Source organism: Zootoca vivipara, chromosome 6, assembly GCF_965207765.1.
Source record: "Zootoca vivipara chromosome 6, rZooViv2.hap1.1, whole genome shotgun sequence".
NCBI lineage: Eukaryota > Metazoa > Chordata > Lepidosauria > Squamata > Lacertidae > Zootoca > Zootoca vivipara.
Window position 1 is genome coordinate 84,443,969 of NC_142589.1, and position 227,007 is coordinate 84,670,975.

The 227,007-nt window shown below is 48.8% G+C and overlaps 9 protein-coding genes and 1 long non-coding RNA gene across 18 annotated transcripts; 4 read left to right on the forward strand and 6 right to left on the reverse strand.

The window, feature by feature from the left end:
- Positions 1 to 21,448: 21,448 nt before the first annotated feature.
- LOC148685505 (uncharacterized) lies at positions 21,449 to 24,633 on the reverse strand. The gene has a single exon (XM_088672881.1). It carries the CDS (start codon positions 23,850 to 23,852, stop codon positions 22,740 to 22,742), a length of 1,113 nt encoding a protein of 370 aa, XP_088529007.1. The 5' UTR covers positions 23,853 to 24,633; the 3' UTR covers positions 21,449 to 22,739.
- A 1,879-nt stretch (positions 24,634 to 26,512) lies between these two features.
- Positions 26,513 to 47,749, forward strand: LOC148685506 (uncharacterized). Its single transcript, XR_015950743.1, has 2 exons — positions 26,513 to 26,758; positions 47,147 to 47,749. It is a non-coding gene; the product is annotated as an uncharacterized LOC148685506 (long non-coding RNA).
- S1PR4 (sphingosine-1-phosphate receptor 4) lies at positions 27,838 to 34,623 on the reverse strand. 2 transcript variants are annotated; one of them, XM_035120849.3, is made up of 2 exons: positions 34,542 to 34,623; positions 27,838 to 29,738 (listed from the first exon to the last, which is right to left on the reverse strand). In XM_035120849.3, the coding sequence occupies exon 2, from the start codon at positions 29,346 to 29,348 to the stop codon at positions 28,107 to 28,109; it is 1,242 nt and encodes a 413-aa protein (XP_034976740.1). In that variant the 5' UTR covers positions 29,349 to 29,738; positions 34,542 to 34,623; the 3' UTR covers positions 27,838 to 28,106. The 2 variants fall into 2 exon arrangements, with proteins under 2 accessions (XP_034976740.1, XP_088529009.1); XM_088672883.1 differs by having other exon boundaries at positions 34,451 to 34,608.
- A 21,959-nt stretch (positions 47,750 to 69,708) lies between the features above and the next one.
- LOC118086115 (mast cell protease 4) lies at positions 69,709 to 79,475 on the forward strand. Its single transcript, XM_060275428.2, has 5 exons — positions 69,709 to 69,862; positions 71,144 to 71,291; positions 72,364 to 72,505; positions 75,530 to 75,784; positions 79,097 to 79,475. The coding sequence occupies exons 1-5, from the start codon at positions 69,796 to 69,798 to the stop codon at positions 79,232 to 79,234; spliced, it is 750 nt and encodes a 249-aa protein (XP_060131411.2). The 5' UTR covers positions 69,709 to 69,795; the 3' UTR covers positions 79,235 to 79,475.
- An 11,781-nt stretch (positions 79,476 to 91,256) lies between these two features.
- Positions 91,257 to 104,147, reverse strand: LOC118086368 (mast cell protease 1A). Of its 7 annotated transcripts, none has more exons than XM_088672888.1 (6): positions 103,663 to 104,147; positions 96,961 to 97,050; positions 95,759 to 95,912; positions 94,044 to 94,179; positions 93,146 to 93,397; positions 91,257 to 91,929 (listed from the first exon to the last, which is right to left on the reverse strand). In XM_088672888.1, the coding sequence occupies exons 3-6, from the start codon at positions 95,851 to 95,853 to the stop codon at positions 91,795 to 91,797; spliced, it is 618 nt and encodes a 205-aa protein (XP_088529014.1). In that variant the 5' UTR covers positions 95,854 to 95,912; positions 96,961 to 97,050; positions 103,663 to 104,147; the 3' UTR covers positions 91,257 to 91,794. The 7 variants fall into 7 exon arrangements, with proteins under 7 accessions (XP_088529014.1, XP_088529016.1, XP_088529012.1 ...); XM_088672890.1 differs by lacking the exon at positions 103,663 to 104,147 and adding an exon at positions 97,456 to 97,567; XM_088672886.1 differs by lacking the exon at positions 96,961 to 97,050 and having other exon boundaries at positions 103,663 to 104,095.
- On the forward strand, positions 104,133 to 133,941 carry UPF1 (UPF1 RNA helicase and ATPase). 2 transcript variants are annotated; one of them, XM_035117889.3, is made up of 24 exons: positions 104,133 to 104,673; positions 113,943 to 114,085; positions 114,969 to 115,058; positions 115,712 to 115,879; positions 116,050 to 116,230; positions 117,271 to 117,432; positions 118,803 to 118,887; positions 119,037 to 119,135; positions 119,656 to 119,764; positions 119,865 to 120,024; positions 120,134 to 120,252; positions 121,146 to 121,310; positions 121,856 to 121,970; positions 122,531 to 122,674; positions 123,237 to 123,450; positions 124,720 to 124,837; positions 125,744 to 125,900; positions 126,510 to 126,652; positions 127,951 to 128,125; positions 128,936 to 129,017; positions 129,273 to 129,434; positions 130,917 to 131,134; positions 131,499 to 131,618; positions 132,958 to 133,941. In XM_035117889.3, the coding sequence occupies exons 1-23, from the start codon at positions 104,407 to 104,409 to the stop codon at positions 131,613 to 131,615; spliced, it is 3,393 nt and encodes a 1,130-aa protein (XP_034973780.1). In that variant the 5' UTR covers positions 104,133 to 104,406; the 3' UTR covers positions 131,616 to 131,618; positions 132,958 to 133,941. The 2 variants fall into 2 exon arrangements, with proteins under 2 accessions (XP_034973780.1, XP_088529008.1); XM_088672882.1 differs by having other exon boundaries at positions 104,141 to 104,673; positions 119,653 to 119,764.
- A 7,171-nt stretch (positions 133,942 to 141,112) lies between these two features.
- On the reverse strand, positions 141,113 to 147,649 carry GDF1 (growth differentiation factor 1). The gene is made up of 2 exons (XM_035117887.3): positions 147,213 to 147,649; positions 141,113 to 142,006 (listed from the first exon to the last, which is right to left on the reverse strand). The coding sequence occupies exons 1-2, from the start codon at positions 147,499 to 147,501 to the stop codon at positions 141,213 to 141,215; spliced, it is 1,083 nt and encodes a 360-aa protein (XP_034973778.2). The 5' UTR covers positions 147,502 to 147,649; the 3' UTR covers positions 141,113 to 141,212.
- Positions 147,650 to 149,230: 1,581 nt separating this feature from the next.
- Positions 149,231 to 179,125, reverse strand: CERS1 (ceramide synthase 1). The gene is made up of 7 exons (XM_035118997.3): positions 178,777 to 179,125; positions 161,844 to 162,003; positions 158,201 to 158,381; positions 157,801 to 157,962; positions 157,336 to 157,483; positions 154,845 to 154,978; positions 149,231 to 153,513 (listed from the first exon to the last, which is right to left on the reverse strand). Exons 1-7 carry the CDS (start codon positions 178,999 to 179,001, stop codon positions 153,471 to 153,473), a joined length of 1,053 nt encoding a protein of 350 aa, XP_034974888.3. The 5' UTR covers positions 179,002 to 179,125; the 3' UTR covers positions 149,231 to 153,470.
- Positions 179,126 to 186,695: 7,570 nt separating this feature from the next.
- On the reverse strand, positions 186,696 to 198,630 carry COPE (coat protein complex I subunit epsilon). Its single transcript, XM_035118996.3, has 10 exons — positions 198,435 to 198,630; positions 197,111 to 197,173; positions 196,814 to 196,914; positions 194,789 to 194,941; positions 193,181 to 193,234; positions 191,624 to 191,705; positions 190,425 to 190,580; positions 189,335 to 189,403; positions 188,153 to 188,227; positions 186,696 to 186,977 (listed from the first exon to the last, which is right to left on the reverse strand). The coding sequence occupies exons 1-10, from the start codon at positions 198,540 to 198,542 to the stop codon at positions 186,930 to 186,932; spliced, it is 909 nt and encodes a 302-aa protein (XP_034974887.2). The 5' UTR covers positions 198,543 to 198,630; the 3' UTR covers positions 186,696 to 186,929.
- A 469-nt stretch (positions 198,631 to 199,099) lies between these two features.
- DDX49 (DEAD-box helicase 49) lies at positions 199,100 to 213,243 on the forward strand. The gene is made up of 13 exons (XM_035118995.3): positions 199,100 to 199,266; positions 199,585 to 199,708; positions 200,798 to 200,883; positions 201,490 to 201,611; positions 204,529 to 204,716; positions 205,308 to 205,448; positions 207,434 to 207,509; positions 207,954 to 208,030; positions 208,499 to 208,596; positions 208,764 to 208,838; positions 210,522 to 210,610; positions 211,314 to 211,385; positions 211,891 to 213,243. Exons 1-13 carry the CDS (start codon positions 199,152 to 199,154, stop codon positions 212,059 to 212,061), a joined length of 1,434 nt encoding a protein of 477 aa, XP_034974886.3. The 5' UTR covers positions 199,100 to 199,151; the 3' UTR covers positions 212,062 to 213,243.
- Positions 213,244 to 227,007: the final 13,764 nt, after the last annotated feature.

A 227,007-nucleotide genomic window follows, 5' to 3' on the forward strand; every position in this document is an offset into this window, starting at 1 on the left:
GAGAGCGAGAACCTTTGAGCTCCCTGGAGAAAAAGATGAGCTGCAAATGCGATAAATAAGCAATAATAAACCAAAGAGGTGAAGCCCCAAATTCTAGCTGGAGGAGGAGGAATGGATTCAAACTACAATAAAGAAGATTCCACCTAAACATTAGAAAGAACTTCCTGACAGTAAGAGCTGTTCGGCAGTGGAATTTGCTACCAAGGAGTGTGGTGGAGTCTCCTTCTTTGGAGGTCTTTAAGCAGAGGCTTGACAGGCATATGTCAAGAATGCTTTGATGGTGTTTCCTGCTTGGCAGGGGGTTGGACTGGATGGCCCTTGTGGTCTCTTCCAACTCTACGATTCTATTATTCTATAGGAGGAACGTGTTCAGTTGTATTGTATTTCTTACATTAAAATAATAGTATCAGCAAGAACACCAAATAGTAATAATAACAGTAATGATTGATTGAATAATTACTTACTGGCCCTTCACTAGCAGGTCCCAGGGCAGGTTGCGATGATTTAAAATTCAGAATTAAAAACAGTTAACACAGAAGTGTATCTGAAGAAGTGTGCATGCACACGAAAGCTCATACCCATGACAAACTTAGTTGGTCTCTAAGGTGCTATGAGGATTTTTTTTTATTTTTTGTTCGTCTACGTCAGACCAACACAGGTAGGTACCTGTAGTTAACACAGAGACCGCTCACAGGAATTGGGTGGGACCTGAAGAGACACAAACCTACTTCTACCCGTTGTGCCAGGTTTCTTGCAGAGAGCTAAACCCCATGTGATCAAATACTCTCCTGTTCTCCATGATATTGCTGATCAATCAATCAATCAATTGTATTGATTTTCAAGCCTTTTCCTCTCCAAGGAGCTCCAGGGAGGGGAGGGGGCATGGTTCGCCCCAATCCACCTCATTTATTCCCCACAATACCCTGCAAGGTAGGTGAAGGCTGAGAGGCAGTGAGCAGGGTTGCAAAAGCCATTTTTATTTATCTTAAGCCTTGGTGAGAGCAAAATGAAGATGGTCCTTCCCCTCCGATGTAAATCTGAAAAAAGACATGGCACAAAAGGAGGGCAGAGTAGGAAGGAGGAGAAAATAATCAAACTTGGGCAGCGGGTTTTTGACTCAGGGGGCAGACTTTGGTAATATGGTGCCCTGAGCGAGGACAAAATTTGGTGCCCCCACCCCTAAATATTTATTATTTTCACATTAATTCCTTTTGGCGCAGTCACTTTTCCTGACCAGGACCTAACTTTGAGTTGTTGTTTAGTCGTTTAGTCGTGTCCGACTCTTCGTGACCCCATGGACCAGAGCATGCCAGGCGCTCCTGTTTTCCACTGCCTCCCGCAGTTTGGTCAGACTCATGTTGGTGGCTTCGAGAACACTGTCCAACCATCCATTCTCTGTCATCCCCTTGTGCCCTCCATCTTTCCCAACATCAGGGTCTTTTCCAGGGAGTCTTCTCAAAGTATTGGAGCCTCAGCTTCAGGATCTGTCCTTCCAGTGAGCACTCAGGGCTGATTTCCTTCAGAATGGATAGGTTTGATCTTCTTGCAGTCCATGGGACTCTCAAGAGTCTCCTCCAGCACCAAAATTCAAAAGCATCAATTCTTTGGCGATCAATCTTCTTTATGGTCCAGCTCTCACTTCCATACATCACTACTGGGAAAACCATAGCTTTAACTATACGGACCTTTGTTGTACAAACTTTGAGTAGGTACCCATATAAATATAGGTGGTGGTGGTGTTATTTTGCAGCCCCTCAGCTCAGTGCCCCATACAGAAGAACCGCCCGCACCGCCCTAAATGCTGTGCTGCTTGACTCCCAAGTTCCCCACCCCTGCCAGCACTCTGAGCTAAGAACCGGCCCCTGAGTTTGCTTATTTCCTCCTCCCTCCTGCTCCGTTTTCCTTTAGCGCTGTGCCTTTCGGATTTAAGCCTGAGGACAGGGACGCAGCCAGTGCCCTGCATCCTTTCCCTTCCCTCATTATAGTAGTGGCCTTAGGGGTGGAGGGGTTGCCACAAAGATTTCCCCCCCTGCCCAATTCAGGAGGCAGGGAACTGGGGGCTGGAGAGTGAACACCACCTCTTCCTGCTGCTGCTGCTGCCACAAAGGAGGCACCTGGAAGAAGCCCCCTGGCCCCCCTTACACCTGCTCACCTCCCTCAGCCACCCCAAGGTGCCCCCTGTGACCTCCATCCGGTCACCTCGGGTCGGCTAATTGGAGCTGAGAAGGCACCTGCACCAGAGCCAGGCCACGGGGCTCTTTAGCCCAGCGCCCTGCCTGCGAGGCGGCAGAGGGCCCCAGCTGCCTGTTTTATTATTAATCCAACATGCTCCAGCACTTCTCTGGGCTGAATTATTGATAGGCTGGGGGGGCTCATCTGTCTGTAACAATTAGCCTTTTTCGGCTCACAAGTCTTGCAGGGGGGTCTCCTAGGGCTCTTTCCCCTCCCCTCGCATCCTTCGCAGACTCCTCTCCAATCACCTCCTACTTTCTCTGCTCTCTCGCTCTCTCTCCCTCATTCTGGTACCTAAAATTTCTTCTCGCCTTTGCAAATTTATTTATTTGATTTTCACCCAGCAATCGCATATGAAGCAGAGGGAATGATTATAATAAGCGGTGAAAATAGAGGTGAAAAACAATGGCGCCTCAATTTCTGATCCAAACAAACAAGCTAACCAACAAGCAACCCCAGAACACCATCTGGCCTTTTTAAAAGCCCTTTGCACGTGGGGCCAGATCTCTGTGTCACTTGCTTTTTAAAAAAATAGCAATTATGGTCAGATGTAGATTTACCATTCAAACCAATCACCGTGTTGCAATGAGGCCAAGCCCTGAGATTTATCTTATTTTTTTTACTGTGCATTTTCTTATTTTTAAATATCCTGCTTGATTGTTAAAAAACCTCTCAGTGGTTTACGGGGTGGGGATAGAAAATGCAAACAATACTACAACTGGTGATAAAAGACAAAGTCAAAAAGAGGTTGGGGGGGATGTAATTTTTTAAAAAGCAAAATATGAATGGTTTTCCGGGGGCCAAATGGGCAGGATCAGAAGCAAAAGGGGGCGGAAAAATGACTGTGTGGTTCCACTTCTGCACACACCCACAGCTCTGTCCTCCACCAAGGAGGCATTTCACCCAGGCAAAAATATTTGGGATGTGCTGCAAGACTAATGAGGGCTGCAGCCTGGAGAGAGTCCTGTGCTGCTGGTGAAAAGTGCCTCTGAGCATGTAAGAAGAGAAAAAAAAGAGGCTGAATGTCAGCAGCGGGACAGCAATAAATCACACGGAGTAAGTTAAGTTAACTCTTTGATAGCCATGTTCAAATATATAAAAGGATGTCATATAGAGGAGGGAGAAAGGTTGTTTTCTGCTGCTCCAGAGAAGCGGACACGGAGCAATGGATTCAAACTACAAGAAAGGAGATTCCACCTAAACATTAGGAAGAACTTCCTGACAGTAAGAGCTGTTCGGCAGTGGAATTTGCTACCGAGGAGTGTGGTGGAGTCTCCTTCTTTGGAGGTCTTTAAGCAGAGGCTTGACAGGCATATGTCAAGAATGCTTTGATGGTGTTTCCTGCTTGGCAGGGGGTTGGACTGGATGGCCCTTGTGGTCTCTTCCAACTCTATGATTCTATGATTCCAATCTGAGAAGGGGATGTGCATGTGAGGGCGCTTGGCTGTTTGTGGCATGAAGGAACTCTGCACTCCTGTTCAGAAGCACTGTTGCCTCTGACTATGTGAAAACCTCAGCAATCCCAAGTTGAATCCTTCATAACGCATTAGGGAGTTTAGTGCAAAGGACCCCTGGAATGGAAGCTGAGATTTCTCTGCCCCCTCCAACACTTCTTTCCTTGCTTTTCAAAAGAGGAAAAAGATGTGATGATGTGAGCAGACTGCGCTGGTGAGAGCCTGCTCTCAGCTTGCCAATTCCCATCATGGAGGGTTCTTCTCAGGCCTGTCTTAAAACTGCCACCTTCTTTGGTGGAGAAGATGGTGCCAGAGCCCAGCAGGAGGTGTGGGGAAGGAGGATGGGATGGCAGAGAGATTTGTTGGAGAGAGAGAGAAGAGCGAAAAGAATTAATCATGCAAAAACTGGCATCTGTTTGGGGCCTCTGTGGGATACTGTTAGGAAATGTCTCTGCAGGGTGCCTTTGAAAGCAATTCATTAACTGGGAAGCGAAAGTCCCCTTTTGCTCAGATTTCATTTTTTAAAGGGGGGGGGAGAGAGAGAAGGGACCCCTCCTCCACCACCCCAACTTTTCCATTCCGATCTGTTAGCGAATCAAAGGGATGGGGCTGTAATCATCTGATGTAGGAATAGCAATGAAGGATAAAGGGGTGGGGGTGGGAAGAGAGGGTGTTGGCATTGTCAGAAACACAAAACGCCATTCGAACCCTCCTGGGACTCAATCTGCTATTGAGCAGCTGGTCTAATCAAAATTGTCATGAAAGTGGCGTTTGAAGCTGATATATACGTTTCTTTCTGAAGGAAACGGCCCTTCAGAGTCTTTGAACACCGGATGGCTGGTAGGGTCTGGAAACAATTTTTTGCAACTGAGTGTGCGCTGCTTAATTTGTTCCAAACCTCATCAAGACTCTGAGAGGGGAACCCTTCACAAAATTCAGATGCGTTTGTGCAGATTTGTGGGGGGGGGGGGGCAAGATTCTCTGCAAAGGTACAGGAGGAGGAGACTGACCACCTTCTCTCGTGGCAACTGTGGGAAAGGCAAATTCCATACAATTAGGAAAGGAATGGGAAAATAAAGCTGTCAGTTCCATTCATGTTGTTATACAAATCTCCGGTGAGACTGCATTTGAAACGCTGCGTACAGTTCTGGTGGCCTCACCTCAAAAGGGATATTTTAGAGTTGGAAAAGGGCCAGAAAAGGGTGACCAGGAAGATCCGGGGGGGGGGGAGTGACTCCCTCAGGAGGAAAAGTCGCAACAGTTGGGACTTTATGGAAATGGTGCGAAAGAGGCAACATGATAGAAGTTTATAAAGCTACTAGCTGGCCCTGCCACGCGTTGCGGTGGCTCAGTTTGTTAAATGGAGCCTCAGAGTCCCACTTCAGACTCCCCTCACCTTCAGAGTCCCCCTGTTTTTCGTGTGCTATGTTTACATAGGCGCATCCCTATGTCTCCCCCCACCCATGACCGCATAGCTGCCAAGTCTCCCGTTTTCCCTGGGAAATCCCCATTTTCTCAGCTGTTCCTAGCTGGAAAAAACAGATTTTTTTTGCTTTTCCCCGGTTTATTCTGGCGCGGCGGCCATTTTGGAACTGGGCGGAGCATGCTCAGAAGCGACTTTTGATGCTGCTCTGCCCAGTTCCAAAATGGCTGCAGTGCGACTTCTGGCGTGGCGGCCATTTTGGAACTGGGCAAAGCAGCATCAAAAGTCACTTCTGAGCATGCTCCGCCCAGTTCCAAAATGGCGGCGGCGCTACTTCCGGTCTGCTATTTCCGGCCCGGTCCCTTATTTCTCTGACAGCAACTTGGCAGGTATGCCATGACCTATTCAGCCCCCCTATCCCCCACCCAGGTAGGCCCCTACCGCCACTCAGCCTAGTCTGGAAAGAGGCCTAGTCTGCAAAGCCGAGCCGAGATACTGTGCAGAGGGCAGGTTTCATCCCTGTATCTCCCCCCACCCTGTTCCGACCCATTACCTATCCCTGCCCCCTATTCCCCCCCCCAGACAAGGCCCTACCTCCACTCGGCCTAGTCTGGATAGCGGCCTAGTCTGTGAAGCCAAGCCTGTGGAGAGGGTAGGTTTCCTAGTACCGGTGTAGCTGTTGCTAGAGGGCGCTGTGTTGCAATATCTCCTGTGCTCCCAGCATGCACTTGCGGGTGATTTGTGAGTTCTGGAACAGGCCCGTCCTAGCCATAGAGGCTAGTGGCGCGGAGAACCACGGCGCCGGGTGCTAGAGGGCGCTGGAAGGGCACCAAGTGAGCGCAGGGTTCCGGCAATCTGGCCAGGACTGCGCTCCTTCTCCGAGGACTACGCGCTGCGCCTCCTTCTCGTTTCCCCAGCGCTGGGTTCCGCTCAGTCAAGCTTCGCCACCAGCATGCACACAGCGCCCAAGCAGCTCTTGCTGGTCCCGCAATGCGTGCGCTGGTGGCGAAGCTTGACTGAGTGGAACCCAGCGCTGGGGAAACGAGAAGGAGGCGCAGCACGGAGTCCTCGGAGGTGGCCTCCCGCTGCTGCCGCGGTCCGCTTGCCACTTGCCAGAGAGGCTCTGGAGGGGGGCGCTGGAGGGACCTTAGCGCCAGGGCGCTGGATGGGCTTAAGACGGCCCTGTTCTGGAACATGGGGTTTGGGTTTTTTTACCTGGTGTAGCTGACACATCTGTGTTTGAAAACGGTCTGGGGACACTCACCCAGTCACATTTGACTTTGTGTCCAAATTTCAACGTTATCAGTCAAGCGGTTTTGTAGAACATCGGAGACAAAGGAACATACCCAGTTTACCTAGCATGGGGAAAGTGAACAGAGAAAGGTGTTTCTTGGGTATTCAAGGACCTGAATGTTGGAAGGGTCAGGGCAGATAAAATAAAATCCTTCTTCACACAGTGCATAGTCAGACGATGACATTTCATAGAATCATAGAATCATAGAGTTGGAAGAGACCACAAGGGCTATCCAGTCCAACCCCCTGCCAAGCAGGAAACACCATCAAAGCATTCCTGACAGATGGCTGTCTAGCCTCCGCTTAAAGACCTCCAAAGAAGGAGACTCCACCTCACTCCTTGGCAGCAAATTCCACTGCCGAACAGCTCTTACTGTCAGGAAGTTCTTCCTAATGTTTAGGTGGAATCTTCTTTCTTGTAGCTTGAATCCATTGCTCCGTGTCCGCTTCTCTGGAGCAGCAGAAAACAATCTTTCTCCCTCCTCCATATGACATCCTTTCATATATTTGAACATGGCTATCATATCACCCCTTAACCTTCTCTTCTCCAGGCTAAACATACCCAGCTCCCTAAGCCATTCCTCATAAGGCATTGTTTCCAGGCCTTTGACCATTTTCGTTGCCCTCTTCTGGACACGTTCCAGCTTGTCAGTATCCTTCTTGAACTGTGGTGCCCAGAACTGGACACAGTACTCCAGGTGAGGTCTGACCAGAGCAGAATACAGTGGTACTATTACTTCCCTTGATCTAGATGCTATACCCCAATTGACGCAGCCCAGAATTGCATTGGCTTTTTAAGCTGCTGCATCACACTGTTGACTCATGTCAAGTTTGTGGTCTACCAAGACTCCTAGATCCTTTTCACATGTACTGCTCTCAAGCCAGGTGTCTCCCATCCTGTATTTGTGCCTTTCATTTTTTTTTTGCCCAAGTGTAGTACTTTACATTTCTCCCTGTTAAAATTCATCTTGTTTGCTTTGGCCCAGTTGTCTAAGGTCATTCTGAAGCGTGATCCTGTCCTCTGGGGTATTAGCCACCGCTCCCAATTTGGTGTCATCTGCAAACTTGCTCAGGATGCCCTCAAGCCCATCATCCAAGTCATTGATAAAGATGTTGACTAAGACTGGGCCCAAGACAGAACCCTGTGGCACCCCACTAGTCACTACTCTCCAGGATGAGGGGGAGCCATTGATGAGCACCCTTTGGGTTCAGTCAGCCGGCCAGTTACTGAGCTTCTCAGTCCTTTTCTGAGTTTGCCAACTTCACTTGGGCCAGCGCGGTGTGATCTCTGCAGCAAGACAGCACTGGGTCTCTCTCTCTCTCTGACAGCAGAGAGGGTAAGCTGATACTGTATATATACCAAGGCCCCTGAGATCCTCTCTCTGGAGTCATATTGCAGCCCAGATGTAACAAATGGCATTTATGAAAAGCCAGAAGACCCCCAGTGCAGGGAACAGAAGAGTCACCTGCGTCCCCTGTTTATCAGAGATAACAGCAAATCCCCTTGTCGTTTGTGTTTCAGTTTCTCTCCTTGTCTGTCTCCCCGCCTGGAAAGCTCCGCTCCTCTGACCTTGCAACCCTCCCCACAAAACCCTGAAGCTAGATGTCACGCAAGCTCATAATGAAGTTTCCCCATTAATTACCACCATTAAGCATCCAATTAGTGTTTTAGAACCACTGGCAGGCAGGAGAAATGGGGGGGGAGGGGGAGTTGGCACAGAAAAGGGGAAGGGGGGGGGGTTACCACCGGAAAAAAGCTTCTTTCATTCTTCAGCACAATGCACCAGCTTGTCTGTCATATCGCTCATCCCCCAAACTCAGCTGGTGAGTTTTCAGCACAAGGAATCAGAAACTGATTGACATACAAGGAGACTGAAGCAGGATCGCTGTGGATCTGCCTGTGGTTTGCTCGAGAACTTTCCTTCCCAGGCTCTCCCTTGGAGCAGGTGCAACAAATTAAAAGCAATGCACCCTGAGCATGTGCAGAGTGCCGCTTCTTGCACATTTGCCACTCGTGAATTGCCACAAGCCTCCGACTCGTCTGGGTTTAGGAGACCCTTTCAAAGGGTCCAAAGACACCTTCAAGAGAGTGAGCCTGAAGACAAACTTGGAATTGTTCAAATCTCAAACTGAATCCAACTTAATTCATGTTCCGTTATTTGGGCAACCCTGGGCGTAGTTCAGAAGAGCCCGGCTGCTGGATCAGGCCAGGGGCCCCTCTAGTCCAGCCTCCTGTTCTCACCATGGCCAACCTGATGCCCCCAGGGCCGTCTTAAGCGCCCCTGGCGCCATGGAGCGACGGATCCCTCCAGCGGCCCCCCCCCGTTTCCCAGCGCGGTGGGTGGGCGGGCGCAGCGCGGCTGCCACAGGCACTGCTGCGCGGCGGGCGGGCAGGCACAGCGCGGTTGCCGTGGGCGCAGCTGCGCGTCGAACCGGCAGACCGGCCGGCCAGCGGGCGGGCGCAGCTCGCAGGGCCCTCCTGGCGGGCTGGCGCCGTGGTGCCCTACGCCACTGGGGGTCTACCTAGAGCCGGCCCTGGATGCCCCAATGGGAAGCCCTAAATTAAAAGCAGGATCCGAGCACCAGAGCAACACTCTCCTCTGGGGACCTCAAGCAACTGGGATTCAGAAACCATTTCTGCCTCCAACCATGAAGACAATGCAGGGAAAGACAGTCAATGACTTGTTAGGCCCACAACTCTATCAGATTATGAGTCATGGGGGCGTGGAGACAGGGGCGTATGAACATAAAAGGGCTTTTTTTTAAAAAAGCTGCTATTTTGTTAATGTTAATATGACTTTTGCTGTAATTGTGATATTCAGCTTAGCTTTTGTTGTCGTTTTGTTAATAGTGATTTATAGATTGTGATAGCTTTATTGATGATTTGTTAATTATTTTATACGAGTTATGCCGCATTTCGTTGTTCTGGTATGTTTTATGATGCTCACTGTTATTTATTGTTTGTAAGACGCTTGAGGTTCCTCTGAATGAAAAGCAGCATAGAAATGGAATCGATCAATGTAGTCACAGAATCATAGAATTGGAAGGGTACCCAAGGGTCATCTAGTCCAACCCCCTGCAATGCAGGGATTTTTTGCTCGAACCCACAATCCTGAAGTTAAGAATCTCATGCTCTAACAACTGAGATACCCATCACCCCAGATGTCCCAGTGAGAAACCGACAAGCAGGTCCTAAAGAGCAACACTCTCCCCTCGCTGCCTCCAATTGTGGAGACAGAGCAGAGCCATGCTGGCTGGTAGCCATTGATAGCCTTCTCTGATTTTTTCTAATCTTTTAAAGCCATCGCTGCCTCTTGCAGGAGTGAGTTCCATGCTACGGAAGCTATGCACTGCTTGAAGAAGTCCTTACAAGATAAAGATGACTGAAGGAAACAGAGGAAAGAAGAATGGAAGTCAACTCTTAGGAGTAAAGAGAAAGAAGATTAAAAAAAAACAATGTGAGATGTAATGGAATGTATATATGATGGAAAACCAATAAAAATATATTTTAAAAAAGAGAGGAGTCCTTTCATTTTTCTGCCCTAAATCTTATTTTTGAAACAAAATTTTAAAAAAATTCCTTCCAGTAGCACCTTAGAGACCAACTAAGTTTGTCATTGGTACAGTATGAGCTTTCGTGTGCATGCACACTTCTTCAGAGACACTGAAACAGAAGTCCCTGGACCCTACCGTATGTATAGTCAGAGGGTGCGGAGGGGTATTACTCAGAAGGGTGATGGGAATGGGTGATTGGCGGATAGGAGTGGTAAACCTGTTAACGACTGCAATTGGTCTTGCAGGAAAAAGCAAGGGGTGAGATGGCTAAAGAAAGCTTTATCATGTATAATGAGATAAGAATCCAATGTCTTTATTCAGACCAGGTCTCTCCATGGTTTTAAGCTTGGTAATGAGTTGCAATTCGGCAACTTCTCTTTCCAGTCTGTTTCTGAATTTTTTCCTGTAACAGTCGTCAACAGGTTTACCACTCCTATCAGCCAATCACCCATTCCCACCACCCTTCTGAGTAATACCCCTCCCCACCCTCTGACTATACATAAGGGTCTGGCGGCTTCTGTTTCAGTGTATCTGAAGAAGTGTGCATGCACACGAAAGCTCATACCAGGGGCATACCCAGGATCAAAACTAGGGGGGGCAAGGGGCATGGCCAAGGCACGGGAGGGGAGGGGCCACAAAGTGGGAATGTGGATGGGGCTACGGAGCCCAGGTGAAACTGACTCCAGTCTCACCTAGGCACCGCGAAGCTTTTTGCAGTTGGAGGCGCCGGGGCTCCGCTGACAGCACGCAGCCAGGGCGCTTACTATGGCCAGGACCCCGGCCGAGCGCGCAGCCGTGGGCGAGAGCAGCGCTGCCGGCAGGGCTGGTGGGCAGAGGCGGAGCACAGCCCAGCGGAGCGCAAGTTCGGCATTCCCGCCCACCGCGCCGCACCCTCCAGCTTCCCGTCGTGCTCTCTGGGCGCGACGGGGAGCTGGAGGGAGGGCACGGTGTAGTGGGTGGGAACGGCAAACTCGCGCTCCGCCGGGCTGTCCTCCGCCTCTGCCTACCAGCCCCGCCGGCAGCACTGCTCTCGCCCACGGCTGCGCCGGCCCGGCTTCTAGGGGGGTACGCCCATGGCGCATACCAATGACAAACTTAGTTGGTCTCTAAGGTGCTACTGGAAGGATTTTTAATTTTTTTTGTTTCGACTACGTCAGACCAACACGGCTGCCTACCTGTAACTTATTTTTGAAGCAGTTCACTGAAAAACTGAACTGATTTGCTCCAAGCACTACACTCAGCCAACAGCTTTCTCTGCAGCTTAGATGCCGATCCTCTCCCCAGCCCCTCAACCAGTTCTGCAATCGATTCGAGAGGTTTGAAAAATGAACGCCAAATGGTCCACTAATCAAGATAAATGGAGCCTGAAGGCAGCTGCTGTCTCTTCTGGTTACACAGAAAAGCAAGAGCTCCCCTCTGGCTTGGCAGAAGGAGCCTTGGGTGACCTTGGCTTGAAATGTCCTTTGGCATTAAAAACCCTGCACCACAGGTTAATAGAAACAGATAGGCACTGCGGAAATGGCATCTAAAACCACAGAGACCCAGGTTTGTTTATTAATCATAGAATTGTAGGGGGACCCCCGGGGTCATCTAGTCCAAGCCCCTGCAATGCAGGAATCTCAACTAAAGCATCCCTGACAGACACCATCCAATCTCTGTGTAAAAAACCTCCAAGGAAGAAGATTCCGCCACCTCTTGTGGGAATCTGTTCCACAGTCTAACTAAGGCATCCCCAACCTGTGGCCCTCCAGATGTTTTGGCCTACAACTCCCATGATCCCTAGCTAACAGGACCAGTGGTCAGGGATGATGGGAATTGTAGTCCAAAACATCTGGAGGGCCAAAGTTCGGGGGTGCCTGGTCTAACAGCTCTCAGTGCCAGAAAGCTTTTCCTGATGTTTAGTCGGAATTTCCTTTAACCTGAAGCCATTGATTCGGGTCCTGCCCTCCGGAGCAGGAGAAAACAAGATCTCCTATCTCCTCCCAGCCTCCTCTTTTCCAGGCTAAACATCCCCAACTCCTTCAATCATTCCTCATAAGACTTGCTTTCCAGGCCCTTGACCATCTTGGTCACCTTGTTCCAGTTTGTCAATATCCATCTTAAGTTGTGGCACCCAGAACTGGTGTGGTCTGACCAAGGCAGAAGAGAGAAGTACTATTACAGCAGGAAACTATAATTCTGTGGATGCAGCCTAGAATAGCATTGGCTTGTTTGTTGCTGCATCGCACTGTTGACTGATGGTTTGCCCTTGGTATTTATATGACACCCAGGAACCACCAGGCTGACTTAGGAGGCATCAAAATCACCGTGAAAGCGATTTGAAAAAAAGTGCAGTTTGAAAGAGCTTTAAAAATTCAGTTTTTGCAAATTCTGACCCAATTGGCACCTCCCGGCCTGACATAGGATCTAGACAATTGGCGATCCTTGGCCCATCAGGTTCAGTGTTGTCGAAACTGACTGGCAACAGCTTTTCAGGATTTACAAACAGGATGTCAGGAATTGAACTGGGGACCTCCTGCATGCAAGGCAGATGTTCTGCTGTTGAGCTACAGTATTGCCCTTCCCACTCAACACAGCTGCCTGCAGTCCATCCCCTGACACCCTCCCAGGATCTCCCTATTTATTGTTGTTGTTGTTTAGTCGTTTAGTCGTGTCCGACTCTTCGTGACCCCATGGACCAGAGCACGCCAGGCACTCCTGTCTTCCACTGCCTCCCGCAGTTTGGTCAAACTCATGTTCGTAGCTTCGAGAACACTGTCCAACCATCTCGTCCTCTGTCGTCCCCTTCTCCTTGTGCCCTCCATCTTTCCCAATATCAGAGTCTTTTCCAGGGAGTCTTCTCTTCTCATGAGGTGGCCAAAGTATTGGAGCCTCAGCTTCACGATCTTTCCTTCCAGTGAGCACTCAGGGCTGATTTCCTTCAGAATGGATAGGTTTGATCTTCTTGCAGTCCATGGCACTCTCAAGAGTCTCCTCCAGCACCATAATTCAAAAGCATCAATTCTTCGGCGATCAGCCTTCTTGATGGTCCAGCTCTCACTTCCATCACTACTGGGAAAACCAAAGCTTTACTCACCCTCAATAAAAGGTTCTTTAATTCCTCCTCCCTTTCTGCCATCGAGGTTGTGTCATCTGCATATCTGAGGTTGTTGATATTTCTTCCGGCAATCTTAATTCCAGCTTGGGATTCATCTGGTCCAGCCTTTCGCATGATGAATTCTGCATATAAGTTAAATAAGCAGGGAGACAATATACAACCTTGTCGTACTCCTTTCCCAATTTTGTTCCATATCCATTTCTAACTGTAGCTTCTTGTCTCACATAGAGATTTCTCAGGAGACAGATGAGGTGATCAGGCACTCCCATTTCTTTAAGAACTTGCCATAGTTTGCTGTGGTCGACACAGTCAAAGGCTTTATTTATTATGTCATGCATTTATATCCCACCTTTCCCCCCAAGGAGTTCATGGCCCTCCAAGCTCCCAATTCACTCCCCACAACAACTCTGTGAGGTAGGTCAGGCTGAGAGCTGGTGACTGGTCCAAGGTCACCCAGTGAGCTTCAGGGCTGAGTGGGAATTTGAACCCAGTCTTTCCCAGGTCCTAGCCCAACACTCTAACTACTACACCACACTGCCTCCATGCCTCATCTGGGAATGGGACAGCCATGTTAGCCATGATGACGCCTCTGCCTCAGCTGACTATAATCAGCCTGTTGTCTTGAGCCCAGCCGTTGCCTTAGTCAGAAGAGCGTGAGATTCTTAATCTCAGAGTCGTGCGTTTGAGCCCATGTGGGGCAGACGATCCCTGCATTGCAGGGGGTTGGACTAGATGACCCTCTTGGTCCCTTCCAACTCTACAATTATGTAACTGTCTGCTGTGGTTTGTTTGGAAAGGTGGATTCGCTTGCTTTTCAAGACAGACCTGGGAAGCGGGCAGCTAGCTCTCCCTGCAAACGACAGGAGCGCCTGTTTTTGTGGCTGGGTGATTCTGAGCATGAGCGGAGTGCGACACCGCCCTGCCAGGATGCGCTCAGAAGGCTTCCTGCATTGGTAAGTTTAACGCGCGCCCCTGTGGCCAAACGAGGGCTTGCAAGTAAGCAAAGACTCAGACCGGCTGATTCCGTGCGTGCGAACATTTCCCTCGGAGTAAATACAGTGCATTGGATGGATCGCACCGCAATCCATAGCAAATTCGTTCGCCAAATGTGGAGCCTCACACAAGAGGGTGTATCAATTTAAGGCAATCCAACTAGGAAGCTGATTTATCCACCTGGCTGAATATTGTCTGCACAATACAGGTAATGTTTTAATGTGTAATTGATTATTTTATTTCATTTTTCTGTTGGAAGCCGCCCAGAGTGGCTGGGGAAATCCACCCAGATGGGCGGGGTATAAATAATAAATTATTATTATTATTATTATTATTATTATTATATGCAGAAATACCTTTAAACCATTAAAAAAAATAAAAACATTTAAAACCATGTGTGCCTCTTTCCACGAGGATGATCCCCAACAGCCAACCACAAGCTTGCAAACAGCAGCTATGGAGAAATTAGAGAAACGCTTTAGACTGAAGTAGACCCCGTGGGTGTGAACTACATGCGCAATGCAAAGGTATTTCAAAGTTTGCTTCGACGCCATGTGGACGACTGCACACAAGGCTTAACATCTATACATACACTTGTCTTGGAGGAGAACGCTTTTGGTTTGGTTATTGTTATTAAATTCTTCAATAAAGTCTGTGAAGAAAGAGGAGAGAGCTTGGAAGCAGCCATTGCTAACCCTGGTGGGGGTGTTCATTATGCAAAATCCAAAATCTGTGGATAATTGCTGCAATTATAGATGCCTCCTTGTGCTCATGTTTTGGAGAAAGCAATACTGTATCCTGTGACGGAACTTTTAAGGTTTGGGGACTTGTACTGTCGATGAGGCTCCCAGCCTGCTTTGGTGACAGGTTGTGATGGAGGAGAGGAGAGAGAGAGAAAGGACTGCTTTGAAAATTTATTAGGTAGGGCCTGGATCAGTTAAATTTCGTCTAATTGGTCTGGGTAGATGGACAGCAGACTCTGATTGGCTGGAGGTTCCAGTCGGTCAGCTGGCAGTGAAGTGTCAGGGAGAATAGTTTGGATTTCAGAATCGTAGAACTGTAAAGTTGGAAGGGATCCCCAAGGGTCATCTAGTCCAACCCCCTGCAATGCCTACCTGGGATGCCTCACTGAACTATGATAATGCCTTTTGCTGGCCTGTATGGCAAGGGTTGTGTAAGTGTTATGTGGTTGGAACGTAGCCAACCATAGGAGCTAACTTCTGGGGACCAAGATCCCTTTGCCCCCCCCCCCAAAAAATATTTGAGGGACCAGCCCCTCCCCAGTTGATTGGCATTGCCATTCAAGTGGTGTGCATATGCCACATCTTGTGATCAATTATGTGGGGCGGGGCTTACCTGGGTTGGCCCCATATTTTATTCAAATTGGCACCCCTGTAGCCAAACTTACTGCTTCTGGGTCTCACCAAGCAAGCACTCGCACCCCTCCTGGGGTTGTAATTGCTCCCTGGCTGAAAAAGATCCCCCGTTCCTTCCTTACAGGGAGCCTGTCTCCATTTTCTGACTCCTAAAGGAGAGCAGGGAGACGTGAATTTAGTTGAATGCCCCCCTTCCTCTTGCAACTCCCCACTCACATCTGCTCCAGATGTGAGGAACCCTAATGCCATGGACTGGCTGGGCAGAGAGGAGTGGTAGGAGGTGCCAGCCACCCGCCCGTCCCCGTCCCCAGGAAAACCCCAGAGGAAGGCTCAGAGCCAGAGGACTGGCGGTGGGACACCAAGGAGAGATCAGAGGGAGAAAATTGGGGGGAGGAACAACAGGGTTTAGTGAGCAGCAGGAGTCTGTGACAGGAAGCGGTTCAGACTCTGAGGCTGAGGCAGAGGAGGAAAGGGTCAAGAGGCTGTTGAGGAAGCAAGGGAGTCTCCCCTTCTTCGTGTGACAAGCTCATCCTCTGCCCTGGTCTCCAAGAATGTGCAGAATAATGAGGAAGGCAAAGCAGAGGCCAGAGGTGGGCAGGCGCAGTTTGAGACTGCTTGGGAAACATCGGGGAGAGGAGAAGCCTTACAGAGGGTGGAGGGCAAGGCAGGGACCTTCACTCCTGCCAATGGCTCCATGGGGCAGGAGTTGAATGCTGTTTCCTTGCATCTTTCCTGCTGACCTGTATCTGATTCCAGCCCTGACACTCCATTCAAAACAAAACAAAACATGGAATCCCTGTTGTTATGTATTAGTGTATATAGTTTTCCCTCAGGTCCTCAGGTCCTTGTCAGTTGTTTTAGGAGGGAATTTTAGGAGGGAACTTTAGGAGGGAACTTTGAATTATGTTTGATACATTGTTTGAGCCAGCCTCTATAAAAGCAGGCCGGCTCAGCAATGCAGTTCAGTTCTGTTCCAGCTTCCAAATAAAGAGCTGCTTTTGGAGAGATTCCTGTGTCGTCTGCTATGCTTACCCACTATTTAATACCTGTGACTGGTGCAGCAATAAAACTACTCACACATTTGCAAAGCTAAACAGGTCTGGTATGGTTTCACATTGGATGGGGACCGCATGTGCATTGCAGGGGACTAGACTGCAATGGGACAGTCTAGTGCAGGGGTCCCCAAACTACGGCCCCCGGGCCGGATGCGGCCCAATCGGCCTTCCAATCCGGCCCGCGACGACCCCCGCCGCCCGCTCTCACGGCGCGCGGCGCAGCGACGATCTAAAAAATTGGCAAAAAATCACCGAAAATCCTTTGTGCGCATGCGTATGGGCCTCTCCCGACCCGGAAGAGGTCATTTCTGGTGCACTTCCGGGTCGGGGGAGGCCCATACGCATGCGCACAAGCGTTTTTCGGCGATTTTTTCCCCGCCCGTGTGCATGTGCGCATGCACACGGGCGCGCACTCCCCCGCCCTCCGGCCTGCTGCGCGCACACTCCCCTGCCCTCCGGCCCGCCGCACGGTAAGTCTGGGGACCCCTGGTCTAGTGGGACTAGACTGACCCTCCGGGGTCCTTCCAAGTCTACAATTCTATGATTCTAAGTGGTGTGGGCAGCTGATGTGGGGACCTGTGGAAATCACCCCCTGTGGCGAATTTGAAACTGTTATGTTATGTTTTTGTTTCGCAACCGACCTATCGAAGGGTTAACCCAGACTCCTGGCTAACTGACAGCAACATTCCATGGGAGGCGTGGCCTGCATGGGGTTTAAATGGAAAGGGGAACCGTTATGTCAGTTGGCGGTTGGGGGTTTTTTGTGGGGGAGCTTGGGTGGTTGTGGAGAAGGTAGACTTAGAGTAGATGAAGTAGTGGATAGGTATTCTGTTATTTGATTACCAAGAACGTTACCTGTGAAATTAAGTTTGTACCAATGATACCAGAAAGCAACCATTAAGATTCAAGCCAATAAATATCCATCTTTAAAGTGTCATACCAGTAATCGTCTATTTCATTTTCCAGCTAAGGTATCCAGGAACCCAGTTGGTGGGGAACTCTTTTAAGCTGCCAAAACTGCCTTTTAGAGGAGAAAGGTTAGGTTGTGGCTGAGAGTGCACCAGGAAAAGGGGGGGGGGCTGAAGGAGGAGACAGGTTCTGGATGATAATAAAGTTACCTCAGGAAGGAGGCTAGAACTTTATAGTAAGGGAGTTTCTAGTGAAGTGAAACCCTTATGTGAGAACACATAGGAACAGTCTTACTTATAGCCCCGAGTCTCTATAGGTACCTGGCCACGTTTAGGCTGGAAGAGGACTCTCTTTTATTTTTATTTTTATTTTTATAATTATTTTTATTAAAGATTTTCTTAGATTACAAAGGTAGTGCAATGTCTCGGTTTTTTTTTTCATGCATCATTTTTACACATCAATTTTTAACTTGTTGAGACATTATGAGGAAGGGGGGAAAGGGGGGGAAAGAGGTAGGTGGGATGGGGAGTTGGGTGTGGTGGATTGCCGATGTTTCTGTTTTTCTTGATATGTGTAGGGGTTCGGCGTCAGCGTCGTTTGTGCAGGTTCTCTGTTGTTTGTTCGTGCTTCTTTGTTGGTGAGAGAGGTCAGGATGTGTCTTAGAATGTGGTTGTTTGTTTATGGTTGGCTGTGATGATCCTTAATTTCTTGCGTGAGTGGGGAGGGAGGGTGTTTTGATCAAGTTAGCCATATTGATTTGTATGCTGACGGTAAGTGTTTGTCATTGTCCTGTTGGGTTGTATAAGTGATGAAGGGGAACCATACTGGGGTGAAGGTGTCTTCTTCTGTTTGTCCCCGTGTCAGTTTCAGCTTACTGGTCAGTTTTTCTAGCAGGGCTGTTTCCCATACAACTTGGTACCATTGGTCCAAGCCCACTCCCGATAAGTCCCTCCAGTGCCTGGCTATGATGCTTCTGGTTGCTGACAACAGATGGATTATAAGTTCTTTATGATTTGCGTGAGCGTTGTTATCTTGAAAGATATTTAGTAAAACCAATTCTGGGGTAATTTCTAGCACTTGCTTAGTTATGTTACAAATTTCTTGCATGGATGTCTTCCAGAATGATTGAATTTTAGGGCACTCCCACCACATGTGGAGGTACGTGCCTGTGGAAGTGCATCCTCTCCAACATTTTGATGAGATTCCTGATCGTATTAGTGATAATTTTCGTGGAGTCAGGTACCATCTGTGAGTTAGTTTCAATGAGAGTTCTTTTCTTTTCATTGATATAGATTTGAAAGGGGGTTTCGACCACATTTTAGTCCATTGGGTAGGGTTGATTTCATATCCTATGTCATCCTCCCATTGTCGTTTTATCTTGTCCAGGGGATCTATGGGATTCTGAATCAGTATCTTGTAAATTGCAGATACCATCCCTTTTCCGTGTCCTTTTGGCAATTGGAGGAGGCTTTCGAAAGCTGTCAGGGGTCTAGTTGCTGCTGGTTTTACAGTTGGGTTGTTCAGAAAGGCATGTAGTTGATGTTGTGCTAACCAGGACATTGGGATGTCTTCTAGTTTGTCCTGTATTTCTTGTGGTGACAAAGGTTTGTTGTCTTTATAAAAGTCTATTAAGCGATGTAAACCTTTGGTTTGCCAGGTCTTCATCTGGAGGTTTTGTGCTGCATGATGGAACAAGGGATGGTAAGCCAGGGGAATTAATGGGGATGGGGATGGAGATAGTTTACTAGTTTCTGCTTTCCATGCTTTGAACATGGTTTGTGTGTATCTGTTGAGTGTTGTGGGAATCTTCCTTAATTTGTTTGGGAGAAATGGATATGCTGTGGTGCAGATATTTTCAATTGAGTCCCTCTCCAGATGTACCCATTGTTTTGTCTCGTCTTGTAGTATATATGGGATTATATGGCGTATTTGGTTGGCGTTGTAGTATGTTTCTATGTTGGGGATTCCCCATCCTCCTACTGAGGTGGGGAGGTGAAGGTATTTGGTGCCAATCCTTGGTTTTTTATGTGAGAAAATAAAAGAATGTAATTTTCCCTGCCATTTGCGAAGTTGGGTTGGGGGGATCCAGATTGGGAGGGTTTGGAATAAGTATGTCAGTTTTGGGAGGGTGACCATTTTGACGATGGCTATTCTGTCTGAAAGAGTGAAACTCATACTGTCCCATTTCTTTAGGTCTTTGTTTATTTGTCGCCACATGGGCTTGTAATTATGGAGGTATAATTTATTGAGGTTCTTGGTTATTTGTACCCCTAGATATCTGAATTTGGTATGACAAAGTTTTATTTTGGTGATATTAGTAAGTTCTTTTTGGATATGGGGAGGGGTGTTGAAGCACATGGCTTCTGATTTTCCAAAGTTTACCTGTAGGCCCGACACCATTGCAAATGTGTTGAGTTCTCTGATTAGGGAGGTTGCTGTATTTAATGGGTCTGATGTTGTGACCATCAGGTCATCTGCAAAGAGCCCTAATTTATAATTTTTGCCTTTTATTTCCACTCCCTTGATGTCTGTGGCTGCTCGGATTCGGATTGCTAGGGGCTCCAAAGCTAGGATGAATAGGAATGGAGACAGCGGGCATCCTTGTTTTGTGCCTCTTTGAATTGCTATGGTGTTTGAGTCCATATTATTAATTCTGCATTTTGCTGAGGCTTGGGAATATATTTGTTTGAGGATTTGTAGGAAGTTGGGGCCAAATTTCATGTTAGTTAGTACTGCTAATAAGTATTTCCACTCCAAGCAATCAAAAGCTTTGAGGATATCTAGGGACATAATTGTCAGTGGAAGTTTAGTTGCCTTACTGTGGTTGATTAAGTTTAGTAGTTTCCTGATGGGGTCTGTAATATTGCGACCAGGGACGAAGCCAGTCTGGTCTGGGACTATTAAATTGCCTAGAAAGATTTTTAAACGATTGGCCAATATTGATGTGAATATCTTGTAATCCTGATTTATTAATGAAATTGGGCGGTAAGATTCTACTTTGAGGTTGTCCTTTAATGGTTTTGGGATGGAGACTATTTTAGATTGATTCCATGTTTTGGGAATGAGCCCCCCTTTCATGATATCATTGAATAGGCGTATCATGTAGGGCATCAGGGGTTCTTTGAATTTTTTATAGAATTCTGCCGTGAAGCCGTCTGGGCCCGGGGCTTTATGTGGTTTCAAGTTTTTAAGGACCGTATCTATTTCCTCAGGGGTGATAGGGCTGTCCATAAATTCCTGTTCCTCGTTGGTTAAGGTGGGCATGGTCAGTTCTGCCAGGAATTTTCTAATTCCCTCCTCAGTTGGGTTGTGAGAAGTGTACAGATTGGAGTAGAATTCTGCAAATTCAGAGGTTATTTCTTTCGGGGAAAATGTCACGTTGCCGTCTTTTTTGGCGATGCAGTGTATTCTTGTTTTAAGTGCTTTTTTCCTGCATCTATTTGCTAATAGTCTGGAGTTTTTCCCTCCATACTCATAGAAGCGCTGTTTAGAATATAAAATATTGATCATTGTTTTGTTGATTTCTAAGGAGTCTAATTCTCTTCTCTTTTGTTCTAGAAGTTTAAGTAGTTTTTTGGAACCTGTTTGTTTGTAACGTGATGAGAGGGCAGTGATGTCTTGTTCTATTTTGTTAATTTTTGAAGAGGTTTGTTTTTTAAGGAGTGCTTTCTCTTTTATGCAAACTCCTCTGGTCACCGCTTTCATAGCGTCCCATAAGAGGGGGGTATTTATATTGTCTACATCATTCTCCTTAAAATAGTTTTGGAGAGTTTTTGTGATACTTGCTCTAATTTGGGTGTTTGTGGTTAGAATGGGACTGAAAGACCATGATGGAGTAGTTTGCGTTTCTTCACCTATTTTAACAGTGACTTCTACTGGGGCATGATCTGTGATTTTGATGCTGCCTATGTTTGTTGATTCTACCAAGGGGATCAGACCCTGTGTGAGCAGGATGCTGTCCAGTCTGGACGTTGTACCATGACGTCCGGACTGGAATGTGTGGGTGATGTCTCCCGGGTTGTGTTCGCCCCAAATGTCATAAAGACCCCTGTTTTTTAACATTTTTAGTAACTTGTAAGAAGCCTTAGTTGTTTGGGAGGGAGGGTTGAGGAGGGTTGCCTGTGAGTTTACAGGATGTGTGTTTTCCAGAGTTATGCCCTTAATATTTAAGTTAAGGTCGCCTCCTAGAATTGCTTCCCCCTCAGAGAAAGAAAGGAACTTGTTTAGTGTTTTTTGAAAGAATTCAAGTTGTCTCGAGTTAGGGCCATATAATGAGCCGATTGTCAGTTTAATTTTGCCATCTAGTATTCCTTTAATGAAAATGAATCTACCTTTTTTGTCCTTTAGGACTGTTGTGGCGTTGAAATTTAAGTCCCTACTAATTATTACAGCTACTCCGCGGGCCTTTCCTGAGCCTTGTGCTACCCATTGTTGACTAAAACGAGGGTCATTCAGGAGTTTGTTCCCTTTGGGTGGGTTGTGTATTTCTTGTAGGAAGGTGATGTGTGGTTTCATGGTATTTATGTATGAGGTGATACGTTTTCTCTTGATTGGGTTTCCCAGCCCCCTCACATTTAGTGTGATTGCTTTTAAGCTAGCCATCTTGTTTATTTATTCTGTAGGATGGTTCCTTGCCAACCCGTTTGGGTTGTCCTATGTCCCTCACTTCGTGTCGTGTATTGAACCATTGGAGTTGCGCTGACTTATGATGTGGCAGGTGGGGGTTCAATGGGATCAGAATTAGAATCGGGTTAAAGAGTGGGAGGTAAGTTATAGAGGGTTTCCTATATGTAGTTATATAGGTGTTCGTTTGGGGTATTTTGGACCTTTTGGCGATTAGCCGGTCGGTCCTTGGTCTCGGCTGATGTGAAGGGCTGTACTCAAGGACAGGCCTTCCCCTTTGTCGTTTGTGACAGGGGGTGATCAGCGAGACGGTGTAGAGTGGTTTTATAATGGTAGCGTCAGGTATAAGGTTCGTGAGCAATGTTGCCAATGTTAATAGCAACATCACTGATGTGTTAGAGTGTGTGTATGTGTTGGCGCGCTCTGGTGCCACCATGTTGTTGAATAGGTATCATGTTTTAGCCTGATAGTGAGTTGTGTTATGGATGTTGGGGGAGTTGTTTTTCTCTTGTTTGGTATGAAAGGGATACTGGAGATATAAGTTGTGGTTGATGGGGAATGTGATTGAGGTTATCTGGACTGGTGTTGGGGTGGGGTTGGGATGGGGGTAGGTTCTATGGAGGGGTGGTGTTGGGTGGGATATTGATGATGTTAGTTATGTTCAAGGCCTATGGGGAGGGGGGGGAGGGGAATCACCAGTCTTGCAGTTCGAGATGTTTTCCAGTTGCCTCATTCAGCTATGGTTGTTGTTGTAGTAGCAGTAGTAGTAGTAGGGTTGTTCTTCAGTGATGTTTTGGGTCGGTTGATCATGGTTTGGCGTCCTGTGGAGAATGTTCGGTAGAATGATTTTGTGCGCGATGGTAGATGATTGAATCGGCGAGTCTTGACGTATTGCTTCTGTTGTCTCTTTCCCCTCTTTACTTCCATCCATTCATGTACTGTTGTTCCATTTTCTTGATCTCGGCTGTCACTTGGTAAGTCTTTCTGTTGCTGGTTCGATGGAGGGTCGAGCCCAAGGTTCCTCAATAGTTGTTGGGTTTCCGTTTCGTTGGTAGCCATGTATTGCGTTGTATCGGTTGCCACGATGAGACGGAAGGGAAAGCCCCAACGGTACCGAATCCCTTTCTGCTGAAGAAGCTGAGTGTACGGACGTAGGCTTTTCCTCCGATTTAGGGTGTCCTGGGATAGATCTTGCAGGACCAATATGGAATTGTCTTTGTATCGGAGGTTGGTTGAGTTCCTGAGGCTGTTCCATATCTCCTCCTTTTTTCTGTAGCGTGAAAAGCACACTATGATGTCTCTTGGGTGGGCACCAGGTTTTGGCAGAGGTTTTAGAGCTCTGTGTGCCCTTTCCAGATCGGATACCTCGAGTGTCAGATTTGGGATTGTATCTTTCAACCAGCTCACAATTAGGTCTGCTGGGCTTTTCTCCTCAGCTTTTTCTGGGAAGTTGCGGAAGCGGATATTGCAGCGTCTGTTTCGGTCTTCGATGTCTGCTTGTTTAATTCTCAGTTCTTCGTTTTCTCTTTCCAGTTCGCACAATTTCTCATTCATGCGTGTGGTTTCATCCCGGTATTGCTCTATTGTTCTTTCTTGCAGTTGATTCTTCTTTTCTAGAGCTTCCACTCTGGAGGTAAGATTGCTGATTAGTAGCTGTATAGGGGTCGTTGCGTTTTCCACTGCAGCTTCCAATTTACTTGTCATCCTCTCTTCCATTTCTCTTAGGTGTTGTAATATTTCATCATTTTGAGGAGGTGTTGCGGTCTCAGTGTTTTTTGTCATCTTTTTAGTTGGTGACACCTTCATCTCCTTGACGTTTTTGGTTTGAGGTTTGTTTGGCATTCTCTTGGAGTGGGACGTGTTGCGATTAGAAGTTATGGCGATGATGATTTCTGGGTGTTGGATAATGGATTAATCAGGCGTTGTTGACTGGTGGCTTCTGCAGAGCGTTCAGTTTAGGCAATCATTTGTGTCATGCCTTGGCAATGTTATAAAGACTTCTCTGAGGTTGTCGTGTTCGCCTCAACAGTGCTGTCAAAGCGGTGGTCAGGTACTCAGAGAGGCGGGTAGACCAATGGACAGATAGACAAAAAACAAAAAACAAAAAACAGGTGAGAGCAGACAAACAAACAGGTGGGGAAAAGAAAGAAAAAAGAAGAAAAGGGAGGGGGGGTTCAATTCAGAGACGAGCAAAAGAGCACTCCAGCAAGCAAAGAAGGTATAAAACAAGAGTAGGGGTGGGGGGGGGGTGAGAAGTGAGGTAGGAGGGGGAGATAGGGAAGAGATGATTAAAGGGGAAATTGAGTGACTGGGAAGGGGTTTAAGGGGAAGGTTTATGTATTGGAATGAGGGGAATAAGATAAAGGTAAAATAGGGGTGTTTGTTGTAGAGGGAGGTGATAGATGGGAGGAAAGGTTTCCCTATTGGAGACAAGTTGATAAACAGACTAGATGGAGGGGTTCGATTTAAAAAGAAAAAAAGAAAAGAAAAGAAAAGAAAGGGGGGGGGGAGAAGGGACCGAAAAGGAAAGAGAGAGAAAGAACAGAAGACAAAGGTGGAGGTGGGAAGTAACAAGTGGAATGGAAGGTAAAAATAAGGAGAGGCTATGTAGGGAGGGTTAAGTGTCTGGGGAGGGTTTTAAGGAGTATTATGCAGTGAAGAAGAAGGAATAATATGAAGCTAAGGTAAAAAAGGTTAGGAAGGGTAGAACAACAGCTTTAAAAAGGTAAAAACGTAGTAAAAGGACTGGGAACTTGGGGGGGGAGAAGACGTTGGTATTGTCTTTGTTTTGTTATTTTTTAAAGGATTGAAGTGTATGCAAAGAGTGGGTGGAAGGTGGAGGGGGTAAATGGTAATAATACTAAGATATAGGTTAAAGAAAACAATTAAATAAATTATTATTAATAATAATAATATATTTTTTTTAAAAAAAGGGGGGAAGAGAAGGAAAAAATATATATTTCTATTTATTATTTTTATAGGGGAAAAATTTTTTATAAAAAGGGGAAAAAGGAGAAAAGAGAAGTATATATATAACTTATAAAAATATTTAAATATATATTACAAATAAAATCTAGGGAAAAAAAATATTTATTTATTTATCTTTTTTTTTAAAAAAAATTTTTTAAAAAAATAATTCAATCAAAAAATAAAATAAATTATTATTATTATATATATATATATTGTTAAAAAAAACAATACTATATATATATTATATATAGAGAGAGAGGAAAAAAATATATATTGAAAAATATAGGAAAATCGAGGCCTTTCCAATGGGCCTCCCTCTGGGCTCCTGGCACGCTAGACGGCGGGAAAGTGGGCTCAGGTCGGGCCTAGGCCTAGTTGCGTGTCACCTCGCGGCCTCAGTCCGTCCTACCTCTCCCGGGTATCGACTCTCTTTTATTTTTGAAAACCCACGAGTGCTAGAGGGTTTAAAGAAAGGCTAGAGGGGTAAGTGGGAGGTTTGATTTACCTCAGAAATCCCTGTTAGTGCTTTTAATAATTGAGAGGTCAAAGTTATAAGACGGAAAGTAAAGGACTTTCGTCGCACCCCCCATCCGCTCACAGAATCTCCCCCCCCCCCCGCGATTAATGGCGTTTCTTCAAAGGGAAGGATTCCTCCTTGCCTGCAGAAAAAGAAGCCTGGATCGGAGCCCTCTTTGGGTGTGCTGCTGGCATGTGTGTAAATGCTACACATGAGTAGGGACCATCATGCTAAGCTCCTGTGCTGCAATGCCTGTTGCCTTCCTTGAGTTGGAGAACAAAGCATTGCTTTGCACAGTGCAGGGTGTTCATGCCTCCATTGGATGTGAGCAGTATCTTTATCCAGTTCATGCAAGCATTCCCTCATTTATTTTTTGGGTGGTGGGGAAGTCCTTATCCTAAACAAAGCACCCCGTCAAACCTTAGAAAGCTGCCTTATAAAACAAACCTGGCCAGGGTGCTCTTCTGGCTTCCTCCTCTCCCAGGTTTCCGATGAGGGTCTTCCCCCAGCCCTAGCCTGAATAGCTCAGTCGGTTAGAGCCGGGTGCTGATAATGCCAAGGTCTGACGCCTGTATGGGGCAGCTGCCTATCCCTACATTGCAAGGGGTTGGACTAGATGATGCTCAGGGTCCCTTCCAACTCTACAATTCTAAGATCAGCTGCAGGTGTCAGGGGTTGAGCCTGAGGTCTTTTTATTGGAAAAGAGGAACTTTGCCACGGAGCTACAGCCCTTCTCCTAAAATGTAATGCTAATCGTAATTCAGAAGCCAAGAGATGGTTTAAGCTTCCAAGCATACAGACAAACCATGCTTTGAAGGCTGCTTTTGTCCCCCCTCGGTTCAGCACCCCTGTCCTTAGGGTACAGGGGCTTCTGCATGTACAGCATTGCTGACAACTATGGTTTGCCCATCCAGACTGTGGGATGGAACACTGGGGCAGACAAGTCACAACAGTTCCTAGAGTGTCCACTAAGAGGAACTCACCTGGAGGGACACCTGACTAAGTTCAGCTTCCTGATCCTCCAGACATGCAGATGAGATGGATTAGCTGGCAGACAAAAGCCCCTAGCCAGCAGCCATTCTCTCTCTTAGCCTTCCCTTCTTACTTGGGATCACATCTGCACAGAACCTACGTTTAGGATGGTTCTCCCTCTTGGCCTGCTACCAAGAGAGAGACCAGAGGACTCCAAATGAATACTTCTGTAACCTTTTCTAAGCAAGCCTGCCTTTCTGAGATTATGCTGTTAACTCAGGATGAACCTGTAAGTAAACTCTATCTTATTTTATGAACACTGTGTTGTGTATTTCTTTTGAGAGGGACAAAGGGGATTTGTCAGGAAGTATAACATTGTTGTAGAGGTTCTAACAAACCTGAACGCTCACGTTTTGCTGCGCACAAAAGGGGAATGTCACTCTGCTGATATTGGAAGCTTGATAACACAAGCTTGGATAGGATCTATCTAATAATATATCCTAATCCACATCCCTAACATTCCCACACAGACAAGCCTGGCAAACCCCAGTCCGCACCATCAGTGGCTAACAACCTCTGTTCAGAACCTCTGTATTCCAATGCAGCTCAACAGTGCCCCCTAGAGGGTCTTGGGTTTCTTGCCCCTGAAGTTTAACTTGGATAGAGAGCTATCTTCTGTGTTGTCTCTGAATACACGTCTGCTGGCTAAGCTTTTCTATAAAATGGCTCAAATGGTCTGAATTGTCAGGGAATCGGGGCTGAGAAATTCAGCTGGACAGTCCTCTCAAGAGGTTCATCCTGCCTGATGGCCGATTGCAATAATATTCAAGGGGGCCCTGTCAGTCCATCACACAAACCCCATCACATCATAAGGTTTGTATGCCACTAAGGTATACTCAGAGTAATGTAAAGGTAAAGGGACCCCTGACCATTAGGTCCAGTCGTGACCGACTCTGGGGTTGCGGCACTTATCTCGTGTTATTGGCCGAGGAAGCCGGCGTACAGCTTCCAGGTCATGTGGCCAGCATGACAAAGCCGCTTCTGGAGAACCAGAGCAGCACATGGAAACGCCGTTTACCTTCCCGCTTGGAGCGGTTCCTATTTATCTACTTGCATTTTGACGTGCTTTCGAACTGCTAGGTTGGCAGGAGCTGGGACCGAGCAATGGGAGCTCACCCCATCACAGGGATTCGAACTGCTGACCTTCTGATCAGCAAGCCCTAGGCTCAGTGGTTTAACCCACAGCGCCACCCTGTGTATACCAAGTCCTTAGCTTTCAATGGGTATGGTTAAAATGGAATTAACCCACCATTTCTCATTGACTGGCTGGTTGCAAAGAATAATTAGGAATTCACACATCAATCCAAAGGTATGCACCCTTTGTGGAAAAATCTGAATCAAATAGTTTTCTTCTTCAGACTCGCATATATGTAATTTAAAAAATATACATCAGTGAGACAAAATACACATCCAGGGAACACATTGCAGCAATAGGAATGGCGCTGTCATCTTTGAGATTTCTGGTCTTCCTCTGAACCTCCTGAAGACATGCACAACAGTTCTGAGGGTTCTCCTCCTCGTGTCTGGAAGAGTTGAGATTCTAGCCCAGAGTGTGGCGCTATAGGAGAGTCCCGATTCTAGTCCACGGTGTGGTGCAGCCCTGACGTGTCATTGGTCAGCACACTTGAATTGCTGGAGAGCGGTTCTCTGGTTCTCCTGCTGAAGGCTACTGGGCTACGGAAGCTGCCACGCACTTTCAAGGAGCCTGTGGAAGAGCTGGCGTGGATATCGCTGGCAACAAGGCAGTTTCGGGGGCCACGCACCCCAGCCTGGATGCAGCAGCAGCAGAGGAGCTCCACGACAGCCCTCCTCACCTCCTTGCTCCCCAAGGAGTAGATGATGGGATTGATGAGCGAGTTGGCCACAGCCAAGGTCAAGATCCAGCCAAAGACTTTATGGGGAGCCCAGGCTGTGCTCCCCCAAAAGGTATCTATCAGGAGGAGGATGAAGAGAGGGGTCCAGCAGATTAGGAAGGTGCAGAGGATCACCAATACCGTCTTCAGCAGCCGCAGAGACCTCTTCCGGCTGCACCGGGAAAAGGTCTGCTGGGCGCTTTTCCGGACCCAGCAGTAGATGGAGGCGTAGAGGCCCACGACGCCCACGAGGATGATGCTGAACATGATCACGGCGAAGAGGATGTAGTTCTTGTCGTAGAGGGGCAGGAGCGTGGAGCAACGGGAGACGTTGCAGATGCAATTCCAGCCCAGCAAGGGGAGGAGGCCAATGAGGATGGCCAGGCTCCAGCAGAAGGCGAGGAGAGCCCTCAGGCGGGCGGTCTTGCTGGACTCCTTCTCGGCGATGGGCTTCACCATGGCGCTGTAGCGCTCCACGGCCGTCACCAGCAGGCTGAAGGTGGAGGCCGCCAGGGCGACAAAGAGGACCCCCTCGCGGAGGAACCACATGGCGGGCGACAGCTGGAAGGTCCGGCTCCCCGACAAGCAGAGGTTGAGCAAGTAGGCCGTACCGGCTAAGAGGTCACTGAGGGTGATGCTGGCCAGGCAAGAGTAGACCCAGCGGCGGGCGCGCACTTTGCGGATGATGGCCACCAGCACCACCAGGTTCTCCAGGATGATGAGGCAGCTGGCAGCAACGATGATCATCTTTAGGACACTCATCTGGTCTTCCTGGGGACGGCGATTCTGCATCCTCCCTGTGAAGTTGTAATGGTACAGGATGATGTTGACATGGTTTGCGTCCGCCGTTGGGTAGCAGAGTTCTGGGCGGTGGGCCGAGGCAAGTCGGGGCTCTGGGACAGACGTGGGTTGGGCCGTCCAAGGGGAGGGCGAGGAGGTGGAGACGAAGCGCTCCATGTCAGTCATCTTCTAGATGGAGATGGGAGGACCTCAATTGCTGGGTGGATCAGTACGGAAACAAAACTGGGCCTATTCTTGGGAAGACTTGTTTGAGACAATCACAGGAGCACTCTCGGCCTTCGATGGAGGCAAAGCGATATCCACTGCTTAGGATCTCACAATAATGGACACAAGGTCAAAAGGTGAAACAGTCAAAAGTCTGTGCGTCTTCTTGAGCAGATGGTTGCCCAACAAGCTCTCAAATGTGAGAAGAACCAGCAGCTCTTTCGGCCTTTGCACCCGGTTGGGAAGCAAGCAGGGGTAACCTCACTATGGCTGCCGAAATTTCACCAGAGCCCCACCCGTGGTCCATGGCCGGTCCAGAGTGGTGTCCAGAGTTCCATCTTGGCCAAATTTCTGCAAAATTAAGAGAAGAAAAGAGAGTCAACGAGGAGAGGTTGTTGAACTGAGAAAGAGGTCACCTGAGGGCATGTTTCCTGTTTTTTAAAGGATGTGCTCCCTCTTTGTAGCAGTTCCTGGTACAGTATTGCCTTTTTTTAGGGGGCGTGTTCTGGTGGCATCATTTCAGAGCAGAGCACAACACGTTTTCTGTTCTTACTCGTCTGTCAATCAGTGCATGGTGCTGGATGAAGAGGAATAGGTTTTGAGGAAGTTCCTTTGCTGCTGCGGAAGGGGTGGGGGGAAGAAAGGATATTGCTTTGTTGAGAGGAATGCACACACATACCCCAAAAAAACCCACTGTGGAGAAACAACAATTGCTCACCTGACCTTTAGTTCCCCATGCATTTTTGACATTTTATTGGTTTACGGAGTCTATTAATCAAATAAGTCTCTAAGTGACTTACATAAGACGGTATACAGTATTCATTTTTTTACTTATTTCCTTGACGTAGGCTTACATGGGGTTTGTTGCTTTAAGTAGATCCATTCAGTATGGGGTGGCACTCAGCTAAGTCTTGCTCAGTGTATACCCATTGAAATGAATAGAACTAACGTGGTCATATTCATTAACGGGCAGACCTGTGGTGTGTAAGCGCTGCAGCATTTCTCTGCAGACGCCACTCGAGTTATTGTTCCTGCCTTATATTGTTCTCTTAGTGCTGAAGTTATTTGATAAATGCAGTTGCTTAAATGGTAAATTCAGACTTTTCTCAGCCTCCGCGGACATGGAGCAATGGATTCAAACTACAAGAAAGAAGATTCCACCTAAACATTAGGAAGAACTTCCTGACAGTAAGAGCTGTTTGGCAGTGGAATTTGCTACCAAGGAGTGTGGTGGAGTCTCCTTCTTTGGAGGTCTTTAAGCAGAGGCTTGACAGGCATATGTCAAGAATGCTTTGATGGTGTTTCCTGCTCGGCAGGGGGTTGGACTGGATGGCCCTTGTGGTCTCTTCCAACTCTATGATTCTATGATTCCTTGGCTGAAAGGCATTGGCTGAAAGGCAGCCTGGTCTAATTTTTTTTTATGTCCAAATTGTTTAATTAAAACAAAACCCCACCCATGGAAAGAAAGAGTGTGTTTGAGTGTGCATGAGAGACCAGACGCAAGCGGGACCTGAAAGCTTCCTGCGTCCTTAATCTGCCCTCACAAACACCCAGAACAGAGAACTTTGACGGCAGCACGTGCCTCTTTCTGCTCCCGGGTTAAGGTCACCACAAAGGAATGTCTAGGCACCATATTCTTCACAGTGAATATTATTATTCGTTTCATTTCTATACTGCTTTATATTTTAAATGAGAAAAAATCTCATTAAAACATCAAATAAAACAATCCAGAATAAAAACAAATTCAAGCTTCAAGGAAAATATTTCAGATCTTTCTTTAAGTGACATTTTGCTTCCCCCATATTTATTTGCCTACTGGTACAATTTATAGAGCTGCTCCAGAGCAGAAGGGCTCTAGGAAGACAGGCTGGTGTAGCAGTTAGAGCAGGCATCCCCAAACTGCGGCCCTCCAGATGTTTTGGCCTACAACTCCCATGATCCCTAGCTAACAGGACCAGTGGTCAGGGATGATGGGAATTGTAGTCCAAAACATCTGGAAGGCCGAAGTTTGGGGGTGCCTGGGTTAGGGGGTCAGACTAGGACCTGGGAGATCAGGGTTTGAATCCCCACTCTGTCGGTGACCTTGGGACTCAGCCACAGCATCCTAACCTCCCTCACAGGTTTGTTGTAGGTATTAACTGAGGAGAGGAGGGGACCATGTTCTCCTTGGAGTAAAATTGGGATATAAGCACAATAAATAAGCTCATCTGCTTACTTGCTTAAGACAGCTGGAGGGGCCAGCCAGGTGGAGACGTCAGTTGCCAGCCTGGTGTCCAGAGATCTCCATGTGGTCACAGTTGCCCTTACGCCAGTCGCAAAATGTGCCTGTTGCCCGGGGGATTTCTAACACTGACAGTGGGGGGAAGGTGGGGGATGTGATATAAATGGGGTGTGTGGAAAGGGGGCTGTCACCCCCTCTCCACAAACCAGCACCTTCCATCAAATGGTAGGGCCAGCACTAGTTGAGAGAGAGATCATTTGGGTTCCGCCACAAGACGCTCTATTGCACATCCCAGAATCCTTTGCAACATGATGAGGTTCTGTAACACAGAATGGGGAGCCTGCGACCACCTCCAGGTGTGGTCAGATGCAACAGACCTCGTCCCATTGCCTGCTGGGAGATGGAGTTCCACAAGCAGCTGGAGGGGGCCATGGGCTCAAAGCTTGCTGGGTGACCGTGGGCCAGTAGCACCCTTGGCCTCGCCTGCCCTGCCCCACAGGGCTGTTGTGAAGATAAAAGCAAAGGGAAAGGAATCACGGCACCCGCATGCTCCACCTGTATACGCCAGCCTAAGCTCCTTAGAGATATTTGCGGGGTTTTGTTTGTTAAAAAAAGAAGTCACGTCCTGTTTCTCAACATCTTGCATTGCAATGTCCTTTACGGTTTGCGTATTGCAACTTTTGCAAGTCTTCATTGAGACTCTAGGTGCCGGGAAGGGAAAAAAACACAACAGCAGAAACCCATGTGCGTCATCCCGGTTCTCGGATCATAGTGTTGAAATGAAGAAGAAAAGGCCTTAAACAAATTAACGGATCGTAGGTGGATGTGGAAAGCCTGGAAACCCAGCAGAGAGATGGAGAGAAGAGGGCAAGTGAAGGGGGAAATAATAGATCTGAACTTGGACCACAGAAGGTGCAGGCAAGGAACCCTGGGAGATAGGGAACGGCCTTGCAGCGGGTCAATCTGAACGATGCTTCTTCTCCTGGAGCAACGGCTCTCAAACTTCTTCAGGCCACCATGCTCCCATAAACTCACCCCCCAGCACCCACAACCCCACCCTATAAAAGAGCAGTCAACACAACCCATAATCTCATAGAATCGTAGAGTTGGAAGGGACCCCGAGGGTCATCTAGCCCAACCCCCTGCAATGCAGGAATATGCAGCGGTCCCTTACAAGGGATCAAACCAGCAATCAACCTTGCCTTTGCCCACACCATGCTCTAGCCAACTGAGATAACACAATGACATTTGGAACAGTTACAGTTCAGTGCACATTTATTCAAAACCCAATTAGAATTGCTCGGTTTCAGAAATTCAACAAAGTTGATTCAGAGACCAGCTTTTCAAAGTTGGATAGACATTTAATAAAACTTCCAGCCCTCCATGCTGCTCCCTGCCCCACCCCACCCCCCAGGACAGTACCACCCTCCTTGGGAACCTCTGCCCTAAAGTAAGACTCTAGTCCTCGTGATTCTCGAAAAAGGATGGTTTCAGACTGGAACCCAGGAAGCTGCCCTGTTCTGACAATAGAATCATAGAATCATAGAGTTGGAAGAGACCACAAGGGCCATCCAGTCCAACCCCCTGCCAAGCAGGAAACACCATCAAAGCATTCTTGACATATGCCTGTCAAGCCTCTGCTTAAAGACCTCCAAAGAAGGAGACTCCACCACACTCCTTGGTAGCAAATTCCACTGCCGAACAGCTCTTACTGTCAGGAAGTTCTTCCTAATGTTTAGGTGGAATCTTCTTTCTTGTAGCTTGAATCCACTGCTCCGTGTCAGCTTCTCTGGAGCAGCAGAAAACAACCTTTCTCCCTCCTCTATATGACATCCTTTTATATATTTGAACATGGCTATCATATCACCCCTTACCTTCTCTTCTCCAGGCTAAACATAACCCGCTCCCTAAGCCGTTCCTCATAAGGCATCGTTTCCAGGCCTTTGACCATTTTGGTTGCCCTCTTCTGGACACGCTCCAGCTTGTCAGTATCCTTCTTGAACTGTGGTGCCCAGAACTGGACACAGTACTCCAGGTGAGGTCTGACCAGAGCAGAATACAGTGGTACTATTACTTCCCTTGATTACTTCCCTTCACTCAGTATTGTCTACAGCGGCTGGCTGTGGCCCTCCAGAGTTTCAGGCAGGGGACATTCCCAGCCCTTCCTGGAGATGCACAGGATTGAACCTGGGACCTTCTGCATGCAAAGCAGCTGCTCTGCCACAGAGCTCAGTGCAAGAGCAGGTGCCCTGCATGCAGAAGGTCCAAGGGTCTCCCTTTATCAAAGAATCACTACAGAAGGATATTATCTGAGCCATTGTGAGGCAGCTTTCTGCATTTCCTATTTTAATAGGACCCTGAGGACTGGGATCCTTCTTTTTTCAGGGAAAGGAATCGTAGAGTTGGGAGGGACCCCAAGGATACCCTAGTCCAACATTCTGCAACACAGGAATATTTCACCCCGTGTGGGGCTCAAACCCACGTTCTACCTCCTGAGCTGTAGCCCTTGCATAAATCCCCACATCCCATCCCTGGCAACTCCAGGATCAAACAGCAAACAAACCTCCTCAACTAGAGGGGATCCTGGAGAGCCACTGCCAGTCCGAGTAAGCAATACTGGTCTAGATGCAGAATCTGTCCTGAAAGAAGGCATCCTCTGAAGTCACCAGGACTGCAGAAACACCATGCATTCAAAGCACGCACCCCTGGAAGAATGCTGGGAACTGCAGTTCGGTTCAGAGTGTTGGGAATCGTAACTCTGCGAAGGCGAGGCTACAGTTCTTGGTTGGGCGGAATGTGCTTTAAATGCATGGTGTGCGCAATTGAGAAAGCAGGAGCTTACCGGGCGTGTGGACAGGTGGATAACTATGAATGGAAAGATGGATAGGAGGAAAGTTAAGCAGCTGCCAGGCTCCCCTCTCTTCCAGGCTCACCTTCTCTGATGGATTTGGCCCCTAAGCGCTGGTAGTGGCTGCAGCACACTCTCCCGGCACAAGTGAGGTGACCAAATTGTTGCGGTTGCTTTTTGTATTTTTGCTGGGGGGAAACAACACACAGGCCCTAAAAAACACGGTGGCATATGCCCTACCCAGCAAAACAAGAGGAAGGGGATGTTGCTACACACCCAGAACTGAGAAACCACATTTTGGCTTCTGCAGGATGGACCCACCCTAGCGAGAAACAGGGCGGTGGTTGTTGGAACTGTCACAAAAACTTTCAGGTCTGATCGACCTCCCTTTGCTCAAGAACTTGTTGAGCGTGGAGACTGTTTATTCACAGGGATGGCTAAGCAATTACTCCTTTAAAAGCCCCAGAAGACTGGAGCCTTATAATAGCTGAGACTTACATAATTTAATGGAGGTTCCTTGGGGCAGGGAGCTGTCACCTCGTCTACTCTATGCTTCGGAAAGTTGCCTGTCTGTCTGTCTGTCTGTCCGCTCTTCATTTGGAGACCTCTTAAGATACCAAATTTTGCATGGTGGTTCCTGAGATCAAGGAGAGGCTTTTGTCTACTTTTTGAATGTACTTTCAAAACTGTACTGATTTGAACCAACGTTGTTCTAAATATCACTGATGTTTTTAGTTTAGCTAGGCAAACATTGTGCAATAATCACAGATGGTACAATAATCACAGATGACACCCCCCCCTCCCAAACTCACTGTCCCCAGGAGGTGATGTGGGTCCTTTTCCCCTCTTGAACAGTACATAGAGCTGAAGAAGAATGTTGAAAGAGTGCCGCTCCTTCCCATTTTGGCTGTGCGCAAAACCACACATCTAAAGCACATCTAAAGTGTGTACATTTCCCCCCAGCATCCTGGATGCTGTAGTTTTCCTTCCCCCTCCTCCTTGCAGGCCTACGATTCCCATCACAAGCTACAGCTTCCATGAGTCTTTGGAGGAAGTCATGTGCTTGAAATACATGATGGAAGCATGTGAACACCAGGAGACCCTTCTGGATCAGGCCAGTGGCCCCTCCAGCCCAGCATCCTGTTCTCACGGTGGCCAAACAGACGACCCCAATGGGAAGCCGGCAGGGAGGGTTCAAGCACAAGAGACCTCCCTGGTCCTGTGGCTGCCAGCAACTGGTTTCAGAAGCATTGCTGTTTCTGGCCATGGAGGGGCAGCATAGCGACTGTGGCTACTGGCCGTTAGTAGCCTTATCCCTTATGGCATGTTTGCAGCCTCTCTCCTTCAACTCTGATTTTCAAGGATTGGATTAATTCCACTGGACCAAATTTCTACCTGAACCCCCTTGGAAAATCTCTCACTTTCTTTGTGGATTTGTAGATTAGTGTGGTGTGTGTGTGTGCTCCAGGGGGGTGGGATGGGGGAAGAGAAGTGAGCAGAGGGGGTGGTACCCACGGCACTCGCTTGAAAATCCAAAAGTGTCCACAGTAAGCAAGATTCTAGCACTGCAAGAGCTTCAGGTTTCTATTTACACACACACACACACACACACACTGCCCAAGCAAGCAAGAGACATGGATAGAGATGAAGGGCACCCATCAGCCAGGCAAAAGCTCTTGAGAAAGGCCATTGATAGGTGTGATCTGCGGAGAGTCCTGAGGACAAGTTGAAGATTTCTGGAGAGCTGTATTTAGTCCTCAAGTGTCACGGACTGGTTGGATGCAGAGGAATGGGGGGAGGAACTAGCTGGGGAACTCCCCCCCCCCCAAGTCAAGAAGACTCAGAGCCTGGGACTGATGGTGGGACAATGATGAGTGATCAGAGGGAGAAGACTGAATCATAGAATCATAGAGTTGGAAGAGACCACAAGGGCCATCCAGTCCAACCCCCTGCCAAGCAGGAAACACCATGAAAGCATTCTTGACATACGCCTGTCAAGCCTCTGCTTAAAGACCTCCAAAGAAGGAGACTCCACCACACTCCTTGGCAGCAAATTCCACTGCCGAACAGCTCTTACTGTCAGGAAGTTCTTCCTAATGTTTAGGTGGAATCTTCTTTCTTGTAGCTTGAATCCATTGCTCCGTGTCTGCTTCTCTGGAGCAGCAGAAAACAACCTTTCACCCTCCTCTATATGACATCCTTTAACATATTTGAACATGGCTATCATATCACCCCTTAACCTTCTCTTCTCCAGGGGTTTGATTTAGATTGTATCTTACTGGCCCAGTGGTTTTTCCTACTTTCTTCAGTTTAAGCTGGAATTTTGCGATAAGAAGCTGATGGTCTGAGCCACAGTCAGCTTCAGGTCTTGTTTTTGCTGACTGTATAGAGCTTCTCCATCTTTGGCTGCAGAGAATATAATCAATCTGATTTCGATGCTGCCCATTTGGTGATATCCATGTGTAGAGTCGTCTCTTGTGTTGTTGGAAAAGAGTGTTTGTGATGACCAGCTTGTTCTCTTGACAGAACTCTACTAACCTTTGCCCTGCTTCGTTTTGAACTCCAAGGCCAAACCTGCCAGTTGTTCCTTTTATCTCTTGATTCCCTACTTTAGCATTCCAATCCCCTGTAATGAGAAGAACATTCTTCTTTGGTGTCATTTCTAGAAGGTGTTGTAAGTCTTCATAGAATTGGTCGATTTCAGTTTCTTCAGCACCGGTAGTTGGTGCATAAACTTGGATTACTCTGATGTTAAAAGGTCTGCCTTGGATTCGTATCGAGATCATTCTGTCATTTTTGAGATTGCTTCCTCCGCGATCTGCCGCCATTTCTCCACCTCTTGCGCGCTCATCCCGGCAGCTCCAAAGTAGCCCCAAAAAAGATTCGGAGGTAGCTGTCACAGTGGCCTGAGTGGGCTACTTCAGAGTAACGACTCCACACAGCTCTGCATTTTATCCTTTTATTGGTGCTGTGTATTTACAGTGCTAAAGGCAGTGCTCTTTACAGAAAATGGCACATCTTGTCAGTCTTCTTCAGTACCTCCGAATGGAGGTTGGCGCGTTTTCCTCCAGCATAAAAGCTTGGGGAGACCCAGCCTCTTCCCACGACGTTTCTTGCGCAATTCCGGAGTCGGTGGGATCGGCCTTCCCCCCTTGCTCCCCCCTTCCTGTCCCACCTTGGGCAGTGGCTCTGCTACCTTGCCTGAGCCTCGGACACCACTTCCTGCTTCTCCACTTGAGTCGGAACTCTCCCTGCTTTCCCCAGCGCTCGGGGATGGGCTGGAGCTCAAGATGGGAGGGACCTCCCGATATCCCTCACATCCACCCCCCTCCCAGGCCCTCCTCCTCCCCTCCCTAGGGGCCCCCGAAGGTGCCGGGGACGACTGAAAACCTTAAAAATCCGTGTCGTCGGAGCCTGTGGGTGTGAAAACCTCCCCCCAATCCAGCGAGTGTCCTCCTTCCCCCTGCGAAGACGGAAAGCCCAAAAAGTCTGTGGCGTCGGAGCTGGTGGGAGTAAAAATCTGCTGCCAGTCCTCCCCTGCCTCTGACGTGGTGGACCTCGGAGAAACCCACACCTCTTCCTCAGGATCCTCAAACTCCGCTTCCCACCTCCATGGAGAACTACTCTCTGTGACCTCTTCCTCCGGCCCCTCCCCCTCTCCATCCCTTTCCTTGTGCCAGGGCTTGGGTCTGTGGGGGAAGAGGGCGTGGAATTCTTCCACTAAGAATTCCTCCTGAATTTCCGTGGCTGGTACCCATTCATTCTGGGACGGCGGGGCATCCTCCCACGCCATGAGGTACTCCAGGCCCCCCACCCCTCTTCGTGAATCAAGGATGGCCGTGGCTTCATTGAGTTGCTCCCTGCCTCCCCTCTCCCCCCCTCCCTCGGGGGGCTGTTCGTTGCCTTGGAACCGGCTGCTTTCCCTGTACGGCGACAGCAGCGATCTATGAAATACTGGGTGCACCCTCATGTCTTCTGGCAGTTCCAGCCTGAAGGCTACCGGGTTGACCTGTTGCGTGACCGTGAAGGGGCCCAACCTTCTGGGCGCCAGCTTTTTGCACCGCCCTCTGGTGGGAAGGCCCTCAGAGGACAACCAAACCTTGTCCCCCACCCTGATGACCTCCCCCGGTCGCCTGTGGTGATCTGCCCCCTTCTTGTACGCTTCCTTGGCCCTCTCCAAGTGCTCTCTGAGTTGCTGGTGCACCGTCTCCAGTTCCTCCGCCCAATCCTCTGCCTGTGGGCCCTCCTCCTCCCTCTCCCTCTCTGGGAAAGATCTGAGGTTGCGCCCGTAGTTGGCCTTAAAGGGCAACACCCCTGTGGAGACGTGCACTGCATTGTTGTAGGCAAATTCTGCCAGTGGCAGGCGATCCACCCAATCCGTTTGCCTCTGGCTGACGTAGCATCTCAGGTACTGCTGCAAAATGGCGTTGACCCTCTCCGCCTGTCCATTGGTCTGCGGATGCCGGGCCGTCGACAAGCTGACCTCCACCTGCAGGAGGTTCATGAGCCGCCGCCAGAACCTGGAAACAAATTGGCGGCCTCAGTCCCAAATAACCCTTAAGGGTAATCCATGCAGTCTGAATACATGGTCAACGAACAGTTTGGCCGTCTCTTCTGCAGAGACCGCCCTGGCACACGGTATAAAGTGGCACATTTTGGACATGAGGTCCACCACCACCAACACTGCGGTCTTGCCCCTGGAAGAAGGCAGGTCTGTGATGAAGTCCATGGACACTACTTCCCACGGCCTGTGCGGTGTGGCTAATAGCTCCAGCAACCCTGCTGGTGCTGCTCTGACTACCTTTGCTCGCTGGCAGGTGTCACAGCCCCTTACATAGTCCCGAACATCCTCCCGCACCCCTGGCCACCAGAAGTGTCTCATGACTAAGTGTGTGGTCTTGTCCCTTCCAAAATGACCCGCCGTTGGGTTGTCGTGCATCTGCTTGAGGACCTTACCTCTGAGCTGGGTGGTGGGCAGGTACAGGGCTCCCCTGTAAAAAAGCAACCCCCTTCGTTCTGCAAAGTCTTTTGCTTGCTCCCTCCCCCCTCGCAGATCTCTGAAGATGCGGGAGGCAAACTCATCTGCTGCCGTCAGTGCTGTGAGTTCCGCCTCGCTCACCACCACCGCTCCGCAGGACCATGCCGACGGGGGAAACAAGTGTCGGGGTGCTGGTGGCAACTCCTCCTCCATGTACTCCGGTTTGCGGGAGAGGGCATCTGCCCTGACATTCTGCTCCCCCCGGTATGTAGTGGATGGAGAAGTTGAAGTGCGAGAAGAACTCTGCCCACCGTTTCTGCCGCTGGTTGAGCACCCTGGCTGTTCTCCAGAACTCCAGGTTCTTGTGGTCCGTGCACACCTGAATGGGGTGCTTGGCGCCCAACAGGAAGTGTCTCCAGTGTCGAAACGCAGAATGGATCGCCAAAAGTTCCTTATCAAACACCGTGTAGTTGCGCTCTGGCTGGGTCAACTTTCTGGAGAAAAAGGCACAGGGTCTCCACTCTCTGTTGGCATCCAGTTGCAGTAAGACCGCGCCCACCGCTCAGTCCGACGCGTCGGTCTCGACACGTAGGGGCGCGTGCTGTACCACGTGGAACAGGTTCTGGTCTGAGGCGAACACCCTCTTGAGGCCTTCGAACGCTGCTTGCGCCTCCGGTGTCCACCTGAACTTCTGCTTGCCCCTCAGGCAGTCAGTGATGGGAGCTGTAACGCGAGAGAAGTTCTTGATGAACTTCCTGTAGAAGTTGGCGAAGCCTAGTAAGCGTTGGGCATCTTTGCGCGTCCTGAGGCTGTGCCAGTCCAGGATGGCCTGCACCTTGTCCTTGTCCATCGCTAGCCCCTTGTCTGACAGCTTGTAGCCCAGGAAGTCCACCTCCTTGGTGTGAAACTTGCACTTCTCCAGCTTCACATACAGGTGGTGCTCTTTCAGGCGCTGCAACACCTCCCTGACATCCTTCACATGCTGCACTGGGTCATTGGAGTAAATAAGGATGTCATCTAAAAAGACCAAGCAGTTCTTGAAGAGGAGGGACCCCAGTACATGATGCATGAAGGCCTGGAAGCATGCTGAGCCCCCTTGCAAACCGAAGGGCATCACCAGATATTCAAAAGAGCCCAGCGGCGTGAACATTGTGGTCTTCCACTCATCGCCTTCCCTGATCCTGATCAAGTTGTACGCCCCCCTCAGGTCGACCTTGGTGAAGATCTTGCTCCTGCGTGCCGCTGTCAGCAGGTCGTCCACTCTGGGCATTGGGAAAGTCACCGGTTCCGTCATGCTGTTCAGCCTTCTGAAATCAACCACCAGGCGGCGCTGTTGCGTGTCTTTCTTGTCCACCCAGAAGACCGGGCTCCCCCCTGCTGCCTTGCTTTCTCTGATGAACCCCCTCTTGAGGTTCTTGTCGATGAAGGCCCGCAGATCCTCCAGTTCCTGGTCTGACATGGAGTACAGCTTGGCTGGGGGTAGCGTGGCCCCTGGCACCAGGTTGATCTGGCAGTCAAACGACCTGTGGGGGGGGGGTAGGTGGTCGGATTCCGCTTCGCTGAAGACCTCCTGTAGGTCCCAATATGGTTTGGGAATCGCCTCCCCCCCTTGATGTGCATGGTGGCCACCGTGGCTATCGGTGGCCCCTCCCCTGGTTGGCACTGCATGCAATGTTCCAGACAAAAGTCCGATCCAAACGTGATGCACCTCTGGTGCCAACTGATGGAGGGGTCATGGCGCGCCAGCCAGCTCATGCCCAAGACGATGGGGGGGTCTGAGATGGTGGTGACATTGAATGCCAGAGTCTCTGAGTGGCGTCCCACCGTCATTCTCATGGGGGGGGTCTGATGGGTGATGGCCCCTCCCAGCAACTCCCTGCCGTCAATGGTGGAGACGTGCAGGGGAAAGTCCAGCTGCAGAAGTTGGATCTGGTGCGCTTCTGCAAAGTTTCTGGAGAAAAAGTTCGCCGAGGCGCCCGAGTCGATTAAGGCTAAGACCGTCAGGGGATATCCATTAGGGAGCGTTAGCGTCACTTCTAGAACCAACCCTGCTCTGGGGGGGGTGGGCTGGCGCTGCTCCTCGCTGTGCGGGTGGGTGGGCTGGGGCTATTGTCTGCCGATTGCGCCTGGCTGCTGCCCCTTGTCTCCTGCAGCCAGGCTGTCTTGTTTCCCTGCTGTGGTGCTGAGTCAGTGGGGGAGGGCACAACCGTTCCCGCCTTCCCTTGCCATTCCCTGCGGTGGGGGCAGTTTCTGACGAGATGCTGAGGGGAGTTGCAGAGGAAGCAGTTCCCGCCCCTTCCCTTCTTGCGTCTTGGCGCCGCTGGGGTTTGAAAAGCCCGCGCGCGCTATCAATTTGCATGGGTTCCTGGTCTGCCCCGGCCCCAGGCGTGGCCTGGGATGGCTGTAGGGGGAGTGGCTTCTCCTGCGACCGTGGGAACCAAGGCCGTGTTGCGCGCGTTGTCTGCTTGTCGTTCCACCGAGATTCCTGCCTCAGCCCACCGCCAGAGCCGCTTTACTCAACTCATCCATATTATTGGGCTTCGGACCTCTCGAGAGCTCATCCTTCACATCAGGATGCAATCCCAAATAGAACGCAGCTTCCATCGGAGGCGAGTGAAGTTCCCACCCCAGCTTGTGCACCAGCATGGTGAATTTAGCCCAATATTCGCGAACTGTCATTTCCCCCTGGCGTAAATTATGAAGTTCCTCTTTGGTATGGTCCATATGACTGTCACTCGCATACATTACTTTTAAAGCTTCTAGAAATAATTTGACATTCTTCATGCAAGGGTTTTTTGCCGCGATTAACGGTCTGAGCCACTCCCTTGCTGCTCCGGTAAGATGCTCCACTATAAACGCTACTCTGTGTGCATCATCAGGGAATTCATCATTGTGCAGCTCAAGGGCGTATAATATCTCAGTCTCAAAGCCCTGGTATTCCCTTGGATCTCCGTTGAACTTGCTTACTAGGGTCCCCGCTCTCCTTCCCGGCAATACTTGGAGTTGCCCCCCCCCGCCGCCCTTGTTTTTCTCCGCATCCAACTTGTTTTGGAGCTCCACCGCTAGCGTTCTTAACTGCTGCTCTTTATCCTGTAGTGATCTCACCTGGTCAATGAGATTCTGCCTCTCCTCCTGGCTTTTCCGCGTTTCCTCTTTGGCCGCTTTTAATTCTCCCTGTGCCCGCACCGCCAGTTGCTGCAGCTCCTGCTGGGCTTCCTCCGCGATCTGCCGCCATTTCTCCGCCTCTTGCGCGCTCATCCCGGCAGCTCCAAAGTAGCCCCAAAAAAGATTCGGAGGTAGCTGTCACAGTGGCCTGAGTGGGCTACTTCAGAGTAACGACTCCACACAGCTCTGCATTTTATCCTTTTATTGGTGCTGTGTATTTACAGTGCTAAAGGCAGTGCTATTTACAGAAAATGGCACATCTTGTCAGTCTTCTTCAGTACCTCCGAATGGAGGTTGGCGCGTTTTCCTCCAGCATAAAAGCTTGGGGAGACCCAGCCTCTTCCCACGACGTTTCTTGCGCAATTCCGGAGTCGGTGGGATCGGCCTTCCCCCCTTGCTCCCCCCTTCCTGTCCCACCTTGGGCAGTGGCTCTGCTACCTTGCCTGAGCCTCGGACACCACTTCCTGCTTCTCCACTTGAGTCGGAACTCTCCCTGCTTTCCCCAGCGCTCGGGGATGGGCTGGAGCTCAAGATGGGAGGGACCTCCCGATATCCTCTGTCCCTCACACATCCCATTACAGCTTTTGCCACTCTTTTGTTGACTATGAGGGCCACTCCATTTCTTCTACGGGATTCTTGCCCACAGTAGTAGATATGATAGTCATCCGAACTGAATTCGTCCATTCCAATTCACTGATGCCCAGGATGTCAATATTTGTTCTTGCCATCTCATTTTTGACCACACCCAAATTACCTTCATCCATGGTTCTTACATTCCAGGTTCCTATTGGACTTTCCTTTCGCTTCCAGGCATATCCGCAACTGAGCGACCTTTCGGCTTTGGCCCAGCCGCTTCATCAGCTCTAAATCTACTTGTACTTGTCCTCCGCTCTTCCTCAGTAGCATGTTGGACGCCTTCCGACCTGAGGGGCTCATCTTCCAGCGTCATAACTTTTATATGCCTGTTGTCTTTGTCCATTGAGTTTTCTTGGCAGGGATACTGGAGTGGCTTGCCAGTTCCTTCTCCAGGTGGATCACGTTTCGTCAAAACTCTCCACTATGACCTGTCCATCTTGGGTGGCCCTGCATGGCATAGCTCATAGCTTCTCTGAGTTATTCAAGCCCCTTCGCCATGACAAGGCATTGATCCATGAAGGGATTTTATCCAATCTTATCCACCCACAACACAGGAGGTCAGTCTCCAGGTCTCACCGCAACACATGCCCTCTTTGAGGGAGGACACGATTTACCGTGCCAAGTCCACAGAGATTGTGTTTTTGCTAATAAATTGTTAACTCCAAGTTTGAACAGTGTGATTTGCTGCTAGCTGGCTTTTTGGCATGGAGGCTCCCTGGCTCCACTTCCCTATGTCCTCAGACAGCCCCTCCTCCCTCTAGGGGTGTGATGATGTCACAAAAGGCAGGTAAGGAAAGGGCCAGTTGGCTCCATTGCTACCCTTGTCAATCCTCCTGACTGACAGCTGAGATCAGTGGCTTCATCTCTCCCTCTCTTTCTGCTTTGGCTTGTTTTCGAATGCTGGCAAGTAGAGGTGTTGCTGGAGAGGTCTCTGGCTCAGCTCGGTGAGTGGCATTTCCAAACAGGACGAACAGAGAGGAGGAGCAATTCAGACCCTCTCCTCCAGCCACCTTCTCCCTCTCTTCCCGTCACTGGGCACCTGGATGAGGCCTTTGGGGGTGTTATCCTTCCACTGTCAGAGGCAGCAGGGCGACTGGGATCCCAAGTGGGGGCGGCTACTGTTCTGCTCAGGTCCTGCTTGTGTGGTTCCAATGGTGGCATCGAGTCGACCACTGTGAGAACAGGATGTTGGGCAGTTTGTTTTTAATATTGTGTTTTAATAGTTGCAACCCACACTGGGACCTTTGAGTGAAGGGTGGGGAATGCATTTTAATAGCAGGAGTAGAATCATAGAATTGTAAAGTTGGAAGGGAACTGGACGGTCATCTAGTCCAACCCCCCTGCAATGCAGGAATGCTGCACATTTTGGCAAAGCAATTTCCCCTAGCTCAGTGCATTTTTGCACGTTGTGTTCCGTATGAGATGCATCTGTAGGCAAACTTTACCCATATCCATGCATTTTTATTTTTTTTTAAAGACATTTTATTAAGTTTTCCAATTAAACACATTTAAGAAATAACAAAACAAAACAAACAACAACAAACACAAAAAAAATTTCTTTTAAGCATCTTCTCAATTATTACAATTCTCTTTGCTCTGCCGAGCTTTGACTTCCCTCCCTCCCCCCCAGTCGTTTTTTTTGTCCATTCCTGTCTTACAGTTTCTTCGTTCCTTCTATCTAAAGTCAATTCGTCGGATCTATTTCAATCCTGCGAGTGTCTTTAAACTTCTACAGTTCTTTTCCATATAGTCCACAAATTTACTCCAATCCTTTTGGAACCTTGACTCTCCCTGATTTCGGATCCTGCTAGTCAGTCTTGCTAATTCTGCATAGTCCATCATTTTTGTCTGCCACTCTTCAATCGTCGGTAGCTCCTGAGTTTTCCATTTTGGGGCTAATAAAGTTCTAGCCGCGGTTGTCGCACCATGCATTTTTGTTCACGTTACTTAGGATGAGAAAAAGACACCCAAGTTCAGAGGGGTGCAAATTTCAAAGGATAGCTTTATTTCATTCTTTCCGAAAGTGCAAATTAGGTCAGGTTAACCATTCAAGGCGAACCAAATCAGATTTCTCCCCCACCCCCAGTCCCTAGTGACTGATGCTAGAAGAAATCAATACTGCGTTTTGTGTGTGTGGCTCAGAACACGGACACTTCTCAGCCTTCCTTGTCCTTTTGCAGGATCCCCAAGGCGTCTCTCTCCCTGTGCTCTTGGGGTACTTGCAAAAGTCACATGCTTGGGCCAGGACACAGGTGCTACTGACGCAACAGACTAATGCTGTTATTCTACGAGGGGAAGGAGCAGAGGGGTGGTGGCCCATGATCTCTAGCAGATAAAGATGCTCCTTTCTCAGAAGATCTGCAATTGATGACGCAGCTACAGGGCAACAGCCTTAGATCTTTCTTCAAAAAAAGGAAGTCAACATGTGCCAGCAGCCAAACAGGTGTACATTGCAGATGTTGTGAGCCATATGTTTTACCAAGCATCAGTCTGGTTCACTGGGCTTCAGTTTTATTTAGAAGGAACCAAGGACAGGGACCATAGCTGCCAAGTACCCCGTTTTCCCCGGGAAACCCCAGTTTTTACTTACCTTTTCCCGGTGGTCCCCCGTATCACTTCGTCTCCTGTTTTTCTCCGTTATTTTCTCCTGCCAGCGGCCATTTTTTTCCTTTCCGATTTGCCCTTCTGTGGGCACCAAAAATGGCCGCCGGCGGCTTCAAAAGTCGCATCCACGCATGTCCGGAAGTGCATAGACGCAACTTCCGGTGTTGGCGGTGGCCATTTTTGGTGCCCATAGATGGGCGGAGCGACATCGGAAGTTGCGTCGACACACTTCCTGACATGTGTACAAGCGACTTTCGAAGCCGCCGCCGGCCATTTTTGGTGCCCATAGAGGGGCAAGGCGACACCGGAAGTTATGTCGACGCAACTTCCCGTGTCACACGGCTGCCGGTCCCGGATTCTGCAGTCCGGGATTTGGAAGGTAAGACGGGGAGCGTGGGGTGTGTGTGTGTGAGAAAGTGAATTCAATGTGCATTTGAAGGCCAATCTATTAAATTGGCACTTTCTGTAGCAACGCGGGAACCAAAAGACAGTCCTCTGAAATTCACACTCACCTGAAATTTGCAATGCAGGTCTCCAACCAAAACCATGTTTCCAAAAGTGCACCTATTATAATCAGGGAATTGTAGAGTTGGAAGGGACCTCCAAGGATCCTCTAGCCCACGAGTTACCATCCTTGCAGCCAAGTGGTTTGTATGGACTGGACACAGAGGAATGGTGGGAGGAACCAGCTGGGGAACCACTAAGGGAAGAGCCTGGAGATCCCTCCAGAGGAAAAAGGGGAACAGACTTGGAAGAGGTGTCAGAAGGGCTTGGTGAGCAAGGGGAGTCTGTGGACACTTCGGCCAGTGAAGAGGCATGGGTGTCTCCCCCTCCTGCTGTGACCAGCTCCCCTTCCCCCTTGTGTCCCAGAACCAGGAGAGGCATGGAAAGGGCAGGGGGGAGGTTGGCTGCAAGCAAGCCTAGACTCTGATTGCTTGCAGAAAGCCCTGGAGAGGAGGGGACTTAGATCGGCATAAGGAGGTGGGGACTCTCAGTCTTGGCAACTGGTTTTCTTGGAGTGAGACCACCAGGAATGAGCTGCTCTGTTCCTTCGGCCTGACATGGAACCAAGTGTGTGAAGATTGTGGTTTTGGCTAATCAAGAGTTAACTCAGACTTCAAACTGTGTGATTACTGGCCGGCATTTTCCTGTGACATAGTTTGACTTCACCCCCACAGACGCACTCCATTGTCTCTGGAGACCAACAGATGACGACTCAACCATGCCAGCTCCCCTTTCACAAATTGGGGGGGGGCTGTATCTCACTTCCTCCCGGGCGCCACATTCTCTGTCTTTTTCTTTTCCAGCATAGACATGTGACGTCTCCGCCGCCGCCCCACCTGCCTCGTCCATCGCCGCTCCAGTTCCTACGTCACATTTCGAGTTTTCTTCCCGTTTGAAGAAAGGCCTTTTGTCTGCTGGCAGCCTGTTTGAAGTGGATGGGAGTTATTCATGGACCGTGCAAACCCTCCACCATCCCAGGGAAGCCTTAAGCCAAATCTCTCCCAACCCCAGCCACCGGGGGTACATCCATCTTCTCAGTCATATCCCGCCCAGCAGCCGGGGCCATACCCGTCTGGTTATCCCACCTACCCGGGGTACGCACCGCCATACGGGTACCAGCCCTACCCTGGCCCTCCACCTTCGCGAGTAGTCTATTCACCTGGGCCTGGTCGCCCTGTGTACATCATAGAAGAGCGGAAGGAGCCCTCAGTCCTGGACACCTGCCTGAACGCTTGCTTGACCGCCCTTTGCTGCTGCTGTATTTGGAGACTCTTGAGATGCCCCCCAATACCATGAAGGGCCTCTCAGGACCTCGGCTGTGGATTCCCATGCCACCTCCTCTTTCTCCTCCTCCTCCTCCTCTACACCATTGAGCACCATAATAAAATATCTGATTTGCACAGCAATACAAGTCTGTGGTGGACCCAGGCGGCGCTGTGGGTTAAACCACAGAGTCTAGGGCTTGCCGATCAGAAGGTCGGCGGTTCGAATCCCCACGACGGGGTAAGCTCCCGTTGCTCAGTCCCAGCTCCTGCCCACCGAGCAGTTCAAAAGCACATAAAAGTGCAAGTAGATAAATAGGGACCGCTACAGCGGGAAGGTAAACGGCATTTCCATGTGCTCCTCTGGTTCGCCAGAAGCAGCTTTGTCATGCTGCCCACATGACCCGGAAACTGTCTGCGGACAAACGCCGGCTCCCTTGGCCTATAGAGCGAGATGAGCGCCGCAACCCCAGAGTCGGACACGACTGGACCTGATGGTCAGGGGCCCCTTTACCTTTACAAGTCTGTGGTAGACTTGGCCTTAAGAACTTAAGCAGAGGCCTGCTGGGTCAGGCCCATCGAACCCAGCGTCTTGTGGGGATGCCCCAAGGGGAAGCCCACAAGCCCACCCTGTGCGCAACAGCCGCCTCCCCTCCTGAGGTTTCCACATTCACCATCCTGTGGTCCATTAGGACATTCCTTATGGGCTCTTATATGCTGCTTCCATAATGGACCCTGGCCTGGAGGAGGCATATGCATGGCCATAGAATCTCAGAACCATAGAATTGAGGGGCTGGAAGGGACCCTGTGGGTCGTCTGATCTCAGCCCCAGCGATGCAGGGATATGCCGCTGTCCCATGTGGGGATCGAACCTGCAATCCTGGCGTCAGGGGCGTAGCCAGGATCAAAACTAGGGGGGGGCAAGCCATGGTCGTTCAGGGGCGGGGCCAAGGCACGGGAGGGGAGGGGCCACGAAGTGGGAATGTGGGCGGGGCTACAGGGCCAGTGGGCCCAATGACATTGTGGCGGCAGCGGCAGCGGCCACCTTGTGCTTCTGGGGCTGGCAGCGTTGGCAGCTACCCTGCTTGGCTGGAGAGGATGGGAGGGTCGGGCAGGCGAGAGGGGGTGGCAGCACGGGCGAGGGCGAGGCAAGGCATGGTCGCAGTCACGACAGCTCCGAGGCATTGCTGCATATCAGCATAATATTTCAACCATGTCGTGGGTTCAAGCCCCACCTTAGGAAAAAAATCCTGAATTGCAGGGGGTTGGACTAGATGACCCTTGTGGTCCCTTCCGACTACAATTCTATGATTCTATTGATATATTACCACAGCATATGCATCATTCTGCTTTCTTGAATTGTCCTACTCCTAGGCATAGCAGCCAACTCCTAGAGGCCTAGGTGCCTCTCCCCTCCTCCCCCCAATTACTGGTAAATACCGTATTTGAAAGAGTCACCCCCCCATGTTGATGGGCTTTCTACGTGGGGCTTATCTGCCCCCCCCCAGTATTTTATTAAGGATGGAAGAGGGAGGGAAGGAAGGAAGAAATAGATACAGGGATAACTCATATTTTTGGGTGCCTCTGGGTGACGCTGTGATGCTGGAACTCTGCAGCAAGAGGAGTCTTGTAAGCAGCTTTCTCTCTGCTTGATTTACAGCAGGCACGTCCAACAGGTAGATTGTGATCTACCAGTAGATCACTGGATGTCTGTGGTAGATCACTGGTAGGTCACTGGCACCCCTAAAAAAAGCTCACCCAAATTTTTCCTCCTCCCTAAAAAAAGTTGAACTATGACCTGAAGCCCTAAACAAAAATGGGCCTCCCTCCCTCCTAAAAGAAGCTCAACAAGTTTGACCTAAACCCCCAAAACAGGGCTTCCCTTCCTTAAAAAAACTCAACAGCTTTGACCTGAACCCCCCAAAAGGGGGTAGATCACTCCCAGTTTTTAACTCTGTGAGTAGATCAGAGTCTCTTGGGAGGTGGCCACCCCTGATTTACAGTATACAGATGCAGGAGGAGGGGCAGGCTGGAACACCTGTGCTTTTTATAAACATCACTGTGTCTGTCAAAGCTACAACCCCCCCTTTCTTATTCACTTCCTTTTAGCCTTGCAGAGCCACCTTAGTCAAATTGAATCCTCTGCACCCTCATTAAATCGTCAATAGAACTCTTAATGTGTTTCCTGAATGCTCATTAACAACTCCCACTCAAGAACAATAGGGTGAATTGGTCAGCTATCGAAACTTGCCTGGGGATATCTGCTCCATTGTCTTAACTGCTTAACTACTGGTAGCCACTTTGCTTTATTTATTTGATGTGTTTTTGTTACAGCTGTGTGTCCCCCCCCCCAGCAAGCGGAGACTTAGCTGCTCTTGCTAAAGCAAAGCCCTTTCCAGTTCAGTTTTTGGAGGGGAAAAGTGCTGGTTATGGTCTGTAAAATACAATAAATTTTTGCTTCTAGGGGGGGCAGCTGCCCCCTCCTGCCCCCCCTGCCTACGCCCATGCCTGGCGTTATCAGCACCATGTTTTAGCCAGCTGAGCTGTATGTTCCAAATGTTCCTCCTCCCATACTCCCTGTCAGGATTTTGTGCAGGAGCCGGGCCCTGGGACCAGCAGGGCTTTGCAGGACTGGGATCCTCTTCGGCTTGTTCTGGAGAGGCAGGGCGCGGCCGCATAGGTGAGGCCACTTGGTATTCGCTGCACCTGGTGGCAAGAGCCAGCAGGGGATATAAGGCCAGCATTTCCCCTCAGCTCTTTGCCACAGCAACGCACTCTCTGCCTCGCCATGTGCCTCCTTACCTTTTGATCGTGACTTTGTGCTTAGACCCTCGGACTGTGACTTTGTGCTTAGACCCTCGGACTGTGACTTTGTGCTTCGACCTTCGGACTGTGACTTCTTCCCTTGTGCTTCTTAACCCTTGGACCTCTGCTCTCCGGACGTTCGTGCCTACTATCTTGCCCCCGGTCCCGACACTCCTTGCTGGGACTTCACTCGTAAGCAGCCCGGACCGAGACACTCCCCCTGTACAGCTTCTGTTCTTTTTTCAAGAACTCAGAAAACATGGTTTGTTGTTATTTTTTTATCAGAGTGCAATGGCTGCACAATTTCTTCACGTGCAGATGACCTATGGCACAGCTGCTCTAACCGGTGAACCACCTGTGTAGATCGTGCTCCAGCCAGTTCCTTTCTTCGCTCTAAGAACCTGCTCTACCACTTTAAACACCCCCTTCCCAATAGTATTAAATTTATATTCTTTTCACACCCCATCACTGCCACACACACTCCCCAATTGCAGCTGCAAATGAATGTGCTCAAGTGTGCAAGTGTGATGTGCATGATCACGAGAGGGGGAGGCAGAATCTAACTCTTTCCACACAAAGCATTTGGGGCTGGAGGAAGGAGAAGTCTACCCTCTTGCCTAGAGGATCCCCTTTATACCCCAGGTGCCTGGAAAGAGGGTCGCTATCCCACTTCCAGCTTAAAGAAGAACAGAAGCAACGGCATCCCGACAAACCTTCCACACCTGGAAGCACCATTAGTTTTCAGCCTTCTCCGATACAGTTGTTCCAACAGATGTTATGGATGACAACAGCCACCAGCTCCAACCATGGCACTTGTGTTGGGGAAAGGTGATGGAAAGTCGAGGCTAGAACAGGCATCCCTAAACTTCAGCCCTCCAGATGTTTTGGACTACAATTCCCATCTTCCCCCGACCACTGGTCCTGTTAGCTAGGGATCATGGGAGTTGTAGGCCAAAACATCTGGAGGGCCGCAGTTTGGGGATGCCTGGGCTAGAACCTAAGATAAGTTAAAACAGGGAAGTTGACAACTGGGGAAAAAAGCTATTCCCGCTTTTCCACTGCAGTGACCTTCAACCATCCCCAATCCTGTCCAAAGGGCTAGGGGGCCCTTCCTAACCCCCCCGACATATGTTCAATTACATATGCTCCAACATTTCCCAGGAAGAAACCAAGACTCCCCTCTCCATCATCATCCCACTGCTGCCACTTGCCAACTCGCACACCTTGACAAACATCGCTTCGGCTATCGCCGCTTGCCTGCCTGAACCCCCTACCACCATCACCACCGCTGCCACTTGCTCTCCTGCAGCCTTACATGTGTGCATGCCTGTCACTGCGCACCAGTGGTGCCCTGCCGCACAGCCATGTGCCCCCAAGCGCACACAAGAAGGGCCATAGCGACATCCTTCCAGAAGCGGCCCTGTGCTTTGGGGGGCTGTGGCCCTCCTGGCGTGTGTGGCAGGAGGCAATGGCCAGTCAGCAAGGTGCAGAACCAAAACAGGAGGAGCTGCAATTAGGGCTTCAAAAACCCTAATTAAAATTGGCCCTGCCCACCAAATTGAATTTGGGAGAGATATCGGGGCGGGGTCCCTGGGAGCAGGGAGCAGGGCCACAGAGTGCAGCGGGCGGGGGGGAGGCTGTGCATAGCCCCAGCATATACTATCAGGGCTGGATTTCAGTTTGATGAGGTCCTCAGCTGCTGAAGGTAATGGGGCCCTTTATATGTCCAGCTGTCCTTTGTCAACAACAAATTCTCAGTGTTTTTGTGGTGAATATATGCTATACAGTCATACCTCGGTTTAAGTACGCTTCGGTTTGAGTACTTTCAGTTTAAGTACTCCGCGGACCTGTCTGGAACAGATTAATCCACTTTCCATTACTTTCAATGGGAAAGTTCGCTTCAGGTTAAGTATGCTTCAGGTTAAGGACGGACTTCCAGAACCAATTACACTCATACTTCGGGTTAAGTATGCTACAGGTTGAGTACTCCATAGACCCGTCTGGAACAGATTAATCCACTTTCCATTTCTTTCAAAGGGAAAGTTCACTTCAGGTTAAATACGCTTCAGTTTAAGTACTCTGTGGACCGTCTGGAACAGATTACTCCACTTTCCATTACTTTCAATGGGAAAGTTCGCTTCAGGTTAAGTACAGACTTCCGGAAACAATTGTGTACTTAAACCGAGGTACCACTGTATGGTAATCTATGGACCTAATAGGTATCTCAAGCCATTTGCACATGTTGCCCTGCAATCAGTCCATGCAGAATATAAAGGGTAAAGGTAAAGGGACCCCTGACCATTAGGTCCAGTCGTGACCGACTCTGGGGTTGCAGCACTCATCTCGCGTTATTGGCCGAGGGAGCCGGCGTACAGCTCCCAGGTCATGTGGCCAGCATGACCAAGCCACTTCTGGTGAACCAGAGCAGCGCACAGAAACACCGTTTACCTTCCCGCTGTAGCGGTTCCTATTTATCTACTTGCACTTTGACATGCTTTCAAACTGCTAGGTTGGCAGGAGCTGGGACCGAGCAACGGGAGCTCACCCCGTTTCGGGGATTTGAACCGCCGACCTTCTGATCGGCAAGCCCAAGAGGTTCAGTCGTTTGACCCACAGCGCCACCCCCGTCCCATGCAGAATGTAGGCACCCTATATATATAGAAAGTAGCAAACCAGTGATATTTAGTGAGCAGGCTAGCAAGCGGGGCCCATGACTTACACCAGAGGAGCCGACACAACACAAAACATGGTTGCTGTATGTAGGTTATATTTTATTTGTTTTTTATCTTATATTTTGGAAGTGTACACCCAGTTTTTTTCCTTTAAATATTTTGGGGGGGCCCAAGAGAGTGGAGCCCTAATCTAGAGCTTGTTTAGCTTGTACGTAAATCCGGCACTGTCTATGGCAAAGTGTAGCATAATGTTAGTGTCATACTATGACCTGGGAGACCAGGGTTCGAATCCCTTCTCAGCCATATAGCTCCCTGGGTGACATTGGGCCAGTCACTCCCTCTTAGGGTTGCTTTGAAGATAAACTGGGGAGGGAGAAACCATGTCCACCCCCTTGGGCTTCTTGACAAGGCATGTGATGAAAACAGAAACAAATATTAGCAAGAATGACATACAGAGGTGCATTGTATAAGGGGAAATCGCTTTGCAAAAATGAGTATTTTGAGGAATTTGCATGTAAATATATGTATGGTAGGAGAAAAGCGCAGGAGAATGCTGAAGAATGTTCATGAGCGGTTTTTGCTTTTGTATTTTGCATTAAAACAAAACTAGAAATGCAGAGAACCAAACTTGGAAGATTGGAGAAAATGAGAAACCGAGATGGACAGATTCCTAATTACTTGCTAAGAAGGAATCTCAGCTGAAGCATCCATGGCAGATGGCCATCCAACCTCTGCTTAGAAACCTCCAAGGAAGGAGAGTCCCAAGCTCCCGAGGGAGACTGTTCCACTTTTGAACCGCTCTTACTGTCAGAAAGTTCTTCCTGATGTTTAGTAGTAATCTCCTCTCTTGTAACTTGAAGCCATGGGTTCGAGTCCTACCCTCCAGAGCAGGAGAGAACAAGCTTGCTCCATCTTCCCTGTGACAGCCCTAGAGATATTTGAAGATGGCTCTCCTATCTCCTTTCAGTCTCCTCTAAAGAGATCGTTCTCCCATCCCTGTCAGGAAGTTCTTCCTAATGTTTAGGTGGAATCTTCTTTCTTGTAGCTTGAATCCATTGCTCCGTGTCCGCTTCTCTGCAGCAGCAGGAAACAACCTTTCTCTCTCCTCTATATGGCATCCTTTTATATATTTGAACATGGCTATCATATCACCCCTTAACCTTCTCTTCTCCAGGCTAAACATGCCCAGCTCCCAGTGCCTATTCTATGATTCTAAGATGGTTCTCCCATCCCTATCACTTGAACCAGTGCCTATCCGCAACCTTACAAGTTGTGACAATTTGCTACGCGGCAGGCAAAACCCAAATGGCACCAGCCAATCAGCCAAGTGGGGGAAATTCCTGCCGTGCCCCTGTCCCAACGACAGACAACACAAGACGGCATAGCAAGGTCAAGCGCAAAATGCCCTAAAAGTAGGGAGAGGTGGGAGGGTGTTCTGAATACACGAGCCAAAAGTGGAAGCTCTGGGTGACGTGCATGGGTATATATAGGTCCCTAGATACGTTTGGACTGTGCCCCATTGGCCAGATTGAACCCAACATTGAGGGACCTACCAATCGGGGGTTGTGGCTGACCAATCTTACCCACCCACAACACAGGAGGCCAGTCTCCAGGTCTCACCGCAACACATGCCCTCTTTGAGGGAGGACACGATTTACCGTGCCAAGTCCACGGAGATAGTGTTTTTGCTAATACATTGTTACCTCCAAGTTTGAACAGTGTGATTTTCTGCCGGCTGGCTTTTTGGCACGGAGGCTCCCTGGCTCCACTTCCCTATGTCCTCAGACAGCCCCTCCTCCCTCTAGGGGTGTGATGATGTCACAAAAGGCAGGTAAGGAAAGGGCCAGTTGGCTCCATCGCTACCCTTGTCAATCCTCCTGACTGACAGCTGAGATCAGTGGCTTCATCTCTCCCTCTCTTTCTGCCTTGGCTTGTTTTCGAATGCTGGCAAGTAGAGGTGTTGCTGGAGAGCTCTCTGGCTCAGCTTGGTGAGTGGCATTTCCAAACAGGACGAACGGAGGGGAGGAGCAATTCAGAACCTCTCCTCCAGTCACCTTCTCCCTCTCTTCCCGTCACTGGGCACCTGGATGAGGCCTTTGGGGGTGTTGTCCTTCCACTGTCAGAGGCAGCAGGGCGACTGGGATCCCAAGTGGGTACAGCTACTGTTCTGCTCAGGTCCTGCTTGTGTGGTTCCCAATGGTGGCATTGAGTCTACCACTGTGAGAACTGGATGTTGGGCAGTTATAAACTGTTTTTAATATTGTGTTTTAATAGTGACAACCACACTGGGACCTTTGAGTGAAGGGTGAGGAATGCATTTTAATAGCAGGAACAGAATCATAGAATTGTAGAGTTGGAAGGGAACTGGACGGTCATCTAGTCCAACCCCCCTGCAATGCAGGGATGCTGCACATTTTGGCAAAGCAATTTCCCCTAGCACAGTGCATTTTTGCACGTTGTGTTCAGTATGAAAATGCATCTGTAGGCACACTTTACCCTAATCCGTGCATTTTTGTTCACGTTACTTAGGTGGAGACACCAAAGTTCAGAGAGGTGCAAATTTCAAAAGAAAGCTTTGTTTCATTTTCCCCAAAAGTGCAAATGACCATATATTCCAGCGTATAAGACGACTGGGTGTATAAGACGACCCCCAAATTTTCCAGTTAAAATATAGAGTTTGGGTATATACTCGCCGTATAAGAAAGACAACCCAGCGTATAAGACGACCCCCGACTTTTGAGAAGATTTTCCTGGGTTAAAAAGTAGTGTTATATGCAGGAATATACAGTAGGTCAGGTTTACCATTCAAGGCAAACCAAATCAGATTTCTCCCCCACCCCACCCCCAGTCCCTAATGACTGATTCTAGAAAAAATCAATACTGCGTTTTGTGTGTGTGGTTCAGAACACAGACACTTCTCAGCCTTCCTTGTCCTTTTGCAGGATCCCAAGGCGTCTCTCTCCTTGTGCTCTTGGGGTACTTGCAAAAGTCACGTGCTTGGGCCAGGACACAGGTGCTACTGACGCAACAGACTAATGCTGTTATTCTACGAGGGGAAGGAGCAGAGGGGTGGTGGCCCATGATCTCTAGCAGATAAAGATGCTCCTTTCTCAGAAGATCTGCAATTGATGACGCAGGCTTTGTCCCACAGGCTGAGAGCTACAGGGCAACAGCCTTAGATCTTTCTTCAAAAAAAGGAAGTCAACATGTGCCAGCAGCCAAACAGGTGTACATTGCAGATGTTGTGAGCCATATGTTTTACCGAGCATCAGTCTGGTTCACTGGGCTTCAGTTTTATTTAGAAGGAACCAAGGACAGGGAGCGGGGGGGGGGGGTGAGAAATTGAATTCAATGTGCATTTGAAGGCCAATCTATTAAATTGGCACTTTCCGTAGCAATGCGGGAACCAAAACACAGTCCTCTGGAATTCACACTCACCTGAAATTTGCAATGCAGGTCTCCAACCAAAACCATGTTTGCAAAAGTGCACCTATTATAATCAGGGAATTGTAGAGTTGGGAGGGACCTCCAAGGATCCTCTAGCCCAGGCACCCCCAAACTTCGGCCCTCCAGGTGTTTTGGCCTACAACTCCCATGATCCCTAGCTAACAGGACCAGTGGTCAGGGATGATGGGGATTGTAGTCCAAAAGATCTGGAGGGCCGAAGTTTGGGGATGCCTGCTTTAGCCCAACGGCCTGCAGGCATCACAGCTTAAAAAAACCCTGAAAGGTGACCATCCAATGTCCTGTTAAAAAGCTCCACCAACTTTTTAGGGAGAGTCCACCACCTTCCAAAGGAACGTCTCTTACCGCCAGGAAGTTCTTCCTGATGTCAAGTCAGAATCCCAAGGGAGAAGGCAAAAGGGAGGAACAACTGCTCTCAATCCACTTTCCCCATGCCATGGATCATTTTATGAACTTCTACTTTACCATGTTACCTTGGTGCTGCTAATGCAGCAACAACAACACAGGAGGCAGCAGTTATGAGTTACCATCCTTGCAGCCAAGTGGTTTGTATGGACTGGACACAGAGGAATGGTGGGAGGAACCAGCTGGGGAACCACTAAGGGAAGAGCCTGGAGATCCCTCCAGAGGAAAAAGGGGGACAGACTTGGAAGAGGTGTCAGAAGGGCTTAGTGAGCAAGGGGTGTCTGTGGACACTTCGGCCAGTGAAGAGGCATGGGTGTCTCCCCTTCCTGCTGTGACCAGCTCCCCTCCCCCCCTTGTGTCCCAGAACCAGGAGAGGCATGGAAAGGGCAGGGGAGAGGTTGGCTGCAAGCAAGCCTAGACTCTGATTGCTTGCAGAAAGCCCTGGAGAGGAGGGGACTTAGATCGGCATAAGGAGGTGGGGACTCTCAGTCTTGGCAACTGGTTTTCTTGGAGTGAGACCACCAGGAATGAGCTGCTCTGTTCCTTAGGCCTGACATGGAACCAAGTGTGTGAAGATTGTGGTTTTGGCTAATCAAGAGTTAACTCAGACTTCAAACTGTGTGATTACTGTCCGGCATTTTCCTGTGACATAGTTTGACTTTCCCCCCAGAGACGCACTCTATTGTCTCCCGAGACATACAGATGACGACTCAACCATGCCAGCTCCCCTTTCACATATTGGGGGGGGGGCTGTATCTCACTTCCTCCCGGGCGCCACATTCTCTGTCTTTTTCTTTTCCAGCATTGACATGTGACGTCTCCGCCGCCGCCCCACCTGCCTCGTCCATCGCCGCTCCAGTTCCTACGTCACATTTCGAGATTTCTTCCCGTTTGAAGAAAGGCCTTTTGTCTGCTGGCAGCCTGTTTGAAGTGGATGGGAATTATTCATGGACCATGCAAACCCTCCGCCATACCAGGGAGGCCTTAATCCAAACGTCTCCCAACCCCAGCCACCAGGGGTACATCCATCTTCTCAGTCATATCCCGCCTACCAGCCGGGGCCATACCCGTCTGGTTATTCCGCCTACCCGGGGTACGCACCGCCATACGGGTACCAAGGCTACCAGCCCTACCCTGGCCCTCCGCCTCCGGGTCTATATGCACCTGGGCCTGGACGCCCTGTGTACATCATAGAAGAGCGGAAGGAGCCCTCAGCCCTGGCCATCTGCTTGAACGCTTGCTTGGCCACCCTTTGCTGCTGCTGTGTTTGGGACCTCTTGACCTTCCCCCAGGTACCATGAAGGGCCTCTTGGGACCTCGGCTGTGGATTCCCGTGCCTCCTCCTCTTCGTCGTCCTCCTCCTCCTCCTCTACAGCTTTGAGAACCATAATAAAATATCTGATTTGCACAGCAATACAAGTCTGTGGTAGACTTGGCCTTAAGAACTTAAGCAGAGGCCTGCTGGGTCAGGCCCATCGAACCCAGCGTCTTGTGGGGATGCCCCAAGGGGAAGCCCACAAGCCCACCCTGTGCGCAACAGCCGCCTCCCCTCCTGAGGTTTCCACATTCACCACCCTGTGGTCCATTAGGACATTCCTTATGGGCTCTTGTATGCTGCATCCATAATGGACACTGGCCTGGAGGAGGACCGTCATGTTTTGGGCACCCACCTTTTATGAGGCATATGCATGGCCATAGAATCTCAGAACCATAGAATTGAGGGGCTGGAAGGGACCCTGAGGGTCGTCTGATCTCAGCCCCAGTGATGCAGGGATATGACGCTGTCCCATGTGGGGATCGAACCTGCAATCCTGGCGTTATCAGCACCATGTTTTAGCCAGCTGAGCTGTATGTTCCAAATGTTCCTCCTCCCATACTCCCCATGTACAGCTTCTGTTCTTTTTTTCGAGAACTCAGAAAACATGGTTTGTTGTTATTTTCTTCACAAAGTTAAAATTTCTTCACATGCAGATGACCTATGGCACAGCTGCTCTAACCGGTTAACCACCTGTGTAGATTGTGCTCCTTTCTTCGCCCTAAGAACCTGCTCTACCACTTTAACCACCCCCTCCCAATGGTATTAAATTTATATTCTTTTCACACCCCATCACTGCCACACACACACCCCAATTGCAGCTGCAAATGAATGTGCTCAAGTGTGCAAGTGTGATGCGCATGATCACGAGAGGGGAAGGCAGAATTTAACTCTTTCCACACAAAGCATTTGGGGCTGGAGGAAGGAGAAGTCTACCCTCTTGCCCAGAGGATCCCCTTTATACCCCAGGTGCCTGGAAAGAGGGTCACTATCCCACTTCCAGCTTAAAGATTACTAATTACTTGCTACGATTTCGGTGCTTCTTGTGTTTATAGCTGTATGCTGTATTTTGAATGGGGGCTGCTTCTGGCACTTATTTTCAGAATGGCTATTTCCGTCCAAGGGAAGAGAAAGTTGTTTTTGCCAAGTCCTTGACAAGCAACAGCACCTGCTAGAATTTACACAGAAAGGAGAAGCTGCTGCCTCATGACTCATTAGGAAGCAGGTTTGTCAAGTGCATTGTTTACAGACGGTTGACCGGCTGGAGAATGTTAGCACTATTGGCATAGCCTTACATATAACTGAAATAACTTTTGTTGTTGTTTAGTCGTTAATCGTGTCCGACTCTTTGTGACCCCATGGACCAGAGCACACCAGGCACTCCTGTCTTCCACTGCCTCCCGCAGTTTGGTCAAACTCATGTTCGTAGCTTTGAGAGCACTCTCTACTCCGAGTATATTTCACCCACCTACCCCTGGTGGACTGTATTTAGTCTCTGATGTGTTCCATGCAACCTGAAATGTGGTGGAGATGCCAGGGTCTAGCAGCTGACGGTTTGCAGTCTGCTGCTGGTCCGCAGAGTACCAATTTGAGTGGCATGGGACAAGGTGACCCATGGAGTCCATTCCAACTATTCTATTCTTCTGGGGTTCAGTTCTGCCCACAACCTCCTGGCAGAACAGAGCATTTCAGGGGAGGGGAGGCTGTGGGGTGAGCAGCCAAATAGCCATGCAAATCTAGCCTGCGCTTGATCAGGGTCCTGAACAGGAGGGTGAAGAATTGGGAGCAAACCGACACATCTTGGAGGAGCGCTTGCTTGCAATTCTGACATTCTCTCAAAGTGAGCGAGCCTCAGGAATGAGAGTGTCACACCTCATCTTTCAAAGCTTGGCGGGCAGGGTGCAGAAACTGTTGGGACATCTTCACTACTTCCCTCCAGTCTCAAATGTCATGCCTGATTCCTGAACTGTGGCTCCTGAACTCTGTGTTTGCTGCCAAACGCGTACTGTTACTCGTGGGAATATATTTGTATTTAATTTTGCGTAAGAGCCTCTGGCCAAGGCAGAGGAGCTTGGGGCAGAAGAGCATCCAGAGAAGTGTGGATTTTGAAGGAGAGCTGTGTTTCGGTCCATGCATTGGTTGCAGGAAGCGTGGATTTGGTAGGTCTACCTTGAACTGCAAACTGAATTGCATTTCCCCCCTCTCTACTGGCTGGGGCTAGTGGAAACAGATAGCTTTGTAGTCAGAGACACCTGGAGGCTGTTCTACCTACAAAGAGGTGGGTCAGGAAAGAAATGAAGGCTGCTGTCGGGAACTGGCTGGACACAGACGAGTGGTGGGAACCCCCAGAGGAGGAAGGCTCGGAGCCAGGCAACTGGTGGTGGGACACCAAGGAGAGGTCAGAGGGAGTGGATTGGGAGAAGATGCTGGATGCTGAAGGGGCAACAGGGATTAGTGAGCAGGAGGAGTCTGTGACAGGGAGCAGTTCAGACTCTGAGGCTGAGGCAGAGGAGTGCGACAAGCAGGGCCGTCTTAAGCACCCCTGGCGCCGTGGTGCGCCGGATCCCTCCGGCGCCCTCCTGCCCCGTTTCCCAGCGTGGCGGGCGGGCGGGCGCCGCGCACAGCGTGGCTGCCACAGGCGCTGCTGCACGGCGGGTGGGCGGGCGGGCAGGCACAGCACGGTTGCCGTGGGCACAGCTGCGCGACGGACCGGCCGGCCAGCGGGCTGGCGCCGTGGTGCCCTGCGCCACCCAGCCTGCACGTAGGGCCGGCCCTGGCGACAAGCTCCCCTCTTCCCTGGTCTCCAAGAATGTGCAGAATAACGAGGAAGGCAAAACAGAGGCCTAACGGATTAGCCCCAGGATGGAAGATTTATTACACCCTGGATTAGAAAGAGTTAATCCACCTCCATCTTAACTGACAGCGCATCTTTAGGAGGCGGGACGGTGCCCGGTTTAAAAAGGAGGGAATAACCGTTTTGGCATTTGGAAGAGGGAGAGGGTGGTGATGAAGAGGGAAGAAGAAGAGTGTGGGGCCAGGATAGTGGTGGTTTAGGTTAGGCTTAGGATAACTTGAAGTTGAAGTCTGACAGAGTTAATGTATAACTGTAACTAAGCTTGTAAACTTATGCATCATTAAGAAAAGAAAAACCTATGTTCTCAAGTAAATAAAATTCATCTTCTTTTTGTGCCAAAGAGTATCGTCTTGGTTATTCCAGCAGCGTATTAAAACTTACAGAGGTGGAGACTCAGAACAGGGCAAAACTTACCTAAGGAAAAGGGGATAGTTTGTGTCCTACACATAGCTGCCAAGTTTTCCCTTTTCTCGCAAGGAAGCCTATTCAGCATAAGGGAAAATCCCTTAAAAAAAGGGATAACTTGGCAGCTATGGTCCTAGAGTCACACAGGAAGGGCAGTATGGTGAAAACCTAGAGTGCCACAAGTTTGCCAGGGTGATTTGGCAGACTGATACAGTGGGGATCTGAGTTGAGGGAGTCCCTGTTCTGTAGTCATCCAAATAGCCCTGAGTGTTTGTGAGATCAGGCCATGAAAGCTGGAATTAGACTCTCTTTACTGAGAAGCCCAGAATCGAGGGGTTTATTTTAAGGCGTAAGGAATTGAGTGGGGATTGCTTTACCCCTGTACCCTTTCGTCTCATAATCTGTTGGCAACGTCAGTGAGGGGGTTCGTCCCAGTGGGCAGGAGCAGGCACAGTTTGAGACTGCTTGGGAAACATCTGGGAGAGGCTGGAGGGCAGGGACCTTCACTCCTGGCAATGGCTCCATGGGCTTTTCGTGCTGACCTGCATCTGACTCCACCTGACCTGACAGCTTCTTCCAGACCCAGAAGATTTAGCAGGACACGACCGACACCATTCTTTTTTTAAACTCTGGGAGCTTTGGTGGCAAATGCTTTAAACGAAACAAAGAAAGAAACCATGGCCATCTCTGCGGCAGACTTGCGTCCCTGTTGCCTGTGCAGAGCACATCCTTTATTACAGTGCTTGGAAGCTGTGGAGGAGGAGGAGGAGGAGAGGAAGAAGAGGAGGAGGCTATGCAGCAATCCATGCCGGAGGTATTGAGAAGGTCTTGGGGTGCTCAGCCGTAGTTGCAGTCAGAGTCGTAAGTCACCATGTCTATAACGCAGCAGCAGCAAAAGATGGCAGCGCAAGCTTTCAGGCAGCAGGTGAAGCAGTCTTCACCCCTCTGTTGTGGGTACGCAGGCCCAGGTGGGTAGCCTCTGTAGCCATACGCATTGCACCTGGGGCAGGACGGACAAGATTTCAAATACGGTCCTGGTGGTGGGTAGCTGGGATACGGTGCTCGTGGGTTGTAGGGGACATTCGGAGGCTGGCAGTAGCATTGCGGAGGATGTCTGTGAGCCATAGGTAACTCCCAAAATACTACTCCTGGGCACAGGACCAGGTGAGCTCAAAGGTAGGGTAGAGGCTGGAGCAGGTGGTGGAAGAGGTCACATGACTGGGCTGAAAAAGTAGCAAATGGAAGAATGTGGTGACTGGGGCAACATACCCAAAGACCTGCGCCCCCACGGGGTTGGACTAGATGACCCTCATGGGTCTCTTCCAACTCTGCAGTTCTATGATTCCATGACACAGGTCAGCATGAGCAGCCTGGCAAAAAGGAAGCAACAGGCAGCGGCATGCAAATTTGCTTGGGTTCGGACAAAAGGAAGTCCTCCTTCGCTTGGCATGGGGTTAAGCTATGGAACTTGCTCCTGCAGGAGGCAAGAGGTGGCTTGGGTAGCTTTGAAAGAGAACTGGGCAAACTCATTGAAGGGAGGGCTACCGGCGGCTATTAGCCATCGTCCCTCGGCCTCCATAATTGGAGGCAGCAATGCTTCTGAGTGCCGGTTGCTGGAAACGGCTCGAGGGGAGAGTCCCTGCTGCCCCTTGGGTGCTGCTTGCAGGCCTCCTGTTTGGGTCATTTGGTGGGCCACGGTGAGAACAGGATGCTGGACTCAATGGGCCACTCGCCTGATACAGAAAGCTCCTCCCTGTTCGTTGGATTTGGAAACACCACTCACCCTGGGAAGTGTGAGAGCCATCCAGCAAATTCGTCACCCAGCAGAGAGAGAGAGAAATTGTGGCGCCCTCTTCCTCTCTCTCTCTCTCTCTCTCTCTCTCTCTCTCTCTCTCTCTCTCTCTCTCTCTCTCTCTCTCGGCTCCTCAGCTGTCAGTCAGGAGGATTGAGAAGGGTAGGGCTGGAGCCAATGGGCCCTTTCCTCACCTGCCTTTTTATGACATCATCACACCTCTAGGGGAGGGGGGCTGTCTAGAGACACAGGAGAGCAGTGGGGGAGAGCCAAGGGCCTCTGCCTCGCCCAGTGTGGCCCCCAACTGCTCTCTGCCTGGCCCCTGGGACCCACCTCAGAACGAATTCAACAAATGGAGATCGAGTGGCTGAAAAGGATGCTTTCAATTTAAACCCCTTTCAGCTGCCATGACCCACAACTTTGTCATTTATTCTCTTTTACCGGTAACTCAATCGTTTGAAGTACAAAGCTCTATCCAACTGCTTTAGGGACTCCAGTCTGGATTTGTGTCGGGTTTAACCCTTAGCCTTTACTTCTCCTGAGACAAGATGTCCCTCCCGGTAGGCAGTGAGTATGGGCTGTTCCTCTAGGTTTACTCCTGAAGCCCTTCCTACAAATGGCCCTCCATACGGCACTGGAGCAGCGCCACCGGCAAGCCGCGGAGCGAGGTTTTTTTACTGGGCGGCTTGGGAGGCGCCGTTGCCCTTGTTGTTGTTAAGTCGTTTAGTCGTGTCCGACTCTTTGTGACCCCATGAATAAGTTTTAGTTTCAGCTGAATTTGGGGGAACCACTTGTGTTGAGCTATTTCATTGCTTTATTATTATTATTTGCTCATTGCAAACCGCTGACAGCCTGTAAATGTTGATAATAAACCTAACAATTTATATTGCAACCGTATCTAAGCAAGGGCACGATGTTCCCTGTTATCTGAGGGGAAATGGCAGTTTTCTGACAGCCCCACCATGAGTCCATCAAGCTGATAAAGGGAACCTTTGGGCCTCCAAATGCTGTGAGATTCTTGCGGCCCGGCTAACGTGGCCAACGTTCAAGACTGACAGGAGTCAGAGTCAGAACCTATCTGGAGGGCTGCAGGTTTCCTGGGTGTGTCCCATTTTTCAACATGGAAGAATGAGAAGCCAAGGGAACAGAAATGGACAGATCCTTCCACCCCTTGCCAAAGCGCCATGGTGAAGCACAGTCACCAACTGGCAGGATGCCAACAAGCATGCAGCGGGGGAAGTGGGGCGAGAGTCTGACTCAGGAAAGGCGGGCAGTGGTTTGTGGGGAACTGTGGTTTGCCAGGAAGCAAGGCAGCAGAAGCTTCAAAGCTGGAGGGTGGAGCACAGGGTGGGTTGGAAGAAGAGGAGGAAGAAGTAGGTCAGGCGAGTGAAGGGCCAGGGGCTTCTCAACCCTCTCTTGCACCACTGTCTCCCAGAACCAGGACTGGGAGAGGAAGGGTGGTCAGCTGTGGCTGCAACTGCTCCTAGAGCGCAGACCCAGGAATAGGTGCCTAGATGCTAGGTTGGTGTGCACAGGTGCACAGAGCTCTAGAAGCAACTGCAAGCAGAAGGTCTCAGGTTCAACATCCAGTGGCATCTCCAGTTGGGACTGGGAAAGGTCCCCTGTCAGTCAGGGTCAGCAACACAAGGCTCGGTGGGCCAGTACTGTGACTCAGAACAAGGCTTCTTCCTAGGCTCCTATTTAAATCAACCCTTTTTGAGGAGCCTTGTTTTTTTAGGGAAGGGCCAGAGCTAAGGCAACTGTCTATATCCCTTTGGGGGAACGGCCCTGGCCCTGGCTCAGTGACTGAGCACTTGCAGTTTTGCATGCAGGAAGGTCTCGGGTTCAATGTCTGGCATCTACTTGCATGCAGGTCGGTCTTGCAAAATTTCCCTGTCAGTCAGCTGCTGTCAGTCAGTGTAAATAGGACTGAGCTCAAAGGACCAACAGGCTAAGGCAGTTTCTGATATTCCTAGGAGATGATGGGATGTTTGGGGAAGGGGACTCAGGCTACAAACTCATATATCCAGGAAGGATATATTGAATTCCATTGAATTACACATACAGTGGTACCTCAGGGTACAAACGCTTCAGGTTACAAACACTTTGGGTTACAAACTCCGCTAACCCAGAAGTAGTACCTTGGGTTGAGAACTTTACCTCAGGATATTGTGCGCTGGTGGCGCGGCGGCAGCCGGAGGCCCCATTAGCTAAAGTGGTCCCTCAGGTTAAGAACAGTTTCAGGTTAAGAACGGACCTCTGGAACGAATTAAGTTCGTAACCCGAGGTTTTGTTGTTTAGTCGTGTCCGACTCTTTGTGACCCCATGGACCATAGCACGCCAGGCACTCCTGTCTTCCACTGCCTCCCGCAGTTTGGTCAGACTCATGTTCGTAGCTTCGAGAACACTGTCCAACCATCTCGTCCTCTGTCGTCCCCTTCTCCTAGTGCCCTCAATCTTTCCCAACATCAGGATCTTTTCCAAGGATTCTTCTCTTCTCATGAGGTGGCCAAAGTATTGGAGCCTCAGCTTCACGATCTGTCCTTCCAGTGAGCACTCAGGGCTGATTTCCTGAAGAATGGATAGGTTTGATCTTCTTGCACTCCATGGGACTCTCCTCCAGCACCATAATTCAAAAGCATCAATTCTTCGGCGATCAGCCTTCTTTATGGTCCAGCTCTCACTTCCATACATCACGACTGGGAAAACCATAGCTTTAACTATACGGACCTTTGTCGGCAAGGTGATGTCTCTGCTTTTTAAGATGCTGTCTAGGTTTGTCATTGCTTTTTTCCCAAGAAGCAGGCGTCTTTTAATTTCGTGACTGCTGTCACCATCTGCAGTGATCATGGAACCCAAGAAAGTAAAATCTCTCACTGCCTCCATTTCTTCCCCTTCTATTTGCCAGGAGGTGATGGGACCAGTGGCCATGATCTTAGTTTTTTTGATGTTGAGCTTCAGACCATATTTTGCGCTCTCCTCTTTCACCCTCATTAAAAGGTTCTTTAATTCCTCCTCATTGTCTGCCATCAAGATTGTGTCATCTACATATCTGAGGTTGTTGATATTTCTCCCGGCAATCTTAATTCCGGCTTGATTCTGGTAACCCAAGGTACCACTGTATTAATGTTGGCAACTGTCTGTCAAAAGAAACAATGGAGTGTGCCTCTGGGGGTGAAGTCAAACTCCTCCCCTAACACCCCAATTCCATAGCACTAGATTTTACAACTTTGGCCTAAACTGCCTTTAATCAGATTTCAGCCCTTGTGCAACATGGATTTGTGAAGTCCACCAAATGAAGATGCACCACTGAATGCTAGGAAGGGATCTTCTGGATCCTGCAGTCTTCATTTGGCATTTGGAGAGAGCAGAAAGATATTCATTCCTGTTTCCATCATTCCAGGGCTGGAAGTGAGATTTCCCCTGTCATGATTTTAAACGGCTGATCTGACAAGGTCCCAAACAACTTGGAAATCCCAAGAACCTCAGGAGAGCCTTCTGGATCAGGCCAATGGACCACCTAGGGCAGCATCCAGCTGCCCCAAAGGGAAACCAGCAAGAGGAGTCAGCTTCCAACTGTTGAGGGAGAGCTTCTTCTTCTTCTTCTTCTTCTTCTTCTTCTTCTTCTTCTTCTTCTTCTTCTTCTTCTTCTTCTATCACTCGTATCCGAGTAAGATTGTCTTCCATAAACACAGTTTTAACAATGAGTCCGTAAGTGACTGTGGGGGCCAATTCTGGATCCACGCGTCCTTCCACAGTGGGGACATGGGTTTCCGGGCAGAAGTTGATCACGGTGTAGATTTGCCAAGTATGCCTTCCTCTTAGCACGTTTCTCCCTTTCGTCCTGAGTTCGAGTGTCTTCAAAGCCCATGACACGTTTGGTAAAGGCTGTTCTCCAACTGGAGCGCTCGCAGGCCAGTGTTTCCCAGTTGTCAGTGTTTATGCAGTCATACCTCGGTTTGCGACTGCAATCCGTTCCACAGAGCTAGTCGCTCCCCGAATCGGTAGATCCCTGGTGCACGCGCTCTGCACAGATTGCTTCTGCGCATACGAACGCCACGGAACCCGGATGTAAACACTTCTGGGTCCGCGGTGGTCGGAAACTGAAGCTGTCGCAAACGGAGGCGGTCGCAAACCGAGGTATGACTGTACTACATTTTTAAAGATTTGCCTTGGGACAGTCTTTGAACCTCTTTTGTTGACCACCAGCATTACGCTTTCCATTTTTAAGTTTGGAATAGAGTAGTTGCTTTGGAAGACGATCATCAGGCATCCACACAACATGACCAGTCCAGTGAGGTTGATGTTGAAGAATCATTGCTTCAACACTGGTGATCTTTGCTTCTTCCAGTACACTGATATTAGTTCGTCTGTCTTCCCAAGTGATGTGTCAGATTTTTCGGAGACATCGTTGATGGAATCTTTCGAGGAGTTGGAGATGGCGTTGATAAAAGTGGTCCATGTTTCACAAGCATATAGTAAGGTTGGTAGTACAATAGCTTTGTAAACAAGCATTTTGGTTTCCCTGCAAATGTCCCGGTCCTCAAACACTGCGCACTTCAATCGGGGGAAAGCCGCACTCGCAGAGCTCAGGAGATGCTGGATTTCGGCATCAACGTTGGCCCTTGTGGAAAGATAACTGCCCAGGTAGGAGAAGTGATTGACATTTTCCAACATTACACCATTGAGTTGGATTTGTGGCGCTGCAGAGGGGTTATTTTGTACTTGTTGGTGCAGCACTTTGGTTTGGGGGATGTTGAGCAATAGACCAAAGCTTTTCATAAGCTTCTGTGAATATATTTAGTATGGTTTGGAGGTCATCCTCTGAGCGTGCGCACACTACGTTGTCCTCAGCATACTGAAGCTCTATGACGGACGTTACGGTAACCTTACTCTTTGCTTTCAGCCGGTTCAGATTAAAGAGCTTTCCATCTGTTTGATATATGATTTCTACTCGGGTGTGGAGTTTCCCTTTGACAAAGTGTAGGATCATGGCAATGAAAAGAATGACTTGTTTTTGCGGAATCTGTGAGAGGAACTCACCTTGCCGTGGTGAGTGGGGAGGGAGAGCACAACCATGATGGCTAGAAGTCCTCAGTCGCATTCTCCTCCATGAATTCATCCAATCCTCTTTAAAGCCATCTAGGTGGGAGGGAGGGAGTTCCATAAACTACTTCCTTTATCGTGACAAGTAGCGGGAGTCCTGGGACCGGGCGAGCCAAGGGACCCTCTGTTAAATGGACTGGCTGGGTGAGACTGGCGCATGCCACTCTTGGTGCCCTTCATGTCCCAGGTGGCAGAGGGGGGGAGGGGGCAGGGCAGGGGGTTCAGCAATGTCAGGTTGGCTCCCAGCTGCCTCCCTTGAAAGAAGGAGGGAACTCCTGTGCAGCATGGGCAATTGCCGGAGGCTGGAGAAACTGTTGGAGGGTGTGCCTGGCAGGGAGGCAATCCTAGAAATGTAGAGTTGGAAGTGCCCCTAGTCCAGCCCCCTGCAATGCTGGAGTGGGAGGCACTTCTGGGAGTTTGCCTGATCCCTTACCACTAACCTGCTGAGACCTGAGGAGCATAGCTGCCAAGTCCTGGTTAGAAAAATATGGGATCAGCAGTGCCGGCACCGGAAGTCGCTTCTACGCATGTCCAGACATGCGTAGAAGCAACTTCTGGTGCCGGCGCTGCCCAATTTCCGGTGCCCAGACATGGGCAGAGCGGCACCGGAAGAAATCCAGGGGGGTTACGGGATATTTCACCATTCGGGATGACAGCGGGAAACTGCTTTAAAAACGGGGGTTTCCCGGGGGAAACCCGAGACTTGGCAGCCTATGCTGAGAAGTCTGCATTCGGGGCAGCCTTCCGAGGGCCACATCCCAGGGGTGGGCAGGGCCTGAGGCAAAAGTGGGCGGAGCAACAAATGCAAATTCTACTTTTGCTCAGTAGGGTAGTTCGTAGACCCACATGTCCAAAGTCCATGGGGGGAGGGGCAGCCTGTTTTATCCGGCCCCTGTGGCAGTTTATTTATTGGGGTCAAATCCTTTAAAAAGCTCACCAACTTTGGTCGGCCCTCACGCATGTTCACTTCATCAAATCTGGCCCTCTTTGAAAAAAGCTTGGGCACCCCTGGGACACTCACTCAGACACCCGCTTCATCCTCCACCCAAGCAAGCAAGGGCACATGTTTAGCCAAACCACTGACGGAGGGTGTTAGGCAAGGTCAGGGACATGTGGGTAGCCAGGGGATAGTCACAAGGGCCCCACAGCGACCCAACCTCAGCCCCACTCTATTATCTTGCTCAGAGCTTCCCTTCCAAGAAATAAGCCTCTTGTACCAATGATTGTCGGATTCAGATCGCAGATAAAGGAAGAGGAAGATTAGGTGATCGTGCAAAACCGTTTCCAACTGCCGGTAGCCAATCTATAAAACATGGTGTCCCATGTAGAGAGCCAGCCCGGTTCCCTTTTGTCAACTTCAGAGGCGGAGGGATGGAGCAGCCACGGAGAGTCTGCTTCTTCCTCTTTGCCCTTTTGTCTGCCCACTTGGACACTGGCGGTGAGTAGCGACTTCATCCAATCTGATGGCCTGAGCCGTTTGACCGTGGAACAGTCTCCCTCAGAAGGCAGTGGGCTCTCCTCCACGGGAGGTTTTTAAGCGGAGGTTGGGCGATGATCTGTCAGGGATGCCTCAGTAGAGATTCCTGGACTAGGGGACCCGGGGGGGTCACTTCCAACTCTAGGATTCTGTGATTCTATGATCATTGGGTTGCCCTATGAGGAAAGGTTGTTGCACTTTGGACGTTTCCGAGCACAATTCAAAGTGTTGGTGCTGACCTTTAAAGCCCCAAATGGCCTCGGTCCAGTATACCTGAAGGAGCGTCTCCACCTCCATCATTCTGCCCGGACACTGAGGTCCAGCACCGAGGGCCTTCTGGCGGTTCCCTCGTTGCGAGAAGCCAAGTTGCAGGGAACTAGGCAGAGGGCCTTCTCGGTGGTGGCGCCTGCCCTGTGGAACGCCCTCCCAACAGATGTCAAAAAGGAAAACAACTACCAGACTTTTAGAAGACATCTGAAGGCAGCCCTGTTCAGGGAGGCTTTTAATGTTTAATAGATTCTTGTGTTTTATTCTTCTGTTGGAAGCTGCCCAGAGTGGCTGGGGAGACCCGGCCAGATGGGCGGGGTATAAATAATAAATTATTATTATTATTATTATTATTATTATTATTATTATTATTAGTTTACAGAAAAGGCAAGTGCCTTGATGGAGATGTATAAAATGGCACATGGGAAGCAGAACGATGATGATGATGATGATGATGATGATGATGATGATGATGATGATGATGATTTATACCCCGCCCATCTGGCTGGGTTTCCCCAGCCACTCTGGGCGGCTTCCAACAGAAAAATATAATACAGTAATCTATTAAACATTAAAAGCCTCCCTAAACAGCGCTGCCTTCAGATGTCTTCTAAAAATCTGGTAGCTGATGGTAGAACGATGATAGAGAAAGGTCCCCGTCCCCCCTGGTGTCTCATAACTCTAGAGCTTGTGGACACCCAATAAAGGCAAATGCTGAGGGATTCAGGGCAGATAAAAGAACTTCTTCACTCAGCACATAGTTAAAACTGTGGAACTCCCTTCCACTGGAGATGGCGAGGGTCACCAACTGGCTAGGATTCTTAAAAGATATGCTGGATAGACAAGCCGACAATCCCACTTCTGCTGAGTGGGGCTTCAGACTCCCTTCTCCCCCCAAGTCCTACCTTGACGGTTCTGCTATTTACGCCATTTCATGGCGTGGTGGAACCGGCGACTCGGGTCTCCCTCTTCCAGGCAGCCTCCGCAGCAGGATCGTCGGGGGTGGTGAAGCCAAGCCACATACAAGGACGTACGCGGCAGCTCTGAAAGGAGACAGAGGTTTTCTTTGCGGGGGGTTCCTCGTGGCCCGTCAGTGGGTCCTGACTGCAGCCCACTGCAATGGGTGAGTCATGGTAACGCAGGGCGGGTTTGAATTTTTAGGCTTTCAACTTCCCCAAATGAGAGGTGCTAAAAAGTTGACTTTGGAATTGAAAAGGTTTTCAGACTGGGTAAGTATCAGTATTCTGGGATGCATCAATAGGAGTATAGCATCTAGATCTAGGGAAGTAATAGTACCACTGTATTCTGCTCTGGTCAGACCTCACCTGGAGTACTGTGTCCAGTTCTGGGCACCACAATTCAAGAAGGATACTGACAAGCTGGAAAATGTCCAGAGGAGGGCAACCAAAATGGTCAAAGGCCTGGAAACGATGCCTTATGAGGAACGGCTTAGGGAGCTGGGTATGTTTAGCCTGGAGAAGAGAAGGTTAAGGGGTGATATGATAGCCATGTTCAAATATATTAAAGGATGTCATATAGAGGAGGGAGAAAGGTTGTTTTCTGCTGCTCCAGAGAAGCAGACACGGAGCAATGGATTCAAACTACAAGAAAGAAGATTCCACCTAAACATTAGGAAGAACTTCCTGACAGTAAGAGCTGTTCAGCAGTGGAATTTGCTACCAAGGAGTGTGGTGGAGTCTCCTTCTTCGGAGGAATTTAAGCAGAGGCTTGACAGGCATATGTCAAGAATGCTTTGATGGTGTTTCCTGCTTGGCAGGGGGTTGGACTGGATAGCCCTTGTGGTCTCTTCCAACTCTATGATTCTATGATAAGTAGGATGTGTGTAAAATTGCATAGAAATAATTAAAAATGTACTGTATGTACTGTATATACAGTATATGAAAGAACATTGTAAACATTTGAAAACATTTGATTTAAAATATTTTGTAATGTTAATTTTTGATCCCGGTTTACAAATACTAAAGTTAATTTCTCTAAGCATAAAAAGAAGGTAAATAGGGTGATATAGAAATGCTAAGATGAGATAAGAATGCCACCCCACAGACCTGGTTGGACAATTTCACATAATTGTAGGTTAGCGGCATTGGAAGGGACCTCAGGGGTCATCTAGTCGAACCCCTGCTATGCAGGAATAATCGGCTGTGGCTTTCTGTTGATTCTCTTCTTGTTCAAAGAGATATCTCCGTCATTCTGGGTGCTCATGACCTGGAGGCCGTCGAAAACACCCAGCAGGTGTTTGGAGTCGAAAGTTACCATCAGCATCCGGGTTATACGTTGGTTGGTGGAACCCCTTTCAACGACATCCTTTTGTTAAAGGTATGGAGAAAGATTGTAAACTGGTGCTTTCGCTCAAAATGCATATGTCATTATTTATGGAACTGTCAAATTTCAGGTTGCGAATAGTGTTTTGTATCCACATACAGAAAAGTAAAATGACAAGTCAAGTCAAAACAACAACAACAACATATTATTTGTACCCCGCCCATCTGGCTGAGTCTCTCCAGCCACTCTGGGCGGCTCCCAATTGAATATTAAAACAATACAGCATTAAATATTTAAAAACTTCCCTAAACAGGGCTGCCTTCAGATGTCTTTTAAAAATAGGATAGCTGCTTATTTCCTTGACATCTGTTGGAAGGGCATTCCACAGGGCAGGTGCCACTACCGAGAAGGCCCTCTGTCTGGTTCCCTGTAACCTCACTTTTCGCAATGAGGGAACCGCCAGAAGGTCCTCGGTGCTGGATCTCAGTGTCCGGGCTGAACCATAGGTGCCAACTCCCAGATTGAAAAATCCAGGATCGGCACTGGAAGTCACGCTGCGGCCATTTTGGAACTGGGAAGAGCAGCACCGGAAGTCGCTTATACGCATGCTCTGCCCATTTCCAAAATGGCCACAGCGCCAGAAATTGCTTCTGCGCATGTCCAGAGACTCCAAACATGCGCAGAAGGAGCCTCCCTGGGCCGGTAAGAATCCGGGAGATTTACGGGGGTTTTTTAAAATCCGGGCTGCCAGTGGGAAACGGCTGGAAAAATGGGGGTTTCCCGGGGAACACGTGAGACTTGGCAGCTATGGGCTGAACGGTGGGAGTGGAGATGCTCCTTCAGGTATACAGGACCGAGGCCGTTTAGGGCTTTCAAGGTCAACACCAACACTTTGAATTGTGCTCGGAAACGTACTGGGAGCCAATGTAGATCTCTCAGGACTGGAGTTATGTGGTCCCAGCGGCCGCTCCCAGTCACCAGTCTAGCTGCCGCATTCTGGATTAATTGCAGTTTCTGGGTCACCTTCAAAGGTAGCCCCACGTAGAGCACATTGCAGTAATCCAGCTGGGAGATAACCAGAGCATGCACCACTCTGGTGAGACAGTCTGTGGGCAGGTAGGGTCTCAGCCTGCATACCAGATGGAGCTGGTAGACAGCTGCCCTGGACACAGAATTAATCTGCGCCTCCATGGACAGCTGTGAGTCCAAAATGACTACCACTCTGCGCACCTGGTCCTTCAGGGGCAAAGTTACCCCATTCAGGACCAGGGAGTCCCCCACACCTGCCCGCCTCCTGTCCCCCATGAACAGTACTTCTGTCTTGTCAGGATTCAACCTCAATCCGTTAGCCGCCATCCATCCTCCAACCGCCTCCAGACACTCACACAGTACCTTCACCATTTTCACTGGTTCGGATTTGAAAGAGAGGTAGAGCTGGGTGTCATCTGCATACTGATGAACACCCAGCCCAAACCCCCTGATGATATCTCTCCCAGCGGCTTCATATAGATATTAAAAAGCATGGGGGAGAGAACGGATCACTGAGGCACCCCAAAAGTGAGAGCCCAGGGGTCTGAACACTCATCCCCCACCACCACTTTCTGGACACGGCCCAGGAGGAAGGAGCGGAACCACTGTATGACAGTCCCCCCAGCAAAGCAAGAGTCATAGCTAAAGAGCCTCTGCTATCCAAACTATTTTTAACTCAGCCCCCGCCCCGTGAAGGAGAGTCCACCACTTTCCCAGGTTCCCTTGTTGAACACCTCTCACCCCCAGAAAGTGCCTCCTAATCTCCTTTCTTGTCATTTGACTCTATCGGTTCAGGTTCTGCCCTCTGGAGCAGCAGAAAACAAGCTGGCTCCGTTTTTCGTGTGACAGCCCTTCAGCTGTTTGAAGTTGGCTCTCATATCACCTCTCAGTCTTATTTTCTCCAGGCTAAACATACCCAACTCCCTCAACCATTCCTCATAAGGCTTGTTTTTGCACGATTATATGCATTTATATGCACACTTTACCCTGGTATATACATATTTCCACTCTACGTGCACATTACTTACTGTATATTCCTGTGTATAAGACTACTTTTTAACCCAGGAAAATCTTCTCCAAAGTCAGGGGTCGTCTTATACGCCGGGTCGTATTTCTTATACGGCAAGTATGTCCCAAACTCTATATTTTAACTGGAAAAGTTGGTGGTCGTCTTATACGCCCAGTCGTCTTATACTCTGGAATATACGGTAGCTGTGGAGAATTGCACTGCAAAACTCAGAGAAGTACGGATTTCAAAGGAAGGCCATGTTTCGATGAATGAGTTGGGTTGTACAGTGGTACCTTGGTTCTCAAACACCTTGGTTCTCAAACAACTTGGAACCCAATCACTGCGAACCCAGAAGTAAGTGTTCCGGTTTGCGAACTTTTTTCGGAAGCCGAACATGGAGTGTTAACGCTTCCGATTTGAGTGCCACGCTTCCATTTTGAGTGTTTCGCTGAGGTCTGTCTGTTTTTGCTCTTTATTTTGCGGTTGTTTCTGTGGCTCTTTTTGTTTTGTTTTTTGTGACTGTGTGGAACCCAGTTCAGCTACGGATGGATTGATTGATTGTGTGACTGCAGTACATTGTTGATTGCTTTCATTTTATGCACCAGTGGTCTCATTAGATAGTAAAATGCATGTTAAATTGCTGCTTTAGGGGTTGTTTTTAAAAGTCTGGAACAGATTAATCCATTTTGCATTACTTTCTATGGGAAAGCCTGCCTTGGTTTTGGAACGTTTCGTTTTGGTTTTGGAATGGACTTCCGGAACAGATTAAGTTTGAGAACCAAGGTATCCAACTTTAGACTTGGATTGGGCATATTAAAATTAAAAGGACATGACTTACTTAAATCTATCAATCTAGAATTTAGCTACACTACCCAGTATTTCCAAAAGCACAGATTAGATTAATGCACCGTTAAACGTTAAGTGAATAAAGTTTCTCCCCGACCCTGACCTATCAGTGGCCTGTCTGTGATGTCTCATGACTCTCTGGAAGCCCGCCGATTTCAGACCATCCTCTTCTTCTCCTCCTTCCTCCCCTAAAGCTCGACCGTGAAGCCAAGATCAACAAGTACGTCCAAGTCATCCCATTACCGGAAAACGAAAACGACCTCCTCAAAGACACAAAATGCTTTGTGGCTGGATGGGGCCGCATAGATGCGAGATACGAAGGCAGCCCCAAACTTTTTGAGACCAATGTCACCGCCCTTGGCCGCAGGAAGTGCCTCCAGTTCCTTCCGGAACTCACCGACGGGATGGTGTGTGCCGGCAGCCGTGCCAAGCTCTGTGACGTCAGCAATGTAAGCAGGGCGCCCGCATGTCCTTGTCAAAAACAAGGAGACAGCTTCGCAGAACAAAAGCCCATGCATTTTACAGAATTGCACGTGCTAATACATATGCAGAGATGCAATTTTTTGAAATATTTACTAAAAGTTATGAGGCTGCGTGGGGACCCAGGTGGCGCTGTGGGCTAAGCCACTGAGCCTAGGGCTTGCTGATCAGAAGGTCGGCGGTTCGAATCCCTGTGACGGGGTGAGCTCCCGTTGCTTGGTCCCAGCTCCTGCCAACCTAGCAGTTCGAAAGCACATCAAAATGCAAGTAGATAAATAGGAACCGCTACAGTGGGAAGGTAAACGGCGTTTCCATGTGCTGCTCTGGTTTGCCAGAAGCGGCTTTGTCATGCTGGCCACAGGACCTGGAAGTTATACGCCAGCTCCCTCGGCCAATAATGCGAGATGAGCGCGCAACCCCAGAGTCGGTCATGACTGGACCTAATGGTCAGGGGTCCCTTTACCTTTACCTATGAGGCTGCCAACATTTCTCTCTTTTTTAGGCCCATGGGCTCCTTTGGATCTTTGAGTGAGAGCTGTTGGTGCCCCCACCTTCGGTCCTTTCCGGTGGAATTAATCTGAGCCTTGCAAAGTCCATAGAGTTGAAAGAGGAAGTGGGGAAGGAGCCCCTCTTGCCCCCTTTCAGCTCTATATACTTTTCAAGGGAGGAAAAGACAGAGAACGCAGAGACTCCGGGAAGACCGCAAGAGCACTATTGCACCCATGGGTGCCACTTGGGCGATCCCTGTGGCAATTTAAACAATTGCCTGTTGTGGGCAAGGCAAAAGAGCAAGGATCAGTCCACATTAGTGGTTTTTCTGCTTCTTGCAATTCACACAAAAAATACCCCAACTCTAAAAAAAAATGTCTCCACTTTCCTTCCTTCTGTGATCTTTCAGAAGACTTTTACGCCAAAGTTTTAAAACGGATTGTGTTGTTCTTCCATGACAGATTACCAGTCACATGCACACAACTTCTCCCGCAGAATCCTGGGAAGTGTAGTTTGTGGAGGGGGCTGGAAATCATAGGTCTGAGAAGGGTACTCAGCAGGTCCCAGGATTCTTGGGAAGAAGCCTGTGCTTTAATCGTGCATTCACTGAGCTTTAAATGTGAGTGGTTTCAGTCTGGCAGAACCATATCTATCTTTCGATCTTTGTCGTGGTGCCTTTGCCAGGGCAGGAGCATGCCAGACCCTGATATTTCAGGGCCCAAAACCGAGACTCAGGGGCACCCCCTTCTTCTCTTGGAGAATCTATGCAATACTTTGCAGAGATGGAGGCTAATTGGGAGAGGGGGAGAGGGAATGCCCTCCCAAGAGTCTATGCCGGTGGTGGCCAAACTTGGCCCTCCAGCTGTTTTGGGACTACAATTCCCATCCTCCCTGACCACCGGTCCTGTTAGCTAGGGATGATGGGAGTTGTAGTCCAAAAACAGCTTGGGGGGGGCAAGTTTGGCCACCACTGGCCTATGCAATAATCTGCAGGTGCTTCTGCCAGGATGAAGCTTGCAAGCCATCTAACATCTATCTAGCTATATCTATCTATCATTTATCTAGCTATCTAAAAGGTAAAGGTAAAGGGGCCCCTGACCATCAGGTCCAGTCGTGTCCGACTCTGGGGTTGCGGCGCTCATCTCGCTCTATAGGCCGAGGGAGCCGGCGTTTGTCCGCAGACAGCTTCCGGGTCATGTGGCCAGCATGACAAAGCTGTTTCTGGTGAACCAGAGCAGCGCACAGAAACGCCGTTTACCTTCCCGCCGGAGCATTCCCTATTTATCTACTAGCACTTTGATGTGCTTTCGAACTGCTAGGTGGGCAGGAGCTGGGACCGAGCAACGCCGTTTACCTTCCCGCCGGAGCGTTCCCTATTTATCTACTTGCACTTTGATGTGCTTTCGAACTGCTAGGTGGGCAGGAGCTAGGACCGAGCAACGGGAGCTCACCCCGTTGCGGGGATTCGAACCGCCGACCTTTTGATCAGCAAGCCCTAGACTCTGTGGTTTAACCCACAGTGCCACCTGGGTCCCTATCTAGCTATCATCTATCAGTGCTCTTGTCCACCCAGATGTTCAAGGAGGCACACCTGGAGACTTCAGTTCAGACTGGGACCCAAGAGACCAGGACTCAAATCGCCACCTGCTGTCAGGGAGTGGGCAGAGGAGGAATGGTGGAGACCTCCTGCCCAGCTTAACCCTTCCAGGGTTTAGATTTACATCAGGGGTTTGAGGGAGGTCACAGCTCAGAGGCGGATGAGGGGGAAAGTTGGGAAATAATGGGAGAGGAGGAGGAGGAAGCACCAGGGGGGCGACAGCTGACGGACACCGTGTCTTTAGAAAGCATTCCAGACCCCCCCTCTCCCAGAACCCGGCAAGCCTTGAAAGTAGGAGAGCAAAGAGCTCAAAGACAGAGGGCCCTTAGCAGCACCCATAGGAGAGACGAATGAGGAAGTGGGAGAGATGGGGGAGTGGAGATTCACTCGGGAGACGGCCATTATCCCAGAGGCTGGGTTCTATAGCCCTCTCTGTAAATACTAGATAAAAAGCAGGTGGTAAGAAACCCTCACTAGTCTTTGTACTTTCCTGAGCAACCAGCCAGGAGTTGCTGGCAGCAGCCTGACACCTGCCCATGAAACTCACTGGATGACTTTGGGACAGTCACTCCAGCTCTCGGCCCGACCTACCTTGCAGGGTGGTTGTGAGGGGAGTGTTGTGTCAACTGCCTGGAACTCCTTGTAGGTAAGGCGGGATCTTACCTTCCAAGTCCCGGACTGCAGAATCCGGGACCGGCAGCCGTGTGACACCGGAAGTTACGTCGACGTAACTTCTGGTGTCGCTTTGCCCTTCTATGGGCACAAAAAATGGCCACCGCCGGCTTCGAAAGTCACTTGTACGCATGTCAGGAAGTGCATCGACGCAACTTCCGGTGTCGCTCCGCCCATCTATGGGCACCAAAAATGGCCACCGCCGACACCGGAAGTCGCGTCTATGCACTTCCGGACATGCGTAGATGCGACTTTTGAAGCCGCCGGCGGCCATTTTTTGTGCCCATAGAAGGGCAAATCGGAAAGAAAAAAATGGCCTCCGGCAGGAGAAAATAACGGAGGAAAACGGGAGACGAAGTGATACGGGGGACCACCGGGAAAAGGTAAGTAAAATCAGGGTTTTCCCAGAGAAAACGGGGTACTTGGCAGCTATGGGCGGGATAGAAATGCAATGGTGAATAATATTGCAAAAAAGTCAAGTTTCTCTCTCCCTCTCTCTCCAACTCCGCAATTCAATGCTCAGGGGGATTCCGGGAGTGCCCTGGTCTGCAATGGAGTTGCCCACGGAATCGTCTCCTATGGCTTCCAAATCCCGCCATCAGTTTACACGCGTGTCGCCGCCTACCTCCCATGGATCAAAGAGACAATGAAGGAAGAGTGAGGCCAGCGAGGAGAAAAGCAGCCAGCAGCTTCTTGTTCCCAGATGGATTCTTCCTGCCCCTGCTAGAGAGAGTCAGATACGATGAGAGACACACTTGGTCATTGTGAAGTCAGGTGCACAGGCAACTCCTCTTCCTGTGGATCGATCACGGCTTTCCCCAGAGAAACCTCTGCCTTCTTTTGTACCGCTAGTGCTTACTGTTGCTTTATTGTTTCCTGAAATAAACAAACTTCATTGCAAACTTCTGACGCCCTGCCTCCCCTTTGCTCGTCCCACTGACCCCGCATTCCCAAAACCTCTGACACCTCGCAGCACAATCCTAGGCATGTCTACTCGAGAGCAGGCATGGGTGAACCTGGCAATGTCAGTTTCGCATTTCTTCCTATTTCAAGTCAGTTCCCCGTATTTTGTGGGGTGGGGACAAATGTTTTCTTGTTTCCCTTTATTTACCCAAGAAACAACCATCAATATTCACAGAAGCATCAAATGTCGGGTTAAACCACAGAGGCTAGGGCTTGCCTATCAGAAGGTCGGTGGTTCGAATCCCCGCGACGGGGTGAGCTCCTAATAATTCTGAATTATTCCTAATTCCTAATAATTCCTAATTATTCTTTGCAACCAGCCAGTCAATGAGAAATGATGGGTTAATTCCATTTTAACTATACCCATTGGAATCAAAGGACTTGGTATACTTAGTATTCTTATACTTACTTATACTTTATTTAAATGGGTCTACTCTGAGTCTACTCCCAGGTCTACTCCGGGACACGGGTGGCGCTGTGGGTTAAACCACTGAGCCTAGGGCTTGCTGATCAGAAGGTCAGCAGTTCGAATCCCCGCGACGGGGAGAGCTCCCGTTGCTCGGTCCCAGCTCCTGCCAACCTAGCAGTTCGAAAGCACGGCAAAGTGCAAGTAGATAAATAGGTACCGCTACAGCGGGGAGGTAAATGGAGTCTCCATGTGCTGCTCTGATTCGCCAGAAGCGGCTTTGTCATGCTGGCCACATGACCTGGAAGCTGTAACGCCGGCTTCCTTGGCCAATAACGCGAGATGAGCACCACAACCCCAGAGTCGGTCACGGCTGGACCTGATGGTCAGGGGTCCCTTTACCTTTAAGTTGTTTTAGTTTTTTTTTTAAATTTTAAAATAAACTTTATTGGTTAAAAATAGGTTTATACAGATATATCTTCGATTTGCATTACGTAGATTTACAACAGAAAACAAAAATTACATAGAAATTGCAAAAAGAAAAAGATTACATAAATAATGCATAATCTAAGTTGTTTTAGTTTTAAAACAAGATATCACTCCGCAATTTTGCCTAATGTAATGGGTTTTGGTGCATTATTGCCACTGCTCATAGCTGCCAAGTTATCCCTTTTTTTAAGGGATTTTCCCTTATGCTGAATAGGCTTCCTCACGAGAAAAGGGAAAACTTGGCAGCTATGCCACTGCTTCAGGCATTCAGGTTTACAATTAACCCTAGCAGATGCTCTACCACTGAGATCTAGCCTTCTCTTAAAAATAAGGATTCCAGTCCTCATGGTTCTGGATGAAAGGGGCCTGATTTAAACACAAACCTATTTAGTAAGAGCTTATGTGAATGGGAGTAAATTGCATCAACGGTTCATAGGTCTTTGGATTAAGTAGTATCTTGTTAAATGAAATAAAAATGGGAAGCTAACATACATTCAACTCAACCAATCTAGTTCAGTATTGCCCACACTGACTGGCAGCAACTTTCTAGGATTTCAGCTACACCAGACCTGGAGATGCTGGGGATTAAATCCGGGACTTTCTGCACACAAAGCAAATTCTCCGCCATTCATACATGACCTTTTATGTGCCTCAGGTCACAAGCCTCAATGTAGTTACCTGGGAGCAAGGCCCACTGAAGTCAGCGGAACTTACTCCTGAATAGGGAGGAGGGAGACATTTGAGTCAGTTCTCATTTAAAGGTGAATTTACCAAAAGCATGTTTTTTTAAATAATATGTGAACCAAAACGCTGGGGTGTCAAGGACTGGCTGGAAGGCGAAGAGTGGCCGGAGGCTTCAACCAAGAAAGAAGGCTCAGACCCAGGGGGGGAGGGGGGGACACAGAAGACAGGCCAGAGGCATAGCTGCCAAGTTTTCCCTTTTCTCACGAGGAAGCCTATTCAGCAAGGGGAATTTCCCTTAAAAAAGGGATAACTTGGCAGCTATGGCCAGAGGGAGGGAGGGAGGGAGGGAGCTGGGAGCGAAAGAAACAGGAGTCTTGAGAGAACAAAAAGAGACAGAGGCACAGAGGCGTAGCAAGCCCAGGTGGTACCCGGTGCGATTTTCTTTTGTCACCCGCCCCCACGCGGCTCTAGCTCTGGCTCTGGTGAAAAGTGTAAAACATTAATTGCAAAAAAACAAACAAACCCTAGAGCTTACAGAACAAAACCGTCTTCAGATATGAAATCAGCATTGAAAGAACATATAAGAACAGTTGAAAATCTCATGCAACAGAAAATTTAAAAAACGTTCCCCAGTGGGGGGGGGGCACCGAGAGTCACCTCCCCTCCAGGGTAGCACCTGGGGGTGACCCGCCCCCATCGCCCCCCCTTGCTACGCCACTGCAGAGGCAGGGAGCTGGGTGCGAGGCTACACAGATCTTTGTTGTTGTTGTTTAGTCGTGTCCGCCTCTTCGTGACCCCATGGACCATAGCACGCCAGGCACTCCTGTCTTCCACTGCCTCCCGCAGTTTGGTCAAACTCATGTTCGTAGCTTCGAGAACACTGTCCAACCATCTCGTCCTCTGTCGTCCCCTACTCCTTGTGCCCTCCATCTTTCCCAACATCAGGGTCTTTCCAGGGAGTCTTCTCATGAGGTGGCCAAAGTATTGTAGCCTCAGCTTCACGATCTGTACAGATCTTTACATGTAGCTGAACAGAAAGCTAGACAAGCCCAAGGAGGGAGACCCTCCTCCCTGCCAGAGTTTGCATCTGCTTGGAAGACGTACAGAAGAGGAGGGCTAGGAGGAGGAAGAGGTGCCCAGAGCCAGTTTTGGCAGTGCCTTCAAGGAGGCAGCAAGTGATCTCTGCTGTATACTAATTTCCTGAATAAAACAGCTAACTTTACTTTGAGTCTCTGAGTCTCCCTTCTGACCTGTTGGTGAATCTGCTCCTCTGACAGCCCCCTGACATGGTAGAGGGTTGTGGTTTCAAGCCCCAAATCGGGCAAAAGATTCCTGCATTGCAGGGGGTTGGACTAGATGACCCTGGGGCCCCTTCCAACTCTAGAATTCTGTGATAAGGAGCAGGCTGTAAAGAACCACATCCAAAAACTTACACTTCCAGATTCTGTTCACCAATCAAAGGATCATAGCAATCTTAACAGTTGCAACTCAATACCATCATCCTGAACCAATCAAAACAATTTTGTTCTTCAGATCAGCCCTCATCATAATATCATGTGATGACATATAACCATTTTTGACAGCTTTCTTTATTAAGACTTTAACTAATTCTCCTATTCATGAAATGTCTCCTAATATCCTCTTTCATCTGTGCAAAATATTTGTAGGTTATTCACAGTTACCATGCCGAGCTGATTTCATGCATACTATAGCCTCCATAGATTCTAGCGGTTTATTCTTTTCGCCATTCTAGAACAAATAGCGTATTCGCCATGTACAGTACCTTTCTACACTGTAAAAGGCTCAAACGAAAACAGAACCGTCGAAATGATGCAGGTTTGTGAAATTTTTATTCTCTCCATCATCTTCTGTTACAAGGGGGGAAGAAAGATTAGCATTGGGATCAGGGCCGTCTCTAGGCCCAGGTCCGGTGGCGCGGGGCACTCGGGCGCCAGGCCACCAGGGGCGCCGCTGCGCTCACTGAGAGGCGTGGCGGAGGCCGCCCCAGGCGCACCGGATGCAGCCCCAGGCGCGCCTCTCAGCTGTTCAGCGTCTTCAGGCCGCTCTCCAGAGGCGCGCGGGCCTGGGGCCACCTCCGCCGCACGCAGAGGTGTTGCAACAGGGGGCGGGCAGTGCCCCCTGGCCTAGGCTGGGTGGCGCAGGGCGCTGGCCCTCCGCTCTGGGAAACGGGACGGGGGGCACCGGGGGGATCCGTCGCACCACGGCACCAGGTATGCTTAAGACGGCCCTGATTGGGATAGGCCTCCCTGGTGGACCTGCCGCCTGAGGCAGTTGCCTTCTCTTGCCTCATGGATGGGCCAGCACCGCTGAAACCAGTCATTGTATGTAAACCATCCTGGGATCAATACTTTGATGGAGCACACTACAATTACAGAAGGTTGCAACCCTGCTATTCCTGGGGAGGGGGGGAATGGTAGCATTTACTCATGTGTAGTGGTAATAATAATAATAATAATAATAATAATAATAATAATAATAATTTATTATTTGTACCCGGCCCATCTGGCTGGGTTTCCCCAGCCACTCTGGGCGGCTTCCAAGAAAGATTTAAAGGTCAGCACCAACACTTTGAATTGAGCTCGGAAATGTAATGGGAGCCAATGTAGATCTCTCAGGACCGGTGTTATGTGGTCTAGGAAGCCGCTCCCAGTCATATAATAATAATATTATAATAATTTATTATTTATACCCCGCCCATCTGGCCGGGTTCCCCCAGCCACTCTGGGCAGTCATCAGTCTAGCTGCTGCATTCTGGATTAGTTGTAGTTTCCAGGTCACCTTCAAAGGTAGCCCCATGTAGAGCGCATTGCAGTAGTCCAAGCGAGAGATAACTAGAACATGCAGCACTCTGGCGAGACGGTCCGCAGGCAGGGAAGGTCTCAGCCTGAGTACCAGATGGAGCTAATAAACAGCTGCCCTGAATACAGAATTAACCTGTGCCTCCATGGACAGCTGTGAGTCCAAAATTACTCCCAGGCTGTGCACCTGGTCCTTCAGGGGTACAGTTATCCCATTCAGGACCAGGGAGTCCTCCACACCTGACCGCCTCCTGTCCCCCACAAAGAGAGGTAGAGCTGGGTATCATCCATATACTGATGAACACCCAGCCCAAACCCCCTAAAGATCTCTCCCAGCGGCTGCATGTAGATGTTAAAAAGCATGGGGGAGAGGACAGAACCTTGAGGCACCCCACAAGTGAGAACCCAGGGGTCTGAACACTCATCCCCCACCACCACTTTCTGGACACGGCCCAGGAGGAAGGAGCAGAACCACTGTATGACAGTGCCCCCAGCTCCCAACCCCTCTAGGCGGTCCAGAATGTCCCCCAGATGTTATGGTCAATGGTGTCAAAAGCCGCTGAGAGATCCAGCAGAACTAGGAAACAGCTCTCACCTTTGTCCCTAGCCTGCCGGAGATCATCGACCAGTGCGACCAAGGCAGTTTCAGTCTTGTACAAGCCATTAGCAACCTGGGACCAGTTTACCTACGAGATCACCTTCCCCTTCATGCACCCACTGAACCGCTTTGATTGGCAGAATTTGCAAGAACTCGAACGTTTAGTGTGGCAGCACCTGCACTTTGGAACTCCCTGCCTCTTGAGATCAGGCAGGTCCATTCCATGTAGAAAACATTCCTGCTTAGATGAGCCTTCCCAAATGCTTAGAAAGTGGGAGCAACCTTAAATCTGTTTGACTATTTTAACCTCTGTATGTTTTAAAGTAGGGGTGTGAGTTTTCCTCGATTTAATGTTTTATCACTTGCTCTGAGGCAGTGCATAAATTTTGTGAAGTAAATGATGAGATAAAGGCAACTTCTTGTGTTCCTAGAACTTAGCTGGACTCAACGCTCACTGTTTTGAAACTTGGTTAGCTGCTTTGAACAGGCCTCCAGTTGGAGAAGGAGGCAGGAAAGAATAAATCAATGTGATAAAGAAACGAAAGTGTCTGCTTTGAGTAAGAGCGAATGGCGGTTTTCCAGGGTGGGGAGTCGTTAGGCATGGGCAAAACGGTCAGTTTCAATTTCTCTCACTTTTCTCATTCCCTGCTGTCTGCAATGCTAAGTTCAGTTCTCCACATTTCCACATCTGCTTCTGATTTTTTAAAACACATGGTCCTCATTTTAGTGCAACTTTCTCCTAAAACACACATTTTTGTATGACGTTTTGCCTGATGTACTCCTGCCCCCCCCCCGAGCAATTTCCTCATCTATAAGGTACTTTTGTATGTCAGTTTCATAAGTGCATGCATTTTATACCCTAGTACAGGTGAAACTCGGAAAATTAGAATATCGTCGAAAAGTGCATTTACTTCAGTAATGCAACTTATTATTATTATTATTTTATTTTAATTTTTACAAACGCTTTCTTTTGGAAATTCCACAGTAATAAAATAAATTATTACAATAATACAAAAGTAAACAAAAATAAACATCGCTATTACATTTCATTAATTACATTCCATTTATAATTGACCTGCCTAACGACAAATAATTAAATTACAACAAAGGCTTGACATATCTTGCTTTGCATGTCGTGCATCTATCTCATATATTGGTTTCACCATTTAAGTTGCATTACTGAAATAAATGCACTTTTCGATGATATTCTAATACCTGAGTTTCACCTGTATGTGCATTTGGGGACACATTGCATGGCTAGAGAACTGCATTGCAAAATCCCCTCTGGCTTTCCTCTCTTCCTCCTCTGTAACCATCCTAGAACTCAGCTGGGCAAAGGAAGATCCGCCTTTCTCTGCCTCTCTCGTGGGCTCTGGAGCCCCCTGCTGCTCTGCTCTCCAACTTCTCCAGCAGGCTCTTCTTAAAGTCGCATCAAGCCTAGATGTGCCACTGGCAAAACAACATCAAACCTAGCGTTAACGTGAAATACGTTCAACGAACACACAAAACACAACCGGCTGTGCATTCACATAAACGATGCTCTTCTGTATTTTTCACAGTATCAAATATTTCTCTTGCACATAATCAACGCATAAAGTTCAACAAAGTAAATGGAAGTCCCAATAGATCAGTTCATTCATAGAGTCCAAATATTTCTGTTCCTCATATGTCTTTGTATATTCATAAAATCCAAATGGGAACTTACTACAGTTCCACCAAACCTTGACAAGGATTTCTAGAATAATGCCTTGTTTCACCCTCCTGGGCTCAGGGGCGGAGGAAGCCGCTGCGGCACCAGGGGCGGCACGCAGGGGCATGCACCCAGGGGCGTGGCATTGTCGCACAGCACACATGTGTGACGTCACCATGCACACTGCGCAGCAGCAGCACCAGCAAACTGCTCCAGCGCCGCGTGGGGATGGCACTGGGACCTTCTGGTTGCGGCAGTAGCCGCGAGCACAGGACCTCGGCTCCATCCCTGCATGGGATTGGAGCGGTTTGCCAGCAGGGACGGCGCCAGGACTCGCCGGGACCCTGGAGGGGGGTTGCACTCGGCGGCGTCCCCCCCGCAACTCCCAAGCCGAGTGGCAGTCGCAAGCACAGAACTTCGGCACCATCCCTGCATGGCACTGGAGCAGCTTGCCACCAGCATGCGCACACAGTGTTTCCTCCCCCCCCCCTTGGCAGATACGCCAAAGCTTCCTGCTGGGCACACAGTGTTTCCTCCCCCCCCCCTGGCAGATACGCCAAAGCTTCCTGCTGGGCAGAGCCGTGGAGGCAGCTGGAGGCAGCTGGAAGAAGCAAACCAACCAGCCGCTGCCACAGCGAGACTGAGCAAGCTTTTTTAAGGCTTGGTAAGGCTTGGGAGTTGCGGGAGCCATGGGGCGTGCCTAGTGTCACCCCCCTCCAGAGTGGCACCTGGGGCGCCCCCTTACCTTCCAAGTCCCGGACTGCAGAATCCGGGACCGGCAGCCGTGTGACACCGGAAGTTGCGTCGACGTAACTTCCGGTGTCGCTCTGCCCATCTATGGGCACCAAAAATGGCCGGCGACGACGCCAGAAGTCTCGTCTATGCACTTCCGGACATGCATAGATGCGACTTTTGAAGCCAGCGGCAGCTTTGTGCCCATAGAAGGGCAAATCGGGGAAAAAAAAATGGCCGCTGGCAGGAGAAAATAACGGAGAAAAACGGGAGACGAAGTGATACGGGGGACCACCGGGAAAAGGTAAGTAAAATCGGGGTTTTCCCGAAGAAAACGGGGTACTTGGCAGCTATGGGCGCCCCGCCACCTACGCACCCCTTCCTACGCCACTGCCTGGGCTTCATCAGTTGTACATGTTCTAAATAGTATAAATGAATACAATATTGTATTTCAACATATTTTAACAAATAAGAATAATATAAACAATATACTGTAAACAATTGTACCATGGGTGTACATACCGTATGCAGTACAGTATATCAAGATAATGGAACTTATGACACAGTGGTTGCTGCAGTAAACAACAAGTGTTGCAATGTAAGGTTATATAGACAGGCGCAGTATTGATTTTAGTTAATCGGGTCCTCCCTAACAAGAGGCCACGTGTTGCGGTGTGACCTGGCAACCAAACCCTGTGTTGTGGGTGGGAACGTTTGGATAGCCACAACACCCTATTGGAGGTCCCTCAATCCTGGGTGCAATTGGGCCAGAGGGACGCCAGTCAAAGCGATCGAGGGACCTCTATTTAAGCCCATGCACATGTCCCTGAGCTTCCTCTTTTGGGCTTCGTGCATCGGAACACCCTCCCACCTCTCCCTATTTTTAGGGTTTGCGCTTGACCTTGCTATGCCGTCATGTGTCGCCTGTCATTGGGACAGGGGCATGGCAGGAATTTTCTCCACTTGGCTGATTGGCTGGTGCCATTTGGGTTTCGCCTGCCATGTAGCAAATCGTCACAACTTGTAAGGTTGCGGATAGGCTCTGGTTCTTGTGGATAGGGGTGGCAGGATGCCTAGCCATCCCTACGCGTTGGATACAACAACGGATGAGACACAACAAGGGATGAGACACAACAACGGGGGGGGGAGGAAAAAACACTTAGTCCAGGGGGGGACAGACACATCCTCCCCCTTTCCTGGGAAACAAGGCATAGCTGCCAAGTCTCCCGTTTTCCCCAGGAAATCCCCGTTTTTCCAGCTGTTCCTAGCTGAAAAAACAGATTTTTTTGTTTTTCCCCGGTTTATTCTGGTGCGGTGGCCATTTTGGAACTGGGCGGAGCATGCTCAGAAGCGACTTTTGATGCTGCTCTGCCCAGTTCCAAAATGGCTGCAGTGCGACTTCTGGCGCGGCGGCCATTTTGGAACTGGGCAAAGCAGCATCAAAAGTCACTTCTGAGCATGCTCCGCCCAGTTCCAAAATGGCAGCAGCACTACTTCCGGTCTGCTATTTCCGGCCCGGTCCCTTATTTCTCTGACAGCCACTTGGCAGGTATGAAACAAGGACCCTGAGTCAGGCACAGCAACGCGTGCCCGGGCCAGCGAGTGTGTATGTGTGTGTGTGTGTATGGCAACAGAGATATTTTCATGAGTTACTTGTCAAAATAGAGCAAGAAAGATGAGAACTTGCAGATAAATGTTTGCAAGTATCAAGTGCCCCAACCAGTACATTTCCACTGGTACAGCTGTCATTTTCTGAGTAGAAGTCAGCAAATCTGTCCTCTTTTTTGCTCTTCAAAATATGGCCACCCTCAGAGCTTAAGCTGCCAAGTATCCCGTTTTTCAAGGGAAACCCCCAGATTTTAATCCGTTTCCTGCTGTTCTCCTGAATGGAGAAAAATCCCAGAAATCCCCCGGATTTCCTACCTGCCAGGGAGCCTCCATTTTGGGCGCCGCTCTTCCCATGTGTGGGCACCAGAAATCAAGCAGAGCGGCGCCGGAAGTCGCTTCTACGCATGCCCAGCGGCCATCTTGGTGGTGGCTGCATGGCAGCGGCCATCACCAAGATAGCCACCACAATGCGGCCACCACCCACTTCCGGTGCCGCTCTGCCCGATTTCCGGCGCCCCACATGGTCAGAGCGACCCCGGAAGTTGCTTCTACGCAACTTCCGGTGCCGCGCCGCTGCTGATCCCGCATTTTTCAGCGGGAGACTTGGCAGGTATGCCTCAGAGTCACAGGCAGGGGAAACTCCAGAGCTGGAGCTGGAGCACAGGGTGGGTCAGAAGAAGAGGCAGGTCAGGCAAGTGAAGGGCCAGGGGCTTCCCCACCTTCTCCTGCATCACTGTCTCCCAGAACCAGGAACGGATTGAAGAAGGGAGATCAGAGACAGCTCTGGGCCATTTGCTTGCCCTTCGTCATCTGGAATTGGCATGGCCACCTATTGGTGGCTGTGTGAACTGCAACATGAAGACAGCCTTACATTATTTCAGATAGGATGGATTCTACACCAATTGATTGCAATTAAAAAATAAATCAAAACTCGCAAGAAAAATCAACTGAAATAATCAAAACAAGTATTTTAAAACATTCCAAAAAAATGAGGGGGGGACATGGATGATTGTGGGGAGACTTATGGGACTGAGATCTCCAGTATCCCTGCCAAGAAAACTCCATGGACAAAGACGACAGGCATGTAAAAGTTATGACGCTGGAAGATGAGCCCCTCAGGTCGGAAGGCGTCCAACATGCTACTGAGGAAGAGCAGAGGACAAGTGCAAGTAGATTCAGAGCTGATGAAGCGGCTGGGCCAAAGCCGAAAGGACGCTCAGTTGCGGATATGCCTGGAAGCGAAAGGAAAGTCCGATGCTGTAAAGAAAAATATTGCATAGGAACCTGGAATGTAAGACCCATTAACCTTGGCAAGCTGGATGTGGTGAAAAATGAGATGGCAAGAATAAATATTGACACCCTGGGCATCAGTGAACTAAAATGGATGGGAATGGGCGAATTCAGTTCGGGTGACCATCATATCTACTACTCTTCAGAGTCCCATGGACTGCAAGAAGATAAAACCTATCCATCCTCAAGGAAATCAGCTCACTGGAAGGCATGGGCGGAGCGGCACCGGGAGTCGCTTCTACGCATGTCCGGACATGCGTAGAAGCGACTTCTGGTGCCGCGCTACCCATGTCTGGGCACTGGAAATCGGGCGGCGCCAGCACACAAAATGGAGCCTCCTTGGCAGGTAGGAAATCCAGGGGATTTACGGGATTTTTTCCAATCCGGGCTGCCAGCGGGAAACGATTTAAAATATGGGGGTTTCCCGTGAAAAACAGAAGACTTGGCAGCTATGCTCCAAAAGTCTCTAGCCCAACCCGCTTCTCCCTGCAGGACCCATGAAGCAGGGCTTTGCCACTGTAGCATTGAGCCCATTCTCTGCTTACAAACCTCCATCAAAGGGCAGCCTGAGCATCGGGAATGGAAGGAATGAGATTGGCTTGGCCCAGAGGAATAGCAGAAATCAGCTCAGCAGAGGTGGTGGGTGTCTTTTAACTCACCTGGTTTGACCAGAGAGGAGGACAGGAGGAGGAGGACAGGAGGAGGAGGAGGAGGAGGAGGAGGAGGAGGAGGAGGAGGAGGAGGAGGAGGAGTCTGTTGGAATATTCACATATTGAAGTCCCTCTTGGCTGGGAAGGAGATGCCTGGTGTTTAAATGTCCAGCCCTTGGCTCCATAGCTTTTAATACCATCATCCAGTTGACTCCTCCTCCCCCAAGAAGCCCTAATGGACAGGCTTGTGATCTGATAGCAGGATGTCAGAAAGCTTAACTGGCCGGTCACATCATCATAGATCACCCACTAAAACGGCAATCTGATAGTGAGGTGATGGAAGTGGATTGATTGTGGCAGGACTCCAGCAGCCAAACTGTGAGAACAGCCCAAAATTTGATCTTCTATAAGGTCTATGGTGGAGATTATAGAACTGACCTCTCGCCCCCAGGTAGCCACAACAGCTGGGCTTGCAATCTGATAGTGAAATGTCAGAAAGCTTAACTGGCTGTCACACCATAGATCACTCGCTAGAACAGCAATCTGATAAGAGAGATGGCGAGTGATGGATGCTGATTGGACGAATATGCCAAACTGTGGGAAAGGCCAAGTATTTAGGCGGAGGGGGGAACTGCTTTCAACTTAGGGATGGGGCATTCTGTCCATTTCCATAACCCAAGAAATGGTCTTCAAGTTATGGTGCCTTCTTACAGTTCATACGTTCATTTCGGAGAGCCTAATAAAAGCACAAGACTGATGCTGAACCATTTGCTTTATTCTGCAATGCAAAAGGCTCAGAATGTGACAGGTCAAGGCATTCAATCCACTCTCCCCCCCCCCCCCCGGCCGTACCATTTCCAAATTCTGCTTCTCTCGTGTTCAGGGTACACATGCACTGAACAAACGCTCTCAGATTGAAACCACACGGGGCCATTGACTGGGATCTCAAATATTATAGGGCATTTATGCCCCTTTAAACAGCCATGCCCAGCAATAATTTGGAGAACTGTAGTTTGTTAAGGGGGCTGTGAGTTGTTAAGATATCCATATTTCACCCCATCAAACTACGCTTCCCAGAATTCCCTGGGGAGATGGCAAGTCACAAAAACGCAATTGTGAATTAAAGACCCTCTGGATCCGGTTGTTTCAATAGGTGCGGGAGGTGGGAGGGTTTGCGGCATCTGAGGGGCGGGGTGGGCAGGTGGAATTGCAGAACGAAAGCCATACAGGTTATATAGCAAGCAGAAGGTTTCTTAGTGAGCAAGGCCGCAGTCGCTGGCTGCTTCTTCTCTTCAGGATCCCATGGTTTTCTTGATCCAGGGAAGGAAGTGGCCGATGCGAGCGTAAACTCCAGGAGGGAAGTGGTTGCCGTAGGAGACGATTCCGTGCACCACGCCGTTGCACACCATGGGGCCTCCGGAATCGCCCTGCGGAGAGAAGAGTCCCCAGCATCTGTCAACAACTGCGACCTAGTGAGGTAGGAAGCTGCTTTATAATGAAACTCGGGTGAGAATCAGATCCTTGGCCCATCTAGCTCAGTACTGTCAACACTGATTGGCAGTGGCTCTCCCAGATTTCAGGAAGATCCAGGCTCCAATTGTCAACCATACAGGGCTTTTACTAGGCAGGCATCCCCAAACTTCGGCCCTCCAGATGTTTTGTACTACAATTCCCATCTTTCCCGACCACTGGTCCTGTTAGCTAGGGATCATGGGAGTTGTAGGCCAAAACATCTGGAGGGCCGCAGTTTGGGGATGCCTATACTAGGGCATTGCAAGTCCAGTGAGACACAGCCTCAGCCAGCAAGACGTTGAGGGGTGGCACCCCAAATATGAATACAAACAAAGGGGCCGTCATGTCCCCCTGTGACGGTGCTTCCTTTAATTCTGAGGCACGCCGCCTTTGATCTCTTTCCTCTCCTTCCTTTGTCCTCAGCAGCTAGAGCAGTAGCTCTTGCAGACATGCTATTTTGTCCTTCTCTCCTGGTTCTCTGGTTCTCTTGCAAACACAACCTTCACATTCCAAACCATCCGTTGCTCAGCCTCTCTCACACGCATTCCAACTTTAAATTTTATTACTTCTTTAATTTTTATGACACCAGGAAGTGGTGTGAGAAAAAGGGAAAGAGAGTTTTTAGTCCGTATATGTGAGAAAGTGTAGCAGGGAGAGAGAGGGAGAGAGAGAGAGAGAGAGAGAGAGAGAGGGAGAGAGAGAGAGGAGAGGAGAGGAGAGAGTTTTGCTTCACTAGTGCCCTCAGACATGGATTCGACAGCTTGTGGCTTGGCTCGCTTTCCTGAGCTGCCTCCCCCTCTCCGGGGGTTTGAGACACCCACACCCTTCACAAAGGGGCATAGATCAATGGCAGAGCATCTGCTATGCATTCAGGAGGCCCCAGGTTTGATCCTCTGAATTTCCAGGTGGGACGGGGAAATGCGCCACTCCGGAAACCTCAGAGCCCCCCCCCCCCGCAGCCTGTGTCGGCAACACAGAGTAGATGGGCCAATGCTATGAATCAGAAATCTCCCACCATTCCTGAGCAATGGCCACGCTGGCTGATGGAAGTTTGGGTCCAACAACATCTGGAGGGCCCCCCGATTTCTCCACTGCTGACCCCAGTCACCAGTCTTGTCTGCTGAACCTCACCTGGCTTGTATCCCGGAGCTGGTTGTAGCTGCCTGCGCAGATCATGCTGTCCTCCAGCTCTGGGTAGAACTTCATGCACTTCTTACGACTGTAGATGGTGACGTTGGTCTCAAAGAGCTTCTCCGTGTTCCGGTGGTCATCAATCCTGCCCCATCCTGCCAGGTTGCAGGGTGTCCCACCGGGGAGGTCGCTGCTAGATGTGGGCAGGGAAATAATCTGGACGTTTTTGTTCAGAGTGGCCTTGGCAACCAGCTGCAGGAAGATGAAGGAGAAGAGTCGAGCAACCTCCCTTGCAAAACGAAACCCGCCCCTATCCCTGTAGCTCAGCAGGTGCAGCACCTGCTATGCATGCAGAAGGTCCCAAGTTCAATCCCCAGCCTCTCCAGGTAGGCTATGGAGAGACCCCTCTATGAAACAGAAACTCTGAAGAGCTGCTGCCAGTCAGTGCCAACAACACTGATCTTGGTGGACAAGGGGCTCCTTCATTCTGGGAATCTTGAGGCCTGGGAACTTCCATTATTGCTTCAAAGCTTTTTACTGACAAATCAAGTGTTTCATTCTTTTTAGAGCAAGGGCCATAGCTCACAGGTCCCTCTTTCAAGGTGGGCATCTCCAGGTAGGACAGAGAATTTCCTCTGTCTGAAGTCCTGGCATTCCTCTGACAGTCAGTGTAGACAACACCAAGCTAGATGGACCAAAGGAATTGCTGGAGTTGGAGGGGATTTCCAAGGTCACTTTCCCCATGAGGCACAATAAGGCAGATGTGTCAGGCGGTAAGATTTGAGAACCAGATTTTATGATACTTTGGGCAGATAGGGATGGGCTCATTTATGTTCCTTCTTCCTCATGATCACTGCCTTCTGAGGTGCTGAGAAAGAGGGAGCTTAGAGCAACTCACCTTGAGCAGAAGGATATCATTTGAGATCGTTTCGTCATTATATTCCGGGTGTATGTGGTATGACTCAACACCAATCACCTGTTGAGTGTCCTCAATGGCGGAGCGATCATGCGCCCCCAAGACGACCGTCATGTCTCTGGAAACCAAGAGCATCAAAGAACCTGGAATTAATCCTTAGCTATTGTTCTTAGCCATAGTTAAAGCTATGGTTTTCCCAGTAGTGATGTATGGAAGTGAGAGCTGGACCATAAAGAATGCTGATCGCCGAAGAATTGATGCTTTTGAATTATGGTGCTGGAGGAGACTCTTGAGAGTCCCATGGACTGCAAGAAGATCAAACCTATCCATTCTGAAGGAAATCAGCCCTGAGTGCTCACTGGAAGGACAGATCCTGAAGCTGAGGCTCCAAGACTTTGGCCACCTCATGAGAAGAGAAGACTCCCTGGAAAAGATCCTGATGCTGGGAAAGATGGAGGGCACAAGGAGAAGGGGACGACAGAGGACGAGATGGCTGGACAGTGTTCTCGAAGCTACGAACATGAGTTTGACCAAACTGCGGGAGGCAGTGCAAGACAGGAGTGCCTGGCGTGCTATGGTCCATGGGGTCACGAAGAGTCAGACACGACTAAACAACAACAATTGTTCTCTCTTGAAGACAGGTGGGATCGAAGGGTGGGGAGTCAGCCAATTTTGATTTTCCTGTTTCTCATCTTTCCAATCTTAAATTCAGTTCTCCACATTTCCACATCAGTCTGCAGTATTTATGTTACTTTAGAAAAAAGCCCTTGTCAAAATTCACCAGCATTTTAAGGTGAATGTGTCCTAATATACACATTTTTATATGCAATTCTGTCTAAGGGACTCCTTTTTGGCAGGAGTCATTTTCCCCTAATATAATACGCTTATATAGGTTATTCTCGCTGGGATATGTATTTGTCTCACTAAGCCTTCCTCTACCTGTCCTTTGGATCTCCTGCCCACTGCATGTCAGAAAGGAGCCTTCTCTATTACCATTTCTGTCTAAAGATTTTACTGCCTCAAGATGTTCCTCCTGCATCAAGTCTCAGGGCAGTGATGGGCAACCTTTTGAGCTTGGTGTGTCAAAATTCGCCAAAAAACAGAGCATAACTCGGGTGGTGTGTCACTTCAAGAAAAAAACCCATAATTTCGCGATATTTATAGTTTAAATAAATATCGTATAGTTTATACAAAAATGTATAATTGTAATATATAACTGTATTTAATAAACCAAAAACTAATTATTTAACCAAACCAAACCAAAAACCCCTTATTTATCACAAAGTGTCCAGAGTTGTTGAGCTTTTTGGGGGGAGCTGCTGACCAAAGTTTTGGAGGTTTTTTTCGGGGGTGCAAAAGTTGCTTTGTTTTTTGGGGGGGGAAGAGAACAGAAATAAATGATGAATAATACCTTCGCTGGAACTAACACGCAGCACCGACATAGTCTGCCAAAGCGCCAAAAAATCCAGCACAGGACGGGTTTTAAAAAAAAACCAATCTCTGGCTACCAGTAACAACAACAAAAAAGGATCAGAGACAAGCTGTAGTTTGAGGAGCGGGAGAACAAATGGGGGGGGGGGGCAACAACAATGTGAATGGGCGTGTCATATGTTCGCCATCACTGCCTCAGGGGGAACAATTTGCAAATGGAATGAATGGCCACTGCTACACACCAGGGAGGGTTTTCAGATACTTACCCCATGGCCATGCAATGCGCGGCTGTCATTACCCACTGGGGTGCCACAAGGAACCCACCACACCCAAAGCCCCATTCAGATTTGAGTGTTGCCATGTAGGGTCGGGAATGAGGTACGGCTTCATGTCCTCCGACGATGCGACTCCGCAAGAGAGCTGCAAGAATCGTAAGAGGAGATCAGCGGCTTCCCACTGCCCCCTGATTAGCTTAAGGGTACCACCCATCTTTGCAAAGCAGGAAAAAAACGTCAGCACCCCAATCAGCTTTGCCAGGGTGGAAGTTAAGGAAGGGAAGGGAGCCAGAAGAATGGAAATGGGATGTCTGCAAATGCAGTTACAAAAGATACTGTTTACTTCAATCTCTGAGCAACAAGTGACTCCAAGGATCTCTTCGCTTAACCCAGGGTTGTTTCCTTGAAATGAACGTCAGCAGAACCAACCCATAAATCTTGCTTCCTCATTAGGGTTCCAGGGAAGCCCTAATTCTGGTAGAGCAGTGCAAACCTCTATCTCTCCAGCTTCCAGCATCAGCCAAAAATTAGTGCAATAACCAGCCTCATATAACAAACACGCTTAAGCCTAGGGAATGTATGAAGGGGTTGATACCCTAGAATAGGCATCCCCAAACTGCGGCCCTCCATATGTTTTGGCCTACAACTCCCATGATCCCTAGTTAACGGGACCAGTGGTCAGGGAAGATGGGAATTGTAGTCCAAAGCATCTGGAGGGCTGAAGTTTGGGGGTCCCTGCCCTAGAGTAAGCTGCCCTGTCAGGCTTAACTACGGGCACTTCCCCTCACCATGGGAGCAACCAAATATTCAAGCCTTTGTTCCCTCCCCAGTCTACCTGATGAACGTAGTGTGTGAAAAGGTTAAGCTGGTTGCTATCACAAGCCACTCTCAAGATCCAATACCAATAATTTAGGAATTTTTACCACTTTGGAACTAAACTAAGTTTTACTGTCTGTGCAGCCTTTCTGATGCATGGAAATGCACATGAACCTGGCCTTTGGGGAGTTAGTAAGTAAAACATTTTTAACTTACGGTACTACATGTGTGGTCTTTTTTATGCTAAGAAGGAGGTTTTGGAACTCATCAGGGCAAATTTTAAAGCTCTAACATCCTATATTTCCATGCTATACTTTGCTGTATATCTTGCAATTCTATATCTCTGGGGCTTTCTCATCTCACCAAAGAGTACTTGCCTCAAACATGGATCTTGGCATCCTGGAGTTCTCTTTTCTATACCCCTTCCGATAATGTGGCATCCAACCAGATGAGGGAAAAGGCCTACACTGGACATGTAAATCACAATGCTTAACTGGCCAGCCAAAGCCATGACTTTAACAAAGGAAACTGGTTTTGCCTCAAGTACACAGGATCATGAGTTTAGAAAGAATATGATTCAAACTTTACGCCCCCCCCCCACTCAAAAAATAAACCTATAACAATGTTAAACTCTGGAAAATGAAGAATTGTCAGATTTGGAAGGGGTCTCCAAGCTCCTATAGCCCAACCCGTTTCTCCCTGCAGGATCCATGAAGCAGGGCTTTGCCACTGTAACATTGAGCCCATTCTCTGCTTACAAACCTCCAGCAAAGGGCAGCCTGAGCATCGGGAATGGAAGGAATGAGATTGGCTTGGCCCAGAGGAATAGCAGAAATCAGCTCAGCAGAGGTGGTGGGTGTCTTTTAACTCACCTGGTTCGACCAGAGAGAAGGACAGGATGAGGAGGAGGAGGAGGGAAGGCTGTTGGAATCCCCACATCTTGAAGTCCCTCTTGGCAGGGAAGGAGATGTCTGGTGTTTAAGTGTCCAGTCCTTGGCCCCATAGCTTTTATTACCATCATCCAGTTGACTCCTCCTCCCCCAAGAAGCCCTAACGGCCAGGCTTGTGATCTGATAGCAGGATGTCAGAAAGCTTAACTGGCCGGTCACATCATCATAGATCACCCACTAAAACGGCAATCTGATAGTGAGATTATGGAAGATGATGGATTGATTGACTGTGGCAGGACCCCAACAGTTAAACTGTGAGATCAGCCCAAAATTTGATATTTTATAAGGTCTATATATAGTGAAGATTATAGAACAGGGGTAGGCAACCTAAGCGGCCCAAGGGGGCCGTTTAACCGGCCCACGAGCCGCCCACGAACCAAGCCGCCTGATCGGTGAGTCCCTGCACGCTGTGCTAAACCAGCGGGGACTTGATTCCGCGGCACCAGAAATCATGTCTGTGCAGACGCAGATGCCAGAAATCACGTCTGCCTGCGATCCGGCCCACAGAGGCTCCGCGGCAGTGAACCGACCCAGGCAAGGTAAACCTTGCAGACCCCTGTTGTAGAACTGACCTCTCGCCCCCAGGTAGCCACAACAGCTGGGCTTGCAATCTGATAGTGAGATGTCAGAAAGCTTAACTGGCTGTCACACCATAGATCACTCGCTAGAACAGCAATCTGATAGAGAGATGGCGAGTGATGGATGCTGATTGGACGAATATGCCAAACTGTGGGAAAGGCCAAGTATTTAGGGGGGGGGAACTGCTTTAAATTTAGGGATGGGGCATTCTGTCCATTTCCATAACCCAAGACATGGTCTTCAAGTTATGGTGCCTTCTTACAGTTCATACGTTCATTTCGGAGAGCCTAATAAAAGCACAAGACTGATGCTCAACCATTTGCTTTATTCTGCAATGCAAAAGGGTCAGAATGTGACAGGTCAAGGCACTCAATCCGCGCTCCCACCCCCTCCGCCGCCCTATTTCCAAATCCTGCTTCTCTCGTGTTCAGGATACACCTCTCGATCCAAGGACAAACTGAACAAACACTCTCAGATTGAAACCATACAGGGCCATTGACTGGGATCTCAAATATTATAGGCCAGGGGTCCCCAGACTTACCGAGCGGCGGGCCGGTGCCCGCCGCGCCGACCGCGCGGTGGGCCGGACGGCAGGGGAGTGCGCGCGCAGCGGGCCGGAGGGCGGGGGAGTGCGCGCCCGTGCGCATGCGCACACGCACACGGGCGGGAAAAAAAATCGCCGAAAATCGCTTGTGCGCATGCGTATGGGCCTCCCCCGACCCGGAAGTGCACCAGAAATGACCTCTTCCGGGTCGGGAGAGGCCCGTACGCATGCGCACAAAGGATTTTCGGCGATTTTTTGCCGATTTTTTAGATCGCCGCTGCGCCGTGCGCCGCGAGAGCGGGCGGCGGCAGCGGGCGGCGGGGGTCGTCGCGGGCCGGATTGGAAGGCCGATTGGGCCGCATCCGGCCCGGGGGCCGTAGTTTGGGGACCCCTGTTATAGGCCACTTATGCCCCTTTAAACAGCCATGCCCAGCAATAATTAATTTTGGAGAACTGTAGTTTGTTAAGGGGGCTGTGAGTTGTTAAGAGATCCATATTTCACCCCATAGAACTACCCTTCCCAGAATTCCCTGGGGAGATGCATTGGTGGTTAAGCTGTGAGAAGGCAAGTGGTTGCCGTAGGAGACGGTGCCGTGTGCCATTCCGCTGCACACCATGGGGCTTCCGGAGAATGGCACACCATGGGGCTTCCGGAATCCCCCTGCGGAGAGAAAAGCCCACAACATCCATCAACAACTGTGATCTAGTCAGATAAGTAGGATGTCAGAAAGCTTAACTGGCCAGTCACACCATAGGTCACACACTAAAACAGCAATCAGATAGAGAGATGGTGAGTTAGCCAAATTGTGAATCATCCCACGAGAAGATGCCTTAAACGTAGGTCTGCTGATTAAATGTTCTCGTTTTCCCACGCTTAAGCAGTTCCCCACATTTCCACAACAGTTTGCAAATTACTTTTTTTTTTTTAAAGATCCTTATGAAAAAATCTTCATCATTTTGAAACAAATTTCTTGCATTTTTATATGCTGTTTCTGCTAATATATAGGCAGCTAAGAGTAGTAGGGTTGGGGGTGTTTTTTTTTTTTAGATTTTGCAATAAAAAAGCTCAACAACTTTTGCGTCCGGATTTTCACTTTTTGAAATACAGCGGTACCTTGGTTTACAAACAATCTGGTTTGCATACATTTTGGATTACAAGCACGTCAAACCTGGAAGATTTGTGATGGATGTTGGATGTTACTAGTAGCCCACTCTGCAAGAAGTAATCAATGTGGTAGGGAGACATGACTGAACAGAGTCATAGTTGGGAGAGTCCACCCCCACCCCACCCCAACTGCCCTACAGCTGAGGGGGACTCCCTGCAGGCTCCGCGCTGCTCAAAAAAGCAACGCGGACCTGCAAGGCACTGGAACGGAACAGGACTCGGGCACTGGGATTCTGGCGCCCTGTCCCGTCCCTGCGGGGGGGCATATGCCCCCCCAGGAACCCAAGCGGCTAGCTACACCACTGTGACTGAGGTGCCTTGGATTATTCCTGGTGTGGAGAAAGTCTCCCTTTCTTATAACACAAGAGCGTGGGGCTATGCAGTGAAGCAGAAGGGCTCGGCCAAGTAAATTTTATTCAAAGTGCATTCATTTAATTCAATGGGCCCTATGTACATGATGCCCTTTAATTTCTTTGGATCAGCTTTGAATATGACTAGCATTAGATACAGCCCTGAATGCTGGAATCCAATTCAAGCAACAACAAAAATTGTGACTTTTAACACAACGCATACTTAACACTCTGGCTGGGCTGGGCTCCCCCAAGAGACAGTGATGACCGCAAACATAAATGGATTTTAAAGGTTAGATCAATTCATCGGGGGTAAAGCTATTCGTGGCTAGGTTCTGTCTTGTGATTCCCTGCTTGGTCTTCATAGAATTGTAGAGTTGGAAATTACCCTGAGGGTCATCTAGTCCAACCCCCAGCAATGCAGGAATCTCAACCCAAGTATGCTTAAAGACCTCCAAGAAGTGTCCACTACCACCTGAGGACTCGGTTCCACTCTCAACTGGCTCTTATCATCATTTATTTGTGTAGACTGTATTAAATTTTATCTAAGCAATACAATTTTTAAAAGAAAAAAGATTTTTATTCCTGATGCTTAGTCAGAATCTGCTTTCTGGTAACTTGAATCCATTGCTCTTGAACACCACCTTTACTACAAAATAAAAACCTTGTGCTGGAAATAATTATATGACCTTTCTCAGACAGCCCTGTACAGTATTGGGAAGTTTTTAATGTTTGATGTTTTGTTTTGTCCCTTTAGATTTTGTTGGAAACCGCCCAGGTGCCTGAACTTTTATTGGTGGAAGCCACAGGGGATTGCAAAGGGCACAAGAAGATACATAAAAGTCAGCTTTTAAGCATGCATAGTGGATGTGCATGTATTGAACTTCTGTTAGAACAGGCATGTCAAACATGCGGCCCTCCAGATGTTTTGGCCTACAACTCCCATGATCCCTAGCTAGCAGGACCAGTGGTTGGGGAAGATGGGAATTGTAGTCCAAAACATCTGGAGGACCGCATGTTTGACATGCCTGTGTTAGAAGGTGTTGTGATGTGCTCAGAGTCTCTGCAATTCAGCAGACAACAAATAATTTTGAAAGAGAGGGCCTGCTTCCCTAGCTGCACGCATTTGTGTTTTGAGCTGTTTCACAGCCTATCCGGGATCTTAAAGAGAGGGCGGGGCAGGAAGAAAGCGCTGAGTTGCTCCCTGAACAGATGGCCACCAGAGTCGAGGCTATAATAGAAAGGGCGGGAGGCAGGTGAACATGAATGGAGAACGCTTCCCCCCACCCCGGCCACGAGGGGCCACGATCCTGCAGGCTCCCGAGCAGCAAAGCCCAGCTGCCCTCCCCAAGTGGTGTGGGGCTGGCTGCAGGGCAGCGGGAGGGCGCAACAGCCGTGGGCCCTTTCGCCCTTCCCAATCTATCCTCCCCGCCTCCTGCAACCAGGCGCTGCTCCCCATCGCTCTCTTTGGAGCTCCCCCCAGATCGAGGCAGCAGAGGCTGCAGCCCCAAGCCTCATTAACCAGCTCCCTGTATCTAATACTGTACCACTGCTCTGGTAAAGAAGGCACAGCAGAGAACTGATTTCCTCAGACTTTTAAAGAAGAACAATCTGAGTGAGAGACTGCTAATGTCCTTCTATCATGGCTTGATAGAAAGCATTATTATGTATTGTATTTGTGCTTGGTTTTCCATTTGTACAGAAATGGAGAGGAAGATGCTCCAGAAGGTCATAACCACAGCCGGAATGATTATTGGTCAGCCCCTCCCATCTTTGGAAGTTCTATACAGCAGTGTTTCTCAACCTTTTTTGGGCCACGGCACACTTGTTCCGTCAAAAAAATCACGCGGCACACCACCATTAAAAGACGGGGCAAATCCTGGGGGTTGGGAATGGGTGGGGGACTGAGGAATAGGGAGGATGAGGTTGGTGTACTTGCTGAGAGAGCCCTCGAGCACCGCCTCCGTCGTCCTGCCTGCCGCCAGCCCCCCGCTCCCTTCTGGGCTGGCCGTGGCTGAGCTGGGGCTGCTGCTGCTGCCGCCACCACCGCCGCCTTCCTTCGGCCTCCCCGCTGGTGTAGCCGCCGCCGCTGCTCCTTGGCGGCCCGAGAGCCCTCCCCGGCTGGCGGAGGAGGACGGCGAGGAGCCAGCCGAGGTGGGGCGGCTGCTGCTGCGGCTGCCGCCGCTGGACGAGGCTGCTGCTGCTCCAGAGTCCCCGCCGCCCTGCGCCGCTGCCGGCGCTGCCTTCTCCATTGAACGCGCGGGGAGAGCGCGAGGAGGCGGCCTCGGCCATGAAGCGCTGCCTCACTCAGGGAGCGAGCGCGAGGAGATGACGAAGAAACACCCTTCGCACCCTCGCGCCCTCCAGACTGACCCGGCCGGCTTCCTTTCCGGCGGGTCAGCGCTGCCTATTGGCGGCCGCAAATCGCCCTTCTCGTTGCCTCACGTTGCGGCACAGCAGCCACCGTCTCGTAGTGTGCTGCGGAACAGTGGTTGAGAAACGCTGCTATACAGCTCCCGTTGCCCCAAAAAAGTAAAAAAATATTTTAAAGGATCCATCACATCCGGGATATAGTCTTTTTGTACTACTGCCTTCGGGCAAGAGATATAGAACAATTAAATCAAGAACAAATAGACTAACAAACAGTTCTACCCAAAAGCTGTAACCATCTTGAATACTGTAACCAAATAATTGCCCTGAAAAGTTGTGTAGGTTTGTGAGTGCGTGGCTGAAAATGCGTTTTGTTTTCTGTTTTTGTTTTTAAGGGGATAGCATCCAATTTCATTGTAATTACACAATGACAATAAATAAATCTAATCTAATAATAAAACATCGCTTTAATGTGGTGGTTTCTATGGCCTTAGTCATACATTTATCTGTCCACAGCCTAAAAAGATTTTTCTTGTAAAAAAAACCAACCTTCTTTTTTGGAACTTATCACTAACTTAAAACCATGGAGAGACCTGGTTTGAACAGAGACGTTGAATTCTTATCTCATTATACATGATAAAGCGATCTTCAGTCATCTCACCCCTTGCTTTTTAATGCAAGACCATTTGCAGTCGTTTACAGTCGTCAACAGCTACGGTATCAGTCAGTCAATCACCCATATCCCTCCCCACCCTTTCTCTACTTACAAGCGTCTGGTGACTTCTATTTCAGTGTATCTGAAGAAGTGTGCATGCACACGAAAGCTCATACCAAAATAAAAAACTTAGCTGGTCTTTGAGGTGCTGCTGGAAGGAATTTTTTAATTTTGTTTCTTCCCTTTTGGAACTTAGTCTTAGACCCTTAATGCAGGCTGTTAGCCAATCACATTCCAGGCATCGCCTTTTCCCCGCCCTCCTTCCTGCGACAAGGGGCGTGGCCTCCACCAGAGGTCTCATACCGGTGAAACTCAGGGTTTCCCCGTCTGCGTGAGGGCTCGTGCATGCGCACTGCTCACACACCACTTTTCTCTCAGACACGCGTGCCCGACCTGCGTAACGTACCTGCCAACGTAAAAGGGTCGTGCTCTGTCACGCTTTCGCGACGTTTAACATCATCAACCTCCGCGGCTTCGCCATCTTAAACGGTGTGGGGGGGCGTAGGTGGAGAGAAATGGGGAAGAGCGGGACTTGAACTGGCTCCGGACTTTCTGATTGGTTGCTAGGGAGCGTACTCGCTCTCCCTCTCCCCGTCCCCTCCGTTCTTTGCGCGCGTGCTCGCGTCACTCTTCCCCCGCTGCTCTATCCTGATTGGTCCGTCTGTTTCACAATTGAAATGAGGCGAAGTTTAAGGGACACCTTGCCCCGCCCAGTGTTTCTGATACCTAGCGCGAGATAGGATCCTAAACCGGTTGTGCTCGACGCGCATGCGCCCTCTTCTTCACGCGCGCCCGTCCCTGGAAACCTCCGCGCCTGCGCACCGAGGACTATTCTTCTCTTCCTACCTCCGCCCCTTCCGCCCCTTGCCGCCTCGCGCCACTTCGTTGCGTACGTTGGCCCGCCCGCTCATTGGCTGGCTCCCTCCGAGCGTCCGGTCGGCGGCGGCGGTTGAGGCCTAGGCATTCCGCGCAGGCGCAGGAGGCGGCTCGCGCTCGTTCAGTCGTTCGCTCGCTCGCTCGTTCTGAGGGGGTGAAGAGGCCTTTTCTTCTGCCACGCCGTTTGCAACCTCCGTGAGGGGAGGGGGAAGGGGAAGGAGCCGTCGCTGCTGCCGCCTCAGCCACCGCTTCAGCTGCCCCCGCCGCCGCCATCATGAGCGTGGAGGCGTATGGGCCCAGCTCCCAGACGCTGACTTTCCTGGACACCGAGGAGGCCGAGCTGCTGGGCGCCGACACGCAGGGCTCCGAGTTCGAGTTCACCGACTTCACGCTGCCCAGCCAGACCCAGACGCCGCCCGGAGGAGGAGGAGGAAGCGGCGGAGCCTCCGCGCAGGGCAACTCCGGAGGAGTCTCGGCAGGAGGAGGAGGAGCAGGCGGGCCGCCCTCCGTCGCCCTCTCGCCGGGACAGCTGGACGCCCAAGTGAGACCTGCCAGGTGGTGGCGTGGGAGGGGAGAGAAAGGAGCGGGTTGCGAGTACTTACTCGGAGTAGACCCATTGTTTTATTATGCCTTTTTATGTTGGAAGCCACACAGAGTGGCGGGGGTATAAATAATAGAATTATTCCATAATAGTAATAATAACAATAACAGTAATTGTTCGGAGCAATGGGCCTAAGTTAGTGATGCCCCCTTAGGCATGACACGCCTAACTAACAGGCGTGTCACTCCACGCCGATGTGTCGGGACCAATAAATCCTGCTAGGAGTAGGCCCGTAGAAAAGTAGCCCAAGTTAGTTGTGCCTGTTAACTTCCATAGGTTGTGTCCATTAGAGAGCAGGCCTGCACCTTATTTAGTTAGGTGCATTAATTTACTATAGGTTGTGCCCAAGGTGAGTTGGAAACGCTGTAGAATTTGAAGGGACCCCGATAGTCATCTAGTCCAGCCCATCTCCCCCCCCCCAATGCAGAAATCACAGCTAAAATATCCAGGACAGATGGCCATCCAACCTCCGCTTAACAACCTCTAAGGAAGAATATCAGCAGCTTGTGTCTAAGTCTTACTCAGAGCAGACCTGTTGAAAATTACTTGGCTAAGTGAGCCATGTCCATTATTGTCCATTTAAGTTTAACACAGAGTAAGCCCATTGAGAAGGATGGACCTAACATCAGCTGCATTAATTTGAGTGGGTTGTATTTAACATAAGCTAAGAGTAGGCCCATTGAAAACAGTGGGCTTACTTCTTGTCTTTTAATGTCTGTAGGTTGTGTCCAATTAAGTCTACACAGAGTAGGCCCACTGAAAATAATGCACTAAAGTTAGTCATGTCTATTAATTTCAGTGGGTTGGGTCCAAGTAAGTTCTGTTCAGAGTAGGTCTTCTCTGAGTAGAACTTTAGACAATTGAAGACACTGATAGCCTATTGATTTCAGTTGGTCTGTGCCAACCAAAGTATTTTTTAATACTTTGATATTTTATTTTTAAAGGGGATGGCTTGTATTCAACATTAGTCCTACTCAGAGGTAAACCCATTGAAGTTAATGGGCAAAACTAAAAGCTTAATACTGGATGCAACCATTATTTTCAATAGGTCTGCTCTGAGTAGGGCTAGGATGCAAGCCAATATTTTTAGCCACAAAGAGAGGAGGTGAAGGCAATAATAGGGGTACTGCATATTGTACAAGTGTCTGTCTGTGTATATTAGTTTGTAATTAAAAGCAGTGTTTTCTAGAGAGGAGGTGGAAAATATGTCATGGAACTATGAGTATCTGTCCCCAAGTATTAATGAGAATTACTGGGCAAGTTAAGAAATACTTGGGGAGCGGTTTGTCAATAATGTGCATGTACAACTTCTCCAAGTCAAGTTGCAGAGGAAAGTGAAGGAATACAAAGCAGCATGTGTGTCTAGTTTTAAAGACGGGGGGGGGGGAGGAGAAGAAATAATGTGGAAGAGAGCTTCATTTGGGTGTACGTAACCTTTCCTGATGAAAGCTGTCTTCTTAGGATTAATGAAAAGAAATATGGTATGTCTGTGTAATATTAATGCTCCTGAGAGAAGGACATGGTGGCTTTTCAGTGGAACTTGGTCACCACTAACTTGTAACTGAGTTGGTACCAGTGTCTGTAATTTTTTGTTAAAGAGCCTTACGGTGGGGGTTGAAGAAACATTTCCTGTGTTTGTGTGTAAATTAGGCATAAAATATTGGAAGAATGCAATAGTCTTGCAGATAAGTCCCCCAAATCACAAGTCCTCAAGCTGTTATTACCGTAGTTGCCTCTTATTATCTCTTAACTTCGAGCCATTTCGTCACTGACCCAACTTCGAGCCATTTCTTAAAGGCTTCCCTGTCTCATTATCTGAAGGCAACTCTTACTTGTCACAGGTGACTGAGTAAATGACTCTTTACAAAAGCAGAATATAGTTTTGTAGAATACTTTGTGATTAAGCAAGAAACTGTGTATGTGTGTATAGATGGGAAGGAGCGGAGAGGAATAAATACATGGCAAATACAACATAACCGCTCATAGTTAAAGCAACCTTTTAGAGATAAGGCAATATTAATACTGGGGGCAGGGCAGGCAGTAGTGTACAAGGTAGTTATAAAATGCATATGCGCACTTCCTGGATTAAGTCATTGCTCCTGCACTAAGGACATGGTTTCTTACCAAACTATGTAAGAGCTTTATTAATGTTCTGTGGATACAGCAACAAGGAGAATAGTAGCTGAACCTCTGAATTACTAGGTGTGGCGTGAACTGGGGGGCAAGGTGTACTCATGCCTAATGAACTCATCTTCCTCACGCAAGTGCCCAGCTGGCTAAGAGGAGATTCCCAGCCTACTCTCTGGATTTCCCCTGTCTGGCAGTGTTTGAGGGCTCTGCTTTCAAACCAGGCTTTCTTAGGGGTCCTTCCTTTGGAGGAGAGTTTAATTGCCTTGTGTGACAAGGTTGTTAAAGGCAAGTGAAGTTTCTCATTGTGAAGGGTAGAACTTCTGTCTGTACAAGTGTACGTTTTTGCAGGCCGCCTCTGATAACTTTGAATCTTTGATAAGAATCAAATTGTTGGCACACCTCACAGGTTACAAGGTAACCTTGGTGATTTTCCTTTCTATTCCTGTGCATTAATAGAGCTCGATAGATATATCACACGTGGCATTGTCACTTGGTTACCCCCCCTTTTTGACCATATAGATCCAGGAATAATTTCATGCACCACTTATCTTCCCCAATAAGTGGATCTTGGTCTGTTACTGCTCCTACAAGAAAGAATGTTTTGTAACAAAAAAAGAGAAAAGTGTTGTTAAAATGTAAGCCAAAAGCCCTGTCAACTAAATCCCCTAATAGTGCTCCCTTGAACCAAGTGTGTGTTTAAATCATATTAAGTGACCCGATCTCCATTTGGAACTTTATCCAGACACAAGTTTGAAACTGGTGTGTTCAATTTGTGGAAACACTCTTCCCAGAAGCAACAGCCATATAAGGCTGGGACTGATGTGAGCCTGGCTTTGCTGGTGGAGGCTGATGCAGGCATTGGTAGTCTAAAACATCTGGAGGGAGTGCCAGGTTGGTGACAGCTGGAATAAACTAGATGCAAGGGGTAAACACATGCATGCCCCTTCCTGAAAATCAAAGGCCTTGCTGGGCAGAAAGTACAAAAGCCCAGCCCACTTGTAGCACCAAGTTCAAGCCAGCTGCAGCTTTGAAATTGACAGCTTAGTGGCCTTTACTGCTGAAGCATTTCCACCCTTGTCATAGCATATGTAGCCTACTGTATAATTGGTTGGATAATGGAGAGGAGGCCCCACTGCCTTACCTGTCAGTAATCTGGACAATAACATTTCTCTTGAACTGTATTTGCTCTAGAGATCGTACACAGTAGCAAACTTTACATTGCATATTTTCTTTCTTATTGTTTGTTGTTGTTACCACCACAACCTGCATGTCAGAACCTTCTGAGAAATAGAGAGTGAAAGTGAAGCCCTCTTCTGGCTGTCCAGTTTCTAATCTAGTAAAAACTTTAAAAACCCCACAAGATTTACCAGTAAACACCTAAAAGTTTAAAGGATACCCTTTATAAAAAGTAGGTTTTGTCTAAAAACTGCATAGCAAACCCCCCACATATTAGACCTACTGTAACTGGAGATCAAATTGCAAACATGTGCTGGATTATGGAGAAAGCTAGAGAGTTCCAGAAAAACATCTACTTCTGCTTCATTGACTATGCAAAAGCCTTTGACTGTGTCGACCACAGCAAACTATGGCAAGTTCTTAAAGAAATGGGAGTGCCTGATCACCTCATCTGTCTCCTAAGAAATCTCTATGTGGGACAAGAAGCTACAGTTAGAACTGGATATGGAACAACACGGTAGTTAAAGCTATGGGTTTCCCAGTACAGTGGACGCTCAGGTTGTGAACGTGATCTGTGCGGAAGCCATGTTCGCAACCCGCGCCTGCGCACGTGCCGGTTGCGATTTGGCGCATACGCAAAGCACAATTTAGTGGTTGTGCACATGCGTGTGCGCCCAAACCCAGAAGTAACCCGTTCTGGTACTTCCGGGTTCGGCGCGGAGCGCAACCCGAAAAGACACAACCTGAAGCAGCTGTAACCCGAGATATGACCATAAAGAAGGCTGATCACCGAAGAATTGATGCTTTTGAATTATGGTGCTGGAGGAGACTTTTGAGAGTCCCATGGACTGCAAGAAGATCAAACCTATCCATTCTTAAGGAAATCAGCCCTGAGTGCTCACTGGAAGGACAGATCCTGAAGCTGAGACTCCAGTACTTTGGCCACCTCATGAGATGAGAAGACTCCCTGGAAAAGACCCTGATGTTGGGAAAGATTGAGGGCACAAGGAGAAGGGGACGACAGAGGACGAGATGGTTGGACAGTGTTCTCGAAGCTACCGGTACCAACATGAGTTTGACCAAACTGCAGGAGGCAGTGCAAGACAGGAGTGCCTGGCGTGCTCTAGTCCATGGGGTCACGAAGAGTCGGACACAACTAAACAACAACAAAACTGGTGATTCTGTATAGTAGGTAGTCTTCACTGTATGGAAAGAGAGATTGGGGCTGCAATCTTAACTATTCCTACTGTGATGTAAATCCTATTTAAGTGGGGTTAGGATTTGCAGCCCTAACATCTAATGAGGAGTGAGCTCTTGGTCTGTGGTTTTTGTACAGTATTTTGATTCCTGTTTTTGAAAAGCTTTGTCTGTATGGGTGTTTTTTGCAAACCAGGCACTACATAATAGTCAGATTATGTTTTAGTATTCTGGGCTATACCAAAAACAGCTGCTGCCTTTTCCAGGATCCAGGTGGACATTGCTGTCTCCATTGTAACTGTGCACAAGTCATTCTCCCTCCTTCTCTCTCTCTCTCTCTCTCTCTCTCTCTCACACACACACACACACCCCTTAGCTCAAAACTTTCCAAACTGTGTGTTGTGACACATTAGTGTGTCGGCTGCATTGGGTAGTGTCATACGAATGCACCCTGTGTTCCTCCCAGGGCTGGAAAGTAGTGTTAGAAACATGAAAGCTAGGAGGTAAATGGCACCTTAAACCTAGGTTATGGATGCAACAATAGAATGTCTAGGCGCACTTTTTTATAACCAGAATACAAAGCTGAAAATGAATGAACTACAGTGGTACCTCGGGTTACAAATGCTTCAGGTTACAAACGCTTCAGGTTACAAACTCTGCTAACCCAGAAATAGTACCTCAGGTTAATAACTTTGCTTCAGGATAAGAACAGAAATCGTGCTTTAGTGGCGCGGCGGCAGCAGTAGGCCCTATTAGCTAAGGTGGTGCTTCAGTTTAAGAACAGTTTCAGGTTAAGAACGGACCTCCGGAACAAATTAAGTTTTAACCAGAGGTACCACTGTACAGCCAAAATATTATGTTCCATTTTTCACATGGTCTAGTCCAGGCATCCCCAAACTTTGGCCCTCCAGATGTTTTGGACTACAATTCCCATCTTCCCCGACCACTGGTCCTGTTAGCCAAGGATCATGGGAGTTGTAGGCCAAAACATCTGGAGGGCCGCAGTTTGGGGATGCCTGGTCTAGTCCTTCCTCTGCCCACCCCCTATTATTCTTAAGAGGGTCCTCCAGTCTTCAGAGAGTAGCTGGAAGTAGGGAGGCAGAAAAGGGTCCTCCTTTCCTTCCACTCTGCAGTTTTAATCTGAAATCTTAGGCGCAGGGCTGCTGCTCTTTCAGCGAATCTTGCCTGCTTTCTTTTGGCTCCTCCAAGGAGCTTCAGTAGCCCAGAGCTCAGAAACTGTTCGCACTAATGAAATTCTCTGTCGCAAAATGCACCTAGAACAATGAGAGTTTCGAACACTGCTGGAAAGGGGTTGGTTTAACCTCCGATTTGCTAGTAAAACTGAATTATTGTGTCACAAAATGATGCATGTCTAAAAAGTGTGTCACCAACTTGAAAGGTTTGGAAAGCTCTGCCTTAGCTAATGAAACCCCATCCCCTTTCTCCAATACAGTGGTACCTCAACTTAAGAACGACTCGACAACCAATTTTTTTTACTTACGAGTGGGGCAAATGGCTGCACACTTACGAATTTCTCGACATCCGAACGGAAACTGCGGTGGTTTTAGATAGGGTTTTTTCAACTTACGAATTTTTAGATGGGGTTGCTTCGACTTATGAATTTTTCCGTTTCCAATGCATTCCTATGAGAAATTGCGTTTCCAATGGCGCTTTTCGGCTTACAAATTTTTCGACCTACGAAGGTGCCTTCGGAACGGATTAAATTCATAAGTCGAGGCACCACTGTACTTCTAAGGTGTGTTTTGTTTTTAAGAAAAGAAACAGGAGTATGTAGCTGAATATAATCTAATTATCTGTTTGGGAAGAGTTAAACATAGTGAACAATCACCCTGGGTTTTTTTTAATAGTTTGCAGATTCTATATATTGGTTCAAGGAGTTCTCAGTGGGAAGCCAAGGTAAAATAATCTTTTCAGACAGGTGGTTATGGTTTCTTATCTCTTCAGGTTGTATAGGGCTGCTGCTCTTTCAGCTAATCTTGTTGCCTGCCTTCTTTTGGCTCCTCCAAGGAGCCTCAGTAGTTTCCTTTCAGGTTTAAAAGCAGACAGCCGCTTTTCACACTTTAAAAAGAGGTGAGCAGAATCCAGCTCTGTAATTTGGAAGGAAATCTCCTTGGCATCTAACAGCTAGCAAGATGAAATTAATGTAATTAGCACTTTCTTTTTGCTCTGTGCCCTCCTTCATTTCACTGGTGTGCTGATGTCCTTTTTGCAAGACATTTGCCATGCTTGAGGGTATAAAATGTGTTTCGGTTTTGTGTTTTAGGAAGGATTTTTAAGAAGGATTTTTGTAGCTTTTAAACATAATCATGCTTGACCTGCCAAAGTGTTGAGGGTGGATATGGATAGCCCTGCACACTCTGGAACACTGGGTGTGGGGTGGTCTTGATCAAGTGTCCTCTTCCCAGGCCTGATTAGAGGCTCCAATCAGGTCAGGATGTTGCAGAGAGTTAAACTATAAAGTACTGTTAACACTCAGTCACAGAACTTCCTGTTAAAGACTGTAGTTAGGACCAGTGTCCTATACAAAGGCATGTTTCCATCTGCTTTTTGAGGGATTTACTTAGTGCATTAGGTTGATGAACTTGCAGAAATGGCTCCCCCCAACCCCCACATTGTAACCAGTGTTAGAAACTGAGATATATTAGCTGGGCACCCAATGGATCCTTAAACCAAAGTTAGTGTCACCAAAATGGAATGTCCAGTTGCAATTTTTGGGCAAGACATCCCTAAAATCTTATTTTTCAAATTATATACTGACTGATTGATTCTCAGTTAAACATTTAATAGTTCAGATGACAACCTTGAGCTAAGGTAAGAAATTTGAGAACTTAAAGAAGAAAAGTCACTTAATTCAGAGACAGTCCACATATATATTTTTTCTGAATGTTGACTGCTCCTGCTTAGGCTGCACAGAAAAAGGTTCCTGATTGTGCAGGTAAAATAGGACTGATAGAATTCTACAGGATGTGGTATTAGTATATGAAAACAAGTGCTAGAATCCAAGTAGAGGCATCCTTTACCTCAACGTGGCTGCCCACTGACTCCATATGCATTATGGAATACTCCTCCTTTCATGCTTTCTCACTGATTCCAGTACAATGATGACATTTCATTTTGCTGATTTATTACAGGCAGCCCTAAAAAGGACTCTCTTCACATATGTGCACACATTGCTAAAGAGTTGAAGAGGGTTTAGAAGAGCCGAGCCCCCTCCCCCCCGCCATTAGGAACAGCTGAAGTGCGCCATCTCTGTGCACAAGTCAAGACATGAAGCTGTGCACCATGGAGACACGAAAAAGGGCTCTTCCCAAGCTTCTCTTGCTGCTCATCTTGGCGGTGGGGGGGGGGCATATTAAGGGGCCCTTTGGCCTACCATGTAGAGAAGCATTGCTGGCTTAGCCCCCTTTAAAAAACAATGGCTTGCCAGGCAGGGGTAGGCTGAGCAGCTGTAAAAATTTGCTATGCTTGTTTTGTAGGTGAGAAAACTCCCCTTTTATTGCTTTCAGCAGTGGTTTTCAACCAGTGTGCTGTGCCACCCTGGGGTGCCCTGAATGATGGTCAGGGGTGCCGCAGGCAACACTGGCCGCTGTTCCTCTTTCTTTCTTTCTTTCTTTCTTTCTTTCTTTCTTTCTTTCTTTCTTTCTTTCTTTCTTTCCCTCTCTCTCTCTCATGCCCTCTATGCCTCCCAAAGGCTTGCACAGCTGTTTATTGCAGCAGCCCTGGGTCTAAGCTCCACAGGTAAATGGTGCCTCTGGGAGACATCTCTCTTTGGGGCAAGGGGGGCGGCTCAGAGACCAGGGGCAACAGCAGCAGCTGCCCGGATGGCTCCCAAGGAGAGGAGAGGAGGCTAAGAGGGGACACCCCGCAAGGGAGGGTGTCTGAAAAAGGGTGAGAGGCTGCCAGCTCTGCAGGCAAGGGGTGACATAACTGGGCTCCTGAACCCCACAGGAGTGCTACAGAAAGAATGTAGTTGGATAAGGGAACTGTGGACTCAAAAAAGGTGAAAACCTGGCTTACAGGACAAGTGCCCTCCCCTCTAAATTCTCCGTATCCTTATTGGTACTTTGGTGGCCTATGATGTTGAGCTGAACCTTGTGCTGAGGGTAGATAAGGAATGACAGGGGGAGGGCCCTTAGATGGCCTGTCACAGGACAGTTTGGCTTGGGAAAGTATTTCTGGCACTTGTGGCTTTCTCGAGGAATCCGTGTTTTGTGATGTGCAGCTCTTGAAGCGCAAGGCCGACAACTGACTGCATCGTGAGGAGTGGTTTGAAAGGGAATGGAGGTGGGGGGAGGGGGTCAATAACAAGAGCCAGAAGGAAATAAGATTCATGTGAAGGAGTGGAGAAACTAACTTTAAACTAAATCTTTCATAATAAACACTTTTTGGAAGTCTTTATAAAAGAATATTTTATAGAAACCTTGTGGCCCTTTTTGATCATGCATTACTGTGAGCAGCTTATTAAATTGCTTCATGGGCTAACAGCTGAATTGCAAGTCTGCCCTTCTTCATATAGCATTGGCCAGAATGGAGCAACTGGGTCTGCTGTTCCACCTGCAAGGCTGGTTATTTGTGAGTTTTAAACAAACTCGTGTCCAAGTGTCTTTCATGTCCACCTGACATTTGGCAGTTTCATCACTCCTAGCTCTTGCTTCTGTTAACATCTAGTCCATATTTTGCATTAGGTGAATGGGCCTGACGGCATCTTGCAAAATGGAGCAGTGGATGATAATGTGCCTAAGACCAGCCAGCTCCTTGCAGAACTCAATTTTGAGGAAGACGAGGAAGACACTTACTACACCAAGGACCTTCCAGTGCATGCTTGCAGGTAAGATTGTGTGTATGTGTGTGGACATAATCTAAAATTGAAAGCAGAGTCTAGGAGCCTCATGTGGGCAAATAATGGCTCCATTGGTCAGAGGAGATCCTCTCACTTGCCTTTTCCGCCTCTGTGTGGTAAATTTCATGTGAATTTACCGCACACATTGTACAAATAATCCCCTTGTGTCTATGCAGCAATATAAATTAGGAGTCCCGGGCATTCTATGATGTCTTTCAGATGACAAGGTGGTGATAGTGGCATTTCTGAAGACATGTCTAGCTAAACTGGTGTTTGTTTTTCATGCAAAACAGAGCACCCTCTTTAATTAGCCCAGTTATGCCCTATTTTCCTCTGTTCTTGGTATCTTTACCAGAGAGCACGAATGGGCACCTGTTGGCCTCTGCCACAGGTTTCTTGAACCCTATTCTCTTTCAATGCTGGTTTATTCAATACTCTGGCAATGTGCACTTCCTGTGATGAATTAGCAGCTTGCACTGCGGTGTCATAAAGCAGAACAGGGACTTTTATTGCATAACATCAACTCTCAACAGCATGGAGAGAAGTTCCATCTGAAGGCAGCCCTGTTTAGGGAAGTTTTTAAATTATGTTTTATCACTTTTTTGTTACTAATTCTCATTACCGTAATTCTGTTGTGAGCCACCCAGAGTGGCTGGAGAAACACAGCCAGATGGGCGAGGTATAAATAATTTATTATTATTATTATTATTATTTATTTATTTATTTATTTATTTATTTGAAACAAGGGTGCAACTCAACCAGCTTTGGGGTTTTTGGACTGGGTCAACTTGAACTAGAGAGAACCAAAGGGAAAGCACCCTGGCTTGCCATGCCTTTGAAGCAAAACTTAACAATGTGTTCTCTTCCTTAGCTACTGTGGCATCCATGACCCAGCTTGCGTTGTCTACTGCAACACCAGCAAGAAGTGGTTCTGCAACGGGCGTGGGAATACGTCTGGCAGGTGAGCAACGCAGCCACAGAAGTGGTGATGGCATGAAGCGTTGGGATTGTATCTAGCTACATTCTGCTCACTGTAGACCTGTTGAAATTAGTGGGCACAAGTTTGTCATGCCCATTGCTTTCTGGGTCTACTCTTGAGTGGGATAAACATTGGATACAAACCGTAGGCGGTTGCCTCACACCGTGAGCCAGATCACTGATTCATGTAGCCCAGTACTACATAAGGTGGCTGGGATTGCACATGAGATCTTTTCTCTCGCTGTGTGTGTATGTGTCTCATCCATGTACTGTTACTACGTCACCGTTCATTTCCTTGCTGCCTTTTATGCAGAAAAGCCATCAAGGCTGCTCACACAGGTTAATCCAGATAAAGAATTACAACAATATAATAAATACACTACTTAACAACTTTTTTTAAAAAAAAGGAACAGTATCGCCACATCATATTTAAAACTAAAAACTTGGAATTCAGACTGAAAAAACAGTGTGCCCCCCATGCCATACATACACATCAGGACTTCTGATAAGGTTTCCCAGGCATGAGGTGGCACAGAGTAGGTATAAAAGCTCTCCCTTGATAATCAGATGTATCCTTCCACGCTCCTGCTTGATTTGCCATTCAACCCAGCCTGCCTTTCTTCTCTGTCTTGCCAGCCATATTGTGAACCACCTTGTGAGAGCCAAATGTAAGGAAGTGACTCTGCACAAAGATGGCCCTCTGGGTGAGACGGTCCTGGAGTGCTACAACTGTGGCTGCCGCAACGTGTTCCTCCTGGGTTTCATCCCTGCTAAGGCAGACTCTGTGGTCGTCTTGCTGTGCAGGTGAGAGATTTCCTCTCTTTTTATTTTGGAAGAAAATTGCTGGTCGGTCTCGAGTCTTAATTGTCCATTGATTTTGAAAGCATTTTTTTAAAAAAATACTGTTGATTCTCTTTTTATCCCCTACGCGTGCCTATTTAATAAAACTCTTCTCCCCTATCTTGACTGTACAGGCAGCCTTGTGCCAGTCAGAGCAGCTTGAAGGACATCAACTGGGACAGTTCTCAGTGGCAGCCTCTGATTCAAGACCGCTGCTTCCTTTCCTGGCTGGTCAAAATCCCTTCCGAGCAGGAGCAGTTGAGGGCGCGTCAGATCACTGCCCAGCAAATCAACAAGCTGGAAGAGCTCTGGAAGGTGCGTGGAAGTATCTGCAGCAGAGAGCAGAGGGATGATTGAATCGAGAGAGCCCAGGAGGGGATAAGCAGATCTGTATCGGGGTGTGCTGTTGGGTGTGGAATTCAGCTTCCTAGCAACTCCAGGTTTCTTCATCATATTCTGAGGCCTTGGCCATATGGCTGGGAAGATGGACGAAGCCTTGGCTTTACAGCTTGAAGCTGAAATCTGTGATACTGGAGAGGAGGCTGAATAAGATGGAGAGTTGTGGGTTCAGTCTAGAACAATATTAGAAGTTATGCAAATTGAACACATCTGCATAACTGAGCATAGCTTGCAGTATTTGCCGTAGCACAGATCTTAAGATTGTTTGGGTGCAGACTTCTTAAAATGTTTTGGGCATGTTCATGCAGTTGCCAACAGAGAGAGCCTGTCTCTTCATGAAACACCTTCTTTTTGTTACAACAAGACACAATTGGTAGTCAAACTAGACAAACCTTGCAAATTCACCAAAGCCACCAGTCAGCCTACCCAGCGTAGCTATGTTTATAATAGAATCATAGAGTTGGAAGGGACCCTGAGGGTCATCTATGTATTCTGTAGTTGACCTTCTTTGTAATGTTTTATTTTGAAATCTTTTAAGATGATGTTTTAGTTTTCTGTTATGTTGCTTTGACTGCATACCCTATATTTGACTTTCTTCAGATTGTTTTATTTATGTTTTATTGATTTAATATGCTGTAAACCACTTTGAGATTTTTCTTAAAAATATAAATCAGTATAAAAATTAAATAAATAAAATGAATAATCTAGTCCAGTCCCCTGCAAGGCAGCAATATGCAGCTGTCCCCTATGGGGATTGAGCCTGCAACCTTGGCATTATCAGCACCCTGCTCTAACCAACTAAGCTATCCAGTTGCATCCTAGAACAGTTAGATTTGGAAATACAGTGCCTTCCATTAGTTTTCTGTCTTGATTTAGGAAGACTTGTTCTGAAACCAGCGGATGGGAGGGGTGTAGTAGGTCTGTTCTATTTAACCACCTTTTCTTTGTAACTGCAGGAGAACCCCTCTGCTACCCTCGAAGACTTGGAGAAGCCTGGCGTCGATGAAGAGCCACAGCACGTCCTCCTCCGATACGAGGATGCTTATCAGTACCAAAACATATTTGGGCCTCTGGTCAAACTCGAGGCCGACTACGACAAGAAGCTGAAGGAGTCCCAGGTAAGATTCAGGCCAAGGAGGATGCAGCCACTTTGTAATGGCGTGGCCCAGTGGGCACAACAGTTGCTTTGGTATTTCTTCAGAGGTTTTGCCACAGTTCTGTGAGACTTTGTGAGCTGTGTGCTTTGAAGAAGGTTTGAAATGGGACATTTTGATGCAGTCTTCCTCATAGTTTCTTCCCCTACCCTGGAGATTCACTTGACACACTTCTTCTCTTGGGTGAAAAACAAGAAGTGAGTGTAAGGATTGTTATGCTTAAGAAAAAATCTAAATATCTCTAGATGGCATTGAAGTCTAAGATAAGCAGCAAAAGGATCCATCTGTAGAGTGAAAATGTTGGTCTCTTACTGCCCATCTGCTGGCACAAAACCAGGATTTGCAGAGATTGGCACAGGCTATGACCCTATAACAGACTCTTAATTCAGTATCCAAACGTTTTGGGTTGCTTTGGGAACTTCATTGAACCCTGACTTCCTGTATTTTCCGGCGTACAAGACGACTGGGCATATAAGACGACCCCCAACTTTTCCAGTTAAAATATAGAGTTTGGGATATACTCACCGTATAAGAAATACGACCCAGCGTATAAGACGACCCCGACTTTTGAGAAGATTTTCCTGGGTTAAAAAGTAGTCATACGCAGGAATATACTGTATGTGCTATCCCTCATCAGTTTTGAATTGTGTTAGCAATAAAGCTGCTCCTGTTAGCCAGGAGACAAACATTCCCTGCTGGAAAGAAGCAGAGAGATGCCCTGTGCTCCTAGCAGCGAGAGTGTTTTTAACTTGCCATTACCCCATCCTCTCCTAGCAGCTCTGAGTGACTTAACACAAAGGGGGAAATAATCTCCCCTGTCATGGTGATGAAAGTGGTTTTGGGTGCTGCTGGGCATCCTCCCAGGAGCCCTCTTTCTCCAGCTTTGTATCCCTTTACTTTGCATCTTCAGCCTTAAGACAACAGGCCACTGTCACAGAGCGCTTTGGGGATTTGAGAGAGCCCAGATACCCAGTTAGATGTTGGTCCCCTGGGTATTAACTCTCACCACCCTGGATCATCTTGTGAATGAGGAGCAGGGTAAGGACTGGATCTGAAGAAGGCTCAGTTGCTTCTCCCAGGAACAGTTTTGCCAAATTGTAGAGTCATCAGCCCACCCTCTTTCCTTAATGGTAGCTCCTCTTAGGGATCCAGCAACTGCTAAATCAGCATTAACTTTGAAGTGTTGCCAGGGGTGGTTTAGCAGCCCTTCCTGTGATTGTTCAAGCCAGCTGTGCAGTGCTAGGGAGGGCAGGCAGGAAGCAGAGGGCCAGCTCTGCTCTTGAGTACCTTTTTGCCTGTGTTTGTAAAGTTAGAATATCTCTCTTTATGATTAGACACAGGACAACATCACTGTGAGATGGGATCTGGGCTTGAACAAGAAAAGGATCGCCTACTTCACCTTGCCAAAGACCGATTCAGGTAAGAACAGGAAATCAGTAAAGGCTAAGGAGCCAGGAAGTCTGGCTCAAGCATCAGTCAATTCGCAGACTCTGAACACCATCAACATTCACAAACAGGAATTGGTGCTTGCTTTGGAAATACTGAAAGCTTCTCACTCCTCTTTTCAGATATGCGCCTGATGCAGGGGGATGAGATCTGCCTAAGGTACAAAGGGGATTTGGCCCCGCTGTGGAAAGGAATCGGCCACGTGATTAAAGTTCCTGATAGTATCCTTTTAATTTCATGAGGCTCTAAGGAGGAGTCCCAACATCTCAATTGCACAGTTGAGATTATGTCAAGTGGAGCCCTCAGGACATGCTGAATGCCTGGCATTTGAAGCAGAATTGTGAGAGAGAATGGACAACTCTTCCTGTGCTCCCTTAGAACAACTGTGTTTATCTGATGGCACAAAAGAAGCAAAAGGTTTCAACTTATGGTTCGTGTAAACACACACACACACACACACACACACACACACACACTATCCATATCATACTTGTACCTCCCTTCTTCCTCTGAGGAGGAGGTCAGAGCCCCTTCACATGCCATTCCCAGGCTGATTCCACATCCAGGCAACTAGCAGGGATATCCAGCTTAGCTTGGGCAGTTGAAATGGTTCAGCTGACACCTGCTCTGTAGACTTGCAGCCCTAGAAAAGTCCCCAGAGGTGGTGGTGGGCAGAAGGTGGGACTCTAAAAAGGAGCTTGCAACTGTTCCGCGAAACTGCTACTTAACGAGGTTTTGAAGATTACGGTGACGAAATTGCGATCGAACTGAGGAGCAGTGTCGGCGCCCCCGTGGAAGTGACCCACAACTTCCAAGTGGATTTTGTGTGGAAGTCGACGTCCTTTGACAGGTGGGTGAAGGCAGCGTCTCTCTCTCTGTCTTGAGAAGCCTGTCGCATAAATGTCTGAGGGATGACCTGGTTTGTGCTTGTGCGTCCACCTCTTCTTCAGGATGCAGAGTGCCCTCAAGACTTTTGCTGTGGATGAAACCTCCGTCTCTGGCTACATCTATCACAAACTCCTGGGTCACGAGGTGGAGGATGTCATTATCAAATGTCAGCTGCCGAAGCGCTTCACAGCACAAGGACTCCCTGACCTCAACCATTCTCAGGTAACCTTATCCCGCCCAACTGCAAAGGCAGGAGTTGGGTCCGAGAGCTTCCAGTGTCAGTTTCGCAAACTGCTCACCCGTGTGGAATTAATTCAATCTTTTCCCCCAGGTGTATGCTGTGAAGACTGTCTTGCAGCGTCCCTTGAGTCTCATCCAGGGCCCTCCCGGGACAGGCAAGACTGTCACCTCGGCCACCATTGTGTACCATCTGGCTAGGCAAGGAAATGGGTAAGAGCCAGAGCAGAGATTGCGCTTGAATCTTCTTGGTCAAAAGTGTGCAGCACTTCAAGGGCTGTTAAGATAATTTTAGCACCCATCTGGAGGTTACAGCCTGGCATAGGTGAAACTCCCCATGCGATTGATTGAGTGATTGATTGATTGATTATCTATCTCACCTTTTTCTCCAAGGAGCTCAAGGTTCTCCCCTCATCTCATTTATTCCCCACAACAACCCTGTGAGGTAGGTTAGGCTGACAGTAAATGGCTCAGCATCACCCAGTGAGCTTCATAGCCAAGTGGGGATTCAAACCCTGATCTCCCAGATACTAGGCTGGCACTCCACCACACTGGCTCTCAGACTTTCAGTTTCTTCTCATGCACAAATTCCCCCTCTGACGACATTGACTGCATTTATGGGTGGTGTGGTGTAGTGGTTAAGAGCGGTAGACTCGTAATCTGGGAAGCCGGGTTCGCGTCTCCACTCCTCCACATGCAGCTGCTGGGTGACCTTGGGCTAGTCACACTTCTTTGAAGTCTCTCGGCCCCACTCACCTCACAGAGTGTTTGTTGTGGGGGAGGAGGGGAAAAGGAGATTGTTAGCCGCTTTGAGACTCCTTCGGGTAGTGATAAAGCGGGATATCAAATCCAAACTCTTCTTATGCCTCTGCTACCCTTAACCCAAGATAGCATTGGCCAGTGTTGGCAATCAACTTCAACCTCTGATTAGGTCTTATTGGAGTGCCTAATCCACCAGCGTCTTCTTAGCATGAAATCCATGGTTCCAGAGCTGACCCCAGTGTTGCCCTTAGCCCTCGGCTATGATGATAAAGAAGGAAGAACTCTTTGTAGGGGTTGGTTTTATTTGGCTTCATCTTTTGCTGTTTGTCTCATTTGTTTCCAAGGCCCGTGCTGGTTTGTGCCCCAAGCAACATAGCCGTGGACCAGCTGACGGAGAAGATCCACCAGACGGGGCTGAAGGTGGTGCGCCTGTGTGCAAAGAGTCGCGAGGCCATTGACTCCCCCGTCTCTTTCCTCGCCCTGCACAACCAGATCAGGAACATGGATAGGTAAAGCACTTCCTGAGGGGCGCCTCTAGGAGTGTCATGTTCTGGAACTTAATTCTCTGCCGCCCACCCCAGTGGGATTGCTGGCACCAGCTGGATGTTGACTTGCTATTCCTCCAGCTACCTCATCCCAGCCTTCCCTTGCAATGCTGTCACTATCCCTTGCTCATTGCCTCCCTGCATTCATCCCAAACTCAAAGCCTTCCTGCCTTTTCTGGAGAGTGCCAAGATGGGTGGTTTAAAAAATAAAATAATAAAATATCTCACAGCTTCACTTAATGGCACTGCCAATACTGCCACTATGCGGATTTATTTTTAAAAATATTTATTTTATGTCCGTTGATAGGCATTTTGGAAGTGCATTGTTACCAAATTCAGTAGCAGAGTATAATTATTATTATTATTAATATTATTTATACCCTCCCCATCTGGCTGGGTTTCCCCAGCCACTCAAAATAAAATAATCGATTAAACATTAAGGTCCTTAAGTAGGGATCTTGTAACCAGAACATTATATAGCATCCAAGAGATGTCTGTTTGATCCTCAGCATGCCTGAGCTCCAGAAGCTGCAGCAGCTGAAAGACGAGACTGGGGAACTGTCCTCTGCAGATGAGAAGCGCTACCGGGCCCTGAAGCGGACGGCGGAGCGGGAGTTGCTCATGGTAACATTTTCCTACCTCTTATACAGGGGCTGTTGCTTTCTGTTGGTCAGACCAGGTGTGCTACTTGTGTACTGTGATCTAGGAGGCTGACTTGTCTCCTTATTCATCATCGGTGATGTGACAGCAAAGGGATGACCCTACCTTAAACAATAATCCCAGAGGCTGCAACAGAAATTGCACACACACAAAACCCCTCACATAATCCTGAAGACTGGCTGTAGGCATGACGGGGGAAGGATCATAGCTAAGCTGTGCAGTAAGTCCAGCCTCAATTCTGGCTTCTCCAGGTACAGCTGTTTGAAACTGGAGAGCCACTTCCAGTCCTTATAAACAGTACTGAGCCAAATGGACAAGTGGTCTGGCCTGGTACAAGGCAGCTTCTTGTGTTCCTAATTAAAATCATCCTCTTTAAACAGAACCTTGAGAACTGGGTGTTTTATTTTTAAGGAAAGGGCCATAGCACTGTGCAGAGCAGTGGTCTTAATGTAGAGGTTGCTTCCTCTGTTTCTTTTGTGGATAGTTTTGTAGCTCCTCAATTTTTGCTGCTTCGTCCCTCTCAGAATGCAGACGTCATCTGCTGCACCTGCGTGGGAGCCGGGGACCCAAGGCTTGCGAAGATGCAGTTCCGCTCCATCTTGATTGACGAAAGCACCCAGGCCACGGAGCCAGAGTGCATGGTGCCAGTTGTCCTCGGGGCAAAGCAGGTAGGTTGGAACAGCTCAAAAGTGGAGCTGCCAAGTGGGGTGGAGGCAACTATCTCTTCCAGTGTTTGCCACCATCTTTATCAAGCAACTTGGGTCCGTGTGAGCTTTTAAAGCCCCCCTGCATTGTCTTAAATGCATACCTTCCAAGCCTTTACGAAGAGGACAAAGCATTCACAGCCCTTGAGGTCTTGTGTCTACTATGAATAGGAGCAGGAAATGCAAGCTCTGGAAGGGAAATCCCAAGAGTTCTGGAGGCTTGTAGAGCACAGAGGTGGAACTGCTGTGGAGGATTGCTGATGGAAAGACTTGGGTGACAAGGGGGGCAGTATTTCTACAGATAATTCTCTTACTTCAGCACCTTAATCACTTGACATCAGAAAGCTAGAAGCCTCCCTCAAGCAGACTCCGCAAAACTGCCCTTCCCTTTTGTAGGCCATCACCTTCAGTCTTCTAGGGACAGAGCAGGGGCTTGACCTGGCTAGGTGGGGGTGTATGTGTGGGTGGGTGTGCGCCTGCTCATGCGTGCAGCTCCTCCTGTTGACCTTGGGCTTCATTTTCCCAGCTGATCCTGGTGGGTGACCACTGCCAGCTTGGCCCTGTTGTGATGTGCAAGAAGGCGGCGAAAGCAGGCCTGTCCCAGTCCCTCTTTGAGCGGCTGGTGGTGCTGGGCATCAGGCCCATCCGCCTGCAGGTGCAGTACCGTATGCATCCGGCCCTGAGCGCTTTTCCATCCAACATCTTTTATGAGGGGTCGCTCCAAAATGGTGTCACTGCAGGTAAGAAGGGGGAGGGGGAGGGTGTGGGTGGTGGAGGGGGCTGGCAGGAGTGCCAGGCAGTGCCCTGTTCAGGACCTCTGAGTGGGCCTTGTAGTTTCAGATCAGTGGTGTACAGTCAGTGAAATAGGGGGAGTAGGCTAGTCTCCTAAATGTTCCCAGTAAACTAGAGCAGGGGTCGGCAAGGTTTACTTGCCTGGGTCAGTTCACTCCAGCGGAGATCCCTATGGACCGGATCACGCATGCGCCCGCGATTTCCGGCAGCTGCCCCCGCACAGATGTGATTTCTGGTGCCGTGAAAGCAAGTCCCTGTTTCGCACTGCACCAGTTAAGCGCAGCACTCGGGGACTCGCGAAGCGGGCACCTCAGTTCTAGGGTGGCTTGTGGGGCGGTTAAATGACCCCCATGGGTCACTTGTGGCCCATGGGCCTTAGGTTGCTGACCCCTGATCTAGAGTATTAAACCTGGCGCCTCTTTCCCAAAGCCCATGAAACCTCTGGCGGCTTTTGGAGGAAGGCACAATGCTATTGTCAGGGTCCAGGAGCCCTCCTGCCACCTTCCCAAAGCCCACCCAGCTTTGGGAAGGATGCAGGAGGGCTCCAGCATTCTGTCAGAAGCTTCTGTCCAGGTTAGGGCAGGATATGAGGTGTTAATGCACAGCAAAGTTGCCCCCTCCCCCACATCGCCCCAGCAGGCTGGCACCTTTGGCTCTAGCTGTTCCCCTACAGAAATTTCACTGAACACCACTGCTTCATATCAATCCTTGCCGTAGTCTTCGCATTGGAAGGTCTATGGATTTTGGTAGGTGGTTCTCGCTGCTGTTCCAGCCTGCTCTTCAGGATGGAAGGACTCCATTTTAAGGCTAGGATCTAGCCCTGTGCTTCCCAAAGCGGGCAGTACTGCCCTTCAGTGGTGGGATTACCAGGAGAGGCACTAAGGCAGGGGAGCACTGAAGATATAGATGACTATTGGACTTTGAAAAGCTAGTCTCACTGGTTCTAGTTCAGGTTTTTTTTGAATTAGTTAAAATAATTTTGAATCAATTTGCAATTAATTGTTGCTGTTTGGTATGTTACAGTGTTGCTGTCTGTCTTAGTGTGTTGTGCAAAGTGCTACAATGCTTTTTATAGGGTAGGGGGCATTGGGATGGGTTTATGGGACCAAGGGGGCAGTGGCCTAAACGGTTTGGGAACCACTGATATACCCAAAGGAAGGCCCAGGCCTCCACAAGAGATACATACACTAACAGGTAACTTCCCTGTCGCTCTGCAGCAGACCGTGTGAAGAAGGGATTTGACTTCCAGTGGCCCCAGCCAGACAAGCCCATGTTTTTCTATGTGACCCAAGGGCAAGAAGAGATTGCAAGTTCTGGGACTTCTTACCTGAACAGGTAAGTCATGTGGGAAGGAGGAGAAGGGGGTCCAGCCCAAGTTGCTTGGACAAACATCATGTCTCTCTCTCTTTCTTGACTATTCATTAATTTATACACCAGTTATATGCCAACACTCAATTATGTGTGGATTTTATAGCTTAATGTTTTAGAAGCCATATTAAGCTATAAAATCCATACACAATTGAAATACCCAATAACAGTTCCATCAAAGCGATTGAAGCATCCTTGATTAAAATAGCTCGATATAAATGAAGCCGGTTAGAAGACATGACTGTTAAAACAGTTCTAAAAAGATAGGCTCAGTAGTTCAAGGTCATCCAAGAGTGAAGGAGGTGAGGCTGGAGAAGTAATGGAGGCCAAGCATTTTAGTTCCGTGGGAAGCGGACAGGAAGGACATGGTCCAGCAGTGGCAGCTCTCAACCATATACAGTCCCCCCCCCCAAAAAAATTGTCAGATGGAGACTGTTCCAGGTAGCTTGATCTTTCTCTGGTGAGCTGAAGGTGGCCTGGAACTTCAAAGGGGAGCCAGTCAATTAGTTCCAATTTGTGCCTGAAGACTCTACTCAGTAGGATTGGAATAGAACGTTTGGGGGATTGTGGCTGATAACCTGCACGTGCCCAGGCCCATTATTCCAACCTAAATAATGCCAAGAAATGTGCCACATGTGGCTGCTGTTGTGTCCTTTCCTTTGTTTGTTGTCCTTTTCTTTTCCTCCCTTGCAACTTTTTTAAAAAACACAAACAAAAATACTCAAACAATATGCATCTTTGCAGCAGAGTGAATTAGGGCATTATACGTAAACTTATGGTGTTGAACAAGCTCTGAGGCATTCTGGTTACCTTGGAGACTGTTTCCTGGGCGCTGCTCAAGGGGAGGGACTGACTCCTCTCTCCCCCCTGCAGGACGGAGGCCGCCAATGTGGAGAAGATCACCACCAAGCTGCTGAAGGCTGGCGCGAAGCCAGATCAGATTGGCATCATCACCCCCTACGAGGGCCAGCGCTCCTACCTGGTGCAGTATATGCAGTTCAGCGGCTCTCTGCACACCAAACTCTACCAGGTACAGCTCTCCCTGTGTTGTCTCTGGGCTTCGTGCAACCTTCCCAAATCAGCGTTAAGCCCACCCCCTCTCCCTGCTCCCTGGTTCAGAGCAACCCAACTTGTATTTGCAAATGTTTCACTTGGAGGCAGGGTACTTAGAAACCTGACCCACCTATACCATTCAGCACATTACCAAACAGGATTTTCTGCAAATGTATAGCCTCACCTGCTGAAGTGAGTTATATGGAGAGTGGGCTGCTCCTTCTCATACTTGTGCTGGAGAGCTCTGTGTTCAGTGGTCCTTCTTCGCCGCCTCCAGTTTAAGAAAAGGAAAGGCAGCTGAATTAATCAAACTGTGTATCCAAGAAATTGCTAACTTGCATAACAGTAAATTTATGGACAACTAGGTATATTAGCCTCCCTCCCCAAATACGGAGTGGGAGCGAGGCAGGAGATTATCCCCAGGACTGGAAAGTAGTTTGAAATTGATTTTCAGGAGGTGGAAGCCCGTGGACGTCATATAACACTTCCTGGCTAACCATCACTCCCTCTGAAGGAAACTATAGAGATGTGAGTCATTTAGAACGTGCTTTAACAGATTCCTTTTCTCTCCCTGCCCCCTTTCCAGGAAGTGGAAATAGCCAGCGTTGACGCTTTCCAAGGGCGTGAGAAGGACTTCATTATCCTGTCCTGTGTTAGAGCCAACGAGCATCAAGGCATTGGCTTCCTGAATGACCCCAGGCGCCTCAATGTGGCTCTCACCAGAGCAAGGTACAGCAGAAGCCACTGAGTGTGAGCCAGCCATGTCTGCCCATTCCCAGAGAGCCCTTTGCTTCTATCTAGCTAAGGAAAGTATGCTTTTGTGCAGCAGGGGAGAAGAGCGCAGGTCACTTGCAACTTTTTTTTTACCCTTCTGTTTGGAGTCAGGGTGGGGAAGAGAATGGGCTTTTTGGAGTGTGTTTTCTCTGTGTTTGTCTTGGTACAAGCTACAAACAGCTGAGCTGATCATAAGGGGCTTGTGTAGGCGAGCCTTGTGTAGAAGTTCAGCAGTGTTGTGTTACAGCCTTTAAGTTTCCCAACCCAGTCAGTTGGATGGCATATAAATAATATAATTATTATTATAAACTGTGCTCTGCATGAATTGGATTCATGTCTCTCTTTGGCTGGCAAACTTTGAGAGCGCCTTTTGTAAGATCATGACAACAATAAACGCAGTTCTCCAGCTGAGAAAGCCTGAAATGGAGAATTTAAATTTTGTTGTTGTTGTTTAGTCATTTAGTCGTATCCGACTCTTCGTGACCCCATGGACCAGAGCACGCCAGGCACTCCTGTCTTCCACTGCCTCCCGCAGTTTAAATCTAGCAGATACAATAGAGCAGCATGTATTGCCTGAGGTCGCTTCCTAATCAGAAGTGTGTGAGATAAGCCCAGAAGAGCGGCACACTTCCCTAAAGCGGATGCCTGTTTTGCAAACTTCTTGGCACCAGGCTACAACATTTTTATTTATGCAGGCATTTTTTTAATTTGTTTATGTTGGGCTAGATGATCCTCAGGGTCCCTTCCAACTCTACAATTCTAGGATCTATAATCTGCTATATTTCACTCATGTATCGTATTGTGCTTCAGCATTCTGCCCATAATTTGGTACACCGCCCTGGAATCGGCTTTGATGAAGGGTAGTACTGAAATCTTTTTAGATTAAATATTAAATTTAAGTCATCCAATGAGAACCAGCCTCCAGGGGGCATGCAGGAAGGCCTGAGCCAAATAGGAGTCTTTTTGCTGGACACCAGGCTAGTCCGCCCTGGGAGAGAAGTATAACCATCGCCCAGGTGTCACAACTGAGAACACCCCTTTCTGCAGACATTGCCTGCCTGGAATCAAAAGGCAAAGGCCATGGAGATTGGCACCCAACAGAGAGTGGAGTACTTAGGCGGGTTCCTACGGCCGCAAGTGGTCCTTGGGGTGGCAGCAGGGTGCTTGGTAGGTTCTGAGTGCCAACAAGGTGGTGAACTACGCAGCACTGCTTTGGTGTGGACTTCATTCATTCATTCATTCATTCATTTAAGGTATGGCGTCATCATTGTTGGGAACCCGAAAGCGCTTTCCAAGCAGCCCCTCTGGAACCACTTGCTGAACTACTACAAGGAGCAGAAAGTGCTGGTTGAGGGGCCCCTGAACAACCTCCGTGAGAGCCTCATGCAGTTCAGCAAGCCTCGGAAGCTGGTCAATACCATCAACCCCGTAAGTGCCACTGGTGGGGCTGGAGACCCTACACCTGTGCCCTGCTTTAGAGATTAGGCTTCACTGCCCTTCTCCAGCATCCTAGAACTGCTGGGACTGTAAACTGCCCCTCCCATGTGAATAAACTTGTTCAGCTGCCTTACGCTCAGCGGTGCAACTTTGGGAGTACCATTTGCCCAGGTCTTTCAGACAGGGTCCCATTGCACAGGTGAATGGCAAAATAAGGGGAGAGGAAACAGCTTGAAATATCTCGCCCATAAGGGGTTCCCATTCCCAAGCATCCTGCCTTTTGGATCTGTAAACAACCTTGCAGTGGGGTGGTAGTAGTAGTAGTAATAATAATAATAATAATAATAATAATAATAATAATAATTAATAAATAAATAAATAATGATCCGGTTTATTATTATTATTATTAAAACAAGCCAAGATGAAACAGTGGAAAAGTGAATCCACAACACACAGCAGGCAAGGTTAAAAAACACAGATAGCTTCATGCAATCATTGAGGCATCTACCTTCAAAGACCCCAGAGGAGAACCTGATCTACCCTCTTTGAGAGGAAACTCTGCAGTTGTGGCACCACCACCAATAAGGACCTGTCCCTCTCCTGTTCCCACCAGGCATGCCTGTCTTGGTGGTAGAATGTGGAGCAGGGCCTAGGAAGACCTCTGTGATTGGCAGGCAGGGAAAAGCCATCCTCCTGCCAAAGGAGTCCGTTCCAGAAAGTTCTTCCTCATGTTGAGCCATCAGAAACAGTTTGTGTAAATGTATTTTAAAGTGGTCTTTAATTTCCGCCCCCCTTTCTTAGGGAGCCCGGTTCATGACAACTGCCATGTACGATGCCCGTGAAGCTATCATCCCTGGATCGGTGTATGATCGCAGCAGCCAAGGTGAGAGAACTTGGGCAGGGGGATCTCTCCTCAGTCCAAAAGAGAGGCATTTTTTGACTCCAGAGCTGTCCTGCAGCAGATTTTCCTTGTTCCACACAAGAACCAAAGTTAAAACTGATACCTCCATGGACCATGTATCTGTGGTGGGTTGAAAGGCCTGGTGAAGAGAGCCTTGTGCCTGCGACTTGGCTGTTCCCTGTTCTTGCTGTCTTGGGACATGTTCCCTCTGAGCTTTTCCTCCCCCCTTCCCCTCAGGCCGGCCCTCCAACATGTACTTCCAAACACACGACCAGATCGGGATGATCAGTGCTGGGCCCAGCCATGTCACCGCCATGAACATTCCCATCCCCTTCAACTTGGTGATGCCTCCCATGCCTCCACCTGGCTATTTTGGACAGGCCAATGGGCCTGCTGCCGGTAAGAGATTGTGCCGCACAGACAGGCGTTTCCATGGCTTGTATGACTTCTGAAATGCTAAGTGGCAAGGAACTGGGTGGGGAGGGATTTTGGGGTAAGGTTGCAGCTTCTTCCATCCTCCCAGCAGTGTGTTTGAAAAACTTCATCAGGCAGGTCTCTTGATAATAACAATAATTTTATTATTTGTACCCCTCCCATCTGGCTGAGTTGCCCCATCCGCTCTGGGCAGCTTCCAACATATATAAAAACATAATAAAACATTACACATTAAAAAACTTCCCTATACAGGGCTGCCTTCAGACATCTTCTAAAAGTCAGATAGTTATTTACAGTGCGGGGGGAAAGTATTTGATCCCCTGCTAAATTTGCCCGTTTACCCTCTGACAAAGAAATGACCAGTCCATAATTTTAATGGTAGGTTTGTTGTAGCTGTGAGAGACAGAATAACAACACAAAGAAACCCCAGAAACCCAGAAGACAAAAGTAAGAGACTGATGTGGTCATTTCTTTGTCAGAGGGCAAACGGGCAAATTTAGCAAGGGATAAAATTCTTTCCCCCCACACTGAATCTCCGTGACATCTGACGGGAGGGCATTCCACAGGACAGGCGCCACTACCGAGAAGGCCCTCTGCCTGATTCCCTGTAGCTTCACTTCTTACAGTGAGGGAACCACCAGAAGGCCCCCAGTGCTGGACCTCGGTGTCCAGATGCTCCTCCATGTACACACCAGTGGCAGAAGTGATCCATATTGTGAGCTGATGGAAGAGCATCCCCCCTCAGTTGAGTTTACATTTAGATTTATTGCTGCTGCTTGAGGACAGCCAGGAGAATAATTGCAGGCTTCTTTAGTCGTCGTCTTTCAGTGCTTACAAGGCCAGATACATTAGAGAGTTGAGGTACCCAGTTGTCTTGTCAACTGATTAGGTAGTGAAAGCTGAGTTTTTGGATTTTGCTGCCTCCTGCTGCAGAGGCAGAGCACTGCCATCATGGCTACTAGCTATCAATAGTCGTCTCCTCCTCCATGAATTATTCCAGCCCTCTTTTAAAGCCATCCCAGTTGGTGGCCATCACTAACTCCTGTGGGAGAGAGTTCCATAACTTAACTATGCACTCCATGGAGAAGTTCGTTCTTTTATCAGTCTTGCTTAAATATAGTGAATTAATCCCAGTCAATTAGCTGTGATTCCTTATCAGTAAATACATAGATTTTTACTTATTTTATTACTCATTCATTCAATTTATATGCCACCCTTTATCAGAAGATCCCAAGGCAGTGTACAAAATTAAAAACACATTACAGGCATACTGACAGACAGCCTGTATTGGGATTAATTAAATACAGTGAAACGATTTATGTATTTATCGGATACAGAGGGCGCTTTATGCCCGCTTTCCAGCCTGGCTGCTCTCCCAAGGGCATCACAGGATCGTGCTGACTGCATGAGTGTCTTCTCTGTGTTGAGATTTGTATGCTCTTGTAGGACGTGGGAACCCAAAAGGCAAGACGGGCCGTGGTGGGCGCCAGAAAAATCGCTTTGGGATCCCAGGGGCCGGTCAGTCAAACCTCCCCAACAGCCAGGCCAGCCAGGATGTGGTCTCCCAGCCGTTCTCTCAGGGCCCTTTGACTCAGGGCTACATCTCCATGAGCCAGCCGTCTCAGATGAGCCAGCCAGGCTTGTCCCAGCCAGAGCTGTCGCAGGTAAAGGAACTTACTTGAGGTGCTGGTGTATTGTGTGTGCTCCAGAGTACAGATATTTACACATCAACTCTTCTGGAGGTGAATTGGGGCCAGAAAGTAATGGCCTGAGGACCATTCAGAATGGCCCCCTGCCTTGAACTGGAGGTCAGGAGCCCTTGCCGCTCTCTGCCTCACAGGTAAGTATGAGATATACGTCCACCTGGCACTAAAATTGTATTTCTGTTTGAACTGCCTGTTTAAACTCTTGAATCGTTCTGCTATTCGAGGTATTCTCTTTGGTCTCCCTTCTCTTTCCCCACCCCCACTTCAATCTTTCAACTGGAAAATAATCTCTCTTCTCCTTCCTCCCACTTTTTCTCTTCAGGATAGTTACCTTGGTGACGAGTTCAAATCTCAGATCGACGTGGCCCTGTCGCAGGACTCTACTTACCAGGGGGAGCGCGCATATCAACACGGAGTGACGGGACTGTCACAATATTAGAGTGTAAGGTGCTTTTCCGATAATAGAGTTGGGGAGAGAACCGGGGTGGCGGTCCCATCAGCACCCCTCATCTCTGTGCACATGCCACTGAACACTCGGCTCAGTCTTTTGTGGAATGGGATCTGAATGCTGTGCTAATGCCCCCCCCCCTCCCTCCAAATTATGAGCATTGGAACTGGGTTTTTCTTTTCACTGTGCCCTGTTTGCCAGCTGACTGGTCTGCCTTGTTCTCTTTGGGGGTCGCTGGCTTTGACCGGGAGGGCTTGGCCTATCCAAATGTTGCTCTCTGGGGGGGGGAGGGGGGAGGTGGGCTGCCTTGGGTGGTGACACTTGGTCCTTGATGCTTGGTTAAGATACTGGTAAACAGTGAAATCTACTCGGCCTCTCTTTGCATTTCTTCAGTTAAGGACTGGTCAGAATTCAGGGGTCTTTTGTGAAACTCCTTACTCGAGGCAGCGTAAGCTTGTGGGATTTGGTTGCCACAGGATGTAGAGGTGGCTGCAGACTTGGCGCCTTGAGGTCATTCCTGTTTATGGAGGCTGAGTAGCTCTTGGCCCTGATAGCTGAATGTCACCCCCCCGGTCAGAGGCAGCGATCCCAGATCTGGAGAACCTGCTGGAGGCAGGCATCTTCTTCCCACCTAGCTTGTGAGCTTTATCTAGAGCAGGCATAGGCAACCTTGGCTCTCCAGATGTTTTGGCCTACAACTCCCATGATCCCTAGCTAACAGGACCAGTGGTTGGGGAAGATGGGAATTGTAGTCCAAAACATCTGGAGGGCCGAAGTTTGGGGGTGCCTGGTCTGGACACTGAGGTCCAGCTCTAAGGGCCTTCTGGTGGTTCCCTCCCTGCAAGAAGTGAGGTTACAGGGAACCAGGCAGAGGGCCTTCTCAGTTACCATGCCCACCTTGGGGAATGCCTTCCCATCAGATGTCAAGGAGATAAACAACTATATGACTTTTAGAAGATGTCTGAAGGCAGCCCTGTTTAGGGAAGTTTTTAAAGTTTGATGTTATGTTTTTATATGTGTTGGAAGCCACTCAGAGTGGCTGGGGCAACCAACCAGGTGGGTGGGGTATAAATAATAAAATGATTAATAATGAGGCACCAGCGGGGGGGGGGGGGACTCTTGCCTTAAACAAGTATTGTATTGAGTGGTGGAGAAAAAATGGTACCTGCTGGGCCTAATAGCAGAGGCTGGCTGTAGCCACGGCATCTGCATCCTCCAGACTCCTTTGGGTTCCGCCCGCTGAGCCATTTACGTGCTCAGAGAAGCCTTTCTCACAACCCACAGCCAAGGCTTGTGACAGTAATGGCATTTCCCTTTTCTTTTTCTGACTTAGGTTGAAGGAGAAGAGCTAAGCTGATGTGGAGCTTAGTTCAACAGCATTTTATTCTGGGTAATAAAAATAAAATAAAATGGATACCTGTTTTCCACTGCTAAAACTGAAGCAACTCTGTGAGAGCAACAGGAGAGAGAGAGAGAGAGGAAGAGGGAGAGGAAGAGAGAAACCAACGGAGAGGAGAGCGAAGAGCACGCGAGCGAGGAAGAGAGAGAGCCCACTGCTAGCTCACTGAGACAAGGAGATTGACCAGACGGAGGTGGGAAGAGAGAGAGCAACGGAGGACCGACTGGCGCCTCGCTGGGAGGGGGAGCCAACTCGCCCCAGAAGAGCAGAGTGGTCAGCAGAGTTCCCTGTCCTCCCCCCCTGTCAACACACACTGAGAGAGAGAGAGAGAGATTCAGAGAGAGAGAGAGAGAAGAGCCTTGGAAGCAAGCTTTTGTTCTTGTGAGCAGGGCGGGGAGAGGAAAACCCCCATCTCAGAGTTGTTTGCGTACCCATCTCTCTTTTCCCCCTTTTCTTTTCACCTGAAGTGGCATCTGTTGGCATCTTCTTACAGGAGCAAGTGTATCATCATCATCACCAGCCTCGTCCACCCAAGAGGACCCCAATCCTCCCGAGCTCGTGGGAAAGCCAGCCGGCTGGTACCCTACTCTGAGATGTGTGGTTTTGCTGTCCAGGATCCAGCTTCGAACCTCACATGCGTGTGGTGTCACCCGCGTCCTGAATGGACTTAAATAAGATGGGGTGTTTCTTATTTTCCTTCTTTTTTTCCCTTAAAAAGAAAAAGAGATTCTTGCAAAAGAAGCACTGGATATTTTTTTAGAAGTTTGTCTCTGAAATCTTAGTAGTGGACCTGGGCGGGGGGGGGAAATCCTTGTTCTGAGAAGCTTAAAAAAAAGATACATATATATATATATATATATAAAGTTTAACGCTTAAAAATTAGAACACCACTCTTTTAAAGATCTTTTTTCAGTGTGATTTCAGTCAATCAGCCTCTTCTTCAGATGGTAGGGTAGCAGTGAGCAAGGAAAGCCAGCACATCCCTGCAGCGAGGCAGAAGATGGTTCAAGTGTGTGTTTTTTTGTCTTGCTTTCAATTGGCTTCTGCCTGGGCTCTGCTCTGTGTGATGACAACAAGTGGTTGTTGTTTTTCTTTTCTGTAAGACTTTCCATGCGCTTCACGAGAACAGGGAGTGGGTGCCTGTGCCCTTTTGCCCACCCCCACCCACCCCCAAGAGGGGGGGGGACAAAAAAAGGACACTGCTTTTTCTCGCCTCCCACCCAAAAACAGTAGTGGAAACTGGGGATTATATTGGTTTTGAAGTAAAGACTCTTACAAAGATACTTTCGAGGCAGGTTGGGTGGGGCGGGCAGGCTGAGAGCGGGAGGTGGCCGCGGAGAAGTGGGTCTCATTCTTGGAGCATATATTGGGGTGGGGGGATTGTCGTTGGGGGGGTTAGATGCAGCGGTGCGGCTGTGGAGTGAGTTCAACGCCAGACATTTAAACCAATCTTGAGGCGACGTCTGGTGGGGTGGGGGTGGGGGGTCACAAACCTTCACTGGTGAGCCCTTCAAACTACAACTGCTATGAATCCGACTGGGAAAGGGCACCCCCTGGGGGGGGAATGCCGCCTTGCTGCACTTGTAGCAAAAAGCATTCTTTTATCTGCATCAAAAGCTTTCTAGGGAAAAAAGCTGAAGTAGGATTTCCTGTTTAACCTCCTGCCCCCACCAGCCCGGTGATCCATAAATGTTGCAATGCCCTTTATCGCTCTGAAACAGTTTGATCTGCCTTCTAGATGTGATTTCCCCCCCCCCTTCTTTTAAACAGCTTGTGAATTAATTTTTCCCAGTCAAAGGGCTCTTAGCATCTGTTTAGCTTTTGTGTGTCCTGAGGAACTCAAGGTTAACTTAACATGAATGTACTTAAGAGAACTCCCTGCGCTTTTTTTTCTTTTTTCTTTTTAAAGAAGAATAGAGATTTTGGAAATCTGTCTTTCTTGTTCCTCTTCTCCCCACCACCAAAGAGAAAGAGCAGCCCTACCCCATCCTACTGGAAGAAGTGTACTTGGCCTCCTTGGTATCCATTAGACCTGACAACCTGTAGGGAGGTGGGGGGCAGGCAGGAGATCTTCAGTTTTAGACTTCTGCCATGTGTAGTAAAGCCAAGGGGTGTGTGGGCTGCCTGCCTTCCTTCCTTCCGGGGGGGGGGGCTCTGTCGGAGGGCCTGCTACTCCATTTCCCACCCCACTGGGTAGGCTATGTTGGCTGCGTAGGTTTTCAAAGCTAGAGTTCTAAGCGCTATTGTCCCTTTTTCGTGCAAGGCGATCCACTGAGTAAAGATAATTCCTTCCCCCACCCCAAAATCCTTCTGTGGCTGCCCGATTCCTCCCTCCCCTCCTCACATTTTGCTAGTTAGCACCTGCTTGCTTCTGCTTTGTGCTGGGTTACTTTTCCCCCTCCCCTTTGTAGCAGTTAAAATGAAATCCTTTTGAGTTTTTATATAAATCCATTTAAAGAAAAGAGAAAGAAACATCAGTGCTAGCACGGTGTTTATTTTTTTGATTTTTTTTTCCATCTCAAGTTTGCTTTAAAATCTGTTTGTCATCAAATTAATAAAGAGCCTCTTGCATTCAGCCTCTGGGGACTTTCTTACATTTCATAATATGATGTACAGCTTTTTTTTTACATATGCACTTTTTAGTTTTAGAAGCCTGAACGTTTTCTGATCCAGGTTGAACCCAGTCTTATTGGGGGTTTTCCAGGGCAGCGCTGCCTAATCTGTGGCCATTCAGCTGAACTCCCATAGGATGCTGGGTGTTGGAGTCTGGCCAGTTTAGCCACACTTTCTTACAGACTTAACTTTGTAATCTTCCAAATGTGAACACTCAGAGACAAATAATGCACATGTGACAGAATTGCACTTGTGCTTATTGCCCAACCTGGGATTTTCACTGTATGATCCCTCGGCATGCTGGGGGTGGGTGGCACATGGGTGCTGTTCTACATGTACATATTTGCAGAGTTAATATTCTGGCATTGGGTAAATTGGAGTCCAAGAATGATTACGCTTCCTTGGGTGCAGCAGTGTAGGGTCACATACTTAAATGCTTCTGAGAGTCTAAAATGACTCCCAGGCTGCACATCTGGCTCTTCATTTTTTCCCCCAAATTTTTTTATTCATTTTATAACAACACCAACAATACACATATACACAATACATATAAAAATACTACAAAATAAAACCAAAACTAACATAAACTACACACAATCCATAAAAATTTTCCTTGTTATTTCATCATCTTCCTTAACATTTTTGGGTGACTTCCTCAAATCCCCCCTATCTGTATTTCAATTTAAATCATTTTAGCAGTTCCCAAAGTTAATTATTATTAGAGCTTACCAGGGAGCAGGGGAGTCGCAACGGACACCCGCCGGATCTCCAGGTCCTCAAAATACTCGATTTGAGGTTTCTTCGAGGGTCTGCAGCGCTCTTGCTGTACCACCCAACCATCAAAGTGCCAGAATCTCTTCCGACAAAGAGATTCCCGTCTGAATGAAGCCCGATCAACCGGAAGTCCTGCACGCCTGGTTCTTCAGGGGCACAGTGACCCCACAAAGGACCAGGAGTCCCCCATACCTGCCTTCTCCTGTCCACCAGAAACAGTACTTCTGTCTTGTCAGAATTCAACCTCAAGTTGTTGACCATCATCCATTCTCCAGTCTACCTCAGTCTACAAAGACTGGCAATCTCATCAGGGACTTCTGGACAGGAAGCCGACCTGATGCTGCTGCAAAGCAGGTACTCCACCCATGAACTTGCATGGCACCTTCAGCTCCTGCAGAGGAAGGCTGCAGGGTGTATGTGTACTGTACTACTAATACAGGGTGAGTCTTTTAAGAGAGACCCCGTGGAACGTGTACTCTATCCACAGGGCCTCTTTTAAAGGACTTTTCTTGTATTGTATCCAAAATAGGATGCTCTCCAGTGCTTTAAAACCCCAAGAGGTGATGGTTCCCATGCAAAACTTCTTGTTGTTGTTTAGTCATTTAGTCGTGTCAGACTCTTCGTGGCCCCATGGACCAGAGCACGCCAGGCACTCCTGTCTTCCACTGCCTCCTGCAGTTTGGTCAAACTCATGTTTGAGTCTCCTTCTTTGGAGGTCTTTAAGCAGAGGTTTGACAGGCATATGTCAAGAATGCTTTGATGGTATTTCCTGCTTGGCAGGGGGTTGGACTGGATGGCCCTTGTGGTCTCTTCCAACTCTATGATTCTATGTTCGTAGCTTCGAGAACACTGTCCAACCATCTCATCCTCTTGTCGTCCCCTTCTCCTTGTGTCCTCCATCTTAACCAGTGTTGTGTAGTGGTTAGAGCATTTGCATCGGACCTGGGAGAGCAGGGTTTGAATCCCCCCTGCCATGAAATCTCAATTGGGTGACCTTGGGGGCCAGTCGCCATCTCTCAGCCTAAGCTACCTCCAAGGATGTGGGGATTAAGTGAAGCAGGCAGAATCATGTGTGCCACCCTGAGCTCCTTTGAGGAAAAGGCAGCGGATAAATGTAACAAGTGATTAATAAATTAAATACAGTGGTACCTCGGTTTATGAACACAATTGGTTCCGGAAGTCTGTTCATAAACTGAAACGTTCATAAACTGAAGCGAACTTTCCCATTGAAAGTAATGGAAAGTGGATCAATCTGTTCCAAACGGTCCGCAGAGTACTTAAACTGAAGTGTTCATAAACTGAAGCGAACTTTCCCATTGAAAGTAATGGAAAGTGGATTAATCCGTTCCAGACGAGTCCACGGAGAACTCAACCTGAAGTGTACGTAACCCGAAGCATGGGTGTAATTGGTTCCAGAAGTCTGTTCATAAACTGGAGCGTTCATAAACTGAAGCGAACTTTCCCATTGAAAGTAATGGAAAGTGAATTAATCCGTTCCAGATGGCTCTGCGGCGTTCGTAAACTGAAAATTCGTAAACCGAGGTGTTCATAAACCGAGGTTCCACTGTACATAGAGTTGGAAAGGACCCCAAGGCAGTGTTCGAAATTAGCCAGGTGCCAGGCACATCTTGCACTTGGCTATTGACCACTTGCGACCAAGTGAAGATGCCTGGGTGCCAGGAAGGCACCTGACGTCTCCACCATCTGAAGGTGCATGCCTGGAGATCCTTGGATCTGGACTGTTTTCACACACTAATACCCCATCCTGTAGAATTTATTTTATCTGCACAGTCAGAATGAATTTCAAGAACCAAAACGCTTTTTCTGTGCAGCCTGAGCAGGAGCAGGGAACAAGTTAATTGTTGTCACTTGTCTTCACTTAACTCACCTCACTGCCCTGCTCACAGCTGTGAAGAATATTCCTGTGTCACAAGTAAGAAAAAAGGGTCAGAATATGTATGTAGACTGGATGAAGTGACTTTTCCAGTTCTCAAAGCTCCTAACTAGCCAGAATTCATCAGTCAGTCCATCCTTTGGAAAATAAGGCTTTAGAGTTGTCTTGCCCCAAAATAGCAACTGGACGTTCCATTTTGGCAACACTAACCTTGGTTTAAGGAGGCATTTGGCACCTGGCTTATATATCTGAGTTTCTAACATGGCCCAAGCGTCATCTAGCCCAACTCTTCAATGTGATTGTTGTTGTTTCGCCGTGTCCGCCTCTTCGTGATCCCATGGACCAGGGGATGCCAGGCACTCCTGCCTTCCACTGCCTCCCGCAGTTTGGTCAGACTCATGTTGGTAGCTTTGAGAACACTGCCCAACCATCTCATCCTCAGTCGTGATACATCACCAAAGTAGCCTCCAGCTGTGTTGGAGTTTCCTGTGACACTCCAGATATTGGGGCACCAGCTCCCATCAACCACAGTTGACATCATACATTTAAAGTGCTCTATAAACTATCATGGATTTCCCCAAATAATTCTCATCTATTAGCCTCCCCTATATATATATATATATATATATATATATATATATATATATATATATATACTATATATATATACACACATACACATACACATACATACATGGTTTCCCCAGCCACTCTGGGCAGCTTCCAACAGAAATATTAAAATACAATAATTTATTAAACAAAAGTCTGGTATTTGTTTTTCTCTTTGACATCTGGTAGGCCCTCTACTACTGAGAAGGCCCTCTGCCTGGTTCCCTGTAACTTGGCTTCTTGCAGCGAGGGAACCTCCAGAAGGCCCTTGGCACTGGACCTCAGTGTCCAGGCAGAACGATGGAGGTGGAGACGCTCCTACAGGTATACTGGACCGAGGCAGTTTAGGGCTTTAAAGGTCAGCACCAACACTTTGAATTGTGCTCGGAAACGTACTGGGAGCCAATCTAGGTCTTTCAAGACCGGTGTTACTTGGTCTCGGCAGCCGCTCCCAGTCACCAGTCTAGCTGCTGCATTCTGGATTAGTTGTAGTTTCCGGTTCACCTTCAAAGGTAGCCCCACGTAGAGCGCATTGCAGTAGTCCAAGCGGGAGATAACTAGAGCATGCACCACTCTGGCGAGACAGTCCGCAGGAAGGTAGGATCTGAGCCTGCGTACCAGATGGAGCTGGTAAACAGCTGCCCTGGACACAAAATTGACCTGCACCTCCAATGACTCCCAGGCTGCGCACCTGGTCCTTCAGGGGCAATTACCCCATTCAGGACCAAGGAGTCCTCCACACCCACCCGCCCCCTGTCCCAAACAAAAAAGTACTTATGTCTTTTCAGGATTCAACCTCAATCTGTTAGCCGCCATCCATCCTCCAACTGCCTCCAGACACACAGGACCTTCACCGCCTTCACTGGTTCTGATTTGAAACAGAGGTAGAGCTGGGTATCATCTGCATACTGATGGACACCCAGCCCAAACCCCCTGATGATCTCTCCCAGCGGCTGCATGTAGATGTTAAAAAGCATGGGGGAGAGAACAGAACCCTGGGGCACCCCACAAGTGAGAGCCTAGAGGTCTGAACACTCATCCCCATCCCCCCTGCACCACTTTCTGAACACTGCCCAGGAGGAAGGAGCGAAACCACTGTATGACAATGCCCCCAGCTCCCAAACCCTCTAAACGGTCCAGAAGGATGTTATCGTCGATGGTGTCCAAAGCCGCTGAGAGATCCAGCAGAACTAGGAAACAGCTCTCACCTTTGTCCCTAGCCCGCCAGAGATCATCGACCAGTGCGATCATTGACCAGTTTCCGTTCCATCATATGGGTATGATGACACTGGAATAGCTCAATCAGAGCATAAGACTCATAATCTCAGGGTTGTGGGTTCGAGCCCCATGTTGTGCAAAAGATTCCTGCATTTGCAGTGGGTTGAACTAGATGACCCTTGGGGTCCTTTCCAACCCTACACTTTTATGATTCTGTGTGAAGGTGGCCAAAAGCCAGTAGTGATGGGAGTTGGAGTCCAGGCCACAAGTCCCCCACCCCTGACCTAGAAGGTGGTTCCCCATTAAGATAGCTCTCTCCCCACCTGCAACTTCAATAACCTTCAGCCAGCAAGCTAAAATTTGTTCTCCAGGTGGAAACTGACCCAAATCACATAGGCATGCAGCCTTTGTTGTTGTTGTTTGAATTTGTATATCACTCTCCATTTGTAGCTCTTAACCCCCCCATTGAATAAAGGGACCCCAATCATCAACTTTTATTCTGCTTTAATGACACAAATTACAATTACATTTTAAAATCCCTTCACCTAAACCACACCGGCAAAAAATGCAAGACCCAACCCAACCCCCATGAACCTATTAATACATTTCTTTTTTAAAATCCCCAGCAACTTCAGCTTTCATGTCATTCACTATTAGAATTAAACTTCTACAATAGTTTCACCCTAGGAAAACAATCCGGAAGCAATTAGATGGCGTTAAAAACCCGTACGCAGTCCTTGCAATTATATACAGATCCTTTGGTACAGGAAATAAAATAGAGATATGACACTGTTTAAGCGAGCGCTACTCCACATCTAAAGCCCAACCTTGGGTCTCCAGCTGCTTTTGGACTACAACTTCCATCATCCCTGACCACTGGTCCTGCTACCTAGGGACGATGGGAGTTGTAGTCCAAAAACAGCTGGAGACCCAAGGTTGGGAAACACTGGCCCAAGGGGCCATGAATTCAGGATAATCTGGTTCTCGATGCAGAGCTACAGCAGGGAGGCTGGCCAACGCCCCTCTGCATGAGTGCCCCACTGCAACAAAGCCACGCCAGGGAACCCCACCCCACCCCCTTTTACCGGCACCCGCATTCGTCCACCACCATGTCCTCATAGTGCCTCAGCACAACATTGTCGTCGTTGTCGTAATACAAGATGGAGATGGGTGAGAGGCGGACAGGGACGCAGCAGGGCTGGGGGGTTCCCTCGGGGTCGAGAGAGTGCACCACAGTCTGCAGGATGGCATGGTTGGTGCTGTTGAGGTCTTCGGCCAGTGGGAAGGGGCACTCACCCAGGCAGTAGTTCGCCAGGTAACCCTGCGGGGCGATGATCCAGTCTTCCCAGCCAACGTCACGGAAGCTGATGTACAGCCGCCGCGGCTTGCAGATGTTGCTGGCGCCTGTCGGGACGTAGTAGGTGCTCCGCCGCTTCCGGGTGCTCCGGCACTGTCTGTGCACCAGGGAGACCACAAGGAGGGAGGTGTCAAGGAAGGAATCTGCACCAGAGCAGAGCTTCCCGCCAGCGATTTCAAGCACCAAACCCAGGTTCCGGGCAGGGGTTTGCCACATCTTTGCTGCCTCGGTCAGGTTGAAGACGAAGGACTTGTGGAGATGGATGAAGCTTTGCTCCACCAAGAGCTTCCGGCTGTAGGCGTGCGAGGACATCCCTCGCAGAGCTGCCTGGGTGGCCTGGTACAGGCTCAGCTCCAAAGGGTGGCCCGGACTGGCGACCTGGTACTGGTTGTGGTGGAAATGAATCTGCAGCTGCGCCATCGTCACCTGCTCCCCTTTGTCTAGGGTGGAGAAATTGAAGTACAGCCGCTTCTGGAGGCACAGCCAACTCCGTGGCTTGTCACTGTGGATGAATTGGCCTAGGAGAGGAGGAACAACGCTGAGGCAAGGACCAGCTTTTTGTGAGCCAGCAGTAAATCACACTGCGCACCTTGGAGTTAACTCCTTATTAGCAAAACCAGGATCTGCACAGGAGCATTCGGTCTAATGAGCACAGCAAGCAATTCCAGGTGGTTTTACTCCATGAAAATCAGTTGCTGTGACCGAAAGTCCCCTCCTCCCCACGCCTGTCTCCAGGGTTTTCCTCAAACAATATGAGACTGGGCGTGCATGCAGCCAACCTCTCCTCCGCCCTTTTCATGCCTCTCCTGGTTCAGGGAGACCAGCGGGGATGGGAGTGTCTCGCAGCAGGAGGGGGAGACCCCCATGGCTCTTCCCCTCTCTGCCTCTTGGCCTCCTTCCTCTCCTGCTTCAGCTCCTGCCTCTGAGTCTGGACTTCTCTCTGCCACAGACTCTCCCAGCCCACGAAGCCCTGTCCTCTTCCGACAACATCTGTTCCCAGTCTTCTCCCTCTGTCTGCTCATCATTGTCCCACCACCACTCGGGTTGCTACCGGTATGTCTTGAAGAACAAAAGGAGGTCAGCCTGGACTGGCGCAGGGGGCTGCAGCCACTGTCCCTGTAGCTCTTTCCCCAGCCACGTGCACAGCAGCCCAGGCCGCTGCCAGCCCAAGCGGAGGCAGGACCCCAGCTCCTACCTGATCTTTGCTGCCACAGTCTCACTCCACCGTGGCGCTTCCGCTTCTAGGTCACAGCGCCCTCCCAAACATGCGTGCGCACCCCCCAAACCCCTTCTGAAAATAAATAAAAAACCCCAAACCAGACATTTTCCTTGAAATTAGCCCGGGGGGACATGTTGGCCCCTCAAAAGAGGACATATCTGGGTTTTCCCAGACATATGGCCACCCTATCTGCCACTCCCCAAGCTCTGAACCTTTTTCCCTTGAGGGTCCCCCAGTTGGTTCCTCCCACCATTCCTCTGTGTCCAGCCAGTCCGTGACACTGCCCTATTGTTTGGCAGTTTGCATGGCACTCGGAGAGCCAGGGTGGAATTGTGGTTAGAGCATCAGACTACCAGTAGGACCTCGGAGGGACCAGGGTTCAAATCCCCCCTTGGCCTTAATGCTTCCTGAGTGTGACCTTGAGGGCCACCAATCCCTGCCTCTCCTAGCCTAGCCTACCTCACTGGGTTGTTGTGGGAGGGATTAAATGAGGAGGGGGAAAGAGACCTGTGGAATGGCCCCTCGAGCTCCTTGGAGGAAAAAAAGGCAGGGATATATAAGGCATTAAATAAATAAAAATAAATAAATACTGCCCAAGCGGGTTTCTAAGCTGTTCTAAAAGGATCAACCCATTTCACTGAATATCTTACTGTGTCTTATTGTGTTTTAATTTGTTGGGAGCCACCCACAGCATAGGGGGCAACACAGTCAGATGGGCAGCATATAAATAAATTATTATTATTATTATTATAGACGAGTCCTGCTGAATCAGGTCAATGGTCCAGCATCCTGTTCTCATAGAGGCCTACCAGATGCCTCAAAGGGAACCCCGCAAGCAGGATCCTAGCACAAGAGCCACTCTCCCCGCCTGTGGCTTCCAGCAATTGGTGTTCAGGCGCATGGCTGCCTCCCACCTTGGATAGCCAGCCTCTGGAGAAGAGAAGGCTAAGGGGTGATATGATAGCCATGTTCAAATATATTAAAGCATGCCATATAGGGGAGGGAGAAATGTTGTTTTCTGCTGCTCCAGAGAAGCGGACACGGAGCAATGGATTCAAACTACAAGAAAGAAGATTCCACCTAAACATTAGGAAGAACTTCCTGACAGTAAGAGCTGTTCGGCAGTGGAATTTGCTGCCAAGGAGTGTGGTGGAGTCTCCTTCTTTGGAGGTCTTTAAGCAGAGGCTTGACAGGCATATGTCAAGAATGCTTTGATGGCGTTTCCTGCTTGGCAGGGGTTTGGACTGGATGGCCCTTGTGGTCTCTTCCAACTCTATGATTCTATATGCGCCCTTGGCCTGATCCTGCAGGGCTCTTCAGATGTTCTGATGTGCCTGTTCACACCAGGAAACATCTGTGGCACCCAAGTGAGCGGAGACAAGCATCAAAGCTCTCTTTAAGAACAGTTTAGTTCACAGGCATTGAGAAGGCCCATTATCACCAGGCTGTAAGAAATCCCACCAAGGTATAGAAATGGAGGAAGAGGCCAAGGCTCTGGTTTCTGCAGACTTGGGGAGGTGGATTCCACAATGCTGCAGATGGAGGAAAGGAGGTGAGAAGAGCAGGCATTCAATGCCTCTGGTTACAGAGCAGCTTCTGCTAAAGATGGTCAAATGCTGGTGGGGAAGAAGGATTCCCCAGCCACCAGCAAACCCCTTTTTGTTTTTGCATACGAATGACCTGCAAAGTTGGAGCAGTTTTCCTTCAGTAAGATTGGGGGGGGGGGACAGACGACATTTCAGCTTTGCAGTTTATCATGCCAGGCTTCTTATATATAGGGTATAAAATGTATGTGTTTAAATCAGGCTTGCATTTTATGTATAAGCACATAAACACACACACACAGAGAGAGAACAGTAAATGAACACACAAGAAAATAATAATTTGTCAACAAGTTAAGCTATTTAAAAGACAGAGATTAATTGGTTAGCCGGTCAATAAAGTAACAAATTAGGAAGGGGGAATGGTTAAGAGGAAACAAAGGGCATAGCTGCCAAGTTCTCCCCTTTTTTTAAGGGAAATTCCCTTATGCTGAATAGGCTTCCTCGCGAGAAAAGGGAAAACTTGGCAGCTATGACAAAGGGTTAAATCCAATATGAGTTGCACTGATAATTGAAATTAATGGGCGTGATTAACCTAAGCTCACTGAGTAGAACTTAATTGAGCCTAATAAAAAAATTCCTTCAGTAGCACCTTAAAGAGCAACTAAGTTTTTATTTTGGTATGAGCTTTCGTGCATAGCTGCCAAGTTATCCCTTTTTTAAAGGGATTTTCCCTTATGCTGAATAGGCTTCCTCGTGAGAAAAGGGAAAACTTGGCAGCTATGCTTTCGTGTGCATGCACACTTCATCACGAAAGCTCATACCAAAATAAAAACTTAGTTGGTCTTTAAGGTGCTACTGAAGGAATTTTATTATTTTGCTTGACTCAGACCAACACGGCTACCTACCTGTTAATTGAGCCTATTAGTATGTCTATTGCTCTACTCTGAGTAGAACTTGTGGGAACCCCCAGGCCACTATCCCATAAGAAAATTTACTTGGAAGTAAGCTCACCTGGGCCCAGGGGGATTTAATCCTTTGTGTGTCTACTCATAAGTAAGCTCCACTGAGTTCAGTTGGACTTCCAAGTTAAGTTTGTGCAGGGTTCCCACTAGCCTCATACCTGCACCAAAATATGCAAAGATCACTTTGAAGGCTATCAAATTTCTGAGGGAATAAGCTGTTCAAAGACCCTAGCCCCTATCATATTAGGCATGAGGTGAAATCTAAGTTGGCTGGTATTGTGTGTATGTAAAATAGGGATATAAAGGAGAAAATGGGAAGGTGGAATAGTGGAGAAAATTAGTGAGCGATAAACTGGATATTAAATACAGTCCTTGATAGTCTGCAGATCATAACTCAGTCGGTGGATCATGAGACTTAATATTAGGGTTATTGGGCAAGAAGAATTGGAGTTCAAGATGACCTTAACAGATTGGAGAACTGGGCCCAAACTAATAAAATGAATTTCCATAGGGACAAAGGTCAGGTTCTGCACTTAGGCAGGAAGACCCAGCTGCACAAATATAAGATTGGGGGAAACCTAGCTTACTAGCAGGAAATTTGAAAAGGATCTTGGGGTCTTGGTGGACCACAAGCTGAACATGAGCCAACCGTGTGATGCAGCAGCAAAAAAAATAATGCTATTCAAGGCTGCATCAACAGAAGTCTAATGTCCTGGTAAAGGGAAGTAAAATACTGCTCTCTTCTGCCTTGGTCAGACCACACCTGGAGTCCTGTGTCCAATTCTGGGCACCACAATTTAAGAAGGATGCTGACAAGATGGAATCAAACTTCCAGCCCATTACAAGTGTTAATACAATCATCTCAGGAATCCTGGGCTAAAAGTTTGATGCCATCACCTGTGGGTTGCGAGAGATAAAGGACAGTGATCAAAGGAGTTTGTAAATCTCTATTTTAGGGTTGTGCTTATGAAACTGAACATATATTCAGTTTCTGGCTATTGTTTTCTTATGAGTCTTTACTTATAATATTGCCCAATCAACACTCATGCTAATTTATTTATCTTTCTTTGTTAATCACTTTCCACACAGGGACCCCAAGGTGATGTATAGAATGCAGCAAAAATGCCTTTTTCAAAAAAATCCCCAGGTGAAAATAAGGACAGGGAATAATAACTGTGGAAATATCACAGAGGAATGATCAGCTGTGATGTTTTTGTTGTGATTTCATAGAATCCTAGAACTGTAGAGCGGGAAGGGACCCTGAGGATCATCTAGTCCAACCCCTTGCATGGCAGAAATGTCCCATATGGGGATCAAACCTGAGATAAATGCGGCTTTTATAATAACCGCAGGCTACTTTCTACACCTCTGGCCTGATGAGTAGTTATTTAAAAAGCAACAATCAATCAAAACAAAGAGTTTGTTTTTGTCCTGGACTTGGGACTATGCTCTGTGGTGAACTAAGTTTTACTCAGAATAGACCCAATGAGCCTCGGTTAGCCATGCCCAATAATTTCAACGTGTCTACTCTGAGTAGGACTGACATTGCTTACCATCCTGGACTTTTATTCCCCAAACTGGCCGGGTTTTATGAATTTTAGAAGAATTTAGGGGATGCAGAATCCATTTCTGGTTTTACAGTGGTACCTCAGTTTAAGTACACAATTGGTTCCGGAAGTCTGTACTTAACCTGAAGCGTACTTAACCTGAAGCGAACTTTCCCATTGAAAGTAATGGAAAGTGGATTAATCCATTCCAGACGGGTCCGCGGAGTACTGTACTTAAACTGAAAGTACTCAAACCGAAGCATACTTAAACCGAGGTATGACTGTATTGGGTGAAGAAAAGCAAGCTATAAAATGACCTCAGTGGTACTTGCTTCTGAGTAGACCTGGGCAGGATTGCACCTCTCCTAACCTCAGGGGGAAAATCATGGCCATCTCAAACCACAAACCCATCAATCAAACAGACCTCCCCCGAAAGCTTTGCAACAACATACCTTGATCTGGGAAGACTCGGATGATATTTCCAGGTACCCTGAATTCTTCCACCCAGCAAGGCGTCTTCCCTTCCTCGGAAGCTGGAGAGGAGAGGTTGGCTCTCTTGTGGAACATCTTCCAGAGCAGATGGGGCACGGGAGGTGGAGATCTGGGGCTGGGCCTTGCCGTGAGCCCCAGAGATTTCAGCACCAAACTTTCCTGCCTTTGCAAATCCATCCCTCCGACCAGCAAGACCCAAAGCATCCCAGCTGTTCCCAGAATTATTTGGAAATAGTGCGAATGCTCCATTCTATTCTATTCTATTTTTGGGAGACGCGTGGTTTTTGCAGACCACACTTTGCTGGTGATGGGGAGAACCGGGGCAAGCAAAGTGATCTGAATACAGTACTTGCTTTTGGTGGGTGGGGAGAAGCCAGATAAAGGCGTGGAGGAAGAGGCAGCTGATCGGGGTTGATTGGTTAATGGGGGCCCTTTGATCTGGGTGATGGGCGCATCTGGTTAACCCTTCCCCGCCCAGGGCAGAGGGGACTCGCAAACCAGGTGAGTTCAGTCCTGAGTGCTGCCGCGCGAGGAGGAAAGAGTTTTGCTGCTTTTATTCTACTCAATTTATACTCCATACAGTACATGGATGCAGTTGTTTTTAAAGCTTCACAACAACCCTGCGAAGTGGGCTAGGTTGAGAGACCCCAGGTGATTGCACAGGATCATAGAATTGTAGAGTTGGAAGGAACCTGAGGGTCATCTAGTCCAACCCCCTGCAATGCAGGGATCTCATCTAAAGCACCCATGACTGATGGCTGCCCAGCCTCTGGAGAGATTCCCCCCAAATCCACCCACCTCTGTAGTCATGGAGGGGACTTTTGATTTTTGTTTGTTTGTTTGTTTGTTTCAGTATGCTTACCTATAAACTTTAACGTTTTGTAAGGTATCCTGGGAACCCACTGAAAGGTGGAGAGAGGCAGTGTGGTGTAGTGGTTAGAGTGCCAGGCTGGGGCCTGGGAGAGAGCAGGGTTGGAATCCCCCACTCCCCCATGAAGACCTGGTCCAACCTTGCAGGGTTGTGTGGGGATTAAAGGAATGGGGGGGGGAGAGACCCCTGTGTGCCATCTTGAGCTCTTGGAGCAAAACAACTGGACTATAAATGCAATAAATTAATAAATAGAGTAACAAATCAAATTGTTATCCCCCTATTATCTTGCAACCTTGGTTCTCCTTTCCAGTTAAGATGCAGCTCTCCCCCCTCTTGTCCCCTTTTAAACACGTTGAGCAGCAGCAGAAAACCCAAATCAGGAATACAGAACTATACACCCAACTTTAAGTGGCTAGAAAGGTAACAAACAGCTCTTACGACAAATACGATTTCTCCTTCTTTTAATGAGGATTCCGCCACAAGAGAGTTGGCATTTAAATTAACACAGAAACAAACACAAGGCCTCGGATCCCTCTCTCACAGACAAACACCTTTCCGAAGCAAAGCCACAAGTCATAAAAGAGCAGGGGAGGAAGTGTGAACATTGGTGCAAGGGATGGATCCGGACCAGGCCTAGAAGTCTGGAATGAGCTTTGTCGTAAGACTCTCCTTGCGCCAAACAAGAACCTTGTGTGTGTGTGAAGAGATAAATCCACCTGGATGGGATTTGACCCCTGAAAATAAGCTTGCCTCTAACTTACTCAAGAGTAGACACATAGAAAGGAATAGGCACGACTAATTTGAGCCCATTAACATCCACTATCCAGCCTTGAAGCTAGGACCACTAACTTCAATGAGTCTACTGTGAATAGGACTACCGCCAGGAGCAACCCATTGAAGTTAATGGGGCCCATTAGTCACATCCATTCACTTCAATGGGTCTACTCTGAGAATGATTCAGTTGGCTGCAACCTTGTTTTGCCCGGAAGCATCTCAGATCCCAAAGCATGCTAGTCCCTTTAACGGAAAGCCCAGTGGATTTGAAGCATTGAAGCATGCTAGTCCCTTTAACGGAAAGCCCAGTGGATTTGAAGCATTGAAGCATGCTAGTCCCTTTAACGGAAAGCCCAGTGGATTTGAAGCATTGCTGGGTTCTCTGGTGATCATGTGTTGAACCGGCCTTTAGGATTGCAGCCTTAGAAGGGGAGATTTCTGTCCACTCGCTGGAGATGGGGGCAAATTTAACTTGACAACACATCCTCCCATCTTTTGAGCTAATTGCACTCTTCGAGGATACCCATTGCAGATGAAGAATCTGGTGTGGTTCCTGAAGTCTGAACATTAATTTTTTAAAAAATAATAATACAGGTTTTGGGGTTTTTTTAAGGGAAATATCAGGCAGGGTGCCACTTTCTCTCGTCCCAACATCTGAAGAGTCATAGAATCATAGAATTGTAGAGTTGGAAGAGACCACAAGGGCCATCCAGTCCAACCCCCTGCCGAGCAGGAAACACCATCAAAGCATTCTTGACATATGCCTGTCAAGCCTCTGCTTAAAGACCTCCAAAGAAGGAGACTCCACCACACTCCTTGGTAGCAAATTCCACTGCCGAACAGCTCTTACTGTCAGGAAGTTCTTCCTAATGTTTAGGTGGAATCTTCTTTCTTGTAGTTTGAATCCATTGCTCCGTGTCTGCTTCTCTGGAGCAGCAGAAAACAACCTTTCTCCCTCCTCTATATGTTCCCTGTCAGTTCCCCATCCCTGTTGCACCTGGGTGGCCACATGAGAACAGGGTGTTGAACTCAATGGGCCCTTAGTAACCACATTTAGAGGTTCACAAATCCACCCCCGTCTTACTTTCCTTCCAAGGGAAGACCCAGCAGAAGTCAGCAGGCTGCTGTAGACAGGCATGCACAAAACTCAAGTGGCAAGGGATCCTCTTTCTCTCTCGGCCTTCTGTGGGACAGGGTTGGTCAAGGAACAAGCCGTGTCATCAGCGCAGTCCGACTACGTCAGGACACAATTTATTTAAGGTATCCCTAAACTTTTGCTTAATGTTTAAAATCTCTAAACAGTCTGCAAAACAAATTACAGTGCAGGTGTGTGTGAGCGCAGCATATTGTTTGTGGCATCTGGCTTGCAGAGAACATCGGCTTTCACTAGAGAAACCAAGGTGCTAGCCCTCATGGATGCAATGGTATGCCTGAATCCTCAGAAACGGGAGCTGTGCACCAAATAAGTGCTAGGGAGGGGTTTGACGCTTCACGCTTCTTCCCTAGGAACGAACCTCCAAACCAGGGTTTCCCCGAACTTGGGTCTTTGGACAACAACTCCCCATTATCCCTAGCTAGCAGGACCAGCGGTCAGGGATGATGGGAATTGTAGTCCCAAAACAGCTGGAGACCCAAGTTTGGGAAACACTGCCAGGTGTGTGCAAAAAAAATCAGAGAACTTGTTCAAATTCCCATCATTTATGCAAGTCAGGGAATCTAACTCTCCCCCCTCCCCGCAGTGGGGAATTCTACAGTTCTTGGTACTTTCAATTTCTCCACGGAGGGGAAAGGGAGAGGCAGATTTTTTAAACCTGGCACGCATATGCAGGCTGCTGTGACCGTGGCGTCATCCTGCAGCACCAAGTAGAAGGGGGCGGAGAAGGCAAAGGGATGCAATGGCTTCCCAGATGTTTAATTATCAAAAGAAGGGCTTGTTCACACAGACTCCAGCATCCCGACTTGTGTACCAGGGTTTGTGCAGAAGTGCGTACACTTGTTGGTTTGTTTTGATAAGGCATCCCCAAACTTTGGCCCTCCAGATGTTTTGGACTACAATTCCCATCTTCCCCGACCACTGGTCCTGTTAGCTAGGGATCATGGGAGTTGTAGGCCAAAACATCTGGAGGGCCGCAGTTTGGGGGTGCCTGGTTTAGATCGACCAGACTGCATTTCTATTGAACGATACATGTGAATAAATGTACACGTGCCCACAGACAGAGGTTCAAAGATTGTACGCTTGTGGGATATAGTATGTGAACACCCTGAAAATGCAACTTCTGGATCCAGGGGTGCTTTCAGCTACAAATGTCCCCATCTGCATTACAAATTCCTCTCCCTCCTGCGTCGTCCTCCACCTTAGCAAGCAATTATTTGTGTTCCCATCTACTGTTGCTAACACAGGGTGAGCAGAATACGAAGAGCACCAGCAGCTGCCCTGTACAGCGTCAGACCGTTGGATAAAATGAGATTAAGATGGTGTGCCGCTGTCCCAGGTTTCAGGCCTGGGGGGGTCTCTCCCAACCCAAACTGGCGACGCCAGGGACTAAACCCCCGGCCCTTCTGAATGCAAAGCAAATGATCTCCCCCTGAGCTGTGGTCATTCAGTTTCAGGTCATTCTGGTCCTCAGGGAACATACCGTAGAGCTGGCTTAAATAGGAACCCAATAAGCTGCCTCCTGTTGCATCAATGGGTCAGCGGAGTTCAGTAACGCCTACACTAATTGGCAGCAGCTCTCCAGGCTTCCAGACCCCGGGGTGTCCTTTCACCGAGATGCCGGGATTGAACCTGGGACCCTCTACATGCGAGACAGCTGCTCTAAGCTCAACCCTTTCCTGGTAGATCTCTTGGAGATTTGCAGGAGGTGGGCAACTGTTTCCGACTCTGGGGGAGCTGTTGGTAGAGCGTAAGACTCTTAATCTCAGGTTCCTGCATTGCAGGGGGTTGGACTAGATGGCCATTGGGGTCCCAACTCTGTGATTCCGTCCCCTGCCAGCCTTGTGTCTGCCACTCATAGAATCATAGAGTTGGAAGAGACCACAAAGGCCATCCAGTCCAACCCCCCTGCCAAGCAGGAAACACCATCAAAGCATTCCTGACATATGCCTGTCAAGCCTCTGCTTAAAGACCTCCAAAGGAGGAGACTCCACCACACTCCACCACACTCCTTGGCAGCAAATCCCACTGCCGAACAGCTCTTACTGTCAGGAAGTTTTTCCTAATGTTTAGGTGGAATCTTCTTTCTTGTAGTTTGAATCCATTGCTCCATTTGAATCCGTTTGAATTTCTTGTAGTTTTCTGCCCCCAAAGGATTCTTGCCAACTTCCGCTGCTTTTCCCTGGGGTTAAGGGTTGGCGGGTGGGGGGGGGGGGTTAGTAGCATGACGTGGATGGGCGCTGCCCCAAAGCCAGCTCTGGGGTGCCCAACTGAGCCACAAACATCAATTGGTGCTGCATTAGTGCGTTGGGACTGGCAGACCCACGTGGGAGGTCCATGCTGGTGCTGCTTCGTAGGAGAGAGAATGCAGAACGGGAGTCACCTCCGTCCACCTGGATAGAAAGACACCAATAATTTTGTGCTCGCAGAGACTCCTTTCTCCTTGTGAGGTGCAGTCCTTGCAGATGGACAGACTCTGAACGCAGAGGCTCCACGCAGCCCCATCAACAGGCTTCCCTCCAGGGAAATAGGGCAGACACAGCCCCTTGCCCCTCCGTCTCCCCACATTCCTGGCGCCCTGCTTTTTCATCACAAACATTTTAGATATCAAAACAGGCATCCGGTTTCGCCACTGTCTCCCCTCCACTCGTCGTCTGCCCTTACAAACAAAATGTTTTAAAAGTCTGTTTTCAGAAACTAATTTGGAAAATTAGTTTTGGATACTCTTCCTTTGCACACAACAGGGGGGGGAAAGCACATACCCCCCGAGACAGGTCAAAACACCCTTTCCCCCTTCTTTTAACGATATCCAGTAAAATATATATTTTAAAAAGGCGGGGTGTGCGTGCTTGCAAGGCGAGGAATAAAGTGCCGCAGAGCATTGTGGGATAACCGTCCCCAGGTGAACACCGCCACCCCTCCTGTCAATCAATTCACAAGTGTGAATCCCCGCCCCCTCAAGCTGATCGGCCACTCAGTTCGCTTAACCAGTCAGGGCTCTGGAGAACGAGGAGGGTGGGGGAAGCTGTTGCATCCTCTCGGGGGGCCACCCCAAAGAAGGCTGCGCAAGGCAGAGCTGGTCTTTACAAGGGGACGTTGGCGGAGGAGGGACTCTTGCCGCTCCCTTTGTGGGGCTCTCTGCTGGGCATGCCGGATCCAACCCCAGGTCTGTGAAAAAGGCCCCCTTTCAATCCACTCCGTGCGAGTCCTTACCGCCAGCGCCAACTCTGGCCAAATGCAAGAGTTTTTTTAAAAACAACAACAACAATGCAACCGCCAAGGAGTTGCCTGCAGACCCTTTCCCCCTCCCCAATCCCACAGCTCTAGGTATCAAGACGAAGGGGTGGGGGGGGCGGGCTCTTCTCTGGGTTGGCAAGCAAGCTGGGGGGTCCTTGCCAGCAGAGATCCAGCGGGTCCCACCTACAACCGCTTGTCTTTCACGAGTCCGTTCTTCAAATGTTTCCTGTGGAAGAGAGAGTAAGAAAGTAGTCAACACAGAGCTGAACCCCGTGGAATTAATGGGCCTAAGTCAGCCCTGTCAAAAGAAGGCAAGACTAGCCTGCTGGATCAAAGAAGGCAAGACTAGCCTGCTGGATCAGGCCCAAGGGGGCCCCTCCAGTCCAGCATCCTCTTCTCACTGCAGCCAACCAAACGCCTGTTGTGGGAAACAGGCAAGCAGGATTTGAACCCCCGAGCCCTCTCCCCTCCTGCATCTGGGATGCAGAAAGGTTTCTCCCGCTGAGCATAACCCTATCGGCTAGTAGCCATTCTTCTGTGGGTTAATCCAATCCTCTTGGGAAGCCAGCCAAGTTGGTGGCCATCACTGCCTCCTGTGGCAAGGAGTTCCATAGTTTAGCCAGGTGCTGAATCTCCCAGCCTTCAGCTTCATTAGATACTCCCAAATTGCAGCGTTAGGAAAAAAAGCTCTTTCTCCCTCTCGCCTATAAACTTTTTCTATGCCATGCATCATTTTTTGATATCAGGCTGCCTCTTATTCACCTTTTCTCATATCGAAAAAGCCCCAAACACTGCAACCTTGCCTCGTTGGGGAGCCAATCCACCCCCTTGAGGGAAAGGGCCCTTTTCTGCCCATTCATTTCAATAGGACTACTCTGAGTAAAACAAAGGTAAGGACCCCTATGCTTCCGTATAGCAACCTTCCAGAGGCTTTAGCACAGCTTTTGTGTGTTTTAAATTCATGTCACAACAATGCGCTTTATAATCCTGTGGCTGCAATTTACTTAACGTGCTAAAGTTACAAACCACTTTGCGAAGCTTACGCTCCAAAAACCCGACTGGGAATAGTTGAAACTAAAATTCAGATTAAAAAAATCTGCATTTGTCAAACCCTTAATAGTGGGTCCCCACGCTCCCCTGGCCTGGACGCTTTTATTGCTGCCTGCCTCCCCTTGGGAAAAACACCCCACTCCTTTCAAGCAAAAGAGCTGAATGGAACATCCACATTCAGACACAGTCTACCTCGGAGTGGTTTACATGCTCCGCTTCTGGGCTTCAAACTGACAGAATGATACCCACGGCAAAGGGTTTCATCCAACAAGATGATTCTTCTGGAGGATAGTTGTATCAAAATAACTCCACATTCAGGAGCAAACTATCCCTGATAGTTGCAGGGAGGGCAGCTAAAGCCCATCTGGGAGAGCGCTTTTGCACTCCATTCATAGGGTTTCCAGAAGAGCGTGGCTGTCCACTGGCAGAAGCAGGGAAGCCAGGAGAAATGAATGTTGGTACGAATTTGATTTTCTTCCTCTCTCCCTCCCTCCCTGGCACACTAACCCTTCCTTCCAGCAGCTGGGGATGTGAAACTCCCGGTCTCTCTTCTTGCAGGCTGCGTCAACATCATATTCCCGGACGTCGTTCACTTCCCGAACCTGCCCCAGCAAGACCTTCACTACGAAGAGGATGATGTACTGCAAAGAGGAAGGGAGAGGGGACAATCATAGAAATGCAGAGTTGGAAGGGACCCCAAGGGTCATCTAGCCCACCCCCTGCAATTCAGGAATCTTTTGCCCAACATGGGGCTCGAACTCCTGATCCTGAAATTAAGAACCCCATTCCCCACAATGCTTTGCACTACATTACCCAGCCCCCCACTTTCCTGAGAACCCAGTACGTTTCCGAGCACAATTCAAAGTGTTGGTACTGACCTTTAAAGCTCTAAACGCCCTCAGCCCAGTATACCTGAAGGAGTGTCTCCATCCCCATTGTTCAGCCCAGACACAGAGGTCCAGCTCCGAGGGCCTTCTGGCGGTTCCCTCACTGTGAGAAGCAAAGCTACAGGGAACCAGGCAGAGGGCCTTCTCGGTAGTGGCACCCGCCCTGTGGAACGCCCTCCCAGCAGATGTCAAGGCAATAAGCAACTATTTTACTTTTAGAAGACAACTGAAGGCGGCCCTGTTTAGGGAAGTTTTTAATGTTTGATGCTGTACTGTTTTTAATATTCGGTTGGAAGCCGCCCAGAGTGGCTGGGGAAACCCAGCCAGATGGGCAGGGTATAAATAATAAATTATTATTATTATTATTATTATTATTATTATTATTATTATTATTATCCCAGCCAGGGTGACTTGGGCCTAAGATGGCCTGCACGCCCATGATAAAAACATAATAAAAAGCATACTGACAGACAGACAGCCTAATAGTAAAATAGCCATTATGATAACAGCCCTCTTCCTCCACACAGGCCATAGATTATTGACTAGCCATAGGCCTGGGTAGAATCATAGAATCATAGAGTTAGTTGGAAGAGACCACAAGGGCCATCCAGTCCAACCCCCTGCCAAGCAGGAAACGCCATCAAAGCATTCTTGACATATGCCTGTCAAGCCTCTGCTTAAAGACCTCCAAAGAAGGAGACTCCACCACACTCCTTGGCAGCAAATTCCACTGCCAAACAGCTCTTACTGCCAGGAAGTTCTTCCTAATGTTTAGGTGGAATCTTCTTTCTTGAAAAAAAAGTAAAGAGGGTAAAGAGGAATGTTTTTGCCTGGCTCCTAAAGACATGTAATGATGGCTCCAGGCAAGCTTCTCTGGGGAGAGCATCCCACATTTACAATGTAAGTAAATCCAACTTTTACTTTTTCACAAAGCAATGTGTGTGGCTGTTATTTTTAAGGGGGCGGAAAACGGCAATGCCAGGCAAAATCCAGTCTGCCTTAAAGCATCCTGGATTATTATTATTTTTCACATAAAAGAAATCTTTACATATTTTAACATAATCCATAAATTACTTTATCTGTTGACTTTCTGTCCTCCATTTCCATGGTTTTCATATTTACCCTTAAATGCTGCATATTTTGCCTATACTATTCAATACACAAAATTTAACGTATTTATCTTAATAATTTGCGCTGTCACTCATATTTCAAGTCCTGGTCATCTCACTATAGTACAGGTGAAACTTGGAAAATTAGAATATCGTCGAAAAGTGCATTTATTTCAGTAATGCAACTTATAATTTTTTTTCTTTTTCTTTTAATTTTTACAAATGCTTTCTTTTGGAAATTCCACAGCAATAAAACAAATAGTTACAATAATACAAAAATAAACATCGCTATTACATTTCATTAATTCCATTCCGTTTATAATTGACCCGCCTAACGACAAATAATTACAATTACATCAAATTGTTGCATCTATCTCATATATTGGGTTCACCTTTTAAGTTGCATTACTGAAATAAGTGCACTTTTCGACGATATTCTAATTTTCCGAGTTTCACCTGTAGTTCTTTAAATCCCCAATAAAAAAAATTTCAGTCCTCAAGGCATTTTTCTTCATTTTGATCTCTAATCTTTGCTGTTAATCTTGCCAGTTGCACTTACTCCATCATTTTCAAAAGCCAACCTTCCTTTGTTGCTAGATTGGGAAGACGAAGAAAGCATCCCGGATTATTGTTTCTAGAAGTTTAAATCAGGCACCCCCAAACTTTGGCCCTCCAGATGTTTTGGACTACAATTCCCATCTTCCCCGACCACTTGTCCTGTTAGCTAGGGATCATGGGAGTTGTAGGCCAAAACATCTGGAGGGCCGCAGTTTGGGGATGCCTGGGTTAAATCAGCCTTGTCTTAGCATCCAGGTTTATGCTACAAAGGATGGTCCTTTGCTGACCTCACTTGCGTGAGCAAGGAAAGGTAGTAACTAAGCAATATATCCTTCTCCTAGTGTCTAAATCCTTTCCTACAGAACTGAGGCTCGTGAGGCCTATCAGCTGGAGGTTCCCAACTCCTGCATTCCTGCAGGGAAATGGGAATTTCTCGCTACTCACCAGAAACCAGTAGATGTTCATCAGAGTCAGGATGAAGAGCAAAGCATTGAAAAAGAAGTAGAAGGGGATCTCCGGGACAGTCTGGAGGCTGGTGTGGCAGGTGGCGTAGAGCACTTTGAGAGGGAACCAGTACAAGCGGAACCAGAACCTGCGGGGACAAGGGACCTGGTCTATGAGGACTAGAATCTTGTTGTTCGTTCACTTAAATAGCTTGATTGTTAAAATAATAATAATAACCTCAAAGCGATTTACAATTTTGGAAAACTTCTTGCACAAGAGCAGTCTATCTGAACAGCAAAATACTGGGATTGCCGCACCACAGCAATTTCTTTTAGCCACAACCAAACAATAATTTGTAATATGCCTTCCTGCCGGGTTTTCTTTTTGAGGGGGGTGGAGTTTGCAGAACCACCCTCCCTCGAAATGGGCCGTTCGTGTGCGGAGTTTGAGGGCAGGCAAACTCACCAGCTTACACAGAAGGAGACGCAACCGGCGTTAGAGATCAAATCGTTCAGACGATGGTAGACCCCGCCCCGATATTTGAAGTAGACATTGAGCTTTGTGAATTCCAGCTGAACATCGCTGATGTCGTGAAGGAAGAGGACGAGGATTCCCACATTGTGGTACCTGAAGTCAACGTTGCGAGAAGGAGAGGATACAAGCACAGGTAAGCCACGGCACAACCTTTTAAGCACACCTGGATTCGATTATTCTTGCCCCCAGTCAGTGCAGACAATGCTGAACTAGAGGGACCTTCGTCTGGTTTGGAACCCAGGACTTTCTGCATGCACAGAATGCGCTCTGCCACCAAGGAGAGGTGTAGCAAGGCAGGAAACTGGGGTTGCACGTGCGGATGGGGACACACCTGAACATGTAAGAGAAGGTGAGGAGCATTAGGGCGACCACGTGGTGGACGAGCATGACGATCGAGTCCCTGCGCCAAGCGTCCATGTAGAATGTGGCATAGATGGAGTGGCCGTAGAAGCTGCCTTGCATCAGGTAGGCGATGGCAATGTCTGGCGGGACCTCCATGCCCCTCTTCCAGCCTGGAAAGCCGCAAAGGAGAAGGGAGAAAGCAAGGTCAATGAATCACAGAAGGGACCCCCTAGGGTCATCTAGCCCAACCCCAACCCCCCACAGTGCAGGAATATTCTAGCTGCCATGGAGAATTTGATCTCACACTCTGCACACTACAGCCCCCTACCAACTGAGCCAATGGGTGTGGGAAGCTTGGAAGCAGGGCCTGGGGGCAAGAATCATACAGTCAAAGAATGGCAGAGTTGGGAGGGACCCTGAGGGTCATCCAGCCCAACCCCCCGCAATGCAGGAAACTCCGCTAGAGCATCCTTGGCAGATGGTCATCCAACCTCTGCTTACAAACCTCCAAGGAAGGAGAGGCCACAACCTCCTGAGGGAGATCGTTCCACTCTTGAACAGCTCTTACTGTCAGAAAAGTTTTCCCTGTCAGAATCTCCTTTCTTGTAACTTGAAGCCGTTGGTTCGAGTCCTACCCTCTGGAGAAGGAGAAAACAAGCTTGTTCCCTCTTCCACATGACAGCCCTTCAGTTATTGGAAGATGGCTGCCGTACCTCCTCTCACTCTCCTCTTTTCCAGGCTAAACATACCCAGTTGCGTCAACCATTCCTCATAAAACCATTCCATTTTAAAATGAGCCTGCATTAAAAAAAAAATTAAAAATTAAATCTGGATTGTATTTTAATCCGCATTTAAATCAATTGTTTTTCTTTCTTTTACATTTTGATGTGATCTTGTTGATGTCAGCCGCCCTGGGGAGGGCGAGGTATAAATAAAATTATTATTATTATTATTATTATTATTATTATTATTATTATTATTATTAGGCTTGGTTTCCAGACTCCTGAACATCTCATTCGCCCTCCTCTGCACATATTCCATCTTGTCAACATCCTTCTTAAATTGTGGCGCCCAGAACTGGACACAGGACTCCAGGAGTGGTCTGACCAAGGCAGAAGAGAGCCTTTCCCTGGGTCAGCATGCTGGGAGCCAAAGCGATTCAAAGACCATAGTTGCCACACACCCCAGGTCCACTCTCACCCCAGAATCCTGCAAAGTCATACCAACAAGGAAAGAACAAATTGGCATGCTAGCTAGTGGGCATCCTGAATGGACATTCCAGGCTGTGACCACAAGGGGGCATTGCTGCAAAAAAAAATGAATTAAGATTAATTCACTTTTGGGTCACATCCTACACCCAGAGACACCTGTGATTTTGCAACTGCAGAAATGCAGGCATCCGCATTATCTACGGTGTTTTGCAAAAGACAAAGGAAAAAAGAGGCTCATTGCGCACTTAAGAAGGGAAAACATCTAGTGAAAGTGAACTATTAGGTTTTCGTAGATGCGGAAGGAAGGAAAGGAAGTTTATTTTAGAAATTATAATTGTTGAACTATTGACAATTTGATGAACAGCCTCACTCGTGGATATTGGAAATGTTAAAATATTGTACGTGCAGGAATTGGCAAGTGGACAGCTGATGGTTCAGGGGGGAAAGTTAAAAGCAAAAAAATAATAACGTAATATAAGATTAATTATAGAGAATGGAAGGCGACTCAGAAATAACTAGGAAAATAATGCAGCAACAAGAAGAAATTATGGGCACATTTGTGGGAGGCCAGTTTTTGGAAAAATTGTATTAAATTTGCTCTGATTTGTTAAAATTTGGAAAATCAATATAAATGATTTAGCAAAAAAGAAAAAAGAGGCCCTCTTTTATTTTCTTTCAAGGACCAGAGTTTTGTGTGCAGAAGGTTCCTGGTTTAAGCCTCGATGGTATCTCTGTGTAGGGGAAGGAAACCCCAGAGAAGCTGCTGCTGCTGCCAGCCAGTGTAGACAGTCTTGGGCTGAAGGAAGGAAGAGCAGCTTCCTTTGTTCCTATGGCATCAGCTCTTCATTCATAACCTTGAGGACTAGCACCCTGTCTTAATTTTAGGGGAGGGGTGATAGCTTAGCGGCACAGTTCCTGCTTCCAAAAGCAGGCAGGGCAACAAATGCAAATTTTGCCAAGTTTCTTCACGCACGGAGCGAGACACCCAGCAACCTCCATCCTCCATCCAGGGAAGATTGACAGAAGATTTACAGAAGCCACCCCGGTTTCTGATCCGATCCCGAAATGTCCCGCTTTTCCTCAGGACATCCCTATTTTCATCAGGAAAATGTTGGAGGGTCTGGATAAAAGGCTGTTCCTATTTTCACCGGAGAAAATTAATTTTGGCGGGTGTGCAATAGATTGTAATGGATTGCTTTTAAGTCACTTCAACACCAGATAAAAAAAAATATCGCCCCCCCAACCACCCCACCCTGTCCTGTATTTTGCCAGGACAAAGCTGGCAACCCTAATCTCCATATAGGATAGCTGCATATTCCTGCATCGCAGGGGGTTGGGCTAGATGATCCTCAGGGTCCCTTCCAACTCTCCAATACTATGATTCTAAGTCCAGTCTGGCAAAAACACCCTCAGGTGAGGGGGTAGCCTGGCAAGAGTCTCAAGGAGTGGACAGAGAGGTTTGCAGGGCCTGAGCTACCCTGTTCTAATGGGAAAAGGTTTTACACTTTACCAGTGAAGGTCCTGTGTGAGTGCCTGGAGGCGGTTGGAGGATGGATGGCGGCTAACAGATTGAGGTTGAATCCTGACAAGACAGAAGTACTGTTTGTGGGGGACAGGAGGTGGGCAGGTGTGGAGGATTCCCTGGTCCTGAATGGGGTAACTGTGCCCCTGAAGGACCAGGTGTGCAGAGTGGGAGTCATTTTGAACTCACAGCTGTCCATGGAGGCGCAGGTCAATTCTGTGTCCAGGGCAGCTGTCTATCAGCTCCATCTGTTACGCAGGCTGAGACCCTAGCTGCCTGCAGACTGTCTAGCAAGAGTGGTGCATGCTCTGGTTATCTCCCGCTTGGACTACTACAATGCGCTCTACTTGGGACTACCTTGGAAGGTGACCCAGAAATTACAACTAATCCAGAATGCGGCAGCTAAACTGGTGACTGGGAGCGGCTGCCGACACCACTTAACACCGATCTTGAAAGACCTACATTGGCTCCCAGTATGTTTCCGAGCACAATTCAAAGTGTTGGTGCTGACCTTTAAAGCCCTAAACAGCCTCGGTCCAGTATGCCTGAAGGAGCGTCTCCACCCCTATTGTTCTGCCCGGACACTGAGGCCCAGCGCCGAGGGCCTTCTGCGGTTCTCTCACTATGAGAAGCCAAGTTGCAGGGGAACCAGGCAGAGGGCCTTCTCAGTAGTGGCACCCGCCCTGTGGAACGCCTTCCCACCAGATGTCAAAGAGAAAAACAACTACCAGACTTTTAGAAGACATCTGAATGCAGCCCCGTTTAGGGAAGCTTTTAATGTTTAATAGATTATTGCATTTTAATGTTCTTTTCTGTTGGAAGCCGCCCAGAGTACTACTACTACTACAAAAGGGAAGCCTCTGCCCAGCTCTTGACTTGACCTGTGCTGCTTACCGTACCATAAAAGACCGAAGGAGGGTCGTGGAAAAAGGGGTAGCCAGCGAAGAAGAGCAGGTAGGTGCTGTACGAGAAGGAGAGGGTGTAGAAGGCCAGCTTCCAGGCACTCTCGGGCATCTTGGCAGCATCCTTGGGGGGCAGCTGGCACCACTCAGCAAAGGGCTGGCAGAGAGAAGAAAGGATTGGCGGTTAATGGATTGAGGTTGAAGCCTGACAAGACAGAAGCAGGTGCTGCTTCTAGGGGACAGGGGGCGGGTGGGCGTGGGGGACTCCCTGGTCCCGAATGGGGTAACTGTGCCCCTGAAGGACCAGGTGGGCAGCCTGAGGGTCATTTTGGACTCACAGCTGTCCGAGGAGGCGCAGGTCCATTCTGCGTCCAACCCTTCTGCAGTGCAAGAATCTCAATGGAAGCATCCGCAAGAGATGGCCACCCAACCTCTGCTTAAAAACTTCCCATTACCTACTGAAACTAAGAGGTGGAGGAATGCTTCTGTTTAGAAAAGGCCTTCCCTCCCAAGAGATGGAAATGCCTCTTCTTTGCATCAGGGATGAGGCACTCTTATCGCTCCAGGTATCAGAAAAGGTAAAGGACCCCTGGGCAGTTAAGTCCAGTCAAATTCAACTATGGGGTGGGGCGCTCAACACCACTTTCAGACCAAGGGAGTCGGTGTTCGTCCGCAGCTTTCCAGGGCATGTGGCCAGCAGGACTAAACCGCTTCTGGCACAACGGAACACTGTGATGGAAACCAGAGTGCACAGAAATGCCATTTACCTTCCCGCCACAGTGGTATCTATTTATCTACTTGCACTGGCATGCTTTCGAACTGCTAGGTCGGCAGAAGCTGGGACAGAGCAACGGGAGCTCACCCCGTCACATGGATTTGAACTGCCAACCTTACGATCGGCAAGCCCAAGAGGCTCAGTGGTTTAGACCACAGCGCCACCTGCGTCCCTCTAGCAGACATCATTAGAGAGATGTCAGATATCACTAGAGAAATGATGAGGAACCGGCAGTGCCGGATTTACATATAAGCTAAACAAGCTATAGCTTAGGGCCCCACTCTCTTGGGGGGGCCCCAAAAAAAAATTAAAGGAAAAAACAACTGGGTGTACGTTTCCACAATACAGTAAAAGATAAAAAACAAATAAAATAAAACCTACATACAGCAACAGTGTTTTGTGAAGAAGAAGAAGAGTTTGGATTTGATATCCCGCTTTATCACTACCCGAAGGCGTCTCAAAGCGGCTAACATTCTCCTTTCCCTTCCTCCCCCACAACAAACACTCTGTGGGGTGAGTGAGGCTGAGAGACTTCAGAGAAGTGTGACTAGCCCAAGGTCACCCAGCATGTGGTGCATGTGGAGGAGCGGAGACTCAAACCCGGTTCACCAGATTATGAGTCTACCGCTCTTAACCACTACACCACACTGGCTCTGTGTGTTGTGTTGTGTAAGCTCCTATGATGTAAGTCTTGGGCCCTGCCTGCTAGCCTGCTCCCTAAGATATCACTGGTTAGATACCTATTAGGTCCATAAATAAACATATAGCATCTATTCAACACAAAAAACAGCGAACCATTTGTTGTTGACAAAGGACAGTTGGTGCTATAAAGGCCCCCATTGCCTTCCGTAGCTTAGGGGGCCTCATCAAACCTAAATCCGGCCCTGGGAACCTGCAATTTACAGAAGCCGTCCCAGTCTCTGATTTGATCCCAGAATGTTCTGCTTTTCCCTAGGATGTCCCTATTTTCATTGGAGAAAATTAATGTTGGAGGGTATGGAAGGAGGAATTGTTGTTGTTGTTTACCGTAGTCGTTTAGTCGTGTCTGACTCTTCGTGACCCCATGGACCAGAGCATGCCAGGCACTCCTGTCTTCCACTGCCTCCCGCAGTTTGGTCAAACTCATGTTCGTAGCTTCGAGAACACTGGCCAACCATCTCATCCTCTGTCGTCCCCTTTTCCTAGTGCCCTCCATCTTTCCCAACATCAGGGTCTTTTCCAGGGAGTCTTCTCTTCTCATGAGGTGGCCAAAGTATTGGAGCCTCAGTTTCATGGATCAATGCCTTGTCGTGGTGAAGGGGCTTGAATAACTCACAGAAGCTATGAGCTATGCCATGCAGGGCCACCCAAGATGGACAGGTCATAGTGGAGAGTTTTGACTAAACGTGATCCACCTGGAGAAGGAACTGGCAAGCCACTCCAGTATCCCTGCCAAGAAAACTCCATGGACAAAGACAACAGGAAGGAGGAATGCCTCTCTTATAAAGAGGCATTCCCTCCAGAGATAAGGGGAACGCCTCTTCTCAGATCAGAGACAGGGGGGACCTAAATCCTGCCAAATGTTGCTGAGGCTCCAATGGCAGCCAGCATGCCCAATGGACAGTGCAAATTGTAGTTCAGCAACATTTGGAGAGCCACAGGTTAGTTTGATTTATTTTTCGGGCGGGGTGGGGTGGGGAGGGAAGCATGTAAGCTGTTCTTCTGATTCCAGATCTTGCCACTGCAGGGCTTGTCCTGGCTCCGGCTGTGAACTGATCACCCGAGCAGCTGAGGTCTTAATATAGCATTCACAACCGGGGAGCCCGTCTCAAAAGCTGCTGAGGTTTTTTTTCTCTTTCCAGTTTCCACCTCCTCGAGTTTCCCTCTGCTTTTCCGGCCCAGGAAAAGTTTCCCTTGTGTTGCACGAGCCCCTGGCAGGGTTCCTGCTCTGCAAAGATGCCCAGGAGGGGCAGAAGCAGCAGGAGATGCGCTTGCAGGCACCCAATGAAGCCAAAGGCCGGAAGAGTCAGGACTAAAGCTGGGCGATATCTGGTTTTCAATATTGCAATATTGTTGTTGTTGTTTAGTCGTTTAGTCGTGTCCGACTCTTCGTGACCCCATGGACCATAGCACGCCAGGCACTCCTGTCTTGCACTGCCTCCCGCAGTTTGGTCAAACTCATGTTCGTAGCTTCGAGAACACTGTCCAACCATCTCGTCCTCTGTCGTCCCCTTCTCCTAGTGCCCTCAATCTTTCCCAACATCAGGGTCTTTTCCAGGGAGTCTTCTCTTCTCATGAGGTGGCCAAAGTATTGGAGCCTCAGCTTCACGACCTGTCCTTCCAGTGAGCACTCAGGGCTGATTTCCTTCAGAATGGATAGGTTTGATCTTCTTGCAGTCCATGGGACTCTCAAGAGTCTCCTCCAGCACCACAATTCAAAAGCATCAATTCTTCGGCGATCAGCCTTCTTTATGGTCCAGCTCTCACTTCCATACATCACTACTGGGAAAACCATAGCTTTAACATATTGCAATATATCACCAGCTAAACATCATGATATATTAATATTTCACGGTGTCTGAAATAAGCATGGAGCTATGTAGAGGATGCCTCGTGATTTTTGCATAGCAGACACAGGCACATCTTCATTCAGAACAAAATAAAAAAATTCCTTCCAGCAGCACCTTAGAGACCAACTCAGTTTGTCATTGGTATGAGCTTTCGTGTGCATGCACATGAGTGACCGAACCCAAAGGGTGCTCATCAATGGCTCCTCTTCATCCTGGAGAGAAGTGACTAGTGGGGTGCCACAGGGTTCTGTCTTGGGCCCAGTCTTACTCAACATCTTTATCAATGACTTGGATGATGGGCTTGAGGGCATCCTGAGCAAGTTTGCAGACGACACCAAATTGGGAGGGGTGGCTAACACCCCAGAGGACAGGATCACACTTCAGAATGACCTTAACAGATTAGACAACTGGGCCAAAGCAAACAAGATGAATTTTAACAAGGAGGAATTTAAAGCACTACACTTGGGCAAAAAAAATGAAAGGCACAAATACAGGATGGGTGACACCTGGCTTGAGAGCAGTACATGTGAAAAGGATCTAGGAGTCTTGGTAGACCACAAAGTTGACATGAGTCAACAGTGTGATGTAGCAGCTAAAAAAGCAAATGCAATTCTGGGCTGCATCAATAGGAGTATAGCATCTAGATCAAGGGAACTAATAGTACCACTGTATTCTGCTCTGGTCACACCTCACCTGGAGTACTGTGTCCAGTTCTGGGCACCACAGTTCAAGAAGGATACTGACAAGCAGGAACGTGTCCAGAAGAGGGCAACCAAAATGGTCAAAGGCCTGGAAACGATGTCTTATGAGGAACGGCTTAGGGAGCTGGGCATGTTTAGCCTGGAGAAGAGACGGTTAAGGGGTGATATGATAGCCATATTCAAATATATAAAAGGATGTCATATAGAGGAGGGAGAAAGGTTGTTTTCTGCTGCTCCAGAGAAGTGGACACGGAGCAATGGATTCAAACTACTGTACAAGAAAGAAGATTCCACCTAAACATTAGGAAGAACTTCCTGACAGTAAGAGCTGTTCGACAGTAAGAGCTGTTCGGGAGTGTGGTGGAGTCTCCTTCTTTGGAGGTCTTTAAGCAGAGGCTTGACAGGCATATGTCAAGAATGCTTTGATGGTGTTTCCTGCTTGGCAGGGGGTTGGACTGGATGGCCTTTGTGGTCTCTTCCAACTCTATGATTCTATGATTCAGATACACACGAAAGCTCATGCCAATGACAAACTTAGTTGGTCTCTAAGGTGCTGCTGGAAGGCATTTTTTGTATTTTGTTTTGACCACGTCAGACCAACACGGCTACCTACCTGTTTCTTGATTCAGGATATATTGCCAGGTCAAAAATTATGAAACCAATATCGCAGTATGGACTTCAAATCAGCAATCCACGAATACAACCCACCCCTCATGCTATTTTTCATACACAAAATCCGACTAGCAATAATAAACAAAAAACCCTCTCCCTTTTTTATTATACTATTTTGTTGTAAATATTTGGCTTCCTTCTCCAATATGTGGAGCCTTCCAGAAAGAATAATAGAATTGCAGGGTTGGAAGGGATCACCCCCCCAAAAAAAACATCTAGCCAATGCCCTAATGTTGATGGACTACTCATAATGAATCTGGTAAGTCTTTTAAGGGGCCAAAAGACCCTCCGTTATATCAATCCAGTTAGAAATGGCAAGTTTTGCACAGACTCCTCAGATGCAAAGGCTCCAAAGGAATCAATACGGCTTGCTGCCAGGTTATGGTCTCCCTCACAAGGTGGTGGGCTCTCCTTCCTTGGAGAGTTTTCAGCAGATGTTGGATGGCCACCTGTCAGGGATGCTTTAGCTGAGATTCCTGCATTGCAGCGGGTTGGACTAGATGACCCCTGGGTGTACCTTCCAACTCTACGATTCTATGATTCTATGAAATTCCACTCAGAGAATAACCCATTGAAATGACTGGATCCAAGTTCGACACACCCTTTAATTTCAATGGGTCTGCTCTGAGTAGGAGTATTACTGGATTGCAACCCAGTTAAACGCACTTTGCCCAAAGGTTAAGCAAGTTTTGCTTTGGGGGAAGGCAGGACTTATTCCATCAAATTGTGTGTGAGAGAAATTAATTGATGTTATCCCCACCCCACCCCACCCCACCCCTTATCTTTCTCTCCAAACGTTAGATGTCCAGCCAGGCCCTTAAAAAAGAAAAAACACATGATTTGGCTCATTTTGGATGTAGGTGTGCCAGAAGGCATGACCTCCATCTGAAAAGCCTGCCGTTGTTTTTGTAACACAACGCAAGAGGCAGACACCACCATCAAAGGCATCTTCTTCCAAGTGCGGTCCCCGGTTGCCCCTAGCAACAGAGGTCTTCCTGTGCTGGTTGCCCTGGCAACAGCAGCAGCTGGCTGGCAGCCAGGGGACCAGGCTGCTGCCATTCATGTATCCTACCCTATACTTATATTTTTTTTAAAAAGGAGAGCGAGGAGCAGGAGGAGGAGAAATTATTGATGCCCGAGGCTACAGTGCAGCTCTCTCCCTGGGGGCAGGAGAAAACCCAGTCTTGGGGGTTATGTTTTGCAATTAAGGATGGGAATAAATGAAACAAGTCTGAGGAAACTACCATCTGCCTGTGTCAAATTATGTTTTTCTCTCTCTCCTCCACCCTCAATTTTCAGAGGTCTTCCACCCCTCTCTTTGAGTTTCTGTTCTGGTGCCGCCTAAGTTCTTGAGGTCTAGAAACGTCACCGTTTTATAATCAGTAGCAGCCGTGAGTACATTTCTATATCTTACCTTTCCTCCCCAAGGGGCTCAAGGACGACATAAGTCTTCTCCCCAACCCACCCCCCGACATGTTCCTGCTTTATTTTCACAACAACCCTGCGAGGTAGGGGAGCCCCAGCCCAAACCAAAGGTGTTTTTTCTTATAAAAGGCTTCATATGAACCCACCTGCCCAGATTTCCTGAGACACACACACCCTACATTTCACTTCACCCCCTGACCTCAACGCAAACTCCCTTAGACCTTGTCTCCTTAAATGACACCTTGTTCCCCCTTATTTTCCTGAATTGCCAGGGGTTGGACTAGATGATCCTTGGGATCCCTTCCAACACAGCTGGATGGCCAGCTGTATTTCACTCCCCTGTTCTCCTTACTCTCTAGACTGTTTTTTCCTTGGGGCAAAGACCAGGATTATGGAAATCCCGGGTACACCAACGGAGCCCTATAAAATAGGAAGGGGTGGGTTCCTATCTCTGCAGGTGAGCTTCCTAGGCAAGCCCACTTTGGGCCTCAGTCTTCCCCATCTGCAGTATAGGCATAAATCATACTCATCCATCTCACAGGGTTGCAGCAAAGGTTACCTGGAGACGCTGATTTAATTTTAAAAAGTATAGGGGAAAAGTGTGATTTATTTTTCGGTGTTCAATGCATTAAAATGATTAGGAATACATGTACACACACACATGCACAGTGACCAACATAACAATAATATCAATATATAGCCATGCCTGGCTAGCTCAGTTTGGTTACACAGTGTGGTGCTGATAATGCCAAGGTCACAGATTCAATCCCCATCTGGGACAGCTGCCTGTTCCTGCATCGCAGGGGGTTGGACTAGATGACCCGCAGGGTCCCTCCCGACTCTACAGGTCTATTTTCATATAAGTACCACAATAAATTTTTGATTCAGTTTAAGAAGCAGCTGGAGAAGGCGGAAGCTAAAAATACATAACCTGCTCCAAGACAGCAATCTCCCTTGTTATGTTAGTCACGATAAGGAAATCTATATGGATTAGGTAATTAACCACATCTTTCTGCAAATCCACCACAATCATGGCCAAAATGCTGCTTTTGTGCTTTAAAAATGGTTCCCCCCCCCCTACAGATGCAGGAACACACACATTTACGATATTTTTGGTGTCAGGGAAAAGAAAAGCGACACTTGCTTCTCGCAAGCTATTTAAACCTGGTTACTTTTAAGGCTAATTTCTTTGTGCTTTGCTGAATTAAACAGAGCTATTTTAAATATTGTTACCCTCCTCCTCCACAGACGAGGACCGTCACCCCAGGAGACTCAGAAGGCAAGTGAAATGCTGTACATAAATGCACGAAGGCATTTCCTGCTGCCCGGCTGAAGCAGAAGACCATTTTAACAGGACTGGCTGTCAAAGCAGGGCAGATTGCAACACACAACACTGCAGTGTAAAATGCAACCCAGATTCACTTTACACTCCCTGGTCCTTATCACACCTTTGCCCGCCACAACGACACACCTATCAGGTTCTTTTTCCATTGCCTGCGACAGATCAGATCACTGCAAGAACATAAGATAGCCGTACCAGTAGAGCATGAGACTCTTAATCTCGGGGTCACGGGTTCGAGTTCTGTGTTGGGCAAAAAGATTCCTGCATTGCAGGGGGTTGGACTAGATGACCCTCGTGGTCTCTTTCTCAACCAGAGTTTCAACCACTTGAGACCAAGTGAAGATGCTTGGGCTCCAGGATGGCGCCTGACATCTCCACCATCTGGTGGTGCTTGCCTGGGGATCCTTGGATCTGGAATAATTTCACACACTGATACCCCATCCTGTAGAATCTATTTTATCTGCACAATCAGAATGAATTTCAGGAACCAAAAGGCATTTTCTGTGCAGCCTGAGCAGGAGCAGTGAACAGCGTTACAGTTAATTGTCGTCGCTTGTCTTCATTTCCCCCCACTGCCCTGCTCACATTTACGAAGGCTATTCCTATGTTGTCTAGAGACGCACAGGAGCTTGTCCGCCTGGGAAGGGAGCCTGATCCTCAACCTCCACTGACGTTTATCTTTGGGAGAAGAAAAGGCTCAGGATCTTAGCATGTCCTCCCTCAACAAATCTGGAGTGGAATCCCTAAGGCAGTCCTTCCGGAAACTCCTCCAGCCAAGCAGGTGCCAAACATAGAATCATAGAGTTGGAAGAGACCACAAGGGCCATCCAGTCCAACACCCTGCCAAGCAGGAAACACCATCAAAGCATTCCTGACAGATGGCTGTCAAGCCTCTGCTTAAAGACCTCCAAAGAAGGAGACTCCACCACACTCCTTGGTAGCAAAATCCACTGCCAAACAGCTCTTACTGTCAGGAAGTTCTTCCTAATGTTTAGGTGGAATCTTCTTTCTTGTAGTTTGAATCCATTGCTCCGTGTCCGCTTCTCTGGAGCAGCAGAAAACAACCTTTCTCGCTCCTCTATATGACATCCTTTTATATATTTGAACATGGCTATCATATCACCCCTTAACCTTCTCTTCCCCAGGCTAAACATACCCAGCTCCCTAAGCCGTTCCTCATAAGGCATCGTTTCCAGGCCTTTGACCATTTCGGTTGCCCTCCTCTGGACACGTTCCAGTTTGTCAGTATCCTTCTTGAACTGTGGTGCCCAGAACTGGACACAGTACTCCAGGTGAGGTCTGACCAGAGCAGAATACAGTGGTACTATTACTTCCCTTGATCTAGATGCTATACTCCTATTGATGCAGCCCAGAACTGCATTGGCTTTTTTAGCTGCTGCATCACGCTGTTGACTCATGTCAAGTTTGTGGTCTACCAAGACTCCCAGATCCTTTTCACATGTACTGCTCTCAAGCCAGGTGTCTCCCATCCTGTATATGTGCTTTCTCTCTCTTTTTTGCCCAAGTGTAGTACTTTACATTTCCCCTTGTTAAAATTCATCTTGTTTGCTTTGGCCCAGTTGTCTAATCTGTTAAGGTCATTTTGAAGTGTGATCCTGTCCTCTGGGGTATTAGCCACCCCTCCCAATTTGGTGTCATCTGCAAACTTGCTCAGGATGCCCTCAAGCCCATCATCCAAGTCATCCAACATCTTGCTCTGCTTTTCTTTGGAGCCTGTCAGTGAAGCCGAAAAGGGAGTCTTGTCCTCTGGGCAGCCCAGGACCTCCAGACACACGGCCCAGACTTGCACCCAGGGCAGATCGCTTTGGTGCTGCTCACACAGAGGTTTGGCTTCACCCCTGGAGGCGCACTCCATTGTCTCTTGAGACAGATGCCAACAATATGGGCCTTCCTGTAAAGTCATGCTAAGATTCTAGTCCTCATGGACCTTCCTAAATAGCTAATTTAAGCATAGGGAGCTAGCTGCCTTAGATTGAATCAGGGCATTGCTCCATCTCACTCAGTATTATCTACACTGACTGGCAGCGAATTTATTATTTTATTATTATTATTCTTATACCCCGCCCATCTGGCTGGGTTTCCCCCGCCACTCTGGGCGGCTTCCAACAAATACCAAAATACATTAAAATATCACAGATTAAAAACTTCCCTAAACAGGGCTGCCTTTGCGTGTTTTCTAAATGTCAGGTAGTTGTTTATCTCCTTGACATCTGATGGGAGGGTGTTCCACAAGGCGGGTGCCACTACCGAGAAGGCCCTCTGCCTGGTTCCCTGTAGCTTTGCTTCTCGCAGTGAGGGAACCGCCAGGAGGCCCTCGTTGCTGAACAATTGGGGTGGAGACTCTCCTTCAGGTATATAGGACCGAGGCCGTTTAGGGCTTTAAAGGTCAGCACCAACACTTTGAATTGTGCTCGGAAACGTACTGGGAGCCAATGTAGGTCTCTTGGGACCGGTGTTATGTGGTCTCAGTGGCCGCTCCCAGTCACCAGTCTAGCTGCCGCATTCTGGATTAATTGCCATTTCCGGGTCACCTTCAAAGGTAGCCCCATGTAGAGCGCATTGCAGTAGTCCAAGCGAGAGATAACTAGAGCATGCACCACTCTGGTGAGACAGTCTGCGGGCAGGTAGGGTCTCAACCTGTGTACCAGAATCTCCAGACTTTCAAGGAAGGGGACATTCCTAGCCTGGCCTTCTTAAGACAACCTCAGCTTCTAACCCCCCCCCCCCCCGATCCACGGACCCTCCCAGGGGAAGCCACAGCAGGTCAGAGACCTATCTGCTGAGACAGATTTTGGTCATGACTTTTGCTGACAATTTCTCTCCCCTGGTTTCCTCTGCAGCCTAAGCAGAGAGGCTGAAACTACCACGATCTGATCTGATCCGATCCTGGCGACAACTAAAACGGATGTGCGGTCGGGGAGGGTGGGGTGAGAGAGAGAGAGAGCTGTTTGCTGAGAGATGGGGAGAGAGTCCATTTCACTTTGCTATGTTCCCATCCGGCCTCCCTGGAGGAAGAGGAGAAGCTGAAGCCAAGTTGCAGTGTCTGGAAGCGCTGTCTGGTCATCTCACCGCAACTGCGTGTACGATGCCGAGGTGACCTTCCCCGAAATTGATGAGCCCGTTGACACAAAACCCAGATGCAGCAGCCTTGAACATGGAAGGTTTCTCCCTCTCTCTTTCTCCGCAGGCCGCATAGAAAAGCAAAGAATCACAACTCTATTTTTTATTGAAAAATTAGGAGGCAGTTTTTAAAAAGGGGGGTGGCAACTTTCTAGTCCTCAAGCACAGCGAGGTTTGGGGAAGGTGATTAGAAGCCAGAGGCAACAGAAGCCAGAGCTGCTGTTGTTGCATCGAGGGAGTTTTTAAAGCTTGTGATTGTTACTCAGTTTAGACATCTCTCTTCTGCAGTCCTCCCCAGTTTATTTTATTCTTCTTAACTGCTTGATTGTAGCAAAACCGCTAAGAAGGGGGAATTTTGGCAAGCAGAGATGAGGAAACTCATCAACCCAAAGCGCTCACTTGGCGTTCTTCAAATTCACCCCTGCAATGACAGCTAGAAACTTGATTCTATTTTTAAAAGTGAGAAAGAGGGGCACATTTGGAAATAAGGGGTGGGATTAAAACTGACTTTTACTCACCGAGTAGAGCTATTGAAACTAACAGACCTGGCAGGCATATCCCTTAATTTCACTGTGTCTACTCCAAGCCGGCTGAGTGTTGAATTCCACCCATGGAGATTAAAATCACCACTGGTAGAAATTGAATATTATGTCCCATCTCAACCGCAGGCCAATGAAAGCCAAGACTTAAAACTACTTCTATGCTAGGCAGAAATGGGCATTCAGAAAATGGCCAAATCATTTCACCTAATGCTAAATTTGTCCCACGTTTTCCTGACTTCCTCAAAGATGGTGAGGCAAGAAAGCCCCCCCCGCCCCCCCCCCCCGGCCCCAAGCAGGCAAGTTTCTATTCACAGCTTGGTGAATAAATTTAAAAGTTACAAGTCCACATGCCCACAAATACCTCTTTGCAGGTCCATTTGTAAAGCAAAAGGTGCAGGTGACACAATACTATTGTATATGCTTCACAATCAGTGTGAAAACTTGTGCACACTTTGGTTTCACGCACGCACGCACGCCAGCTTGCCTCCATCTTCCTCCCCTTGCACCAGACTCTTCCACAACCCATAGACAACCTCCACTCCTCTGCAGGCACAATGGCAGCCGGGGGCTCATCTCACACTTTCTGTGACATCACGGAAGTCTTAGCCAATGGCTGCCAGTTGCTTCCTCCTCACCCCATACTGCCTTGGGGCACAATATAAGCTTCCTAACTTCTTCTTTTTTAAGGCATTTGCACCCAGCCTTTTCTCCCCCCCCCCACCCTTTTTCCTTCTGCTTTTTTTAACAATAAAAAGAACAACAAAATGTTTCAACCCAGATCCTTGAAACATGCAGGAGAACATTCCACAGCCCCAAACAAAGGGTTGTTTCAAAATGTTTCCCCTTGACTGCAAAGCTTGTCAGTTGTTGCTTCCCTCTTACTTCCTCCAAGGATCTCGGGGGGGGGGGGGAGTCACGGTTCCTCCCTCCCCATTTTATCCTCACAACACCCCTGAGATGCAGGCTAGGCCAAGAGGCAACGACTGCTCCCCGCAAAGGCACCCAATGAGCTGATTGTGGGGTTGAACCCTGGTCTCCCAGGTCCTGGTCCGACACCCTAACCCAGAGTTTGGGTCTCCAGCTGTTTTTGGACTACAATTCCCATCATCCCTGACCACAGGTCCTGCTAGCTAGGGATGATGGGAGTTGTAGTCCATAAACAGCTGGAGAGCCAGGTTTGGGAAACCCTGCTCTAACCACTGCACACTGTCTCTGCTGGGAAGGGCCTGTTGTCACAACCCCTGACCACTGGGCATGCTGGCTGGTGGGGGCTAGCAGGATCTGAGGTCCAGGAACATCCAGAGGGCGCAGCGTTACCCAACCCCGATCCAGCCAGCAGCAGTATTCCTCTTCCCCAACATCTGGCTTGCTCCATAGCTGACTGAATTACAACTCCCAAAGACAACAGAAGAGCTGTGCAGGATGAGACCCAGGGGGCGCCATCTAAGTCCAGCCTTCTGTCCTCACAGCGGCTGACCAGTGAGAGCAGCAGCCTCTTCTAAGGTAGACTGCCTCTCTCTATGGAGGCTCCACTGAGGAATCATAAGGAACTAAAGAGAGCCCTGCTACAGCTGCATTGGGCCAAGAGAGTCCACCTAGGGCCAGCCTCCCGACCTCACAGTGCCAGACCAGGCAGCACTTTGCGTTTCATAGCAACTGGTATTAAGAGTCACCCTCCGTAGTCTGATCAACGTAACGTTTTCTCCCTCTCTCAAAATGCCGGAACTCGTGGCCGTCCAATGAAGGTTCTGAAGAGAAAAGAAAGCCCCTTTGCATGGTTTAAACTATGGAACTCACTGCCACAGGAGGCACTAATGGCCACCAGCTTGGATGGCTCTAAGTCTGGACTTTGAAGTCATCTTATTTTACTTGTTAATATATTGTATCATATTGTACTGTTTTAATTAGTGTTTTTGTAGTAATTTTGGATTATGTGGGATGCTTTATCTGAGTGGATGTGGTAACCGAGTAATTTCAATAAGATTATCTTGTCTTATCTTTAAAAGAGAATTGAGCTAATTCATGAATAACAACAACAACAATAATCATTTTATTATTTGTACCCCGTGCATCTGACTGGGTTGCCCCAGCCACTCTGAGCAGCTTCCAACATATAGAAAAGATTCCCTATACAGGGCTGCCTTCAGACATCTTCTGTACATCAGTTAGTTGTTTATTTCCTTGAAATCTGATGGGAGGGCGTTCCACAGGGTGGGTGCCACCACCGAGAAGGCCCTCTGCCTGGTTCCCTGTAACCTCACTTCTCACAGGGAGGGAACTGCCAGAAGGTCCTTGGAGCTGGGTCCAGGCAGAATGATGGGGGTGGAGACGCTTCTTCAGGTATATGGGGCCATTTAGGGCTTTAAAGGTCAGCACCAACACTTTGAATTGTGCTCAGAAACGTACTGGGAGCCAGGGAAGATCCTTTAGGACCAGTTATATGGTCCCGGTCACCAATCTAGCTGCCTCATTCTGAGTTAGTTGCAAGTTTCTGAGTCACCTTCCAAGGTAGCCCCACGGAGAGCGCATTGCAGTAGTCCAAGCGGGAGATAACCAGAGCATGCGCACCACCCTACAGGCTACAGCTGTGAAAAGTGAGGGTACCAGTCTAGCAGCCACATTCTGGAATGGCTTTTGATGGCTGCTCCCCATGAAGGCTCTGCTCAACCTTTGCAGTTGGGAATGATAATGCCTTCTGAATTTTTACCGCAAAGCACAGGACGGGTGAGCGCTGTGGGGGTTGGATTCTGCTTGCAGGTTTCCCACAGGTGCGCGGTCGGCAGGATGCTGGACCAGGTGGATCACTGGCCTGATCCAGGAGGCTATTCTGAACTTCTTAAGAACCTAAGACGGATCCTGCAGCCGTTGGATCAGCTCAGGGATGGGGGAAATCTCACAACGATTAGCTGGTGAGTGTAAGGGGGCTCTCTACATTCCTGCTTAAACTGGCCCTTTATGCTGAATCATGGGGACTAGATCCTTACCTCTCTTGGCATCTAAAGACAGGGACTCACAGGGGATGGCTGCAACTCAGAACTAGGACACCTGCTTTGCATGCAAAAGGTCCCAGGTTCAATCCCCATCATTTCCTCAACCCCAGAGAGCAGTCAAAGATACTGAGCTAGATGGCCCGACTCAGCATGAGGAATGGTAGAGTTGGAAGGACCCATGAGGGTCATCTAGTCCAGCCCCCTGCAATGCAGGAATCTTTTGCCCTATGTGGGGCTCAAACCTACAGTCCTGAGATTAAGAGTCTCCTGCTCTACCCACTCAGCTATGTTCCTTTCTAAAATCCAAACCAATGATGACATTAGGGAGTATTTTATCAATGTATCCAGTAAGCGTTTGAAAGCTTTCAACACACAATCAAAGCCTTTTCAGATTAACTAAAGAAATACTATAGTAAGATGAACTCGCGAGCAGGATTCGAACTACGAGCAATGGAAGGAATTATAAATTATTTTATTGTTGTTATAGTAGAAGAGATAGAAGATAGGGTACAGCAGAGGGGGAGAAATAAAAACACAATTGAAATGGGGTGGGAAGTTGACAAAAGTGAAGAAATAATTATTGTGTATTGGAGTGTATATGTTAAACTTTTGAACATTTAATAAAATATCATTTAAATAAAAGAAGTATTTCAACTGGACCACCAGCTTAACATGAGTCCACAGTGTGATGCTAATGCTATTCTAGGCTGCATCAACAGAAGTCTAGAGTCCAGGTCAAGGAAAGGAATAGTGCCACTCTATTCTGCCTTTGTCGAAATAATGTGTCCGATTCTGGGCACCACAATTTAAGGATATCGAGATGCCTGAATATGTGCAGAGGAGGGCAGCCAAGATGATCAAGGGTCTGGAAACCAAGCCTGATGAGGAGCGCTTGAAGGAGCTGGGGATGTTTAGCCTGGAAAAGAGGAGATGGGAGAGCCATTTTCCTATATCTCAAGGGTTGTCACGTGGAAGATGGAGCAAGCTTGTTTTCTCCTGCTCCGGAGGGTAGGACTCGAACCAGTGGCTTCAAGTTACAGGAAAGGAGATTCCAACTAAACCTTCGGAAAAACTTTATGACAATAAGAGCTGTTCAGCAGTGGAACGGACTCCCCACGAGAAGTGGTGGACTCTCTTTCCTTGGAGGTTTTTAAGCAGAGGTTGGGCGGCCATCTGTCCTGGATGTTTTAGCTGAGATTCCTGCATTGCAAGGGGTTGGACTAGATGTCCCTCGGGCTCCCTTCCAACTCTACCGTTCTATGATTCTATTACTCTAACATGCAAAGCAAGAAGAAGAAGAAGATTCCTATATGCCCCAGTTGTTTCCCCCCGCCCAAAGCGATGCACACATTTATGAGGTGCATATTTCGGAGCCCGGCCTCCCACTAGTCCCACCGAGTTAGTCACATCCATCCACTTTGGTCAGTCTACTCTGAGGATGGGTCTAACATCAGATACCATCTTCGAATCTGAACACACACTCCGAAAACTGGGTTTTATTTTTTTAAAAAAGCTAGCCAACCCACAACAAATAGGACTTCTCATTCCCTGAAAATTTTGCATCCCGGCCCCACCCCACCCCACCCCACCCAAATGGGTACCCAACAACAGGCTTCTAGTCACAAGACTTCGAGGCCCCCATTCCAGCGCCACCTCGCAGACAAAGCCACGTTTCACTGCAATAAATGCCATGTCAAGGATGCAGATTTCGCACACGGCAGGAAGAGGTGACGACATGTTTTGACACACACACACACACACACAGAGCGCAATCTTCAAGGCCACCTTGTTCCAAATAAGAGTCACCCCAAGAATACAACACAATGACTGATTTCACTTCCTCCCCGCCCTTGGCAACGCAAAGGACCAAACACTTTCACCTGCCCCACATTGCACCACCACCCCAAAAAATTATAATGGCACATTTCACTTGCCTCTCTGGATATAACGCAAAGACTGTTTTATTCCACCACAGCAAAATAGATTTCCTGGTTGTGCCCGCCCCCCCAATACACGTACCGTATAAACCTAGTTCCCCTCCATGCAATGATCTGACCAATTTTACGCACTCCATCAATGCACAAACGAGATGCCTCCTTTTTCTGGAGGCAAGGCACTGACCCATTTCCACCATGGATTTCATTTCTCCCACCACATGCACCAGATTCCTCCTCAAAGGTGATGGTTATTAACCCTCCCTGCAGTGCAAAGCCATCTCACTCCCCACCGCTGCTCAAAAAAGAGGGGTTTTTTTAATGACCAATTTTCCGGCCCTGAAATGCAAGATCAGATTCTCCCCCCTCCAAAAGAAGACAGTGTGCAGTAGCCAATTTGACCATTGCGGTACAAAGCCATATCCATCATCCTCCCACTGGTTGCAAGGACCAGTGTAACCCTTGCAATGCAAAACCAGCCCCCCTCCCCGCTCTTATAAGGCAGGAACCAATGTAACATTTGCAATGCAAAGTTAATTCCCCCACCCACACACACAGGAGATACCAGGCAGGCACCAATTTCACTGTTGGAATGCATTGGAAAGCCACCCCCAGCCAAAAATATAAGGCCAGTTTAACCCCTTCGAAGCAAAAGCTAAGCTATATTCTCTCCCCCCCCAAAAAAAAATCAAGGCCAGTGTGGTTTAACCCCTGCAGCGCAAAGCCAGGTTCTCCGCCTCAAATCAAAGCCAAGGATCAATTCTAACCCTTGCAAGGGGGAAAGAGAGCCGCGGTAATGCATGTGGCCAGTGTGGAACCCCCCTCCAAAAAAAAGACCCCCAGAAAAGCCCCCACCGACCCGAAAGAGGCTCCGGGTGGCGGCTCGCCGGGCGACGGTCCAGCCGACAGCGCAGAGGAGGCAGAGCAGCGACTCGCTCCAGGCCAGCCGCGCGTTCTCGGCCCATGTCCGCCGGGCCATCTCCCAGCCGCAGCCCGTGCAGCTCCGCAGCGCCCCGGCCAGGCTCCCGTAGCTGCGCCGCACCAGCGCCTCGTAGCCCGGCATGGCCTCCGCCGCCGCCTCCATCCTCCTCGCCAGCCCAGCGCCGCGGACCCGGAGAAGCGCTGCCGCTGCTGCAGCGCAAGCGCGCGCCTGCCTGCCTGCCTGCCTGCGCGCAGGACCCGCGCCAGATGTGGGCAGCTGGAGGAGGGCTGGCCCCCCAGCGCGCACACGCGCGCGCTATCTCACCTCGGGGGAGGGAAAGCGGAGCGGTCGGCAGGGGGCGTCCTGGGGGGGGGAGCGCAAAGGAAGCGCTGGGGAGTCAGGCTCCGCAGTTACGATCTTTCAGTACCTGGGATTTGCTGTTTTATAAATGGTCAAAAAAATGTTAATGATAGCAGATCCCAGAGATATCGGTTTTTGCAAATTATAGCCCCTCCCCAGATACCTATCTTCTTTCTAATAACTGACTTTACAAATTCCTGGTATTAAAAAATATTTTCCCTAGCAAATCCCGGGTATCTCTCTCTCTCTCTCAACCATATTTTTCTATCAATTATAAGGCAGACAGAAGATAGGCATATAGCATTTGCTGTGTTATAATTGGTCAAATATTTTGTAACTAAGGGCAGGTCCCAGGTATCAGTTTTTCGCAGATATTACCTTCCATCTAATATTGTTGTCAGCCAATCCCAGGTCTCTCTCTCTCGACAATGTTTTATATATATATATAAAACATTTAAAAGATAGACAGATGATAGACATCTGGGAGTCGCTATGATTTATAAAATAGATGTCTGGGATTTATCAATAACAACCTATTTTATCCATAGATATTGGGATTTGATATTCATTTGTCCACAAAATACTTTCTAAATTATATACAGAAGTATATATAGAAGACTTGATCTCTTTTAACAATATGTTTCATAAATTATAAGACAGAGGAATATATCTATCCATTTTATAATCTGTGAAATATTTTGTTGGTAGGTATCAAATCCTAAATATCTAATTATCTTCTTATCTGTAATTTATAAAATATACAGTTGATATAGGTATCTGGGATTTGTTATAGTGGCAAATCCCAGATACTGCTTATAATTTTCAGTATTCCAGGTGAGGTCTGACCAGAGCAGAATACAGTGGTACTATTACTTCCCTTGATCTAGATGCTATACTCCTATTGATGCAGCTCAGGAGTAGTTGAGAGGCTCCGTTTTGCCTTCCAGGAGACGGGAAGAGCCCTTTAGTTCATGCCAAAAATTGCACTTGCTGTTCAAAGTGGGAGGGAGGGTGAGCCCTTTGCTCTGCTGGGGTGAGCCCTTTGGGGGCCCTCCCACACAGAGACCAGAATTGGAGGTGGTTCAGGATTTGAACCCAGAACCTTCCACCTGCCTTTCATGAAATTGAAACCTCTTGCTTGTCCCACGCAAGGTAGACTTTGTGGAAAGAATATGCCCAGGCCCTTCCATACCTTCCAACATTTCTCTGATGAAAATATGGACATCCTATATAATAATAATAATAATAATAATAATAATAATAATAATAATAATAATTAATTTTACTGGTTATTATTATGCAATAGGACGTCCATATTTTCATCAGAGAAATGTTGGAGGGTATGGAAGGGCCTGGGCACATTAAAAAACTTCAGATGTCTTCCAAAGGTTGTATAGTTACTCCTCAGCTCGGGGGTCGCATAACTCCAGACCCTCCCACATTTCTCTGATGAAAATAGGGATGTCCTAAGGAAAAGCGGGACATTCCGGGATCAAATCAGAAACTGGAACAGCTTCTGTAAATCCAGGACTGTCCCTGGAAAATAGGCACCTGGAGAGACTGCAAAACTAGCTGAGGTTGCAAACCAAATCTTGTGGTTTCAAAGCTGTGTTTGAGGTGCAGGGGTTAGAGCGTGCCTTAATGTCGTGGCCCCCATTGCAGCGGGGGGGGGGGAAGCTCCATTGTGTAGGGTGGGGGGGAGCTTTTTCAACTCCCCCCGCTGTCAGGCCGTGGTGTCCTGTGCTGCACATGCAACATTTCTGAAGGGCCCCTTTGTCCTTTCCCGGGGAAAGCTGTTCCCTGGCAGAACCCCTGTGGATGGGGAGGGGGGGCAAATGAAGGTCTCCTTTGTCTAGAGGTTGTGTAGGAGGGGAGAGATATTTTTTAAAAGAAAGGCAGGCTTGTGCGTGAGTGTGTGTGTCTCAGCGCCTCTAGACCCCTGCATGATGGTTTGGAAACAATGGCCAGACTCTTGAACGGCCTGAACAAAGGCGATAGGGCCGCTGACCCCATTCCATTCTTCTTTTTCTCCCTCTCCCCACACCCTGCATCAAGAAATAAGAAGTGGGGGCTATTTTCCTCCCCAGCTGGTTCTCTGTTGGGCTGCCACCCAACAGCCTCTTCGCACAACAGCGTCAGCCCAACAGTTGTAGAACCAGAGAATTGGAAGGGACCCCCCAGTGCTCATCGAGTCCAAACCACGTCCAAAATGTGCCAGTTGATGGGCATTGCCATTCAAATGGTGTGTTTGTGCTGTGTCTTGTGATGGATTAGGTGGGGTGGGGCTTACCTGCCTCCCCCCAATATTTTATTCAAGTTGGCACCACTGCCTCCAACTCGTCCTCCCTCCCCATCACTTTTCCTCTAGTGCTGTGTCTTTTTAGAGTGTTGCTCATGAGAGCAGGACTATATCATCTGTGTGATTTGTAAACAGTTCTGGGTGCCTCTTTTGGGGGTGGGGGCTGAAGAGCTGCATGATTAAAAAAAAGTTATACATCATAATAAAATAATGAACAAGTGCAGTGTGGGTCCCATGGCTGTGCAACTTGGATCTCGGTGACCAGGATTTGAATGCAGAAGGGCCATAACAGAGTGGTTAGCGCACCTGCTTGGCATGCAGAAGGTGCCAGGTTCAGTCTGCAGCATCACTAGGTTGGCTGGGAGAGACTGCCACCCAGTGTGGACAACACTGAAGTAGGTGAAACTCAGTAGAAGGCAAGTTCTTGTGCTCTTCATTTATTTAGAACCACGAGGACTGCAAACTTAGTTTGTTTTCAACAAGAGGCCCATGGCTCAGTGGCCAGGCACCTGCTTGGCATGCAGAAGGTCCTAGGTTCGTTCCCTGACAGCATCTCCAGGCCCCTGCTTGAAACCCTGGACAGCTGCTGCCAGTCAGTGTGGGCAACACTGACCTCGGTCAACACCCCTGATTCAGTACAAGGCAAACTAAACCCACAACTTAAGCCATGAAGTTCAGTGCAGCTTGCCTCTGGAGCAGCTGCTGTTTTCTCAGCTGGACCCACCTCACAGGGTTGTTGTGAATCTAAAAAATTGGTGTGGGGAGAAGCCATCTTGAGCTCCTGGGAGTAAATCTGGAGCATAAATGTGGTAAGACTTTTAGATCGAAAAATGCAACCATATTATTTATATCATTAAAGACAATATTATTATTATTATTTATTATTATGAAGAGGGCAACGAAAATGGTCAAAGGCCTGGAAGCAATGCCTTATGAGGAACGGCTTAGGGAGCTGGGTATATTTAGCCTGGAGAAGAGAAGGTTAAGGGGTGATATGACAGCCATGTTCAAATATATAAAAGGATGACATATAGAGGAGGGTGAAAGGTTGTTTTCTGCTGCTCCAGAGAAGCGGACACGGAGCAATGGATTCAAGCTACAAGAACGAAGATTCCACCTAAACATTAGGAAGAACTTCCTGACAGTAAGAGCTGTTTGGCAGTGGAATTTGCTACCAAGGAGTGTGGTGGAGTCTCCTTCTTTGGAGGTCTTTAAGCAGAGGCTTGACAGGCATATGTCAAGAATGCTTTGATGGCGTTTCCTGCTTGGCAGGGGGTTGGACTGGATGACCCTTGTGGTCTCTTCCAACTCTATGATTCTATGATTCCTGTCTTGCACGAAACAGGAAAATGCCCTTTCCCCCCTTGAAATTTCATGCATCTCGGCTGGCTGTACTCCTGCGCAAGAGCTGCCCAAGGCCTTGAGAATAAGGTTTGAGTCTTTTGAGCAGCTTACCCTGGAAAAGAAGGCATCAAGACTGTTGTGAGATCTGATTTGAGTTGAAGGCCCCTTCCCAACACTACTTATTTATTTTCTTTTTAAAAAAATGTTTTTATTTATTTTCATGGTACAGAAGATAAATTTTGAGAAAACAATTGTTACAACAGTAAACAACAAGTAACTTGTCCTTCTGAAACCTCGCTGCATTATGGGCTCCCTAACATTCAAAAAATCTATCTTGGAACATGCAGATGGGAAGATTGCTAGCATTGATAAGAGATACAAATTTTGAATATTTTAAAGGAGACTTTTCTAGTTATATAAAAAGTTGTTTCTTGTAAGTGAAAGCCACAGCGGTGTTTGGAGAGTAAGAAAACAGCAGAACATATTAAGAAATTAATATTAAGAAACATGTTAGGGTGAAATTAGATAAGACAGGACCTTAAAATGCCATTGTACAGGTGAAACTGGGAAAATTAGAATATCGTCAAAAAGTGCATTTATTTCAGTAATGCAACTTTTTAATTTTTACAAATGCTTTCTTTTGGAAATTCCACAGTAATAAAACAAATAGTTACAATAATACAAAAATAAACATTGCTATTACAGTACATTTCATTAATTACATTCCATTTATAATTGACCCGCCTAACGACAAATAATTACAATTACAACAAATAAAGGCTTGACATATCTTGCTTTGCAAGTCATGCATCTATCTCACATATTGGGTTCACCTTTTAAGTTGCATTACTGAAATAACTGCACTTTTCGACGATATTCTAATTTTCCGAGTTTCACCTGTATGTAATTTAGGATATAAACATTGATGCTGGGCAAGTGGGAAGTCACTGGTTCTGTTGAACTGGAATAAAATTGTTGAGTAATAAATGCAACTTTCTATATGGAAAAGGGGATAAAATATTATTATATTTAAAAACCAAACAAAATCTATAGGCATGTCCCCAATCCTGGCAATCTTTTGCCAGGACTTCAAGATGAACCCCACCCCCCCCCACACTTCATTTGGTATCTACTGGTACTAATAAATAAAAAGTAAAGGAAACCCCAAGGGTCAGGAAACGGTTCTTTTATCCCAGGGTGTGAGGAAAACCTTTCAGGGCGGCATGATCTGAATTTCCACCTTGGGTGTGTGTGTGTGTGCATGCCAGTATGTGTGTAAGGCCCCAGGCAAAAGCAGCAAAGGGCCCCATTGTCTAGAGAGAGAGAGAGATTTGGGCTACACCAGGCATCCCCAAACTTCGGCCCTCCAGATGTTTTGGACTACAATTCCCATCTTCCCCGACCACTAGTCCTTTTAGCTAGGGATCATGGGAGTTGTAGGCCAAAACATCTGGAGGGCAGCCGTTTGGGGATGCCTAGGCTACACCAAAAGCCATAGGCTTTGTTGAACATACTTTTTATTAATTTTACAAAATACAAAAAGGCAAAAAAAAAAAGGTACATACTTAAACCCCTTTTCCACCTCCTTCCTACCCACCCACATGGGTCCTCCCCTGCCACAGAAGTATCCCATGTATGTGAACAGTCAGAGATGGTCCATTTTATGCTTGGGTTTCTGTCCTCCCCCCCCTCCCCTGACCCCAAAGCCCCCCCCTGCCACCAGGGAGCTCCAGCAAACCAGGGCAGTACGCAGGAGGACATCCATCCAACCATCTATTGTCATACCAAAAAAAAAAAAAAAAGAGAAAAATAGAAATAGGAAAAAAGGGGAAAAAAAAGAAAGGGCGAAAAAAGAAAAAAGAAAAAACAATACAAAACAAAATTTTTTTTCTTGCATTCATAGTTGTAAAACCATATTTTGTGGGCTTCCCCTCCCCCCCCTTCCCCGGTTTTCATCCCTTTTTTATCATCTGCAACAGTTTCTTACTTTATAAAAATACACCTTTGCATCTTATACAACTTATAAATCAATTGTTAACATTTTCATCTAATATTCAAATCACTGAGAAATCAAACTCCCATTTTCTCTTCCCGTGCCTAATTTTTTGTTTTTTTTCTCCCTCTATAAGCCTCCATATTTTCACATTTTCCAAAATCCATTCACTTTTAAAACTATAACTATTCTCAATTTAACCTTACATCCCCGATTGCCGGCTTCCCCCCCCAATCCAGCAAATTCCAAAATCAGCAGACCAGTTATAAACCTGTTAATCCATCCTTAATCACAACATCACTTTCCCTTCACCCCACCCCCTGTTTACAGTCTTTTGTCATCCAGGCCACCATACAGGACCCCTGAATTTCTTCTCTTCTCTGCATATTTTTTCCTTCTTCCCTGTGGGCGTTCTGGAGTTCCAATGATACCAATCGTGCCCCCCTCAAAAGCAGGGCACTCCATCCAACTTTTTGTAGAGTAGAGTCATCATTTTTTTCGTGGTGTGCTTCATTTTGTGTTGAATCATCACAATCCTCATCTTCTTCTTTTCCTTCCCCATCATTGTCATTCTCACATTCATCTTTTTCAGTGTCAAAAGCTTCATCTCCTAAAAAATCATATTCCGCCATCACCTCCTGGAATTTTTCCTGTAACTCTTGCCGTCGTGTCTCCTCTTGACATAACTCTATTCTTGTTTCCCACATTAAGGTCAAAACAGACCGCTGGAACTCAGGGGAACACTTTTTTGTTGACATATTTCAGTCCTGCCAAGGTCAAAACTTGTCACGTGGGGTGGAATATGATCACAGTTTATTTTTCGACTCCATTTTAACAAGCTGGCTGCATTCTTCAAGTCTTATTGACAATAAAGTTCGAACTCACATTTCACAAACACTTAAGCCAAAAAAGAAATTCCACAAAGTCCAGAAATACAAAGTGAAGTAAAATTTGACTTATAAATCCTGACAACTCACTGGGTTGTCTGGGCTGCCGGCTCCCGAGTGGAAAGGTTTTTTCTTAGGCTGTACCTCTTATTGCAGGGGTCATAAACCGCAGTCTCTCTCCCCTTTTCACCCTGCATCAAAGGGGAGATTCTCTTTGATGCCTTTGAGGGATCCTTTGAATTGTAAATCTTCTGTTTATGGCTTCGGGTTTCTATTTACTGTCTCTTTTGTTGCCGTGGGGGGGGGGTGGCTTCCTCTTTTCTCCCCTCTCTCCCAGATCCAAATTGTTTTATAATAATCCAAATCATGAGGTTACTTACAGTCTTTTCCAATCGTTTTATTTTCGGAAGAATCCAGCGCTCTCCGCCTTCGGCTTGAAGCTTCTCCCTGCTAGAATAACGTTGCCGCTCAAAATGGCCCCCGCGACTTCTACCCTCCTCGCTCCGGAGCTCTTATTAGAGCTAGCCGAAGAGTTGGGGAGTCCGGATTGGGTCTGTGAAGCCATAGGCTTTGTTGGTTGTACATCCTCCCAAAGCATATTTCTCTGTCTGGGCAGTAAATAGGCCCCACCCCTGTTATGGCCAGGTGGAAATACCCAAGCAGGGGCTTGGAGTTGAGCCAAGGAAAGGGGCCGCCCTAGGGAGAGTGGGCACCGTCCAGGTGAAGTCCTGGGGACCAGAAGGAGAGGAGGGCAGCTTCTGGTCTGGGGGGGGGGCGCAAAACAAACTTTCTGTCAATATCACTGGGCTCCCACAAAGGTGAACTCGTGGGGCAGGGAAATGATTTCAGCTTAGCGCGGCAGCCATAAAGCCCCAGGTTCAGCTCCACGTTGACGATTCTGGGCTGCAAAGACAGGTGCTCTGCCCTAGTCCAAGGCGGCTTAAGGTTTTCACAATCAGAAAGAGCCAGGTAGTTAAATCTAGCAGAGGTTTTATTGGGAATGTTTCGAACTACAGTCTGCAGAAGTCTCTTTTCTGCATAGCACAGGGCAAAAAAATGTTTTGGGGTTTCGATGCTGTCCCATGGCGGACCCGCGTGGGGAGAACCAGTGTCAGGTTTCACCTGTACGGGAGAAGCGATGATCCCGGCACGCGGAATGCTGCTCTGCAAGACATTGCCGTCCGGAGCTTCCTTGCACCCAGCCAGTCTAGGCGCTGGGCGCATACTGCAAAGCCAGGCGGTCAAAGTCATTCTCCTTCAAGGCAAACAAGACAGATGAGTGTGAATTACAAGGGGATGAAACCTTGATTGAAACAGACCTAGAATAACATAAATGTAGAGCTGGAAGGGACCCCGAGGGTCATCTAGTCCAACCTCCTGCCACGCAGGAGCCTTAGTTAAAGCATCCCTGACAGACGGCCATGGATAGTGATCACAAACGGTGCATTAGAAGTTGTTCAAGGTCCCAGAGAACACCCCTCCCCCCCCAAAAAAGTGTCCATCCACACAACATTGTGCCTGTTGCATCTCTGCATGATCTAACCTTGCAGCATTCTCAATCAGTCTCTGCTTGGGGGCAGAATTTTCACCTCCACGTGACTGGAGGTAGCAGAATTGCCTGACATGAAAGAGGAGGCTGTTGCTCGCCTCTCTGCGTGAACCACACCCAAACCGGAAATCTGCCAGTAGGACCAGAGCACAAGAGCAGCGCTCCACTCCTGCAGCTTCCAGCTACTGGGATAGAATCATAGAATCGGAAGAGACCACAAGGGCCATCCAGTCCAACCCCCTGCCAAGCAGGAAACACCATCAAAGGATCCAGGAGCACGGCTGCCTCCGACCGTCGAGGCAGAGCCGGGCCATTGTGGATAGTGGCCATCAATTAATTTGTCTAATCCTCTTTGAAAGCTGTCCAGGTTGATGGCCGTCACTGCCTCCTGCTGGAGGGAGTTCCACAGTTCATGCCCTGCATGGAATCGAGTCTCCCTAGGCACATCCTTGTGAATGTGTGAGGGAGTGCCCTGCCGGCCCACTGCTCTCATGGGGGGGGGCAAGTCAACTTATGGGAGCTCCAAGACAGTGTCTCCAAAACTTGAGTCCCCAGCTGTTTCCGGACTACAGTTCCCATCATCCCTGGCCACTAGTCCTGCTAAATCGGGATGGTGGGAGTCGTAGTCCAACAATAGCTGGAGAACCAAGTTTAGGAAACCCTGGGCTGAAAAGCTCTGTCTTTGTTCTTACATCCTTGGATGGCCATCTGTCATGGAGGCTTTAGCTGGGGTTCCTGCATTGCAAGGGGTTCGACTGGATGACACTCGGGGTCCCTTCCAATTCTACAAGTCCTATGATTCTATGATGTCCCCGTCCCCCGCCCCGACCCCCCGACCCGGTCTGGGTGGGTGAACAGAAGAGAAGAGACAGTCCTATTACCTTGGTCTGGTGTTCCTTGATAAAGGGGTGGTGTCGGTGGGCATCTTTCAGCTGTGACAGGTAACGGTTGGTGACCTCAAAGGGAGGAAGAAGACGGAGAGTCAGACAAAGGGGTCATCAGGAGGAGAGAAAATGGCCCGGGGGGGGGGGGTTTCCATGGGCTGGGATTGTGACATTTTCCTCTTTGGGGGCTGGCAGAAATTCCTGCCGCTGTTACAGTTATGGAGCAAACTGTCCCTATGGACCCAAAGGTAGAGCTACACATCTCTCCAGAGTTTCACGGCTTAACAAAGGAAGACTTCAATCGTGCCCCTGAGAACAGCTGCAAAGCTGGGAGGAAAGAGTTTGATTTATTATGCAACTCTGTTTTAAGTTTTATATATATATATATATATATATATATATATATATATATATATATATATATATATATATAAATGTGTTCTTTAAAATCTAACACATGTTTATTATGGTAACATTTAAAAATCTGCTGCATGTCGCTTGGAGAGCTTTGAGTAACAAGCAACTAGGAAGTTTTCCTTTTTATACATCACTTTGAGGTTTTCCCACAATCATTTCATGAAATTAAAAAAATAACAAATAACAAGAATAAGAATAAAACTATAATAAGCACCAACATGAAACCAAAGAATACCCTCTGGTCTCTCCCACTAAGTGTAGGAAATTCAGATTAACATGAGCAAATATTTAGGGGAGGGGAATATCCTTAAAAAGGGAGGGAGGAGGAGAGATGGGGGTGGGATGGGCACTGATTTTCCTAGATGAAGGACAGTGGAGAGGGAAGAAGGCAAGGAGTTGGGGACAGACGCTTCCCACTTTGTATGCTTTTTAATGTAAGGTCTTTAAAAAAAGAAAGAAATCCCACTAAGGTCTCAGCTGGGAAGCTTCACTTGGTGCAAATGTCTCCCCCACCCCAGATTGTAGTTGGAAAGAAAAGGAAGCACAGATTTTGGAGCAGGCCAGGAAACATAGAAGGTGCCATGAAGCGAGAAACAGGCATAGGGAATGCTAGTTTTCAGATATGGAAGAGGAGCATCTGCATCCCCCCTGATGCTGCTGGACTCCTGACCGCTGCCAGGGATGCTGGGAGTTGGAGTTTGGCGGGTTGCCAAGATTCCCCTACCCCCGCCAGGCCAAAAAAAGAGAGGAGGCGGCCCTCACCTCTGGAGGCTTCCCCAAGTGCTGCGAGAGGACGACAAAGTTGATCAGGGTTTCAGGATGGCTGCTGTCCTGTAGGAAAGGAGATTTGGGGGGGGGAATCAACAATTAAAGGAGATGGAGCCAGCTTTTGTCTTCTGCTGCTTCAGAGGGTAGGAGCTGAACCAAGGGATTCAAATTGCAAGAAAGGAGTTACCGACTCAACTTTCTGAGCGTTAGAGCTGCTCGACTCCCTCAGAGGGTGGTGGACTCTTTTTAAGCAGAGATTGGAAGGCAACCTGTGTGTGGGGGGGGAACAGACCCTTTAGCCAAGTTTCCTGCATTCCAGGGGTTGGACTGGATTACCCTTGGGTGAATTTCTTTCAACTCTGCGATTCTAAAAAGGGAGGACACCTCATAACCAGGCCAGCTGATAATTCCTCCAGCTTGTGATTCCTCTGCCCCTGAGCTAGTGGCACAAAACCTGCTTGGGCCGCAGAAGATGCCAGGTGCAATCCACATGGGGCTGAGTCTCCCTGCCTGAATTCAATTGGTAAAGGTAAAGGAACCCCTGACCATTAGGTCCAGTCGTGACCGACTCTGGGGTTGCGGTGCTCATCTCGCTCTATTGGCCGAGGAAGCCGGCGTACAGCTTCCGGGTCATGTGGCCAGCAGGACAAAGCCGCTTCTGGTGAACCAGAGCAGCACACAGAAACGCTGTTTACCTTCCCGCTGTAGCGGTAACTATTTATCTACTTGCACTTTGATGTGCATTCGAACTGCTAGGTTGGCAGGAGAATTCAAGTGGTAGGGAGTTCCAAAGTTTAGGAGCTGCCACCCTGAATGTGGAGCAGGTGTTATGTAGCACCTGTAACAGGGGCAGCTCTGCTGACGGGGTGAGACGACCTCGTAAGTCCCAAAGTTCTAGTCCTCATTGAGCAGAGGACAGGACCAAAACTGGAATGAGTCGGCTCTGCCTCTGGTTGGCTACATCTGCCGTTGGGGCTCCCTGGCTTCCACCCCGCCAGTTACAATGGGGAACAGCCACTGCTGCGCGGACCGCCTCCCAGGTGGGGATCTCAGAGGCTCTTGGTGGGCAGGGGGGGTCCCTCACCTTGTCCAAAGCCTCCTGGAGCACCCCCTCGGCATCATCCCACTTGCCCTGGCCCATGTAGCAAGCGGCCTGGCCGTTGAGGAGTAAGAGGGTGGGGGACCACTTCTCAGACATCTCCTGGAAGATGTAGTAGGCGTCTTGCAACTTCTCACCGCCCTGCAGAGAGAGAATCACAAGTGGAGAGGCTTTTCTCCAGCCAGAGGGCTGCTTCCCCTGCCTGGGCCAAGGCAGGGTGGGCGGGGCTAAAGGTAATAAGTGGGTGGAGCAAGGCAGGCACATTCCTACGCATGCCCCTCACTCTACCACTCTGTCCAGAAAGGGTTCTGACGACACATTTCCAGGAAGGCAATTTCCCCCCCACTATTTCTATTTATTATACTTACATACCGCCCTTCATCAAAAGATCGCAGGGCAGTTCACAGAATAAAACACAAGTAAATAATTTAACCGAAAAAACAAACAAAACAATAACCCTTCATAAATAAAATAAACAAAACCTTCCAAGGATGGTGCAAAGCAGGGCCAGGGGAGAGGCCTGGAGGATTACATGTGGCCCCTGGGCGTGATGCTCCCTAGCCATGGTGAAGAACAGGAGAACGGCCCACCGAGCCCAGAGTCGACCGCATGCTCCACATGGGAAACCTGCAAGCAGGGCCAGAGCACAAGAGCACCGTCCCTCTCTGGGGTTTCCTGCAACTGGTATTCAGACACACGGCTGCCTCCAACCGTGGAAGCAGAGCACAGCCACCCTGGCTAGGAACAATCAGTAGCTTTCTCCTCCATGAATTTGTCCAATCCTCTTTTAAAGCTGTCGAGGTTGGTGGTGATCACTGCCTCCTGTGGCAGGGAGTACCACAGGTTAACTATGGTACTTCCTCTTGTCTGTCCTGGAACTTCCAACGTTCAGCTTTGCTGGTGTTATGACAGAGGGAGGAAAACCTTCCTCTCTCCAGTCTTTATGCCATGTGTAATTTTGTACCCTTCTGCCATGCCATCTCTTTCTCACCTTTTCTTTGAACTAAAAAAGTCCAAAACACTGCAAACTTTCTTCCTAGGGGAGTCTCTCCATTCCCTATGTTGAAGCCTTTTTCAGAAGAGGGGGCTGTTAGGCCATGACCATCTCCCAGTGTTTTAATAAAAAAAATGACACAATGACTTGGCTTCACTCTTGACACAGGAATGCATGATATGGTACCCACCATGGCAATATTCACCCAAGCCGTCGCCAGCTGGGTCAGAGTTGCGTCTTCGTCTTGCTCCTGCATCTTCTTCAGCTCCTTTCTGGAGAATGGAGAGAGAGAGAATAGGGGGGGCTGGGAACCAGACCAAAGCCCTCTTGGTTTCGGGGAACAGATATACCTAAGCATAGAAAGTTGCCTTATTGAAACATCAGTCTCCCTCCCTCCCTTCTAAGATTGGCAAGAAGCCCTCTGTGGTCCTTCCCATCATACAATCGTAGAATTGTAGAGTTGGAAGGGACCCTGAGGGTCATCTAGTCCAACCCCCTGCAATGCAGGAATCTCAAGACAAGTATCCAGGACAGAGGGCAATCTATCCTCTGCTTAGAAACCTCAAAATAAGTTTCACAGCTTAAATCCCCCTCCCCCGCCAAGGGAGACCGTTCCATGGTCAAACGGCTCTTACTGTCAGAAAGTTATTCCTGATGTTTAGTTGGAATCTCCTTTCTTGTAACCAGTGCTGCTTCTCTGGCCCGTCACAAGGTCTGAGGGACAGTGGACCAGCCTGCGGCTAAAAAAATGTTTGCCGACCCCTGGTCTACACTGACTAGCAGAGACTCTCTCCCAGCCTGCCTGGAGATGCTGATGGGGACTGAAGCTGGGACCTTCAGACTAAGGCTCTGCTGCTGAGTTATGGCCCTTTCCCAATGGTTAGGGATGGCCCAGGGCAGATGTCTACCAGCTCCAGCTGGTACGCCGGCTGAGACCCTGCCTGTCTACTCCATGTCTTGCCAGAGTGGTTATCTCTTGCTTGGACTATTGCCATGCACTCTCCATGGTGCTACCTTTGAAGGTGACTTGGAAACAACAACGAATCCAGAATGCAGCAGGTAGACTGGTGACTGGGACCATATAACACCGGTCCTAAAGCATCTTCATTGGCTCCCAGTACATTTCTGAGCACAATTCAAAGTGCTGGTGCTGACCTTTAAAGCCCTAAATGGCCTCAGCCCTGTGTACCTGAAGGAGCGTCTCCACCCACATTGTTCAGCCCAGACACGGGCCTTCTGGCGGTTCCCTCCCTGAGAGAAGTGAGGTTAGATGGAACCAGGCAGAGGGCTTTCTCAGTAGTCACGCCTGCCCTATGGAGCGCCCTCCCCTCAGATGCCAAGGAGATAAACAGCTATGTGATTTTTAAAAGACATCTGAAGGCATCCCTGTAAAGGAAAGCTTTTAGCGTTTGATGCTGCATTGTGTTTTTACTATTTTTTTGTCTGCAGCTGCCAAGAGTGGCGACATATAAACAAATAATAATTTATTGGCAACATTGAGAAGACCCATCCAGAATCCAAAATCACGCCTAAAAGCTTCTGAGCTGCTGCTGCTCAGAGAAGACCTGCTGAGGGCAGAGGCCTCCGATCATGTGGGTCCAAACTGGACCTCGCTTATGCATGACAGAGCCAAGCATTCTGTGGCTGCTTTCGCATTGCACCGCACATGCAGGAGGAGGCGGACAAGGGGATGGACAGACAGAAGCAAGCTGGTGCCGAAAGCGGCTCCAGTTCTGGGGAAACTTACCGGGCCAGATCCAGGCGGTCCAGTTTCAGAAGGATCTGAATAGTCATTGCCATGCTAGGGGGAACGAGAGAAAGGAGAGTTTTAGGAACTTGCACCTGTGAGTTTGCTGCCTGTGGCCCTTTGGCCAGACAAGATCCAAGTTCTTTACGTCTGAAAGACTCGTGGGCTTAGGGCCCCAAAAAATCCTGGGAACTGTAGTTTGATTAGGATGCCAAGAGCTGTTAGGAGATACCCCCAATTCCTCTCCCAGAGCTACAGTTCCCAGGGAAGGATCGGTTGTTAAAACACTCCAATAATTATAACTCTATTATCTCTCAGCAGCCTTAGAAAACTACAATAAAAAAATTCCTTCAGTAGCACCTTAAAGACCAACTAAGTTTTTATTTTGGTATGAGCTTTCGTGTGCATGCACACTTCTTCAGATATCTGGTATCTGATATTTGGTATCTGAAGAAGTGTGCATGCACACGAAAGCTCATACCAAAATAAAAACTTAGTTAGTCTTTAAGGTGCTACTGAAGGAATTTTTTTATTTTACTTCGACCCAGACCAACACGGCTACCTACCTGTAATTAGAAAACTACAGTTCCTGGTATTATTTGCCGTTTAAAATATATTGCTTTAAATGTTCAGTGCAGATAGAACCTAACTTAGTTGAATTAATTTCAATGGGGTGTATGTTAGTCCTATTTTGCTATTACCGTAGTATCAGTATTATTAATTAAATTTGTATACCGGCAAGTCTCAGGGTGGTTCTCAACATAAAAACACAATATAAAAACCCAAAATGCACAGCAAAAGTAAGAACAACAAACCAATAGTCCCCCCCTCCCACGACACATTTTAAAAGGGCATTGGACGGCAATCAGCCAAAGGCCTGGTTGAAGAAGGTGGTGTTTGCCTGGCGCCTAAAGCTGTATAATGAAGGTGCCAGCTGAACGTCCCTAGGGAGCGCATTCCACAGATGAGGAGCCACTGCAGAAAAGGCCCTGTTATCGTGTTACCACCCTCCAGACCTCTTGTGGTGGAGGCACTTGAAGAAAGGCCTCAGAAGATGATCTCAGGGTCCAGGTAGGTTCATATGGAAAGAGGCGGCCCTTGAGGTATTGCGGTCCTGAGCAACACCTACTCAAGAGTAGCCCCACTGAAATTAGCAGACCTAACGTAGCCATGTGCACTCAGTTCAGTGCATCTACTCCAAGCAGAGCAAGCATTAGAGTCAACTCAGTGCAACTCTTTGAATGTGGTTGGCTATCAGTTCCTCAAAATAGGGAAGGAGCCAATCTGCTGGAGAAGCCCCGGCCGCAGTTTTGTTTTGACCGTTTGTACTGGGCTCTTCAACCCAAAAGGCTCCCCCCAGAGCGGCTGACATGCATTCAACTGAAACAAGGCGCTCTGTGCCCACAGGCTTACCATCTAAAAAGACACACACCACAAGGGAAAAGGCACAGGGAAGGAAGAGGGGGGAATCAAACTCAGGCACCAATTCTTCAACAGCTGTTCTCATAAAGGTCAGCTGGCACAGTTCAGGGGTAGGAGGTACCCCCTCTGTTTGAGCTATAAGCCAGGGGGGAAAAGCTGCCGCCACAACAACTCAATTTCACTCACCCCTCTAAGCTGTCTCCCTGGTGCAAGGCCCGCAATGCTGCGTCCAGGTTCTGGTCGTGGAAGTAGACCGAGGCCGCCATAAGAAGAAAAGTGGTGTGAGTGACGTCAACACTCTTAACCATCTTCTTGTCCAGTTCAGCCACAATCGCATCTCTTTTGACACAGGGCCCAAGGTGGGGAGAGGGAGAGAGAGAGGAATGCCACTAAAGTAAGCATCAGGAAATGGAAGCAGCCCAGACCCCACCACTCCCAGCTCTTACCTGTGAGTTGCCCCAGGGTGTCTTTGAAGACCACCGTTAATGGCAACAAACACCACTTGCAAGCACACTTGCGACTGCCTCGCCTCTCCCCACATGATCCCTGGATCCTGCGGTCCTTTTCACAGGCCCCTCTCTGAACACCTAGTGTTAGAAATTCCCCAGGCGTGTTTTGCGACTGGCGCAAGGCCAACTGTGACCACACGGAGTTCTCTGGATGCCAGGTTGGCGACTAACATCTCCATCTGGCTGGCCCCTCCAGCTTTCTTAAGCAAGTCAGCAGAAGAGCTTATTTATTGCATTTATCTCCCACCTTTTTATCCAACACCACCACCCCTCCTCAGTTAACCCCTACAACAACCCTGTGAGGTAGGTTAAGAGGCTGTGACTGACTCACAAGGTCATCCAGAAAGCTCCATGACTGAGTGGGGATTTGAACCCTGATCTCCCAGGTCCTAGTCCAGGGGTCGGCAAGGTTTACCTCACCTGGGCCGGTTCACTCCCGTGGAGATCGCTCCATGGGCCGGATCGCGTCTGCGCATGCGGAAGCGAGTCCCTGCTTCGCGCTGCACCAGTTTAGCGCAGGGCGTGGGGAATCACCGAGTGGGCAGCTTGGTTCTGGGGCGACACGTGGGCCGTTTAAACAACCCCCGTGGGCTCTTGTGGCCCATGGGCCGCAGGTTGCCAACCCCTGTCCTAGTCTGACACTCTCACCACTACACCCCACTGCCTTCCTAAAATCCTTCTGCTATGGGGCACCTCTATAAATTAAGTAGGCAAATAAATATGGGGGAAGCAAAATGTCACTCAGAGAAGGATCTGAAATCTTTTCCTTGAAGCTTGAATTTGTTTTATTCTGGATTGTTTTATTTGATGTTTTAATGCGCTATAAGCCGCTTTGAGGTTTTTTCTTTCAAAATATAAAGTGGTATAGAAATGAACTGAATAATAATTTAAAAATTCCCCTGGGGGAAAAATGACGCCTAGACATTTTGTTGCGGCGACCGTAAGCCAGATTTAAGGTGCCATTTTACACTTAGCTTATACACCTAAGTTTCTACCACTGCATGCACAACATCTGAGGGGACCACACAAGGCAGGGACTTTTCAGTGGTTGCACCCCTTTTGCAGTAGGCTCTCCCCAGGCTTTACACCATCCTTGAGAGTTTCTTTTAAAAAAATATTTTTCTTACTTATCAAATTTCTTATAGAACCACAGAGACAAATAAACCAAGAACAAAAATCCAATAATATATCCCACAAGAGCCAGGGCCTACGAAAGCTAAGCACATGAATTAACATCAAGTCTAAAATCACGGCAACCATAATTCTCTAGAATGGAAGCGGGAGAGATATTTGAAACTAAACTACATGAAATAAAATCCCACCACACTGAGTGGAAAAGATCAGGATCTTCCTGCCCCTTAGAGACCCATAACTTATGTGTATTTTTTTCTGCAATACTGTAACTAAATTCAAAGGATTTTTATTTTATATCAATGGGATAGAGCTAGGTTTTTTTTAATGATTTCCACTGCTGCACGATGGGAAGCTCTTCAAAAGTTCATTTTGGTGAAATGTCTTTATAGTATCTATCTACATATGTAACAGGGATAACTGGGGACAGCTTATACATGCTGAGGGTCAACCTGCCAGCCAGAGTGTGCTGCAATTTTAAAATCTGGATATTATGCTAGAATCCAATCAGCATTCCTAGGAATTTGATTTTCCAGGAGAAAGGCTGCTGTGTTTGGGCACCCAGACCCACCTTTGGCTCTCATTGGAAAGGTATTCTGCAAACATCCGCACAGCTTGGAGTTCCGGAGGTGAGCTGGGCTTGATTTCATCCAGCACCACGCCATATTTTCGCTGTACAAAAGGAGAAATGGGAAGTCTCAAAAGTGAACTTGGAAAGATAGAAGGCATGGCTGTTTCTGAGACAGTTACTTTCAAGGTGTTATAAAAAAGTGGTGTTATAAAGAAACACATGTGGAACTTCAAAACTCAACCCACACATTGGGCAAGCCTGGAAGCAGGCAAACTGTCCTTTTTTCAGAAGCCTCACCTGGGCAATGTAGGCACGATACAGGAAGATATCCCTTTCCAGCTCTTTATCGGGACTGGAGGGCTGAAGAAACAAGAGGGGGGGGGAGTAGAATCATTTGCAGAGCTGAAGGACAGGAGTGGGGGGAAACATAGAAGAGGAACCTGTAAAAAAAAGTCTCATAGAAATGTAAAAACCAGCTGGTTCAGGCCGGGGGTGGTTGGGCATCTAGTCCACCATGCTTGGGCCAAGCAATTGTCCCAAAGCAAAAGCTGCAAGCAGGATTTGAGCACAAACGTCACATTTTGATCACCGTTCCCCTGACAAACAGGCCATTGGCAGGCTGTTGACATTCCATTCTCTCTCACTCCCTTCACCTGTCCTATCTCCCAGGAAGATTCAAGGATATGTTTGGAGTTACACTCTGGTGATAACTACTAGAACAACATCCTTAAGGAGCAGCTGTGCCACTTTCAGGGTTAGATAGGGCTTCTTGTTTATGGCCTAGAGAGCACAGGAGCCATACACAAAAACTATTCAGTAATGCATTCTATCTTTGTAAAGGTTAAATGCTATTTACAGACCCTCCCAGTGTCCCTATTTTCCAGGAACAGTCCCGGATTTACAAAAGCCATCCCAGATTCTGATTGATCCCGGAATGTCCCACTTTCCCTTAGTACAGGAATCCCCAAACTCTCAAGAGTCGCAGAACTCCAGACCCTCCAATGACAATAGGGACACCCTAAGGCAGGCATCCCCAAACCGCGGCCCTCCAGATGTTTTGGACTACAATTCCCATCATCCCTGACCACTGGTCCTGTTAGCTAGGGATCATGGGAGTTGTAGGCCGAAACATCTGGAGGGCCGCGGTTTGGGGATGTCTGCCTTAGGATGTCCCTATTGTCATTGGAGTGTCTGGAGTTCTGCGACTCTTGAGAGTCCCATGGACTGCAAGGAGATCAAACCTATCCATTCTGAAGGAAATCAGCCCTGAGTGCTCACTGGAAGGACAGATCGTGAAGCTGAGGCTCCAAGACTTTGGCCACCTCATGAGAAGAGAAGAATCCTTGGAAAAGTCCCTGATGTTGGGAAAGATGGAGGGCACTAGGAGAAGGGGACGACAGAGGACGAGATGGTTGGACAGTGTTCTCGAAGCTACGAACATGAGTTTGACCAAACTGCGGAAGGCAGTGGAAGACAGGAGTGCCTGGCGTGCTCTGGTCCATGGGGTCACGAAGAGTCGGACACGACTCAACGACTAAACAACAACAACCACCAATTTCCACCGGGGAGGCGCCATCCATCCCCATAGACCCTCCCGCGGCGCCTCTGGCTCTACTGTCACCTTGACTCGCTGCGCCTCGTTAATGGCCGCCTGCGAAGCGCCGATGTAGAAGTTGTTCCTCACGTCGAAGAGCTCGTCGGCCTCACCCTGGGTCCCCGCCGCCGCCATCGCTCCGCTTCCCTCGCCTTAGCCTCTCCGCCTCCGGGACCGGACACGTCTTCGCCTCCGGGCTCTCCTCAGCGCTCCCTCGCAAGGCACGTCGGGAAGCACCGATTGGCCGACACTCGCCCTTTCGCCCCGCCCACCCGCCCGCCTGACCAATCGGAAAGCCCCGCGGCCGAAATGGTTGCCGGGAGCTGGGGTTTTGGGGCGGAAGAGGTGACGTCGACGGAGGAGAAAGGACGCCCTTCTGCTTAGAGATACGAAATAGGAAGAGTGACCTGTTCACTGCATACTGGCTCCACCAGCTGGAAAACAAGCAACAAGCTAATATTTTAAACAAAACAACCACCCTCTTCCTGTCAGAACCATTGCAACCCATTAACCCCGCACGGAAGTTGTATGAGCTGGGAATGCGGCTTCGTTTATTGGGCGCAATGCATGCTGGGCGTCGTAGTCCAAACGGCAGACTATTGGAGGGGGACGCGGCGTCACGCTGCAGAGCCGTGCGGCGTGACGCACAGCAAATGTGACGGCGCCTGTCGCGGTGCCTTGTGGGATTGCTTCCCCTTCCTTTCGCTTTTTCCTCCTCAGCGGCGTGGGGAGACGGCTCCGGTCATGTCCGGCTTCCGCGCGCTGGGCTTGTCGCCCTGGCTGGTGTCGCAGGCAGAGCAGCTAGGCCTGGCGAGGCCCGCGCCGGTGCAGGAGGCGTGCATCCCGCCCGCCCTCCAAGGTAAGCCCAGCTCCGCTCACGCCTCCAGAAACGGACACACCTCGGCCTCGGCCCCCCAGTGCTATTTAAGCCACGCCCACTGTGGCCGCGCTTCTGGAAGCCACGCCTCTTCAGCGAGGCCGTCCTTCTGTTCTTCTGGTCACGCCCCTCCACAGACAACCTGCCCCTACACGCAGGCCACGCCCATTGGTGACAAGGCCTATTGAGCCCTCCCCATTGCTAGGAACAGCTGGCTCCCTGGCTGGGGAAAGAGTGCCTCTGAGCGCATGCAGAGCGCCTCTCCGCTTGCTGCCCTTCTCATCTGCTTTCCTCCCACAGGCCGTGACTGCATGGGCTGTGCCCAGACTGGCAGTGGCAAGACGGCCGCCTTTGTGCTGCCCATCCTGCAGAAGCTCTCTGAAGATCCGTACGGCATCTTCTGCCTGGTGCTGACACCCACGAGGTAAGGGCCAGCCTGCTGCTTTTTCGGGTCTTGCTGGAGAAAAGTCCTTGGTCCTCATCGAGGGCGGCCCCTTGTTGTTAATTAAATTATTATTATTATTTATTAAGTTCGTATAGGGAGCCGGGTGGCCCTGTGGTCTAAACCACTGAGCCTTGGGCTTGCCGATCGGAAGGTCGACGGTTCGAATCCCCGCGGTGGGGTGAGCTCCCGTTGCTCAGTCCCTGCTCCTGCCAACCTAGCAGTTCAAAAGCACGTCAAAGTGCAAGTAGATAAATAGGTACCACTCCGGCGGAAAGGTAAATGGCGTTTCTGTGCGCTGCTCTGGTTTTGCCAGAAGCGGCTTAGTCATGCTGACAAAATGACCCGGAAAAAGTGTCTGCGGACAAACGTCGGCTCCCTCGGCCAGTAAAGTGAGATGAGCGACACAACCCCAGAGTCATTCATGACTGGACTTAGCTGTCAGGGGTCCTTTACCTTTTATAACACCCATGTTCAGCCCACCTCTTCAGCACCTGCATGGGCTGGGTGTCAGGAGCACCTTCTCCGAACTTCCGATCACAGGAACGCAGAAACAGCAACACAGCATTCCCGAGGAATAGGTCCTGGTGCAGTGGACTCACATTTGCTCATGTGAGCACCTCAAATGCAGCAGAGTAACGGAAGTAAAGCGTTGCAGACCTGATTTATTTCTACTGATTAAACAAATAAAAGAACATAACAAGCATGTATGAGAGAGACAGCTCTCATCTGGTATCCTGTTTCTAGACAGATCAAAGAAAGAAACAGGACACAACACTGGAGACGGAAGTCTGGAAGGGTAGTTTTCACCCCCTCCTTTCTCACAGACAGAAAGTAAAACAAACATGATCTGGTGATCCTTGCAATGGGAGGGATAAAAATACTGACATTACCTTTACCTTTAAGTTCATATGGCGCTTTTTGTCTCAGAGCAGTTCACAACAATATAAAAAACAAGAAAGACATCATTGTCATCATCATCATCATACCCCACTCTTTCTGCCCGAGGAGTGGCACAGTGCGAAACAGCGGTGTTGCTTTGCTAATCTCCTGCCATTCCTTCTCCGGCAGGGAACTGGCCCACCAGATCGCCGAGCAGTTCCGGGTCTTGGGGAAGCCGCTGGGCCTAAAGGACTGCATCATCGTTGGTGGGATGGGTACGTAAGTCCTGTTCAGAAAAAGGAAGGGGTTCTTCAGTGGCGTTGCAACGGGGGTGGCCTTGGGGGCGGTGTGCTTCCGGTGGCACGTCTCCAGGGGTGACAAGGTAGCGTCCCACCACGGCAGCGTGAGCAGCCGTCGCGCCGCTGTAGCCGCATGTAGAGGATCCTCCCAGCCTCCCTCCCTTCCTCCCCAGCTGACCAAAAGGGGCAAAGCAAGAGCTGCTTACGGCGACCAGGGCGCCCCCTCCCTGCCTCCCTCCCACCCTGGCTCGCTATAAGCGGCTCCTGCTTTGCTGCTTTACAGCGAGCCAGGGAGGGAGGGGGACGGACGGGAGCCGTGGCTCCCAAAAGGGCGCAGCTTTTCCAGCATCGCAACAAAGCGGCGTGGGGGGGTGACCAAAAAATTTTACGCACCGGGTACCACCTGGAGTTGCTACGCTTCTGGGGTTCTTCCTCCACCCTTCTCCCAAACAAAATTGCTTGATGGGCCACCGAGCAGCTGAGGATAATTTATTGGCAAATCTGCACACAGCAGGGTGTGGGGGGTGTCACTCTGCACCCTTTGAGAAGGGCTAACGTATCCCCTGCTTTTCCACTTCGCAGATATGGTGGCTCAAGCCCTAGAGCTATCCCGCAAGCCCCACATCGTCATTGCCACCCCGGGCCGGCTGGCCGACCACCTGCGAAGTTCCAACACCTTCAGCCTTCAAAAGATCAAGTTCTTGGTAAGTAGGCAGAGTGCACCCTAATTTCCAAGGAAGGCCCCTAGTTCGGCAGTCAGGCCTGCACCTGGCCACTTCCAAGCCTCTGAAGGGCTGTGCGATGCCTCTCTCCCCACAGCAGCTTAGACAGCTTTTGTTTTTTTGCATTTGTGTTTCTGTTTCTCAGCAAGAAAAAGTGCAAATGCAGCAAAAAAAGAAAAGAAACAAAAGGACATGTCATGTATAATTTAGTTGTGATTCCTGCGTTGCCAGGGGTGGGACTAGCTGGCCCTCAGGGTCCCTTCCAATGCTGCAATTCTATGATTTATGTGAATAAAAAATATGAACCGTAAGCCTTCACAGCCTGGAAGGGCAAAAGGACAAAAACGCAGCATAGCTCCAAAGGGATAGCAAACTATTAACAAAGATTCCCTTTGCAAATAATAAAGATTCATAAAAATAAAAGTATTATCCGCCTGCCAAGTTTCATTATTATTATTGAGACTAACAGTTCTATAGAGTCTTAAGCGAGCCAGACATTCACATATACTGATGGTTTTGCAGGCGCCCATGTGCCATTATTTACTACAATGCCCACTTTATGCAGAACCAAGGAATCGATTTATAAAACCTTTGTGCAGGAAAGCAGCTTAACCATGGCGGAGAGGGTGACTTTACAACTTACAAAGTTGCTCTCTATGCTCTGGCAGCCAGGAAGATTAGGGGCAAATAAATTAGATAAATTAGCCGGTAATTGTAAAGGGGGACACAGATGTAACTTACACAATTTGCTTGCAACTCCCCTTCATTTTATCTTGTATATGGATAATGTCATGGCATTCAGCTAGCACAGTAAAAGTTTGATTGATATACTGATGCACCGAGAGCTTATGCTGCTGGCCTGAACGCTTCATTCAATACACGGCCTTGGCCCAGTATACCTGAAGGAGCGTCTCCAACCCCATCATTCAGCCCAGGGACTGAGGTCCCGCTCCAAGGGCCCTCTGGCGGTTCCCTTGCTGCAAGAAGTGAAGTCACAGGAAACCAGGCAGAGGGCCTTCTCAGTAGTCAGTAGTCAAAGAAATAAACAATTATCAGATTTTTAGAAGACAGCTGAAGGTAGCCCTGTATTGGAAAGTTTTTATTGTTTGATGTTGTCTATGTATGTACTGGAAGCCACCCAGAGTGGCTGGGGAAACCCAGCCAGATGGGTGGGGTATAAATTAGTAGTAGTAGTAGTAGTAGCCATGAACATTGGCTGCTGGGAGTCCCTTGCCCTGGGAAGGAGTAGAATGGCCTGCCTGGAGGTCTGACCACATGGTCATAAAGCCACATGGTTTTATGCTGTATGTCAGGGGTGGCCAACTCCCAAGAGATTGCGATCTACTCATAGAGTTAAAAACTGGCAGTGATCTGAAGAAGTGTGCATGCACACGAAAGCTCATACCAAAATATAAACTTAGTTGGTCTTTAAGATGCTACTGAAGGAATTTTTTTATTTTGCTTCGACTCAGACCAACACAGCTACCTACCTGTAACTAGAACTATGGATGGCAGTGATCTTGTTGGTATTAAAGGGTTAAGTTATACTAATCGCTCTAAACACTGAGCAGCTGAGCATAATTAAACATCCGGGAATGTAAGACAGCCTGTATAAATAGTCAGTTCTTTGCATGTGCTCTCTCTCTCAGTAGCGTTTTCTCTTAGTCTTGGTTGCTGTGTGTTGAGTCATGCCTCAAGCTTGTGCACTGAGACACAGTTGTGTTTAAGTTTTTACTTGGCCAGAGATGAAGGATGTCTGCCTTATCTCCTGGCTACGTTTTTTGTAAATAAAGCCTTTTGAGTTTGCAACGTGCTCCAGAGTTCCTGCATTTACAACTCTTGCTGACTAATCCTTACCCTTTGCCGTTGTGCAAAAATGCTCTGCTGAAAAGGAAGATTTACGTCCGGAAGCACGACTGGACCGGTAACTTTGTTTACTTAAACACAGGCTAATTAAAGCTTATGGACAGATCTACCCCCCTTTTTGTGGTTCAGGTCAAAGTTGTTGAGTTTTTTCAGGGAGGAGGTAAAATTTTGAGCTTTTTTTAGGGGAGCCACAGTTGTTCAGCTTCTTTGGGGGGAGCCAATGATCTACCAGTGATCTACTGCAGACGGCCAGTGATCTACCGGTAGATCACGATCTACCTGCTGGACATGCCTGCTGTATGTAAAGCAGAGAGAGCGTTTAGAACAAAGAGGAAAATGTAAAGGTGAAAAACTATAGAACAGGCACGTACAGTTGCACATGGGTTAGAATAGCAAGGTCCAAGTAAAGAATATCAGCCTTACCCGATTATCAAGTGTCGTTCCAGGTTGGCCAGGCTTGTGACAAAGGTTGTCTTGAAAACAATGGTTCTTCCATTATAATAATAATATAATAATTTATTATTTATACCCTGCCCATCTGTCTGGGTTTCCCCAGCCACTCTGGGCGGCTTCAAACCGAATATTAAAACAGTACAGCATTAAACATTAAAAACTTCCCTAAACAGGGCTGCCTTCAGTTGTCTTCTAAAAAAAAAAAATAGTTACTTATTGCCTTGACATCTGCTGGGAGGGCGTTCCACAGGACGGGTGCCACTACCGAGAAGGCCCTCTGTCTGGTTCCCTGTAACCTCACTTCTCGCAGTGAGGGAACCGCCAGAAGGCCCTCGGCCCTGGATCTCAGTGTCCGGGCTGAATGGTGGGGGTGGGGACGCTCCTTCAGGTATACAGGACTGAGGCCGTTTAGGGCTTTAAAGGTCAGTACCAACACTTTGAATTGTGCTCAGAAACGTACTGGGAGCCAGTGTAGATCTCTCAGGACCGGTGTTATGTGGTCCCGGCGGCCACTCCCAGTCAGTTCATTTCTGGCAGTTCACTGGTGACACCTGTCCCTGCTCCTTCCCTTTTGGCTCAGGTTCTGGATGAAGCTGACCGACTGCTGGAGCAGGGCTGCACCGACTTCACCAAAGACCTGGAAGTCATCTTGGCAGCACTCCCAGCCAGCAGGCAGACGATGCTCTTCAGTGCCACTCTGACAGACACCCTGAACGAGCTCAAGCAGATCGCCATGAACAAGCCATTCTTCTGGGAATCCAAATCCGAGTGAGTTTGACCTCCAGGCTCTGAGTGGTAGACAGTGTACATCAAGTTTTCTCAAACTTGGGTCTCCAGCTGTTTTTGGACTACAACTCCCATCATCCCTAGCTAGCAGGACCCAAGGGTCAGGGATGATGGGAACTGTAGTCCAAAAACACCTGGAGACCCAAGTTTGGGAAACGCTGGCTTAAGAGATACCTGAATGGATAGATGAGAGGCAGCCAAATGTCCTAAAAATACGTTGCATTGGTGGCGGTGGTGTTATACAGCATATTGTTTTATTATATGGATGATGGTGATGATTCGGAGGCCTCACAACAACCCTCATGTGGCCGGTCTCAGTCTCAACCTGCCATCTTCTTGGCCTGTTGCAAATAGAGGGGAAGAGACTCTATCTCACACTTTGTACCGTATTCTGGGAGGTCCCAGGTTCAGTCTCCTCCTTTTGGAAAGTCAGGAAAACCACTACTGGAGACTCAGGGCCATTAAGAGAGGAGAGAGCCTTGTGCTGGGGAGGCACAGAGCCTGGTCTGGTGCAAGGAAGTTCTTAAACTCTCTGTCACCCCTAACTGGGCCTCCTCTTCCCCACCCTCCCAGAGTCCGGACAGTGGAGCAGCTGGACCAACGTTATCTGCTGGTGCCTGAGAAGGTGAAGGACGCCTACCTGGTCCACCTGGTCCAGACATTCCAGGACGAGCATGAAGACTGGTCCATCATCATCTTCACCAACACCTGCAAGTGAGTCTGGGGTTGGCCTCCCTGCATTTCTCTGCTACTCAAAAGCTCACATTCCGTTTTTAATTCCCAAGAGGGGAGAGTTCCCCAGGTTCACGGCTGGCTTGGAGGCAATGCTGAACTTCTGCTCCAGGGAGGCGCAGGTGCCAGGTTCAGCCTAGACTCCTCACTCCTGTCCCCAGAAGATTAACTGAGGCTGCCATTGGCTCCTGGCTAATGATGGCGATGCTCAACCCTCCGCTGTCTGGAGGGTGTAAACACCTCTGGGTAACACCACTTGTTGAGGAATCACAAGTGATACAGAACACATTCTACTGAGTTGTCCCTTTTATAATGATTTAAGGCAATATCTTATAGACCCGTATTTATCTCAGTTTAGTTCCCGACCAAGAGAACGGCAGGCAGCATATTTGCTAAACAAGCCCACTGGGAAAATAACCTCAGTGGCTAAATTCCTCTTCCTGGCGCTCAAGTTTCGGAAACGTATAATCGAATGTCTTGATGTGGGTTATCTGTAGGAGGTTTAGTAGCGCGGTCATACCCCATTTATGTATCCCTCTGATGCCTTCAGTTTCTTTATATTTTTATGTATCCCTCTGATGCCTTCAGTTTTATATGTTTATCTTTGTATTGAGAAATGTTTTTTTGTTTCTGACTATCGGTCGAATAAAGTATATTGATTGATTGATTGATTGATTGATTGAATCACAAGTGGAGAGAGTTGCTTTGCTCTGATCTTGCTTGTGGGCTTCCTGCTTGGGACATGTGGTTAACCACAGTGAGGACAGGAAGCTGGACTAGATGGTAGGGAAATTCTTACGCCCTCAGGACTTCTATGATAGCTGGAGATCTATCTTGGAATTCCCATTGCTGGGGAAGAGCAGGAGAGGGCCCCCGGTGCCCTGCTTGTGGGCTTCCCCTAGGGGCTTCTGGTTGGCCACAAGATGCTGGACTAGATGGGGGGACCTCCTTTGGCCTCTTTGGATGTTCCCCTTGCAGGAGGATGCCTTTGGGGTGGCTGAAGGGCACTTTGCTTGTGCTCAGAAGCACTCTTCCCTGCCAGCTGGCTTGTGGAAGCTTTTGACCTATAGAAGAGAAACAGCTTTGCAGGTACAAGAATATGCTTGGGCAGGGGAGGAAAAGGTGCCAGGGTAAGACATTGGCTCTTTCCAATATATTGCATTCCCCTCTAGGCAACTCAGGGGGATATTTGCAAGGTTGGGAAACCAGTCCTCTGAACAGCCCTGCCAGGTAAAGTACAGCTAGCTAGAGATGATGGGTGGTGTAGTCCAAAAACAGCTGGAGATCCATGTTTGGGAAACATAGAATCATAGAGTTGGAAGAGACCACAAGGGCCATCCAGTCCAACCCCCTGCCAAGCAGGAAACACCATCAAAGCATTCTTGACAGATGGCTGTCAAGCCTCTGCTTAAAGACCTCCAAAGAAGGAGATTCCACCACACTCCTTGGTAGCAAATTCCACTGCCAAACAGCTCTTACTCTCAGGAAGTTCTTCCTAATGTTTAGGTGGAATCTTCTTTCTTGAAGTTTGAATCCATTGCTCCGTGTCCGCTTCTCTGGAGCAGCAGAAAACAACCTTTCACCCTCCTCCATATGACATCCTTTCATATATTTGAACATGGCTATCATATCACCCCTTAACCTTCTCTTCTCCAGGCTAAACATACCCAGCTCCCTAAGCCGTTCCTCATAAGGCATTGTTTCCAGGCCTTTGACCATTTTGCTTGCCCTCTTCTGGACACGTTCTACGTTAGTAAATTGTGGCCCAGGTCCTACATTAGTAATTTGTGGCCACAGAGAACGGAAGCAACAACCATAACAGAACACCCTTGGCCCCCTGGATGTGGCAAAGGGTTTCCAATCAGCTGCAGAGTTCCCCTGAAGTGCCAAGATTGATCCTCTCCCCCTCCAGACAACGGGCTGGGGGCAGGCAAGAGGAAGGGCTTAAATCTCTTGTTTTTTTGCAGGAACTGCCAAATCCTGAATATGATGCTCAGGAGGTTCAACTTCCCTTCGGTGGCTCTGCACTCCATGATGAAGCAGGTGAGCCAGAGGCTGGCGGAGACCTTGCACTAACAGCTGGAGGGACAACACACAAGGGGAAAAGGAGGCGGGAGCAAGCGGAGCCACATGCTGATGTTTCTTAAAGCAAGACACCGTTGCTGTGTGGATTCTTTGGTTTGAGAGACTCCGTGGTCCCTCCTTGTTTTGCCAGGAGCTCCCTCCCCCACAGGGGGAATTTTTGCTGGGGTTGGTCATTCCATCCTCTGCTTTCCCCCAGTGGATGGGGAAGGACCGTACCTTAGTGGGGAGGGCACCTGCTTTGCATGCAGGCTTCACCGCTTGCACCTCCAGTTTAAAAAAGGGTCCGCCAACAGGCAGGGGTCTCTGCCTCCCCATTCACCTGGACACTTAGCCCAGCCACTTGCTACAATTCCCTGCTCTGACTGCCTTTCCCCCCTTGTCTCTCTCCACTCTTTCTAACAGAAGCAGCGGTTTGCAGCCCTGGCCAAGTTCAAATCCAGCGTCTTTAGGATTCTCATCGCTACAGATGTGGCCGCCAGGTGGGTACTGCCTAAGATTCTTAACCACCCGCTTCCATCTATATTTAATATCCTAATTATTTTTCGCTGCTGCTCACAGCTCAAGTCCTACTTGTAGGTTTATCTGACTGCTTAACTTCTTCAAATACTCTGCACAGGGTTCCGCTCCTCCCTTAACAATCATTCCTCTTGATCCCTAATTTTTGTTGTCATTCACGCCAACTCCACATATTCTATCAGTTTATTTTGCCATTCCTCTTTGGTTGGTATTTCTTGGTCTTTCCGCCTTTGTGCATAGATTCTTGCTGCTGTTGTCACGTACAAAGAAAGATTAAGTTCCTTCTTGAGGATATCTGAGTTTGTTATCCCTCTCTGATGCTTTTAAATGTATATTTTTCCCTTTTTAATTTTTGGTGGGGACAGTGTTGGGTGGGCGGTTCTTCCCAACTTCTAACCCTGCCCTTCTCTTCTTCATCTCTCTCAATTTAGGGGCCTCGACATCCCCACAGTCCAAGTGGTCATCAACCACAACACACCGGGGCTCCCCAAAATCTACATCCACCGGGTAGGCCGAACTGCCCGGGCAGGTAAGGACGGCTGCTACAAGCTGCCGATTAGCCACCATTATCAGAGTAGGAACTGGCTCCCACATGGATGGACCACGCAGCCCTTTCTTTCGCATTGGGGGTCCCTGGTGGGGAAGAGAATTGTCCTGTGTGCATGCAACCCCCTTCTTCTCTCCACCCTTCCCCAGGTCGAAATGGCATCGCCATCACGCTGGTGACGCAATATGACATCCACCTGGTCCACGCCATCGAGGAGCAGATCAGTGAGTCGGGAATGAGAGATTGGGAGTGACAGCCCATCGCACAGGAACTGCCAAGTTATCGGTTTGGCGGCTCCTCCGGCCACCTAAGAAAGAGAGGCTGGGAAGGGGCTGACGCGGCAACACAACCTCCCTCCAACCTGGTACCCTCCAGGCGGGAACAGCTCCCATCAGCACCCACCCAGCACAGAGTTGTAATCCGAGAAGTCCGCAGGGCACCAGGTTGGGGAAGGCTGCAGTCAAGCCCTAGTCAGCTTTACTGACATTTGTAAGCCTCCCATCCCACTGGCAAACCACTCGTTTTGCAGTTGCTTCCTCTCACCTGGTTCTTCACACCGTTCCTGGTTGCCACCGCTGACCCTCTGTTTGCATGTACAGTGGTACCTCGGTTTAAGAACAGTCCTGTTTAAGAGCGATTTAGTTTACAAACTCCACAAAACCGGAAGTAGTGTCCCAGTTTGCGAACTTTAGGTAAAGGTAAAGGGACCCCTGACCATTAGGTCCAGTCGTGACCAACTCTGGGGTTGCGGCGCTCATCTCGCATTATTGGCGTACAGCTTCCAGGTCATGTGGCCAGCATGACTAAGCCGCTTCTGGTGAACCAGAGCAATGTACGGAAACGCCGTTTACCTTCCCACTGTAGCGGGAAGCCGCCCAGAGTGGCTGGGGAAACCCAGCCTGGTGGGCGGGGTATAAATAATAAATTATTATATTATTATAGCGGTACCTATTTATCTACTTGCACTTTGACGTGCTTTCGAACCGAGCAACAGGAGCTCACCCCATCGTGGGGATTCGAACCACCAACCTTCTGATCGGCAAGCCCTAGGCTCTGGTTTAACCCACAGTGCCACCCGCGTCCCGTTGCTTTACCTCAGTCTAAAAGCAGAATCCAAACGGTGGAAGGGCACCAGCGGTGGGAGGCCTCATTAGGGAAAGCGCACCTCGGTTTAAGAACGGACTTCCGGAATGGATTAAGTTTGTAAACCGAGGTACCACTTTACTTAATTTTTGTTTTAAACTTGCAAGCTCCTTAGAAACCTGCTCTGACCTTAAGCAACATATACGTGTTCAGTTACAATAAAACCGGCCAATAACAGCAACCAGATAGAAAGCTAAAAAGCCTGAGGAGGTTCGATGGAGGTGCTAAGAATTGTCTCAAATCCTTGCCCAAGATGCAACCTCATCACCCTTGCGCCACCAGTTCAATTCCGGAAGCGCTGTGTGGCACCCCCCATTGGCACCTAAAAATAATAATTTTATTATTTATACCGCACCCACCTGGCTGGGTTGCCCCAGCCACTCTGGGTGGATTTGAGCACATACAAAAACATAATATAACATCAGGCATTAAAAACTTCCCTGAACAGGGCTGCCTTCAGACGTCTTCTAAACGTCAGGTAGTTCTTTATCGCCTTGACATCTGATGGGAGGGCGTTCCACAGGGCGGGCACCACCACCAAGAAGGCCCTCTGCCTGGTTCCCTGTAACCTCACTTCTCGCAGGGAGGGAACTGCCAGAAGGCCCTCGGCGCTGGACCCTGGCTGGATGATGGGGGGGGTGGAGACGCTTCTTCAGGTATATGGGACCATTTAGGGCTTTAAAGGTCAGCACCAACACTTTGAATAGTGCTCAGAAATGTGCTGGGAGCATTTAGGAACACCCCCGTGCTTTTCTGCCTTGCAGAGATGAAGCTTCAAGAGTTCTCTGTGGAGGAACACACCGTACTGAACATCCTTACCCAAGTGAACGTTGTGCGACGGGAATGCGAGATTGTGAGTGAGGGCTTTGGGGTGGGCCAGGTTGTAGTCCGGAGGTGGCTTACCTGCAGTTTGGGAATACCAGTGAACTTTGTGGGGGTGCACAAATTTGAACTCTGATCTCCCCACTCCAAGATCAATGTTTTAGCCTCCTCCCATTTCCCTGCCTCCCCAGGTAAAGCAGAACGGAAGCCTGAGGATACATATATGCTTTGAAAACAGTGGTTCCATCAACTCACCCCCCAGCGCCCCCTGCCCTTTAAAAAAAGCATTATTCAGCATAGCGGTTTGCATGACCCACTAAGCAAGACATCAACACAATGAAATTCAAAACACTCAAAATTAATTTCATAGTACTAGTTACAGGTAGGTAGCCGTGTTGGTCAGACGTAGTCGAAACAGAAAATTTAAAAAAAATTCCTTCCAGTAGCACCTTAGAGACCAACTAAGTTTGTCATTGGTATGAACTTTTGTGTGCATGCTTTCATATCTGAATTTTTTTTATTGATTAATTTCATGTTTGTTCAAAATCTAATTAAAACCTTTTTAGTTTAATTAATTCAGCAAAACTGATGGAATCACTTGCTCCAGCCATACCAGCTTTTCAAATCCCAGTAGTCCTTTACACCACCAGTGTCCTTGTAGGTAATCCCCCCCCCACTGCCCACTCTGGGAACACACTGCTTTAAAACAACCTTTATGTTTCTTTTCTTCCTAGAGATTGGAGGCGACCGATTTTGACGAGAAGAAGGAAATAAACAAACGGAAACAGATGATCCTAGAAGGAAAGGTGCGATCATTTCGGGGCAGGGAATGGCCCTGTGTGCCCCTCCCTTCTCTGGAGCAATTCCCCCTCTCACCACATCTGTTTGCCTTAAGTTATCTTTAAGAGCGCCACATCTGCAGCAACTCTATAGTCTCCGCTCCCTTCAAGGCACCTAGGGTCTCTTGGCAATACATCTCACAACCCACACCCCCTGCCCCTGCTCACCACTCCCTGCTCTCAACAGCAGCAAGCAGCCATGTATCACCAGATTGCGATGTTTGGCTGGCGATACATCGCAGTGTTGAAAAGCTGACATCACCCAGCCCCTAGTCCTTGAGCAAACACTGCTCCATGCCCTCCCTCAGTAAGCGGCAGGTACAGCACAGCCTCCAGCAGGTGTGCCCAGCCAGAACAGCCCTGGTCAGGTGTCAAAACAATGCCTGTGGGCAGTGGGAGATTGGTCTGTGCACCTCTGGCCAAGAGGGTCTGCTTCTCAGTCTCCTTGCCTTCTCTCCTCCTCGCTCACCAGGACCCCGACCTGGAGGCGCAGCGGAAAGCTGAGCTGGCAAAGATCAGGAAGAAGAATGTCGAGTTTCGGAGCAGAGTCCAGCAGGTCCTGGAAGACAAGAAGCAGGTTGTCCTCCATCGGAAGCTACGGAAACGAAAGCGGCGGCAGAAGCAGCCAGCAGCAGAGAAGTGAGGCTGCCTCCCCGCCGACCCCTCACCACCCAGGGTTCTTGTGCCTTCCATCTGTTCCGGGGAATAAGTGGCGTGTTTCCACCTCTTTGCCCACCAGGGCTGAGAAGGGCACCCCAGAGCCAAGACGGGCTCCATCAAAAGTCATTTCTTAGGGTTGGGGGGGGGGGAGAAGCTTCTGGGGGGAAACTGCGGACACGACAGGAGGATGCTGGGAATCCAGTTTTATTGAAATTTTCCATGATACAATAAAAAGAACGGACTAATCTACAAAGTCTAATAACAAGAGAGAAATTAGAAGAAAAGAAAGGAGACAGGAGACTACAAAGCCCTCTCTCGCTGCTATAGCTTATACAGAGAAAGGTGAGCCTTCCCAACTCTCCCCTGGGAATATCCCTCTCTCTCTAAGCCTCTCACCCTGGGCGATCACTGGGAATCCAGTTTCTGAGGAAATCTGAGTACAGAACTGGGCACCTTATCTTCATCAGTTTACCGTGGTTCCTCTCTTGCCTGTCCAGGAGTATCTCTCGTTCCACACAGCTCGGACTTTTGTTCCAGTTGCTTTTGACCCCTCAAGATAGTCTGCTTCCAAACTGGTCCCTTCATTACAGGATCACCTTCAAACGAATTCCTTAGTTACAGGACCACCTCGATGTGTCTACTCTCTTCTCGTACCCACCCTCTGCTGACAGATTCCGAAAACAGTTGCACCACCCAGCGTTTCCTGGGTCCTTTGTGGTTTGGCATCCTTAAGACTGCAGCGATGGACGGTCTCGCAGCCCCAGAAAACCAGCTGGTGGGAAAAACAGGGTGCCTCCTATAAATTATAAGCCACGGGGAAGAGGAAATATCAGCGTTTCTGTCTAGATCTCATTTGGGGTGGCTGCACCTCCACTTGGGAGTTGGGCTGTTAAGTTCTTCAGGACGAGAAGTTGAAACCTGCCACCAGTGTGTTCAATTGCAAGCTCTCAACAAATTCTCAGGGTTCTCGTCCCATGACCAAAAAGCTGTCAGGAATAGGCCAAAATGAAAAATTGTGAGATAACAACTCCTCCTGCTGCAGAGTCTTTGCCCTGCGTGGTCGGAGGGCGCAAGGTTGGAAAGGGTGCTCTCTAACCTTAACAACTAAGACCAGTAACCCCCAAACTCTCTGTCAATAAATACAAATTCTGGCGAGTCCAACCTACCCAAAGTGCCTCTCTGTATGAGTCTCCGCTCTTTCTTGGATAGAGAGCAGGTGGTTCTTTGTCTTACACACATTTCTTTTCATGAGGGGAAAGGGTGAAGGAAATCAGGGTACAGTTGAAACATGCCTTCAGTTTTAATCCAGGGGGAGCAGACATGCAGATCATTTAATAAAAGTGAATTTTTAGAACTACAGATGAAACTCGGAAAATTAGAATATCGTCGAAAAGTGCATTTATTTCAGCAACGCAACTTAAAAGGCGAAACCAATATATGAGATATATGCATGACATGCAAAGCAAGATATGTCAAGCCTTTATTTGTTGTAACTGTTAATTATTTGTCGTTAGGCGGGTCAGTTATAAATGGAATGTAATTAATGAAATGTAATGGCGATGTTTATTTTTGTTTATTTTTGTATTGTAACTATTTGTTTTATTACTGTGGAATTTCCAAAAGAAAGCATTTGTAAAAAATTAAAAGAAAAATGAAAAACAATAAGTTGCATTACTGAAATAAATGCACTTTTCGAAGATGTTCTCATTTTCCAAGTTTCACCTGTATGATTTGGCCTTGGATAGTTTGGCATTCACAACAACAAACCAAAGAGCCAAGGTCATAGCCTTCATGCTCGCAATGCAGCCCTGTCTCGAAAGTCTCGAAAGGTGGCAGGGGAAGATGAATTCCTGGGAGTGGCAATTGCAGCTTCTCCCGAAGGCACCTTTCTGCATCCAACCTGGCATCCTCCAGGTGGCTATATGTCATTGTTGAGCACTGGAGCTGACGGAGGTTGTAGTCAAGCAACACCCAAAGGATGCCAGACGGAGGAAGACACGGAGATCCAGCTCTGAGGGTCTTATGATGGTTCCCTCACTGCAGGTAGTGAGGTTACAGGGAACCAGGCAGAGAGCCTTCTCGGTAGTGGCACCCGCCCTGTGGAACGCCCTCCCATCAGATGTCAAGGAGATAGAACTATATGACTTACAGAAAACATCTGAAGGCAGCCCTGTATAGGGGAAAAAAATTATGCTTGGTGTTTGATTGTGTTTTTATATATGTTGGAAGCCACTCAGAGTAGCTGAGGAAACTCGGTCAGATGGGCAGAGTGCTCCTAATACTACTACAGTGGTGCCTCACTAGATGAATGCCCTGCAAGACGAATTTTTCGCTTAACGAAGAGATTTTTCAAGCGGAGGTTGCCTCGCTAGACGAATTCGTTTTGTGAAAAATTCATCTAGGGACTCGCGGTTTCCCATAGGAATGCATTGAAATTCAATTAATGCGTTCCTACGGGCAAATAAAAAATTTCAACGCATTCCTATGGGATTCGCTAGACACATTTTTCTCAAAACGAATTGACTCGCAGAACGAATTTAATTCGTCTTGCGAGGCACCACTGTACTAATAATAATATGGCTGTCTTGCATGAGGAGGAACGCCATCCTAAATCTGGTAGAATCTGCCTTCTTGCTTCAAACTGCAGAGTAGGGCTGGGTGATACAGTATATCTCCCAAAACCGGTTCGAAGTCCATATTATGATATCAGTTTCATAGTTTATGACCTGGCAATATATTGTGAATCTTGATGTGTGCGCGCACTATGCAAAAATCACAATGTGGGGAAAACCATGAAGCCAGCCAGTGCCACTATATAGCTGCATCCCTATTTCAGACATTGTGGTATCTCAGTATAATGTGATGTTTAGCCAGTGATATGTCTCGATGTTGAAAACCGGATATTGTCTGGCCCTACTGCAGACCATGTGAGCTTTTCCTTAGCTCTGACAGAGTACAAGAATTTCCTTCCCCTCCAAAGGATCTGTGCTTTCTCCCTGAGCGTCTTTTTTTTCTTGCGGCAGCTTTAGTATTCAGCGCAGTTCTGAACTTTTCAAATCCGCGTGTGTCGCTCAGCCTCACCCTCACCTAGCAGACTGGTCCAACCCCTCCAGAGTAGCTGCGCAGCACCGACAATGAGAGGGGGGGGAACCCCATTTGCTGAAGAAGCAGGCAGATTGCCAGAGGAATATTGCTGTTCTGGTCTTGCCGTCAGCTGCTCCTCACCTGCCAAAACACCCCTCTGATCTCACATCATGCTTCTGCCTTGGCAGAGATTAAAGAGATGGGATGTTGGCAGGCAGCCTTCGTTTTCCTTATGACCTGCCGCTACCTTTCAAGGTGTTGCTTTTTTTGAAGCAGAGAGCCCCCCCTTCCACTCCCAAACCTCCCCTCTCAGCTATTCAAGAAAAGAGCAGAAGCGCAAAGACTTGTGGGGATTCTAGCATCTCCGATCTGACTTGACGGCTCATAGTGATGCTGTTTGATCGTGGTTTTTGAACAAACTTGCAGCTCCCTGTGTTCCCTGCATATCGCGCTCAAGTTTGAAGAGAGGGAGGCATATTCATGACTTTAATTTTTTTTTTACTCTTCCTAGGGGAGCTGAAACACCAACACCACCCATGCCAGAATAACTGTGAATTTTGAGACACAGGGAACTTCCTTCTCTGTCTAATCCGACCACTTGTCTATCTTCCTCAATACTGGCTACACTGACTGGCAGCAGCTTTCCAGGGTTTCTTTCAGACACGGTCTCACAGCCTGACCTAGATACACCATTGAGAATTGAACCTGGGCCTCTCTCCTCGCAAAGCACTGAGCCACAGCCCTTTCTTGAAATTTAAGGTGCTAGTCCTCATGGTTGTGAGCTGGTTTCAAGCAGGAAGCCTTGGGGAGCTGTTTTCTATCAGATCAGACTGCTGGCCCTTCTAACTCAATATTATCTACACTGACTGGCAGTGGCTCTCCAGGGTTTTGGAATGGGGTTCGTTTCCCCAGCCCTAGATGGAGAAACAGGTGTATTAGGGGAGGGGCAGTACAATGGTACCTCTACTTACAAATAACTCTACTTACGAATTTTTCTACTTACAAATGGAGCTCCGTCTGCCATCTTGGATGCGGTTTAGATTTTTTCTACTTACGATTTTTTAGATAGGGTTGCTTCGACTTACAATTTTTTTCTCCCAATGCATTCCTATGGGATTCGACTTACAATTTTTTTCGACTTACAAATGTGTGTTCGGAATGCATTAAATTTGTAAGTAGAGGTACCACTGTACCTCTGTCAGGGGAGACATTGTGCTCCTTGTGGGGCAGTTTGCCCACCTTTGGTCCCCACCCTGCACCCCGCTCTCACCTACACCTTCTAGAAGCTGTTCGACATGCGACAGCAGCCACAATCCCGAGAAATTGCTTTGGCCGACTAAACCAGGTGAGGGGAGCCTATGGGTCTCAAACCCTCGGCGAGTTAGGGATGTGCCTTGCATGTGAAGAGAGGCTCTGGTGGCTGAAGTGGATGAGACCAAGAGGGGGGTCCAATGGTCAAGAAGGCGGTTTCTACCTGTGCCATAGAGGGAAGTGAGGGGCAAATGGGGCTCGTCCACCTGGGAAGGGAGCCCATCTAGGAGAAGGGAAACTCTGATCCTGAAGCTCTGCTACCTGGCAGTATATCTTTGGGAGAAGAAAAGGCTCAGAAGCAAACTCTCCACAAATCCAGAGTCCCTAAGGCGGTTGGAAGGTGCCTTGCACTCCTCCTTCCAGCAACTCCTGCAGCCAAGCAGGTGCCAAACATCTATCTCTGCTTCCTTTGGACCCCCTCAATGAGGCCGAGAGACACACAGCCCAGGCCTGTATCCCGGAGAGGTCTCTTGGGTCCTGCAGCCATTTGAGTTCACCCCTGGCGGCACACGCTGTTGTCTCTTAAGAGAGACTGATGCCAGCAACCAGCCTGGCGGCTTGAACCCGGGACCTTCTGGGTGAGAAGCAGGTGCTCTGACTACAACGTCCCTTTCCCTAAATTGAGGCTGCGCCTTTGTGCCTCCGCTGCCGCTCACATGTTCTCGCTCTCCTGCTCTCCATCAGCTGAGGTTCTTTCTTGGAGGGCTTCCCTGATTCAGTTGCCATGGACACCGTTCCCAAGGTAGCAACTCCACTCCATCCACGCCTCTCTCAACTCTTCCCCTTCCATTGCCGGGGTGCGCCAGCCACAACCAGGAGAAGAAAAGAAACACACCCATTGCAACAAAAGGATTGCAGCAGCGAACGCTTTCCAAGGACTGACTTCACAGTGGGCAAACACTCAAGGTGCAACTGCTCCCACCCATTAAACCACCAGCCACTGGGGGCCTTGCTTATTACCTTGTTTGCTCATTTACTGCATTTTACCCCAACATTTTCCTCCAAGGAGCTCAAGGTGGCTGGCTTGGCTCTCTTCCTCCCCATTCATCCTCACAGCAACCCTGTGAGGTAGGACTAAGAATCGGAGGCAGCGAAGGGGCTGCAGTAATCTTCAGTAACATGGCTCCCTGAGCAAGGCCAAAATTGTTTGTCAGACGCAGGTCACCAATAAAGGAAGTAGATTATTATTATTATTTGAATTTATATACTGCCCTATACCCAGAGGTCTCAAGAGTGGTTCACCGAACAAAATCAAAATAGAAAACCACAAAAATATATAATCAAAATAAAGACAACAACCCAATAACCTCTCACCCCCGGCGCTCATCACTCACGGTGAAGTTGGAAATGAACATACAACTCAGCCTAGTGGTCTCACCCAACCCTTCCCAGCAGTCCTTGCCCCATGGAGCTATTGCCAGGAGTGAAGGTCCCTGCCCTCCACCCTCTCTAAGACTCCTCCTCTCCCAGATGTTTCCCAAGCAGTCTGTGTCTGTGCACCTCTGGCCCTTGTTCTGCCCTCCTCCTTATTCTGCTTGTTCTTTGAGAGAGCTTGTTGCAGCCAGAGAGGGAGACTCCCTGGTTCTTCTGCAGCCTCTTGACTCCCCTCCTCTGCTTCAGCCTGGAGTCTGAACTGCTCCCTGTCACCGACTCTTCCTGCTCACTAAATCCTGTTGCCCCTTCAGCATCCAACCCCTCCTCCCAACCCTCTCCCTCTTGCCTCTCCTCAGTGTCCCCCCCCCCTCCAACCCCCAGGCTCAGAGCCTTCCTCATTTGGGGGTTCCCCTCCTGGTGCCTCCCACACTCCCCTTTGCCCAGCCAGTCCGCGACAGGCTCACCAAATGGACCACCTCAATAATGGAGCGTCTTGGTTTTGGCATCCCCTCAGCTCGGCACCCCGTGGGGGGGGGGAACTGCCTGCATTGCCCGAAATCTGACGCTGCCTGTTCTCATGGGGCAACTGAGGAGCTGGGCCGGGGGTGGTGCTTGCCAGCAGTCACACCAAAGCAGGGGGTCCGGAGCCGCCCCAAGGTCACAGTCCGAACAATGGAGGGCAAGGTGGGAGGCAAACCTGGCCACCGCCCCGCCCCCCCCAAGGTTTGGTGTAAGACCAGGGCCTCCACTGATGAGGAATCCCCCCCCCCCAGCTGAGGCCTGAGACCCTGGTGCAGCTGGCAAATCCAAGCCCTTTCAAGATCTTGGCTCTGACTCCATTTGGCTTCCATTGCTGATCCTGGGCCAGGCAGTAAATCTCTTCCTCTACCCCCCACCTTCCGACCTCATTTTGCCTGCTTTGCATCGGCCTTCGTTGTCTTGCTCTACAAGCCTGCCAGAAATTTGCTGCAGAGGCCCTTCCCCACCCACTCGCTGCCTTCTCACCTTCCCCCAAACCTCAGGGCTTGGCATGGGCATAGGCAGGGGGGCAGGAGGGGGCAGTTGCCCCCCCTAGAAGCAGGGCCACTGGCCAGCCTGCCCCGCTGCCCGCCGCCGCCCGGTGCCATCTCCCTTCTCCCTTGCTGGCTGTGGGGCGGGCGGAGGGAAAGCCAGCAAAACGCTTTGCGCAGCTCTGGGGCTTTCCCTCCACCTGCCCCACAGCCAGCCGGCTAGAAGGGACGTCTCCCTTCTCCCCTGCTGGCTGTGGGGCGGGTGGAGGGAAAGCCAGCTTTCCCTCCACCCACCCCGGCGATCGCGGAGGGGGAGGAGGGGATCGGAGCAGCCCGATTTCGGGCTGATCCTGGCGCCCCCTCGCCCCTGAACGACCATGGCTTTCCTTGCCCCACTGTGGCCCCTCCCCCATGCCTTGGCCCCCACCCCTTGCCCCTCCCCCTAATTCTGATCCTGGCTACGCCCCTGGGGCTTGGTGATGCTTATTTATCAGCTTAGAAGCATTTTTCAGGTCGAAAAAGCCTCATAGGCAAGCTTGCAAATATCAGTGGGAAAGCTGGTGCTCTCTCTCTAAAAAAAAAGAAGACATGTCACTAAAGGGAAAAGGTACTGGGAGAGAGGAGGAGTGGAAAGAGCAAAAGTGACAGCGCCGCTTCTGCATGGCATAATTCTTCCTGCATGGGTGACAATATTGAGGAGAGGAGGAGTCGGAAGCGGCTGATCTTTTGGCTGAACCCTGCATTGCAGGGGGTTGGACCAAATCATAGAGTTGGAAGAGACCACAAGGTCCATCCAGTCCAACCCCCTGCCAAGCAGGAAACACCATCAAAGCATTCCTCAGATGATCCATGGTGAGAATCCCAGCTATTCCTCTCCTAGAGAATTTGATGGCTGTGTTGGGGGGGGGGCTGCCTAATGCCTGTTCCTTGCCTGTTCAACCACCCTTTCCAAAGCGATCAGTAGTTTTTGCCTGCCTGGTTCTCTTCCTATGTGTTGACCCAGAGAACGAGGGAGCGCCAGAAATGAGCTGAGCTGGCAAGAGATGGGCTGAGAGAGGCTTAGTCCCCAAAGCCGCAAGCTTCGTGGCCCCCCCCCCCAAGTCATATTTATGGCTTCTATGGGAACAGAGGAAAGGCTTTCTAGAATTGGTGTGAGCAATGTCAAGTGCAGGGGCCGAATGCCATCCCCCAAGCCCCTCTATCTGGCTCTCGAAACTGTCCTCAGGCCACCACCACCCCCTCTCCTTAGCCCACCCCCTCCACCAGCCCTCTTGTCACGCTGAACAGTTTTTCCCTGGCTTGAAATGTCTCCTTCAGCTCTGATCCCAACTCTCGCTCACCTCCTAGAAGGAGAACAAAGAGGAGCGCAGAAACGAGCCAAGCCTTTTTAAAAAGTCATAAATAAAATGTATTATTAAAAATTATTTATTTTAATAAATGAAAGACACCTGTTGCTCTTTCCACTTTTGCAGCCTCTGGAAGCGAAGTTCCTCCACCCTTGCTCTCTACATCATCAAATGTTTGGGGGTGTTTGTTCCCCCCCCCCCAGGAAGCCAGGGCTGCTCTCCTTCCTAGTGGAATCGACAAGTGCATGTTCTAAATTGCAGGTTTCTTTATTACTGTATTTCTAAGGTTCTTCCTGTGCAGTTAGTGTGTAGGGCTGACAAGGCAGGAGGAAAGAAAATAAACCTGCCAGGCGCTGCCAATCCTCTCCCCAGAGGTGTGTGGGCTGCTCCGTCCTCTCAACCTTGGATGGAGGAGAAAATGCTACTATGCCGTTCAAAGAGGGAAGCAGCCTTTCCTCGCGCGAGGCTTTGCAAAGAGGCAAATGCTCCACTCCAGTGTGACAAACTGGTGGGAAGCCAGACATTTAATCAATTAACTGTTTAAAAAAAAAAAAGTTGAGCCGTTTTATGTCTCTCATTTTCTGCTTTGGGCTTCATTCCTGCACGCATCTGTGGTTTCCACCGAGGAAATTAACCCCGCACAGATTAAGATTGTGCCCCTTGTTCAGGGCAGGAGCCTGGGGGGGGGGGAGAGGTACAGGTATGTGTGATTGAGGCCTGGAACTAGTACACGTTAGCATCTAAAGACAGTGTTGTACAGTGGTTATAGAGTCTAGGACGAGGACCTGGGAGAGACCAGGGTTCAAATCCCGCCCCACTCGAAGCTGCCACTATGTAACCTAGAAGCCGGTCACTGTCTCTCTCTCAGCCTGACCTACACCACAGGGCTGTTGTTGTGGGGGCTGAATGAGGAGGAGGGAGATCCTTTTATCTGATTCCTGCCTCTGGATTACCTGGAAGGAAAGCGGAGAGAGGGGGGAGTAAATTAACATTTGCTGCCCCCTCCCACTCTGCATCTGCCTCCACTGCCCTCTCCCCCCACCCCAAGGCTTGGGGGGGGGGTCCCTTCCAACTCTCCTCTCCTACTAAGAGCCTACTCTTCCACCCCCCAATTTAAGGAGAGGCATTCCATGCTGCATGCAAGAGATGGAGGAATGCCTCTCCTTGGAACAGGGAATAGAGAGCAGCTGCGTCCTTCCAGATATGATCAGCCCTCCACTCCCCCAGCAGCCAACAGGAGTCAGGGAGGACTGGAGTTGGGAAGGCCACAGGAATCCCCACCACCCCTGGGCTAGGCGCCACACCTCACCCCACAACCATTCCGCTGGGATGCCCCCTTTTGAAAGCTGCCCCCAGCATCCGCTGGCAGGGAGTCCCACAGGGGAGTGAGGGAGCTTTTCCATGCTTTCTCTTTCCCAATCCCCTCCCCAAGCTGAGCAAAAACTGAAGCCAGCGACAGACATGAGAGCAGGAGGCGAAAGCCTGCGAATTATGAAGATCCATCTGGGCTCCTCTCCTCTTTTTTGCCCTGGGAAAACGATGACCCCGCAGAGCTGGGGCATGGCAGCCTCTCTCTCTGCTCTCAAGGGATACACTCGGCTTTGGGGCTATGCAAGGAAGCCAGAAGCAGCAGCAGCTCTCTCTCTGCTTCTCTGCCCTTCCTACAGAAGCAAGATCCTCTCCCCTGGAGAATGTTTACGCTGCGAGGATGATGAGGGAGGGGCGTCCTCTCCCTGCGGACGTTGGTGTCCGAGGCTGAGGAGGATGAAGGTCACCCCTCTTGACTTCCTGGCAGCAGAGGCCTGAGGGGGGGGTGACTGCTGCTGCGTGCCCCGAGTGGATGAGGGGGGCCAAATGTCCTCTGTCCGTCCGCTTGAGCGAGGTTCCCTGGAGAAGATGTGCAAGAGGCATGACAGGCGCAAGTGACCTTGCTTGCAGGGGGGATGCGGATGCTGAAAAAGAGGCAGGAAAAGGTGTTGCTCTCCTTTTGCGCCAGGGTGCTGCTGCCTGCCACTGGGCTACGGTCCTTCCTCTGAAAATAAAGCCACGACTCTAGTCCTCGTGGAATTCTAGAGTTCGAAGGGGTTCCGATGGCCATCTATTCCAACCCCCTGCAATGCAGGAATCTCAACTGAAGCATCCATGAGACGCCCATTCAGCCTCTGCTTTAAAATCTCCAAGGAAGGAAGGAGAGTCACAGACTCATAGACCCTGCCGCGCTGCCAAGGGAGGCCTGGAGAGAGCCCCGTCGGTTGATAATGCCAAGGTTGCAGGTTCGACCTCCATATGGGACAGCGGCCTATTCCTGCATTGCAGGGGGTTGGACTAGATGACCCTCAGGGTCCCTTCCAATTCTACAATTTTATGAGGACTCAGTTTCAGCCATCTCCCGCCACCTGCCCCAACAACAACAAAAAACCCCATCTGAACTAGAGCTGTGTTGGCACCCGTGAGCGGTGGTGGGGAGGTGGGGGGCGCCCCCTTCCTTTCAATTGACAGCCCTGCTCTCTCAACCTTCTCTCTGGGCTCAGGGACAACTGGCAGGGAACCGTGAGGAAGGGACGCCAGCAGAAGGTAACACCTCCCAGCTGGAGCTCCAGTTGGCTTGCGGAGACTCGAATTCTGGCATTGCCCCCACCCTGACAGCTGCTAGATTGGATTAAATGCCCCGAGCGCCCACTTGGGGAAGAGAAGGCGCAGCTCCCCCCCCCCCCGGTCCTCTTGGACGGATTCTTCACACCAAGGCTTCTTATTTAATTTGGGGGTGACCTCTACTGCTGAGACGTCCCCCCCTATCCAGCCACCAAGCTTCCTCCCACCTTGTCTTTGCAGGATCAGGACCCCATAGGCTTAGGCTGGGTGTGGAGGCGAGGCAATCCACGGGGGGTGGGGGGCCCCGGGTGAATCCTCCGGAGGGGCACCACGGAGCCTCTCTCAGCCTGTGTGTGTCTGTGTCTTTGAGCGGGGTGAAGTAAAGCCTAGTTTCGCCCCTGCCTCCTGCAAGGTGAGGAGAAGAACATACAAAGACCCTGCTGGATCAGGCCCATGGCCCATCGTCAGAAGTCCTGTCCTCACAGTGGCGAAGCCCGAAAGCAAGATCCGCGCACAAGAGGCAGGTTCGACGTCCATATGGGACAGCGGCCTATTCCTGCATTGCAGCGGGTTGGACTAGATGACCCGCAGGGTCCCTTCCCCTCCGGTGGTTTCCAGCAGCTGTTACTGCAAAGCAGGGGTCCCCAAACTAAGGCCCGGGGGCCGGATGCGGCCCAATCACCTTCTCAATCTGGCCCACGGACGGTCCAGGAATCAGCATTTTTTTATATGAGTAGAATGTGTCCTTTTATTTAAAATGCATCTCTGGCTTATTTGTGGGACATAGGAATTCGTTCATTTCCCCCCAAAAAATAAAGTCCGGCCCCACACAAGGTTTGAGGGACAGTGGACCGGCCCCCTGCTGAAAAAGTTTGCTGACCCGGACAAGGAGCAATGGATTCAAACTACAAGAAAGAAGATTCCACCTAAACATTAGGAAGAACTTCCTGACAGTAAGAGCTGTTCGGCAGTGGAATTTGCTACCAAGGAGTGTGGTGGAGTCTCCTTCTTTGGAGGTCTTTAAGCAGAGGCTTGACAGGCATATGTCAAGAATGCTTTGATGGTGTTTCCTGCTCGGCAGGGGGTTGGACTGGATGGCCCTTGTGGTCTCTTCTTCCAACTCTATGATTCTATGACCCCTGGTCCAAAGCAATTGCTGCTTCCAGCCCTAGAGGCAGAGTCACCCTGGCTAGTAGCCATCAGTAGAGTGAATCTGAAGCCTTTCAAATAGGTAGGTGGGGGGGGGGGATTCCGTAGTTTCGCAACGTGCTGGATTGGTGTCATGGACTGGTAGGGGGGGAGCAGAGGAGTGGTAGGAGGAACCAGCTGGGGAGCCCCCAAGGGAAGGAGACTCAGAGCCCGGAGGAGGGTGGGATGAAGATGAGTGGTCAGAGGAAGAAGACTGGGAAGAGGAGGGGTTGGAAGCTGAAACGGCGACAGGGTTTAGTGAGCGGGGAGAGCCTGTGGCAGAGAGATGCCCAAATGGGAAACCTGCAAAGAGGACGCGAGCACAAGAGCAACTCTCTCCCCTCCTGCGGTTTCCGGACACTGGGATTCAGAACCATTCGCTGCCTCCAACCGTAGAGGCACCCACTCTGAATTAAGGTGTCAGCCCAGCTGGCGTTTGCATAAGAAGTGCTTCACACACACCCAACTCTATGGGTCTGGCATCTCTATGCAGCAAGCAGCCTTTCTGGGGGGTCGGGGCTTGGGCCAAGGCCACCCGCTTTGGAGACGGCGGGTCTCTCTTTCTTCACTCCCCCCCCCCCAATCTCTAAACAGGAGTTTCGGATCTGACTGGCACCCATCCCCTTGCGGACGTGTCAATCCCTCGGCCTCTGCGGCTGCTGCCTGCCGGCTGCGCCTCTCTGTCAAACATTAAACCATCCGCTTTCTCAGCACATTCCTCCTCTTCCCCTCTTCCTCCGCTTGCTGCAGCTAGGAGGCTTGTCGCCCGACCCCCGAAGCCCCACACCTCATCCTTTGCACACACACCCCACACTTTGTCACTCAGACATGAAGGAGGGACGGGGGGAGGGGCAGCAAAAATGGAGAAATTTCTGGGGGAAGACTCCCATGGCAAAGCAGTGCTAGAGGCAATCGCTGTCATGAGCCCCCCCCCCCCCGGTGTGTGTATGTACAGATATATCCCACATTTTTCCTCCAAGGAGGTGAATGATATCCATAGTCCTCCTCTCCCCCCCACATGCCAAGGTTGCAGGTTTGATTCCCGTATGGGACGGCTGCATATTTCTGCATTGCACAGGGTTGGGCTAGATGATCCTCAGGGTCCCTTCCAACTCTACCATTCTATGTTACACTCACAATAACCCTGCGAGGTAGGCTAGGCTGAGAGCCAACTAAACATCAGGAAGAACTTTCTGACAGCGAGAGCTGTTTGGCTGTGGAACAGACTCCCACGAGAGGTGATGAGCTCTCCTTCCCTGGAGGTTTTTTAAGCAGAGGTTGGGTGGCCATCTGTCCTGGATGCTTTAGCTGAGATTCCTGCATTGCAGGGGGTTAGACTAGATGACCCTTGGGGGTCCCTTCCAAGTCTACGATTCTCAGACGTTGATGGACTCTCCTTCATTGGAGGTTTTCAAACGGAAAGTTGGATGGCCATCCATCCATCCGGGTTTATTTAGCTCCTCCGTTTCCCGGCAACTGGGATTCAGAAGCATGGCTGCCTCCAACCGTGGAGGCATAGCCTGGGAGACAGCCCTTCTCCCTCCACAGTAGAGTTGCGGAAAGTGAAAGCATCCAGAAATACCTTGCACCATTTCATGATCGAGCTTTGAAACGGATGCCGGCTGGAACCTGGTCGACGTGTGTGTTGAACAGCCCAGCAGTGGGTGGCTGCAAGATCAAGAGCAGTCTGGCTGATTTGGCTGACGCTGCCAGGCCCCCGTTCACAATTAAATTCCCAATTAAAGAGGAGGGAAAGAGAAAGGCAAGGGCACAGAAACACCCGGGTCGCGGTTCCACCATTGCTTTGTCTTATTAAACACCTCTAGTAAAAACCCGAAAACCATCAGGTCGCGCTTATACACAGCCTACAATCCACAGGTTTGCTTGAATACATTCTTTCTGCGACATGGGGACATTCTGAATTCATCACCAGGCTAAAACTCTTGTCTACTTAGTCTTAGAGAGACACAACAATAATCTGCTTTGGCTAAATACGGAGGGGGTTGTAGCCCCACTCTAAATAATTCCAGCTCAACCCCCAACCACCCACCCTCCCCTCCAGCATCACCTGTTTTCTAGAGCTTTCACTAGGCATTGCCCGAATCTGTCCAAGCTTTCGTCTTCATGCAACAAATAATCAGATTTTCAAAACCGATTAGGGCCATGTTTTCGTTTTGCTTGCGGGGGTGGTGGTGGTTTCAGAACTTCATGAAAAGCGCAGGTTTGTGGGAAATAGCCCTGTCGCTGTACAATAGGTATGGCGAGACAAATGGAGCTTCCAGTCTTAGAGGCAGCGTACCTGGATGCTCAGAGAAAACAAGCAAGCCTCAAGGGCCTGTATCTGAGCCCTCCCAGGAGCATGGTCTCTTTCTTGGGATCTTCAAAGTCAGGAGGACTAGAACCTTAAATGAGAGTGGAGTTTCCAAATCCGCCAAATTTCACATGGGGTGTGTGTGTATCAGTCTGTCTGGTGCAGGCAACTGGGTGGCAAGTTCCCAGGCCATCGTTCCAATCGTTTTCCTCTCCTTTTTTAACCACTAAAATAAAAAAAAGGAGAAGAAAAGCTGGCACTGAGCTTTGACTAAGCCTGGGCACATTAATTTTGTACGTCTTGGGTGCACTAGACCAGTATTAGCCCCCCTTGCCTCCAAATTCCATGTGTGCAACTTGACTGGACACACAGTTGACTCTTTGAGCGCAGGTAATGGGGCAGGCCCCCTAGCTTAGCAGGTGCAAGGCAAGGGCAGCTTGGCACACACCCAGCTGTGCCCACCGCCTGCCCCCCCCCCCACACCTGCTGCCTGAGGCTGCCACCTCAACTCTGTCCAATGTCAAAGAAAGGGCCCGGCAGAAAGAGAGGGCTTTTGCTCTAGAGAGCTGATTTGTCCCTTCCTTCCAGCCGCAGCTCAAATGCGAGGCAAACTGCTCAAACATTCTTTCTTTTTTGTAGATCCATTTCCCAGTGGATCACACCAGGAACAACCCATCGGCTGACCGGTGCAGAGAGAGCGCATTCAAAAGCGC

Coding starts and splice junctions, on each gene's coding strand:
- GDF1 (XM_035117887.3), bottom strand. CDS start 147,501: ATGGAGCATTCGCACTATTTCCAAATAATTCTGGGAACAGCTGGGATG. Junction 142,007..147,212: donor CCGAGTCTTCCCAGATCAAG/GTATGTTGTTGC, acceptor CTCCTCTCCTAG/GCCAATTCATCCACAGTGAC.
- LOC118086368 (XM_088672884.1), bottom strand. CDS start 97,522: ATGTGGGGATTCCAACAGCCTTCCCTCCTCCTCCTCCTCATCCTGTCC. Junction 95,913..97,455: donor CTTCTCTCTGGTCGAACCAG/GTGAGTTAAAAG, acceptor CGATTCTTGCAG/CTCTCTTGCGGAGTCGCATC. Junction 94,180..95,758: donor GCGCATTGCATGGCCATGGG/GTAAGTATCTGA, acceptor CTTGGTTTCCAG/AGACATGACGGTCGTCTTGG.
- COPE (XM_035118996.3), bottom strand. CDS start 198,542: ATGGCGGCGGCGGGGACCCAGGGTGAGGCCGACGAGCTCTTCGACGTG. Junction 197,174..198,434: donor ACGAGGCGCAGCGAGTCAAG/GTGACAGTAGAG, acceptor TTGTTTCTTCAG/CCCTCCAGTCCCGATAAAGA. Junction 186,978..188,152: donor TCAAGGAACACCAGACCAAG/GTAATAGGACTG, acceptor TTTGCCTTGAAG/GAGAATGACTTTGACCGCCT.
- UPF1 (XM_088672882.1), top strand. CDS start 104,407: ATGAGCGTGGAGGCGTATGGGCCCAGCTCCCAGACGCTGACTTTCCTG. Junction 119,136..119,652: donor CGTGATTAAAGTTCCTGATA/GTATCCTTTTAA, acceptor AACGAGGTTTTG/AAGATTACGGTGACGAAATT. Junction 121,971..122,530: donor CGGAGCGGGAGTTGCTCATG/GTAACATTTTCC, acceptor CGTCCCTCTCAG/AATGCAGACGTCATCTGCTG.
- CERS1 (XM_035118997.3), bottom strand. CDS start 179,001: ATGGAGGCGGCGGCGGAGGCCATGCCGGGCTACGAGGCGCTGGTGCGG. Junction 158,382..161,843: donor CCCTCCTTCGGTCTTTTATG/GTACGGTAAGCA, acceptor GCGGCTTTCCAG/GCTGGAAGAGGGGCATGGAG. Junction 157,963..158,200: donor ACCTTCTCTTACATGTTCAG/GTGTGTCCCCAT, acceptor CGTTGACTTCAG/GTACCACAATGTGGGAATCC.
- S1PR4 (XM_035120849.3), bottom strand. CDS start 29,348: ATGACTGACATGGAGCGCTTCGTCTCCACCTCCTCGCCCTCCCCTTGG.
- LOC148685505 (XM_088672881.1), bottom strand. CDS start 23,852: ATGCCAAACAAACCTCAAACCAAAAACGTCAAGGAGATGAAGGTGTCA.
- DDX49 (XM_035118995.3), top strand. CDS start 199,152: ATGTCCGGCTTCCGCGCGCTGGGCTTGTCGCCCTGGCTGGTGTCGCAG. Junction 199,267..199,584: donor CATCCCGCCCGCCCTCCAAG/GTAAGCCCAGCT, acceptor TTCCTCCCACAG/GCCGTGACTGCATGGGCTGT. Junction 211,386..211,890: donor AGATGATCCTAGAAGGAAAG/GTGCGATCATTT, acceptor CTCGCTCACCAG/GACCCCGACCTGGAGGCGCA.
- LOC118086115 (XM_060275428.2), top strand. CDS start 69,796: ATGGAGCAGCCACGGAGAGTCTGCTTCTTCCTCTTTGCCCTTTTGTCT. Junction 71,292..72,363: donor ACTGCAGCCCACTGCAATGG/GTGAGTCATGGT, acceptor TCTTGTTCAAAG/AGATATCTCCGTCATTCTGG. Junction 72,506..75,529: donor ACGACATCCTTTTGTTAAAG/GTATGGAGAAAG, acceptor CCTCCCCTAAAG/CTCGACCGTGAAGCCAAGAT.